Raw genomic sequence first — 281548 nt, 5'->3', positions numbered from 1 at the left:
TCCTACCACCCATATTTTCCCCAGCTCTCCCCAACACCGGCGTTAGCGTTTCCTCAGCCACAAAACTACTGCTGCAGCTGGTCTGTTGGTATTGCTCCAGTCAGAACCCAAATCACTGAAGATTAAACCAAGTAAAACCTACAAGCAACCTGTCAGCAGCTTGCTGCCTTCTTGTCCTAATCCAGAACTCTTCCAACACTGGGGAGGAAAAAAGCTGACCTTCCACACTCCTTCCCACTGCTTCTCGTAGGGTGATGGGAATGATTTTTGTTTTAATAGACATCCCTACTGTTAGTGTGTTAATGTGCTTCATCACACTCAACAAGACTGATATATATTTGATGTTAGCTCCACTTTACAGTATTTTTCCATTTCCAGAAAACAGAAGTCTATTCAGCACTGACTCGTTACATTTATTCCCATCCCAAAGGCAGCACATTTGCTCCCAGGTATTGTGTTATTTCTGAATTAAGAGAGATTTTGTTTTATCCTTCAAAAAATGAAATAAACCCCAAACCCTTAACTGAGCAAAACCTTGGGACAACTGGAAGCTAAGAGCCAGAGAGCTGCTTCAGAGCACTGGCACAGGCTGCCCAGGGAAGTTGTGGAATCTCCTCTGGAGGCTTTCAAAACCCGCCTGGACATGTTCCTGTGGGACCTAAGTGGACCTGCTTTAGCTGTGAGGTTGGACTGGATGATCTCTAGAGGTTCCTTCCACCACCCCGTGATCCTGTGATTCTATACGCCTTTACTGACACGTTCCCCAGGCCACTGGGAATCTGCACCCTGTACAGGCACAAAACAGCACATGCAGGATACTGTCCCGCGGGTCCGCAGCAGCCCTGCCTCTCGGCCCTCGGGCTCTGGAGGCTGACGGCAGCCACAGCAATGGCTCTCGAAACTCCCCTGCGCCGGGCCTCGCTTTCAATGGCTCAATACATAAAGGCCCCAGCGTTCCTCCTCAGAAACCACAGCGCCGGCCCGGAACGGAGCTTCACCGACAGCACGGCGCCGGCTCTGCGGACAACGCTGGCTTTAGAGGCAGCTCCCAACGCCTGCCTTGGCCCAAAAGCCGCTGCTGCGGCCCCGGGGCATCCCTCCGGCCGCAGGTGACGCTTCCAGCCGGGCGCTCGTTCCCCGCCAGCCCGGCCCCTCGGCGGCGGGACCCGCAGGCCGGGAGCGCGGCGCAGGCCCCGCTCGGGCCTCCCCTCGGCGCCCGGGCCCGGCGCACCCGGCGCACCCCGCGCTCACTCACCGCCGTGGAGCCCTTCTTCACCGCCTCCTGGGCGTACTCCACCTGGAAGAGGTGCCCGTCCGGGGAGAAGACGGTGATAGCGCGGTCGTAGCTCATGGCTGCGTCCCCGCGGGGCCGGCTCCGGCGCCTCCCTCAAAACCGCACACTCATCCCCCCGCCCCCTGCGCGCCGCTTCCGGAGCCGCGCGCCATTCCCCCGCCTCGCTACGCCAGCTGCGTACGCTGCGCCGGCCCGGGCGGGCGCGGCCCGCTCTGCGCTCCCGGCGTACGGAGCCCGCGTTACGCTAGCCGGCGTTAGGCGGCCGCCTCCGCTCCCCGCCTCGGCACCGCACTCTCCCCGCGCTGCGCACTCGGCGTACGCGGCGCCGGCCCTACGCAGTTGGCGCAGCTGGCGGCTGGCGGCGAAGGCAGGGAGCCGCCGCTCGCCTGCGACAGGAAGCCCGGCAGCAGGGACGCACCATGTGCGGGCGGCGGGGAGGAGGCGGCGCGGCGCCGGCCGCCGCCGCCCGCCCCCGCCGCGAATCGCCGCCGCCGCCTCCCCGCCCCGAGCCGGGGGGCGCGGGCGGCGGGGGCGAGGGCGGCGCGTGGCGGCCGGTGGTGCGGTGCCGGCGGCTCATTGCGGGGTGCAGGTCGTACCATCTTGCGCCGGCTCCCCTCCCCATGCACTGCGGAGAATCCTTGCACGGCAATAGCGGCCAGATAATAACAATATTATTAGAGCCTGGCAACAATATATTATAGACACATAAAAAACACCCCACCATGTCGGTTGCCTTTGCTTCTGCTCGCCCAAGAGGCAAAGGGGAGGTCACCCAGCAAACTATCCAGAAGGTAAAAAAGCATGCTTTTATACAGACAATTTTAGACCTTTATTCCGTCCGTGCTCCCGCAGCCGAGGAAGGCGGCTGATTTCTAGGGCGATCAGGAAAACTCGTGAATTTGCGAGGGCTGCAGAGATGGACAGCTGGAGAGAGAGGTGGGGGAAGGAGGAGGAGGAGGAGGAGGTGGAACAAAGCAAAGGTGTTCAGATCCCTGCAAAGAGAGAGCGAGAGAAGGACTCGGACTCGGGGAATAAAATCGGGCTGGCACGTTATCTGCTGCTCGCAAAGGGGAAAAAGGCTGCCAGTCATACACTGGGGAATGGCAATAAAACCTGCAGATGTATGGTTAATTTCTGGTGGTATGTCAGCTCCCGACCCCCCGAAAAAAACAACCTCCAAAATGAATTAAAACGAAATAACTGAATTTGCAAGGGATTCCTTTTGTATTTGGATGCAGAATTTTAATCTCGGAGAAGACAGAGGGGGCACCGACCGCTGCTGTTTTGCATATGCTGTTATGCTTTGTGATGTGTTTCTTGATGTTTAACGACAAACAAAGATTTGGAGAGATTGTCAGTGGAGAGGAGCTCTCGGGATGGGTCTGGTGTGGAGGCCGAAGCAGAGGGTGTTAGCTGGGACGGTATTGTTGCCTGTTTCGCAGGATTGACAGCAGGGACTGTGCCCACATGCCCGACAGCCCTTCCTGCTGCCGAAGGGCACGGTCAGTGAGGAAGAGGCTGGAGATGTCAATAAAGAACATGCATGGTTTTACTTTGACCGCTATTTGTCATTTGTTCTGCTACTGAATTTTGTGTGTTTGTCCCCGGCCCTCCCCACCCCATAGGTCTCGGGTTTATGTGGAGTTGTGTGGTGTGCTGGAACTGAGGGGTGTGTGTCCGCTGCTGAATGGTGACCAGGGCAGAAGTGCCATTGCTAATCCAGCAATTTACTGATCATCAGTGGGTTTTGCAGCCAAACTGTGATCTGGTGCCTCTTTATGAGTTCTAGGGGGAAAAAACACCCCAAAACACCTCAGTGGAAGACTGTGAGGAAAAAAAGATTAAGGCAGAGCAAACTGCCACAAGAGAAACAGAAGAGTCTCTCATCAGTCCTCTGAGTCGACTCTCAGGAGACTACTGGGAAACTAATCCCATTTAGTGTAGCTCTTGCAGCACATGTGGTATTGTGAACCAATTACTTTGAAATACTGAAATCTTTCAGACTCAGTGGGTAAGTTTTTCTCTAACCTTCAGATTAGTTTGGGTTAGGGCAGAATGTCATAATTCAGGCAGTTGATACTTAAAGCCATGGCTTTATCCACAAAGGGCAGCCAAAGTATCTGCAGTTTGATTTCCAAGCATTTTTCTTTTTTGCATATTCATAAACTTTATGGAAGGTTCAAAATTATATTTCTTTACCAATCAGATGTAAAAACATTTCCCATCTCAGGTACATTTGCTGGCATGTTACCTCAGGGCTGTTCATTGATGCTGGGCTGTTGGCAGTGATTTTGACAAGTGGTGGTGCTGAGGAGGAGACTTGAATAGGCTTTATAAGTCATGTACAGAAATGAGGCAATGAGAGGAGGAGCAGGAGCTGGGCCATGGACTCCAAAAATCCTCACTGAAGTGAGCTTTTTAGAACACATAACAATTTCATTGAAAAAGAAGACTATTCTTATTTGCATTCATAATATATCAGCAGCTTATGAACTCAATTTTGTTCGTCTTTCAAAGCTGTAATGATTCCAGCACCAACCATGACATGACACCAGTGGTGGTGGTACTTTAAAATAGTTCATCAAACAGCATTTGCAGAGCAGTGAACTTCAGTTTCTCCTGTGTAATGGAGACCAGAACTCAGTTCTTTTTGCCCAGCAAGTTAGGAACAGAGCTATTCCTCATTCCCAGTATGCAGAATGTCCTTTGGCTAACTGTAGATGCATAGCCCTTTTCTGATGAAGATACCTGTAACATCTGGGGCTCCTGCTGTTAAATATGTATCTTAACTGAATGTGAAAATGTTGTCAGTGATACTTTTGTGGAAGCTGCAAAGGACAGGTTTATATTCTTTGCCAATTCCACATACAGGATTTTCACCTGGAAATCCTGTATGACAATGAGTAGGGAGCGTGCAACAAAGAGCCGTGCTGGGATTATTTTCTCTCAGAATGAGCTGCTGTGCCTGGGTTGCCATGTGAGTGTAGGCAGGAGGAATGTGGATTCTGGACTGACAGAGTGCTGACAGGGAACTGGGGAGGGCAGTTGGGCACCACAGCGCCAGGGTCCTCAGTCCCCCGCCAACCTGAGCCACAGGGGATGCGCAAAGGTGTCCAGCAGGATTAAGAACCTGCAAATCACAAGCAAGAGGCAAGACAAGCTGAGTTCTCTGAGGAAGTGACTAGCTAGATTGCAAGGGCATTAAAAAGACTCATCTGCTCATCTCCCTATCATCTAGCCCTTTGTTTCCATCTAACGGGTCAAGAACTTGTTCTGATCCGTGTACCTACACGGATTAACGCACATTTAACACCTATGGACACATGTTCTTTCCTCAAGACTTCTCCTGTCCTGATGACACAGTGGTTCCAAGGCCCAATCATGCAAGACTTTTTAGCAACAGTACCTACCAACTGTCTTATGTAGTGAGATTTTGCCAGAGGCAAATCTAAATTGTAAATCCTGCTGTTGTTTTTCCATCATTCACCTGCAGAAAGCTTGCCACGTTCACCAGACAGCTGGGGCAAACTGACAAACTGTTGTATTTTAAACTGTAAAACAAATCAAAGGGTATTTCAAGCTTTTAATTGTGTTACAAGTTCATTAAATACAGGTCAGTGGTCGTTTTGTCCAGCAGCTCTGATCTTCTTGGAACAAGTCAGTCACTAGAATTTATTGAATGAAGCTCAGCCAGCAGCCAGTGATACGCATAAATTAACAGATGTATAATTACTCTGTTTTCCTTTGAAGTCCTCCCTGTATTACAACTGAACCGTCCCAGAGGACATATTGGGATGTAATTCTCTTAAATACAGTTTCAATAGATCCAGTAATGTAAATTTTACACTCCAGCAATGTGATAGTCGTCTGTGCAGGAAAACTAGGGAGTTTCAGTTGCTGGCAAGTATGTTTCTTACTTGCAAGTAGGCATGTTAGTGAAAAAGGAAGCTTTGGAAAGGGCTGGGTGATACTTTAGGAGGAGGCAGAGGTATTTCACAGAGAAAATGTTTCCCTTCTTTAGTGTAAAAATCTGCCATTTAAGGAGCAATAAAGGTAAGTCCATTCATTGTTCTGTGTTGGGGTATTTCAACTAACTCCTTTTCTCATAAATGAGTTGTTTGTGAAGCACAGTCTTGTGTCTCAATAAAATCACATGTAGGTACTTTGTAATATCCCAAGGTGACAAAGCTGCATGAAACCCCATCCACTGCCCAGAAAGATGAATGTAGAGAATCACAAAGCCACAGGAGTTTAATCCAATTCTCATAGTAACGTGTTTTGATGGTGTTTCTTTTATGCAGATGCTAGACGAAAATCACCACCTAATACAATGTATTATGGATTATCAGAGCAAGGGGAAAACTGCAGAATGTACTCAGTGAGTATGATGAGTTTTGGAGTATGGTAGAATTTTTTAGTGTACTTTTTTCTCCTCTGTTTACTGAGAAAACACCTGAACTCTGTGTTTTTTAGATTCACTTGTATTAAGACATGTATCAGATCAATTAGTACAATAATTCTAAACACTTGTGGTTAATGGACCACTTGTTCTCTGCAGATTCCTGAAGCACAAGTGGAATCAGGTACAAAGCTCGTAACACATTTTCCTCAGAAAGGAATTAAACGTTGATCAGCTGTGTGGTTATCTATGGCTAAAACAGTATACACACCAGTTTGTGTCAGTGCTTGCTGTTCTATGCTTTTATAAACTTGATGGGTTAAATTTCAGTCAAGAAGAACAGCCAGGCTGCCCCATGAAAAGTCAAGTTATGGGGTAAAATGGGGAAAGCTGTACTTTTCCAAAAAGTTGTCTAAAAAAAGATAGCTTTTGCTAAAGAGAATGTGTCATCATTCTGGCTTCGTTTTTTTGCTACTTTCCCCCCTTCCCATCTGTTTTCGCCTTTCCCTTTCCAGCAGAAAACGTGCTAAAAAGCATTTTCTCTTGCCTCCTTACAACCCTCCCTCTTTCCAAAAGTTTGACTCTTCCCTTTGCCCAGTGGCACAGCTGTTGGTTTGCTTTTGGATGCCCTCCTGTTCTTTATTATGAGCTTTTCCAATTCGTCAAGAGCTGTGAAGAAGCATAAATGGTTCTGGTAGCACCTGCTTGATTAAACACTCCAGTTAAAGCACTCTTGAGAAAGCTCTTGTTCGTCTCAGCTTGCTGGCAGGGCAAATAAGTTTTGGTTTCTGGAGTTCTGGAATTTTATTACTACCAGGACCCTTGTTAAACAGAGGAAGAAGTGGCTAATTGTCAGAGCAGATGCCCAGTGTCAGTGCTCAAAGACTGAGGTCCCAGCTTCACAGTTCACATGCTTTCAAGGGAGAGTGTGTTTTAACTCTCCCTTCCTCCAAGTTTACCCATTTGTAAACGAGGTGTTGAACACACACTGATCCTTGGTGAAAAGCCTGACAGCATAGACTTGGGTCATTACTGCTGCTGTTTCTTGTGACAGATGAAAAGTGAGCTGATGTAATTCAACTAATTTGTAAAGAGGGGGAAAAAAAGATGAATATTTGGAATTTTATGTCTTGTTAACCCTTTCCAAATAAGTTTTACTCTTATTCTGTAGATACCAACAAATCTTGCACAGAAACCTGGTTTACTTGGCAACAATAGCAGATTCTAACCAGAATATGCAGTCCTTGCTTCCTGCTGTAAGTACCAGTGCTATCATCAGATATATTTACTGTCTCAGAGGGAAATGGCCTTTGATCCTGTTACTGATCATTAGCAGTAAAGCATTTTTCAGTATTTTTTCCAGTTAAAGTTTCAAAGTGATCAAGCAGACCACTAAACCAATGAAAAGTTACTTTTACTGTGTTTAAAACACATTCTTTGGGACACTTGTGTTATTCTCCAGCTCTATGTACTGTAAGTGGTTGCAGTGCTACAGAGCAGAACTACCTCCATTTGTTCCAGATTCATTATTCTTTATCTATTCTTACTGAATTCTTTACTCAGGAAAAACAAAAGCCACTATTTTACATGAAAAATCTAATTCAGCACTGATTTGTCTTTACACATTGTATTTTTGTTGCTAAATGGATTGATTTTGGAGGTATCACACATAACAAAGAATATGGCACAGCTTTATGCTTGACAAAGGCCAATTTGTCAACATGCTTCTGTATTGTCTGTGCCAGTGGCTGTGCCCTCTGCAGTTATGTTCTGACCAGCCCAGAATGAAAGTCATGTCAGTACAGAATGGGCACAGAAACCAGGATCTATTATAAGCACAATTCGAAGGTCTTCAGTGTGCTGCCTGATGGCTTCTATATGTCATGACAAACGTCACTCACTTGTGGTGATCCAATGAAGAAAGGTTTATACCAGCAAGCCTCAAAAGTAAAGGAAGCACCTATTTAGTTGCAGTTTTTAGTCATAGTCAGGCTAATTTGGGGGTGGTTATTTATTTAATTTAAAAGCCTAACCAAAAATTTGCTTCTCCTCCTTGTTATTTGCAGCCACCAACGCAAAACATCAACTTGGGCCCTGGAGGAATGACTCAGAGTGCATCCAACCAATCCCTCCATTCACAGAGCAATCTCAGCGATGCAATTGGGACGGGCCTTCCTCCTTCCTCCCTCATGCAGAGCCAGATTAGCAATGGTGAGCTTCAGTCCCCTTTGTGCTGCTTTGCTGTTGCTTAGCAACAAAATCATTAATGCAGAATATACTTACAGAGCCGTAAAAGACCTCTCCTAACTCACCTTTCAGGCATATGGGGATTTCAGCACATGCTGAAATCATCACAAAATGGCTACAGTCATTAATGGTGTTGGCAGATTTCAGTCTGCTTACTATTTCTATAGGGGAAATTAAAACACTAAAAAGAAAAGCAGAATGAAAATCACCAAGTGAAGCTGCATCCAAGTTTTTAGTAAAAAAACCTCCTGTATTGTGGTATTTTTATCTCAAATGTGGTGAGGCTGGACAGGATAAAATGGAATTGCTTGCATGACTAAGCACACAACCAAGCCTTTAGATTGCAAAGACCTTCCAGGAGACATGCCTTCTTAGAAATAATTTGGTGTTGCACCAGTCTTTGTCCTCTACAGAAGCTTGCAGAGATTGTACTATACAGCCAAAGAGTTTGCATGGATGCTTCCTATGAACAAGACAGGTTGGTTGTTTGGTTTTGTTCATGCAACTAAAAGAAACTAATTGAAAGACAAAAGCTTCTTTATATACTCTGTGCATTTTATAGTAAGAATAATCTGTTTCTTTGTTGTGTAGTTCATAGTTATTTAGTCAGCCCTTGTTTCTGTGGGTCTCCCCCAGAATGACAGAGAGAGAAAAATGTCTGAATGGAAAAATCAACAGGAGCAGATGCAAACCAGAAAATTACTGCTGGCTTTTTAAAACTCCATTTGTGGTCAAGCTGATGGTACCTTTGAAACTAATGGCTGAGGTACCTATTTTAAACAGCTTGTAAGGTGAACTTATTATATTTATGTAGGCCTTCTTTTTGAAAGATTGATTACTTAGGAGAAGTATTATAATGTCAGTCAGAACACTGTTTGGTGTTACTGGGAATCTACATTTTCAGTGATATTGTTGCTGTTTTTTCTTATTTGCCCCCCACCCTCCAGTTCTTTATGTAAGTAAATTTAGTGTTGATTGAAAGAACCAGATTGGCAGCCCTGGAGACTCCAGTCACCACAGAACAGAAGCAGCCAGGGCAGTTGACTTCATGTTGCCCCAGCTTGGTAAAACCCAGCTTGAGCTGTGGGGGGCCTCAGGGTAGTTCACTGTCTGCCCAGCTACTAAGACTCTGTCACCTGGGGAGTGCCAAGGATCTGATCATGGGAACATCAGTCCACTGGAAAGCAGACAGAGGTATTGCTCTGCTTCCCTGTGAAGGTGTGACTGGGAATGCAGGAGCTTGTGCTCTGCTGTGGGTGTAGGACCCTCCCCTTGGGCCTGGGAAGACTCCCTTTTGTTGCCAGTCTCTGTTGCTGCTGTCTCTGTGCCAACTACAGTCAAATTAACACCATGATGCTGTATGACACAGCATTCTGGGTGTTCAGGTGGGCTTTGAGGCCGAGAAATTCTGTCACATCAGTCAACAACTGATGCACAGCAGGGTTTTGTTTTAAATTAGGAAGAACTATGCACAAACAAAATCTGGAATTCAAATACATGAGCTCTAGTCCTTGTGAAAATTTCTTATCTAATGGCAATAGGGATGGCAGTCTGTAATGAACAGGTATGGCATTGTAAGAGAGGGAAGAAGGGGGGACAAGCCATAGAAGCTACTACATTTTATTCTTTCTTGTCCCCAATCAGGGCTTTAGAGGAACCACTCTGCAAGACAGGAACTATGTAATTCCCTACATACATGGTAACTCTGCAGAGCTGGGTCAGTTGTAGTGATAAGTGTTGATGGGGACAAGCTAAAAAACAACCAGAGACTTCCAATAATCCATCACCCACAAGTCAGTGTCCTTCATGCCACAGCCCTGCAGGAAAACCCAGTAAATTCCATAATCCAACTAGTAAAACTCAGCTGCCTCCAGCCAGAATCAGGCCCAGCTGAGAAATCATGAGTGAGGCCTTTCAAAGAAAAGCCCAACTGCCTTAGATTCATGAAAGTATGAAAGAGGTTCAGTGCTTTGTATTTATCTTATTGTGTCAGTGTTTTTACTGAAACACTTTTGGTCATGCTTTCATGTTTTCCCTTACAATCACAAATTAGCCAAACCTTTTTGTTTCCCCCCTTTAAAAGCAGCCAAGATTCTCTCATGCAAATAGGGCAGAGCTTACTAACACTTGCTTCACTCCATCTCTTGCCTCAAGCAACTACTGGCTCCATTAAACAGTAAGTGGCCTTGTGTGGCACAAGTGGAAGTATCGGCTTTATGAGACACACAAAGCCCGGAGCAAACCAGAGGGTTTACTGTCCCTCTGTAGCCATACATTGACCTGGCTCCACTGATTTCAGTAGAGCTGTCTCTCTTCTCTCTTTTTGAAAATGCTGCTTGCATCTCTCCATCAGGGGAAAATGTAACAATCTACAGCACATTTTCTCATTTTGATGCCTATAAATGCCATTAAGAGTAATTAATGAAGTTTGCACTAAGATAATTAGACACATTTTTCAGAGGCTGTATATACACTTAATAGCTGTGACTTGAACTATCCTTATCTAAACATCACTACATAATTGTCTGTTGTAGGGATTCTGCATGCCTTCCGTTCTAGCTAAATGAATGTAGATTGACAACAATACAGGTGGAATTTAGATAGACAACAGTACATATGATCACAATTTAGATAGCAACAAGACACAATGAAAACAGCTTCTCCAAACTAATTCATAAAAGTATTTACAGCAATAAATGACAAAAGTAAGACCCATATTCTCTCCAGTTTTAGCTACCCAACAGCAACTGAATGTTTCAAAGTCAGTGTGTTGCCAGGTAAGCAGGGTGATGCAAACCCTGGGGCAGTCTGATGGTTACATTGAGTGATGTTGGAAAAGCAGTACCATAACAACACAGATTATAACGGTGACTTGGAAAATTTACTTTCCCAAAGTCTGAGGTACTTCCAGTGAAACTTGAGCAGAGGGAGAGACAGGCTTACCCTGTGAGGAGACTGAGCCCTAGCTAAGGTTAATTGGTTATAGAGGGACTGGAGGGATGAGTAATGTGCAAAGTGTTTCTCAGCCACTACCGTGCCCTCCCATTGTCACCATCTGTGTGAAGAGGGAAGAGGAGCCAACAGCAGGACAGGAGGAAGGAAAGGACACACTGCAGAAGCCTGGGGTGTTCCCAGACTCCACATGTTTTCTCAAGTATCTGAAATGACTGGCATTTGTTAATTCTGCTGCCTGTGAGGAACTGCTTGTAGGGCATTGCTGCTGGTTTTGCTCTTCAGGTCTGCAGTTCTGGTCAGCCTGGACTGGGCTGCCAGGGAGAGGGGGATCATTAACTGTGCAGTAGGCAGTTTTCATTTGTATCTAGATAACAAAGAATTTTTATCATGAGGATTTTTTTCTGTTTTGCTTTGCCTTCTGATAAGATATTTTAGAAAGGCCATGAGGGCTTTAATGCTCACTGTACCTTGCCAATAATAGCACAGATTTTCTTGTTGCTCTCTTTAATTTCTCTAGGTCCTAATCACGTGTCTATGCAGCAGTCAGGCCAGAACACTATGCCCACGACCTCTCTGAGTATGACTGTCAGCAGTCATGGAACTGGGCCTGGTTATAGCCATACAGTGCCTGCATCTCAGAATGTGCCAATGCAAGGCCAGGGGTCAATAGGCAATTATGTCTCTCGAACAAACATCAACATGCAGTCTAATCCAGGTAAACTCCTCTTCCTCCTTCTGGGACAACTTGACTTTTCAGTGACCTCAGAGGTTTACCACACATGAATTTGTTCTGGAAATATTTTCTGTAGACAACTACAAGCACACAAGAGGAAAAAGCAGCTTTAAGGCTTTCAAGGTGTCAGGCACCTTGTGGAAGCCAGAACAGTTTCAGACTTGCTTTAACATACACCACTTGCTATGGTTTGCAATGAGTTGGGAGAAAGAGGGTCAGCTAAAAGTGTAGCAGCAGTCTGCTAGCCTCAGAACTGGGGGAGGGATCCAAGAAGCACCTCTATCCTAGCTGAAAGAGGTGAATTGATTGCACAATTACTATTTGTACATTACTATCCCATTTTTGTGATTTTATTGACACTTCGCACTGCTTGCAGGGCATAGACAACTCAGGATTAATCTCTTAATATGTAAAAGTGTTTGGTAGTGAGTATTGAATGGGATGTCCAATGCTTAAGAATTCCTCCTGGCAATATGAAATTTAGGGATGAAATAAATCCTAGAATGTCAGTTTATTGAAACTGTATAATCATCAGGTACATAATCAGATGGAAGCGGAGGAAAGAGCTGATTAGAAAAGAAATGAAGCAATGAATTAGTCAGTAAGTAGAGGAACAAGCATCAGTTCTTAATTCTTTCTTAAATCCTACTCTAGTAATGATTACTTTTTGTAAAAAAACCCTAATAATAATCAAGGCTAGATGCATTTTTTAAATATCTGACTGAAGCAAATGGCAAGAACTGACCATGTAACAACATCCTTTCTGGGCTACAGTGCAGAAGAGTTAAATAATGTGCAGTAGGAAAACATCTCCCCCTGTGGAAAATTCACAGAATGATCAGGATGCATGCTGGTTGAGGGCTTTACCTTGCTTACTGAGAGACTTAGGGAGAGAACTGTCACATCCTTTTAGAAAACAAGTGTTTTCTATGTACATTGTAGTCTCCATGATGCACCAGCAAGCAGCAACGTCACATTACAACTCGGTGCAAGGAGGAAGCCAGCATTACCAGGGACAGTCCTCCATTGCCATGATGAGTCAGAGCAACCAAGGCAACAGCATGATGGGCCAGCGACCAATGGGCCCTTACAGAGCTTCACAGCAAGGTAAACTCTATTGCTAGCTTGTTGCTACAGTTCTGATGAGATTGATGATATTCAGTCTGTCCTGTGGGGTAGGCAAATCAACACAATTTCCAAGTCACGTTTATGAAGAGGGAATCCCATCTGGGAACACAGTAAATCTCAAGTGGTGGAAGTATCGTGACAATCAGATAAACTTTAATGTATTCTCAAGATTAATTATTTCAGGTGCTTGAGAACCAAATTCTGTCTAAAAGGGATCACGTATCAAAGATGAACAATTTGATATATGGCAGGCTGAAGCCACTGGGAATCTTTTCAGTTCTTTCAAGTGGCATTGGATCAGCTGTAACACAGCACAATTAACAAAAAGCACATTTCTGCAAAGAAGATATAATTTGACAGCAATTAGTATGAAAAATTAGGCCAAGGAAAGGAAAACACCAGAGGATAACTCCCATGCTCTAAGACCTCTCTGGAAAAAGTTCTAAGTGGTAATACAATCACTAGACTGATTCTAACATAAGTTGTATTTTGCTAAGAAACAAATTAATACATGAATTTAAATAGATTTAACACTGACTGTGTTCTTGAGCATGGAATACATTGCTGTGCTTTCTAAGAACTTGGATCAGTAGGTGAAACGTATCCATTGCTTCCAGCGATGCCACAGAAGTGAGTGATTTTAGGACATGTTACTGACCGTTGTGTAATTTCAATTTCAACCATCTTCTTCTGAGAATACAAATGTATTTCCTCTTTCTAGTGAGCATCTTTAAAACTGCTCTCAACATACATAGCTTCTTTACTTATCCAGATGTAAACACTGTTTTCAGTTCAGAAAAAATAGGTAAGAAAAACCCAGCCCTTAGGAGTTCAGGGGCTCAGTTTGCTCTCTCTTGTCTTTGCTGTGCAGGTTCCTCGCAGCAGTACATGGGTCAGGAAGAATATTACAGTGAGCAGTACAGTCATGGACAAGGCTCATCAGAACCTATGAATCAGCAATACTATCCAGATGGTAATGCCTCTGAGCCATACTCACTGTAATGCTGCTGAAGTGTAGACCAGCATGACTGCCACATCCATGGGTGGCAAACCCAGTCCAATTCATTTCCAATTTTAATGCTAGAGAATTCTGATCCCAAGGCATGGGGGCCTGGTACACAACCATAGACATCAGTGCCTCCTGCTACCCAAACTGCTTGGAAAAGAGCACAAAGCCAAGTTTGGATTAGTGAATGCAATCCGTAGGTGTGACTTCCCTTGCCATACATTCAGCTTCCTATCTAAGTGGTCTGTGTTTCCTCTCAGCCTCATCATTGTTCATAAGCAGGGTCATAATATATCATTCAGTATTATATCTTCAGTGATACTGACAAGTAAAACTGATAAATCTTCGCAATTCCTTGCAGGACACGGTGATTATGCCTATCAGCAGTCGTCCTACACTGAGCAGAGCTATGACAGGTCATTTGATGACTCTACACAACACTATTATGAAGGAGGTAGGAAAATATTTTGGCAATCTTCATAAACCAAACCTCTAACACCCTAAGATACTGATGAAGTGCTTATGAAAATGTAAAACATGACTTGCGATTTCTGCATCACAAACTCCTACTTACCCTTTACTTAAGGAGTGTGCAGGAAATAGAATTTAGCTATGTATAACATGTTCTATAGCAAGCCTGTATCAGACTGTCTACAGTGGTGTGTCAGTAATGGCACTGTGAGGCAGCCATGCTGTGCAGCCTTGTGGGATCACCAACAACCTGTACCTAGCCTCATACTCATTACTAAAATGATCCTTGGTTGTAGCTGAGACAGTTGGACTTGTAACTTGTGGATACTGAACTGTTTTTTTGCAGTAAAAGACTTCCAGGATCTCACTAACCTCCCTTCTTGCAAAACTGTTTAACAAACATTTTATATAATACAAATAAAAATGGCTGCATTAAAGTAAAAGGTTGTGCTGACAAAGGTAAACTAACATGCTGCAGGGAGAAGTGGGATTGAGAGCAGGAAAAGAATGGCAGCCAGAAATGGAAATTTCTGTTAAGTAAGAAAGCCTACTGGCCCTTACCAGTTGTGAAAAACACATGAGTTAGATGAAAAGAACCTTTGAAAATTACCAATACTATGAGTATGCAATTATACCATCAAAAAACTTCAACAGTAGTTAAGTCAGTAAATTCAGTAATACTATGAAGATACTTGAACTGTAAATTAACTACAAAATCTTAATTATGATACAGTAAGATGGCATTTAGGAAAAGCAATGCCATCTGTATAGCCTCTGTTCATTTTGCTCTTTCAGGATACCGTCAATGGAATTTCCATCATAGGTATTTCAAAAAATACCAGTAATGACTAGATAAGTTGTCTTTGTGGGATATATGAATAAACATCATTATCTAGAAGACAATACAGTGAGAGGGCTGCTTGAGAAACCAGCTGTTTACCCTGGCACCCTTATCTTTGTGACTCTAGTTTTCTTCTGAGATATTTCTGGGGTTAAAAAAAAAACATTTTGGGGAACAGGTTGCTCCTTCGTTTCTTTGTTTAGTGATATGTATAAACCAAGGACTCTCTCCTGTTCTAAAGAACTAAAAATCTCTGAAGAAATAAACATCCTGATTGGCAAAACACAATCGTCTGTTTCTGAAAACAAAAGAACTTATCTATGAGTTCCAAACCAAGGTTCCTAACGCCTTTGTTTTGCCTATCACATGTCCAATGAAATACCTGTCTCATCTGTAACCAAACTGTTTCAATTTGTCACTCTTCAGGAAATTCTCAGTACAGCCAGCAGCAGGCAGGATACCAACAAGGAGCTGCACAACAGCAAACGTATTCCCAGCAGCAATACCCAAATCAACAAAGTTACCCAGGACAACAGCAAGGATATGGTAAGAAAACTCTCACTGACCTGTCCAGTGTTGGCAATTCTTCATTCCCAACACCTCCATTGCTGAGATAAGTACTGTTCTGTTAGCATCCTGAATCCCCCTCTCTTTGGAAAGAAAGTCAGAAAGGCAGAAATTACACTTTTGCCTCATGTTGACTTCCTGGTCAATGTCAGTGGGAGGTCACTGCCTGGATTCTCAGGCCTCCTACACATCTAATAGTCCCGCATCTGACATGAAAAAATAACATCAACAGTCCAGAGAATCACTACTCCCTCGCTTAGATTTCTGGCAACATCATGGAGGTGTGATTCCTTGGTGAGGGACCGAGGCAAAAGGAAAAACATGGAAGTGGTTTAAAGATGCAGCTAATGCTGGTGCCAAGCTCCCGCTCCTCCATGTCCCAGGGGCAAAAGAATCCAAGCTTGATGGCTGAGTTGTTTGACCAACTCCAGGCAGCTTGTATGTATCTTCAGCCTTTGGGAGAAAGAAATAATTTCAGGTTATTTAGTATAAAAAACAAGGGCTGGAGAGATTGAGAGAATGTAATCTTAGCTTCAAGGCAAGGGATTTGTGGTGCATCCTCCAAATGTGATGGTACTTGCCCTTGAGCTGGTAATGTTAACCAAGCTGGATAAATTTACGTTGATATAAGCAGGTTGGTTGGGGCATCACATTTTCCTGTTGTATCCAGTGACAGGACAAGGGGTGATGGGAAGAAGCTGGAACACAACAAGTTCCATTTAACCATAAGGAAAAAATATTTCACTGTTGAGGTGAGGGAGCCCTGGCCCAGGCTGCCCAGAGAGGGAAGTCTAGGAAAATTTACCCCCAGTTCACACTTGCATAGCTTACTTTGTTGTCATCATGGTTTACATTATGTTAACCATAAGAACTCTTCCTAGCAAATCCAGCCTTAATAAGCAGATTTCTCTGTCATCTCAGGGCCTGCACAAGGAGCCTCGTCACAGTATTCCAGCTACCAACAGGGACAGGGGCAGCAGTATGGGAGTTACAGAGCTTCTCAGACAGGCCCGTCCGCTCAGCAACAGAGGCCGTATGGCTATGAGCAGGTAAATTGTCTGAATCTCTGCTGTGAAAAGCATTTAGCTGAGAGCTCCACATATAAATCTATCTGGTAAATTGGTGAAGGCATTTTTTGATGATACTTCAGTGAGTCTTTCAAAATTCATAGACCAGAAGAAACTGTCTCACTCCCTGTTTGTAAATCTCTGACATGTTACTCTCCAACATTTTTCTTTCTCTTTTTTATAGGGACAATATGGAAATTACCAGCAATAAAGGAATATGATCCTGTGTCAGATGCATTTCAATAGGATCTCCATCTTTTGAACTGGATGTACAGGCAGTTTTGATTAATTGTAATATGTTGGTTACCCCTTAGCACAAAGCAGCGTCTGTATGTGAACAGTGTTCATTTCATGCTGGATATGAAGCAGTGCACTACTGGTAACAAGACAATGCTTTAATGGTTTGATATTTGGTGCTGTGTATAGTACTGTCTGTTGATACGATGCAGAAGTTTTACATTTACCCCCCATCCCCACCCCTTGCCCCATTCTTGATGTTTCTAAATAGCTTTAGGATCATTTGATCACAGTTGTGCCCCGTTCTGGAAAACAGCCAGGTTACTCTGCAGTCTGGCTCAACACAAGCTCGTTCAGTCATATCTCAGTCCAGGGAGGTATCCTGGGGTAGGTTACTGGGTTTTTTTTTACTGAATATATGGAAGATTCCCTGCCAAGACTCTGAAATCCAGGGCTTTTAACTTCACTTCTTAAGAATAAAGGGATGGATACATTCCTTATGTGAAGATGGTTCTATGCTATACAATAAAATTAACTGGAACTTCTGCAATACCTACCCACCCAAGACATGTAACTCAGTAATCTGCGTAAGTCCACATTTCTGTTGTAAAAGGTACAGAAAGAGGATCAAAACCTATATATTCAAGAAAACATTAATCACTAAAGGCACCTTTTATATATCCACGTGAACTAAAGCAGTTCTATTGTGGACAGAAAAATAGAAGGGAGCTCTGAGATCTGCAGTGTCAGACTATGAGATGTCAATGTTGCTTCATTTTGTGCTTAGCTGAGAAAAACATCTGGCAAAATTCCAGTCTTAAATATGCTACTCCAAATTTTATAGCTCACATATATCCATTTTCATGCCAAATTTCACAAGCAGGTGTCTGGCATCCTTCCTTACTTCCAACTCTTCCTGCTCTTGCTCAGATTTTCCAGCAAGCATTATAACCATAAATGTTGTCAAATCTGTTGGTCAACTGTTCTTACAGCTCAGCATCACTTTTGGTTTTCTCTTGTAGCTTGACAGAAATAGTTCAGAAGAAAATAAAAATCCACCTTTATGGCAGATAAGCAACTGAATTCAGCTTTAATTGTGGAATCACGTCATGCATATAGAGAGAGGAACTATTAATGGGGTCAACCAGTGAGAGAATACCTATAGAGGGAGAATTTAGAAATAAAAACTAGTGGTATGTAAAAGCCAGTATGAACAATGTAAGTCACTTCTATTCATGTCTTTATAGTGTTGGAAAAAAAGAGCACTTCTAAAGTGCTTATATATGTGCTGAAAAAAACCACCATGTCCAAACTTCTCTGAGGCAAAAGGCTGGGATGACTATACTCCATCAGCATTTTTTAATAGATTAATTGCAAATGTACAATATAAATACACCCTCTGTGGGATTTTCTCCTTTTCTTTGTCTGAACTGGTGTATTTGTGGGATTTCGAGTCCTAGTAGTTTATATTTTGAAAAAATAAGACCACAAGGAAAAGAAAATATCTCAGTTTTTTACTTTTTTTCCCCTTTAACTGGAAAAACTAAAGAATTTACTATTAAATGTTGTCCAAGCACTGCCCATGCTACATTAATCATTTTAATTACTGAGAAAATTGATGACATTTTCTTAGTCCTCACTCCTCTTGTCTTTCTGGATGGTGTTTTCATACAAATAAGTACTCTGAAATAGCAAGGTACAGAAAGGAAGGAAGATTGTTTTCTTTACAATATATTCATATTACAGGTAGCCAGAAGAATGCAATATTGCTCATTGTCAGCTTGGAAATATGCCTTTTATGTGGTTTTTGAAAGTGCTGAAATACTTTGGAGAGGATATGAACAACACTTAAAATGAGACAGCAACCTTACATCAATCTGAAATGTCTTACATTAAGAACTTCTTGAATGTTGTGTATATAATGTATTTGAAAGAGCACTTTGGAAATAGTTTGTACATTTATTTCCTAATTTATACATGATTTTTTGGTGTTAATATTTCTAATTGTTAATAACAAAATGTTTATTTAATGTGTTGTCCATTTTTATGTATTATTGTGGAAACAAAGTGATGCCAGCGTTTCGAATCCTTCCATTCATTGTATCACTTTCTGTTTTGTAATACAGAATGCTTGAAAATCGTTTAGGTTAAAAGTTATCTGAAAATGAGGTTGGTGGTACTTTTCTTATGACACAGACTTTGTGAGCGCAAACAACAGATGGAGATTCTTCTGAGCTGCACTTTTCCCCCTACCTCTGATACACTCCCTCGTTAATCATATCTGACCATAGCCTACCCCAGCTTTGGAATTATTTGATCTGCAAAGACAGAACGCTCAGCGTGATGTAACTAAGAGCTCACCCGGCGGGCCGCGCGGCGCAGGGTACATGGGGTGCGCTGAGGGCTCCTGAGGGCCCGAGACAGTCACCGGCACACGCGGGATTCCCGCACCGCGGCCCTCCTCAGGCTCTGCGCGGGGACAGCGACTTCTAGCGCCGTTCATACCGAAGCGGGCGGGACAGCGGGCGCGCCTCTGAGGCGAAGGGACGCCGACGCCGGGCCTCCCGGCCTACTCGCACCGCTCAGCCCCAGGATGCGCAGGACCGCGCTTTCACACGAGAACGTAACCCTCCCGGGAGCGAGCTGCGCACGAGATTCTAGGCTGGGACACAAGTCCCACGGGCCCTTGGGCAGATGTCGGTGCCCTGACTCGACGCGCTCCCTGAGGCGCCCGCTGTGAGGCAAGACGGGCCGGTGCGTGAGGGGCCGGTGCGTGAGGGGCCGGTGCGTGAGGGGACGGTGCGTGAGGGGACGGTGCGTGAGGGGACGGTGCGTGAGGGGACGGTGCGTGAGGGGACGGTGCGTGAGGGGCAGCGGCGGCTGAGGGGAAAGGCGGGAGAGACGCTACTAGGAGCCGCGGAACCAACCTTCCCGCGCTTTCTCCACCGCAGGGCGGCGCGGCCGGCCGGGGGCGGCTCGGGGCGGGGCGGGCGGACGGCGGCTGCGCCTCAGCCGAGCCGGCCGGGCAGCCGCCGCCGCCATGTTGCCGCGGTGCTGGGCCGGGCTGGCTGGCAGGGTCGTCCCGGTGGTTCCCAGTGCCATGCTGCCGTGGTGCTGGGCCGTGCTGGGCGGCCGGTCCCCGTGGAGGCCGGCCCTCTCCCTCCTGAGCCCGGTGCCGCTGCCGGGGAGGGGCAGGCAGCCGTCTTTCTCCACCACCTGCGTGAGGTGTTCAAACAGGCGGCTGAGGCAAAAAAGAATCATTTCGGAAAGGAAACTAGTAAGTCCTGAAGTAAATCAGCTGTTAGCGTGCGATACCGTTACCTTGCAGGGCGGTCACCTTCCCAGGCACCTGCCAGAAAACAGCTTATTCCCGTTACCCTTCTCACAGTGATCAAATACGTGCTTTTGATGTGAGGAAGTATTTTTCTAAAATCTGATAAATTTGATGAATAGTGAGGAACTGAGTCTGGCATGTGACACTGTCAGCGTTCAGAGGGGTTGTGGCAGCGGGAAGTGCCTTCAGCACCTCTTGGGCTGAAAGCAAAAAGCCTTGCATAGCTTTAAAGCTGTAACACTGGGGTTTATCTCAGTGTTTTTAAAGTCTTAGATAGCAGTCATCTGCCAAACATACAGCATCTTGTGTCCAAGAGGATGCAGGGTCCGAAATTTTTTTCTTTGTGTTCTTTCTCTAATTCGACGTCGGTGGAAAAAAATCCTAATTTCTAATGATCACTTCCCAGTCAAAGCAATAGTTTCCCGTCTCGCCGTGTGGTGGTGCCAGATCCTTTTCTAAAAGAGGCTTTTTAAGAAATCACTGGTCATAGTAGAACTTTAATTATCAAGGAGGGTTTTTTTCAGTTGGTTATCTTTGTATCATAATACTATTAAGACTCTCTCCCTCACATACTGTTTAATTAAAGTGACCCTTATTACTCATTCTCATTATGAAGTTCCTTAGTAATGGACAGAACTTGAATATTAGCACAGTCAAGATCATGCTTTCTCCTTTCATCCTGAGACATAGACAGTTTTCCCTGCCTATATGAATGTACTTCTCTCTTAATCCCAGTTCCTAGAGGTAGGTAAATTCCAGTTTGATTTAAAGAAGTAAAAAGTCGATGTGTACAATTCCTTAAAATGTTTGTTTTCCTGAGTAGGAACACAGTTACTGAGGGATTTTGGTTTAAGAGTGTGGTAGCTGCCTTGAGCTACCTATCAGCATTATATAACTATTAAAAGGATACTTCTGTCAATAGCTCCATTAACGTGAATTTTGCACTTTATTTGAGCTGCAGCATTAGGTTTTATCAATACAGCTTCAGGCATGTACGTTTTAAAGAGATTCTTAAATGAAAAAGCGATCTATTTTTCTTTAATCTTATTCTACTCTATTTAGTTGAGCTGGGAATGGCAGCAAAGTTCTGATATTTAACTGTTTGTTTTTATTGTCAGATAAAACTCATCCTGACAAAAAGTAGCAGGTCTGAATATTACTGAGTTTTGCAAAACAGTCAACTTGTTGGAAGAAGACTCTGATAAACTGCACTTAATGGGTACAAACTCCATCCTTGTTACAGACACGCTACTTCGTGGATCACCGGAAAGTGCGTGTTGTTGGAGGACATGGAGGAGGAGGAGGTCATTCCTTTTATAGTGAACCCAGAAAAATATTTGGAGGTCCTGATGGTGGAAATGGAGGTGATGGGGGTCATGTCATTTTGAAAGGTAAAACTAAGTCTTTTTTGTGTGTGTGTTGTTTTATTGCTTAACACCACCATCCACCTGCTCAAAAAAAAAAACCAGACCAAGAACATACTGCTTGTATTAACTGTCAAAAATGTTAAAACTGTTATTTCTGCATCAGATGTCTTTGTTTTTTAAGCTTTGTCATGAGCTGTGGTAGTAGGGACATCGATGACACTGACAGCCTTGCAAAACATTTTGAAAATCAAGACATTTTGGTGTCTGGTGCGTGACTGTGTTGTGATCAGGCTGGGATCTGATCAAATTTTACGCTTTAAGATGGATAGAGCTGCTTGCACCACTATTCTGCTGCAAAATCTGCTAATCTAGCAAATGAATGTTCCAAAGTATTTTGCAATGGTTGATTTTTGGAATGACCACTTTATTAAGTGCATAGTTAATCAACCTAAGCAGATAACTAGAAGCAGTTAAACTTTACCATAGCTTACATTAACATTAGTCTCCCCTGATACGTTGTTGTTGAGACAGTAAATAGGATATGCATTCATGCAGTATACAGAAAGGGGAAGAACAATGAAAAGGTTGCTCCTCTGTGCCTGTTCTACTAAAACAGTGTGTTTAAAATACGTGTGTTTTGCTTTACAGCTGACCGGCAAATGAAATCCCTTTCTGCAGTCCTCCCCTTCTATCAGGGGTTTCATGGTGAGAGAGGAGGAAGCAAAAACTGTTATGGAGCTAATGGTGCCTACATGTATGTTAAAGTGAGTAAATGAAGGCTGCATGTTAGTGGGCTGGGTTTGTATTAACATTGCTGATTTGCAAGCTGGATGACCTTATTGTGAGAAAATCTCAACGTGTGTTTTTTCAGGGAGCCCTGTGTCTTGTCTCTGCTGAGGCAGGGCTGGTTGACACACAGGCAGATCAAGCTGCTTTAAATTGTTTATAAAAATCAGTCTTCTTTGGAAAGTACATCTGGCCAAAACAAATACAGTTGAGATTTGCTTTACTTGCAGGGGTTGTATGTCTAGACAAATGGCAACACACAGCTTCTGAAACAGGAGCAAACTTTCTTCTTTCAAACTCTTTTTTTATCTTCAACGTGTGTGTTTCAGGGCATACCTACACTATGTTTCTTTGCTCACCACAATCCTTGGGCTTCTTTGCCTCAAAGAAGAGGGTTATAGTACTGTTAACATGAAATGTAAATGCCTGACAGTGCTGATTGGGTACAGAAAATGAGCCTCATGAAGTACACTTCTGGTTTTGGATTTCCCAGCTTGAGAATATGGAGGAATGATTTTCAGCAAGTCTGAAACTGGCTGGTAAAGGATCTGCTGGAGACAGCTCTGCTGCAGACTTTGAGCTTCAGTGTAATACCTGCATCTCTCTTTAAGGTCCCTGTAGGTACATTGGTTATGGAGGAGGGGAAAGTTGTGGCTGACCTCACTCAACATGGTCAGGAGTATGTTGCAGCTTATGGTGGAGCTGGAGGGAAAGGTAATCGCTTCTTTCTTTCCAATGAAAACCGAGCTCCAACCTTGTTTACTCCAGGAGAGCCAGGTCAGGAGAGAGTCCTCCATTTGGAACTCAAGACAACAGCTCATGCAGGATTGGTGAGTGTTGGCAGTGTTCCTTCAGCTTCCTTATTGTTACAAGATGACACTTGACTGACTGAAGAAATAATCCTGGATAACGTTTTTGTTAGCCTTTTGGCTTGCTTGTTTAGAGATGCAGCTTGATGCTTTCTTGCTGTGTCTTGGTAGAAGGGTGTCCAAAGTGATTTACAGGGTTGTCATTCTCTTGCTACTTGATGTCATCTTACTTTTTCTAAAATCAACACTATATATAGAAAAGCAATGTGCAAGTTTCATCAGTGATTAACAGACCCACTGATGATGTACAAGCAGGCTTTGTCGGCCAGTTCTGCAGGTGAACAGGACAGTGTGGAGAGTTCTTCTAAATTAGTTTCTGTTTCCCCATTGTTTTCAAAAAAGGAAATTGTTAAAGTTCAAATCCATTTCATCCCCATATTTCTCTCTTTACAGACATTAAGCATTCAACTTCCTTAGCTGCAGGTTTAGCATCCTCTGAAATGCAAATAGTGTTCAGACATGAATGCTCAATCAGTTTAGGCCTTAAGCTGTTTTACTGTTTAAGTATGGAAGTGTTTTAACACCTGCTGCTAAAGCTGTTAAAATTAATGCTTTGCTGCAAAGGATTCTTGCTCAACAACTGCATAACAACTGTCTGGTCTGGCAGAATTTTGTGAATTTATTTAGAGACTAAGAAAAGAGTTGGCATTGCTGGATCAATACACTTAATTCTCTGACCAGCTGGACATTCTGGTCCACTTCTCACATTTTTGGCACTAATTTGGAAATCTGAGATGAGTCATTTCTGTACTTTGCTGCTTCCTCTGACGAGAGTTCAGAGTGTCTGACATCAGCAAGTAGGAGAATTTAAGAACTGATCTACTTTTATCTTTGGGAATTATTGACTGTCTATGTATGTCAGCCAAATATGTCGGCTAAGAGTAATTTCATTTCTGGGATATTTTTGTTTAAATTCTTGCCTTCTCTCCAGAAAGCCAAGTTTCAGTTTAATTCTTTGACGTCAAGACTATGAAAATTGGAAGGTTGTAGGCATTCTGGTTACTTGTAGGCCAAACTATGTTATTGAATCAGGGACAAAGCCAATTCTGAATTCTTTTGGAAATTAATAAATCAGAGTTAGAGAACAATGATAAAATTGAAAGTGAAGGGCAAAGTGTCCTAACATTATCTCAGGGTAAAAGAGATGGTGTGGTATATACCTTTTTGTCTCTGAACAAAGTAAATACTTAAGATGGCACCAAAAGAAGTGGAAGAGACTCTTCTGTGTTTGATCTGTTTGATGTTTATGAGCAAATACACGTAAAATTAAAACAGGGTTTAAGAGAAACAAAAAAGGGAAACCAGGATGCAAAAGAAATATGCAAAATTGATGCGGTGTTCATGCTGGAAGAACCTTGTCACATCTGCAAAAGCTTACAGGTGTTTTGTTTTTTTTTTTACTGGAATTAACCTAGAACTGTGGCTTCAGTGACTGTTTGCATTCCAGGTGGGCTTTCCCAATGCTGGCAAATCATCCCTTCTGAGAGCCATCTCCCGTGCAAGGCCAGCAGTGGCTGCCTACCCCTTCACAACCCTGAACCCCCATGTTGGCATTGTCCAGTATCAAGACTATGAACAAGTGTCAGGTAAGAGTTGTAGTAGGTTGCATGTTCCTTGATAGCAATCTGAGTCACCTGGGTGATTCTCTGAAATGCTGCCGAAGTAAGATTAGCAGTTCTGTAAAATTCCTGCTAGTTCTAAAGACATTACAGTCTGTCCATTTCACATTGCTTAGTTAAGTGTCCTTAATGTCAGTGTTCTGGCTCCACTGGAATAGTCTCAATGGAGGGGTCTTAAGGGATAATAGCAGCCAAGCATCACATGAAGGAATTCTCAAAGACCTGGTGCTGGCCAGTAAAAGACTGAGCTTGTTGGGGTTTTATTTTGTTCCTGGATATGTTGGATTCACTGTGGAATTCCTGTTGTTGCAGTTGCTGATATTCCTGGCCTAATAAAGGGTGCTCATCAAAACAGGGGCCTCGGGATGGCCTTCCTAAGGCACATTGAACGCTGCTGCTTCCTCTTGTATGTGGTGGATCTCTCTGTGTCTCAGCCATGGACTCAGCTGCAAGACTTAAAATATGAACTGGAGCAATATAAGAAAGGATTGTCTGAGAGGCCCTCTGTTGTCATTGGGAATAAGATTGACCTCCCTCAGTCCAGGATCAATCTGCCACTCCTGACAGAACAGGTAGATGAGCAGGTCATTGCGTTGTCTGCATTGACAGGAGACAACCTCGAGGAACTGTTTTTGCACTTGAGAGAAATGTATGACAGCCACGTGAAGAAAGAACAGTCACGGGGCCAAAGGCCTGTCAAGTGGTAGGAACCAGAGCTGCTGTGAGCTGTGCTGGAAGGAGGGAAACAGAATTTGATTAGATTGCATCTGTGTGGGTTTGAGGTTTGTATGGTTGGGATGGTTTTTTAAACACAAGAGGCACAGCATGTGGATTTGTTCTGGACTGCTACATTGGAAAAGTCTTTTTGTTTATTTGCTCACCTTTTGAGGGGTCTCAGGTGTTCTACAACAACATTGGAAAGTTGTGGTTGTGATTGCTGTTAAATTGGAAACCTGGATCTTGTTTGTCAGTTAATTATGGACTGAAGAGAATACTACCTCATGGAAATGACTGAAGTTCAGGATCTGCAGGAGATGCTGGCTTGCAGTGGAGTGAACTCAATTTTCCTCATCAGAAATTCTAAAATAAAAGTGCAGTGGTCCCACATTGATCTGTTTTTGTACTGTAACCACTTTCAGTTGTTTGCTCTGGAACTCCTGGGCTTATGTATTCCAAATAAAAGAAAGATGCAGCTCCCTTACCCTGTCGCTGTGTGGACAGTGCTCTCAGGGTTTGTTCTCTAGCAGTTGAGAGCAGGGTGTCCTGATCCTCTGCCCAGGCTGAGGAAGAGCTACTACTGCTCACACAGGTGATGGGCTGTGGGGAAGGTGGTAGCTTTTATCTTTGACCCTGACTGCTTGACCTTTGTGTGTTATAGCTTTACCTTATTTGATGACCTTTGACCCAAGCCGGTTGCAGTACACTCCCCCAGCATTGCATTCTGTCCTGTCTTGGTCCCTGGATCTGTAGGCAAGAGTCAGTGTTCTCAGAGGCGTGGATGGGTTGGGATCTGTCACAGCAGGTGCCAGAGGCACTTTTTTCTGTTGTCTTATGCATGGACAAAAGCTGGAATGGAAAAAATTCCACATAAACATGAGGGAAAAACTCCTTTGGTGCTGAGGTGAGGGAGCCCTGGCCCAGGCTGCCCAGGGAGGGTGTGGAGGCTCCCTCTTGGGAGGTTTCCAAACCCACCTGGACACATTCCTGTGCCCCCTGATTGAGTGGAACCTGCTTTAGCAGGGGGTTGGACTGGATGAGCTCTGGAGGTCCTCTCCAACCCCCACCATTCTGGGATTCCATGGAGGAGGTTGGTCATACTTGTCCAGATTCCCCCTTTGGCTCCCTGGTGCTCAGGCACCATTGGGATGGGAATGTCTCCATTTGCCAGACACATGTGAATCCCACCCTGGTGCATCCATTGTGCACACACTAATCAACCCCTGTCTAAATGGATAAGCATTTTCCACTTTTAGTGGAAGATGAATTTATGAAGAAAAATATCTGCCTGAGACAGTGTAATTACTAAAATGCTGGTTGTCGAGAAGACATCTGTGACGTTATGGATGGAGCACCCATATTTTGATTATCTTATTCATGTAATCATACTGTTTTGTGGCTGTTTGCTTCCTGTTTTCCTCTGTAACAGAGCTGGAAGATGGGCTTGAGCAGCTAGTTTGCTTTCTCCAGACAGGGGACACATTTATCACATTTAAAAAATAACCTGGCAAAAGGTCACTGGATTAAATCAACATATTTTTTTACTGCAGTATGATAGAAAATGTCTCTTCTCTTACCCACCCTCACAGCAGACATGCAATGGAAGCTTAAAACCTAATTCAAGTCAACAATTATTGGGATAGTGAGCTGTTAGAAAAACAAACCCTGGTGACACTGAGGAGCTCCAGTGCCAAAAGCTGTGGTTTTGAGGTTGCCCACCCGTGGGCTGGGTCCATTCCCACACCAGCTGTGCAAGGCCCTCCTAGCCCCTGGAGCTCTAGATGTGAGAAATGGCTTTTACTTTGGTTAGCTCACTCGTCTCTTTCTATACCAACTGTAATTTTCCAGCTTCATTAACTAATTTATCACCATTAGGAAAATGGCTTTGAGGGATGAAAATTTCATGTGGTTTACATATTTTTCCTTTTTTTTTTTAATATTAAAATGCCTTATGTTTGAGACTGATTTTTTTAACCTTTCACTGGGAGCAACTGAATCACAGCAGGCTGAGCTCCAAATCTGACCAGGCTGGGAAAAGCCAATGTCTCACTGAACTGTAGGAGTCTTGAATTGAAATATCTGCCTGGATTTGGACCCCAGTGCCTTGCACAGTCATGTACCAATCCTGTGGCAAGGCTGAAGACCTGTAACACTACCTTCTTTTTTCCTAGGTGGCTTGTACAGCTGGACACATGGGTCAGGTTTGTGTTTGTAGCTTCAAAGCACTTCACCCAAATGTGTGCTGCTCCACACAATGCTCCAGCACCTGTTTCACCGTCTCTGTAGTACTAGAATCCCAGAATCATAGAATGGTAGGAGTCAGAAGGGACCTTTAGAGGTCATCCAGTCCAACTCCCCTGCCAAAGCAAGTCCACCTAGATCAGGTCACACAGGAACACATCCAGGTGGGTTTTGAAGCCCTCCAGAGCAGGAGCCTCCACACCCTCCCTGGGCAGCCTGGGCCAGGGCTCCCTCACCACAGCACTGAAACAGTTTTTTCCTTATGGTTAAATGGAACTTGTTGTGTCTCAGCTTCTTCCCATCACCCCTTGTCCTGTCACTGGATACAATAGAAACAAATGACGCCCCAATCTCCTGACATCCACCATTTAGGATCTCTGTAAATATTAATGAGATTCCCCCCTCAGTGTCCTCCAGACTAAACAGCCCCAGGTCCTGCAGCCTTTCCTCAGAAGGAAGATGCTCCAGTCCCCTGATCATCTTGGTGGCCCTGCACTGGCCTCTCTGCAGCAGTTCCTGTCTCTCTTGTTCTGATGAGCCCAAAACTGGACACAGGACTCCAGATGAGGCCTCACTAGAGCGGAGGGGAAGCAGAACCTCCCTTGACCTGCTGCCCACACTCTGCTTGAGTTTTGATTGGCAAAGACCTTTAAGCTCATCAAGCCCAATCTCAGTGCAGTTTAGTGATCAGGAGCTGTCTGTGAGCCCACTCCAGCCCACTCTGTTACCCCTTTTTGTTTCTGGAAGGCATTCTGGGTTTTTTTTTCTCCCCAATAAATAAAACTTGATTTGTAGATGGATAACAAAACCTGCCATGTGAAACATGTATGGTTTAGTACCTGGTGCTACTCATTCATGTAAATTATCACTAATCAAATGTCAGGATTAAAGTGATTAAAAGCACTAATTAAAGATAGCAATTTTAAAAGTGCTTATTAAATGTCTTGATGTGGCTTATGAAACTGATAGACCCAGCACAATTCTAGAATGATGTATAAAGGCTAAATTAAGTTAGTACTGCAAGGTTCATTTCCTAATGTGTTTAGTCTGGAACCAAACTAATAATGCATTTAAGTAACCAGCTCACTTGATGAGTTAGTGCACAGCTGGAAATTTGCTTTTAGGGAATATTCCAGCCAAAAAATAACTGTTATCCCACTTTGATGCTCCTAAAGCCTGAGTGCCTAGGTATTAATGGAGAAAATAATTGCAGAGGGTCACAAATATAGTTGAAAAAAGAAGAAACTTGTTCAGATTTTCTGAGAAAACATTTAATGCTTGTTCTAGTCTTTGATAGTTCAAATATCTGGGTTTTTTTAAGGGAGTTTGGCAGGTCCTGTGAGCACACAAATGCCTCTGCAGAGGTGGCTGTACGAGTGGCACTGGGGCTGACTGAAGCTCGTGTTTTGTGTTGCTTTGGTGTGGAGGAGGCAAATCTGTTGCTGATCACTTGTCGTGCCACAGTTATAAGTGATTCATTTTGATTAGAAGATGTTCCTGTTTACCAATTGTGCTTGAAAGACACTTTAGTCAAGTGGTGCACAGCAATGTTACTCGGGTAATTAACTGCTGAGGTGAAAACATGGTTATTAAGATGAGTTGATCATAATGACCTTAAATAGTTTATTTCCCAGATCATCATCCTCTGTTGGGTACTTCAGCTGGGGCAGCCTCACAAGAAGTGAAGGAGGGAAGGGTCTATTTCTAGCTTTTTCAAAGGAAATGAATATAAATCCCATGTTCTGTGACACTATTGTTGAGATGGTCCATTTGTAGCAAAGGTCAGGAGCATGTGGGACTTCTAAGAGGTAAGTTTTAAGGGATTTTAGCTTGTTACCTTTCTGAAATAGATGAACTGTTCTGCATACTTCAGTCTGCATGAGTTCTTCCCAGTGAGGAAGGGATATGTTGGGCATTTGAGTCCTCTGCTGAGGTTTTAATTTACTGGTGTTGTGCACCTGCAATGACAGTCTTCCATGCATGTTTGTTTTCAGTCCTTCTCTTACTCCAGAGCTATGTGTCAGCATTCTTCTGTCTACATAGCTCTGTGAAATACTTTGTGACCTTGTTTCAATGAAAATCATTAATGGCACCAACAAAGGGTTTTCTTACTTGTTATTTTATGAAAGCTCCTGAATTACAGCTTAATTCCTCAGAGTGTTCAACATCACCTTTATTATATAGATTATTTTACCCTTCTGTGTTTTGAATACAAACTCTATTAAGGATATCAAACATGAAATCATGGTCTGTTAAATTTGTACTTCTTAGAGTGTAAATGATTTTCATAGTGGAAGGTAATTGCTCCCCTTTGTCAATCCCACATCAATTCACAGACACTGGGGGGTGTTTGTGCAACCTCATGGTCAAGGGATTATGCATGCAACCACCATTATGGTTTGTTGTTCAATAAACAGCTTCTAAGGACTAAAGCAGTGTGTGAGCTGTTACATAAGGGCTAAAAATGTAGCCAGAGCTGTTATTGCCCTTCTAGCAGGGAGCTGCTTGTTTGTGAATGCTCAGAGATATCTCGACTGAGATTATTGACTGCTTTGCTTCAGTGTTCATTCTTTCCTTCAGTGTTAATTCTGCTGTTAAATCCCAGGATACTGTTTTAAAAGGAATTCAAAAGTCTGTGTCGCATCACAGTTGTAGTTTTGTGCTTAAAAGAGCAGATGCCCAAGTTGTGGGCAGAGTCTGCCTATAAAAATCATCTATTTTTAACATGAATTGGGCATTTACATTCCACAGGAGGGAAACTTGTGATGTTTGTACACACACACATCACACCTACTACCTTCATCCCCCTTCCTTGCCACCTCTAATATACAATCACTGTATGGTATGGCAGGAAGCCCAGGAATTATTGACAGGTATTTGATGGAGGGGAAAAAATAAAGCCTTTACAACACAACCAAAAGTCCTGCTTGGTGCATCTGAGTCATTTAAAGACAAGAAAGGTTGCAGGCTGTGGAATTTTACAAATGGAAAAATAACAATCCTGCTCTTCCCACGTGTGCATGTGTGCCTCTGCCTGCAAAGTCGGGTAATTGGATCAAATATTAGCTCTCTTTCGTATCCAGACTGTGCAAGTAGCTTGTAAATTATGGAGTGAAAATGTGGGGCTTGCAAGTACCTAGTAATAAGCACTGCTCATGGATCCTGGTCTGTGGCAATAAAAATGGTGCTGATTTAATGTGTCATCAGGATTCCTGAGCTCACAACGAGAGGTTTAGGGACAGCCCTGGGTTCTCCTGCCTTTGAGGTGTGTACAAGTCCTCCTGTCCCAGGCAGCAGTGAGTTTGTTGAAGTGAGTGCCAATGGTAGTTCTGTATCTCAATAAAATGGCAGCATCAGGTGAGAGAGATCTTTCACCCTGCAGAATTCCTAAGTGCTTTTCTAAACCCCATAATTCCTTGTTCCTGCAAATACAACTAGATTGGCAGAGAAGTGTATTGTGCAATGGTAAGGAGGAAAGAAGGAGATTGAAGTCAAGGTTAAGAGAAGACAGAAGTGCTGTGAGTTGCCTACTGTCCACAAGGGCATCTGTGCAGTCCTCCAGGGAAAGAAAGTTTGGGGGTGGGAGAGACCAAGAGTGCCCCTCCCTTCTCTGGCACCGAGCCAGAGCAGCCAGTGAAATGGTTTCATGCTTATCTGCAATTCCCACACCAGAACTAAAGACAATAATACTCCTTATCACACCCCAGCTCTTTGCAGAAGGAGCCCTCAGGAGTGGAGAAAGTCTCTTTCAAGGCCAGGTCTATACTACAAAGCTGTGCTGGTGTCACTGCATGGGAGCTGCATTTAGCAAAAATGAACCCTTCCTTACAGAAATCATGTCAGACTTCTTTCCAGTGAGGGTACTCACCTGCTCTCTCTCCAATCCTCATTCTGACGTGGAAGTGAATGTTCCTTTACAAACATGGAAGGAAAACCATTAGCATTCTTTCAAGTGAAGATAAAATCACAGCTTCTCCATTTCAATGCACATCCCTCTTGGCAAATCTCATTATCCCCAGAAATGGGGTTTGTTTTTTCAGCAAGAGCTCCTTCCTGCTTTTTGCCTTCTCTCACCTCCTCCTCGAGCTATTGAAGCTTCACTGATGGCTCTGGATCAATGGAGCAATTTATCTAACCACAGGTCAGAGAGAAGAGGGAAGGAAGGGAAGATGCATGTCATAGAGGAAGGGCAATGAGGAGAGGCTGTGGAAGCAAAGTTTCTCTATATAAAGAGACCTTTCATTATTGGTGATGAGGGAGGAAGCATGGCAGAGCCAAGAAGAGAGGAGCTGTACTGAAAAGTATTCTTTGATAGTGATATCGATATTGATCAGCAGATGCTCTAGGAGAGGACCACAGAGCTAGTTAGGGTGGCCTTGAGTTAATAGTGTGTCTGGGTTAAGAGAGGAGAGCTGGTGTTACCTCTGCTTGAGTCTGACGAGAAGTTTAAAACTTCCTGTTGGCTCTTTCAAAAGCTCCTGGGTACAATTTACAGCTGCACAACCCTTGTTTGCTGGCACACCCTCTGGAAATAGCTGGGTTCCTTTCCTATGTGGGAGCCTATGTGCTTCCACAGATGTCTGGTGCATATCCATCATTACAGCAAGTCTTTTTCATGGATTTTGAAAACAGGTCCTGCCTGCTTGATTTCTGCCTAGATAATAGGAGCAGGGCATTTTATTAGCAAGTATGACAGCAAAATAGGTATGTAGATGTTTTGGTAGCCTAGCTGACAAGAAGCCCTACCTTCTCTAACAGTAATGTGTTTCCACAGTTCAGATTTGATTATGCCCAGAAGGTCCCTGTTCCCTGCCTCATTCCAATCTAGGTGTTTATGTTCTGAACACTGAAAATCAGCTGAATTCAAATACACTTTCAAGCATACTTGAATTGATTATCAGCTACTCCGACACTTCAAACCAGCTCGTAACGTTTTCTGTATGAAACCCAGGCTCAGGTGTGACCTCATGTCCAAGCATAAGCAGTTGTGTTTCTTTTTGATTTGGTGAGGCAAGAGCTCTTCTTTCAGGAAGGAACACAATTATCCTCCCTGCAAAATCCACCATGAATAAAATTACTTTCAGCTAAGTTTAGGCAATTCTGCCCTTATAGATGCCAAAGATCACAAAAATCCTGGGCAAAAGGCTCACAGTGAGATGTGTCATTTCTTCACACTTTTGGAAAGGACTTTAGGACTGAAAACACATTCTGAAAGCTCAGAGAAAACAACTACTAGGATTTTAAATTATCCAGAAACCCATTGTGCCCTGTTCACTGGATGGCTGTCAATTTTAGTCAGGACAGTGGATTTTGTATGTCACAGGAAGACTTAGTGTTATGTAACCTTTTGAGACCTAGGTTGCATGTAACATGCAAGAGTTGGGAAGAATGAAGTGATGTGCTCTCACCACACCCTCAGTGTGCTGTCAGGAGCCTGCTCATCACACCTACGAGAAACTGCAGTTTCAAGACCTGGATTTTTTGCACAACATGTAAGCTTTAACTGTCTCCTCAGGCAAATCCACACATCTTGCTTTCAGTTGGATTTTATCATTTCCAGCAATGTCCTGTTCACCATAAAATATTTGGCAAGCTTCATATAAAAATACTTTATTGGGATTTTCAGAAGGCAGCAGACACCAGGAAAGGTACAAGCGGGCTCAACAGTGCAGACTGACACTTCTCACTACACGTACTTCAAAGGGTGTCTCTTAACCCTTACATAAAAGTCTGACTGAACGTGTCACAAGACTCAAATACCACACACACAAACAAGGCATCATATAAGACCTGACTTCAGGTCACTATACCGATCTACTCACCAAATGTCACTGCAATAAAGTCAAGGAGCATTTTTTTACCTGTAGCAGCAGCCAAAAAGCGGCTTGTGTACAACAGCAAGGTGCAACTGGCAATCACAGCATCACAAGCTTTTGGGTACTACTTTACAGCAATTGGCTTTCTAGTTGGAAATGTAGTTTTCAGACTTATGATCTTGAGCTTCCCAGCACAATACTGTTAAATAGGAGCATTTGCCATGGCAACTAATTGTGGATCTGTATTACTGTGTCAGCAGTACCAGCAGAGACGGGCAGTTGAACTCTTTTGCTTTTCTGTTCCCAGATTGGTTACAGAATAAATGGTCAGGTATGATGGAGCATGAGAACTGAAGCAGAGATAAAATGCCCAAGGTTTTATATTAAGACTGAGGGTCAAGCCCAGGTCTCTTGTATCTAGTTGTCTATCAGTGCAATTTGTTGACTGCTTTAAAATCAATAAAATTAACAAACAAAGACATTGATGCTTCTGTTGCCTGGATCAGCTCAACCAGGTCACCCTTCAAATGATGTGTTTTAAAAGGAAGCATGAAAGACTGCTGGAACTTGTTAAAATTAAGAGGTCTGAAACTAACTTTAAAAAAAGGAACAAAACACATTGCTAAAAGAGTGTTTCTAAGAACCTACAGAAGAGATTTTGAACTGTCTTTAGGTCATTGTGAGGGAGATTGTGGAGAAGCTGGTACCCTGTTGGTACCTTTCACTTGGGCACAGCATCTCCCTTTGGTTCTGCCAAGGCTTCCACATGCTACTGGGCCAGGGAATGGCCTTGCTCCTGATGAAGAGCTCTGGGAAGGAGGGGAGCCCTGTCATTGGTTGTGGGAGCTTTGCCTTGGGCTGTGGGAACTTTGCTTGCTGCATGGCTGGATGCAAAGTCTTTTGGATCACTTTGGAAGAGGACTGGGGAATGCCAATGAGCTGTGTCAGGACACCCAGGGCCTCTGAGTCTGGCCATAAACTCCTTAGGGCAGAGATTCGTCCTTTCTTAGGAGTGGAAGGAGCATCTGTTGCCCCACATGCAACAGGGATCCAGATTATGGCCATAACTGCTGCAGCAATAATGATGAGATGTTCTTCTGGTGATTGTTCTTTTCTTTCTGTATCATCACATAAGTGTAATGTCTTGAACATAAGGAAGAAAAGCCCTCGTTGATGGGGAAAATCAGGTCTGCAAACAGGCCAACTGTCGATTGGTCCAGTAGTTTTAGGTTAGATATTTATTTCTGTTAACTTGATTTTGTTGTCTTTATTGTAGCAAAATGCTGGTGCAGCTCTGGCTGACTAGATGGCAGCAGAGCTCTTCTGTGGCACCTGCGCGGGGAGGACATGGATTTCACTGCTTGTGGTTCGTGTCAAAACCCGCTCAGTCTTCTGTTCTGCGTGATTTTGCTGTCGATGGACTAGGATAAATTAGTAGGGGTCTCTCTGCTCTCTTCCCCATATGCTCCAGAGCAGTGCTCCCAGGTTCTTCCAAGGAGACAAGCTACAGCACTTTTCCATAACAGGTGTATGTAACAAGGCTCTTCCCATCCACACGCTTCACTTCCAGCAGTTCTGAAGGGGATCGTGAGGCTGAATCTTTAGCTTCTTGGGGCAGAGGAGTTTCATAAAAGCTCTTCTGAAGCTGTAGTGACAGAGAGGGTATAGGACAGGGTTGACAGCTGAGTTGATCCACAGTAGCCAAAAGGAAGTCTCGTACCAATAGTCAGAGATGCAGTGGCCGTGGCAGCCAGCACGGATGATCATCAGGAGAGTGTATGGTGCCCAGCAGATCCCAAAGATGCCCACAATGACTGCCAGTGATTTAGCCACTTTCTTGTCTCTAGAGAGCCTGATGTGTTGAGTCATGCTCTGGGATACCACCTTCATCTGTTTCTCTAAGGATGGGGTGGATGCTGTATTTTTACAGCTCTTTTTGTTACAACCCTTGGGTTTCCTGAAGCTCTCAGAGCTTGTAGACAGCAGATCTTTGGCACCCAGGCTGGCAGTGGAAGCTGCTGCTTGAGCTTTGCTCTTAGAGAGGTCAAGAGTTTCAGCTGGCTCCTTCTGCTCCCACTTACAGCATTTCAAAGAAAGCTTTGCTTCTGGGCTCGTTTCCATCTCTTCGGTGAAGGACTGGTTGTGCACTTCATGGAAAATATGCAGGCGGATTTTGGTACGTTTCTGTATGTTCAGGTAAATGCTCAGGTTGAAAAACATGACACTGATGAAAGGGGTGAAAAACTCCAGCATAGAGGCTGTCATGAGAAAATACCAGTTGTAGAAAAATTCAGCATAGCATTGGCCGGTGGGTATGATGCTCTGGCCTGATATGTACTCCCAGCTGATAATGGCAGGTCCGTAAAGCAGGAAGGCTAACACCCACACCATCACCATCTTCAGCACCGCTTGCTTAGTGTTGCCTTGTTGGGCTCTGTAGGCTACCTGCAATGGGGAAATCTTTCCATAAGTACAGTTGCACATCCCTCCTAGATGAGGTTCTTCATAAGTGAACTGTGGGCACTCCTGGCAAAGTTGCTAGGCAATATCCCAGCAGTCTAACAAACTCACATGCCATAGGCAACAGGAGCAATTGCTGGATAAATCTCACTCCTGTGGAGAAGACTTATAACCCTCATCTTGCAGCTCCAAAACCCGATGTGGCTTCTGCCCAGGGTAAATTCTGGGATTCTGTGGAATGTACCGACTTGGAGCCTGTCAGTCCACTGCAGCCCCCACTGCCTGAGCTGTCCCCTGCTCCTCCCTGTAACTCCTGGGAAAAGGCAGGCATCAAACTCTTGGGCTAAGCAGACATCTAGCTCTGGCCCTCTCTCAGCCTTGTAGCTAATCCACATTGTATTTGGAGTCGGGGAACACGCAGACAGCAATGGATTGAGTCTGCCTACAAATTGCTCGTTACCTCCCGCAAAAGGCTGAACGATTTCATCTCACCCAGACACCTCAGGGCTGTGCCCTGCTGAAGTTGTTACTGCAGTCTTCTGCCTTGGTAGCCAGGGAGAAGCTGGGAGCCTGACTGCAATCTGCCTGTTTGTCCTGGAGATAATAAGCCCCTGGAAGTTAGTAATAGGTCTGCTTGCCTCGCTGACTCACTTGCGTGCTGCCGTCCCCTCATCTGGGAAGGGAACACCTGCCCAACGGGGTCTGAGCCTCAAATGATTTAATTATGCCAGAAATACTAATCTGCTACTAATACTAATACAGCTGAATTATGTATTTGTGGATAATTATTGCTTTCCATCGCCAGGCTGAAAGATTCATTCATTTCTGGAGGATTCAAAGAGCTTTTAATTACCACAGAGAATCAAGCAGGGGGAGAGTTATCCCCCTCGCAGCTGCCATGACAGGACTCACCGCTCTTGTCACCGAGAGAAATCTGTCATAGCTGATCAATACGATGTTGAAGACTGAAGAGGTGCAGAGCAGGTAATCGACAACCAGCCAGAGTTTGCAGATGCTTCTCCCGAAGATCCATCTCCCCGTCAGCACATAGGGCACGTACAAGGGAATGCAGAAGGCACCTGCAACCAGAGGGAATCCCTTTCCATCGCGATGCGGGACTCGGCGCGGTGGTTGCACCCCCCGGGGAGTCTTTTTCACGCCTCGCAAGAGTCAGACAGATGTCGGATGGGGACCGCGGGGCTGCGGGGAGAGATCGGAAGCGCAACCCAGGGGGTGGGGGGGACCCCAGAGCAGCCAGGCAGGAAGCAGCGCGGGCATCCATCCCCTCTGCCCTCCGCCAAGTCGCCGCCTGGCCGGTGCGGGGAGCGGCTGGACGGGCGCGGAGCTCCGCGGGGGGACGGCATTTTACCTACTAGGAAGTCCGAGATGGCCAAATTGAGAAGGAAAAAGTTGTTCTGTGTGCGCAGGCTGGAGTCCACCACGAAGGCCAGCATCACCAGCGCGTTGCCGGCCACAGTGATGGCGATCAGCAGGGCCATCAGCACGCCCAGAGCCGCCGCGCCCGCGGCGGCGAAGCGGCCGGTGGCGGCGGAGCCGTTCATCGCCCCGCCGCCCTCCATCGCCCGCTCCGCTCCGCGCCGCAGCCGCGGGGCTGCCGCCCCTCCCCGGCCCGCTCCGCCTCCCGCCCCCCCGGGGCCGACGAGCACTGGGCGTCCCTGCGTCCCCCCGGAGCAACTCCGCAGCCCCCAGAGCATCCCTGCATCACTCCAGAGCGTCCCTGAATCTCCCCCGAGCATCCCTACGTTCCCCCCCCTTCCCCTCTCAACCCAGGAGCATCCTTGCACTACTCCAGAGCATCCCTGCACCCCCCCGCAAGAACATCTCGACATTCCTTCTTCCTCCTCAACCCAGGAGCATCCTTGAATCCTCCCAGAGCATCCTTGCATTCCCCACAGGAACAACCACCCCTCCCCAAAGCAGAGGCCGTGGGGAGTGCATGAGGCTCCTGCCTCGGGGTTTCTGTCTCAGTGGAAAGGAGTGGAGATCAGTACTTAACTTGTGTTTTGATGGGACATCAGCCAGGAGTGCTCTCGGGTTAGGCAGAGGGAAGAGGGTGATGTCCTTGCCTGTGTCCTTGCTGTCAGCAGGAGGAAAAGGTAAAGCTGTCTGGGAGGGGGCAGCTCGTCACCAAGCAGCCAAGCCCCCTGGTCTGCGAATCACCTGGGGAAGTGGTTGATGCTCCTTCCTCCCTCCACTTGTTTAGCTTTTCATAGCTATAAAGAACAACTTTAGTTTGAATACTTTGTTCAGTTGGTGACACTCCAGGGTGAAGTTACCTACCACTGTCAAACCCTTGCACATAATGCCTGCTCCAGGCTGCAGGAGTGGAAATGTCTTCATAGCTGTTGTGTCGCTGGAGTAAGATCAGCTCACCATGCTCAATACCTTGGGAGAACAGCGTGGGGATGCACAAAGCAGCACCGTTGGACACCAGAGAAGGATACAGGCCAGACATCCTGACCAAGCACCTTTCTTTCTGGGGAGATCTAATAAGTTATGTACGTCTTTGAAGAGCAGAGATCAAAAAGGCAAAGCAAGAAAACAGCTGAACGATGCACGAAGCTAGTTTGTCACCTGCTGATGACTCCAAAAGCTGTTTTCACATCGGGAATTCTTACAGCCTCACAGAATTCCTCTTCAGACCCATCACCACGGCCACTGTGTTGACAGCAGATGCCGATCCTGCTGGGAGGAAGATCTTTTAAAGGCTGGGAGGGGATCTCTTTCAAATCACGGCAAACCACAGGGCGGCAGCAGCGCCGGGAGGTGCGAGCCCCGCGCAGGGCAGTTTAAGGCGAGGACCAGCCTCGTCCGGCACCGAGAGCACGCTGGTCGCACCTTTCGATCCGGGCTTTGTTTTCGCAGAGGCAGACAGGTTGCGAGTCCCCTTCCTCGAGCAGCCAAGTGTCCCAAAGCCAAGGGCAGGAAGCAGAGGGCTCGGTCCCCGCCGCTGCCGTGTCCCAACGGAGGATGTCACTGTGGGCTCGTGGGACGCGCGGGTGGGCGAGCAGAGGCTGCTGAGGCTCCTGGCGGGAGGGAGCGCTGAGCCCGTGCCAGGCTTTGAGGAACTTCGCGCGTGGCTTCAGCGCTGCTTTGAGGAAGATGAGATTTAGCAACACACCCAATTGAATTCCCAGCAGGGTGGTGAGCAGCTCGGCTGGGCAGCTGCAGCGTGGCCACAGCCCAGAGCATTTTGCAGATACCATCTCAGATGTGACAGGGAAAGGGCTTTTTCAACCCTCTCCTCCGGTGAAATTTAATGAACTCACAGACCACTTTCATTCTGCAACTGCTCGTGGTCTGGTGTTATTTATAACCTCTAGCTACAAATAGCATTCAGACAATCATTAGCATTCATTGAAATGTTTACAAGTTCCAAATGATTGTGTGCATGCTGCAGTGTTGTCGCTAGGAGCTGTTTGCTGTCTGTCAGCTGTCATTCATTATTCAGTTCCCAGCATCCAGATACAGAGCAGGAACCATACTTTGTACCTAAGTGAATTTACAAAGTGGTTTGGTAAATCTAATGTGGACAAATCTCAACTGCTGTTTACCCAGAGTTATTTGCCAGGAGTGTTAGGTAAATAAGAGATGACAGAGACTAGAGGACCATAGTTTTCCTGGTCCTGATGTTTCTCTCACTCTTCAGGATGAGAACAAATGTATTTCTAATACATTTCAGGAAACAGCTAACTTGGTAATAAATCAAAGGACATCACTCAACCCAGAAGAGGTTGTTAAAGCAGAGAGTGTTTTGGCCTGACTTATGCAGTACATGTAGATATTCCACACGTTTGTAAGGGCTTATATATGTCCATATAGAGTGCATTGATCACCCTGTAGTCAGGCCATGGGGTCTTCTTCTGGGCTAAGAGGCCTCTGGAGCCTCAAAACCTGAGTACTGCCTAACCCTTGTGTAGATATAGAGGCCAAAATGGGAACTTTCAGAGGGTTAGAGCTGTAGCTCAGCTCTCCTGAGCCTGGTTTCTGCTTATTATAAGGCTGTGACAGAGGCAGGGACTGCGGGTGGCAGAAGCAGAGGTCTCAGCCCTAGTTATTTTTGAGAAGCATTCAGCTTAAACATGAACTCTGCAGAACTTCTAGGTCTTTAAAAGGAGGCAAGAGTAATACATGGCTTTTTAAAGGCTGCTTTGTATTGGAATAGAAGTCTGCCCTTGAGGGTTATTTCTCATTCAAGCAGAGAGTAAGAAGTGACAAACCCTCTTGCAAGATGCCTGTTCTCAGGAGTTCTTTTAAGATGTGAAGCCTTCAGACTGAGAGACAATGGGCTTCTGCAGCTTCTTGGTGTTTAGGGGACTCGACCTTTGGATGTAATTTAGCAGTGGGCCCTATCCTGGATTTTGGGCACTGCAAAGCCTGTGTATTGTCACATCACAGGGCAGTGCCTGAGAACCTGCTGCTGGCTTTGTTGAGCCTCACTGGAGATCACCACTGCTCTACTTGGTGCTGGCTACTGTGTGGCTGTCAGTCTGGCTCATGGGGTGTTCTGTACATGCTTTGTATGCGTGTGGCTTAGTGCCACTTGCTTCTGCATCTGTTGGTGGTTGTATCAGTTTGGAGGTCCTAGAGGGACCAATTTGGAGATCTATTTCCTCTGTTCAGCATCTCATTTCTGTTTTCTCCTGCGACTTGCAGAATTACACATAGACTCACAGGCTGGGCAGAGGAGGTATGGAGAAGTTCTATCTTCTCCAAGAGCTTGCATCCAAATAAGGTTTCTGTGCAGACTGATTAGGCTGGCCATGGAAGACACAGTGTTGAGATTTGCCTCCCAGTGGGGCATCTTCCTCTACAGGCCAGGTTTAATTCTCCTTTCTAAAATTTAGCATCCCTTAATCCCTTCACTTCTTTATGAAGGGGAGAGATGAGAGCTCCTGCTCCTGGAATAACTCAAAACCAGTAAATGAGGTGCTAATGACAAGGAGGTTATTCATAATCTGTAGGGATAGAAGTAACATCCTCTGGCTATTGATCAGCCTCATCCCACCCTCCTGAGAAGGAATTTGCACTTTGGTATGGGTTTAGATATGCGTTATTGCAATTACACAGTGAGGACGGCTGTGTCTTGAAACCAAGAGTTATGGAAATCAGGAGTCACATTAGCATTTGTAACATTTAATGGGGAAACAAGAGCTTTCTTGAATCCTTCACTTTGTTGTATGTCTGTCTTTGTATTACCACAGAGGCAGAGCTTCAACACCGAGGAGTTTGCTCTTCCAGGGGGCATGAGGGTCTGGAGGCTGTGCAAGCTCCAAACCTCTGGGAGAGATGCTGTTCTTGCTATGCATGCTATCATAGTTTTCCCATTCCTTGCTTCTGTCCCATGGAGCCAGCTTGTCTGTGAAACAAACTTTAAAGAAAGAGATGACTAAAAAACCTCTTTGTGTTCATGTCTTTACCGAACAGGGTTGAAAGTGCCCTGGCACTCACACAAGTATCTGTCACTATGAAACCCATCCCTTTGTTTTATTTCCTTCTCTTCTGCCTTTCATCATGGGAAATGTTTATTCAGTTTGGAAAATTCCCTTTTTTGAGATCCCCTTGCAAGTTACCAGCACACATGGGTGAGAGTAAGGGCAGTGTGGCACAGAAGACAGATCCTAGAGTGGCTCAAGATGAAACCTCAGAGGAGTCCTTAAGCTCTTGCTTTGTCAGACCACTGAGCTACTGCACAAAGAGGGAAGTCGAGCCCTGATATGAATTTTTCACATGAAGCATCAGAAGCTAAGTCATAGAAAATGTCAAGGGAGCATTTTCCATTCTAGAGACACCTTTCCACTGAGATGCTGCTCTTTGATGTATATTTCTCTTCTAAAAACAAAGCCAGCACCGACTTGTCTGTCAAACTTGGGAAGCTATTAGGACTGACAAACAACATGACAATCCAAACCTGGATGGGACATCACTAAATGGGTATGAGGAGCTTAACTGAGCATGCTTAATGTTGGATAAAGATGATGATGACAAGAATAGTCCTCAGAAGCACTAAGAAATACCCTGTGAACCAGCTGGAGCATTAACATCTCTACTCTTGAAGCAGCACATGGGGAGAGCTTCTGAGAAGGACCACAAACACTGGAGGGGAATCTCTCCCAGCCTGGACATGGTGTCCATCTGTGTTCAGAACAAGCCCTACACCTTTTCACTTCTTTCTTTTCTTTCCTCTCCTTCCTTCTCTCTTTCCATTCCCAGTTGTAGCTGTACCAGCAAGTCCAAACAAGCATTCCTCAGTGCAGGGAGATTGTTTGTTGTTGGACCTGTCCCAAACTGCTGTGACTGCTTTTGGCTCCTTGGGAACTAATGTCTTAAAATTACAAATCACCTTGTCAAAGAACGTCAACCAGCCACACTTTTGTGAGCATGAAAATGCTGAGTTTGGCTCCTCTGGAGGAGGAAAATACAGCAGAGCAGGATGAGTAATAACAGTTTGTGATGAGGTAACTGTCTGATCAGAATTAACACCTGGTTCTTGTCAAGGGCAGTTGAATATTGCATTTTGGAATTAAAATCTCAGAGCACAAGGGCAATGAAAACAAAAGTCATCCTGCATCTGTCAGCTTGGGCTGAGTTGGCAGCTGCTGTTAAGACCAATAGATGCTTTCAGAGAGAGACAGCAGGGTCTGCATAACAAGACATAGATGTTGAAGCTCTGTGGAAAAAGCACCTGTTAAATTTGATACTCCATTTTGAGACGGCTTAAAGAAGCAGGGCTGGGCTTTGCTCCTAGTCCTCTTGATGGCAGCAAGTGGTGTAGGTTAGGAGTGACATGAGAACATTTGAGAAGAATGAAGCAGCTTCTAATTGAAGTCAGTGGCATTCCTGAGCAGGTGGAAGAACAGAGCAGCTGTAGAGAAATGAGCTGTGTTTCTCTGGCTTTGGTGTGAGCTGGAGCACAGTGTGCTCTGTAACTTTTCATCAAACTTTACAACACTTCATGACACTAAGCAATTAGAAGGGTAGAGTTTAAGCCCACTGATGGAATCCGTGGTTTTCTTCAGAGCTACCACCAGTTTCTCGTGGGAGAAGACCTACAAATGTCAGCTCCTTCGCTTCCTGCTGGCTCACGGGGGCCCAGAGGCAGGGAACTCACTGGTAACCTCATGTAATATTTAACAGACATCCTGGGCTAATTAAGTATATTACTTTATATAGCAACTAAGGTATCTCTAATATGTATCAAATTTTAATTCAGTTCAATTCATTACTCTCTTCTCCCTTACAAAGATGCAATCACATGGATACATTGTGTGTAACGAGAAGGACAAGGTAGCCCTGGTTCTGCCGGATCATTTCCAAGCAGAAATGCAAATACAAGTTTGTGTTTGTCTCTGCACAACTTGACTGAAATAAAAGTTCATTCAGAGTCACGCTGGCAGGGCTGAGAGCAGAAGCTGTCCTCAAACTCTCCCATCAGGTGCTCAGTGTTGTCCCAGCTGGAGAATCCTTCAGGTATAATATTTGAAGGGCTTTTCTGGAAGTCAAAGCTTGGATATGATGTCTGATACTTATTCCCCAAGCATATAAAGCTGTAAAAGCAATGCAGAACAGAAGGAAAGGTATTTCTCTGCACAGCAATGTCTGTCTTGCTGAGCATTGGAAAACCAGCAGGCTAGCTTTAACTTGTTTACTTGACCATTTGACTTCTGCAAGGCCCCTGACAATTCAGCCTCCTGTCTCTGGGCTCCTGGACAGTGTCTAGCTAAGAGGAATTGAAGCTTGTTTTTATTCTCTCTCTTTCTCCAGTGGCTCCTGTGAAATGATCCAGTGGTATCTACTCAAATCTTATGGACAGCACTCTCATTTACCAAGACCCCTCTCTTCAGCTGCCTGCCTAAAAAGCTGCTGTATGGTTACGGGCTGTGATCAGCACTTTTGTCAGATGGTTGCCCTGGGCTGACCCTCAGACCCATCTCCCAGGGGATCCTGAGAGTGAAGGCCAGGGAAAAGTTACTGGGGATACTGCTATTGTCATTCTTAGCAGGAGTGTCAAGTGACTGTGCTGCCAAAAGCACTTTCAAGGGCAACCTGTGACAGGCTGTAGGGTCCAGCAGCTTCACAGTTATCAAATGCATTTTCTCCAAAGGGAGGGATCTGTCCTGGGGAGAGGGGAATACGTCCCTCTGTCCTTCCAGCCCTTGTCAGCTCTGCTGGGTTCCCTGTCCCACCCCCTGTGTGCAACCATGACCTTCTTTTCTGTATTTGAAGAGGCTGGATTCTGCTCAGCTCCACAGTTACAAGTTTACTGTCAGGAGATGGATGCTGCTCCCACTGCGTGCCCATTGCCTTACAAAGCCTGACTCCTGCTCTCCCCCAGTCTCCAAACCAGTCTAATTTAGAAAAATCTTCATATTTATGAAGGTTTTCCCTGACTCCTGACCAGCTGCCTCAACCCCATCTCTTGCTACTCATGCCAAGCCAAGCTTGCCCTTAGATGTGTCTAACACAGATGGAAAACGTACTTCAAATTGAGCCTGGGTGAGTATAGTCTCTTCTATTAGCTGCTGCTTTAGGTCCTGATCTCTGATTCCTCATCTTTTCAGCCTTTCTTTTGATGTTCATTATAAGGCAGCAGAGACTTAATAGTTTGCCAGGCATTGGACTACAAAGGCATGAGAAGAAGTGATTAAAAGACACGGTGACAGGAGGAAGACAAAGCTCTTAGGAAGCGCCAGCTCCCTGCAGACAAAGCCACAATGATACTCACAATGTTTTTGCCTGTGTTGCTATCAACTGTCCTTCCTTTCCAAGACAAATCCACATTTCTGGAGTTACTTTGGCCTCTAGACAAATCAGTCATCTGGAGACAGATTTCTGCAGAAATAGTATGAGGCAGAGGAGCCAGAGTCCCCCCGGGTCTGGAGAGGAACAGCTCTGTTTATTGGGCTGGCTTGCAGCAAAGAGCATTTTAGCAACAAAATCCATCTTGCCACCCAGTCTGGTGTTTGCTGAGGTTTCTGGGCTGTTCCTCTGTGAAGAGAGGGAGTTTGCTGCTGCTGTGAGTAAATGACTTCTCATTTTCCTGACTGCATTTATGATACTCCTTTTCTTTTGAAACCACTCAGCTAAGCCATCTCAGCAGCCTCCAAATACTACACAGCTGCCACTGACTGGAACAGTCACTGTGATCTTAGCACAGTTCAGAACATCCTGGAACAAATCATGGGAAAAAGAAAAGAAAACCAAAAGTTCTTCTCTCTGCAATAAGCACTCATGTGCTGCCAGTGCTGACCTCTGCCTAAGCAGGGTGCAGCGTGCTGGAGGTGGGGGTGGTTTCTAGGAAAAGCCAAGGACAAGGAAAAATGTTAAACAGCTCTGGTGTGAATTAGGGGACTGACTCACACAAGAGCTGTAGGAAAACCAGTTGTGCAGGAGCTGGTTCTTCCTTCTGGAAGGTGTTTGCCATCATCCCTCAGGCTGTCTCAGCATGGTTGCAATGCACAGGGTCACTGATGAGATCCTGCACCTCCAGGGATGACAATCAGGCAGTGATTTTCCTGCATGGCATTGTGCTATAGGAATTTATGGGATATTGGGAGCCAGGTCTCCTTTCAGCCTGCAGGATAAACCCTACCTTCTTATCTCAGACTTAGGAGCCACAGAAACTCCTCTTCCCTTTGGCTTCCCACGCCTGTCTGCTGTGTGGAGGCTGTGAAACATCGCCTGTTAGCAGGGAAGAGGAAGCAAGAAATAATCTCCCACCTGTCTCTTTTGTTCTTCTTTCTTTCACAGGGCCTATGAGACAGGAGGAAGCTTGAAAATGAATGTCAACCTGACACAAAGCCCTGCCATGCAGTTTTTGTGGGTGGTATTACCTGCTGAAGGCTGAGTTGGTGATGGGAGAGTGGAAGATTCCTCATTAATTTGTTTGGCAAACAGAAGAGAGTGGTAAAAATAGGAATGAGATGCAGACCTGCATCTAGAGTGGGAGCACAGAGATTTTCTGTGGTTATAGAGCTCTCATTGAGCCTGGGGTTATCCCTCTGGCTGCTGTGCAGAGGTAGTTTTGCTATTTCCCAACCAGGTGCTGAAGGAGAGAAAAAGCGACAATTCCCCAGAGTCAGAGGGATATCTCCAGAGCTACTGGTGCTGGAGCTGGGTGGAAAAGCAGAGTCAGGGCAACTGGGAACAGAGGAGGGGACCAAACTGGTGTCCTTATTTTTTCCCTGGTGACTAGAAGCTTTGGCAGAAGGTGAGGAGCTGGGACATTCACCTTCCCATTTCCACCGCTCCTGTCATCCTCCTGCTGCCTCCTGATCAGGACCCTAGTGCAATGCCTCTTTTAACTTTCCTTTCTCTTGCTGTACTCCATCTCTGTGAGTTTGGTGGTTCACAGGAAAAGCCTCTTCAGATGCTATTTCCCCTTTTCTTTGCTTTCTGCTCTCTGTCAGCATTGTCTGACAGCATGACACAGTGTGACAAGAAAAGGGAGCGATTGCAGAACATGGGGGTAAATTTATTGCATTTGTTCAGCTACAAGGTGAATTGTCCAAATGATTTTTCAAACAGTTGTGTGTAGAGACACAGAACAGGCTTTTGAAATAAAGTTGATAATTCCAGATGTAAATAAAGCATCACAGGCAGCTGATGCAGTTTCCAGCACCCACAGCCAGGCTTGGAGGATCCCACTTGTTTGCAGGCAGGTTGGGAAGGAGAGGGAAGAGATTCTGAGCAACACTTCAGGTGACATTTGTCTTTTAAAAACATTATAGTAAAGTTTCAAAGCACTTAACTAGCTTCAAAGGAATCCCTCTCGAGCTTGCATGAATGAAAATGAGCTCGTTTCTTTGCACATGTGGATGTTACAGATGTCCTCACCCCAGCCCTTTTTGGAACAGTGGCACAAACTGTCAGGCTTTCACATCCAAATTAATTGTGCAGACTGCACAGTGTTTTGAAAAGCAGTTCCTAAATAAGTGCTCAGTGTTGAGCAATAAATGAAAGCAATTGGGAAAGTGCACAAGGCCCTGTTTACAGCAGGGGGATTTCAAGAAGTTGTAACAAGTTGCAGTCTCTTACAAACAAGCAGGAAATATTCCATAAAGCCCTTTAATTCAATGAGCATGATTAACATTTACTTATTTTTTAAAATGATACTAATTTTAACAGCTCAGATAAGCTGAAGTCAATCTCCCCTCCCTGCCCTGGCCATGCAGTCCTGCAGAAGCACTCTGTGAAGGGCTGATGAAGCTTCAGGGGATGTGCTTCAAAGACGTTTTCTATTGCTCTGCTCATCATCTTCACAGCTCTAGTCCCTGTGTCAGGCTCACAGCAAGTGTGAAGCAGTGGAAAAAGCAGCACAAGAACATGGAGGAGGGAGGATTCTGTCTGTAATTGCCTGCCTGTAATTATCTGCCATTGTGCATTCTGTTAGCACTTCCTGCTTCTCATTAGCATAGAGAGGGGAAAATATTTAATTGCAACCCTGCTCTGTCTGTGGCATTATCTGCAAGCAGAGCAGATCAAATCAGCCTGCCTTGTGGGGACAAGGGAGCCATTAGCTTCTGCAGGGCAAGGGAGTACAGCTGAGGAAGATCAAGAGGCAGAATACAAATGGCAGGGTGCTGTACACCAGCCTGCAGTTACTCAAGTCCTGCCTTGAGCAGGCTTTTCTCGCCTCTTCTGTCTGCTCATCACTTGGTGGAGGCAGAGTCCCACATCCCAGCTAAGATCCCAAAGCATTTTGGAATGTGAGGCTGACTTCCCAAAGCATCTGCTTCAGCTTTCACATGCTCTACAGTCGTGGCTGACTGTGGGCACAGGGAGGTGGCTGCTGGAAACCTGAGTTTGAGATGGGTACAGTCATTGCCCAATGGCATCAAATGCACAGCCACAGTGGCTGAGTGGATGGGAGAGACCTTTCCTGGGAGGTTGTGCAAGGACAAGTGAGGTTGGAGATAAAGTTGTATCTTGCAAAAAAAGAGGCTCCATAACAATGAAATGCAGCTGGTCACAGGCTCCAATTTTATCAATGTGTATGTTAAACCACAGGCATCTGAGCTGCTAAGTGTGGAGCAACCAGAATTGGAGGCAAAACTACCCAGACTTGACCTGCAATTGCTTCCAGTGCAGTGAGAGATGTTAAAACTGCACCTTCCTCAGTTCCTGCTCCTTTTGCCCAGGCTGGAAGCTCAGCTTGGGCCCAAACCAGCCTGGCACAAACCAGAAGTAGTCCCCCAGGCATAGGTTGCCTGTGGGCACAAGCACAGGTAAGTGTTTCTTTGAGCCTGCTGAGGGGACTCCGAGTTGTGGGCAGACACTTTGGTACCAGGGGACTTTAGGGAGGGCTCTGGCAGCACTTTACTCCACAGTTTGTGCTGGGGAGTGAGGAGCTGGGTTTCAAACCAATGCTCTGCTCCTGGCTGCTCTCTTCCAAAGGAGCTTTTCCTTGCCCTGGCTGGATCTGGGTTCACCAGCCTATCTGACCAGTGAGGGTGGTAATATTGGCACTATAACTCTGAAATATTAGCCCACACATCTAAGTCATCCCAGAGCTCCACAGCTACCTGCTCCTGTGTGCTGATTCCCAGAGCCTCTGTGCTGCTGCCCTGAAAGGCTGCCACCAGCATCAGACAGAACAGCAGACTTTATTAAAGGGTGGCAGCCAGCCAGCATCCAAGACACAGAGCTGAGCTGGCTGTGCTGCTTGCAGGGGGGGAGGGAGAGGTTTAAAAAACCCACTGGGAAATAGCAGGGTGAGCCCTGCCCTGCTGGTGCCAGTGTGGATCAAGCATCTGTTGTGCCCTAGGTCCATTCTCTAGGAAGGAGCATTGCACTGGGACTTGCCTGGTCCCTGATCCTGTGGCTGATCTCACACTCCCAGGATGCTCACAGGCACCCTTCCCAGGGGAGTGTGCAGTGTGGTGTTGAGTCCCATCTCCATCCACCCCAATGGGGAGGGTGATGGTGGGATTCCCACCTTTCTGAGGGCTGGGCTGGGGCTCAGGATTGCTCTGAGCTTCTCCCCTGTGTTGTTTTATGTGTGACAAGGGCTTGCAGGCAGTGGGCTGTGGCCTTGCACTGCGGCTGTGTGTTGGCAGAGAGCTGAGCACACAGAGCCACTTCCCTGCCCTTGGGGTCAGCCCCAAGGCAGCCTTACTAACTCCTCATTTTTTAGAGCCTCGAGTTTATTCCCATCTGTGACAGAATGAGATAAAGAGACATACTTCTGTGGCTACAGGGAATCTAAACATCTTCCCAGAGGAGCAGGAACAAAGGATAGCAACCACCTGACTTAGGTCTCAGCCCTGCTATGGAGTTGCCACACCATTTGCTCCTTTGGGTCCTTCCCACTCGCTGTCTGAAACTGTCAGTGCAGCTGGAGTATCCCCATGGATGGACACTCACTACCCCTCCTCAAAGGACAAAAGCATTTTTGCACCTGGAACTGAGTGTGAGCAGCTGCAGAAAAGCAGGACAGAGACAAACCAGCTGTGGGAAGAGCAAGGTAATCCTCAGGTACCACTTTGAAGCAGGCAGATCCCTGTGGCACACGTGTTTTGCAGCTCTAGGCAGATAACACACAATACCCTGATTATGGGAATGCATTTAGCATTGTGCACGAAATTGTGTGAATGCCTGGTTAAAGAATAGCTGCTGTTCCAACAGAAAGAAAAAAGATGACCAGAGAAAAAGAAACGAGCCTTTGGTTTCTGAGTCATTGCTTTGCTCTGCACTCAGGATTTGGTCTTTGGTCCACTGTGTGTCCAGAATAATTATTAAGCAAGTTCTGATGAAAGAATTTTATTTACCCAGCCTCAAAAAGAAAGAAGAATCCTCAATAGTTGATTAGATCAAAAAAGCATGATTTATTTTTCAATAAGTGCTTTAGAGGTAGGATCAATGCCTTGAGGTTGATTGAAAGGAGCTGTTTGGAAAGACCTGAAGTCTAATTGCACCCAGGCAATCACACAGACTTTTTCTTTGACTAGTACTAGACACCATCCCTCTGTACAGATGGAGGAGGTACCAGAAAACAGCAATACTTTGCATTGGAGAGTTGCTCAGCAACTGCCCTGTATTATTTTTGAGTTGTCCCTGAGTGCAACCTCCTTTCTCTTTGATCTTTGTGTAATTACTGTTGCTGCTGCTTCTCAAAAAAGACAACATTTGGAAAGAATTGCATCTCCATTTGCCACAATATTTATCCTTTTTTTTTCCCCCAGGCACAACCTAAACCTGATTGCCTCAGGGAAAGCAGAGCATTTCTTACCAGAGGGGAGGAAATTAAGGTTCCTCTACTCTGTTAGAGCCTTTCAAGGGGTATTGGGGAACCTGGGCTGCTCCAGAGACTTAGCATCTGTTTCTGTGCATGGGCCATAGATGATATTCAGAGGCAGAATGATGGTGCTTAGCTCTTGCCCTTGGATAACCACACAGCTGGGTTTGGGCAGAGGAGCTGGCGTTAGGTCTCCCGTTCTGGCAACGTTTGATTAAGAAATGGCAACGGGGTGATTTTTCTGGAGAAGAAGGCTCCAGGGATGAGGTTTCTCACCCCATTGTAATCCCAGACCAAGCTTGGCATGGAAGGCATTACTCTACAGCCCTGATTTGGAAGAATAATTACATCTCACCAACCAGTTATCATCTGCCCTGCTGATAAATGCTCTTATGTGATGCAAAAAAAATGTGAAGCAGCCCCAAGCTGCTCATCCTGAGCTAGTGCTGCTTCTGTGCTCTGAGAGACAGAGACCCTCATGGGGCCCAGCAGAAAGGAGCTGCTGGTTATTGTGGTGTATCTGATCCCTCTCTCTCTCTCTCTCTCTCTCTCTCTCTCTCTCTCTCTCATTTATTTTCTGTTATTGCCATATACAAGTGGATAACAAGAGGTTTGCACCGTGTTTTGGTCTCTCCTGGGTACCACACACAGCATAAGAACAAGTAAAACACCAAGTCTCTGCAATAGGAAAAAAAGCCTAAAAGAAAATAGATAAGAAAATAACCCACCAATTTAAATGGCATTTGCAAAGGTAACCCTGGAGCATCTTCTCTGTAATCTCTAGACAGCAGCATTGCACAACTGCTGCCATGGGCTAGATCCGGAACAGTTCTGCAAGGATTAGCACAGCCCCTGCTTGAGGAGGTCACAGACAACTCCTGAGCCAGGTTACATCTCAGCTGGAGGGTGCCATCAAGGAAACAACCAATTTCATCATCTCTGTGGTCTCAGAGTAAGCCCCTTAGGCAATCAGCTCCCAAGGCAGAGCTGCAGAGCCGTGTGCCGTCTCAGTGTTCCTTCTTGTGCCCTTTCCACACTGATGAGTGGCAGAAAGCATCTGTTTTGTTTTCCTGGTGTTTAACCAGGTGCCACCCAAAAGTCTCTTACACAAAACCCTGAAACTTTTCCTGCAAGTCTCACCCAAGGCAGCAGAAGGAAGCACACTTCTACATTGAGGAAAAATTCCAGCTTGAAAGGTCTAAAGTGAGACTTTTCTTGCTTTGGGAGTTTTAGCCTTGCCTTGTAACTCGTGGAGCTGCAGATTATTGCATTCATAAGTTAGATGTTGGATGGGTATGAAATTACTTGTGTGGGAGTTATTCAATTTCTGGTGAGTACATTTACATTGAATAGAGGCTGCACAGACAGAAGGTAAGAAAAAGCCCTTCTCTTCACCTGAAGCAGTGAGAACATGTGCAGCCTCCCAGGGCTGCTGTTCTGAGCAGATAAGCTCATTTTTTTTTTCTACTGAAAAACCTGATAAAGTTCCACATGGCTGAAAGGACACTTGTTGTCTCCTCTCTGTAACTTGGCATGGGCTGCTCTGGGCTAATCCCTCTCTGGGCTAGAAAACACCCCAGCACTGCCAGGGGTGGCTATTTGTCTGTTTTGCAACCATTGCATTTTGTCACCTCAGTGCCTGTGAATCTGGAAAGCCCAATGTCACAATGTCTTTCTTCTGGGAGCATATCTGTTCCACTCTACAGCCAGACAGAGAGTTGAGCTTGCTGGGCATCATCAGATGGGATCACATATGGCACAGCCCAAGCAAGAGGTGAGTGGCTTTCCAGTCATCTCTGTGTGTTTTGTTTTGCCTGTGCTCCCACAGATGTGTGCAGGAGACTCTCCTCTTGGTGAAGCAGTGATGGGATATCCACAGGGTCACAATCCGAGACCATGTACTCAGATTCATGAGTTTATATTGAACAGATGGGGAGAGGAGCTGACTGGGGAAGCAATCCAGCTTGCAGAGACCCTGGGTGAGTGGAGGGTTTTATCAACACAGAGATGATGGAAAGTCACAACAAGCCTCATTTCAGCCTTCAGTTTGGAGGCAGGAGGTGGGGTTGCCTTTAAAGTCCATCCTTCCCACTGCCTGAAATCCTCCCAGATCTCTGCTCTGTGTTTCTGGAGTGGATGCTCTGTGGATACAGCAACTGGGAGTTGGAGTTGTTCAGTCTGGAGAAGAGCAGGTTCTGAGGACACCGTGCTGTGGCCTTTCAATACTTCAGGTAGGCTTATAAGAAAGATGGGGACAGACTTTTTAATAAGGTCTGCAGTGACAGAGCAAGGGGTAATGGTTTTAAACTAAAAGAGGCTAGATTCACATTAGACATAAGGAAGAAATATTTTTTATGATGAAGGTGGTGAAACACTGGCACAAGTTGCCCAGAGAGGTGATAGATGCCTCATCCCTGGAAACATTCAAGGTCAGGTTGGATGAGGCTCTGAGCAAACTGATCTATTTGAAGATGGCCCTGCTCATTGCAGGGAGGTTGGACTGCATGACCTTCAGAAGTCCATCCAACCCCAACCACTCTCCAATTCTCATTCTGTGAGAATTCCTTTTTCCTTCCTCATCCCATTCCCTCCCACCCCAGTCTTCATTCACTCGGCCTCCACACACCCTGAGAGAGGCTGTTTGTGCTCTGTGCAAACCCACTGCCAAAACACAAGTGACTTCACCTGGGCAGGCATTGAGGGAGGATGGTTCAGCTGGATCTGTTTGAGCTGCATCATCGGCAGAGCCCAGCTCTGCAGCTGAGAGGCTGCAGCAGCTCCAGCACCACAGCAGCCTGCCAGAAGTCCCATCCTTCCCCATCAGCACATCAGGGTGACTGGGGCATTTGCTTGCCAGACAGCCTGAGGGTTTCAGAGGTTTGTATTTCTTTTCTGTGATGCTGTTTTAGTTCAGACAGTGCAAGCCTGCTAATGAATCACATCTTGGTCCATTAGAGGTTTCCTGTGAGCTGTGACTTCTTGGACATTATTCACACCAGTGTAAATGCCACGCTTGGAGCCAAAATTGAGTTCTGTTAGCAAGGGAGAAACCCTCCCTACGTGTAAAAGAGGGGAAAGTAGCTGCAACATTTGCTTCCCAATGACAAGGCTTGTAAAATGCAAGTGTGCTTTGCATCCAGAGTGGCTGAGGTATCCAGGTAAAGCGGATTCTCCTCCTCCCCTCCCAGACGGGTTCTCAGCCCTGGTGGGGACAAATCAATGGAAATGTGAAAGGGCCCTTGGACAGCAATGCTGGCAGAGTGGTTTCTCACTGCTGGAAACCCTCAGCAGGCAGCCAGCTGGCAGGGCTCCTTCCTGCCTGCCCATGGCCCTGGGCCCGATGGTTGGGGATGTGAGTGTTTGTGCTCGCTGCTTGGGAAATGCTGCTGCCACCAACGCAGCCAGCCAGACACCTGGGGAGGGAGGATTTCTGCTGTTAGGAAGCTCAGTGGCTGTATTTTCACCCTTGGTGAAACCCCTGCCCTCAGCACAGCTCCCTGAGTTGCAGCAGGTTGTGCTTTGGGTCCAGGACATTGTTTATCTTGAGTGGAAATGGGGACAAGGAGGGACTTTATCCTTCTTTCACCATTAGGGTGAGGGAACTGTTACTTGCCAGCTGCAACTTCAACCAATCTGCCTCCGTCACTACAGACATCAGTTTGGCATTTAGCTTAGTCAAGGTAAAAACTTGCTTTTTCAAATGCCAGAACTGAGCCCACCTGACTTTTGTGTTACCAAATATACACACACAGATCAAAATGATCTGTACTTTCATACCCAGTGTAATACAGCCCATTCGTCCACAGCAGGGCCCTTGCTTCACTTCTGATGGCCAGTCATTAACAGCTTAATCATTTGTTTTCTCCTGTTTTCTGAAAGAGCTCCCTTGGACAAAAATAATGCTGGACATGTAAGACATCATTGTGAATATCAATGAAGGGTTGGTTTTTCTTTTTCCTTCTGCTCCCAGTTCCTCCTCTGGGCTAAAAGTAAATAGAGTCAGCTGTAGCTGCCACAGAAGCTGATGAGGGAGGCACATTAGTTTGTCTGCCTGTCAGGGATTGCTTGTATAACAGACTTCAGATCCAGAGCCAAACTCTCCAGCTCCATCTGGGACAGGATCTGATTTTCTTGTATTATTTTTTGGTTTTCTATGCTCAGATAGCCCATCTACTTTATTACTCTTTTATGTGTGTGTGTGTGTAATTTCACAACAAGGCCCTTTTTACACTTATTTTTAAAACCAATCTATAAATTAGTATCATTTATTTTGGGAAAGCGTGGGTGCTAATTTTCAAGATGCTGAAGTGACACAAAATTAACCTGTATCTTATTTTTGATGGATATGTACTAATTAGTTTGTTCTACTGGTTGCCTAGGGACCAGTGAACAGGACTTTGTTACGTTCAGTACAGGAGACTGTCCCAGCAAGCAATATGGGCATATAAATATTTGCTGGATCAAAGGTGCTAATTTTACAAAGCTAAAGAAAACTCTGTACTGAATTGATCTGGAACAGTCTATAGTGTAGCAGCAAAGCTTTCAGTCTGCTGTACCCAGTGGGGTTTGGCTTGCTTTTTATTTCCTTTTTGCAGGTGTTGCTGGTAACCCCAGATGGTGAGGTTAAAATCCAGAGCTTTTTCACAGTACTGCAGGGCTGAACTGGCCTGAGCCAGTTCCCAGGGCCTGTAGATGCCTGAGTTCTGTGTTGCATCATGAGGAGCTGGTACCCTGTGTGTGAGGGCAGTTGTCCTCCTGCCATGACCTCTGCCAGCCCCAGTGGCTCTTCTCCATGCTGGGGGGCACAGTGCAGGGATGTCATCAGAACACCTGGAAGATACCTGTGCATGCCCCAGGAAACATTCCTCTGCTGTCTGGTCACCCACAAAGCCAGCAAAACGGAGAGAGGGAACTGGAGCTGGTTTGGAGAAGCACCACACTACTGAATTAACAGTATCTAATTCAGTAAATAACATAAGAAAACTTATCTACCCACACCAGAACACTTCCATATTGCCTGGGCAGTAGAAATCTGTTTGACTTTCTGACTGGGCATGGGGAGTATCCAAAGGAAAATCCTCCTTATTCTGTGGGGAGCATCCCTTTGCACTGCCTCGTGCACACCCGTCCTGCCCAGCCGGTCATGGCCAAGGAGATCCTGGAGACAGAGGTAAGTTGCCAAGGAAGCACACAGGTTAAATTTTACTCCCATGTCAATTCTGATCTTCTATCAATAAGTATAATTAGCTTCTATTGACTTGAATTTCCAGAAAGAAAGCATCTTGTAAGCCATTTGATTAATCTCTGATGTAAGCACTGCCATCCACAGACAGAAACTTGGTCCAGAGAGTACAAGGGGAACTTGCCATGCTGCTGTACATGTAGCTAAACCCAGACACTGTAATTAATTCTAAATAAGATGCTCCTGTGGCCAGGTTTGACAAATAAATCTCTATTAGGGTGTAAAGCATCATTGATTGTTGGCAGATCAACTGGTGGCAGCATGACAATGCATGGGCACTGGGAAAACAGAGCATCTTCAGATCTGCTCCTGAAACAGAGACAGGTAAAGCTCCTGGGTACCCAGTGGGAGTGGGGGTCTAAAAGTTGAGCTCCATGGGGGCTCTGGTATCCTCCTACAATGCCTCAAATGTGAGAGGAATTAAGCTGTGAGTTAAAGCTGATCTGTACCCATCTTCCCTGCTACGGTGGTGCAACAAAACCATGGACTTTCATCCCAGAGAGGGTGAGATGGGATATGGAAGTGACTTACTTCTGCCCAGCTACTTTCATCATGAATACAACCTCTTGCTCATCTATACTCAGCTCCAGGAGTGTGAGTTTCCAGTGCCAGAAGTTATATCTAGACCCAGAAGAACTTGGGATTCGGCAGAGGGTGACACAGAGACTTGGTGAGGAAGCACGGGTTTAAGCAGCTCTCTGGCTTCGTGCAGAAAGCCCCTTGTAGACCCAGCATTGGGCTTTAAAGCTTTCTCAACTTTGACCATAGAGATATAAAAGATGTTATTTTATATTGAAGGGAAATGGCTCTTAAAACGTGTTATTTTATATTGAAAAGAAGCAGCTCAGACCCTGAGCTGAATGGGTACAGCTCCCAGGGAAATTATCACTGAAGCGGAGGATACAGGCTGTTGTGTCTTTTCCTTTCCATGCTGTTACAAAGAACATGCTTATTCAGCCTTTTAACAGACTGGCTATTTCTACTTATTCAGCTTTTGCCATGTTCCTCGTTATTTACAGATTCCTTTTTCTCTTGAATTGCTTTTCTTCAAGATTCTGGTTAAAATTCATGTGGTTTCAGCATTCCTGTGGGGTTTTTTTCACTGAAGCCTTATCAGTGCTACCAGTGTCTGCTTTTTTAATGCCTTTCTAGATGAAATAAATTTGTGTGACACTAGCTCTTTCACAATATCTTCCCATTCTCAGTGCCAGCAACTCAAATTTCATTATCACCATTAACAGAATTCAAACTATCTGTCTTTTGAGATAAGACAAACTAGAGGAGGAAATCTTTATCCTTCAGATTGTGGAAGATTTGGATGTTTCCCATTTTGCAAAGTGGTGTCTGGCTCACTCCTGCCTGGACACAGGCTCCTCTTGCTTGGGAAGAGCAGGAGCTTGCCATTTGAAGTTCTTTGAAGGCAAGAAGTTCCTTTCTATTCCCTGTTTGCACAGCCTCCAGCATGGTGTGACAGGGGTGTGCCATCTTATACTAATCACTATTCATATTTAACAACAAAGCTGCAGAGAACAGGATGTGAAACCCACAGGGACCCAGTGCAGTTGCCCAGGCTGGTGAGCTCCTGTCCGACAGCCACTCTGCACACTGGGCAATAACCAGAGCTGAGCTGTGCTCCTGGATCCAATCCTGCTTATCTTCTTACCAGGTTTGCTCCTTCCCCATATCTGCTTCCACATCCACATCTCCTCGTGGCTGATGGCATATCCAACCCTGCCCTATCCCTGCCTGTGCTGGAATGCTCAACCTCCTCTCTTGAGCACGTTTGTTTCCCTTCTCCATTGCTTTTGCAATTACTGGCAGTGCTTTTAATCATTTGTTTTGACACCTCAGGGCTCATCTACACAGAGATATTTTTGGATTGTTTCTGTGGTTTTAATTCACACACTATGTTAATTAAAATTAGCTTTCAAGTGTGGACAAGCCCCATATTCCTCTGAGGTGAAGCTGTTGGTAAACGTGAGCGGGAGTGTTTCCAAGAGTATTTGGCACACAAGGACAACGCTGCATCTCCCAAACTCCCTCTTGCAGCACTCGGGGGCTGGGGAGGCATCTTGTGCTGCTGGTGAGCATGGGGCCAGTGCAACATCAGGTAGAAGGTGCCAGAGCTCTCAGTGAATGGGTGGGTTTGGTTTTCCCTGGCACAGAGTGGTCTGAAAAGAGTTTCCCACGGCAGAGGTGAGCACTTGCACACACACTCTGGGACTGAAGCGGCTGCCTTTGGCCTCTGGCTTGCTGGGAGGGGGAGAGAAGAGCCATCTGTCTCTGCCTACACACAACTGGTGAAAGATGATGAGTATTTTTGCTGCAATGTGTCCCATTTCCCAGCATGACCCCTAGATCTCAGGTTCAACATGTTTCCCTGTTTTGCCCTTCCTTACTCTGTCACAGTTTATGTGTTGTGAATCTGCTGCAGCAACAAGGGTTCCTTGAATTAGTTTTCTAAGCAGATTGCATTGCTCCACAGGAGAGCAACAGCTGGGTTTATTGTCGGTGGAGCTGATGGTTACACCTATGCCTGAGACAGTTGCTCAATACTTTCCACTGTAAAAGCCCATTTTAATTACTTTTAAAGTTGCAAAACTTTTCCCAGCAAGGGAAAAATTTTCCATGCCACCTCCTTTAAAAGGTAACTGCTCTCTGCCCTCATTGCCAACACAGGAGGGAGATAAATGCAGAGCTACATTCTTCTCCTGCTCCAGTTTTGGGCTTTTGTGGTTTCAGATGGCTAGAGAGTAGCCCCTGAACTGTCAATTAGCCTTGTTTTCACCAAGCCCTTTGTGGCAGGCTCAGAGTGCACGTGTCTTCAATTAAGAGCTCCAAAAGCTACACAAACACAATGTTCTTTGGCCATCTAATCAGTGGATTTCTCTTTTCATTATCCTTTCAGAGAACTCTTCCAGATCAGCCACTTACTTATGACAAAGGCTTGTGCACTCAGAAAAGAATGGAAATTGACATTTACTCTCTGTTTGTGGGCCTTTGCTTACAAGCTGCAACAGGAGTATCCCTGTGCTTAGTGCCCAGCCTGTGATGTTGAGCAATCCAGGGATGGGTTACTGAATGGAGGCTTACTGAAAACCCAGAAAGTCTTAAAACCATAGCTGTAATGATATAAATTATCCTGTGCTCCCCAAGATTTGTATTCCTTGAGGATGGGTCTGACAACAGTTGCCTTGCAACTTTGCCTCACAAATGTAGCAGTGAAACAAGATGTGAGTGTAGCAAGACTGGATCCAGAGACATCCTCAGAGCCAGCCATGCTCACCCCAAAGCATTCCCCAGTCCCAAAAAGTGTGAGAAATTCTTACTGGAGATTTTATTTAAAACTTTGTCTTTGTGCCAGAGCAAGAAGCCTTATCACTGTTAATTCATGTCTTGTATATTGTCAGCATGTGGCTGACAGCCAGCAGCAGTCAGCTTATTTAGGGGTGAGTAATACTCCAGGATCTACAGGTGCCAGGTAAAGTGTTTGGGGATGGCAGGACAGAGTAATGCAGCAAAACACTGGTAGTATTTTTAGTATTTTTTGCTGCTGCACCTCTGAGAACATACTTTATATAAATGCAGGTGGGGGAAGACACCCCACTGGGACAGGTCCACTCCTGCCTGGCCCAGCTGTGCTCTCTCAGTCGCTGCATGGGTGAGTTGTTCCAGTGGTTGGGGTCTGGCATAGGGAGGATTTCCCCCAATGGCCTTGCACTTAATAAAACCCATATGTGTCCCCCTCTGATGAGCAAGTTCTGTGCCACGGATTTAATACACTAATGCCTGTACTTGCTTTGCATCACGAGGTGCATCAATGGTAGGAAAAGATAACTTTGAGGATCAACACTTCTGAGACTCATCTGTCTCCTTCACTCCCTACTGTTCCTTACTCAGCTCATCATATCCAAAAGGTTTTTGTTCACTCTGTGCTGGACCCTCCCGACATCCTGTATGATTTCTGAGGACAACGAGGTCTCTCTCAGCAATTAGATCAATGGATCGTTTTGTCATACAATTCTTACTTCATCCACATTGATCTGTTTCTAGCCACTCTGGATGGTGCTTGTTGTCTCTGTGGCCGATCTCCTGAAGCACCTCACTCTGTGGATGCTTGATGGTCCTTTTTAGTTTTTTCCTTTTAAAGTCGTGGTTGCTGGGTGCAATGAGATTTCCTTTGATTCCCAGCTTCCAGGTGTGAAAAGGGAGGGAGATATTTCAGTGGAAAACAGCTTAAAGTCTCTGATGACGGAAGGAGTCTGGGTGCAGATGAAGGAAAACACCTTGCAGACTCAGAAGTGAGGGTAAACAAAAGAACAGAACAGAACAGGTGTTGTCCAGGAGAAATGAGTCCAGTTAATTTTAAACTCCTGACTCATAGCTTTGATACTTACACCAACACTGACAAGCAGTCTCAAACGCTTTGTTGGGTCACTAATCACTCTGAAGAGGATTGTTAGGAAGCGAACTGTCATGGGTGAACAAGTGTAAGTCCAGGCTGAGAGACATAAAGGCACCTGCCAGGATAACTCTGTTCTGAGAGGACACGGAGGATGATGATGTGTTGAACTCACTGGAATGAAGCGATGCTGCATGCCGTAGCCTACAGCTGACAAGCCCAGCACCTCACAACTGTACAGTGTGATAAACAACTCACACGGATAGGAACTCAGCCCATTCGAATCCGCCCCAAGAAACTCAGGAGCGGCGCCTCGGAGCTCAGAGAACGACCCAACCTTCAAAGCTACTGAGTGACATTGGAACACCATAGCTTCCACCCTTCGAGTCAGGAGGTCAGCGTATCCTACAGAGGTTATGGCGAGCCAGGCTGCCGCTCCGCAGCCGGCTGACGATGAAATCCGCTGTCAAAGCCCAACAGGCCGCTGGGTGTCAGGAGCCGGAGCCGCGGTGTCCGCAGCAGGGGCCGCGCCGCTCCCGCCCGTGAGGCCGCGCAGCGAGGCGGGGCTCCCGCGACCGCCCTCATCTGCATATCCCCGCCCTCATCTGCATAGCCCCGCCCCCCTGCCGCGCCATTGGCCATAGGCTGCCCGGCCGTGGTGCGGCCCGCGGCTGAGGGCTCGGCGCCTCATTAACATTCTCCCCGCCTCCGAGAGGGTGGGTGGGAGAACTGATTCGTCACTTCGGCCACAGCGGGGCGAGGCCGCGCTCTGCGATTGGTTGGTCGGCCCGTCACTCCGCCGCTGCGAGGGCCGCACTTCCGCCTTGGTGTCAGCGGTACCGGGCCGGGGGGGTGCTGCGGTGGGGCCGTCGCGGGAGCGCGGTGTCAGGTAATGGCGGCAGCGCCTGCCCCGGGCCCGCCGCCGGACGCGCCGCCCCGCTCTGCCCTGCCCCGCTCTGCCCTCCCCGCCCCGCCGCTCGCCTCAGGGGGCTCGGCTGCCCCCACCTGCCGCAGCGGCGGCCGCGCTGAGGGAAGGGCGGGAGCGCCTCCCCCAGCCCCGCCCGGGCCTGGCGCGGCGCGGCCCAGACCAGCCGGGCGCGGGGGTCCCCTCCCCGGTGGGCCGCCACGGCGCCGCGGGTTGCTCTGTCAGTGTGGCCGAGGGCGGGCGGGAGCGGAGCGGGACGGGCGCTGGCGGGCGGTCACCGGGCCGGGGGAGCGCGGCCACCCCCGCGCTGCGCTCCGTTCTCCGGGGGACGCGGGGTCCTTGACCTGCTCGCGTGTTGTCTCAGGGCGCTGCGGGTCCTAGGCGCGCGCAGCTGAGTCAGGAGCGTGTTGGACTGAAATGGTGTTCCCTTTCCATGCCGCAGCGGAGGCGGCGGAGCTCGGGTGCCCCGAGCTGCGGAGCAGAACAGAACCACTGTCCCAGCCGCGGGGCTCTGGGGGCAGGGGACGTACTGAAGGACATCGCTGTGCAGAGCGCGGGCCGGTGCAGCTCTGGCCGTCCTAGCCTAGCGATTTTTCTGATTTCTACTTCGCGTTCCTGATTTCTTTTGGAACTGGGTGGTTTAGCAAAGGAGGCTGCGACACCCAGTTCCCAAGACGAATGAGTTGAGCTCAGCTTCAGCGCGATACCGAAGCCTCCTCAAGGGGCATTTTGGCCACAGCTGAAGCACAGAGCAGTGAGGATTTATTTGAGTTTGGGTCCGGATTGGTTTTTTTGTTTTTCTTCAGTTACCCACTCAATGTTTCTCTTACAGAGCTCCTGAAAGGGAGACAAGCAAGATGAGAAAAATAGCAGGAAAAAAGCCCTTTTTTTAAATGCCACCAGAACTTCTGCATGGTAACAAAGGTATAAATTATGTTGCCATTTACTGAGTTTGGAGATTAATCATGTTTGTCCTATCTGTATGTTTGGATTCAGGGCTCTTTTTGGAAGTGGTTTTTACCCTGCAGCATTTGCAGGCCAAGATTTCGGATGTGGGTTCAAAGTCGCCTTCTGGGGTTTTTTTATGTCTGCCATAGCCTTGTGTTTCCCCTCAGAAGTATCTGCCAAAGCATGCTGAAGGCAAATGGATATTGCTTTTGTTCACTGTGTGTTTTCTCAACTAAAATACGTAGCCTTCATTTAAGACTTTGAAAAGGAGGAGTAAAAAGGGGACACAGATCTGCAGTGTAGGTTGACAGTACTGTACCTCTCTTCTACATCTTTGTGTTCATTCCAACTTAACCTTCAGAAAGTTCAGTAACTCCACATTCACGTTGGCATTTGGGGACAAGCAAAAATATATGTCATCTTAACAGACTTTATACCAGTACACTCTGGGACTTCAAAAAGCTCAGGGCAATCTCTGGAAGTAGTGACTTGGGTAACTTCCAAACGTAAAGCACTGTGTCGTGGGATGGAAGTAGGAGAACTGGCTAAACTAGCGTGGAAGCAAGAAATTCCAAGCTGGGACTTTTTCCCCTTAAGTAACCCCCTGGGTTTTCAGTTACTGTCAACAGAGCTTTTCTTAAAATAGCTGTCAAGACATAGAAATGTTTGCCCATGGGACAAAGTTGAGGGCGATCTGGGATAAGACGGGGAGTGATTCTTAATGTTGCTCCCCTGAACCAACAGCACCTCTTAATGAACTTGTAAAAATCAGGGAGAGCTCAAAAGGAAACACTGAGACATGTGCTGTCCAGGAACAAATAAGCCTTTTCTTCTTTCCAAAACTCACTCTTCAGCTGTGCCAATATAATGTTGTAAACAGAGGACGGGAGTTCAGGGTAGAAAATGAGGATTAGACAAGAAACTCTGTGCCTGCAAGTAGCTGAGGACTACAGAAGTGAAAGGGTTGAGTTGATGCAATACTGAGAAACAGTCAAACAGTTTGTTTCACTGTTGATTTGTTTGCTGACATCCATGCAGATGCAGTTGATCTGGAAACCAAGCAGACTGGAGGGTAAACCTCACTCTTCGATGGTTTCTTTTAATCAATTTTAATACTATCACTGCTTTCTATGGTATGTACTTGCTTAATCACAGGTCTTATGATCAGAACTGGTATTTCTTTCGGTCTTTCTCCTTGTCAATTCTACTGTGTGAACTTCACACATGCTGACCAAGAACAAAGGTGGAAAGCCTCGCTGTTATGTTAGTCTTGGCTGGAAAACTTACTGATCAGGCTTTCTTGCTTTGATAAGGTTATATTTTTAAATCATTGTTTGTAGTGCCAGTCAGGTGATTGTTTTTTTCTGTTGTTGTTTGAAAGCAAGAATTGTGTGCAAGCACACTGAATTTTTAATCAGATGATTCATTAACTTTGGTCTGAAAGTAACTTGTCCTTGAAGAATTAAATGTTACATCATGCTGCTTGATCACTAGAACTTCTCTTTGCGGGTTGACATCTCTTCTAATCTTTCACTCAGCCTCAGTTTTGTCACCTGAGTCACCAAGATGTAACAAATGTCTGTATTTGACCCTAATATGATGTGTGAAAGTGATGGGTGTTTAGTCTGTTCTCTGGGAAACAATGAAAAATGTCATTCTCTTACATTTTGTGGAAGAACTGCCCAAAACCTGGTGTGCAAAGGCTACGTGTTAAACATGAAGTGCTTGATATCTTGTATGTTTTTGCAGAGTTTGAATATGTAACTTCTCACAGGGACACCTTCATCTGGCCTCAGGTTGTGCCAGGGGAGGTTCAGGCTGGTTCTGAGGAGGAATTTCTTTCCTGAAAGGGTTGTCAGGCATTGGAAGGGTCTACCCAAGGAGGTGCTGGAGTCACTGTCCCTACAGGGGTTTCAGAGCTGGGTGGATGTTGCACTGAGGGAAATGGTCTAGTGGTTGATAGGGCAGGGACAAAGGCTGGGCTCATTGGTCTTACAGGTCTCTTCCAGCTGAAATGATTCTATATGGGAAATTGATGTGTTTCCTCTTGCAAGACAAGTCCAGGTTATGTGTTGTATTAACTCTTTTATGGTTTTTATTGCTGAGTTTTTTTCTGGGGTAGACCACTGTAGAGCTTGGAATGAGAGAATACATTATCTCAGTCCTCAAATTCTTCTCAAATACAATGCAGAAGAATGTTTGATGGTGTAATTATTTACATTCTTAAAGGCTTGTAATAGCAAGTTGCATGAGAGCAGCAAGCAATTAGAATGTGTCAAATGTGGCTTGCCGTTGCTTTCAGTTATACTCTTCAAAAATTCAGTGTTGATTCAGTGCACAAAGACAATGCCTTAATTTTCAGGATCAATAAGTGACAAGAATAGACCAAGCTTACTTGAACTTGATTTTTAAATAAAATACAGTTACAACTGGCAATTTGCTGGTCTAGACAGATCCTTTAGATTACTTCAGTATGTCTTATTATGCACATAATTTAATGAGACAGACTTTTAGTGGATTACAGCAGCTCTCCATTCAGAAAGTGCAGGAGGCTGCATGGCTTTGGCTTGCTGGGGTTGGGGTAAATCTGGCAGGACGTGCACAAAAGGTGAATTGTGTCTGCAGCTGCATAAATACATCAGGACCTTTTAGTCTTGACCTGCTTGGTTTTATAGTCCAAAACTTCAACTATATATTGCACTGTTGAACACATCTTGGTGTTAGACTGAATTGAAACCTTGATCTGTGGCGTTCCTGTTGGAGTTCAATTCCTCTGCTGTACTGTTCAGAGTTTAGACTGTGGCTGGTGGGATGCTGTGAACTGCTGGAGTATCACAAAGAGGTTTCTATGCTTATGATACTTGTCCAGAAATGTGTTTTTATGAATGGATTACTTTGTTATATTTATACTCTTCTGAGTCAGTTTTATTTTAGAGATCCCAAAAGTATCTGCCAATAAATCTCTTTGGGTTTTGAGTGTAGTAATAGTTCAAAGTTAATGATAATATGGAAGTTTGAAGATAGCAAGAGTTGAGGGGTCTGGGGTTCACCTCTCTCACTTGAGACCTAACCAACTTTGGCCTCTGAGGTGGCAGAGCCCAGTGCAGACTCTGTTATCTCCAATGTGATTTGTGATGTGATTGCTATCATACTTGAGAGACTCCATGAAAATCATTTGTAAGATCCCTCATACAGAATAAATATAAAACTAAAGCTGCCTGGAGAAAGTGGGTCCACAGAGACAAAGCTTAAAACGTGTGTTGGAGCAGGAAGATCTATATACTTAAACCTGTAACTATTTTTACTGTTCTTGGGGCTCTCTGCAGCGATGTTACATGCTGGAGTTGTCTTTACATTCGTAAACTTCAGTGATCAGTCTGTAGGAATGGTAACATTATGATGGGAAATATTCAATATTAATTAATGTTACCTTCAAAGTAAGTTTTGGTTCAAAGAAGTTCATAAATTATTAATTATGTATCTACTGACAGTTGTGTCCAAAGCCACTGTACTTGAAGTTATTGATCCCTTCCTACCTTGTCTCTTACAAATGAGATAAACCAAATCCTCAGGAAACTACTAAGAAGTACCTATTTTGACAACACAGTATTGAATTACTGATTTGAGGTTTTTTTAACAGTGGGGCTAGAAGTGAGCTGGTTGATCAGTCATGATCAAACCTAACATTATGCATTATGGATAGAGAAAGCATCTAAACCAGAACTTTGTAATATTTTATAGCTGGGGGCAACAAAGTGGTTTCCAAGGGAAGGCTCCAAAGTCCAAAGAATGCTATACCAGATGCTTTCAGGTGGGGAAAATGTCTCAAATACTGCTGCAGTGTTGAAAAGGAGAACATGTACAGAATTGTGTGGGGATTTCAGTGAAGTATTTTGCATCAGAAAACATTAATCTGCTGGAATCACATTTCCTTGGTGTATTTGTTTGCTTGGTAGGTTCGGTGCAAGTTCTGGGAGCCCATATCCTTGGCCATAGAACAGCATTTTTGGCTGAAGTGAAACTAGGGTCAGCAATTGGCTCCGTAGGTAACTGAGCACTATACTGTGAGATATTTCCTGTCCATTTTCATCTCCACAATGTTATGTTCAGTGATACTTCTGGTAGCAGCACTGTAGCTTTGTGCTGTGGGCAATTCTTGATGTGTGGGACAACTATTGTGGTTTGGACTGATGCAGAAACAAATTTTGTAGCCTGAACTCAGTTGCAATCCAGACTTTGAGTGTTTCAGTTGGCTGTAGTTCTTGTGGAGTGTCACCAAAAATCTTTATTCCTGAGAGAACAGAACATGGTTCTCTCTGCCATAAATCTGTTTGGCTCATATGTTCAAAGCTAAATTTTCCCGATGTTCAGTTTGCTGCCACCATTGTTTGAAGTGCTTTCAAAAGAAGTGCAGCTAACTATCAGCTGAAGATGCTTTGCTGCTTTGGTTCTGTTATGGGCTGAGTCCAGGAGGCAGCTGAGCCCCACACAGCTCTCCCCCCGCCTCTGTGGGATGTAGGAGAGGATCAGAAGGGCAAAAGCCAGAGAACTTGAGGGTAGAGACAATGACACTTCTATAAGAAAAGACAAGGGGAAAAGCCAGACAGAAATAAAGAGAAAGAAGAGCTGTAAAAGCAATCACTTGCTATCAGCTGACCTGTGTCCAGCCAGGCCCCGAGCAGCAGCATGCCCTGCAAAACTCCCCATGGTTTATAATCACCTGGGTGTGTTAATAGCGCTGCTTTGGTCACAAATCCAAAGCGGCATGCAGGCTGCTAGAGGGGAAATGAACTCCATCTCACCAGTACAGGTACTCACCTATCCGCAGGGCATTTAATAACTCCCAGCTACATTAATGCCTATAATGAAAGAGTGACAGTGGGTCAGGGCTTCAGCTGATCACCTTGTTCAGCCTCTCTGCACTTCATTTACCAGACCTGAGAAGGAAGTTGCCCTTGTCTTGCTACAGCTGCAGAGTGAGTTTCATCTTGCCAAGACTTCTTGGTGGAAAATGCTGTTACAAAGTTTGGAGAAGGAGACAAATCTGATTTGGTAAAGAAAATCCTCTTCTGGATTCTGCCATCTGTGTGACTGTTTCCTGGCTGAAGAGATTTTTAAGTGCATAATAATTACAGCAGGTATCAAATTGCCAATTAAATTGACTTCTTGGCTAATTTTTGTAGATGTTTCAGATCCAGTGTTGTTGGTAACCTAATTTCATGAGTCAATTAAGATTCATCCTTGCTGAAGCTTTCATTCAGAGATGAAACACTGCAGTTTGATGTTTTCATGAGATTTCTGTGAAGCAAAACCACATGAATATTTATCTTGCAGTTCAAGCTATTGATTTCTGTCCCTTGCAGTACTACAGATACGTTCTATATCGGCTGGCAACTCGAAAGACCACGGGGTTGGTCCTTATTCCACCAGTCATGCTGTAGACTGTTGGGTGTTTTGTTCTTTTGTGCTTTCATTATGTTGAGTCCTAATATGAAAGGTGTGTATGTTTGATCTACCATCTCATTTGGAGACTTTTTCTGGGCAGGAAGTGCCTCCTGAACCCAGGATATGAAGCTAAGGAAAATGTTGCTCTTTATGAACAAATGCAGTTAGGTGGATTAGATGGGGCATGGAGTGAAGCTTCCTCTGTGTCAGCCTACTTCTAAATTCTGTTCATAATAATTTTTATTGAGTTGAACTTGTGCCCTTTTGGCCCATTAAAACCTGAAACTGAATGTCTTTTCAGAGTTTGTACGATATGGATTCTCTTCTCGTGGGAAGGATTCTCTTCCTTCCTGGGGTAATACTTGAGCAGTGTTTTTATCATGTGAGATTTAACAGGAGAGGTGGGAGGTTTTTTTGGTGAGGAAGGCCTCAAGTGACTTTCTTTTATTCTTTTTCTTTTTTCCCTTACTGGCAAGTATTCTCCTTTCAAGTTAGTAAATGTTATTTGTTTTAAACTTTGCTGTGGAAATGCACCTGCAGCAAAGCCTTGTTAGCCATGTGGAAAAGCTGGTGAATGTGCTAGCTCATGAATTCTTTGGTGGTACTCTGATTCTAGTGTACTGAACTTCTAACACCCTACTTGCTCATATTGGTGAACAACTGTGTTTATTTTCGTGTCAGCTTACTGTTTCTGTACTTGTTTTACTTAAATGCTCCTTGATCTCACAAGTAGATTCAATGTCTGCATAATGAATTTGACCTGATGCTTCATGTGTGTCTCCTAGAGCTAGAACATGTGCTTTAAGGCTGAAAACTCCAGGATTTGTAAAGGTGGCAGATCGGGGGCAAGGAAGCTTTCCAGAATTGCTGCCTGATGTGAAATTTCAGCTTCGGGTCTGGAGGAACAGGGCTGCAGCTGTAGTTAGCCAGCCAGACCTCAAAAGTGATCTTGCTGAGCTGCATTCCAGTCAGGTTAGTTGCTACAGCTGTGAAGGTTTACCTTGCTATAGAAATGCAAATGTTTCTTTAAGGAAGAGTAACTTTTGTTTAACCAGCTGGGTCTTTGTAGAGGATTAACAGAGAACAAGTTAGTATGGAGTAACTAGTTAAGTTGAATAAACTAAGTTATTGTAACTATGTGTTTAAACTCTTCCAGGTTGTTTTGAGCAGGTAAAATAGTGTTTGAGGTTCTTTAGTTGGTGGGTGAGTTCTGAAGATCCAGGATCTTACTGACACAGACCTAAGTTGGTGTTACAATTGTTTGCTATTGAGGAGTGGAATTAGAGAAGGAGCGAGCCTAGGGGGTGACCAGTTTGGAGGATTGCTAATCTTACCCAGAGAAATGGCACAGGAAACATAAACTTTTAGTACTCGATCAACCTGTAAGCAAATGAAGCTGTGGCCAGCCATTCGAGGGCATCTCCACAGCTTCATCTGGCATATAGGTTTGGAGAGTGCAGGTGCTGAAGAGAAGGAAGCCTTTGAGTGCTCAGCAGGCAGTAGGTCTCCACACCTTGGGTTGCAGAGAGCTCCTCTGAGGTGGAACCTCTCTTTAGGAGGAGTGTTTTTCTTCTCATACAGATGCTCACATGCACAATGCACCGAGTGTATCAGATACTTCACAGAGTGATTAGAAAAGTCTTGCACTGGTGTCCTGATTTTAAAAAAGAAATTAAAGGAGGAAATAGTTTCAGGTAGGAGAAAACTGTGCCAAGTCTGGCATTGATCTTCTTGATACTGTATCTCTGGAAGAGAGTTCCCTCTACCTTCTCCTGCTGGGGGCTGTGAGCTTGTAAGGGACCCTCTGATCTGCACAGGTTAAGCTTTTGGAAGCAAATCATGTTAGTGGAGGCCATATCACCCGGTACCTGTCACTGAGACAGGTTCAGTGCTTGACAGAATGCTCTGTTTGGCATTATTCATCACCAGCTGACTGACAGGTATGGTACAACTTTGTTCTTCCTTCGTCATGGGACCTTTGCTGTCACTGTTGTGTAGGTGGTAGGAATAGTTACGTTCTCTGCCTGAAGGCTCTAAAGATCACTGAGAGAAGCATGTTTTCTTCTGAGAGTGAGCCTCATGATCTGGCACGGGATGTGTTGTAACCATTAGTGTGCCCTGCATGCTTAGAAACCATCCTTTCTGTTACTTCTCCCTGACAGATGCACTTCTGGAAAGCACCCTGTCAGTCTTAGTGATCCCCTCCTCTCTGCAGAACCTGTTTCAATGTGTGCTGTGGACACAGTACATGTGTTTTCTTGTGTTTCTGCAGCATTTATTTTAACTACAAGTCCTTAAGAAAATGACAGTCCATGGTCATCAGTCACATGGGACCCTTTTCTGATAAGTTGTGAGAATTTAAAGGAGTTTTAATGCCTTTGACCACCAAGGCACAAAGCTTAGTTCAGAGAAACCAAAATGATTAGATCTTTCTTTGATTAGAAGATACTAGAAGCTCTTAAAAGCTTTTGACTTTGCATGCTATGCTTAGCTTAACTCTTGCTAGTCTGGTTTTGTATATTGTAGGCATTGGCATGTAAATAAGCAAAATGACTAGAAGAACTTGCTTCTGCGCCACTTGTTCCAGACTTGCTTCAATAAATTATATTGTATTTCATTGCTTTCTGGGAATTAATTTGGCTCTCATTTTAAATGGGATTTCAAAGAGTAAAATCATATTGTGAATATTTTGGACAATCTACAGAGAATTTGTCAGAGCAAAATATAAGATAATCCAGCTAATTTAAGATAATTAAATAAGATAATTCCAACCACTTTCAAAGCTCTACTGTTATGATGGGCTAGAACAGTTTTTTGGATGTGTTTATCTGTTGTCATTCAGTTTGAGCTTCAAAAATAACACCTCTCCTGTATGGAAATTAATCTAATACAAAGATTAAAAAGAAATGTGGCAGTTTTTGTTCATATAGACAAATCCCATAATAAATCAAACTAGTAAATACTAATCCATGGTCTTAAAATGTGAGGAGATAGATGAACTTTGTTGCTTGTCTTGTAAACCACAAAATCTGGGCTGTTTGTGGTCAGTGTATTGTTACCATTGAGTTACAAATTTCTAGTTCTCATAAGGTGCCTCTTCTTGCAGCTTTTTCCTATTCAACTAATTAATCCCCTATCTGTCTTTGGTCAAGGCTACAGTTCCCAGGCAGAAGCACCTTTCTGCATGCCTGTGCCTTGGCTACCCAGGCCCAGCCTTTTAGCACTGGCTCTTAATGTGAAGCACAGCAAGACAATTTCAACTTGGAAACCAACAAACCCTGATTGCTGAAAGAGTGTTCTCAGTAGGACTAAAAGATGTACACATGATACAATGTTTGTGCTTTAAGGAACATTTTCCAGGATGGCAGCTGGTCCTGAACTCCTGAAGGTCTGTCTGATGGAGTTTTGCACCCTTCCTTGAATGGCAAATGTGATAAAAGCTATTTACTGCAGTTTCTTGTGTGTAAGAGGATTCTTTTGGGTACATCACGGCCATGGAGGAGGAAATACAGATTACAAATGCTGAATATGGAGCAAACAGGATGTTTTTGTCTTCTGACATTTCAGCCTAGTAGAAAGTAATGTTTTGCTGTTGCTCTTAGTAAGAGAAAAGGACTTAATCCTAGCTTTTTTTGGCTCATGAAAGCTAAATGCTGTTATCATTTTGTGTTCAGCTACATGACACTTCATGTCAGTCTCTGCTAAATGAAGACCTGCATGTGAAAGAAGTGCTATGAGCACTAAGTTATTCCTACTGTACTCTGATGCAAATTGTATTACTTTACCCTTTGAAAAACGCTCCTACCACCTGAGGAGAATTTGTGACTTACTTGACGTGACCTTAGTGAATATTTTCTTCCTTAAGTGATAGTTACAAAACTTGTATCCCTTTCTAATAATAATGAGCTTAAAATGTTAAGTGAGATGTGTTATGTGAGGACACAGCAGAACTCTTGCTTTCTTCTTGACTCAAGTCATTGATTCTAGTTACTGCATTTGTACTTAATGTTTTAACAGGAAAACTTCATTGTCTTTGTAGCAAAACTGCATGCTGTGTGATGTAGTTCCACTTCACAAGTCCTTTTGTAATGCAATTATTGTTGTGCAGGAGGGTGGAGAGGAGAAAGTGGCATTCATCTGTGAGACTTTGTTTACACTTAAGGCCCTTAATGATAACTGTCAATTTTCTTAACTGATAATTTTATTTCTTAGTACCTTCCATACCAGACTGTTCCTCTTATAAAGCACCTCTGCAGCTTGCTAGGTGTTATGTTAAAGTGATTGTGCGTGGATAGAGACCCTGAGGAAGTGTGCTCTTTGCATTTGAACTGAATGGGGCTGGGTTTTGAACTAGCTCTTCCCTCCCCCTCCTTTGTTTGTTGCAGATAGATGTAAGGCTGCTTCAGAACAGAGTCCCACCACTTGAGCTGTATGTAACAACCTGTTAGTTCTACTGCAAGAGCTTAAATAAAAATTGAGATAAACAGAGAAGATGCAAGAAAACATGGAGAAAATGAGGGAATTGTAGTGCTGATCATGAGAGGGATGTATCTTGTTTCCTTCTGGAAAACTGCTGTTCCTTTCCCTTAGTGCACAGAGCCCTTGCACTGGGTATCTTCAGACATGTATTCATCTGAGTCAATGTTTTGAGCTGTTGCATCCTTGCCTAGGGGAGTGCAGCACACTGACAAAAGTAAGTCAGAAACTTCTTACTGCTGAGCAAGGAAGTTGAAGAAGGTTTAAAGGTCTTTGGCTAGAGAACAGCACAGGAAAAAGGGAAGGAAATGATCATCTCAGCTGAGAGCAATTGCAACAGCACTGTAGCGACAGTCAAGAGAAGCAGCTGTATGAAGTTTTGCTTCTGTGGAGGTGAGGACTCCTAAATAAGAAACTGCTAAAGATTACATGAAAGTTCAGATACTCACTGTGATGCAGAGATGGACATAAAATCCTGTAGTGGCAAGGAAATAGGGGGTTCCTGAGGGAAAGTGACACACTGAGATACCTGGCCTGGACTAACATAATGCTTCAAGGTGAATGCTACATTCATTAACTTAGATGAGTTACAAAATAGGCTATTCTAGCTCCTCCTTCTGGATGGAGAAATGGAAGCAGACATTCAAATAGCTTTTGTTCTGGACAGACTTGAAACACAGGTGGAATCAGGCAATTTCATTTCTTGAAAGAAGGGAAGAAGGAATTATCTTCAGACATGGCAAGCTTCTCTACTGTGTACAGAGTCTGCTTCTGGCTTTGTTTCTCTTAATTGGAATGGAATTGTACAAGTTATAATTACTCTGGAAAAAACTACTGTCACAAAAGCACTATCAAGGATCATAAAAAATTGAGGCTGACAGATTGAGGTTGTTTTGGAGGAGATATTGATAGCATTGCCATGCTTTCATTTATCACTGTGTACTTGGCTTGTCGTTGGTACCCGATGAACAGTTGTAAGAGTGGAAACTAAATTTTCTTATTGTTCTCCTTAGAATAAAACTGGGTGAAGTACAAATGTTTATGTCACACCATTGCCAACCATCTGGAAAAGATCTAATTTGGGCTATCCATAAAATAGAGCTGGAATGCCTCATAAATCTGTAAGTTATTTGCAGGGTGCTCAGTTTGATGGAGAAGTTTGTTGTTTCATTGCACTCTCCTTTTAGAGGGAAAAATCTCCAGTTGTCTCTTCAAAGGTTCATAGCAGTAGCCTGATAAAGCTTTTCTAATGATCACTAGATACTGATTCCATGATGCACAGTGAGGCCCAACATTTTTGTGCAACAGTGAGATTTTGAGACACAAGGTTCTCTTTCTTGTTTCAGCTCTCTTGGTTAAAGATGTGGTAGAACTAATCCTCTTGCTGAAGAGGACAATTTTTGTTTTGCCAGCTGTCTTCTTCCTTCATTTCTCTGCTCTTTGTAGCTATACTTGCCTGAAATTTAACTTGCAGTAAGAAAAATGTGTTACAGTAATGTCTGTGAGGTGTTTATATAGAGAGAGGTGTGTCACAGGACATCAGCTGTTCTTGTGATAGGCACTATTCAACTTTAGAATGACTTTGGTGTCAAAGGTGGCTGTTTACTTATGAATGCAAAAAACCATCTTTTACCATGGGAACAGGAAAACTAGAGCTTGACAAGTGTGCCTGTTTGTGCACATATGAATTATAATTCTGTTTCCCTGTCTTGTCAAATAGATCATCTGAAGCAGCTGGGTGTTTGCAAAAGAAGACTTCGACAGCACCCAGATAATTAATCTCTAAATCAAGCTCAACAATGCATTAGAGGAAGCTGGATTGGCTGTGCAGAGATTTCACACTGAAGAATGAATAGTGAAGAAGAGTTTTATGATGCCGTTACGGGTGAGTGATGGGCACAATGCCAAGGAAATTCCAACCTGCATTGTGTATGTGGTGAGGGGCTAGTAAGATATTGCTGTTAATAACTGAGAATGAACAACTGTTGGTTAAAGTTATGGTGCTGTTTTCTGAAAAGAAGAGAGGAAAAGAAGTATAATTCAGGTTTGGGCATGGAAATGAGGGGGTTTTATTAAAGCTTAATAAAGCTTTTTTGTTAAAGCATTATCATTTCAGTGATAAAAATGTCATTTTATCACTGAAACAGTCCTGTAACAGCCAAGTCTTCCTTTGATTTTCTGTAAACTACAGGTTTAATAGCAGCTTGAGAAGTAATGCTTTTAAGAGCATTTGAAAGGTGAAATACCTTCTGTGGGTTATTTTTGGTGTTATTTTATAAATGGCTTTATTTTCATGGAAAACTTACCTTGAAGAATTGAAGTAGAAAATGTCTTATTCTTTTAGTCAGAAACAAATTGCTGTAAAAGCGTGCTTTCCAGAGGGAGAGCCAAAAGTCTTTGCAATCCAGTCTTGTGTCTAGAAAAGCAGATGTGAATCACTTCACACTCCAGCAGTGTATCAGAGAGTACTTTGAATAAGTGAGAATGAATGGTTATTTATAAGGCCCTTACATGATTTTAGTGGTGAAAGAAAATGCTTGAAATATTTTAATACAAAAGTGAAATCCCTTCAAAGATCTCACCAGTTTTAAAGTTTTCCACTTAAATGTCTCCTCAGAAATCGTGTCATAGAGGTGAAATGAGAAATGCTGGCAATAGTGAGTGCAGAGTGCTTAATACAGGGTCACAGGAATGAAGAGAGAACAGTAGGAAGCATGACAGCTGAGGGAAAGTAGCATGTGGATAAGGTAGACTTGGAGATGCTTGGTTGGAAACTCATCTGAGGAGTAAACGGGGAGCAGACGAGTGAGGCAATGTGACTGACAGCAGGCCGTGTAGGACTTGTCACAGTTATGTCATGGAGAAGGGAGTTTGGATTGTATTCCTGCTGGCTAGGAGTGACAGGAGCCACTGCTCCAAATTCATCTGGAAAGTCAAATCGTTGCACCATTAAAATCTTGCAAACACAGTGGATTATTCCTGGATGTCCTCAGTAGTGTTTCATTTCCAAGAGCTCTCGACCACAGCCATAAATAAATGAGATTTTTTTTCCACTGAAAAGATGAACAGACATATGCCTTTAAGTAGAGCTCTGTGTTGTACAGCTTTGATGTTGTTGCATTCATTTGTCTCTTGATGCAGAAATACACAGCTCTCAGTGTTTGAATCATCTGTGTTTGAACACTGTTTTTTTCCCTCCTCTTTCCTTCTCTTTTTTCCCCATTTCTTCAACCTCAAAAGATTGATTCTCTCTCCAAGTGCTCAAGGTGGTAATGACTCTGAGCTCTTGTGCATGAGAAGTTACAATACCTTGCAGCCTCAGCTGTCTATGCTGAGATGTGGGATGTTGTGCATCGATTATGTTGAGTGCTCCTTGTCCCTCCTAATCTTATTCTTCCCCAGGGAGGAATGTGATGGCAGGAGAGAAGCTGCCAAGCAAAGGCAGATCTGATGTTTTCATAGGCTCTCAGCACAGCCTTCTTCTGATGGAAGGTGTTTGGTCTGCAGCAGCCACTCCAGGAACTAAATAAGATTCAACTTTTTCCCCATACGTGTGTTGCCCTGGAGTGTACCCCACAGATACTTCATTTAAGAGGAGTGTAAAGTCTGGAATAGTTTGTTTCATATTCTTCCTCCCTTGGGACTGTCCTTAAAGACAGATACTCAATCTCTTTCTTCAGCTAGATACTTTAGAAAATGCTGACAGTTTGATGGATTACCTGCACAAACCTAGTGAAGTCTAGACCTAGTGCTCTGTAGCTGTATCTTGTCCAAGTCATGCATAAATATGATGTGAAGAACAAACTGCAAATAGATCTTTCTGCATTTATGTTCCCCAGCTGCCAATGCCTGTAGCAACTCTTTGCTCCTACTGTCCTGGTTCCTGTATATCCATCACAACACATACTCTCCTCTTCCTTCCCCAAAGTCCCAGGCCTTGGTTTCTCCAGAGAGTGCTGTAATGTGTTCCTGATTTCAGTAATTGGATGCTGTGGTTTGTATCCTGTAAGCAGCAAAGCAGGCTTGGTGAAGCACTTGAATCACATGGGAAGTTACACTTTAGAACTGAGCAGCAGTCTATCTTAAGGAAACCCCTGTTTCTCACTGAGGTGGATTTATTTTCTTTGGCTAAGAAGTTTCCTGCTTCTGACACTGTCCCCATCACATCCCAAAGACATGCTCATGTGATGGAATTGCACTCTGTGTAATTGGGAATCATCCTTCTGGCAGATGGTTTCACCCTGACTGGATGATGACTACAGCTGTAAATGTGCAGGCTGGACTGTGTTACGTAGCTGATGAATGCAGTTAGTGACCAGTAAAGAGTTTCCATGGAGAGAAGTTTCTTTATGTTCAGAGGTTATTAGCACTGCTGATTAATTGGACACTTGACATCCTTACTTCATGAGTAAATACTCCCCTCGGGAATCTCTTGGGAATGTTACTTGTGGTCTCAGTTAATTCTTGATGGCACAGCATCTGCTTTTTCTCAAATGCAGGAGGCAGTCTTCTCTGCCAGTGGATCAGGTGAAGTGCTCAATCCTTTGAGTTTCAGATTCTTTGAAATTTTGTGTGAGGTGGGGAACATGTAGCTGTGAGTTGCCTCTCACCTGTATCCCCTTGGATTTGTTAATAACACTGCAGACTTGTTAAACACCGTGTGTCATCAGTTTCTGCCCTGTAAGAACCACATCCTTCCTGAGCTCTGGCAGATACCAATTTGCCAAAGTGTTTTGTGAAAGGAGTGCCATAGAAGAGGAAAATGGCTAGTTTCCAGGGTAGTTTATTTTTGACAAATATGAATAGTTTCATATTGCCTTTTGAAATATTAACCTGCAGTTCCACACAAATCTGTTCTGTGCCCATGAGGTTCATCTAGCCAGGTGTGTCTGTAAGGATTTCACCCTTCTGTTTCCTATTGCTTGGCTGTTGTTCCCTGTAAACTGTTGCCTTCACCTGGGGAGGATGAAGGGAGGTCTGCTGCCAAAGTTCCATATTTTTTATAATGTCTGGATTAAACTGAATCAGTGGAATGTGCCAGAGCTGGCATTCAGATACCATGGATGGTGTGAAAGGCCAGGCTGCCTCCTGCCCGAGCAGCGTGGTACAGCTGCTGTGCTGAAGGTGTACTTGAACAGTAGAGAATGGACTTCTGGCATGGAAAAAACTGCCTCTTGCTTCCCTTGCTATCTACACTTCCAGCATGTTTATCCCTCTTCCTGTGCCCTTTTTGTGTCTGAAGGTTGTAGTTCTATGCTATTTTCATTCCCTTTCTGCCCTGAGTGACAAGGCTTAATTAGTATTTAAGGAAGTTGCTGACTGTAGGAAAGGGATGGTCTTGTGTCTTGGCACATGACTCAGAGCAGTGTGCCTCTCTGCTCCCTTGTAGGTGGATGCATGGCTTAGTCTGAGCAGACTTCTTTCATTTGCAGGATGTGGAAGAAGAAGGCTAAGAAAACTAGAGTTACTGGCAAGTCACTTTTCTTTAAGCTCTTGAAATAGATTAACACTGGCACCCAACTTAAGTGTTTAACTTTGAAAATGTAGGACTTAAGAAGCTTCTGTTTCACTCTTAGCACGTGTAAGGTAGGACTTTTGATGAAGCTGGCTTTTGACATGTTATTTCTGTGTGTGCTCCCCCATCTCTCTTTTACATCCTCATTTCTATCCTCACTTCCAGTGGCTTTTTGCTATAAAAATTGACCTGTAAATAAAACTTACTCAGTTTTGCACACTGAAGGCTTTTGATAGCAGTGGGAGAAAAGCTCTTTTTGTGACTTAGAAAAACTACAGCGAATCATTTCAGCCAACTTTTTATTCCAGATCAGTACTTCCTCTGCAAAGAACATTCTTTGGATAGTTCTTCACAGACCTGTAATACTTAGAAGTCCTTGAGGAACAGCTTTTAAAACTTTCTCAACAGGCTTGTAATAGGCAAGCCAATTGATACTTAAGGTTGAAAGTATAGTTGAAAGCCTAGTGATTATCTAACTGTGTACCTTAGTGGGTTGGTTGGTTTTTGGTTTGTTTTTTTTAGAGTAATTAGGTGGAGGTGCACTCTAATGAAGCAGACTTTGCACTTCTGATGTATCTTACTTCTCTGGAGTGGGCATTTAGTATTTGTTGTTTGTCTGTAAGGTGCTTGTTTGAGTTGGCATTTATTTACTTACCAATGACATATTGTCTGTAAAGAATATCTATACACATGCTTTAATGTAAATTCCTGTTGTGCTGTACAGGAACAGGGCAAACCAATTCTGAATCAGAAACAGAAAGACCAGTGTAGATAAAAACAGTGGACATTTGATGATTTGCAAGGTTTCAGGTACACTGTAGAGAGTGTAATTCCAGTAACATTTTTCATAGCTATTTTTCTATAAGCCAGTTGACTATTCCTGTCATTAAGCTTCACTATTACATTTAGATGTGTTTGTCTCATTGAAGCACCCCTTAAATGTGATGCTATTCCTTATGGTGTGTTATGAGAGCTGGGTGAGGGCACATGTATGAGAAAGCTCATCTGTTTTATTTCCAACTTTATCAGTCAAAGCAATAAAAGATGTTTGATAGTTCCCTCCAGTGCTGGCCTTTTCCATCTGCTTGTACTCAAACAGCTTAAAAAAAAAGAGCTATTTTTACATGATAAACATTTTGTTGTTGACTGAAAATAGGCGTGTGTTGTTTGTTTGGTTTGGTTTGTTGTTTGCTTTTTAGTTTTCAGACGAGTGTTTCAGGGTAGCCTTCATTTTAAGGACCTGAATATACATGTATGACTATCATACTTTCCAATTAAGTACTAAGTGCTGGGGTGTGGTTATTGCTGTATAATTACATGTTTGTGACATCAGAATATAGGAGACAGTTTACTACATGGCAACACCTGCAGTTTAACAAATAAACTCATGTTGGTGGTACTTCCTTGTGCAGTTTTGAATGTAATTGTTGTGGTCTTGATCCCTGAAAAAAGATGCAGCTTTTTATTCCCCGGAGACATTCAAAACCCAGCTGGATGAGTTCCTGTGTGACCTACTCTATGTGGTCCTGCTCTGGCAAGAGAGCTGGACTAGGTCATCTTTTGAGGTCCCTTCCAACCCTTGTGATTCTATGCTTGCCTTGCCTGAGTTGCTATAATACAGTAAAAAGACCTTATTGGAGATGTTAACAAAAACCCAAAAGTTGAAGTTGTACTTGTGATAGACACTCTCTATTTTTAAGAAGTTAATAACAGAGGATCACAACATTTTACCTCTATTTAGAATTGAAATAGTCTTTGTCAAAACTGATTTATTTACTCCATTAGAGTGTTTACATGCTTTGTAATGTTTTGTAATCTTTATGTACCCACAGCTGGCTTTTAGGATAGGCTGTAGCTCAGTGGTGGTAACTGCCAGCACATAGTGGTTGCCCAGGTTGTAATAGCTGGAATGAAAGGAATACCAAAATGCTGTTAGTGTGCTGCTTAAAACTGTGGCAAGAATTATATGCCAGCAAAGTCACATGTTTTCATGTTGCTTTTGGATTCTGGCTCTTACACTGGAAGCTTGAAACTAAAGTGTTCTTGTGGTTCTCGATGAGGAATTGACCCTGGTGGCACTCAGAAAGGACTCAATGCTCTTTGAATTATTTTCAACAAAAATGTTCCTTTATTACACTGGTGAATGTGCAGCAGTGATGGCCAGCAGAGCTTTCGGTTGTGATTCTGACAGCTGTGAAGGAGGACTGTGTTCATGCATTATTTTGGGGTGCTCTGTATTGATGCTGCAACTGAGCTTCATCGGTGAACAATTGCTTCGTGTCTGCACTCGGTCTGTGTAGCAGCATTGACAAGAGACCTGTTGCTGTTGATAGTGACCAACTGTGTGTGTATATGCATAAAATTTTCTTGTTTAAAGACATATGCAAAAAAATCTTTGTCATGATTCTAAGGGTGTAAGTAGTGTGGCTCAAAGACCCCTTAAATAATTAGGCTTAAATCTTGGGTTGTTGACCTAACCCAACTTGTACTTAGGGCTGCTTGATTACAAAAGCTTGTGCTCCTCTACATTCTTTTTGGTTTAACTTTTCTTCTTGTGGTTAAAGCTGTTCAAAGCATGTTGTTATTGGGGCTGCTAGCATTTGGTTAGGATGTTCTCTCCAGTAGCTGTCTACCCATGGGGACAGAATTGGGCCATAGGAAATGGAGCTGCCTGCTCTAGGTCATGCTTTGGGTCGCTTGTGGAGCTCAGGTAAAGATTCCACCTGATGTCCGGAGGTTCTTGCTGCAACCATTATTTGCACTGGTGAATGGCAAAAAGAAGTTAGATATCCTACATTTCTGTTGCTCTAGTGCCCTGGATGTCTGCTGTTGGGGTGTGAAATGGCCCTTTTACCTATTCTTTGTATTTTCTCCTTGTCTGTTAGTAGTGTAAATAGGCAAAATTTTAAGGGCTTTGAGGAAAACTAAATCACTGGACAAAAATTACCATAATCACACTGCAGCTCTGAAGAAGAGACAATACAGCTAATCTGATTAGGAGCTACTGAAGGACTTGTAAGATTCTAAATTGGTTTTATACTCAGCAGTGTGAAAAATTAGTTGAAAGTGCCTCATTCTAATGCACTGCTTGGCTCTAACCACTCTTGGAGATTAGGTCACTTAATAAAGGGTTTTTACTTTAATATCCTTTAAAATAACCTGGTGTAAGTACACTTATGCTGTGAGAGTTACAAAATGTGAGTGGCACTCTGTGACATAATAAGGTTCTTAAGAAAACCATTGCCTTGTGGTTTTTCTGCAGGCTTCGATTCCGACAATTCTTCGGGAGACTTCTCAGAAGCAAATCATAAAGTTGCAGAAATGCTCGATCTAGACCCACACCAAAGCAGCAGGACAGGAAAGCAGAATGGAGAGACAGAGATTCAAGAAAATGGAATTAAGAGACACAGGTAAACAGTGCCATACAATGAGAAGTGAGCAAGTACTGACTCATATACGTTTTGGGGCATTACAGTTCTGTTTGGAAGAGTTTAATTCTCTGGAACTGGACTCGTCTGCTTCCTGTGTCAACTCTAGGTCAAAGCTTTGCTTCCTTTTTGCTTCCTTCAGCACCTATAAAGGAAAATGTCTCGTTGATTAAGAGACTGATAATGACAGTTGTTTCTTTTCCAATTACAGGACATCATTACCTGCCCCAATGTTTTCTAGAAGTGATTTTAGTGTGTGGAGCATATTAAAAAAGTGCATTGGACTGGTAAGTTAGCTGGGGTGCAACATGCTGATGATAGGTCTCCTAACTTCAACTGGTTGATTTTCTTCCTTAAACCTTGAGACACACAAAAATACCTGGAGCACTTTGCTTGTATTTTTTTTCTGTAGGGAGCATCCTGTTAAACAGCAGCTCTCCAAATCGTAACCTCCTTTTGCTAACAGTACTATTTCCTTCTGTTAGAGCATGTGGATTGGCATTTCTCATGTCCTGTAGGAGCTAAACTAACTAAAGCCATTAAAAATAGAGTTAAATAGAGTTTGATTAACACAGTGCTCTTTTCTCTGCTTGTTTTTATTCTTTACTTAGCAAAATGCAATTTAAGTCTTTCTTTTGGTGTGACTTGTGGGGTTTTTCCCTCTCCATAGTTTAAGCAGTTTGTGCCCCCCTCAAATTTCATACATCTGATGGAAGGAACAGAGAAGTTTTGGATCTGTTAGTTTCTTAGAGAGCCCAGTGTAGATTTGGAGTATTCATGGTGTTATGTGATTGGGGCACAAGGTTATTCTTGGGCTCAGAGACACAGACCGTTGTGCTGCTCTCTGTTGGTAAAGGACCCTGATGCTTGCATTGGCCATCATTTTCTCTTAATCCTTTAGGAATCCTGTTTTCTCTTAAACTTTTAGGAATTCAGTTACATGTTTGATTACTTCATTCTTGCTAGGATTGAAAACAATGTTTTACACTGGAGGGCCTTGCTTCCACAGCTGCTTTTTAGAAGCATTAAGCAATTACACTCACGTCTAGTCCAGATTCGCCAGTACAGTCCTTTGTCAATGCAACAGACAAGTCAGTGAGCCCTTCTGCTGGCTTAACTTGTGTCATTGAGGAAACAGAGCTGTACTGTCAAAACTCCTTTTGTTTGGATGAGTGACCTGTCCTAGAATGCTTTGCTTGGACCAAATCAATTTAAATCAGTGAGGGGTAACTTTTTTGTTTCCCTGCTGCCTGTGACAGTGTGAGGAAAATGTTGCATTAACTTCATCTGGTGCCATTATCTTTTCCACTAAGTTTTAAGTACTTAAACAATGCTTTAGTGCTCAGTCATGAGTGCAACTTTTTCATTAAGGAGCCAAATTTACTTGGATATAGTAAAAGACCCAGGGAATTGGAAATCTCTGTGTGAACTTCACATCTGTCTGGTATCCACATGCAAAATGAGAAACATTCTGATGCAAATAACAGGTTGCTTAAATAAAACCACTCAAATTCGCTGGAGCAATTCAAATCCTATTCTTTATGTAACTGTTCCTTTCAGAAAATAATCTGTGGTTACTGCAGAGAAATAGTTAGATTTTATGCAAATAGGCATGTAAGTGTTTCAAAGGAATGCGTGGTACTTAAATATCAGTAATGAGCCCGTTGGCACATTATTGCTCCTATCTATGGAAATTTTAACCTTTTCTGTTTTATGTAGACCACAGAATAGAAGGGAACATTTTTTCTTGAATTGTCTAGTTTATCTGGATCAATTTTTGAAGTTGTTTATTCTTTCAGATTGGTACTAGGACTCTGCAGTGCTGCTACTCCCTTTCTGTTGTAGCACTGAAAGGTCTGCTATAGGCTTCCAAATGTCTTTTGAAGAATGCTGTAAATAAACTAACAACTTCTTTTTCCAAATCCTTGTTACTGTCAGTTGTTAATTGAGTCTGTGAAATTAACTTATCCCTTTCTTACCTAGGAGTTGTCAAAGATTACAATGCCTATTGTCTTCAACGAGCCATTGAGTTTCCTTCAACGGATAACAGAATATATGGAACACATATACCTCATTAATAAGGCTTGTAGCCATGCAGACCCCCTGGAAAGAATGCAGGCAAGTAACACCTACCACCTTCTGCTTGGTTCAGTTTTTCTCTCAGAGAGCCTTCAATTTGAAAACAATTTCTCACCTGAGTGTATTTCTTTGTCTGAGGTTATAAGAATGCTCATATCTATCTGTTTAGGCAGGTTTCTGGTTTCACAGTGGCTGTATTGGGTATTTGTGACACTTTCACACTTGATGCTGTGTGTAGATTTGGATCCAAAAGCCTAGTGCAGGAGAGAGCCACAACTGATGGTGCCCAAGGACCTCAACCTCTTTTATGACTGCTTTGACTGTGACTTTTTTTGGTAGTTTTATGTTGTTGTGAAGATTAAATGTTGGCTTTAAGTCACCCTAAATTGATTTGATTTTTAAGTTACTGGATGAAAAGTTGTTGTGACAGTGGCTTTCCAAACTGGTTGTTGTTGGGTTGTAGGTTGTAGTACCTGGCTGGTCTCGCAACAAGGAACTGAATGTGGTGAATCCAGGCCTGTGTACATGAGATTACACTGGTATTGCTCATAGCTCTGTTTTTACTTAAGTGAAACTGGGTTGTATATCTCATCCTGTGTTTGTGGAGCACATACCTCTGCTTATCAGCCTGCAAGAGCTTCTAAGTGTCATTTGTACCTACTGGTGTGACTCAAGAAATCTCATCTGTTTTTGGAAGTAATGCTTGTGTGACATTAGGAAAAGCAAAGCTCTGTTCCCAGTGAGCTGAGTGTGGGGGGAAATCAAAACAGAGAAAAAGTAGATCTAAAAACCCACATTGTCCCCTCAGAGGTACTTGGAGAAGCATGGGGCAGAGTGTGACCTCGCAGAATTTACCACAGAAAAGAATTCCTTTTGGAAATTAGATTCTTGTTAACTACTTCTGTTTTCCCACTTCTGTATCACTTATCCTATGCCTTAAAAATGTATTTGCCTTAAGCAATATGTTGTACTTTCTTTCTGGAAGAATAATGAAATACTGTAAATGGGCAACAAATATCATCATATTAAGCATAGACTTTTAATGCATTGTTCTCATAACAATGTGTTCTTAATTTGCTTGTAGGCTGTAGCTGCTTTTGCAGTTTCTGCTGTAGCTTCTCAGTGGGAGAGAACTGGCAAACCATTTAATCCACTGTTAGGAGAAACCTATGAGTTAACCAGGTAACAATTCTTTTAAATTGGGAGCTGGGGCTATTTATATTCTTGAGTTAGCAGACTGTCATACTAGTTTGGTTACTTCTTCAGTGGAATAAATAAGAATCTACTGAAATATATTTCTGAGTGTAGCTAAAATTCTTTTCCACCAACTGTGTCAAAATCTTTGAGGAGCTGTTACAAAAGCCAATAATTCCTTGTCTAGGTTTAGGCAGAATATTCTTTGAATTATTCAGAGAGAGAAAAATTGGTCCATGTTCTTCCACCAAAAATATTTCCTGAGCAGATGCTATTAATTAATTTAAACAATGTTTTGCTGATCACGTCAGAAGAGTTAAGTCTGAAGGACTTCCAGGTTGCTTAAATAAATGGGTCATGTGTCTGCAGAAACAATCTTCAGGCGACCTGTTGCTGCTGCCCAAAAAGCTTCAGAGTTTTCATGAGTTATTTCAGTGATACTTCTTCAAATGCCTTTCTGGGTAGAAGTCATGTAAGTGTTTGGCTGTGGGTTGGTTTGGGGAACTAAGAGAAAGCATTCAGAATGCTTATTCTTTAACTTCATTCACTGTCAATTAACTGTGGGACTAGAACAGGAAAGGTCTCACTTTCAGTTTTATCCAAAAATTCCTTCCATTTAAAAAAAAGAAGTCAAGTAACTCTTTTGTAACATGAAAAAAATACTGTTTAATGCTCTTTTTCTGTTGTTACTAGGGAGGATTTAGGATTTAGGTTTATTTCTGAGCAAGTCAGCCACCACCCACCTATTAGTGCGTTTTATTCCGAAGGCCTCAATCAAGACTTTGTTTTTCATGGATCAATCTATCCCAAACTAAAGTTCTGGGGGAAGAGTATAGAAGCAGAGCCTCGGGGAACAATTACTTTGGAGCTTCTGAAGTGAGTATGAGAAGTCAATACCTTTTTTTAATGTTGTTCTCTAACATTTACCTGAATAAAAAGATTAGGTGATAATCATCTTCTTGGCTCTTCATAGGTGACTATAAAAACCTCTTGCTAAAGAGGTTGTAGGAGTTTATTTAAAGGTTTATTTTCACTGCACAGCTGTAGCAATTTGACAGTTTTCCACTATGAAAGTTGATGTTTCTTAAGAATGGAATGCTCCTGGAAGCAAGTTCTGTGAAGGTGTGAATCCTGTTACAGGTTATTGATGCTATGTTGCTTTTCAATATTGTTGTTGGGTTAGATGGTTTGTGTGGAAAGCACTGCATCTTCACAATTGCTGCTCACATGATGAGAGAATGTGGGGAACTTGTCAGGGTTGCCTTGTCACCTGCTGAACACTTCCTGTGTGTTGTCACCTTCCTATCAAAATCAACAATGCCTCTGCAGATTTACTGCCTCTCTACTGAGTATGTGCCTCCATAAGTTGATTTGTGCCCTGGTGGCACAAAGACTCTGGAGCTTTCCCAGGTAGGACACAGGGATGCACGAGGTATTGGTTGGCAGAAGCAGCATTCTGCAATTGAACACTGGAAGGTGCTTTTATAGAAGCTTTCCTCAGGCCTAACCCCGAGGTTGTTTTGAAATGTCCTCTGGGGAAATTTCCAGACATTTGGTTTCAATAAAGAGACAACTTGCCTGCCATGTCAAGCCTTGGCTGTAGTGTCTTTTGAAAGCAGAGCTTTAATTTTTGAGCTGTTGACATCCAATCTTCCACGGCTTACAACAGTATGAACTGGTCTTGGATATATAAATGATGATGGAAGTAGAGAGAATTTCTTCAGAGCGTAGAGGGAGCTCTGGGTGTCAGAACACAGGCATGACACACGTTTGTTGCTTGAGAGACAGTCTTTATTTAGAAGACTATTAAAAGCCTTGCTCTGCCTAATCAAATTACAGGGCACAGATTTAAACTGGAATATAAATGATGAAAGCAGTTATTTTAAATAATTGCTTCAAGTTAGCAGCAGAAGTTGAAACCAAACTTTGAGCCTCTCAGTGTTGATACATACGGTCCTGTTGGCTTGAGGAGTCTGAGAAGAGCTCAGGTCCTCAGTGAGCAATAACTCTTTGACTGGTACCTTTTCTCCCTAGTGTTAACTACTGCATTTATGTTAACCATGACTGTGTTTTCAAATCACACATTAGAAAACACACTTCTTCCTCACTTCAGCATGACTAAGTGCTTCAATTCACCAGCACTAGCCACGAGTGTCTGGTGTTTTCTTTTATGCTATACAGCTTTTGGTATCAAGGAGCTGATGAATAAAAATGTGTGCTAAGACTAGTGGGATGAATTTGAGGTGTTCTGGTATTTTTTTTCCCCACTTGAAGAGTTGTTATTGTTCTGAAATATGCTTCAAGACAACTTGCTGTGGAAAACAGTCGGGTCTGGTTTTTGTCTGTGCTGGAAAATGACAGACTGGTTGAAAACATTAAAATGGAGTGTTCTCCCCATACTTGGTGGAAGTAGAAGTACAAGACATTTATTACAAAGATGACACTGCTTGCATCTGTACTTTTTAATATTAAAATAGAGTTTGCAACCTTTCTTAAGATGGATTTGTTGCCAACCAGGTAACTTCAGCGTTTATTTACTGGCACGGAAATATGAGTGCCAATAGATGGCTTTGACTCTGCTGAGCTAGTGACAATGGGGATCCTCTTCAGGATAATTTAAGAATTTAAATGTAGTTAATTATTAACATCATTTAGTTTGATTATTAATTGATTTAATTGATTCCTTTTAAGAATAACTTCAGAATCCATTTTTAGAATAATGCCTTTTAAAGCTTTGGAACCTGCAACTCCTCTGTTAAAAACCCTTTCCACAAAACATTGAAACCAAAATGAAACCAAATAGAGAATTCTTCAGTTCTAGGGCTTGTCCTTCTTCTCAGTAAGTCTTTGGAGAAAAGAATGGAATTGACTAATAAATGATCTTTTTTAAATGTCATATTTACAGAGCTTGAATGTTGTGCTATTGTGTGCCACTGGTGGCAACCAACCAACCAAAACCAGCCCCCAAACCACACATATGCCCAAAGCAGCCTTCAGTGACACTGGAACAGGCCTGATATACTGATGTGGAAGCTAGAGGTGGTTTTGTGAAAGCCACTGAATCAATTTGACATGTGCCACTCTCTTCAGGTTCAAAAGACTTTAGTAGCCAGTGTCTGGAAAATGAAAAACTGAAGTGAGTTGTTGTGACCAGCCCTCAAGGAAGAGTGTTCATAGCAAACCTCTGTGAGAACTGGCAGTGACTAACTGCTTTTTTTTTTGTTTTATCCCAAAAAGGCTACTCTCAAGATTATGAGAGAGGTTTACAAGACAGAGCTTTAGGGAGAAGTTTGCAGTGCTGCTGCAAACATCATTAGGTGTTAGTTTGTCAGTCCAGTTCTCCTGGGAGTATTTTGTTTTATCACATACAACTTTAAAAGTGAAAAGGAAAAAAGATGAATTCCTGGACTGCTGTTGTTTGGGCTGGAATCTGTAATCAAAAGCACAGCAACTGTAAAACTTACTCTTTCAGAAGGAAGAATAACACTTTAATAACTTTCACTGGTGTTTGGATACAACACATAGTTGGCTGACAAAAAAAAGTCTGCTTCTTTTCTGTTTTGAAGTTAAGTGCTGGCTTTTCACACGAGTGCTAAATATGTTTTGCCCTGCCATGAGGAGAATTGCAAACAGGCTTACATTCCCTCTCAAACTCCAGACAATGATTTCTTTCTCTGTTTTCTTTACAGACATAATGAAGCTTACACATGGACAAATCCAACCTGTTGTGTACATAATGTAATTATTGGTAAACTGTGGTTAGAACAATATGGAACAGTAGAAATTGTAAATCACAGGTAATGCTAATCATGAAACTGAGGGCTGGCTCGTAGGCACTGGTGCATGGTCACTTTTCTTGCAAAGCAGAGTTTTGACTGCTGTCAGATGACACAGGAAGCTTTGGTTTGTAGGTCCAAAGTCTTGGTGGATTGTTAATTCTTCTGACAGTCTCAAACTATTGTTAGACTGGGCTTAGTATTATCATGATGTTAATGGAAAAGCACAGGGCTAGATGGCTTCTGGGATACAAGGGCTTTACATTTGTGAGTTGTTCATTCAAATTCAGCCTTATCAACAGAGAGTAGAAATTGAATTTCACTCCAGAACCATTCAGTGGAATCATTGGTGGAGGCTTGCATTGGTTCTCCATCGTGTTGATTGTGATTTGGCTCTCTGTTTGGTTTTAAAATTAGGGAGTATCTTAAATGAAGGGTACAGCACAGAAAAAAAAGACTGCTGAGTAGGGAGATGTGAACTTGAAGCACATCAATTGCTCTGCCAACTGCCTCTATAAAAGCTTTTCACTTTTATGTAAAATAAATTGCATCCTGTAATGATGAGGGAGAGAAATTTGTGGGAACTCTGCTTCTGCATGTTTTTCTGTCAATAATGGGAGCTTTAATCCAGCAGAGCTGTTGTTTTGACGCTTTTCACAGCATCAGACCTACAATCCCATCTCTCAGATTGCCACAAAAGGCCCAGAATGGTCTCTGTGCTTTGTGCTTAATATAGAAACCTGGCCTGATGCCTCACTGGGAGAGATTATGTACAAAGGTGTACATCTCAGTGCAGGGAAGATGCTGAAATACAATTCTAGGTGGTTAGTTCGGGATTTTTGATATGCAATTTAGAGGTAGCTTTTGAATGCACTTCACTAGATTGTCCTGGATAAGTACTTTGTAAAAGTTATTTCTCATGACAATTAGCTGTAAACAGATATTAACCTGAAACATGGTGTGTTAATAGTGTGGGTTAGGTAATCTGCAAGGCTGCATTTATTCCCAGTCCTTTTGATTAAAGTATACCTGAAACCTGGAAGTATGGTTGGTTATGTTATCAGTTGGCTTTCACAGGCTGATGTCTTCATGTGCACACTGATTTCCTTTTTGTCTGTTGTGGAATTTTGTGTGCTTTTTTGGATGCCTTGGTTATATAATAATCCATAGCTAGAGAAAGAATGTTATCAATATCTCCCCAGCTAACTGTAACTGTATGAAAAAGACTAAATGAGGTAAAAAACCTCAACTTCTGAATGTATTCAGAGTCTCACTTCCTTAACCATCTACTTACTTCCTCTACAGCACTGGAGACAAATGTGTCCTTAATTTTAAACCATGTGGACTGTTTGGCAAAGAGCTTCACAGAGTAGAGGGATACATCCAGGACAAAAAGTAAGTGAGAAAAGCCTTTTGGTCTCTGTTTCTGAGCACTGTGGCATTTTCTTTTGGTTCTGGCATAGTGACCACAAATGATGTGCCTGTGAAGTTGTTAGCAATGCACATTGGAACCCATTTCTGTTCTCTGTGTCAGTATTAAATGATGATCCTAGAATCAAGAAGTTTTAGGTGTTACTAGGAAAAGTCTCCAATCCAGTCTTTGGAAATAAAAAGTATTCAGGGAAAACACAAAGTAGTCACAACTGGTTTCACTCTTGTGCAGTCAGGATTCCACTCTTCACTTTCAAATAATAAGAATATGGTTATTAGAAATGTTTAATCCAGCGCAAACCCCTTTTCATGACTCAGAGTCTCTGTGTTGTACACTGTTGGCTTTATTGCACCCACACTACTTGTAACAGAAACATGCAACTAAGTTGTGAGGATCTGTTCTGCAGGCCTGAGTGCCAGAAAGACTGGAATGAGCTGAAACCTTTTCTATGCATTATCTAGTATCTGGCTTCTAGGAAATCTCGAAAGAAACGTAAATACAACAAAGTAGGAATCTGGGTATTTAATATAGATCAGAACCTGCATGACTTGGCTTGGAAGGCTTTGTAAGAAACAAAAACTGTATCTCCTTTGCTTTTTTTATGCAGCAGAAAGAAGCTGTGTGTGATCTATGGCAAGTGGACAGAATGCTTATGGTGCACTGATCCCACTACGTATGAGACTTACAAGAAGAACGAGAAGAGAGGTGGTGAGCAGAAGAAACTGAAGCCGGTAAGGTGAAGGATTCTTTAGGGAGAAAAGATAATGAAATATGAGAAATGAAAGGCAAACATCCTTATGGGAATGGTCAGGTGGTGAATGGAGGGTTAGAAGACTCTGTCTTTTGGTAGGGGTTGGATGAAGGCAGTGTTAGTCCCGTGAGAAGGCACTGAACTTTGAACTTGAGTAGACTGCAGTGTGAGCTGCTGGTATGGAAGAGAGCTCATAGGAATGGGGTTTGCTAGAGATTTGTCAGAGAAGTCATCGAATATCAACCCCTGAGCTGATGATGTCCAGTCTTTGAATGAGGAAAGTGGCTCTACTGCCAACTCCAGATGTAAAAGCAGTAGGATATGGGCATTACAAGCCCTAATAAATAAATTACATGTTTTTAAAGCCAGTGGTGCTTTTTGGTGATGCAGCCTTTCAGAATTTGTTGTAGTCAGCCTTGACAGCAAAGGGCTCTGCAAACGTGCAGGGTTTTTTCATCACATGTAAGCAGTGTCAGGTGAGTTTCCCCTAAAGCTCAGGGTCAAATGGGAAATGCAAATGTTGTATGGTGCAGCAGAGGACTGTTGGGATTCCTGATATCAAGAGGGTCTTGCAGACCCTGGTTGTTCATTGAGAATGCAAAGAGTAAGTCAGATAGAAGCTTATCACTCTTAATGGTGAGAGGCTGAAACTTTTAAAAAGTATTCACATGAGAAGAATCTTGGAGGAACAACAGACTTTGCTTTTGGCTCTGGATTTCATCATGGTGTAGTCCTATATTTTGACTTGTTAATAATAAGATTCTGTTCATCTTATGAAAATCAACTCTTTCTTTTCTTCCTTCCTGTTGAATCTATATTTAGATGGGAAACTGTCTAACAGTAAACCAGATGTTGACATGGAAAGGAGCCTAAAAGAGTCTCTTTAAATAATGAATGCTCAAACCAAATGATTTAAATTAGACTCTTAACCATATGGAGCTGTTTTCTAGCATATAAAACAGGCCCTGTTTAACCTAATAGAGTATTTTTTAATAAAATAAATGAGCCATGTCAGAAGGAACAGAAAGAAAATAGGAAAGGGATGGGAGTGAGGGGAGGGAGGAAAACTGTGTTACTGTCTCTCTAGGATATTACTGCCTCAAACTTCCCTTCTGGTTACTGAGGTTTTAAATGGTTTCTCATGGTGAAATCCTGTGAAATTCCACCATGGAGTTGTCAGTGTCCTACAACAGTCAGATTCTCTCAGATTCTGAGAGCAGCCCGAGAACTGCATTAGACCTCAGGTATGCATTATAGGAGTGCATCTGATAACAGAGGAGCTTGGAGGGAAAGAGACTGTGTTTATGAACTGAAGCACCAAGTCTCTGTAGTGACAAAACTGGCAATGATAATAGTAAATAGGAAATCAGATTGAAACAAGGGCATGTCTGGTTTTTAATCACACATCCAGATCTTTTGCAATATCCAAAAGCAGACATGCCCTATTTATCCTTATGCCTTCATGGGAACTGGTTTAAATTGCAGTCTTGGTTCACTTCAACCTGAAGAAGCAATAGTTCTGTTAAGTGAAATGAAGCTATGGCATGGGATAGAAGGGAAGCTAGAGAAAAGACTTCCAAAAGACATTAATTCACTATTAATAGGGTTGAACAGATATTCAAGATGTACATAGGTGGTGGGACACTGTTCAGAAGTATCAGGAGCAAGATGTTCTGATAAATATGAGAGGACCAGTACACAGAGTGAGGAAAAGCAAACATGAGAGGTGAGGCAGAAGTACAGGAGAGTGTTTCATATCTCAGATTTGAACCAATGCTTCAACAGTCACTGTAGAGCTCTAGATGGGACTGTCCCTTGCCCCTCTGCTCCCCTGACAAATGTTGTCTCTGTTTCAGAGTGAAGATGTTATTAAATCTGAAAACGATGAGGCTGATGATATGCCAGAGGTTCAAGATACAGTGCAGTTCATACCAGGCAGCAAATTGCTTTGGAGAATAAATTGTAGGCCACCAAACTCATCGCAGGTAATAGTTTCAGTCTGTCTCTGTGTTGCTGGTAACTTGTCCAAGGGAACATGAGTGATGTTCAAGGGAAACCATGACAGGCTCTGGCAGTTCTTGCTGCAGCAGTAAAATTATCCTGCAGCAAGCTCTCTGCTTGCTTCCCATGCTGAAGGCAGCACTGCTGTGTGGCAGTGGGTAGGATGAAGGCACACTGTGACTGCAGCTGCTGCTCTGCAAGTCTGGGCTCTCGTGTTAACTTTGATGGTTTCAACAAGACTCTTTGATCTTTTAGATCTTTGCATGAAAATCGTGTTAAATGTCAGATATGGAGGAAAATCTGTCTTGATCCTCTGAAGCAAAGATTAAAAATGAAAAGCTGTGATTTCCATCCTCTTCTGCCCTTTTTTATCCATCTCCTCCAAGAAAAGACCCAGTTCTGTGTGACCCTAACCTTGCTTTCTGGGTAGTCAGGGAGGGGAGGTTTCACTGGGTGATTTCTCTAGGAAGTTCTGTTCTATCCATTCAGTAAAGGGAACCCATTGCCACTTTGTCACCATAACTTATATGTTTTCTTTAATCTGCTTTGAAGATGTACAATTTCACCAGTTTTGCTGTGAGTCTCAATGAGCTAGAGAAGGGCATGGAAGCAATATTGGCCCCCACCGACTGTCGGCTACGCCCAGATATCAGAAACATGGAAAATGGAAACATGGGTATGTCTGTGTGTGGGGAAATGTTTTCCTGTTGGTGAGTTTTGAGAGGGATGATTGGGGGGAGGTTGCTTGGAACAGGAACATTGCTCTGGGAATGAGAAGCTGAAGACAGCTTTAATTGTTTTTCACCCTGTGTTAATGAACACACCTTTGAACAATGTGTACTGGCTGTTTTCTCCCAAAGAAGTCTGAGGGAGCAAATGCTGCACCCCAGGTGGATCCTGAGGCTGCTGTCCTATGTTGTGGTGTATTTATGTGTTTGCTAACCTGGGGGAACTGCCAGACATGCTCTCTCGCTCTGGAGTTTGTCTGGACAGACATGTGGTGAGCAGACATGCTGCTCTGTTGCTCTGGCATTTGTCAGGAAAAGCACGTGGCCAAACAGAGGAAAAAATCCCTCGCTGTGTGTCTAATCTACATTCCTTCCTGCTGCCTCAGTGCAGTGTTTCTGATGGATAAACCACCAACATCTCAGTTTTGACTGTAGTGGCCAGTCTTCTGAAATGACACTGGGAGATTTTTTTGTTGCCTGAGATTTTCCTAGTTCAGGGAGATTGTGTGCTGCAAGTGCTTTCTCTTGCTGAAGGGAACTGTCTCATTTCTGTGCTGTCTTTTCTGTGTTCTCCACATCCCGTTTTGCTAAGTAACCACCTTCTCTTGAAATATTTGTTAGATGTGGCTAGCAAAGAAAAAGAGAGACTAGAAGAGAAACAAAGAGCTGCTCGCAAGGAGCGTGCAAAGGATGAAGTGGAGTGGCACACACGGTAAGGGGGAAGAAGCTGGGCACTTGTTGAATGCTTGGAATGCTTTGGTGTGCTGCTTGAGATGCTTTTATTCAAGACAGAGTGTGTTTGATTTCCTGCATGACAGCACCATTAGTACTGTCTCTTGGAGCATTTGCAGCTGGAAGCCAAAATTGCTAATAACTTTGTCCTGGAGAAATTATCTAGTAGTAAATGCTGAAGCTTGTCATAAGTAACTGCTCTGGTAAAGCTGCATCTTGGGAATTTTGTAAAACCTACACAGGTCACATTTTTTCAGAATGAGGAGAATGTGAAGTCTCATCTCTCTTCTAACCAGCTTTTGGCTGTTGGGTTGTGGCCCTCTAGGGCCTTTTATTTTCACATTCTGAGGACTTCTTGGCTTGGATACTTCAGAAATTGGTTTGTTGGGTTTTTTTGATTGCATGTTCAAGTGACTTCTTGGTCACAGAGTGCATCACGGGGTCAGGGGAGATCTGGCTGCTGCAGGTTGCTCTTCAGATGCTCTGCAGCCGAGCTCATGTTCATGGCCAGGGACTGCATCTGCTTCCCGCAAAGGCAAGAGCTTTGGGATGCTCCCATGATTTCATAACCATCCAGAAGAGAAAGCATTCTCTTCCCAAAGCCTGGAGGAGCAACTGCAGACCAATTCCAGCTCATGCCTTTGAAAATCTCTTCCAGAGGACGTAAAATTGTTTTCAGTCGATGTGGCTAAAAAGTGAACATCTGTTAGTGTTCTGTGCAGAGTGCAGCTCTGCAGGGCAAAACTGCTTCCTGTTGGACAGGTTTACAAGAAGGGTTGTGTAACTGATTGGGTGTTCTTCTGAAAGTAAAAAAATATGGCTATATAATAAAGATACTCTCTAAAGTCTCAGTGTTAATTTTATTTGGAATAGAGCTGCAATTTTAACATCTGTTTCCTGCTCCTCCTTGACTTGCTGTTAAAGAAACGCAAAGATGCTTTATAAGGTGCTGATGATGTAGCAAGCTTAATGCTGCCTTTTCCAAGTCCATGTTTCCCAAGAGTTTGTTTTCCTGAAGAAATACACTTGTTTTAAAGTGTTTTGTGAAACAAGCACAGTTGTTGGGGTTGGTTTTTTTTACCCTTTTAATAACTGTTCACTCTTTTTCCTTTTATTCTTTCCCTTTTTCCTTTCTTTTTGTGTTTCTTTCCACAGATGGTTTCAGCAAGGCACTAACCCCTACACTGGGACTTCAGATTGGCTCTACTCAGGTGGCTATTTCGATAGAAATTTCTCAGACTGTCCAGACATATACTGAAATGATGGAACCAATTGCTCATCTCATCTGGACATCTAGTTACTAGATTTCATTCCAAGCCAGTTACTCTGGTTTTGTTGATAGCGAGAACCAGCTTTTCTAAGTCAATTTTAACAAAAAATATCTATCGGTCAACAATCAAGGATTTAATTATCACTAATGTTGGATTGCCAAATATTTACATCCTGTTGCATTCTCTCCATAAAGCTGCACCTCAAATCATCAGCTTTTCACTAATTTTCAAAGGGACCTTTTGGTTCTTCGTTTTTTTTCCCTCTCCCTCCACCCACTCCTGCCGTTTCCTTTGTCAGGAAGATCCGCCGTATCCGATAGAACACGTAACATCCTTGACAAAAACTGCTTAACTTCGATAAAATAGAGATAAGATCCTTGTAACTTAGTACAATAGCAAAGAAACTGAAGGCTTTTGGAGCTCGGAGCAGGGATGAAAAGCTCGTGTGGGATCAAATCTAGTGAAGAGACGTGCGTGAAGCTCCGCACGGGATGTAGCACTACGTGGGGCTGCAGCTCCCGAGCCCCTCACAACGTCAGTCACTAATGCAGAGACTCGGAGAAAACAAAACAAGCCAACCTGAGCTTCTCAAGCTGTTAGTTTGTCTGTTACACAGTCTTGGAGGCTTTTGGACACTGTGAGCATTAAACTGTGTACCTGTGACAAAGCGGCGTCCGGCAGACGAGCGAAGGGAAGGGCGTGTGTGAATGTGCTGCTTCTCGGCTCAAATGCTGGCCTGGAAACAGGAGAAGCTCGGGAAGCAGTGGGCGGGAACGTAGAGGTGGTTACAATGTAAAATACAGCGCTTGCTACCACTCAGAGGCTTAACCTCTGCACTGCCTTCGGCAGCTCCGGCACTGTGTATGCTCCTAGACTAAACTTTCCTTTGGAAGCACTTTGGGATGTATTAATTGTCCCCACAGGCTCAGATTTCGGGGAAGTTTTTGGTTTGCATGTTTCTCATCATTAGGTCATGTCTGTTCTGTATGTGGTGAACAAGCAGAATCCATTTCAGGCTTTGGCAGAGTTATACCTTATTACAAGTTTTCTCTGTGAGCACGTGATGTCAAAAAGTGGGATTTTCTTTTGGTTCCTTATCAAAGCCATATAATACTGCAACTAATCCATTACTGAATGGAGGTACTCATTTTCTTTTATGTGGAACACTAAGGGGAGAGGGAGGCTTGATAAATTAGGTCCAGTAATTAAAACTAATCCTAATGCTGCTGCTTTGATGAAAGTTTTTAACTGAGTGCCCAGGCGAAAATGGAGAGTGGCTGCACTGCTGTAAGCTTACAGGGATTCAGAAGTGACTGGTGTTATGCCCCAGCAACTGGAGGAGTTCTTGGAAGAACTGGGCTGACTGACATCCAAAACATTTGTGGTTTCATCCAGAGAGTTGATTTTTGAAGTGCTTCTCTCCCAGCCACAGGAGTAAAAAGCAAAAGAAAATTAACATGCTCGTGGAGAAACATTTTTGTATCAAATCACACATCTGATGGTTGGAGTAACTTGAGATGCTTGGGAAAGGAGGTTGTTGTCTTCACTGGGAAGCTGTAAAACGTCCAGGCAGGGCCTACTCTGAAATGTGCTGGTGGCAGCTTGGCTCTGTTGCCAGGCTTCCTGCTTGGTGTTGGTTGTGTGAGTGTGCAGGACGTGTCAGTACAGTGCAGGCACCAGAGCTGCACTTGTTCCCAGGAAGTGCACAGGCACTTGCCTTTTTAAAAGCCACCACTGGTCCGTATGGGACAGCAGAAAAATGCTTTTTATGAAACCCCTGAGCTTTGGTGGCTGTGCCAGGCACTGTAACCCCTTCCCAAACCCGCTGCCAGCAGCGCCGGGAACCCTTCCATAGGTGGGGATTGGAAGGATTCGTGCATTCAGCCAGTTGAATGTCTCATAGGAGTTAAAACTTGCTTAAATAGCACATGTAATGCTGGAGCAGGGTTTTCAAAGTAACACATACAATAGAAATTGCCTGAGTGGGAAAAATTGTGGAGTTGTTGCTAAGGAAATATTCTGTTATGCAGAGAAATATTCTGCTTTCAGGTTAGTGTCCCTCTCATCTAAATGGTCATTTCAATTCAAAGACCTAAAGTCTTGTCATTACATGGAAGCATGAAAAAAGTTGTAACAACATGTGTAATCCCAACTTCAGCACAGAATCCTCATGGGATGTGAAAAGAAACCAGGACTGAACACTCCGTGAGTTGTGTCTTCACCTCCTTCTCCCCTTCCTTTAGTGTGAAGGTTTTAGTGAAACTGCACATTAGTTCCAGATCCATTTTGCTAATTTCTTGTTCCTCATTGCCAAGCTTCCAAAGCCTTGCCCCTGGCTGCTGCCCTGGCTGTGCTTGGCTCGCCCTGGCACTCCTGTGCTCTGAAAGGGATCAACTCTTACTTTCCACGCAGATCTCGCCTCAGTAGTTTGTGTCAAAACATTAATAACTTTGCACCTTTTGAAAGAATGTCACTTTTATAACTTGATTAAACGCTGTATATAAGATAACTGTGTTAGTATATGTTAATACAGCTGTGTAGAGAAACCATCTAGAAAGAAGCTATAATAAATCCTTCATACACTGTGGGCCTCTAGATGGTGACAGAGAGATTTTTTTTGGTGAGACGTGTGACCAGGACAGCTGTCTGGCTGGGCTGCAGGATGGCTGGAGGTGACTCTGGCTTTGTTCAGCCACGTCAGGCTCTGCACGTTGTTTTCCTTATGGTGCTTATTACATGAGAATGATTTAAATCAGAGTCCTAAGCCCCGCTGAAAGGTTTTTCCCGCACTTTGGGTGAGCTCGGTGCCTTAGCAGCCTCTGGCCCTGCGGTGTGTTGGGTCTGAGAAGCGTGGGGTGAAGGTGGTACAGGGTGAGGTGGGGTCGGCGGGGTGACGACCGTGCCTGAGGGGGCGTGGGGGGAAGGGACGGGCTGTGAGCAGGGTGCGACACGGCAGGCAGCGGCTGTGTCCCTGGGAGCAGGCACGGCCCTGGGCCTGGGCTCTGCAGCGGAGGGCAGAGGGTGACGCTGTAGTTGCTGTGTCACAGCTGCGTGTGGGGAACAGCTTCCTCAGCCACGCGGCCTGGCGGTGCCCAGGGCCGCGTCCCGCGAGCGGGCAGCGCCCTGCAGCTGCCCCAGCACAAACACAGCAGCACGTGTCGCTCTTTCGCCATTTATCCACGATTTTCCCCCAAAATACGTTTGAAAAGACATCCCCGGCTCTTTCCCCGTCGGCGCTAAAGCGCCCCGGGGCCGGGCCTGGGCCCCCGCTCCCTGCCCGCCCGGCCGGGCCTCGCGCTCCCTCAAGGCTCCTTCCGGCCCGGCGCGGCCGCTTCCCGCCGCCATCTTGCGCGGCCGTGACACAGCAGCGCGTCTCGCGCCGGCCCCGCCCCCGCGCCGGCGGCCCGGCCGACCAATCAGCGCCGGCCCCGGGGGCCCCGCCCCGCCCCGCGGCGGGAGGGGTTCCGGCGCGCGCGGGGCAGGAAGAGCCGGGCGCGCGGGGCCTGCGGGCGGCGGCGGCGGCAGGTACCGGCGCGCGGCGGGGGGCGGGGCCGCGGCGCGGGGGGCGGCGGGAGCGGCGGGAGCGGCCGTCTGGGGGCGGCGGCGGGTCCCGGGGCCGGGCCGGGCCGGGCCGAGCCGAGCACAGCCGCCGGCCTGGCCCCGCCGCTCCGCTCCCGGCTTAGCGGGAGGGGCCGGGCCCGGGCAGCCCCGCGCTGGGGCCCGGGATCGGTTGTTTGGCGGGCCGGCGCGGTAGGATCGCCCAGCGCGATGTGGCGGGAGCGGCGGTGCAGAGTCACGCAGGCCCCGCGCCGCCGGGCCGGGCCCCGCCGGGCGGGCGCTAGCAGCCGCGCTCCCAGGCAGCCGCGCCGTGTGCGGGGCGGGGGGCCGTGGGGCAGCGCCGGATGACGAGGCGGGGAGGGAGCAGGTGAGCGTGATCCTGCGGCGGCTCCCTGGGCCTGTGAACCGGGATGTGCAGCGGGGAAGGACACGTCAGAGGGACGGCGCTTTCGGTTTCAAACACACAGGCAGGTTGGCTCCTCGGCATTAGGGGAGGGCTGTGGAGCGGGCGGCGTTCATCGCGAGTGCTGCTTCATCCCCAGCGCTGGGCTGGATGCCCCGGGCGTTGTGCGGGCAGGGCACAGATCCCACATCCCTTCCGTGCAGCTCCTCGCTAGAGATGGAAACTCGCTGTCGAGAACGAGAAGAGAACGTGGGGAGGTTTCTCCTCACATCTGCTGCTCTCTCTCTCTTTCCAGGATGTCTTCAGGGGCTTTATTCCCAAGCCTGGTGCCAGGCTCCCGTGGGTCTTCAAGCAAATACCTGGTGGAATTTCGGGCAGGGAAGATGTCCCTGAAAGGCAGCACCGTGACCCCAGACAAGAGAAAAGGCCTCGTGTACATCCAGCAAACCGACGACTCCCTCATTCACTTCTGCTGGAAGGACAGGACCTCGGGCAATGTTGAGGACGTGAGTAGGGGTTGGAGTGGCAGTGCTGGGCTGGTAAGTCACGGTCTGTCTCGCTCTTGTTCCAATTGTACTGCTGAAAGAGCTTCTCCACGTCAAATTAGGATGGAGATGCGGCTGTGGCCTGACAGACCTGCACTTTCCAATCCTCTCCTCAGAGGAGCAGATGGAAGAAGTTCTGGGCAAGAGGAGGGCAGAGGTCTTTGGGAGGCTAAAAGGAATACTCACATCTTCACTCAAACATTTGTCCCTCCTGCCCCATTTTCCAGGATTTGATTATTTTTCCTGATGACTGTGAATTCAAGAGGGTCCCTCAGTGCACCACGGGCCGTGTGTACGTATTGAAGTTCAAGGCAGGATCAAAACGACTCTTCTTCTGGATGCAGGTTTGTGGGAGGTCAATGAGAAAGATCTCACACCAAAACACTTCCCCTTTGACTCGTACCAAGAGCAACTCTCTTGCAGGAGCCGAAGACAGACAAGGATGAGGAGCACTGCAGGAAAGTGAACGAGTATCTCAACAACCCCCCGATGCCTGGTGCTCTGGGTGGCAACGCCAGTGGAGGCCACGAGCTCTCAGCCCTGGGAGGTACAGTCCATTCTCTGCTCCTTGGCCTCAGAGGCTTTGTATTCAGAAACAACCCCAATATTTTTAGACTAAGCGCTTATAGTTCCTTAGGAAGAAATTGCTGATGGCTCTGGAGGGTGAGTTGGGGACAGTGTTAATACCAGAAGTGTAAACTGTGCTGTTAGCAAATTAAACTGTGCTGTTACAGTAGGTGTAGGCTGAAAGTTAAGACTGCCAGGAGAAATCTCTCTTTGTTTCCAGTAGATTCTCTGGAGTCTTACCTCTTTATGAAACCCACTTGCATTTATCTTTTATGAGCATCATGAATCAGTAAGCACTTGAAACTGTTTTTTCCATCCAGAATGTGATGCCAATTAATCTCCTGCTGTTTGAGCTGGAGTGCTGTGAAAAAAAAAACAACCAACCCACTGTGAATATGTTGTGTTTCAGAATGTTTTTGTTTTTAGGTGAGGGTGGCTTGCAAAGCCTTCTTGGAAACATGAGCCATAACCAGCTCATGCAGCTGATCGGACCAACGGGCTTAGGAGGACTTGGTAAAATGCTTTAATATCTTTATGCCAAAGTGGTATTTTTTTTTTTTTTACTCCTGCCAGGTTAAATCTTACCTGACAATATTTTCAGGTAGTGCTGTGGATTTGAATAGCCCTGCTTTTGTGTGAGGAAGCAAGGCCCTGCCTCCAAGAGGAGCCAAGGGGCAAAAAAAAAGGATGCAGGAAACAAAGGGTGGCAGATCCTACCCAGCACTCATCCTGGGGCTTGATCTGCAAGGGATGGCAGTTCTGCTCCACTCAATCTTCTGCTTTTTTTTCCTCCTTTTTTCCACCTCTCCTCTTGCTCCTAAATATTCACTGGAGCAGGGATTGAAAACCAGAGACTTGTCCCTGGGGAATGTCCCACTCGCCAGGCTGGAGAGTTGCTCGTGTTGTCTCTGATCCAGTGAATACTTGTGTGCAAACTAGAAAGAGTTACAGGGGCAGGCTGGAGTGTTCCACCCTGCAGCACTGTGTTAGGAGTAGGGCTGGGGTTAGGGCTTCACCTCTCAGCTGTGCTGGGCAGGGCCTGAATCCCCACACAGGGTTTTCTGGGGAGTAATGATGTGTTGGGGTCTCTGCCGTGGTCTGGCCATGCCCCAGACACAGCAGAGCGTCTCCTGGGAGGTCAGAGCCTCGAGGGGCTGTAGGCAGAGGAATGCTTAGCAGGCAGCAGTGACCTAGGTTCTGGGGTTAAGCTCCAAAGGTCGGTTCTGTGGTTCTGTCTCGTGGCTTTTTAGGTCTGGTTGCGAATCTCACGTTAGAGTTGGAAGATTCTGGCTTTTTAGGACATGTTTGATCTTCCTTCTTGAAGCTTCACAGGACTCCTGAGACTGTTTTCCTCCTCTTCTTCTCAACACTTTTTCTCAGCAGCTCTTCTTTCTTTGCTTTTACATCTAGCCATAAGACAGCTTGACATGATGCTCACTGCAGTAACGCAGAGACAACCATCTGCTTCCCTCTGCAGACGGTGGCTGGGGTGCATCTCTCTGGATCTCTTCCCCCTGTAGCGCCTTGTTCCTTTGCATCTGGTTTGCTTCTCTCTCAGGACTCGGCCTTTTATTGCAGAGCTCCTGGGCAAACCCTCCTAGAGAGGAGCAGAGGGGCCTGTGGTGCAGCCCTGTGAGCTGCACTCTGCCCTTCCTGCTGCCCTGGGAGCTCTGTGCTGAGCCGCCGCTGTCAGGGCACCTTCCTGGGCAGGGGGTGCTGGCGAGGGGAGCGGGTGCCCACTGCTCCCTCCAGCTGCAGCTTCACTTAGCACATGCTGACAGAGCTCTGTGGTCTGTCCTCTGCCTGCAGGTGCTCTCCTAAAGGTGGGTGGCGGGTGCAGGTGCCTGTGTAGGGCGAAGGATCCAGCAGTGGTGCAGGAAACCACAGGAGGGGAAGCGTGTGCGGCTCAGGGGAACCGTAGGGGACAGTCAGTCACTGTCAGCTCCAGAAGCTGTCAAGAGCTGGATGTGTGGATGAAAGAGGCTGCTGCTGACTTCTTCTGCATGTGGCCATTGGTGCTGCTTTCCTGCCGTGTCCTAATCGCTGCTGTGCTGGGGGCACTTTGTGTGCAGGGCTGTCCTTCCTTTGCCAGTGACTTGGCTGATGCTGCTGCCGCGTCTCTGCGTTAGGTTTGAAGCTGCCAAAAGTGTGTGTGGGGAAATGGTGACTCAAAGGCTGCTGAGGGCTTTGGCTTTCCAGTTCAGAGAGAAGTTGGGGTTTTGGGGACTGCAGGTGTGAGGAGAGGGCTGTGTTTCGAGGGTCCTGTATCTATGGCACAAAGCAAAGTCGCTTCTCCTGTGTACATGTAGAAATGGAGGCGTTTGTGGAGCGTGCAGCTCTCCGAGGCAGTTGTCTGCTGGGGGTGTGAGGAGAAATGTCATTTACACAAAGGGGTGGGGGGTTGGTCTGGGCTCTTTCACCCCCTCCTCCTCTGTTTTAGCAAATAAAACCTTTCAAGTACAAGAGTGACCTCTCTAGAGCAGAGAGGTGCAAAAACAACCCCAAAGAAACAGATTTCTGAACCTCTTTTTCTTTTATGTTCACGGAAGGTGGGCTGGGGGCTCTGACAGGGCCCGGGCTGGCCAGTCTGCTTGGAAGTGGGGGACCCCCGACCAGCAGCTCCTCGTCAAGGTAGGACCCCTGAGCTCTGGGGCCGAGCTGGGCCCTGGGAAGCTGCCACTGCTGGGGCAGGAATGCTGACTGTTGAGAGGGAGGTACAGTGGGAATGCAGAGCAGAAGCTCTCTGTGTTTAAGGGGCTCGAAGCTTGTGGAAATACAAGCAGCAAAGGTGTGTTTTTGAGGGGGTTAATGGCAGTGCTTGTGCCTGCAGCTCCCGCAGCCAGTCGGCTGCTGTGACACCGTCTTCCACCACCTCATCCACGCGCGTGACACCCGCCCCGGCCGTGCCCGCGGCCGCCGCCGCCACCAGCCCCAGCCCCGTCCCGAGCTCAGGCAACGGCACCAGCTCTGCCACCAGCCCCACCCAGCCCATCCAGCTGAGTGACCTGCAGAACATTTTAGCCACGATGAACGTGCCGTCTGGAGCAGGAGGACAGCAAGGTAACAGTACTCTGACCAGTGCCTGCTGGAGCCAGGGGGGTCCTTTGGAGCTGTTTTGCTGTCCTGTGCCTCAGCACTCTGCCTGCATCATCTGATTGATGTGACAGAAGCTGGGGGTTTGTACATGATCTAACAGCCAACCCTTCGTTTTTCTTCCTAGTTGACCTGGCAACTGTTCTGACTCCTGAGATCATGGCTCCCATCCTGGCCAACGCCGAGGTGCAGGAGCGGCTGATGCCGTACCTTCCCTCGGGGGAATCCCTGCCGCAGACTGCGGAAGAGATTCAGAACACTCTGACATCTCCCCAGTTCCAGCAGGTACCTCCCCGTGCCCTCCTGCCTCTGCTGTCTCAGCTTCTGCCACTGCTCAGAGCAGGAGGTGGGAAGGAAGGACAGGGTAGAGTGGAGCACCAGCTCTTCCCTCCCGCCCCCACCCAAGGGCAGCACAATGGGGCTGTTTACTTTCTCTCTGGGAATTTGACTTCACCTTTCTCTTGGCTATAAATGGTCTGTGGCAAAGGACAGGAGTCACAGATTTGTTATGCCCTGTCAAAGAGCAGCTTCTCAGCATCTCCTTAAAGGTCATTTCAGGTGACCAAAAGGAGGAGATGCTCCTGCTCACAGCACAGCATCCCTCCTTCCTCTTGAAGCAGCCGTGGAGTGGCTGTGTGTGGGCAGTGCAGCTGCTTACACTTATTGATTGGCAACATTCAGGGGCTGAGAAGGACTGGTTGTGGTTTAAACTACAGCAGCTCTTGTGCAGCCAAGACCCAGAAACGGGGGATGTCATTATTGAGAGTATGTGGATGCAGTTGAGACTGAAGGTGCCTGGTTCTGTGGCTGTGCTTAGTCAGTGGGAGTTACCGGTGTGTGTGTGTGTGTGTGTGTGTGTGTGTGTGTGTATGCTGCAGGTCAGAGCCCGCGGGGCGTGTCGAAGCCCTGCCTGCTCCCAAGCTGCCCAGTAGCCCGGCCCCTTCGGCCGGTAGCCCGGCCCTCCCCGGGACCTCCTCCTCCTCCCCACCCGCTGCCAGGGAGCACGATGCAAACGTGTCTTTCTTCTGTGTTTGCCAGGCACTGAGCATGTTCAGTGCTGCCTTGGCCTCGGGCCAGCTGGGCCCGCTGATGAGCCAGTTCGGGTTACCCGCAGAGGCAGTAGATGCAGCCAATAAAGGAGGTGAGTGTTGGTGCTGTGGGGAAGGGGATGAAGTGGGGATTTTTTGGGGAGGTTGGATTTTTTTTTGGCACTGCACACAGCCATGGAGTGGGGAAGCACAGGTTAACTGCTGCCTGGCTGGCAGAGAGCTGCTGAGCAGCCTCAGCCTTTGTGTGACTGATAGAGGTGCAAGAGCCTCGGGTGCTGTCCAGTCACCTGGGCCAGGGATTCACTGTTGTGGGGGCCTGTGGCACAGGGGAGGGAGGGGCATCCCTTTCCCCTGAGGAGCTTTTAGCACCCTGTCCACACTGAAGCAGTTCTGGTCTGAGGCTGCCTTTGCCCAGGAAAATGCAGCCAAATGCTCAGGGAGATCCAAGTGTGTTCCTTATAGATCAAAAGGTTGCTAAAGTTTTCTTCTCTGCTAATGGATTTCTTACTGAAGCAACTGTTTGTTTCCCAAGTGCTGAAGCTTAACCTCAAGCAGAGAAAAGTGCAGAGGTAACTGACTGCTGTGTTTAACCCCCAGATGTAGAAGCCTTTGCCAAAGCAATGCAGAACAGTGTCAAGTCAGACCAAAAGGAAGGAGACTCTAAGGACAAGAAAGATGAAGAGGAAGATATGAGTTTAGATTAAGTTATTTGCTCTTCCTTACAGATATTCCTAGATACTAACTTAAGCAACTGCAGTAGGATTACTAACTTCATACTATGCTTCTATAAATCTACAAATAAAGGAATTTTCTTTATCTGCCATGCTGCTTGCTCAGTCTGTTTAACATGCCCACTCACAACAGGACTTGTTCTGTTCTCAGTGAGCTTCCTGCTGTTCAGTTGTGATGCTTTTGACTTCAGGCTCCACTAATTCTTCTGCTCTCCTTGTGACAAAAGGGTTGAGCCCTCAGCTTGTCATCTGCAGGGCTGCAGCTCACCCTGGCATCACCCCTGGGCTGCTGCCAGGCAGGTCCTGCCCCAGGGAGCTGCTGGTGGCAAACACTGAGCTTCCTCCTCTGCCAGAGCCTCAGGGCCTGATTATTCCTCTTCCAGTTCTACATCAGCCCAGGTGCTGCTCTCCACCACTGAAGTGTAACATAAAACTTTATTCAACCCCCAAAGTACGTACCAGTGATTTACAAAGACCATCTTTAATACTACAACTTAAAAACAGCTCATAATTACATTTGTTGAAGATAGACATGTTAAAAACCCACTTTACAATATTTACCCCTCATAAAAAACCCCACAATGTAATGATATAAGTTACAAGTCCGTTTCAGAAGCAAGACTTTGTCCCCACGTGGCTAGATAAGATATATACACACACACACAGAGATAGCTGATGTGTAAGTGCACGAGTGAACTGGGTGTCTGGGGAGAAAGAGGATTGTTTTCAAGTGAAAACTGCACTACAGTGGCGTGAGGGTTAGAGAGGCAGCAGCTGGAGCTGCCTCACGCCAGCCAGACCCCGAGGTAACCGTGATTTCTTCCCTTTCAAGCAACAGTCTCTTGCTTCACACCACAGGACTTTGTCAGTGGCTCTGCCTGGGCTGAGCTCAGGTGCAGAGAGTCAGGGCCGTTCCTGCTGTCCCTCAGCACTTGCTGCAGCCCGTTTCGTTCCTATTTGTTTTGATTCTTATAAATTAATCTGAGAAGCAGATGCTAATTCTGAGAACAGAACTTTGTCTGAGGCTCCCCCCTGTGCAGCCCTCCCAGAGTGGCTGTGGCAGCCCTTGGGGGAGGTTTCAATGTCTCTTTGCTCGTGGAAACACAGAGTGATGGAATTAATCCAGTTTGTCCTAATTGCATTCATTATAAACCAGAACCTGCCTCCAGCCAGGGGCAGGAGACAGCCTGTGCCTGTTATTAATAGCCTCGAGTGTTCTGTGAACTAAATCTATGTGCACTGTGAGTGTGGGGTAAAGGGAAGAGGACTGAGGGTGCACTGCAGGGCTGCTGCCTCAGCCCCTGCTCTGGATGAGGCCATTGCTGGTGCCTGAGCCCGGGGGAAGGGCTCGGCCTCGGCTCCCACTCCCGGGTCAACTTTTTGGCTATAGTTGTGAAAGATGCACCCCCACAGTGCCCCTTCTCCCAGCAGCCTCCCCTGCCCTCCTGCCCCTCTGTGCCCGCAGGGGCTGGGAGCCTCCGGCAGCGCTGGAGCTGCGGCTCCTCACAGCACGGGGCAGCCCCCGAGCCCGACCCAGCCCCGCACGGCCCCGCTGCCGGGCAAGGCCACGGGGCTCCGGTTCAGCACCAGCTTCCTGATGCAGCCCACGAAGGGAGGGAGGGGAGGGAGCGCTGCTGCTGCGCTCAGCCTGTCGCTGTCTGCAGAAGGAATAAAGGAGAACAAGCGTTAGCCTGGCTGCTACCAGGGCAGCAGGGGCTGCTGTGCCTCTGTCTCGCCCCTGGGACAGGATCTCTCACGGTTTGGGGGGGTGTTTCGGGCTGGAGTGTGTCTCCCAGCTCACCTGGCAGCGCTCCCACGTGGAAGGTCGCCCTGGTGCTGGGTGCAGGAGGCTGGCTGGGCCCCACGGTGTAGTTGCCTTCTGTGTCCACATCAACCTGGATGATGTTTTTCCGTTTGGTAACTTCAAAAGAAACCAAGAGTCAGGGCTGCTGCCTCATCCAGAGAGCAAAGCTGCTGCGAGGGGTGGAGGACCTGGCCTGGCTCTTGGACATGCCCAGAATCTGGACAACGTCCCCCAGAGTCTGTCCTTTGGCCTCAGCAGCCACCCACAACACACTATATCCTTATCCCTCCTGCCACCCCACCTGCCAGCACTAATAGCATCAGGGAGGGGTCCTGCTAATTAGCAAATGACTTAATGGCAGCTGCAGTCTCCACATTCAGTGCATACAGGTGGGAGCTGGGGTTTAAATACACAAGAAGGACGCTGGCCTCGCCCCAGAAGCTGTGGGCTGAGCAGCAGGAGGGAAGCAGTGTCCCTAAGGCCTGTGCTGTCACCTCACCTGCCACAGTGTGCCACTGCCCATCACAGAGAGAGGGGCACATCACCGACGTCGAGAACTCCTCAGCCCCAGCGTTGGCTCTCACAGTGACCTGAGGAGGGAGACAAACCCATCAGAGCCGGCTGGGCTGGCCAGGGCAGGGCAGGAGGTGACCACTGCCTCTCAACATCTGTGAGGAAGCCTCCGGCCCGTTACCTTCGTCTCCTCCATGTACAGCAGGAGCTGGTGGCTTCTCTTGGAGCCAATGTAGAAGATGAGGCCAGAGGCACTGCGGGGACGGATCTCCAGCGTCACCTCCAAGTCCTGCTCGGTTCCCACCGCATCAGCTGGAAGAGAAACACCACTGGTGAGGAGAGGGCCGAGGGGCCTCCCAGGAGATGTGCCTCCCCCATCCCAGGGCCGTGGGAGCAGCCTGGGCTGCTGCAGGGTACCGAGGGCGATGGATCCCCCCTCCGTGGTGAAGAAGACGCCGCTCTCCAGCGGGCCCTCGTAGCATGGCGTCACCCCCACGGTGCGGGCCGGCCGGCCCAGGGGCCTCCCACCCAGCTGCAGGTTCCTCAGGCAGCCAACAAAGCTGGAGGCCAACGCCACCTGCAGAGAGAGGCCACAGGAGTGAGCACAGAGGGGCCAAGGCCTGGCAGGTACGGGGTGATGCCACGGGACTGGCAACTGGCAGAGACACGGCGATGGCCACAGGACCACCAAGCCCTCACCGGAACGTGGGCCTTGGCTCTCCCAGCTGGGACCCCTCCCACGTACAAGGGGCTCCGGGCCACGAAGGGCCCCGAGGTGGCCACGGCAGCTTCCTGGGCTCGCAGCCCGTCAATGACCAGCTGGGCTCGGCTCTGGTCTCTGCTGAAGAAGACCTGCAAGGACCAAAGGTCAGTGTCAGCGCTGGGGGCCTCCTGGGTGTGGAGGAGTGCCAGGGCTGTGCCCAGGGAAAGGAGCCCTCAGCTCGCAGGTTCAGCCAGCCCCGGCTGCGGCTTTGCTGGCTCCTCTGCTCCCCTGAGCCTGTGGTGCCCCGAGTGCAATGAGGAGCTGCTGCCCAGAGCAGGGCTGCACCCAGCCAAGCACCGAGCCCCGGCCCCGCTCACCGTGTGCCAGCGCCGGTCGCGGTACTTGTCCTGGCTGCGGATGCGCAGCCGGCGCCCGCCGGCGCCCAGCAGGAACACGAAGCGCCCGCCGGACACAAGGAGGGCCAGGAAGGTGCCCTGCTCACCGGCCACATAGCACAGCAACCCGCTGGAGGAGTTCAGCTTCACCTCCAGCGAGAAATGGAACCTGCAGGGACAGGGAGAGGGGAGCACGCGGCTCTCCAGCGCCACGTGGGACACAGTCCCCGGGGCTGAGCTCGTGTGGAGTGGGCATGGGATGAGCCTCACCTCTGCCCTAAGGCCGGGATCCCCTCGAACTCCCAGCGGCTGCCTGGGGTCCCCCCGAAGCGGAAGGTGCCCCTGGGCGCGCGGGGCTGCAGCTGGCACAGCCCGGCCTGGTCGTGCCGACGGTCCTTGGAGGAGGGTTTGCCTGGCACCTACACAAGATGCACCAGGGAAGGGAGTCAGGGACCACCCCTGGGGACGCCATGAGGCAGAGGTGCTCGGTGAGGAGCCATAATGGCATCCCAGGCCAGGGAGCAGGACAGGGGTTTGAGCAGCAGCGGGTACCTTGGGTTTCCGCCTGTCCTTCTTCGGGGGGACTCTGAGCTGCTGTGGCTGCTCACCCCAGGGACAGCTCATGGTGACGTTGATGCTCTCCACGTTCTGCTGCAGGTCCACCACCATCTGTGGCTCTGACACCCTACAGGCAGGGAGGAGAGGTCCCTGTCACGGGGCCAGCTGAGCGGGGGAAGGGGCAGAGCCCTGCTCTCTGGCCGTGGCACGGGGTGCTCACCTCTTGACGAAGACGTTCCCGATGCAGCCGCTGAGGTTGCTGAGGGCTCCAGGCCCTGGGGAACCCCCCAGCTGGAAGAGCAGCTGCCCATCCTGCCGCCGGCCAGGCCCAGCGCCCGCCCCTGAGCCCTGCAGCTCATCATCCACGTACAGCCGGATCCTGCCAGGAGGAGCAGTGTGGGCTGAGCGGGTCCCCATGGCCACTGGTCCCCTGTGGCCACTGGTCCCCTCACTTACCCACGGGAATCGCTGTAGAAGGCCACATAATGGGGTCTGTCATCTGCATAGGCGTTTTCTGTGGTCACTTTGGTTTCCAGCAGGTCCAGAGCCAGTTGGCCTCTCTGCAGCGACACTCGGCACGTCCCCTCCTGCACAAAGCATCGCCCCGGTGCTGCTCAGCACCACAAGGAAAGGCCCGTTTCCCCACTGCCCTCCAGGACCTCGGGGTGCAGATTCACCCCCTGGCCCCACAGAAATCACCCCCAACTTTTCCCCAAGGGGCAGGAGCCCCGTGCCCACCGGGGAGCTGTGGTGGTAGAGCAGCCCCTCGCGCTGCCCCGTCCGGAAGCTGAAGCCGCTGTAGAAGTCCCAGAGCCCCGGCACGTCCTTCAGGGCCAGGGTCAGGTACCCGTGGCCATGGGCACTGACTGAACGAGCCACCTGGGAGGGAGCACATGGAGGCAAGGTGAGAGCCTGGCCCTGCTGGGGCAGGGTGCCGGGAGGGGGAACGAGGTGCTCAGGTCCTCACTGGGCTTGGCCACCTCACTGAGCCCTTCTCCCACTCTCTGCACCGAGGGCCTGGGGGTTTCATGCTGGTGGAGGAGGTGAGGCCAGTGCCCCCAGTCCCTGCCAGCCCCGTCCCCTGCCAGGCTGCCAGGGCTCTGTGCTCACCAGCAGGTCGGAGGTGCAGCCGTAGCTCACGCCCACGGTGCTCATGCGCTTCAGGTCCACGTACTTGCCGAGAGCCTTCAGGCCCTTCATGCAGCCCCGGATGGGCCCGCCCGTGGGGAAGAGGGCTCTCAAGCTGCAGGAGAAGCAAGCAGTGTGAGGAGGACAGCCTCAGGCAGGGTCCAGCCCCGGGCAGGATGTGGCCCTGCAGTCCTTCAGAGTGCCTGGGATGGCCACAGCTGTCTCCAGTGCCTCAAGCACGAGGCCCTTCCAAAGCTCCCAGCATGGCAAAGATGGGGTCGGTGGCACCCACCAGCACCTCATCTCTCACCAGAGATGGAGGTGTCCCAACCTCAAAAGCTCACAGCGATGAGTGGGAAGAGGAAATCTGCCCCCAGAGCTCCAGCAGCTCCAACAGCCCTGCTTGTGGCTGAGAAAGAGCCAGAGGCATCCCCAGTGCCACTGCGGGGGGAGGATGTGGCCTGTCCCAGCCCAGAGCGGGCTGCACCCACCTGGGGGGCAGCAAGGATGGGGGCACCCCGCCCAGGTAGTAGGAGACAGCATTCTCCAGGGAGTTCTCCTGCTCCACCATGAAGATGGTGAGACGCTCCAGCCGCACCAGGATCCGCTTCTTGTTGTTCATTTTGAGGAGGAAAATCTGGATCTGGAGACAGAGGAGAAAAATGATCCACCAGCCCAGGGCAATGTGGGCCATCACAGAGAGCTGCATGAGGTGATGTCCGATTCATGGCTCTAGTCAAGGAACCTCTTGCAGCATTCCCTCCCCAACCCCAGGTGCCTCCCCATCCTCCGGCTGAGCCTCCTCTTACCGCTTTGTTTGTGGTGCTGCTGATGGTGAGGGAGGAGGAGTTGCTGCTGGGTTTTGCCATCTCCAGGCCAGTGCTGAAGTCATAGTAAAGAACCAGCTTCCCATCCCGGATGGCCAGACACAGGAACTGACCCTGGGGATGCAGGAGGGATGCTCAGCCCCTCAGCCCTGTGCCCTGCACACAGCCCTGGTATGGAGACCCCCTGCCCTTCAACACCTCTGGGTGCAGGACTAATTGCTGCTGTCACAGTTACTGGGGATTTATCTGCCAGCTGCATCCCTGTGCTGGGCAGAGAAAGCACTACAGGCTGGAAATGCTCCTTGCAGTGCTGCCTGCCCCAGCGAACCCTGGCCTGGCTCAGAGGGTCTGTGCATGGGTGCTCTTCAAGTTCAGAGGGGTCCCTCCAGCACAAGTGACTGCTGCGAGGTCTGGGTCCTCTTGGAGCTTTTACTAACAGTGCCTGAATCCTGCTCAGAGCAGCCCTGCCATCTCCAAAGCCCTCTTTTCTCTGGTGTCCTGCAATGGCAGTGCCTGCAAGTGTGGTGGGACTGTCCCAGCCCAGCAGCTGAGGGTTGGAAGGCTCCCCAGCACCTGCCTGGTTCTCCAGGAAGAAGATGATGCCGTTGTAGGAGACCACCCGGATCTCCTGCTCGAAGCGCTTGGTTGTGCCAAACTGGCTCTCAAATTTGATCTCTGCATAACCAGTGCCATCAAAGTAGGAGCCATCAGTCAACCAGGGGTCTCCTGTGGACTTGGACCTGAGACACAGGAGAAGAGGCCCAAAGCATCACTGCAAAGCCAACGGCCATGGTCTCAGGCAGCCAAGGGTCAGGGTCAGTGCCACGGCCCAGAGCTGCCCCCAGCCTGGGCACAGTGCCCTACCTTGCACAGGGCTTCTCAGCAGTGGTGTCCAGCTGGAAGGTGCGCTGGAAGTTGTACAGACTCACCACCTCCTCGTTCAGGGTGTCCAGCTCCAGGCACCCGCGGTAGTTGGGATAGCGCAGCGTGGGAGGGGGCTGGGGATGGAACCAGACAGTTAGGGCAGGTCTCATGCTGGTTGTCCCAGGAAATCAGGGGTTATCCCCTCCACGCAGCCCCAAAGGTATCACTGATACCTCCCAGGAAGGTGAGGCTGCCCCCCTGCTGCCCGTCTCACCGTGAAGCTGGAGGGGTAGCCACCCACGTAGAAGACCACGTTGTGTGGGTCGAGGTTGAGCAGCCCCTGCTCCCCCCTGGCCACGCTGTCTCCTTTGGTTTCGTGCACCGTCTGCCTCTCCACAATCACCGACATGTGCCCGTACTGCAGGATCCTGCAGCAGGGAGGGATGGGCAAGACAAGGAGCAAACCTGGGCCTCCCCACACAGCTCTACCACAAAGGGATGCAGGTCCCACTGGGCAGCCCCCTGGCAGCAGCACGAGAGGAGTCAGCACTCCTGTTACCAGCACTGCTCAAGCCCAACTGGGCCTTCCATGATGAGCTTCATCTTTCCTTCTCTTGCAGATATCCCTGGAACCGCCCCCCATCACCTGGTAAAACACCACCTCCCTGATGGCTTTTCTGAGGAATCTGAGTGATCATTTAGGGATGACTGGAGTCCACAGTAAGTCTGGACCCTGTTTGGGCTTGGGCACAGCACTATCCACACCTGCTGCAGGGACAGTCATCCGCTGAACCTCCCTGGGACGTGTCCCATCAATCCTACCCTACCTGTTGATGCTGATGGTGGCAAACTGCTCTCCAATATCTTCATCAACAGTTACGGAGGCTGGCTCCTCGTTGCCCAGTTTGTAGACCCACTGCACTTTGTGGTCCTTGAGCACGATGCCCAGATAGTCTCCAGTGGCCTGACCACAGGGAGAGACAGAGCCACGCGCTGGCACTCGGGGCAGGAAGGGCACCAAGCTGTGTGCTCCCCTGCCCCCAGCCAGGCTGCCATGCAACCAGGGCCTGTCCCTGCTCCCCACAGCCACTCAGGCAGCACAGGGGCTGCCCTCCAGGCCTGCTCCCCACTCGATGCCACAAAACGAGCCCCGTCTCACCTCCCGGCTGCCCAGGTACAGCACAAAGCGCCCATCCTCCGGCCCCTCCTGCCGACGCTGACGGCTCCTGGGCTCGGGGTTCTGGATGTAGAACTTGAGGGCTGTGTATGCTGCCAGATCCTGCAGGTTGCTGGGCAGTCGGACCTGCACACCTGAGCTGCCGTTGAACTTCATGGGGACTTTCACCTGGAGAGAGAGAAATCCAAACCCGTCGGCACTGAGGCCACTGCTGCTGCCTGTCGCATCTCTGCCAGCTGCACCATGGCAAAGCACCTTCTGGAGTCTTCCAGTGAGAAAGGGACCCTGCCTGGTGGCCCCTGAGCCCTCCCCTTTGCACTGTGCCTCAGGTAAGCCCTCTTCCCCCTGAGCTCACCTTGCTGGCAGCGTTCCTGGCCTGGGTGATGAGCTGGCGGATCCGCACGATGTTCTCGGACACGGTGGCGTTTTTGTTCCTCCTGTTCTCCAGGCTGCTCAGCTTCCCCAGCAGCAGTGGGATGGTGCTTTCCAGGCTGGTCACTGGGGTTGGAGAAGAGCCAGGGGTTTTGATGGTTAGTGAGGAAGGGAGACGTGAAGATCAGGCAGTTTTAGGGCATGCAAGTCAGAGCAGTGGCAGCTGGGAGCAGAGTCCCAGAATGATCCCCTAAATCCAGCAGCCTTGACTGGGGGGGTGGTGGAAATGCTGTGGTGCAGGCAATCTCCTGCAGGTGAGGTACAGTTGATACAGACACTGAGAGGAGAGGAGAAGAATAAAGAGCCAGGACTTAAAGCACCCAGTATTGGCTGCTGCCTCCCTTTACTCTTGACCTGGAGCTGCAAAGGACAGTCCCAGAAGCACAGAGCTGTCTGGGACATCCATCCCTGCACTGCCTCAGGCTACTCAGCTCACTGGGCTCAGCACTCACCAGATTTCCTGGCGTCCTGCACTGCTTGGTTCAGGTCTTCGTTCCGAAGGCCTCCATACTGGTCCTTCCACTCATCCAGACTCTTCCTCATGCTGCTCAGGGTGTCCTCCACCCTTGCAGCAGTTTCATTGGCCTCGGCAGCTGCTGCCTTGGCGTTCTGGATCGCCTCCTTCGTGTCCTCTGGAAAGAAAGGAGAAAAATCTCTGGGATGGCCAGGAGCAGAGAGGAAGCACCCTTAGGTCACAGCCTGGGAGCAGAGAGAACCAATCTAGATACCCCAGGACAAACCTTGGTCCCTGCCCAGCATGTCCTGCACAGACTGGAGCTGGGTCAGGAGCTGCTCCTTCTTCAGGCGGAGGTCAGCCAGCTTGTCCCTTGCTGTCTGCAGAGTGCCTTTAATAGCTGCAATTAAAGGAATGCATATGGTGTGTGCTGGATCTCAGTCCAGCCCAAAGGACATCACACCCTGCAAAGAGCCTCTCTCACCCCCATTGAGTTTTCTCTGCTCTCTCCTCACAGCCTCCTCCAGGTTGCTGCTGTTCCTCTTCAGCTCTTTAGAGATGGCCCTGAGATTTTCTGATATGACACTCTGTAACACAAACACATACTCCCTGGGATTCTGAAGAGGAATTCAAGTCTCTGGCTCTGACTGCACACAAAAATGCTCGTTCAGACAACTGCAGTTGGGTGTGCTGCTGGGGCAGACCCAAACCCCCAGAGTCCAGCCCCAGCTGTGGCAGAGGCTCCGCTGAGACAGAACAAAGTGCTCAAGGGTCAGAGGGAAGGGGCAGCAGGGCCCTACACGTGGGTGTGAAAAGCTGCAGGACTGCTGAGGGACTCTGACTTTTGCTTGTCTTCACAGGGCTCCCCACAGCACGTACCATCAGAGCCTCACTGGCTGCCTCATCGGCATCATGGGCCGCCCGCTCGGCTTTCCTCACAGCCTCAATGATGCTGGCGTAGGCGTTGGAGGCATTCACTGCCCGCTGGATAAAGCCATCCTGGTTTGTGCCCTGGATAATGCTGTGGTGGGAAAAAAAGCCACTGAGTCCACAGAGATCATTCATATTAGGCTCTTGCCTGTGTCCCCACTGACAAACCCCTTTGGGCTCCTCATCACAACGTGTGCTCCAGTATAAAGCTTTGGGGATGGTACCCTGCTGCTCTCCTGACACAGTATGTGGCTGGTTTCCCATCCTCAGCTCTGGGAGGAGCTTCCCTGGCTGGTGGCAGGACCAGTGCCTCACCTGGACAGGTTCCTTGCGAGCTCATCGAGGAGCCGGGCGTGCTCCTCTGCCTGCTCCACAATGGGGATCTTGCTGCTGGCAGGGGAGAACTTCTTGACCCGCTCAGTCAGGGGCAGCTTTGCCCCATCCAGCAGAGCTGCCAGTTTCTCGTAGGCCTGCAAGGACACACAACACTCCTGAGGCTGAGGTGCTGAGAGACATGGTTTAGTGGTGGGCTTGGTACTGTTGGATTAAGGCTCAGTCTCAAAGGTCTTTTCCAACAAAACAATTCTATGATTCTATGAGGGCTGTCGCCACCCCCTTGGGCTCTGCTCATGCCAAAGAACTTCCATCACTCACCTCCTTTGCCCTCTCCATCTTCTGTAGGAAGTCAGAGACTTGGGCCAGGGAGTCCTTGGCCATCCTCAAGGTCTCCTGCACCAGCACATGCTGCTTTTGGAGTTCACGGCTCTTTTGCTAGACACACAGACACAGGGTTAGGTACCAGTGGGGCTGGGGTAGGTTCCCCCCATTGCTGCCCAGCAGTCCAGGACCCATGGTGAAGTCTACCTGGCTCTCCTCCAGGTTGTTTCGGTTCAGGCTGTTGAGATCCTCTGTCTGCCTGGTTTTGTTCACGGCCTCGTTGAGGGCGTCACGGAGATCCATCAGGCGGGAGCTGTGCTGTGCCAGCTGGTCCCTCACACTGTCCACCACGTCCTGGTTGGACTGCCAGAGGCTGTGCAGCTCGCTCTTCACCCGATGCAGCACTAAGGAGGGAGGAGCTGGTGAGAACTGTGCAGGCTTGGCTGCAAAAGAGCCTGGCTCTGGTCTCACTGGGCAGGTATCAAGGTCAGAAGTGACCCTCCCTCCCTCCCTCCCTCAGCCTGCGTTGCACAGGATCTTGTTCAAGATTGTTGGACTGTCACAGGGGACTCTGAAACTAGTGTAAAACTCATTGAGGGTGCCTGTTTATTAACAGCACGCTCCCAACATGCCCATGATGTGTAGTGTCCATGTGAGCTCTAAGCCACCAGACCATCAGGAAGAGCCAGACCTGGGAGGATCTGCTCAGCCCTGTCCCATCACCAAGATGGACTCACACTTCTGAGCCTCCTCGTGCTCGTGCCTTGCCAGCTCTTCCTGGCTGCCCAGACTCCGCTCCTTCATCTCCCTCAGCATCCTTTCCACCTCAGCCATCTTCTGCCGGAACTCCTCGCTGGAGGTGGTGCTGGTGTTGGCTGCCCCAAACCTGGCCATCTGTCGCACCAAGTCTGCAGAGAAATCCACATCCTCCATCAGCATTGACCACCCTAAGCCCTTCTAATTCCCCAAGATCCTTCTCCTCTCACATCACCCTCAGCAGACTGCAGGCAGCTGCCATGCAGCACTCAGGCACCCAAATCTCTTGAGATCACTCAGAGGCATTGTCCCACATCCTTGGCCATGACCACAACACATGCTACACCCCAAGCATCACTCTGTGGCTTTACTCCCTCTCCTAGATCCAGTTACTCCCTGTTTTGCTGGATCTCTCTCAAAGCTGTAGTGCTGCTTACTCCAGTTTTATGCCTTTCAGTAACACTTATGCAAATTTAATGTGTTTTTTCCCAAGATTGTGTTTAGCCAAACAGCTGGGACTCACAGCAAGCCTGGTCACAGAAAAAGGTCAGATTTTTAAAGGGAACTTGACTTCATTTGTACTTTCCACAGCTCTTCCCAAGTGAAGCAGGACTTGTTGCTGTTTGAAAGCCGGAGCGTGGCATTCCCAGCAGAAAATGCCCACAGAGACCCTTCTTTACCTACCTGCAATGCCTCTCTGAATGCTTTGGATATTTAGCAGGAGCTGCTCCCCCCTCTGGTGAGTGTCTCTGCTCTGCTGGTCCACACGGTTTGCTTCTCTGTGAGTCATTGTCATCTACAACAAAAACCCACTGGCTTAGTTTAAGCATGAGAGTACATTTTCTGAATCCATCAGCAGGAAAGATGCTCCCAAAAGGCACAGGAGGCTTGGGAATCTGAGGCCTCCAAGGACTGTGACAATATAAAACATCAGCTCATTTGCTGACAGGGCCCAGGAGCATAGAAACATCCAGGACAGACCCAGATGTTGGTGTTCCTTCCTCATAACCTTCTATAAAGGAGATATTTTTGACCTGATTTTTACTGGTTCAAGTTGGAGTCACCTCAAGAGCACGTAATAAATCAAGAAACAACCATCAATATCACAAGTTGCTGAATAGCCCTCCAAGGGAGGAAAGCAGGTAATCTAGTTTGGGAGGAAAGCAGGTAATCCAGCATGGGCATCTAAGCCTGATGTGCAAGCCTAGTGCTGGCTGGGCAGGAGAAGCACTCTGCCTCAACTAGGCTCCTCATGGCTCACTTTAGGTAAAAGGAGGGACTTGTGCTCTGGTGAAAGATGGAGAAATACCCTACTTTGTGCTGCAGAGCGTTCAGGTCCTGTGTGAGATCCACATTCTCATCCTCCAGCTCGTCAGCCCTTTGCCTGACCTTGTTCTTGGCTCTCTGGTGCTCACGGAGCTGATTCTGGAACAAAGCAGAGGGATGCCATGAGGCTGAGCACCAGGAAAGGCGGGCACAGAGTGACAGTAAACCTGCCCCGTACAGCGACAGCGGCCAGGGTGCTGTTGAGGCCGTGGAGGCGAGCCCAGGCGATGGAGCTGGCGTTGAGGGTGCCCAGTTGGCTGCGGATGGAGGGGAAGGACGTCTCGATGCTCTGCAGATCCTCCAGCAGCAGCAGGACGCAGCCGTCGCACACTGCAGGGGAACGGAGCGGTCAGCGCCGGGCCCTGTCCCAGGGGTCCCCTCACCCCTGACCGAGGGCTGCCACACACAGACCTTCACACCTCACGCTGTCTGGGCTGTTGGCCACCAGGATCTCGTTGTGGTTGCTGCAGACGTTGCACTGCTTGCCCGTCAGCCCGCTGGAGCAGGTGCACTCCCCGGTGCGGGGGTCACAGGAGCCCCCTCTGCACTCACACTCTGATGGGGTTAACAACAGGGAAAGGCCCGTGGCATCAGTTTGAGCTGTTGCCACCCCAGAGAGAAGGGCAGCAGTGGTTTTATTCCAGCTGTGCAATTGCATCTCTGGTTATCTACATGCCCCTGCTGCGGGTTTCCCTGTGCAATGCAGCCACGCAGAATTGCTCTGGCTGGAAAAGACCTTTATGATGATTGAGTCCCAGCCCTCCCCTCACCCTGCCCAGCCCAGCACTGACCCACAGCCCTCAGCACCTCAGCTCCACAGCTTTGGGATTGCCACAGGGCTGGGCACTCCCCCACCTCCCTGGGCAGCCTGGCACAGGGGCTGACACCCCTCTCAGGGAAACAGTTCTGCCTCAGCTCCAATCTCAACCTCCCCTGGGGCAACTTGACATCACTGATGACTCATGCCCAAGGCCTCAGAGAGCAGTGAGTTGTTTCCCACCTTTAACCATGTGCCAAGACCCCGTGCCACCCACTGCCTTGCCCTGCTCCCACACAGGCAGCCCCGGCCACAGGACTCACTTGTGCAGCCGCTCTGGCTGAAGCCCCAGTAGCCCGGGGCACACTGGTGGCAGCGGGAGCCGCTGACGCCGGGCTGGCACCTGCACTGCCCCGTCTGCTCGTGGCAGCTGCTCCCCACAGCGCCCACGGCACAGTCGCAGCTCCGGCAGCCCGAGCATCCCTCGAAGCCGTAGTATCCCTCCTGGGGAGAAGCGGGACACAGGTGCCCTGTTCAGCAAGGGAGCCTGTGTGCTTCCCCCCGGGGCAGGCAGAGGCGATGGGGGACCCCAGCCTTGCTTTCTAGGGGTGTTCTGAGCACCACAAAACTCCTATGCCAGAATGGTGGTGGTTGGAAGTGCCATCCAGAGCTCAGCCAGCCCCCTCCCCAGCAGCCCTCACCTTGCAGCGGTCGCAGTGCTGGCCCGTCACCCCTGCCTTGCAGAAGCACTGGCCAGTTTGTGGGTGGCACGACTCAGTCCCACAGGGCGAACAGTTACACTCTGCCAGAGAAAAATGTGCCCAGTTATACACTGAAGAGCCCACTCAGCCACTCAGAAACTTTATTCCCAACAGTGAATCCCATTTCCCCCTTGTCTATCCCAGTCAGAGCCTCTCTCCCCTTTTATTTGCTCCTGCTGACAGGAGCTTATTCCCATGACACTCATCCAGGGTAAACCCTCTCTTGTGAGCTGCAACGTGGCTGCAGCTCCTCAGAGGGAGATGAGCAGTGCTGGGAGTGGGCTGTGCAGACCCACACACTCAAGGGAGAGTCAGTGCCATAAGAGCTGCTTGGGGCAGGACTGTTGCAGCCTGAGTGCAGCTTGGCAGCTCTCACTCAGGGGTGGACTGAAAGTTATGGAGTTGTGATGCTGGAGAGCAGGTTTCTGGAGTGGTTTTTTTCCTTATTATTGTCCTTAGAAATGTCTGCAATGTGTGCAACCAAGCATGTGACTCAGTGGGGCAATGTACAGCCTGGTTAAAGCACTGAGCACATCCACAGAGCTGCATAATGCTTCTGGTTACAAAAGACCTTTATGATGATTGAGTCCAAGCCCACCTCCCCTCTCCCTGCCAAGCCCACGGCCCTCAGCACCTCAGCTCCACGGCTTTGCAATATCTCCAGGGCTGGGGACTCCCCAGCTCCCTGGGCAGCCTGGGACATGGGCTGACAACTCTCTCAGGGAAAAAGTTCTTCCTCATCTCCAATCTAAACCTCCCCTGGGGCAACTTGAGCACATTTCCTCTTGTCCTACCACTTGTTACTTGGGAGCAGAGACTGATCCTCCTGTCAGGGAGTTGCAGAGATCAACCACATCTCTTCCCTCAGCCTCCTCTTCTCCAGGCTGAACACCCCCAGTTCCCTCAGCTGCTCCCCATCAGCCTTGTGCTCCACAGACACCCCCACTCACGTGTGCAGTTCTTGGCTGCCAGGGCATCGCCGTAGTAGCCGTGGGCGCAGCGCTCGCAGCGCGTGCCGGCCGTGTGCCGCATGCAGCCCGTGCAGGCGCCCGTCAGCGGGTCACAGCTGCTGAACAGCATGTTGGGGTCTGTGTTCCCGCTGCAGTCGCAGGGCTGGCACGAGCTGCCAATCACCAAGGGATTGCCGTAGTATCCTGGGGCACACCTGGAGAAACAGGGCAAGTTAAAGCAGCAGGAGCATCAGGGGCATCCCCCCAGCTCCTGCCTGCACCCTGCCTGAGCTGAACAATGACTACAGTGCCAGCATCCAACACCTCTAATTGCTGCAGCCCTCAGGGATCTCAAAGTACTTTGTGTTTTGCCCCAGAAAGGTGCATTTATCCCACACTGCCAGTCAAAGCAAAGCACAGAGTAATACACCCAGGAAACACAGTGTTTCAGCAGTGGAGACAACAGAGTATTCACAGGCTGGAAAGGATGGAAAGAAATGCTGCCAGAACACAGCACAGTGAGGCCAGAGCCAACCATTTCCTCTGCAGTCTTTACTAGGACAATTTGTGCCACAGCAGTGGCTGCATGGGACAAGTGTGTGTGAGGCTCTCAGGAGATGGGTGCCAGCACCCTTACCGCTCGCAGCTGGGTCCCGCGTAGCCAGGCTTGCAGAGGCACTGCGTGTTGGAGCCCTTATGGACACAACCCACGGCAAAACTGGAACGATAAGGGGTACACAGGAAGGTGCAGTTACCCCTGACGTGGTGCCAGGGGACCTGATCCCTCATTTGTGGGCTGCTGGGGCCTTGGGTCAGAGGTCATGGACATGGTTTGGGGCACATGTGCCAGTGCCCCAGTGCAGCACAGATTGGTTCCCGGTGGTGAAACAGTCCCAGCCACAGGTGCTTACTTGTTGGAGGCAACTGAAAGAGGGCACGGACACCCAACACACTGCAGGGGCTCTTCAGCAGATTGGCTGCCCACGTAGCCATCCTTGCATCGCTCACAGTGGTCTCCTTCTGTGTTGTGCTGGCAGTTCTGCAGAGAAAAGACAGGCTGCAGGCTCAGCACGGACAGCAAGAGATGGGTTGCACAAAGAATTCCTCACCAGGTGTCTGGATGCTTCAGTCTTTCCTCTTGCCCAGAACTGTCTTGCACCTTAAGCTGACCCTGAGTGGGAGCACCCCTGAGATGGCACATGAAGCTAATGTTCTAATTCAGATGAAGTCCTGCTAGGTCCATTACTATGTGAAGAGCTTTTTAATCACATGCCACAGATTTTTGAACTCCCAGATGTCATGCTGCTACATTGTTTACTTACCAGGCATATCCCAGAGCCCGGCAGGCACTGATCTGAGTGGCCATTGCAATGACACGGGATGCATTTTCCCAGAAAGAGCCCCTTGGTGTCCCTGTAGTAACCTGGAGCACATTCCTGAGGACAGAGAAAAAGCCAGAGGTCTGAAAAACAGCCTGATACATTCAGGCAAAGCAAAGAAACTAATTTAGTTCCCATGACAGAGTTCCCACAGGCTTGTACTGATGGAGAAGAGATTAAAAGCAACACTGGAGATTTTTCAGTTCAGCTCCTTTCTGCTCCTCATCAGTGGGAGATAACTACCACGACAGAAGGATCTCTTCCAAGGTACTGCATGCATGTAATCTTGGTTTGCAACACTTGAACAACTTTCCTGTGATGTCTCTTCCAAGAGGGCAGATGTAGCTCATGCACCTCTCCCAGGTGTGCTGTGGGAGGGGACTAGGAGGGGGGTGCTGTGGTGGAGCCTGCGTAATGCTGTTCCTTCCTACAACACACCCTAAACCATAATTGCAATTGGGTTCAGCTTGGAAGCTGGTACACTAGCACCACTGCTTTGCACAAACATCTAAATCTCACAGCTGCCACCTGCACCAACCATGAGGTGTCTCAGACCCAAAATCTGACTGGTTGGCTCCCCTCTACTTGGAGTAGCATGTTTGCTTTCACCCTTACCTGGCAGGAGTCCCCCTGGTAGTTAGCTGGGCAAAAGCACAGCTCCACGTTGCTGGCACGGATGCCTGTAGCTGAATCAGTCGCCATCTCCAGGACCACGCGGCGCAGGGACACGGATGAAGAGAGCTGGGAGAAGAGTGCCCGGATCTGCAGCTGCTCCAGGTTTGCCAGCACCATCATGAGCTCCTCTCTAGAGACTGGGTTATGTGTCTCTGTGTGCCTGAAGTTACCCTAGTGAGAGAAGACCTTACGTTACTGGCAAGAAGCACAGGCACTTGAACATCCATCGCAGCCTGGAGAGGTGCCTCCCTGGTGCTGGGATGGCTCCCCTTTGCACAGGTAAGAGTCTGGATCTTCACAGCCAGTTCTCCTGCAAGAGGCAGCACCTAAAATGCTGAGCTCAAAGCAATTGTCCCTTCTGTCTACATGTTAAGTTTGGCCTTTCAGCACCTGGTACACCCTTGTGCCTGCAAACTCACCTCCACCAGCTGCAGACGGCCTTTGTGTACCTCCCCGGGAGAAGGGTAAGTACCTTCCAGAAACATGATGCTCATCTGATTTCCCTGGGAAAAGCAAGGAAGGTATCAGTCAGTCACCACCCTCATCCTGCTCATGCAGCAGCAGGGGGCACCAGGGGGTTTCTCAGGCTGCACCTTCAGGATCACATCGGGGCGGGACTCCATGGGAATGAAAACATCCCCTCTGCGTGGGTCGGAGTGAAGCTCGTAGCGCAGGTACCCACCGTAGGAGGAAACCTAAGGGAGAGCCAAGATGCACATGCTGCTGTGAGCTCACACCCAGCAGAGCAGGAGCTGTGAGCTGCTGCTGTGAGCTGGCCCAGCAGAGCAGGAGCAGCACCGGCTGTCAGCAGGCGTGCTGCTGGGGACAGGGACGGGTGTGCCTACTGTGCTCCAGCTGCCACTGTGCTCTTACCCGGTCCCCGAGGTAGGAGCTGGGTGCCACCCAGTAGAGCTCCTGGTAGGCATCCAGGAGGTTCTTGAGATCAGCGTGGAGGAGCTGGTCCCGCAGGCTCAGGACCACTGGCACTGCCTGGCGGTCGCTGCTCAGCAGGAGCCACCCGCTCATGTCGACAAACTGTGGGGGAAGAGCAACTGTCCATCTTCTGGTGGAGCCACAGAGTATATGTGAGTGCTGATGCTGCAGAAGAGCAGGTCCCAGAGCAGCAGAAAGGACGATAACAGGCTCACCACCCCACATGCATCCGGGTGGAGCCACTGGAAAGCTGAGCAGCACCCCTGCCTCCCACCTAGAACAGTGCCCCCATGCCATGACTTTCTACCCTGTGTGACCTCAGAGACCAGGAAAAGGAACTGAAAGCACAGGCTGAAGGACTTACAAAGGATAGAGATCCAAGGGCAGCAGGGAGCCAGGCAGGAAGACAACTGAGCTGCAGGCTCTGATGGCCCCAGCCCCTCTCACCTCAGCTCGGTGCTTCTCAGCGCTGCGGCAGCGATCGGTTGCACCAAAGCAGAAACACTTGGTGCAGCCCTTGGGGTTGGTGGCATCCAAAGAAAACGTCCCCAGGCGGCACTGGTCACATCTCGGGCCCTCCACATTTTCCTGGCAGACAAGCAGAGCTCAACAGTGTCATCAGCAATTCATTAGACTTTAGTGAAGGACAGAGACAGCCATACAAGTGATCAAAGCACAGTGATGTGATGCTGAAATCAGATGAAGCAGTCCCTGAAGTGGTTTGCATGCATATCACCCCCAAACATTCAGTTCACCTGGAGAAAGCACTTGTGAGCCCTGCAAAGGGGCTGGAGCAGGTAGCTCAGCAGCAGTTTAGGTTACTGTGCTGTCAGACAGATGCAGGAGTCAACAGTGGTGACAGGTTTACCTGCAATGGGCTCTGACACAGGGCTGGACTCAGAGAGCCTGTGTCCCCAGTGACAGCCCAAAGTGGGCCCTCATAGCCAGGAAAGATGGGGAGGAGGAATCTTTCAGAGTGCTCTAAACCCACCACTGCATGGAGCAGGCTGGCTGCAGCTCAGCACTCAGCCATTCTCCTTCTCCAGCCCTGCTTCCTCCTGGCACACCAGGCAGTCCCAGCCCACCCAAGCTGAGCCAACTGTACTGCAGGGACCGGAGACCCGAGCCGGGCAGAACCACACCATGGGAAGGCACCCAGGGACTGACCTTGCAGTGACACTGCCCCGTGACTGGGTCACACATGCTCGCTTCGGTGCCAGCCTGGTGGCAGTCACAGGGCCGGCAGTTGGGGTAGTGGTAGAAGCCAGGGGCACAGAGGTCACACTGGCGCCCGATGATGTTGGGTTTGCACCTGGACGGGACACAAGAGCCATGGTGTTAGAAACCTTGTGGAGGAGCAGCTGGGCTTTCACAGTATCACCCACACCGGCAGGGCCACGTGCTGCTGAGGAACTCCCCATCCTGCACATTTCCTCCCTGCAATCTGCCAACAAACCCCGTCCCCTGGCAGGAGCCAGGGCTCCCTCACCTGCACTGCCCGCTGTCCACGTCGCAGCCCGGCTCGGTCAGCTCCTGCACGCCAGGCCGGGAGCAGTTGCAGTCCTCACAGCCGATCAGGGGGTGGCAGCCGAAGGTCTGGGGCTCACACACCACACACTCAGGCTTCAGGGTGTGGGGAGGGCAGATGCACTGCCCTGTCACTTCGTCACAGAGACGGGTCCCACAGTCGCAGGCTGGAAGGAGCAGAAAGAGGAGCCGTGACTGGGGGAGCAGGACCCGGGCTCTGTGGGCAGCTGGGCTCTGAAGCCTGGAAAATGCAGCCATTTCCCAAATCAGCCTCAGCCCTGTAAGAGTGGTGGGAAGGCAGAGCAGAAGCTGGGACAACTCACGCCTGCAGTTGGGGAAGCCCCAGTAGCCGGTGGCACAGCGGGAGCACTCGCGGCCGATGACGTTGGGCTTGCAGGGACACTGCCCGCCGAAGGGCTCGCACTGGCTGCCCCGCGCCCCGGCCTCGTGGCACCCGCAGGGCTGGGCCCCGTTGTTGTAGAAGAGGGAGAGAGAGATGGCAGAGTCCCGGCAGAACCTCGACGATGTGCTGGGGCTGCAGAGGAAGGCAGGAGGAATCACTGTGCTGTACATCCCCACAGCTTCCCCACACCCCGACATCCAGCAGGACCTCCTGCAGTAATAGTACTGAATTGGTGTGAAGAACTGCTCCGTGACACTGAGATCCCCCAAATACCCATATATATGGTCACCAGAAAAGGAAAGCCTTAACCAGATCCCTCTCCTGCCACACACGAAGGGAATGAGGGTTTTGCTCTCCAAGGAATGCACAGCCCGTGGACAGCAGAGCAGGCAGCCAAAGCCAAGGTCTCACTTGATGTAGAAACTGTTGATGCCACAGCTGCTGATGAAATCATAGGACTTGTCCAGGGGTTCCTCCTGCAGGTACTGAGAGCTGTAGCTGTCCTCAGGCACCACAAGAATGTAATCCTACAAAGAAAGGACAAGATGGATGAGCCAGGCTCCTTAGCTGAGCCAGACAGACAACACTCAAAAGTGTAAATGCATTCTTAACTTCTCATCAGCTCATCACTTGCTGGGATAGAACACAATACACAAAGTGCCCATGTACTGGAAAGATCAGAGTCACCTCTCTACTGGGATCTGTCCATCAGGGTCCATCTAATCTAATGCTCCATGTGAGGAGTCGCCCAAATTCACTGGAATGAAAAAACAGGCAGAATACCCCAGCAGGGCAGTACTGGCTGTGCTTAAACTTCTAGACATGAGGGGTTCTGTCTTTCAGCCATTAATCTGAATTTCAGACAATCTTCTAGTTCTGTAGCCTGAGATAACAAGGCTACCTGCTCCCATGATGAGACTTGCCTGGGCAAACAATGCTACGAGGGTGCAAAATATTGCTGGTGTGAGAATAAGGCTTATTCTGCATTATCACAAACTATGTATACAGAGCAACAGCTTCCACCTCTGCCTTTTTCTGCTATCAAAACCACATGCTGAGGGATAACTGTCATATACAGATGCTGCTTCTGCAAATTCTGCCCTCAGTTCTACACCACTAAGGTTAGAGACTATGACTTTCTTGGGCAGTTCCCAAATGGAGTGATGGTGGGAAACATTCCTGTGGCTACACAGTGACAAAAATCCAAGGACAAGCTCCAGCCTTGCTGGAGCCTTGTCCAACAAACCCTGGGAGCTTCCCAGACAGAGGCTCACCAGCCACAGTTGCTTGTCCTCTGGCACTCGAACAACCACAGTCAGATCATTGTCAGTAACATCCAGGACAATCTGATCTTCAGAAACAACGAGGCTCCGGCACCCATAGCCGTGTGGGCAGAAATTAGCAGTGGTCTGACCTGAAAAGACAACAGGTACACTGATCCCACATTTCCCTTGCAGAACCCATGGTTATCCTCTGGCAATGAAAAGCTTTCCAAGGCTTCCCTCAGGTCCCTGCTCCTCTCACCTTGCCAGATGCGTCCACCATTGATTAACACTTCCACAGGGAAGGTGGGATGGTTGGGCTGGTAGTAGTGGAGGATGAAAGCATAGCGTCCCAGGGTCTGGATCCGGCTGGTAAACATAACAGCAGCCTGGCCCAAGACAGGAGAACAAAGAGATAAAAACCTACATCCAACACCAGCACTCACAGCTGGGATATTTTTGTTAGTGCCCAAATTGGTGCTCTTATTGCACAACTGTCAGGTCTTGAGACTTGGTGAATCACCCCCATGTCTCCACACTGCCTCCTCTAACCACAGTGCCACCTGCAAAGCTTTTCCAGAGATCCAAGCAGGGTTGGAGGGAGCTGTGACAGGACAGTCCAGAGGAACTACAGGTGCAGGGACAAGTTTGAAGTCCTGATTAAATTCTGAAAATGCTAAACTGTTCATTGCTAAATCTAAGAAGGAAAACTTCTTCTTGCCCCAGGCACCCCGTGTTGAAGCACCAGCAAACCAGCCCAAGCCCCAGCTGTGCCACTACCTGTGGTGGCTGCAGGAGGATGAGCTCTGTGGTGGGGTCCAGCGCTGTGGGAGGCTGAGGTGCAGGCTCCAGAGGTGCCCCAGCTGCAGCCACATGAACAGCCTGAGCCAGGGGCACATCAGGGGGGATGGGCAGGGCCTGGCCCTCCTCCAAAATGATCGACTGAGAAAGCTTCAGGAACCTTGAGGGAACACAGGAGCTGCTGCAAAACAAGGAGAAAAAGGGATCTAAAGATCTCTGACAAGAGAGGTTCTGGAGTTCTGTCAGGAAGAGGAGGCCCTCTAACATCTGCAGGTTAACCCCTGGGGCTCTGGGACATGGGCTCAGCAGGAAGAGCAGGAACCTTGCACAGGCTAATTCCTGTGTAAATAATTATTCAAAACACTGTCAAAAATTCAGATCCAATGAGTGTCTCTCACTGTATGTGAGAAAGCACAGGAAAGCCTACTCAGGATGGCATTTGAATGCCTGCCACAGGAGGCAGAGTGGTGTTCAAGTAAAGGACCAGTGACTTCTAGTCCTTACTCCATGGCTGCCTGCTCGGTGGACGTGGGCAATCACCTCAGCCAGAGATTTCTTTCCACTATGTCAAGAACTGAAAAGGCTCCAAACATGAAGAAAGTGGGGAAGAAACAACCTCACTCATGCTAAAACCCCGAGGGATGTGAGACTCTTACCTGTTGGGGGAGAAGGTGCCGTGGATGCTGATGCAATGCACCTTGGGCTCGATGAACTCCCTGGTGAACTGCGTGGTGGGGATGAGGGACACTTTGTGCTGCCAAGGGAGAGAACCCCAGTTATGTGGCAGCTCCTAACACTGGGAGCTTACAGCAGCTTCTGTGCACACCAGCCATCAAGCTGTCCACACTAAGCACCTCCTTATCAGACACTTCAGCTAATGCAAGGCAGGTCACATCTCTGTTTACTGCCCCTTCTTCCTTGGCAGGAGCCCTAAGGGGACCTCCAGGTATCTACAGGACTCTTCAATCTTTGTCTAAGCAACTGTGAATGCCTTCAAGGTAAAACAGGAAGGGGCACTGCCACACTGCTGCAGAGCTCCCTCTGCAAAGAGCAGCTGCTTCTCTCCATCTTCTCCCAAATCCCAGCCTTGTGATCTGCTTCAAAACACAACACTGACCACGTTCTCCAGCTTGGGCTGCTTATGACATAAACTAAGGTCTAGTATCCAGTCCAAACAGCACTAGAAAGCCCTTCTCCAAGCTAGGTATTGCTCCTGCCTCACCTCCTTCCAGCCTGTCAACAGAGCTGCCTTGGCAGGGAGCCTTACCAGGAAGAAGTCAGCCAGATCAGAGGTGAAGCGAACAGTGGCCTCCGAGGTCAGTTCAAACGTGGCCACGCGGCTCTGGGAATCGACAGCAATCCCCCGGCAAAGGAAACTGTAAGGGAAACACAGCTTCAGCAGCCAGCCTTGAGCCAGGCCACAGCCCACTTCTTGTCTTGCCAAGCTATACGTCCTGAAGGTATTTATACAGAGGCCTTGGAAATCTTTTGATGCCTTCCTTTGGCAAGTGATAAGAGCGAAGCTTCCCAAGGACACCCCGGACATTTGTTTTCTATTGCGAAGGTTGCAGCCTGGAGTCAGACGCTTCTGGAGTAAGGGACACGGTTTGACCCACACCAAGAAACCTGCATGTGGGCCATTCCCTAAATCAAGACCCCAACCAATGTATCCAGCTGTAAACAGAAGCAACAGATGATCTCCTGGCACAGGCAGTAGGGGAATGTGCTGGTACAGGTACCTATTGCCCAGACACGGCCAGTCACTAAAATCCATGTCCAGCTAGAATGAGTTTGGACATGTACAGCTCAAATGTACAGCACTGAAGCATTGTTTTGTTCATGTGATAAAGTAGAAATAATTCAACTGAGGGCAGAGGGCCTGTCCTTGCCATGTCAGAGGAGAACCAAACCCCTCCTCTGTCTCAAAGATGGCCATACCTGTAGACACACGGGTAGAAGATGAATGTGCCCTGCTGCATGGGTAAGTGTGGGGAGCTCACAGCAATGCCCACTGTCTGCAAAGCGTTGGTGTTGGCATACTCCACCATCAGCACATATCTCCCAGGCTGGGCAACGGGCAGGGACAGCTGGACTTCCACCTGGAGGACAGAGAGATGAGTGAGATTCATGGAAAGGACCTCCAGAGATCATCTGTTTCAAACCCCCTGCTACAGCAGGTTCCCCTTGATCAGGGGGCATGTCCAGGCATGTTTGGAAACCTCCTGAGAAGGAGCCTCCACACCCTCCCTGGGCAACCTGGGCCACGGCTCCCTCCCCTCAACACCAAAGGAGCTTTTTCTTGTGTTTCAGTGAAACTTTTTGCGACCTACTTGATGTCCATTACCCCTTGTCCTGTTGCTGAAAAAAAGTGTTGCCCCATCCTCCTGACACCCACCCTTTAGGTACTGATAAGTGTTGATGAGGTCCCCTCTCAGTCTTTTCCTCTCCAGACTAAACAGCCCCAGGCCCTGCAGCCTTTCCTCATAAGGAAGATGCTCCAGTCCCCTCAGCATCTTGGCAGCCCTGCACTGGATTCTCTCTAGAAGTCTCTTGAGCTGAGGAGCCCAGAACTGGATGCAGGACTCCAGATGAGGCCTCACCAGGACAGTGTAGAGAGGGAGGAGAACCTCCCTCAACCTGCTGCCCACACTCTGATTAATACACTCCAGAATGCCATTGGCCTTCTTGGATGAGGTGGGAGCAGAGGGCTGATGTCAGGGGCTGAATGCTGTAGTGCCCAGGTGATGGATGGAAGAGCAGTGTCACTCACATCGCTGCCCCTGCACGTGGCCATCCGGGGGTGGGATGGGGTGAGCTGCTCCGTGGGACAGGCTCTGGGCAGCCGGTTGTCCAGCCTGCACACGGCCTCCAGCCCTGATGCTGCAGGGAAGCCATCCACAGACAGGTATTTATACATGAGGCAGCTAAAAACAACCAGAAAAACAAAAGTGGTTGTTACATCTCAATTGTAAGAGTCAAGAGCATCCACACAGCCTGATCCCAGCACGGTTTGCAAAAGGCTTTGGTCCAACACAAAGACTCCACTGCCCAAAGGAACATCTCTGGTTAGTGTGGATGGAGCAAGAGGTTCTGTATTATAGGACCCATGATGGCAGTGACAGAAAAAAGCTGCTCCCCTTGCATTGTGCTTTATCCAAGGGATCACTGCTACAGTGGAGGTGACAACTGGTGTCCAGGGCCCAACCAGACTTTCTGCCAAGATCGATAGAGGTTGTGGACAGAGTAAGCAGATGCACAGAGCACTACCACACTCTGCCCATTCATTTTAAACAGTCCAGCAAGACCTAAATCACTGCAGCCATTTCCCAGCACTGTGGACTAACATATAACCCAGCCTAGTAGAGGAGAGGGCTATGGTCCATGAAAACACTGCCTGTGCCTTGGATGAGGAGATCAAAGCATTGGCTTTCTGTGACAGTGCAGGTTCAGCAGGCTTTATCAACTATGGCTGTGCTCCACTTGGCAGCTTTATTGCATTCAGACCCTCACAGAGTGTGGACTGTTATGTATTTCTTAACCCCAGGCCAAGAGAAGCTGAATAGGTCCCACACAGCACAAAGATGTAGAGATCCTTACTTCTGGCTGGCTTGTTCTGGGGCTGGCTGGTAGGTACATGGCTCCGTGACCTTCAGCTGCAGTATCGGAGCTTCATAGTACGAGCTGGGTAGCAAAACCAAATAGTCCTAGGAGGAGAGACAAGAGAGTTGGTTATGTTTGGGACACATGCTCTCAGGGAGCTGCTGAAGCACCCTGTGGTGGATGGAGCATGGGGGCTGGTCCTTACCAGCAGCACACCCTCTGCTTCAACAACCAGAGACCAGGTGTTGGGGTTGAGTACGAAGGGCTCCCCAAAGCTGTTCTGGGGGACGGTGACAAAGGCTGGCTCCGTGCTGGGAGCAAAGACAATCTGCTTGATCTGCTCTGTACCTAGAGTGGGAGGGATGAGAGGTTGTGAAGGGACTGGGATGGAAAAGCTAGGGCTGCAAACGGGAGGCTATGCTCAGGGAAGCAGCTCTGCAGCACGGCAGGGAGTCCCAGGCTCCCGCTGTCTTGGCGCTGCTGTAGCAGATGCACTACGATCCCACGCTGTCTCGGAACAGAGACATCCACTCTGAATCTGCTCAGTAGCTTAATGGGAGAGAGAAAATAAATCACTGCAATCCTAAATGCTAATCCACAGCTCTCGCAGCGTGCTCTGCATCCCCGGACTGCAAAGCACGGAGTGCTGCATGCCAAGGAGCGTTCTGGCAGCTAGAGAAGGAAGGAACTCATCTGTGAAGAATCCATTCTGAGACAGACAAAAAGAATTGCCCAGATACATTCTTTCTTAGGGATATTCTGACCCCAGCTCCACAGGGAAGATACCTGCCCTCTGGCAAACCCTCAAAGCTGTGCTCCCATCTCTCTTTCCAGCCACAGACTCTGCACCCGAGATTCAGACGCTAATTTTAACTGCCAGGACAGAACGGGTTTAAGGCCTGATCCTGTTCCCATTGAAGATCTCCTTGGCCTCATAACCTTTGGATTCATCAACTTTGGATGCAGCAATGATACAGCACCTAGAAGCAGCCTCTCTGCCTGTCTGGCAGTGCCAGGAGTGTTGAGAAGAGCACGAGAGGGATGCACTGGGTATGGCTGCATGGCGAGCAGAGGAGAGGAAGGAAGCGGGGAACGTGGCACGCTGACTATCCTGGAAGAGTACGTGGACATCAAGGCCCTCTGGGCCAGAAGCTAAAGCAAAGGCTTGTGCTACTGCTGGGATGGGTCATCCCTTCCCATGTGTGCTAGCTCTTGTGCCAGGCTTGGCACCAGCTGAGGCTGAGCCCCAGCTTTCTCAGATGAGAAGCACAGGGGATTATACAAGGAATGGAGAGATTTCCCTGAACAGGCAATGGGGGAGTTTTCTTGACAAGCTGAAGTCTCACATCCCTCTGAGATGATACACAACTCAAAATGAGATGGCTTCTGGAAGTGAGACAGGAGAAATTGGTCTGTAAATCATATGCTTGGAAAAGGCTTCCCTTTTTGCAAGCCACATCTTCCAACTTGTCTTCTTTCCAGGCTGCTTGTCCTTAACCATGTGAAGCCCATTCCACCTGGGCAGAAGGTGGCTCAGCATTTTTGTAGCTGATCTGCCCTATCAAGGAAGTTGCCCTGCAGATCCCATGGCTGGTGTGTCAGTCTGGCAGCTTGCCTTCAGCACTAGAAAAACCAAACACTGCTTCTGAGCAAGGAGGGAAACACACTGCAAGGCAAACGAGCTCTGCTGCTGGATAGGACAGATCAAATACTTTCTGTCTTTGGTGGGATCCATGGCTCATGTTTCTCTTGTCCTTCTGCTGTGAAATATGACTGCCCTTAAAAATTATCAGCTGTTGTTTTCCCCTCAAAAAAAGAGCAGAAAAATCGTATCTTGGCATTTCAAGCTTTGCATATTATATCAAAGGCAAAACACCTTCTGTTTCAATTCAAGGCAGAGGAGACAACTTCACACACTGATAACTTAGGTAGCTGCTGTTGACAGCCTTGTGCTGTGCACATGTGGTCTTCAGCAAAATGATGTAGCCGTAGTATCAGAAGAGGTAAAATCAATCAGCCAACCACCCACAAGGGCACTGGTGTGGCTACAGGTCTGTCCCCATGCAGTCTGCTCACAGTATTTGTTGTCCAGGCCTCCAGGCTTGTTCAGCCATCCTTTGGTGGCTCTTCTCCAGCAGTTCATGGCTTGATGAGAAGATACTGCACCAGAGTGCAATGCCTGTGTGACATGTACAATTCCACACCACTTCCAGAGCCCAGAGCACGTGTGAAGCCAGCAGCCTGGTTTGGGAGAAGCGCAAGGCAAGGGCAGGGCTGCCACCCGAGGGCACCTGCGAGGAAAACCCACGTCCAGCTGCCAAAGTTTGGATCCAGCTCCCAGCACTCGGCCCATTCTGCTTTGGTGGAAACTCAGCTCAGTTCTGCCTGGGGCACCAAGTGATCTCGTCTCATGTTGGAAAGGCTGTAATGAACCATACAGCAGCCCTGTCTCACATCAGCCTGGATGCTAACCGTCCTCAGCACGCAGCCCCAGGACCAAGGGCCAACTTGTTTCTGCTTTGTTAAATGAGCGGGGGGAAGGCTGCAAACTCAGATCAGCCTTTGCATTGGAGGGGCAGGACTAATGGGATAAAGCCATATGGAAGTGTCTTCTGGATAGGATGATGCAGAAGGTTGCCTGGGATGGGGAGGAGGTGGCGATGATGCAGAGGAGCAGAGTAGTCTGGGATCCTTACCTCTCCTTCGTGGCTGATAAGCTGTAATTTTGCCATACACAGTGGCCCCTCCTGAATTAATATACCTCAGGATGACATGGAACAGATAGAGCTCTGCCTCCTTCACGTCTACAGTGACTCTGATTTTATTCTGCAAAAAGCAAAAGAGCACATGGGGCACAGGTCACCGGGGTGCCAGCTGCTGGCTGCCCACCCCCTCTGCGGGAGGGCCATCCCGCCTGCCTGCCTGCCTGCCTGCCTGCCTCTCTTCCCCCTCCCTCGCCATCCCCCAGCACGGCGCTGGCCGGCCGCCTCAGCCGGGCACACCTGGGACGGGCACATCTGGGGCAGGAGAAGGGGCAGAGGAGCAATGTCGCAGCATGGGATGCTCTGAGTTAGTCTAGAAGTGAAAAATGCACTTACAGTTGCCACAAACATTAAACTTTCCTTCCTCAACGACCGAGACCCTCCCTTCCACACTGGCGGGCCCCCGGCTGACGTAGCGGAAGACGAGGCGGAAGAGGTCGGGGGAGGTCACATTGAGAGTCACCACTACCTTGGGCTGGTGGGAGAGAGAAAGGGGAGAGAAGCAGAGCACACCTTCAATTACCTCCACCGCTGACAGCTACCAGCCCAAGCGCAGCCGCTCGGCTCACTGCTCCCAAAGCAACATGCCACAGCGCAAAGAGGAGACAAGCACACCGGCCCTACTGCGCAGCCATGGCACGGGCAGCTCACCAGGCTGCCCTGTCCCCTGTGGGACAGCCACCGAGGGAGCAACCTGCCTGCAGGAACGGGGTGGGAAGGCTCTGACCACACCTGGAAGATGCTGTGGCATGGCAGGGTGCTTTGGCTCTCCCAGGGCACACGCCACAGCAGAGGTTTTGAGAAGCAGTTGTTCTTATTAGCATGTTGCTTCAGGCTTAAGTGTGCTGTGACTTGCCAGAGGGTACCCAATGCTGCAGCCCTGCCCTGACACTGAGAGAGGAGAGGCTGCAAACTGAGCTGCTGCCTCATCCTCAGCAACCTGTACTGCTAAGGACCAGTGGTGCCAGCCCCGTGTGCCACTGACGGGTGTGCCAGCCCTCCGCCTGCCCAGACACTGCTTGACAAGACCCCAGTTAAAGAAATGCTTAAGTCTGACCCATTTCAAAGAAAACTAAACATCTGCTTAAACACTTTCCTGCCCACAGGGCAAAGCTGGAGTCTCCTGTGCAGGGAGACTCTTTATGGGGGCTCTGTTCTTCAAAGCTCCAGTTACACACCATCTTCCCAAACTAGAAGGACCTTGGAGAGAGCAAACTACAGGTGAGCCTGCCAGCAGAAAGCCATGTGCTAGCCCCTCTACCATGGCCTAAATCTATCTCAGACATCAACACTGGATGCAAAACAAAAGCCACAAGCTTGAGCATGAGCTCCATCCTTAAGCTTTAGGGCTGAACAAGAATTGATTGCTTAGCTCCTACCTACACATTCAATGGGAAACGACTAATGTATTTGACCTCTCTGTTGTTTTGCCTAAGCATGAATAAGTGAAGAAAACTGAAAGTACAGCACCAGTAGGAGCATCTTACATGGGACAAGACTGTCAGAGAATCACTGCCCTGCACTCCATCCACAAACACACACTTTCACAGGGGCCATGCAGAGGAGGAAACCACCAAGGAGAAAAAAGGGTCAACAGACAAAACAGCTTCACTTGTAGGGCTTAGATAACTCCAGATTAGTGGAAACAACCGTTACAGCAAACCAGCTAACAGCAAGAGCAGAGGCAGAACCGTAACAAGAAGTCCAAGCTGAACGTGGCAGTTAAGGAGGAGCCAATTTATCTTGGAAAAAGGATGGAAGGTTATAAAGAGAGTTGCAGGAAAGAGCAGAGTCAGATGAAAGAGGCACAAGGAAACCTAGAGACCGTGTTTATAGATGTCCCTGTAAGTAACCACCAAGCTACCACCTTCATCTAAATGGATTAAGATGTCAGGGGATTCCCAATTTAGGCTCTTTCCCCTCATCAATCTCTGCTGTCCCCAGCACTACAGGAAATATCTGTGCAAACAGGCTATATATACACTGTGCTGTTTATGTTGGCCATCGTGTGACTTTGGGTGGTTGAGAAGCCCTTGGGGTGAAAGATGTGTGCCAAAAGCCAATCAGTCCTCCACCGACACATCCTCCCCAGGGGAGCCGGGCTGGAGCCCCGGGCGTACCTGGATGGAGGACATCTGTGCGTATCCCCGCCAGCTGAAGCCCTCAAACTCCAAGGGGTTGTAGCCGAAGCGCACGGCCCGGCCAGCCGGCGTGGTGCCTTCCTCCAGCTCGAACTTCAGGTGGTGCAGGTCGGGGAAATAATGGTCCCGTGCGGGTCTGGGGAAGACAGGGAGCACCGTGACCTGCTGGGCTACAGCGAAAGGCAGGAGGGCACCTCCGCCAGGCACGTGGCTGACGTGACAGCAGCCCAGGCGGTGAGGTGCCCATCCCTGTGGCGGCAGGGGGAGCGAAGGGCTGCAGCCGGCAGCTTACTGGGTGCAGGTGGGGCCGCGGGTGCTGTGCCGGCAGTGACAGGCTCCGCTCCGCTCCTCGCAGGACGGCCCCAGGGCCCCGCCGACGTCGCAGCGGCAGCCTGCGGGCAGGAAGCGCCTGTTTACATTCCCGTGGCACTAACGAGCTCCTGGTCCCTAATCAAAGGCGTGTCCCGGCGGGCAGAGGCCAGGGACGCTATTTTTGTTCCATTGTATCCGTTTGCATATTGGCCCCGGCCCCGCTTGGATCAGCTCCTCTTCCACCTCAGCGCCGAGCTATTTCCAGCCAGCTGTGGGGAACGAGGCCTGCGAGCACTCAGCGCTGGGTGTGTGGGGAGCCCTCGGGGCTGGGTGCCGTGGCCCTGCTGCCAGCAGCAGCCCTCCTCTCTCTTCCCAGCCCTGCCTGGACCAGTTGGGCACGGCTTTGCTTCACCTCTTCCCATGGGCATGATGGAGAGCAGCCAACTGCACATGGCCATGCCCACCTGCTCCCAGCAGAAGGGGTACAGCTGCGTGGATGTGGCTGGTGGTTAAAACAACACCACCTTCAACTCCACCCAAGGAGGCAACTGGCCTTTCACTTCCCAGCCTGATGGACCTGTGTCCACTGGTGGCAAAAGCATGTTTCCAAATCTGAGACCCAGTCCCTGCACTGGATCACGGTATGATCAAAACCCAAGGCGTAGGACAGCTCCTGACAGCTCTTCCCCTCCAAGGCCAACAGTTGGCATATGCAGAGCTACATGCTTCAGGTTCAGCTCTTGTGACCCACCCCCATTCACCTGATGCATCACGAAGGGGGCTCACCTTGGCAGCCAAAGTAATTTGCATTCTCAATATTGAAGTAGCCATCCTTGCAGGTCGAGCAGAACTGGCCACAGACGTTTGGCTTGCAGAAACACTGCCCGTCGCCCTGGGAGAGAATCAGGCATGGAAGGGAAGCTCATTCCCTCCCGTTGCTCATCACAGCTAAGCTGTTTCTCAGTTATTTGGGCCCTAGTCTGAGACACTGGAGAAGCTCCATGCTCTCCAGGGCTTCCTGTGCGTGGGTGGGCCAGATAAGGGCCAGATTAAGCTAAATTACCCAACAATGCAGGCAAACAAAAATCCAGCCATCCTGGGCCAGATCCAGAAATATTTAGGTGCCTAATTTATGACAGGTCTTAATCCTCTGTTCTCATGCAAGCCCAGATTGTGGTGTAACCTTCGAGAGCTCAGCCTCAGGACAGGCCTCTCCAGCAGCTGCTGGAAGAGATGGAGCTGAAACTCCTCTAACACAACATATGTTTGGAGGTGCCTGGAGGCAGAGGAGCAAACCCACCTGCTGGCACTCTGCAATGCCACTGATGGTGCCCTTGGTATCACACTTGCAGCCTGGAGAGAGGGAGAAGAACGAGAAAGCCAAAAGGTCAGTCAGCCCCTACGAAGAAGCCCAGTGGGCAGCACCCATCACACCAGAAGACATTGGCTGGGATAAGAGGAGCTGGGAACTGGTCAGGTAGAGGGGTGGTGCTGCACAAGGCTCACATTTCATTTTGGACATACTGTTGAGAAGACACAATTACCAAAGATATTTGCCCTTTCTGCACATTTGGCCATGAGAAACGTGTAGAAAGTCTGCAGGGAGCGCTGGGAATGGCACAACTCATTGTATGAGACTTGTATTTCATCCCACACAAAAACCAGCCTCCAGCCATCCCAATCTCCAAGTGAGGGTTACCCAGACCACTCCAGCTTTGATACGTCACTTCAGGGTGAAGATGGAAGGGGTAATGATGGTCTCCATTGGCTTGGGTTTGGGTCATGTCCCATTAAAGCATGGAAGAGACTTTTTGGGGCTGTGCAAGTGCCATCTCCTTACTCAGGCAGCCGTAGGGGTTCTCTGGAGTCAGGTTCCAGTATAAGGGCTTGCATCTGTCACAAGCTGGGCCTTCAACGTATGCCCGACACACACAGGAGCCCTGGGGAAAGGGAGAGGGAGAAAAGAGCAACTGAGAATCTGCAGCACGGTGGCAGAATGTGGGAAATGGTTGTTTTCAGGCTTAAGGAAGGACCTGGGCAAAAGACAGTAAAAGGGGATCAGACAAAAATGTCCTGCAGGGGCTGGTGTGTTCACTTGACACTCACCGGGGCCAGCGAGGGATCTGCAGTCACCAACCCTGCTGGGTTACAGGAGCCCACTAGAAAACAGAGGCACAGGAGGGATTTATAAAGAGATGGCTCACACACCAGCTGTTCCTAAAGGGGGATATTTCGTCCCTTGCAAAGCTCTTAGGGAATGACAAGCCTGTTTCAACCCAAACTGTTCTATGATTCCTTGTAGCAAGACACCGGAGTCACAGAATCCTGGAATGATGGGGGTTGGAAGGGCCCTGCAGAGCTGCTCCAGCCCAACTCCCTGCTGAAGCAGGTTCCCCTCCATCAGGGGGCACAGGAACGTGTCCAGCTGGGTTTGGAAACCTCCCGAGAAGGAGCCTCCACACCCTCCCTGGGCAGCCTGGGCCAGGGCTCCCTCACCTTCCCAGCAAAGAAGTGAAACTTCTTGTGTTCCAGCTTGTGCCTGTCACCTCCTGTCCTGTCACTGGGCACTACAGAAAAAGGACCATCCCCATCCTCTTGACACCCACACTTTAGGTATTTTTAAGCATTGTTAAGGTCCCATCTCAGCTTTCTCTTCTCCAAGCTAAACAGCCCCAGGTCCCACAGCCTTTCATCACCAGAGAGATGCTCCAGATCATCTTGGTATCCCTGTACTGGCCTCTCTCCAGCAGTTCCCTGTCCCTCTTGAGCTGGGGAGCCCAGAACTGGACACAGGACTGCAGATGTGCCCTTACTTGGGCAGAGTACAGAGGCAGAAGAACCTTCCTCAACTTGTTGCCCACACTCTTCTTAATGCACCCCAACATGCCATTGGACTTCCTGGCCATGAGGGCACATTGCTGGCCCACGTTCAGCTTGCTGTCCCTCCCTGTCAGGGAGGAGATGAGGTACCTTCACAGTGGGGAAATCCATAGGCTCCGGGCAGGCAGCTCTCGCAGCGCAGCCCCGTCACCCCTGGCCGGCAGCTGCACTGCCCCGTCTCCTGCTCGCAGGTGCTGTGCAGGGAGCCCTCCTGGGAGCACTGGCACGCTGCAAGAGAGGACAGCAACTGCTGGAGCTGCAGGGCACGGGGACTCCTGCACTCAAGGCTTCCCACCAGTAACCTCTTTTGTCTGCCTGACCTTCACCACCATCAAAGCAGCCAGAAACATGGGTTATAAATAACATACACGTTCATGCTTTGCTTTTGCTTCAAAAGGCCTCATCTTCTGAGAAAAACAATAGAAGCTGCAATGTTTATCCCACCTAGTCACATGTATTTATGTGCATTTTGGGAGACTGAGAGAAGTTTTGGTCAAGGAAAAGGGGAATGTGTGATTTCATCCCCAAAAGGTCAGCTATCAGTGACAAATCAAGCCCTACAAAAGCCCATTTGCTCCCAAACATTGGGCTCTGCCTGGCGGATGCCGTGTGCAGGCAGCAGCACAGCAGCACAGCCATGGCCCTGCCAACAGCCTGCAGCAGGGGCAAGGGAATGGCTCTGTGGCTTCTCTCATGCCTTGCCACCTGTGAGCACACACAGAGATCCTGCTGCCCTATCATGTGAAAGGTCAGCGAGCTGCCAGGGAGCTGCCCACACTCCCTGTGCCCAGTGTGTCTCCAAATCCCTGCCAAAGGGAGTGTTTTAGGCTGACACCCCTGGACTGGCAAAGGACAAAACATTGCTCATAAAACACCAGATCAGAAAACCAAAATCAAATCTGATCCTCCTCTGCTTTCCTTGCTGTGCCTCCTCTCCAGCTCTGCCATTTGGACACTGCTTTATGAGGCAAAAACAAAACCACAGAAGTGAGCACTGAGCTCCTGGGAGACCATTCCATCTCTGCCTCCACTCTCTTCAAAGGCACGCTGCCGGCATCAGCGCTTGCTGTGCTCTGCCAGCTGGCCCTGGCTCAGGCGCCTGCAGCCAGCACAGTGCAGCAGGGTGATGATGCTCTTTTGTTGCTTCAGGGAAATTGTATCACAGATGATTTTTTAATGAGTGGTACATTCTTGCTGGGAGACATAAGAGTACATCTGGCTTCCAGTCGGGCTGCTGACAGGGAGGGAGATGGGGACACTCTGCCCAGAGCTGGGGAAGGCTATTCAGAGTATGAGGCCACAGGCACCTGCCACAGGCATTGCTCAGCCCTGGCATCAGCAGCTCTGCTCCAGGAGTGATGCAGTGTCCAGGGAAGCAGAGGTGAAGCTCTCACCATCCTAGCAGACATTTGGGGCTGACATGAAACCCCAAATCCTGATCCTCCTTGTTCACCCTGTTGTACAACTGTTCTCCTGTTGGTTTCAGCACAGTTGCTCCTCCTGCACATTGGCATGAACCAAGTCGGAGTAAGCCTTGAAGAGCCTGGATGTGTCATATGAGCCACATCGAGCATCTCAAGGCACCAAGATATCATCTGAACATGTGATTTGAGACTTTGCTTACCCCACTCTGAGCCCTATTCTCTCTGGCTGCAAGCACTCAAGCCTGAGGACAGGCAGATGCAATTCAGCACATGTTTTGTGAACATCTGCACACAACACTTTCGGAGAGAAAGTCTGAACCACAGCTGCTCCCCAAGTCCTACTCTGTAGGTCTGTTTCTTAATAGGTTAGACTGCTTCCAGACAGGGTTTTATGTCCAAACCAAGCAGGCAGACCCTGCTGTTGGTGACAGTGAATGAACTGGGGCAGACAAACCACACAGCCTTTGGGGAAGCATTTGAGATGTTCACTCATTACAGAGCATGCCTGTCAGATGAGAGAGCCAGGTGAACTGTGCTCAGTCCTGCTGCAACAACACCTGTACTTTCATATACAGCCCTAGGAGGCAGGTTATAGAAAGGAAAACCATTACAAAGCCAGTAGCTGCAGCTACTCCCTTCCCTCCCCTGAGATCCAAGGGTGGTTACTCACGTGTGCAGCTGGGGTACCCGTAGAAGCCCAGGGCACACTGGCTGCACGTGGGTCCTGCAAAATTCACGTGGCATCGGCACTGGCCAGCTGGGCTGCAGTTGTTGTCCACTGCACCCCGGGAATCACAGGAGCAAGCTGAAAGAGCAGGATGAGCTGTAAGAGTCTGATGTGTGATGAAATGAGTGGTTGATAGGGCTGGGACAAAGGCTGGACTCAATGATCTTAAAGGTGTCTTCCAGCTGAAGTGATTCTATGATTCTATATGTGGCCAGCCACTGCGGCTCTGAATTGGCATTCAGCCCCACAGGAATCAGCCATTTCCATCAAAATGAAGTTAATGCATTAATCTCCTGGAAAGACAGGCAATATTTTCAGCTAGAGTCATGGCCATACCAGAAAAATGCCACTGAGGGCTTTTTTTACAGCCCATTCAATGTTCCTCAGATGGTCAGTAGGTTAATACACTAAGAGGACAGTCAAAAAAAGGCATAAGCTGAGAAACCAAGTCACAGCAGGGTTGTGATGAGGAAATGTGACAAAAACTGCTTCATCTTCCAGGCACTGTCATGGTCTGTGACCTCAACCACAAGGCTTTTCATTTTGAGAAACCCCAAAAGCCTTGCAAAACCAGGAGAGCTTTCAGAAGGTGAGAGCACATGAGGAATTGGCCTTACCATAGCAGTGGGGGTAGGAGTGGTGCCCGGGGCTGCACTGCTCACACCGTGGCCCTGTGAACTCAGCCCTGCACAGGCACCTCCCGAGGGAGTCGCAGCCTCCCGGCAGCGTCCCGACCGCGCTGCAGCCGCACACTGCAACAGAGAGAAGCTGTCTGTCCTGTGCTGGGGCAGGGGGCAAAGCTCATGGGCATATGGGGCTTTTTCTGAGATTCTCAGATGGGCATTTAGGTACTGCCCAAAGCATTCATACAGTTGCAGATGTCTGCCCACTGCATATGTGCCCCAAAACACTCACAAACCCACCTCCCAGTCCTTCAAAGCCCTGCCAGAAGACTCTGGCTCTGCCCATCCCCACGAGGTCCAGGTGAGGACAGATACGTACACTGGCACAGGGGGTAGTTGAAGTAGCCAGGAGCACACTGGTTACACAAGTGCCCTTCAAATCCCATTCGACACAGACACTGCCCTGTCTCGCTGTCACAGGTGCCATCGTACTGACCAGGGCCAGAGCACTGGCAGGCTGGAAAGCAATAAGGGCAACAGTAAATAAACAGCTCCTTTGTCTTTTTCCCATCCTAGGAAAGGAATCAGAGTGCTTGATCCTCTGGGGAACCTCTGCAGTCACTGCAGAAACCATGGGGGACACAGCTGACAGTAAGCATGCCTGGCCCACAGCTCACATCCATAGGGAATTTCTCAAGCCCCTCTCTGCAAGCTGGGAGGATGCTGGTGGGTCAGGGTTGGCTGGAAAATACCAGAAAAAGTCATGGGAAATTGTCACTTGGAAGTGGGGCTGGAGAATTCCTCTTCTCCAGTACAAGTGGAGGGCAGTGAGGCACACTCCTGCTCAGCAGGGCGAGCTTGGGGCTGCTAACCCCGGGGCACTCACGCTGGCAGCTGGGTCCGTAGTGGCCTGGGGCACACTGGTCACAGTGTGTTCCCTGGAAGTTGGGTTTGCACACACACATCCCCACGCGAGGGTCTCTGCGACAGGCGTTGCCTTCGGTGCCGCCGGCGTAGCAATCGCAGTCTGCAGCGGGGACACACAACAAGCAACATCACACACGGCTGTCAGTCCATCTCTGCAGCTGGGCAGGGGGCCCGTAGGGACAGGGAAGGAGCTGCCATGAGAGGCAACAGCTCAAGTGTTTGCCTCTGAATAACCTTCCTACCAGCTGCAGATGTTGTAAACAAACCTCACTCAATGCCCAGCATGCTGGGCTCTGGGGGGTCGCAGGGTGGCTGGGAGACCTCAGCATCATGGACATGTGCAAGGTGCTGGACTAGCAGCAGGGCAATGCACAGGGCAGATAAATGCTGTTTGCACAAGTCCAGACAGGGCTGATTTGGTGCAGCATTGCTCAAGAGCTGTGCAGGAATAATGAAAGCCTTCAGAGTAGGGTTTGGGCTTTCCCTCTGATCACTCCATGCTGAGCTGCCTCTGAGACCCTCCTGCTGCCAGGGCAGGCAGATGCCCGTAGCACAGAAGCCGTTGGCCAGCCTTGCCTTCACCAACAGCAGCAGTGTAGGATGCTAGGCTAGGAGAGGGAAGAGCATAAATCATCCAAGAAACAGAAGGAGAGGGAGAAATGAGAAGGGAAGTGAGAAATTCCATCTCAGGAAAGTAAAACCTGTCTGGAAGACAGAGCTCAAAATATCAGAGGAAAGGAGAAGGTTATCTAACTGCAATGGGGAGCATGAGACAGGGAAGGACCTGGTGGGAAAAGAGACAAGAAAAAGCATAGGAGAGGAGATGAACCAAGAGGAGTGAGTGTGAGAGAGGAGGGAGGCAGAGAGGAGCAGGGATGAGGGCAGGGGTGAGGGAAAGGAACACAGAGCCAGAGGCTGCCTGTGCATGCTCCCCAGCTGCCCGCAGCAGTGTTACTGCAGCTCTGTGCAGAGGGGCCATTCACCATGTGGAAACCACAGGGCATGCAGGTATGGCAGAGGACAGGTCTGTATCTGAACCCAAAGGCTGAGATCTGGGAGAACCCAGCTCAGGTTCCAGCTCAGTCACAGCCCTTCTGTGATCTTAGTGGAGGTTCCTTACAGGGAAGCCAGAAAAACATGCCCACATGGCCTGGACCCCAGAATAAAAGCACACAACCACACAGCCACTCTGGGCTACAGCTTCCCTGAGTCTAAGAGGAGGATCATAAAACTTCCTTTCCTTCTCTCCTCAGCTGCCTCCTTTCTCAGAACCACCCTGTGTCAGGGCTGTCTCTTACAATGAATGTGCCCAGTAAACTGAAAACCTGATCTTGCATGTGAGATACAACAGTAATAAAGCACAGTGATTGCCAGAGCAACAAGGGAAATTGCACTGCTTACTTATTATCTGTCCTGCAGGGAGCACTTGTTCTCCAGTGTCGTTGTGAGCAAAAGCTGGAACAGCTGCACAGAGAAAGAGACATTGCACAAGTCATCACATATGCTCAAAGAAACCTTGTCAGGATATCAAGGGGTTGACGGTCCCACAGCTGAACAGGCTGAACGAACATGTGGAACATGGAATGAAGTGCAGACATCCCACTAAACAAAGACCTGTCACAGCCATTTTTAACCCAGATTCTGGAAAGATGTGTTTCACAGAGAGGTAAGACTCCAGCCAAATGGGAAGCTCCCATTGACTCCAGCTCTGGTCGCACTTCCACCCAAAGGTGGGGGTTAATTGTCCCCACCTACAAGAACTCTTCCTGGCACAGGGAAAAGGCACCTGAAGAGCAGCCCCAACTGGAGCCGTTGGCCCCTCCTGCACCCCCAGGGTCTGTGGGGTCCCAGAGCTGCCCAGTCTGCAGCTGCACACCCCCTACTCACGGTAGCAGTGGGGGAAGTTGAGGTAGCCCTCAGCACAGGCATCACAGTGCTCCCCAGTGTAGCTGGGTTTGCAGTAGCAGCGGCCAGTGAGGTCCTCGCAGGTGCCATCAGTGAAGTCAGACTCACAGTCACAGCCTGCAGAGAGGGACAAGCAGGTAGTGGCTGTCACTAACAGAGATCCCCAGCCAGCCACAAGCACCACAGAACCACCACTGCAATACAGAGCAATACAGGACACCCTGCCTTCTGCTGGAGATTCTCTCCAAAAACAAGAAGTGTGATTTTGCTGCTTCCCAAGGGGTCTGGCTTAGAGGAACCACTCCCGCTGTGCTGGTCCCAAGGAAACCAGCACAGCTCCAACTTGCTCCTCCAGGAGGCTGCAGTTTCCTTGGAGAGGTGGCAGTGGCACACTACAGCAAGGACACAGGGCAGAAGAGCCAATGTGCCACAGCCACTAGACAGAGCTGGGCTCCCCAGCAACACAGATATAACCCTCTGCTGCCGAGAAATCCCTGCCTTGGCACATGGAGAGCAGTAGTCTGCATGTGCCAGCTGAAAGGGCACAGAGATGACAGCCAGGACTGGATTGCCCTCCAGGCAACAGCAGGGGTAACAATGCATTTTTGTCTCATTCCAGTCTTGGAACAAACCATCACTTCTGATTCCACAGATGCTGCAGACACACATACTGTCTGCATGTGCACATACATTTCCATGGGCAATGCCAGTTGCAGCAGGAACTGCTCACATAATCACATCTCTTATGGTGCTGGACTCTTACACTAGAAAAGACCACCCTCCTGAGCACCATCAAGCCCAAGCTGGCATCTGCAGCCTGCAGAGGAAACCACTCACGGTAGCAAATGTACGGAGAGTCGATCGGGTGGTCAGGGGACCGGTAGTATCCTGGGATGCACCTCTCACAGTTAATGCCAGTGGTGTGATGCTGAAAAACAGTGGGTTACAGGGGCATCAGTCCCTCTGTCTGCAGGATCCATGTTCATCTGCCAGATTTACTGAGAGCTTCAGGGTTCAGAAGGAGCAACTTGTATGTGTCAGACCACAAAAAATGTAAATCTGCTCAAAATTCCACATACACCGATTTGAAAACAAAGCATTTCCTGCAAACTGTTTATCCTCCCAGAAGCCCAGTCTGACCTTCAGGTTCACATCTGACCTCAAGCTGTTTCACTTGCTTCACGTGGTAAAATGTCCTGGCTGCTCTGTGCTAGGAGGGTGGGAGTAATCCGTTTCCTCCCAGCAAGAAAGAACAGCTAAAATTTTCATGCCACTGCATGAATTAACCAGCTGACAGTCATCTCAGTGGAAAAGCTGCTTTCCCATTTTCACCGGGAACTTCAGAGACTGAGGAGACTGGCATTTTGGTGGTCAGAGAGAGATCCAGAGATGGCAGCACTTGAGCACTGTAAGCTAGGCAGGGACTTCATGTGCTCAGTACCAGCCTGTTCCTCAGGACACAGGGCACAGAACCTCAGCAGACCTAACCCTACAGCACAGAAAGGTAACAGTACTACTCAGGGGACAGCTGTTTTCATTACTGGGGTACACTCCTTTGGCAAACAGACAACATTTCCAGGGACAGACCTAATTTAAGATGACAGAGGGTGTGTGAGAGGGTTGGTGGAGCTGCAGCAAAGCTGAATTCCAGGCTGACAGAGGAAACAAACACAAAAATCTGCAGCAGCCTTTTCCATAGGAGCTCTTCAGGCCTACCTGACAGTCAATGCAAACACCTCCCCCTTCAAACTTGTCTTGGACACTTTTGCTGGCTTTGTGGCGATCCACCTCAGGGTCGTAGTAGCAGTCATAGGCATGGCCATTGCAATTGCAAGCTGAAAAGGCAAACAGACATTTAGCTAAGGCACCGCCCCAGGAGATAAACTCCTCCTCATGGGTTTGACCATGGATGTGTTACTTATCAATGAGGAAAGATGCTTGAATGCACCTGGGGGATTACATGATTACAAACTCCCAGAAGGCTTCCAGCTCAAAAAGTTTAGTCTGTGGCAGGAAAAACTCATCAGGCACAAAACCAGAAGCAAAATATGTGCAAGCATGTATAGACAAGAAAGAGAAATCACCCAACTTCAGGGGCTCAAGTAGCCTGGCTCAGAGAGCAACATTCTTGCTTCTTTTATCCCATCTGGGATAGACGTGAGCTGCAAAGTTCAGCACCCAGTGAGGGTGCTCTTAACAAACCCACAAGCTTAAGATCCAACTGTCCTTTGCTGCCCTGCATTTCTAGGAGCCTGTGTGATGCAGCTCAGTCCATGCTCTGCATTCCCAGTGCAGCCCAAATTCCGCTGTCGGCAATTACCAAAGGGTTTTCTGGACAAATAAAGACATCCTGTGTGTAAACACATCCCAACGTAATTCATCTTGGAGACAGAATTGAGCAATGAGACTTGCCTGCATGAACCCTTGGACATGCAGGAGGAACTGGAACCAAAGTCCTGCACAGGCTTTGTGCGAGCCTCAACTGAGCACAATTAACCACTGTGCAAACTGCCCTCTCTGCAGTGCCAGCCATCGCCACTTCCCCCACTGCCACACACCATAAACCCCACCAGTTCCACGACTGGCTTCTCCTCAGTGCAACTGCCAGGACCAATGTGTGCTTTGCAAAGGCAGGAGGGACCCCAGCCCCACTTACGCTGGCACTCGTTGGCGCTGTCGGTGGTGGCGGGTCTCCAGGGCGCCTGGTTGAAGCCGGGGCAGCAGCGCTCGCAGGACGTGCCGCAGGTGTTGTGTTGGCAGTCACACTGCAGCCTGCAACGAGGGACAGCAGCTGCTGCAGCACGGATGGGAACCCGTGATGTGACCCTGCTGTGCCCAAGCACCACCAGCCAGGCACACACAGGGGTTTGCTCATGCAAATACTCTGGGAAATGAGCTTCTAAGGCATTTAAAAAGCCAAAAATAAAATGAATTACTAGAATGCCAGAAGCTCCTCCAGCCCGACCCCCTGCTAAAGCAGCTTCCCCTCGATCAGGGGGCACAGGAACGTGTCCAGGTGGGTTTGGAAGCCTCCCAAGGAGGAGCCTCCACACCCTCCCTGGGCAGCCTGGGCCAGGGCTCCCTCACCTCAGCATCAAACAAGTCTTTCTTTGTGTTTAGGTGGATCTTTTTGCGTTCCAGCTCATGTCCATTACCCCTTGTCCTGTCACTTGACACTACAGAAAAACAGTCTTGCCCCATGCCCCTGACATCCATCCTTTAGGTACTTATAAGCGTTGATGAGGTTCCCCCTCATTCCTTTGTTATCTGGGTTGAACAGCCCCAGGTCCCGCAGCCTTCCCTCCTCACAAAGATATTCCAGTGCCCTCAGCATCTTGGTGTCCCTGCACTGGCCTCTCTCCAGCAGTTCCCTGTCTCTCTTGAACTGAGGAGCCCAGAACTGGACACAGGACTCCAGATGGGGCCTCACTAGAGCAGACTAGAGGGGCAGGAGAACCTCCATCAACCTGCTGCCCACACTCAGGTGATTAACTCAGTGTGCCACTAGCTCTACTGACAACAAAATGTGACATGGTTGGAAGTGGCAGTGGTAGGAACCTGGAGCAAATCACTTGTGAGGGAGTGGTACGGTGCAGGGACGTGAGGATGTCCCCACCACTGTGCAGGGGCCAGGCGGATCCCCATCTGCTCTTCCAGGTACACCTGTGCTTGCAGAGAGCAAGAGTTACAACTGGAATGAAGCCTTTGAGCAGATGCTGGCCCCCTGCTCCCTGTGAAAGGCACCTCCTGCTCTCCTCAGCCGCCACAGGCAGGGCTGTGCTGGGTAAACAGGCGGCTCCACAGGCGCCAGGCAAGAAATCTCAGCGGTGGACTGAGGGATCTCGTCCCTGCTCGACCGCAACGGTGATTCATTAACATCAGTGACATCACCTCCAAAACTTCCACTTAGCAGGAGGCGACTCTCATCCAACACAAACGCTTTCTGTTGTATTAGACTTATGGATAATACAGCATGTTCCAGCTTTTATCTATGCAATTACTCATTTCCCCTCAGGGCTAGTCTGCCACTCCTCTCTCTCCCTCCTCCAATGCTTTTCCATTCAAAAGTGGTGTTTAAAAATAAATGGAACTTTTTAAAACATTTGAGACAAATGGAGCTGTCCTTCTGGGTGAAATGCAGACACACTCCTCCGTGGCTGCACTGACATGAGTGCCATGCTTTCCAGCCACGTGTATTTTTAAGCTGAGGGACCTGCAAGTGATCTCTAGTGAATATCCAGACACAGGCAGCAGCATGGGACAAGTGAACTCATTTTAATGAAGTACGGGATGATCTGAAAGTTCAGGGGAACGCAGGTAGGATTCACACTCAGCAGGTTTGCTTCAGCCAGACGGGCTGGGAGGCAGGAGGTGCTGGCCCTGCTCCCTGCCCTCACGCTGTGAAATGCCTGGCTGCACTCAACTCTGTGGGAGCTCGTGGTGCCCCATCCCTACCCACACTCACAGGCTATCCAGAGTCCAGGCACAAAAATCAAGCCACTGAGATGTTGGCTGGAGCCTAAATGTCAGAAATGAACCTTGAAACGTTCCCTAGGGACTTTGTTCTCCCTATGTTTTGCAGATCCAAAGGGAGATACAATGAAAGGCAAACCTCAGCCATGCCTCCAATGAAATCATCCACAGAACTCTCACCTGGCTGAATATCACTCAGCTCTCACACAGAAACAAAATCTTACGGGCTTTTTTCATGGCAGCAGCTGGAGATCAAGATTTATGTCCACATACACGTGGAGAAACTTGGTCACTGAGTCAGGGAGCTTCCAAGCCTGCTGGGCAGTGTTAATCTCCCTGTCTCGAGGACTCCAGCCACACAACCCGACTCTCTAACATTTGAGATGTTTGAAAAGCACTGGTTCAGTTCCCAGAAAGCAAAAGGATGGCACTCATTGAGTAAAGATGTACATTTCAGATGGAGAAGGAGCTATTTATTTAGTCTCTGTTGTCCAGAGTTTGCAGTGACCTCTCAGAGAGCTCATCTATCACGGCAGCTTTACTGCACCTTGTGCTGAGTCCGTGCCACTAATGAATTATGGACAAATGTGCAGAAGCTACAATATTTACATGTTGCCTTGATTGAATATATACAAGGAAGAAGAGGGAGCGGCTGTGTTCACATAGCACAGATTTCCTGGTCATCCTGCTGTAAAAAAATAAAACCACAGCCTTCCCACTGAAGTGATGCTTGACAGCAGAGACTATAAACAGCTGCCAGCGAGCCGCTGTGTCAGAGCTGAGTGGCACACAAGTGCTGCAGCAGCTGGATTTGCCCAGGACACCTGAGTAGCACAATCAAGAAAAAGAAAGCCACCTTCCCTAACTGCTTCTGACTGAGTAAAAACCACCTGCAAGAGGGATTCAGGGCAAGCTGGTGTTCAGGATCCAGCAGTGTGAAAGCATCCTCAACCTCTTGCAGATCTGCTTCTGGGCAGCCAGCCTGCTGCTGTCTTGCTGGTGGTTATCTTCACTATATGGCTGAAGATCTTCAGCATCTCTGGTTGTTCCCTCTCTTGCTGGGGGCATCTGTGATGGGGAGTGAACCCACGGAAACTGTTGCTCTTATCAGACAGATGCAGAGCACTTGCAGGGTTCTCCTGAGCTCTAATCATCAGTAACCACATGTTAACACAGGATTCCTGTCCAGGCTCTCTGAAACATGCCAGGTCCTCACTGATGCTGACCTCACTGCTCACAGGCTTTGCCAGGAGAAAGGTTTGTGCCTGATCCTGCTGGTGCTCACCTTTAACCAGGAGAACTTTCCTTCCCTCTGCTTAATTCAGCCTATTCAGCCTTGAGGCAGAGACAGGCAGTTGTGCAAAGTACAAAGGACCCTTGAGGAGGCTGTATCTACCCAGACATTGTAGGCCCTTGCACGTACACACTCAACACAAGGACCAGACATGCTGCCAACTTAACACAGCTGGATGGGCAGCCTCTGTAACTTGGCACTTCAGAGCAGCTTTCCAAAGCTGGATAAACATTATCATTTATGGCCAGGAAGTCAGCTCACGAACATGCTCTGCCACGTCCTCGAGCCTTTGCCAAGATTTCTAGCTCACCTCACCTCTATTAAAGTGCTCATCCTGCCTTTTTGGGCAACAGACACAAGAAACACCATCATGTGCAGAAGACAGAAGTTAAAATGAGAAGCAGAGACCTCTGAGACAGGCTAAGACATAACTGGGACTGTTAATAGGGCCTGGCCAATTCACATTCCTTGTCTCTCTCTATTTGCATTTCCTTGCCCTGTTGCTGTCCCACATCAGTGTCTGAAGAGGCAGGACACGTGCAGAGGGGCACACCACGTCTCCTGCTCAGATGGGTGGCACAGATTGCTGAAGAAATGACATGTTTCTGACAGCTGGGCCCATGACACGAAGGGACAGTATGTCTGAGCCCCAGCTGCCTCTTGTCCTACAACATTATGGCAGGTATCACTGTGCTGGCTCTGTGCCACGTAAGGGCAGGAGGGGTGGGATGTCTGCCCAGCAGTGCCCGCTTCAGCAGGAAGGTTGGACACAACTGCCGCTGCAGCCTTGGAGAGTGGCAGCATTTCACCAGTTACTCATTTTCTCAATGGAAAGTATCGTATTTCTGCTGACTTCCCCATGCTCCTGGGCTTCCTAACAGGGTACAGCAGTGCCATGAGAAGTTCTTCTATCCCAGAGGCCTTTACAGATGTTATGTGGTAACTGTACAAAGAACCCAAGTAGGAAATGTTTTCTCCTCCAGGGAAGCTCGATCTGCTCTGGGTGAAATGCAACAGCTGCTTACAAACATGTGCTGCAACGTTAGAGCCCAGTTTGGGGCCAAGAGCAAAGATGCAAAACACATCCAAATGGGAGTGGAGGAGGGGAATTCTGTGAGGCAGGGACAGTCATCAGCAGAAGTGGCACTGAACAATGATTCCCAACCATCTCTCATCCCTTGATTTTCCCTCTCTTCCAGGAGAGCCCCAAGCCACTGACATACCCAATAAATGTCATGGCATTTGTAAGCTAAAGTATCACACTGCACCACAAAGCCCTTCTGCCTTAGTACACAGGCACACTGTGCATCCAGCAACACCAAAGTCTGAAACACAACCAGGGAGCTGTACATTCAAATATTTATGAACTTCCCTTTGTCAGAGAGTTTGGCACACTGAGGCAGACTTGCTTACCAATGCCTCTTTGTTTTAACACTTAGCAGCTCTAACCTTGGCTGGGACTCACTGGAATTTTGTTTCAGAAGATCCCAAAGTTCTACATGATCCCGATGAGAAAGAAATTTAAGCTTCCCTTGTCCAGCTGAATCTACCCATCCCTTTCATAAAGGCAACATTCAGGCTGCAAACAGATGGCTAAGAAGTAACACTTTCATGGTTTGCAGCAGCTCTGGCATTTCAAGTTGCCAAAGCGGATGGGAAGAGCCCCATGAGCCAAAACGTAACTGCTCTGCACGCTCCTGTTCGTTTGCAAAGAGCAGTTGTTTAGCTACACACATAACCAATTTATGGCCCTTTTGAGTAGAAACTGGTAGTAGAGTCTCTGGTTTCTTGAGAGACCATCTATTTATGAGAATATTGCCCCAATTCTTAAGAAGTCACATGAGAAGCAAGAGACTTCTCTGAGCAGAAGAGAAACCAGCCCCAGGCTTTGATGAGAAACCTCAATGTTCAAACACAGTTTATCAGCTTTGCACACCCACCCTCCCACTCCAGCACTCAGCTCCCATGGGGTTGGCAAGGTTGTGGGCAGGGAAATCAGACCACAGGGAACTGATCTGGCTGAAAAATAACCTGACAAAATGTCTGATTTTTGCTACTTTGGCTGCACCAGTTTCCAGTTCATTCTCAGGGCAGAGCCACCAACAGCAGTGCCAGCTCAATCACCAGCTAAGGAAGAGACACGACTCACACTGGTATCTTTCATTCTTAGCACAACAATTCAAGTGCTTTTATACAGAACTGGGGCTTTGAAAGGTGTTACCTGTAAGGGTCAGTAGGGTCTTTGGCATCACAGACGTCTGCGTGGCCATGGCAGACACAGCGCCCTCCAATGCTGATATCTTTGATGCTATAGTAATACTGGAGAGCACAAGAAAAGTTGGTCATTAGTATCTTTATGAATGAGCTTTGTAACTGCCCTACTCAGGATAAAGCAGGACTTTATCCAGTAAAATGTGTTGGAGTACTTCCTTTACAGTGACAAGCTGGACCTTGTAGGCTGCCAGATGAGACCCACCCCCACTAACAGCCCATTACTACAAGCTGGGTCTCCCAGCACAGGCAAAAGGCCACATGTGACACCAAGAGGTGCTTCCCAGTTTCATGTTGTTACTCCCAAGCACAGTTGATCCCAAGTAGCCTCCAGCTGCAATCATGGCAGCAGTGGCACACGCTGCAGATGACTTCAGCTTGGGCAAGACAGAGAGAAAATCCCCGTGGGCAGCATCTAGGGATGTCTTCTCCCCAAAGGCAGCATGCACAGCCCTCAAACATGTTAGCAAGAGGCATCAGGGTCTGCCTTACCCTCCTTGTCACCGTAGGGTCCCTTAAAGCTTTGCCCATCAGGTGCCCGAGCAGCGTGTTGGTCTGCAGGAAGCGCAGTCGGATGTTGGTGGCTTTGGTGAAGTTCCGCAGGAGAGGAGAGTAGGAGAAGTTCATGGCTCCTGGGCGTCCGTTCACCAGAGAGACAACGATCTGCAAACACAAGGAGGGGAAAGGCCAGCTTGGATGGGGCTTTGAGTCTGGCCTACTGGAAGGTGTCCCTGCACATGGCAGGGGAGGGACAGGGAACTTCTGGATAGAGTCCAGTGTGGGGCCACCAGGATGATCAGGGGAGTGGAGCATCTTCCTTACGAGGAAAGGCTGTGGGAACTGGGGTTGTTTAGTCTGGAGGAGACTGAGGAGAGATCTTACTAACATTTACAAATACCTAAATGGTGGGTGTCAAGAGGTTGGGGCAGCACTTTTTTCTGTTGTATCTAGTGACACGACAAGGGGTGATGGGAAGATGCTGGAACACAAAAAGTTCCATTTAAACGTAAGGAAAAACTGTTTCAGTGCTGAGGTGAGGGAGCCCTGGCCCAGGCTGCCCAGGGAGGGTGTGGAGGCTCCTGCTCTGGAGGACTTCAAAACCCACCTGGACACATTCCTGTGTGACCTGATCTAGGTGGGAGCTGCTTTGGCAGGCAGATTGAACTGGATGATCTCTAGAGGTCCCTTTCAACCCCTACCATTCTATGATGATTCTATGACCTTTAAGGCTCCTTCCAATCCAAATCATTCTGATTCTATGCAAACAGATCTGTACAATCAACCCTGTGACGTGAGAGGAAACTCATCTCTCCTTCAGCCGAATTCAGTCTTTACCTCCTTTCCAGATGACTCAGTTCCCTGCCAGTCTCATTTAGTTTAACTGAGCAGTTTAAGTGGCACCCAGAAGTCAAGAGGGAACCAATTACTGAGTAGCCCCAATCACTGGGAAAGCCTGGAAACTCCAGGGGATGAAAACATGCATCTGCTCACCTCCCCGTTTTCCAGAGGGACGATCCGGGAGTACTCAGTAGTGCAGATGGCGTGGTCGTCCTTGGTGATACGATCCACGGTGTGCAGTCCAAACTTCTCAATGCAGTCCCTCTTGGAAGCTGTTCATCAACCAGAGATGAGAGCAGTAAAAGGAACAGTTCAGAGCCCTGCCTTGATTTTCTCATACTGACCAACAGGAGAGAAAGGTTTTTACTCTTTGTTAAGCATTTAATACATAGGGATGGCTTTGTATCATTAACTGTGTCATTGCTAACTCACATGTACTCCCCTAAGGGAAGGAGTCATTATGAGAATAATAGGCATGGTCAGAAATCCTCCTAAATCACCTCATTCAGTAAATAGGGAAAGTGAGAATGGCCACTGTACCTACTGTGATTACCTGCAAAGAAACCTACCCCTTAATTGTGGTATTGACCTCAGAGTTTATTCAGCTTGAGATCTACAACCCTGGTCTGGATTTGTTGCCTTGATGGCACTGGATTTGCTACACTGCTTCACTCAACCAATACTACACAACATAAATGCCAAAGGTACTCAGAACCAGTCTGGGGACAGCAATCAAGGGCTCCTGCCACTAAGTGGCAATGCAAGGCTGGCTAAAGCCAGGGCACAGTTACCACCAGGCAGTCACACTGCTGCTCCTGCATCCAGCTTTGGGGAACACTGCAGGCCAAGATGCTCCTTGCAGCTGTAGGAATGACCTGGCTTTTCTGCACAGCCCCTTCTGCAAGTCCAGCATCCTTGTCCCCAGGGTGTCTGGCATCCCTGTGCTGGCAGAGCCAACCAAACCACAGTGAATGTGCTGGGGCAGTTCACACCTGATTGTGCAAGGTGATGAATACCCACACCTACCCATGCAAAGCCAACACAGTGCCACTTTCAGGCCACTCTCTGCAGCTTTTCCCCTGGGGAAGAGCCAGGGACAAAGGCTGCTGCTCCTTCCCACTCCCATTCCACATGCCCCAGGAGCTCTCAGAAGCGTGTGACAAAGCACTGCAACACTCCTGAGGGTGTTTCCATGGGGAGAAGGAGGAAGAAAAGGCATCCAACACAACCTGCTGCTCCTGGCAGCACAGCTCAGCTCACAGAGGGAGCTGATGGGGAAACAGCCTAATCCATGTGAACAATCCTCCAAAATCTGTTGCAATGTGCCTGCAGAAGGCCTCACTCTGTGTGCTGCACTGCCAGGCAGGAGGAACTGAAAGGGGGGAGCACAGAGAGCTTCTGCCTCCCCTGCCTTCACCTCTGGCTTGCAACCACCCACATCTCATCTCCAGAAATGTGGCATTACTCCATGAAACACTGTTCTGGCAACAGCAGGAGCTCAGTTGCATCTACAGGAAGATGGTGTGGAAACATTTCACATCAGGTCTCTGGCTTCCAAGCTCTGCTTCACCAGGTGCTTTTCTAAAGGCAATTTATCCTGAATCCCCAGGCGAGGAGCCTGTCACCACTGGCTCAAGATGATTGATTTCCAGAGCACTGCCAAGGCTGGGCATGGAGACAGGATGCTCAGCAAGAGCAGCTAACAGGAAAAACAAAACACTCCTCCAGTTATTGCAAATCTCCACAACCATGTGAGCCAGGAGCCAGGCACTCTGAGCTAAAACTGAGCAACCCATCAGTCTCAAACCACAGCAATGCTTTAAAGAAGCATTAGACTGTGAAGCCTGTCCTCAGCAGAGGATGAACTGTGGCTGCTCTCATCTCCATTGTGGCACTGCCCAGCTTCTCTGGAGACATTCAAAATCCACCTGGATGAGCTCTTGGGTGGTCCTGCTCTGGCAGTGCAGTTGGGCTAGATCCTGAGGTCCCTTCCAACCCTTAACACTCTGTGATTCTGTAACATGCTGAGCTGGGGCAGACAAGGCTCTGCAGGCCTGGTTGGACAGCTGGGACCAGGCATCTGTCATGCCCTGTCCCCATTTGAAACGCTGTGTGGGGAGCCCTCCTTGCAGATAAACACCACCACAAATGCCCAGTGCTCCTGCTTCTCCTTTGGTGGCCGAGGGAAGCACAGTGCAGAAGATTCACATTGCCATGGTCCCTCCAGCCCCCTCCCCAAGGCAGCCCATCAGCTGCACTGACAGATGCTTTCCACCACAGTCATTTCTTCCTTCCTCCTACAGAGAGAAGCCCAAAAGCACTTCAGCAGCCTGGCTGGGGGTCTTGGGGAAGCAAACACCTCCCATGCTGAGTGAGGCTTGGGGGCAGTGCCGAGCCTGTGGGGATGGTGTCATCCAGGATGAGGCTTGCTGGTGTCTCTGGAGAACACTGACATTGCTGCTGGCTGCTTTCAACCCTGTTACTGAACTGACCACTGTTTTTATTAGACCACCTACAGAATTCCCCACGCCAAAAATAAAGCTCTGCAAAGGATTTGTTGTGCTAGCGAATCTGGCAGGTTTTGGAGCAGCCGCCTCCTTATTTCCATGGGAATTTTCCACTGAGCTGTGTTACTGATGTCACACATGGTGAGGGAAGGGGACTCCAGACACTGCAGCATCACCACTCCACGCAGGAACACGCAAGCAGGACTAAAGCTCCCCTCTCAGCCTCAGACCATGCAATAACATGACCATAACAGGGCCCAAGAGAGGTTTCAGAGCTAGAAGGGAAATTCTCAGAGGACATAGAAAAAAGCAAAGCAGGCAATTTGGCAGCAGTAATTCCCCACTAGCACACAGCAGAGGGGAAGACATTTGCACTGGAGAGCAGTCATCACGTTAAGGCAACACAGCGGGTTAAATATCTGCAGCTTTTTCCTGCCCTGGAAAAGGGCAACAAACCTAATGCACAGGCTGACAGGTAAGCCAGAAATATGAGCCTTTAGGGGCAGCCTCTGAGTGCTCCAAAGTCCTTCCTTGCCAGGTTTTAAGCTCTGGCTGTAGATCTTAACTCACATCTTCTCCCAATTACTGCTGCTGCTTCTGGGAAGGGCTGGTGCTTAACAAGTTCCTCAGCATCTGTCTGCCTCATAGACCCTCTGGGAGAAGTTTTGTAGAACCATCTATTTCTAAAGGGATGAGGTTTTAATCCAAGAATGGGAGAGTCAAACACACAACCTGGATATCTGCAGTCACCCTTTCCAGCCAGCTGTCTCTGATCCCATCTTGTCCAGCAGCAGGACAGTGGTGTCCAGCCCTGCACAGGGATCTTTGGTACTGGGAAGTGCCAAGGGACTGTTTTCTGCATCCTGACTTTTCTGTTACAGCAGCCACTTGAAATCAAGCTGCTGGTTTGCTTCTGGAAGAGCTAAAACATGCCAGTACAGGGCAGACACACAGAGAGAGGAGGGCAGGGAGCAGATGATAAGAAATCCCACCTTCCAGCCTTAGACCAGTAATACTCAGTCACTGAGACTGGGGCCAGCTTTGGCATCCACATACATTTGGGTGGGCACTAATGACAAGACTTCAAAAATTACATTTAGTCCCTGAAAACAAGCAAGTTCTCCTGCCCTGAGGAGCACCACAACTTCACCCAGCTGCTCTGATCTGAGCCTCAGCCCCTGCAGCCTTATTGGGCAGAAGAAACAGAGGACACGTCCTGCATTGCAGCAGTGACACAGAAACAACCCCAAACCCAGCCTTGCACTTGTCTAAAGAGCTGTCTCCATTGTGGCCTTGCTACCTGGCACCACACTGAAGTTCTCTTGGAACACAGACATACTTACAGGCAAAGTACTGCCAGGGCTCATAGGTAAGGCCAAAGTCAGTAGATCGCTCCAGCACCCAGAGGTCAGGACGAGGGGAATTGGCAAATTTGATGAGGACATATGCTACGTGGAAGAGCTGAAAGAAAGGAACACAGAGTTAGTTGGCTGCTTGAGGCATCATGAAAAACAGGGAGAGCTTAGTGGGATCCAAGCTGAATAAATTGGCACTTTGCAGATGCTGCTGCTCACAAACAGCCTGTGGAGCAAAATCCTCCGTATCTAAAAGGATCGTGATATGACATGGCTGCTGGAGAGAGACAGATTAGAGAGCTCAGCTCCCACCAGTTCAAATGCAAACAGAACACAGACTTGGTGGCTGCAGGCAGTGGCTGTGAGGCTGTGCTAGGCAATACCTCAGACTTCACCTTGACCCAAACAGGCAGCACTATAAACCAGCTATGAAACTGTTCTTGGGGTATAGGCAACACTCTGGACTCCCAGCCTGAGAACATCTGACTGCACTTGCACACAACATCACAAAATCCTTCTTTTTACTTCGCTTCACCCACACCACTTGTGTTTTGAAGTGAGCTGCAGAAAAGCCCCAGCACAGCTCCTCTTCCCCAGGTGCCACAGGGAAGGGACAACAGGAGATCTACTTGGTTTCAGCACAGCTCCACAACACTGGGCTGCTCTCATTTGTCTGAACGCTGATGTGTGCACACACACCTCTGCCAAGAGTCAAACAAATGGACTCTTCAAAGAGCTAAAATATCAGTGCTAGAGAGAAACAAAAGCTGCAGCAGAATTTCCCTTCCCCGGCTGGCACAGGCTCGCTCCAAGAATCCCCACTCCATCATCCTGTCACAAAGTGATATTTAAAGGCAAATAAAGTTCTCTTATCAGAGAAAATTCCTAACGTCAAAAACAACCCAAAAGGGAGTTTAGTGCTTGAAAAGCTGAGATTTATAGCTCATACAAAGCTGGTGCCCTGGGAGCATACATCTCCCAAAGTCTAACAGGTATCCTGAGGGACATCTCTGCAAGGGGAGGAAAAGGGCAGCTCTGTGCCCAATTCAGACATACCCAGCTGCAGGAGGGCCAGAACAGCAGCCTCCAGCTCAGCCCTGCCCCAGCCACACACATTGCTGAAACAGAGGACAAGTATTAATAACAACATGCCTCCAAAATAGCCCTGACAATCCATGGAAGTCTTTCTAAAGGGAGAAAAGAGACAAGGAATAGGCATTTAAATTTACTGAGTCATCCATAAAGCACATGTCATGGTCATTCAGACAAGAAGGTCTGAGCACTGTTGTGTGGGTATGGAGCAAGAGGAAGGGCACATCCCTGAAGACTGGCACCAGCTGAATCTCCTCCTCAGCAGGATACACAGACAAGAACTTCCTGAGGCTCCTGTCAGACATTCCTCTGGCTCTGGGACAGCCTCTCCTCCACTTGTCAAAGGTTGCTCTGGTTCCCACCACAGGCTGCTGGCACCTGAACCTGGCTGGCAGGTTAAGGAGGCTTAAGAGAGATGTTTGGGGAGGAGTGAATTAGAGACAGCTGGGAAACCTGCAAGGTCCTGAAGCACTGCAAGTCAGAGGCCATTCTCCAGTTGTGAATGGGCAGGAGGGTGGGACTTGTCACCACTGTTAGGGTTTGCACTGGTAAGGATTGGTGTCATCCAATCAAAGTGGTCATCCAGCAATCTCTCCAGCTTCATCAAGGGGGAAAATAGACAATCTTTGCACCTTGCTTTTCAAAACTGAGGAAAGCCAGACCCAAATGCTGCTTTAATTTCCCCCTGCAGCCTATGTGTTGTCAAGGCACACACAGCTAAGCTGCTATGGAGAAGCAGCATTTTCTGCCTGCTTACCCTCTCAGCAGAGCTGTTACTTGTTACTGAAGCCCAAGAGGCTTCAGCTCAGGCAGCTGCTTTCTCTGCAGGACCAATTCTCACAGCTTAACATCTGCCTCTTGGCATGGGAATAAGGCTGAGTACCAGCCAGTGAACTTACTCCTTCCCTCCATTGTAAAATCCTCCCAGCTTAATTCTACAGAGAATAAATTAACGCTCCTGCTGGAATCTGATATAGCCTTTAGCTGGACTATGGCTTCAGCATACCTGCACGTGTTCTGGTCCCAGGCACTGGGGGAGCCTCTGCTCTGAATGAACAGCAGCCACAAACACAAAACAGAAACATGAGGCACATCCCTATCTTCTGCATTTATCTTTCTGCAAAGCCAGCTACAAGTTCATAGTAAATCCCACAGAGTCTCTGGGGATTCTCCTCGCTGTCCAGTTTCATACTAGAAAGAAATGTTCCTAATTAAACATCCTTGAGTCCAAACTCCTTGCATGCCTCTAGCTCTGAGAAGTCCCCTGCCTCTGGAGAGCATGGCTTGCAAGCCAGTCACATTGGTGCATAAGAGTTGTTTTTTGCAGCATGAAACTTGATGCAAGACCAAGCCCAAGGCTCAGTGCTTTACAAAGTGAAAACAGCCAAAAAACCCCACTGGTTCTGGGGGCTGCGAGCCCTGCTGTAAGCAATGCTGGAACAGGGGAGTGGCAGGGTCAGGCAACACACAGGCTCATGACCCCTACAAGCCCTCTCTGGCTGAAAGAAAATGATGTAGGTGGTTTCAGTACATTTTAAGTCACGGGAGATGTGGGTTTGTGCACGTACATTCATATACAGACACTGGGCACTGTGTCAATGCTTGCTGGGAGCTCTCTGGAAGGCCAGTCCCAGTCCCCCTGGCAGGGTTGAATATCCAAGATCAGGGCTAGCATGCTGACTTTCCACCTTTTACTGCTGTGTTTCACAAGAAAGATCAGGGACCTCTGAGTCCTCACTGGATCAGCTGCAGTAGCTCAGCTGAAGCCCAGTTCAGATATTCCCACCCTGCTCCTGCTCTCAAAGTCAAACATGATTCCTCTGCTCCAAACCCATCGTTAGCACCACTGCTCACATTTATTCCAGTCATGACTGCAATTTTGGAGCACAAACAACCCAGCCAACAGTGCACATCCACTCCCCTCCAGCATGTAAAGGTTAGGGTCATTCCTACATGAAGCACTGAAAATACTTGGGAGCCTGTGACCGCAGTGAACTCGATGCTGGAACGAGCCCCTGCATCCTGGTATTCAGAGGGATTCTAGTTACATCTGCTGAGTCCCCTTCTCCTCCATCCAGCAGCCTTATCTTGCAGAATATCACAGCCTGCCGGAAAAAATAAAGGCAGATTGCCTGCTTCAAGTGCATCTGCTGAGAAAACTTGAGAGATACAAAGATGGAGCAGTAGCTCTAAAAATAGAGCTGGCAGAAAAGCCAGACTTCTCATTCCATGTTTAGTTCCAGTACAGTTCTGCCCAACCAATATTGCAAGAGAAATGGTCATGGTTTTTTTTTCCAAAGCCTTTATTTAGCTCCTATTATCAGTCTGATGAATAAAACCCTCTATGCTCACAGCCTCTTGGGGAGTTTTTTTCCCTTCTCCATAGAGGAAGGAGGTGAAACATCACATTTAATGCACACGCCTGTGTCCAGGCAAGCAGGCAGATCCCCTGCCCTCATCATGTCTGAAAGCACAACAGGTACAACTCCACCTTCCACCATCGCCTGGGATTTCATGGGATGAGTTTTCAGCCAGGAAATTCTGACAGGAGTATTCTGACTAGCAACCAACCTTCTCTAAAAACAATAACATCCCTACACGTAGCTGATGTTGCCATTAGTGGTTTTGAGACATGTTTCCTTAGTAACAATCACTTGTGGCTGCCCCAGTGCTTGGAAGGATGGAACAAGTCTCAGAGCCAGGAGAGGAAGATGGAGATAAGGGCATTTCCTCCATCTCCCACTCAATCCATCCCTTTCTGCCTTTGGATGGTGGGAAGCTTTAACCAGCACCAAAATCCCACGAAAATATAATTCCAATTATGGCCCAGTGGAACAGTGTAAAGATTTGAAGGGTAAAACCAAGATCCAGAGAGGCAAGAGAAACTCAGCTGCTTTTGGAGCAAGACATTCTCTGTCCATCCATTTATCCAGCTATCCTCCTCTTGCCTCCAATGGCAAATTTGCACCTTTCACTTCTATCCCCTCCCTCGAGACACTGATTTCAGTTTTCCTATTCTGGGAGGCATCTATGGAAAAGAGACAGCAAGCTGGACCCAGCCACATCCCACATTTCTTTGGTGAGGGATTTTTGCTGTAGTCTCACTGATATTCCTGTAAGGTGCCACAAAGGCACATGGTAACATTTAACAAGCAAAATAAATCTTTACATTGTTGTAACAATGACAACTACATTTTGTCAAACAGCAAGAAAAGGCCTTTTTTGGTGCTTTGACTGAAAGGTGCAAGCAGGCGATGCTGGCCAGGAGCTATGTGCAGCTCTACTCCCAGAGCATGCAGGAGTAGTTTATATAGTAAACCACTCTCTAATCTTCTGTAGGACAGATTTATTACCTTTGGCATTGACTTGCTAAAATAGCACCATGTAAAAGCAAAGCAGTTCATCTCTTCCTAACCACTGCTATCCCCGTGGAGCACACGTGGGGAAAGCGTTACCAGCGCTGCCGTGTTCCTGCTGGGGATTTCCTGGAGGGATGCACCAGGCCAGCAGGTTCTGCTCCACGGTACAGCACATGGGCCATAAATCCCACTCTTCAGGGGCACATGAGGCCTCCTGGACACTCCCAGCATGGCCAGCCCAAAGGGCTTCAGCACAGGCACAGCTGGCACCTGCAGCACTGTACCCTAGTCTGGGTCATTGCACAGTAGTTCCAGTAGGAACTCTAGGTAGTAAAACCTAGACTGAAGCAGGGATAGTATAAAACCCCCAGAAGAACAATTTCAGAGCCCACTGGGGAAAGTGGTTTGTTTATTGTGGGTTTTTTTTCATTTTTCCCTTTCAAAAGTGATTGATGCTTTTCCTTCCATCCATCCCCCAGGCACCACCTTGATCCAACCCTGCAGCCACAAGCCCACCTGGAAGATGTGGCAGAGGCCAGAGCCTGGATGGGGTTATTGGTCTGCAGCCCCAGGTAAAAGCAGCTCCCTGGGTGCACAGGGCACCTCTGTCCACAGCCTGGGCACCAGCATTCATGCCAGGGGCTGCCCAGCTACCGTGGGCACAGGCAGCACTCGATGGGCTCAGAAACACTCGGCAGCACTGGCACAGAAGCTGCTTTTCCCAGCAGTGGCAGAAGCTAAAGCTAATAAGCAATCAAACTAATAAGTCAACAGGAGATCTTCATGCACCTTTCATCTCTGCAAACAAGTATGTGGAAGGTGAAAAAGCCCCATAAAGCCAGAGAGCTTCTGTCTTGCTTTGAATTTCTCTAGGTCAGTGACCTGCCCCTTTAGCATCTTCTCCCTGTAATCATTTATTCTCACTAAAGCAATGGATTTACTCATTAACAGCCCTGCTGTCCCCCTGCTGAGCCTCAGCTGGCCTACCAGCACATCTATTTCTTCCTAGTCTATACATCAGAATCTTTAATCAAAATCATACCTGCTTCTGGCAGGTATGTGCCTACCTTTTATTCTCAATCACATACAAACTATTTCAGTCCTCCAGGCAGCACAATAAAAAAAAGGTGCTTCCCCTCCAAGCAGGCAAGCTCTGTGCTCAGCAAGTGGTGCTGATCATCCCTCTGAACAGTCGATGGAGTTGGGCTTTAGAAGCATTCTAGAAGCTCTGCAGAGAATCTGACAGGAGTGAGAAGAGCCTTTTTGGAATTGAAAGCTCATGTCAAGTGTTTTTAATGATATTCTGCAGTTCTGCCCATCCCCTTGAACAGAGAATACATGAGAGGTACTTGTTTTCTCTGAATGTCACTGTGCAGACACAACCTCCTCCATCTTCTAAACTAATATTTGAAGTTGTAAGACAGAGAAGAATTTCCCTCTCAGGTACTGTGTAATGTGAGTAGGAACAAGCATGTCTCCAGGGCTCTGACTTGACTTCTAAGTCACCATGTCTAAAATAAACTCTTTTTCTTGTTTTCTGGTAAGGAAGCTCTCTGCAGTTCTGGTTCAGACCAGTTTGAAGCTTGTGTACAGCTTGATGTAGGCATCCCCTGAACGCTGCACAAGTAGCTTGTGTGGCACTTGCTGTCTGCAGCTTTGGGCAGGCAGGGATTTAATGGGATGCTCCCCAAACTGTGTCCTGCCCATACTCCTCTGTGCCTCTTACTGTCAGCTGGCTGAACATGCTGAGCATCAGGCTCTCACTGCTGCCCTGCTAGTGGTCACTTCTAAATCTTGGCTAGCCAGGTCTTCTACTGAGCACTGTGCAGGCTCATTGAGCCCCAAGCAATGCCACAGCTCTGTCCTGCCTTGTGCCAAGTGCAGCCTGTGCACAAGCTTGTGCTTGAACTCCAGCAATACTAACTGGTGTGCTTGCTGAAATTGCTGAGGAGAAGCAAGACTTGAGGGATGCAGTCTAAAAGCAGTTAATTTAAACCAGCAAGAAGCAGCAGTCTCTTCAGAGAGCTCTCAGTTCATGTGTAGGGAGAGGCATTTTTTGGTACCTAATGGGAAAGAACTGCTTTTAGTCATGATGGTCCTGCCTGGTACCTCCTGTTTATCAACATGCAGCCTACCAGGGTAGGAACTATGACCTTGAGCACAAGAACCCCATTAAAAGACCATTCAGCCAAGGACAACGTCACTGTGAGAGGATTCCCCCAAGAGTTTGCCAGTCAGAGCTCAGAGCTGCTCCCCATCTCGCTCATTTCCTCCAAGTACAATTTAACAGCTCTCAGTTAATTTGGTTAACTGTTCACCAGCTGCATGTGTGCTGAGATACACAGAATAAAGTGTCCACATCATGGATTGTTTGCTTTTAAAACACAGAGAAGGAATCCATGACTTTGGCAGCAATCACAACTAAACCAAGTCATTAAAACATGGCACATTCCAGACCCAGATGTATGGGCACAGATGTGAGCAGGCTCAGGGGTCCACGGTCCAGCACAGGAGAGCTCAAAGCCTCTGGTGTACTTGGGCTCTCCAGGCTCTGCTCATGCCACAGCCTGTTGTCTGTGAACCTTCCTGGGAGGAGGCTGGAGAGGGCAGAGGGCTCTTCTGCATTGTTCCTCCGATTCCCACTCTTGCAAGCCACCACCAGCTTGGGCACAATACAGCTGGCAAGCTTTACAAATAAAAGTCAAGGCAAAGCCCCAGTGGATTTGTGAGTGGAGGTGCCTCCCTCAAGCCAAAGCTCCCACACAACCAAGCTGGAATTTCAGCCATGCACTGGGACAAAATTCCTCAACTTCCTCCAAACAGCTCCTTGCTAAGGAATCTGGTCTGACCTTTCATACCACTTCACTTCTGCTCTGCAATTAAAAAGCAGCAGCAGCACAGTCATCAATTTTGGTTCAGTTTCTGTATGGAAACAGTGTGGGCCAGCCAAGACCAGCTTGGGAGTGCTGAAGTAAATGGCTGTGTGGCACAGCATGTGGCACCTACATTGTACTGCTGGTGTCTAAGTTGAGCAAACATTGTTTATGCCTAAGTTACACCCCAATGAAGATGAGATGTCTACCACTGCAGAATCCCTGAAGGCATTTCAAGCCAAGCAAAGAAACTGGCACCAGTCTTGGAGGAGAGTCTGCCTGGCTCTCAGTTTGAGTCCAAACTGGGCAGCACAGTAGATAGCCCAAGCTCGCTCTCAGGCTCCTAGAAGATGTAATGCTTGGCAATTATCAAAAGGATTTTGGTTTGAAAGGGTTTTTAATCTCCTGAAGCCAGCGCAACCCTGCAACCAGTTCTTGTAGCTCATTGTATGTCCCTGTGAACACTCTGCCTTCATCACCTCCCAGACTCAGGCAGTTAAAGAAACTTGCAATGCAGACAGGCAGGAGACCTCTCTCCATTGGCTTCACAAATCCCTAATGATATAATAGACTCCCCAACAAGCTGGAGTGGGAGGGTGGAAAATCAGACAAAACACACAATGATTAATTTCTCCTCTTTGTGGAAGTGTCAGTCATCAAAGGACGGATTCCTGGAATGCAGGGGAGGAAAAGCTGAGCATGGTACATGAGAGACCTTGTGATTTAGGTATAAAAGCAAAATCCTGTCAATGGACTAAGATTTAAAGAAAATACAATTCAGTGAAGTTACACAGATGGTGTCACACAGCTCTGAACATCATGAACTTGCATCTAACTAGTAGTCCAAGTTAAAGTAGAAGCTGTTTCAGGCAAATATCAAGCTGAACTGGCTGTGCAGGCAGTTGGTGAGAGAAGTAAGCATCCTGACTGGCAAGAAGTTTCCATTCCCTTCAACTTTCCCTTCTGCCAGTTCACCCCTATTCTCTGAAGTGCATTATCTCTGCTTACTCCAACCTTTTCTTGTCATCTTATCTTCATCCTCTTCCTGCCACAGCTTCAAAGAGAAGTTTTAACATCACAGAAAGGAACGAATGAGCTAAAAAAGATTGTGTGTGTGTGTATATATAAACACACCAGTCCAACCTCTTTGGTGACCTGGCACACTTGCAAAGGCAGGATGATGCTTTACATGCAAAGACGAGGAGAAGCAACAGGAAAACTACAAAACTCCCCCAGTGCCCTGAGTGAACCTTGCTAAAGCACTGCTCAGACCAGACAGATCTCTCACTAATCTCAAGCTAGGCAGCATCCACTGGGTTCATGAGAAGAGGAGAAAAGGCAAATACACCACAGCTACGTTTGGGTCAGGACTATAAAACACGGTCTGCTCTGGAGTCCTTGTTTAGGACAACAATCAAGTAGCACTTAACTCCTGCAGCTGTATTTGAGAGTGCCCTGAAAAGTGTTTCTTAGGAGCTAGAGAAAACAAACTTCTCTGTCTTGATGAGGAGGCCCTAGACCAGAGAAGACCTTTTCTATGGACAACATGCATTCATGACTGCTGGGAGGAATCTCCACGCCTGTCAGATCAGCAAGAAGGATCCCAGGCAGCCCTCTCCCTTGATAGCACAGCAGGATGCATGTCTCTGCAGGAACACAAACCCTCAGCAGCACACACCTCAGAGATATCTCAAAAGGCACTTGAGCTGCCCCTCTGGGCAATGTGCAGGACAAGCCCTGCAGCTCTTTTCCTCTGACAGTTTTTAACACACAAAAAAAGAAGCCAAAAAGCCCCAAACCCACAAACTCCCTGGTCCCAGCACCTCCCACATAGGTCAGGGCTCATGAGTCAGAGGCACAACCAGAGCCCAGCCTGCTGCTGTGGGATTTTTGCTCAAGCCTCTATCTGCCCAGGAAGAGCTCAGTTATGACACCAGAGGCTCCATCCAGACAAATGTAATCTCCTGAGATAAGCTTGTCTGCAGTAAAAGGAAATTGGCTGCCTTGTTTCCAACCAGACCTCCCTTGTAAGTACCTTTTTGCATACACTTGCATCTCCTGTGCTAAGCTGCTGGGCTCTGTGGGCCAGTGCTGGGGCTCATGCAACAGCAGGAGCCCAAGAATAAATCACTGCAGCAGGCTCCATGCCAGTACTGCCAGTGGCAGCAAGGGCTGCAGTCTTCTATGAAGCAACCCTCCCCAGGACCCACTTAATCAGAGCCTCTATGACTCACTTCACATTTCCCAAAGAGGCCACTGTCCCACATCACTATTTGCTCATTGCAGAGGCAAACTCAGGAGCTCTATCCATGAAAGCCTGATGCTAATGAAGACCAGTAACCACTTAACAACCCCCTCAGCTGCCTCATGGGGGGTTTCTGAAACCTAGATGTGCTGCAGGGTGTTCACCTACTCTGGCTACACTGCAAGTCTCTTGCACAGAGCAACTTCGAGGTCATCCAGGCTATTCAAGTCTGGTGTTATTTTTAGGGCTCCCCATTACGTAGGGATATCCGGGAAGACTTCACAGATCTAGTCCAATTCCCACAGAGTTCAAGACCAAATTGCTCATGAGTTCATTTTATCCTCAAGGGTTTTTCCTTTATGTTTGGCTTATACCCTCCTATTTCTACTGGCATTTTAATTTTGTAAAAAATTCTTATTAAACATTATTTTAAAGGGAAAAAATATGCAGCAGCCTTGGTGGGTGGAACAGATATTTTAAGGCATTGCCCACATTGGGAACGGAGAGCTAGAACATCTGAAAAGTTCATTCACATCCTGCCCTTCTTGTTAGCTTCAGGCTGTTGCCACAGAAAACAAGGGAGAAGCAAAAGAGATGGAGACATCTTTAAAGGTACATAGGCTGAAGGGAGCACAATGGGTTATTTCAGCTTTAAGTTACCTTTTGCAGCCAAGGCAGTACCACAGGCAGCTTCCCTGTCCATTCCCACATGAGTAGCTGTGCCTTCTTATGTCTCCCTCATCCTGTCTTTGAGAAGATCCCCTCAGATTTAGACACAGCCACTGCAGTCCCCAGCATCACCACCTCCGTGGGATGCCCCAATCTCCTCTAACTCCATGCCTGTTCTTGACCAAAGAGGAGATGCACGTGCTAAACATCAGCAACTGAATTACCTAAGATTAGGTAGAAGCAGCACAAGCTGGTGGCTTGCAGCCTCCTGTTTGTGGAAGTGCCCTGACCAAGATCATAAGAAGCATGCAAACTGGAGTATTCTTGCTATGAGCAAAGCCAACATTGGCAGAGGAGGGAATACTCCATGAAGCTGGAATTCACCCCTCCTCCTCTTCATCCAAAATAGCCCCATGGCTAGGATGATCAGGCTCACTCCAGAACTTGACTGCTCTGGGGTCAGCTGAGGAGAAAGGAGCTAGGCTGGAGATGTGCTGTGAAGGCAGCAGTGTGGTTGCTGAATGTGGGAGCACTGCAAGGTTAAGGTGAAGGGGTTGGTACAGTTTACCTATCATTTCTGCTTTGTTTATTTATTACATTTTTTAATTAATGCCCAGCTGCCTTGGTTATTGAATCTAAACTCAAAGTGACTGTGCAGAGCCTGGGGACAGCTGATGTGTTAAGGCAAGCCCACAGCAACTCCCCAGCCCGTTCATCACACTGGCATTGGCTCCCCAGGGCAGCTGGCTGGGCCTGCTGCTGAGAGCCAAACAAATGCTACTGACTCACTTGTCTACAGCATATTATGTTTTGATATATTTATTGCCACCCCAATCGGAAGAAAGAAACATTTCTCTTGGACATAATGAAGAACACATTTCCAGTACTTGACAGCTGGAAGCTGGAAAGGTAGCCAAAAAAAAATCCCCTTTTTTTTTTCTCCTTTAAAGTAAGCATCTGGAAAACTTGTTTGCTGGGGAAGAGGAACCCTCTCAAACCAACCCAGTAAAAGAGTCAATTAAACTTGGTCACAATTCGCAGGCAGAAGCTGATAAGATCATATCATGAGTGTGACATCAATGTGTTTTTTCTGTCTGCCCCTGGCAGCTCCACTCCAGGAGGATGAAAAGAGGCTGCTTTCATTTAATGAAATGCAGCAACTCCCCCAGGCAGAGATCTTCAGTGTGGTTTCCATCAGCCACAGAAATACAGGGAATTCTTTAATCTCCAGCCCCTACCTCTTCAGCTGATACACTCTGGGCAATGCTAACGTGTTCCTTCCCCTGAGATGGCAAACGAGCCCCCCTCCACCTGCTCAGGTGTACCCACAAGCTTCAAGATACTCCTAGGACCAGCCCAAGTGGCAGAAATACAGCAGAGGGAATGACAACCACCACACACACTTACAAGCATGCATGCAAAACACTGCTTTGACCAGGCCAGATGCTCACACTAAGTCAGGGAACCCCTGTTCTCTCTATCTGCTGTCACAACATCACTGCACCGAGTGCAGCCCAAGGGCTGGGGCCAGTCACCAATTAAAGATGGATGAGCAGAGGTGCTGAGCAATGGTGGGAGGGACCAGTGCTACATGTTATTTGCTGACACAGATCTATGCCCTTCATCATGTCTAAATCACAACTTAAAGCTGGTGCCAGGCTGCCCAAACCTGCCTCCTCTGCTTGAGGCACCTCTGTGAGGAGGCCCTGGCAGAGCCTGTCAGCCGGGTGCTCCCCAGCACAGTGCTGCTCACACCATGCTGCTGGGAAAGCACTGCTGTCATGGAATCCCAGAACAGTGGGGGTTGGAAGGGCCCTGCAGAGCTCCTCAGCCCAAGTCCCTGCTAAAGCAGGTTCCTCTTGCTCAAGGGGCACAGGAACATGTTCAGGTGGGTTTGGAAACCTCCCGAGAAGGAGCCTCCACACCCTCCCTGGGCAGCCTGGGCCAGGGCTCCTTCATCTTCACAGTAAAGACGTTTTTCCTTGTGTTTAAGTGGACTCTTGTGTGTCCCAGCTCATGTCCATTACCCATATCGATGTGCTGATTGCTTTTCCCAGAAGCACGAGCAGCTGACAGGAACAGGAATGCTCTGCTCTGGCCTGGCTGGCTGGGAAAATGATTCTCCTCCAAATTTCATGACAGGTTCATATTCTTTTGGAGGGAGGACAAATGTGGGGCTGTTTTTAAATATGTGCTGTGTTATTGTAACTAATAACAGGAAATTAATGGCTCTCTATGTGGTGGGACAGCAGACAGTCCCTCTGGGGCAGGCTGCTGAGTGTCCCCACCATGGCTGCATCCTGTGTGCTGCCTGCCTCTGATGGCTGTGCAGCACAGGCTGCCAAAAGCACTGGACACTGCACCCCATGTCCCATAGCTGTGGGACAATTGAAGCCTAAAGCCTTTGTCTGGGTATGTTTATCTATCCTGGACACCAAAGGTACATTCAAAATGACATGTGCCACCTCCTCTGCCTTGGGGACAGGTGAAGAGACTCCCCCTTTCCTTACCAGCTTCCTGGCTGCCACTCTCCAGCCACTGGAAGAAAAGCTGCTTCTGGCACACACAAAACATTTCTTTTTGAGAAACAGAATGAACTCACACTGTTCTCCAGCATTCAGTTATCCATCTCAGCAGGCAATCGGGCTCTGCCAGAACAAACACGACATCAAATAAACAACGCATTAAGACGAAGCACGCCGCAGGCACGTGCGGTCACTCTGGTCTCAAGCCCCAGTGGCTCCTGTGGCTCAGACATCTGCAGATGCTTTGCTCTGCTCACCACAGAGCCCTGCTTTTCTCTGACCTGCTCCAGGGCTGCCTTGGAGGTACTCAGCTGCAGAAACCAGGCCTTGCTGCTGACAGACAAGTGCAGCTCAAACGCAACAGCTTTGCGTAGCTGAGGACTGATGCTTTCAACACACCTCCAGCTATCCTGGTCAGAAAGGTATTAGCACACAAAGAAGAGGACAACTGCAAACAACACCACTCCTCTAAGTGCTTCTGCTCAGACAGCATCAACCAGAGGCAGCGGTAATCCACCTGCTACAGTTTCAACACTGCATTTCTGGCCGATGAGACACGCACGGTCCCCGGCAGCCAGGGACCGGAGGAAGAGATGCAGCCCAAAGCTTCCAGCCCAGAGGTGTGTTCCAGGTCGTGCTTCTGACCCAGTTTGAAATCCGGGTGGTTTCTATTCGTGGGGGGCTGCGTGGCGGCTGATGCACCTGTCACCCCCCTCTCCCTTTCAGCAACCCGAGCCGGGGCAGCTACGCCACGAATGCGCTCACATCCTGTCCCGCTCCTGGGGACAGAGGCACGTGGGGCAGGAACACGGACCCCTACCAGGTCTCACGGCTGATGTGAGATGCAAACATCGAGACACGGGGAGAATAAAGCCCAAAGCCTTTCCTATCACCTCACACTGAAGACAGTGTGCCAGTCTGCATGGAAGCCATCCCTTGTTTCCTCCTTCCCAGGGGTGTGGGGTACAAGGTAACTCAGCAGTCCCACCGCTGCAGAAACCCAACACCTTATCGCTATCCCCTGCCCAGAAGGAAGCATCCCTGGGGGGATTTACTACCCCTCTGCACAATAACAAGGACCACAGTTCGAGTACTAGTTATGGATACAGCACAAGCACAGGATTACAAACTCAGCATGCCCTGAACACCCAGCACATGTCCTCATCGGGGACATGTCCTCAAGGGGGACCATGGGCACTACAGGCACAGGCAGCTCATCTCCATCAGGATCCATGATTTGCTGTGCTGTTGGGGCAGGGTCAGGGCAGCACACAATCACTGCTGCACCTGTACTGCTCCTCAGACACAGAAGGACACAAAGCTGTTATTGTGGAAGCAGCAGTAACATTGCTGTACAGTGTCATCCTACTATGAGATTAACAAGAAGCTTTTAACGACCTGGTGTGAATATCCCAAAATGCCTTTAGAGTGGCTGCTGAGAGCAGTCATTTAACTTCTGCCCTTTGCTGAACACTCACAGTTCTTCTAGAGACAAGGACCTTGTGAGTGCAATTTAGCCCTGAATACCATGTATAACAGCACCATGTATAACAGTGGTATAAAGACAGTGGGGTCAGAAGTGGCTGTTGTGCAGAGATGGATCCCTCAGCAGGATGCACACTAACCTGAGTGGGTTTGGCTCACAGTTGTTAGAGCTGTATATCATGGCCACTGTACCCTCCTGCTCTGCTCCCAAGAGAGCATTTACAAATATTTTCCAGGATAAACACTTGTAAATAGTGTTTTTCAACTTGTCTGAGATCAGATTCTTCACCTCCTGTTTTCAAAGAGAACCATCTTCAAAGGAGGGGAGGAGGCAAAGCCATTCATGTTAACAGGGTAGCTACAGGCAATCCACACTGTTTGGCACTCTTCTCCAAAGCTGTTGTGGTTGGGTGTTTGTACTAGATGGTGTGTCTACCAGGCACAGCCAAAGCCTCCCCTGCAATGCCTCCCAGCACTGTTCCCAGGCACAGGGTACAGCGCCCTGACAGCCTCCAGAAACCCAATCTGCCTGGGGAAACGTGATCACCTCCAGAGCTCTGCTGCTGAGGGACAGGGGGCACATTCTGCCAAGATCACAGCAAAGCAGACTGGCATCTGACTCCGAGCCTCACGGTTCATGAAATCAATATATGGGCCACAGTAGTAACCTCAGCTCCTCTGCTCTTTGAAGAGTTCTCTCCCTCCCCCCTCTCCTGACCACGAAGCCAGAGTCTGGGTGGTCCCTTCCAAGACTGTAAATTGTCTTGTTGAAAGCCTTAGCAAAAAAAAGGTCAGATGCCTTATAAAGTAGATGCCTTATAAAGTGAACAACACTGACTGTACTAAGCAACTCTTTGCCTGTTATTGAAAGGATATGTACATCTGCACAGCTGCTTGCACTACAGCAGGCATCACACCTCATCCACATCCATCCACGTTGCACAAGTTTGCCCCAAAACAGTATGTAAAGATACAATTCTCAGTGTCATACCCCAAACCTTCAGTTTTGGCTACAGAACAAGGCAAAGGTGCTGTGAGTTGGGGAGTTGCTGCCCTCCACTATAGATGGCAAACTCCAATACAGAAAGCAAATCTGTTGGAAAGCAGAGCTTAGACTCAACTCCATTTAGCAGAGGGTCAACAAGCAAGTAAAGAGGTCCTTGCAAGCATAAACCCCACTGTTTTTTCTGCAGGTTCAGCCACAGGAGGACAACAGCACAATAGACAGAGACAGATCTGCACAGGGGTGATCCAGAGCCTGAGGGCTGCCAGGAGGTGATTGCATGCCGTGAAGCCACTGCTCAACATTTACTAGAGGAAAGGGAAAGCAACTCTAATACTTCCCAGCAGAACCAGTACCTTCCTGAGCAGTGTCACATGTGACTGAAAAATACAGCAGGGGCTGCCCAGCAGACTCTTCAGACAGCAGAGCCCTGACCCAGCAGTCAGAGCACACCAGGCTGAAAACATGCAAATGCTTACTGCTCCACAGTCTGCCTGGAACCACTGAAAGCACTTCCCAGTATCTGTATTCTGATGCTTTGAAGGAAGGACAAGACTGAGACAATAGGGCTGAGCCAGTTTCCAGTCCCTTTCCACAAGCTCCCATGAGAAACTGCAACTCTGTGCTGCATGAAGCAAATACAACTGCCTCAGACCCTAAAAAACCCCCAAATTCCCTTGCAGAAACCCCAACTGCCCAGCAATTTGGAAAAACCCAACTGTCCTACAGGTGCTCCTATTGCTCTCAAGTCTTGTAAGCCATGCAGCATCACTGTAGGGCAACCAGGCATTTACAGCTTGTTCAGCCCCTCCTGCTTCCCTGCTCCCACTGCCCAGCCCTGGGAAAGAACGGAGATAAGGGGAGTGCTACAGAAAACACAAGAGCTTAAGAAGGCTGAGATTTAGTGGAGATAAAGGGTCTGGGTGTGTAAGCACACACCACTGAAACAAAGACCACTGCTCAAAGAAGAGTGGGCATGTGTTTTGGTATGTGCCCAGGGTGGGGGCATAGCACAGGTATGTCATTTACTTGGGAGGTTAAAAACAAGTTTAAGCAATAGCTGCAATGTCGTTCCATGGTGCCACAGGATGGTGAAGTGTGGCCAACTGGCCTTACCATGGAATGGCTCATGGATGTCAGAGCAGCCCAACATGTGCAGAGAGGGGCTCCAAGACTCAAATGAGTGCACCACAGCCAGGGGTAACCACTTAGGCATCTCAGGCAAAAAGCAGCAAAGAGGGAAGCAAAGCCACATGGGTCCTGCCTGCAGCACCCATCCACCCTCCCTGCTTCTCTACTGAGCAGGCTGCAGCACCTGCCTTCACCCTGGTTTGGGTGAGCAGCATGTGCTGGAAGAGGCTGGATTTCCAGCTGCATTTGTCAGCACAGGAGACCCAACCTTTGCCCACATTAATGGTAACACACAGCTGACTCAATTTCTTTGTGCAGTGCCATCATCTCCGGTGACAAATCTTGAATCCTCATGGTGTGAATTTAAACTACACTCTGGACCATAAACGTGGTGGTAGAGATTGGGTGTGGGACTGGGGAAAGGAAAGCACTGGTGTAAGCAAAACAAGAGGTATAAAGCAGCATTCTCCTCTGTTTTGGGCTGATGGTATCATGAACTCAGCCTCAGCAAAAGCTCCCAGCACGTTGTTCTAACAGCTGTACAGATCTGCTACCAAAATCGGCACAGATAGCCTTCTTCAGCCAACAAGCCATGTTAATGACAAAGTGGTGAGGGAAGAAAACAAGGAATTAAAGGGACAGGAAAATCCCACCTCCAAACAACATGGGACTTGCTGTATCAAGAGGTGATCCCCTTTCTGCACCCAGCTCTGAGGGCTGGAGGGAGCCTGCTAGAAACAAAACTGCAGTGACTGAGGATCTACAAAGCCCAAACCAGTTCCAGTCTCCTACCTACTAAATGTGAACCAAGCATTTCAGCTGCCAGCCCCAGGGATAACAAGGCAGGAATAATGTTTCAGTGTAGCCTTTACTCTGAGCACACAATTCCCCAGGCTCCTTAAGACATAGTAATTTTTCACACTGTTAAGAGGAAAGCAAACAGCTTAGACATTTCTGTTCCAACATTAGGCTCTCAAGCACATATCTTATCAGCACAGCTTTTGCAGCCTTTCTAAGCTCTTTCAAGACTTTGACCTTCAGAAACCTGGAGAGGGGGATGGAAAACCCCTCTATTCACAGTATTGAAAGCACAGCACATTTTCAAGAGGACATTCCTACCATCCAGTGCAAACAAATGTTCCCAACTGTAAATTCTACGAGTTGTTTAAACTACAGCAAGTAATATCAACCCAGGTTCACTGTACAAGACAACTTAAATATTCTTAGGAGTTTCTGGGCACAGCTTACAATTCAAATGGAGAAGCCAAACAAGAGAATACACATCTCTGCTTCAGACAGCTTACAAAGTGGTTTACACTCAGAGTATTACAAACACAGCTACATCAGCTAGGACCACAACCTTGTTGGGATGGTCTCTACAAAGTATGCTAGGAGCTGTACAAGTGTGAGACCTGCTTCAAGACCAGACATTCTAGGTCCTGCAGTACTACAAATTCAAACAAAAGCTATGAGAGGGCTATAGTAAGACCCTTTTCAGTGCTGACAAAGCCTTGCTAAATCTATTCAGGAAGACCCTGGCTAAATCATGGACTTGAATAAAAAAAACCCACCTCTAAACACAAACCCACTGGAGTCCCCTTCCATAGGATATAAATAGGATTTTATGCTTTAGACACTGGATGAGAGTTGAAACAGCTCCTGCTCTTTTTGTGGTCAACACTGAGTTCAATGTCTGTGACGTTTCCAGAGCTTTTTTGGGGGGGCTGGGGCAGCAATAGAATGATCCCACCACAACAGACCTGCACACAGATACCACCTCATCTACTATGACTAACAAGTAAAATCTTCTGTCTTGCAGAGCACAGTAGGCAGAGAAAGGTGTTAAAGCATCAGCCCAGGTGTCAGCCCAATTCATCAAGGAAAAGCTGTCTCACCCTCTCTATGCAGCCCATGAGCCCACCTTCCCAGAGCTCCCTCATTGCTTTGGCCACACCAAGGAGTCAAAACCCAGACACTGCAATTCAGTACTTCTCTTGACACCATCATTACAGCTTTGAATTTGTTTCACAAAGACCTTCAGCAATGGTGGCAGGGCTTGGGTGTCACCAAGAAGAGCCTTGAACTACAACATGCTGAATGGTGCAGGAACAACCATCTTAACCACACAAGTGAATTCTAGAGAACACAAGCCTGGTGCAAACTCAGCTATTAATTCACTTAAAAAACCCAAGACCAATTGAAAACTTGGCAAGACGTAACTAGTATGGCTGTGACACAGCAATTTCCCATCAAAGAGATCACTTCAGACCCAGCCTGTCTGCAGCCCACCCAGATTTTCTCTTTCCTTGCATTCATGAGGTAAAACAAAGAAAAATCCCAATGTCATGCCTTTCACTTCTAGGGCTGCAGGAAATCCACTCCAAGTCGCCTGCCAGCGTCAGCTCCAAGGGTTTCCTTGGGCTGTCCTTTCGGTGACAAGGAGAACAAAGCAACCTTGGCAACTGGCCACACTGCAAGCAAATGTTTCCCCCATTGCCTTGAATGGAGTGGATATCCTGTCACAAACCTGCGTGCATGGGAAGGGTGAGGAGGGGAAGGAAACGGAACAGGATGAATTAGCTAAAAATTGGCACAAAGTGAGAGGTCTCAGCTTGCCACCAAAGCCACTGAAAGGCTTTTCATTTTAAATGGCCAAATGCCAAAGATGAATGACTCATGCAAACCTCAGGAGTCCCAGGTCCTCTGGAACTCAAGAGCAGTATACCTAAACCCTTCCTCCGTTGGATTTGGAAGAGGATATGGATTCTCCATCTCTGACACCTTATTTCTGTCTGCTTCTGAACCCAGTTCTAGAAGGTGACAAATGTCATTTCCATTCTGCTCTCCATTCCTTGTCTGTCTTTACTTCCACCTTGTCCATTCCCAGGGCCAAGTAGTTTTGAAAGGCCCCTTTCTGGACCACTGTCAGGCAGCAACTCCAGGTTCTACGTGTACAGAGAAGATCTGGCTCCAACAGGAAAAAAAGGTCTCCCTTGCACTGTGTGTTAGCTCCCTGCACCAAACCCAACTGAGCCAAGCTTACAGACATTTCAGCAACGTTGCTTTTCTCTAATTCTTCTGCATGGTTCCTGCACCCCTTGACAACACTGGGTTTAAAGCTATAGCTGTTAGCAGATTTCAACAAAGCCAAACCCAACACGTGGGAGCAGGTTTATTCTTCTAACAATCTGCTTTGGAGCCATACACCACGTTAGCATCTGTCAGCAAGTTTCCCCACCATGACAGTGCCATTCAGAGCACAGTTAGCTGACCCAACAGCAGTGCATACCAGGGCTGCAGCAGGATTAGCATTCCCAATGCCACTGCTAACACCAGCAGAGCCGCAGCTACGCCAGTTCCTGCTGCTGGTTGGATGTACAAGGCTCACGAGAACACAGGGTTTGTACTCAGGATCCCCCAAGAGCCCCCTTGTATTTACAGTCCCAGTTAGGGACTTGCAGCAAGTCTACTCTGAGGCAGAAAGCAGTGACTGGTAAAGAAAGAAAAAGAAAAACAAACCCCATCCTGGAGACCAGCCAAAAATCTTTGTGCCCACTAAGTTTGGATGGATGCAGACTTTGCAAAAGCCTGGAAAAGGATTAAGGAACAGCTTTAGCAAACAGCCAGGACAACAACAGTGAAGCCATGATGAAGCCAGCAATACAAGTTTCTGTTTGCAGTCATGAGCCTGTGTTTACAGTTTGCAAATATGTGCAAATACCAGAAAGCCATTCTTTTCCTCTTCTCATCAGAGCTTGGCATCACATGCCTTTAACTGGATCCAAGGGATGCCTACAGCAGCATGCCAATTGGTTTTTGGTCAGAGAGCATGCTCCAGTTCACAGTGACAGGAACTTGTAGGAACCCATAAATAGAGCTCAGCTGAGTGTGTGTGTGAGGAAGAGCTCTGTGTCAAAGCAGGCAAAGAAAGAAACAGGAGACAGCAACTAAATGTACACGTGAAAATTGTGGCAGCTCTCAGGGTTTGGTTGTTTGCTTGTCACTGCACAGGTTCTGCAAAGAATCGCTGACAAGACTCAGGATGCCGAGCAGAAGATGCAAAATTATCCTCAGACAGAGTGCACCAACTGGACCCAAGTTATGCACACAGGCTTGCCAGTAACTCTGCTCCAGCAGAGATGGGGTTTTCAGCACACAGAGGTACAATGGTAAAAGCTATAATGATATGCAAATCTTCTAGGATAAAGGAAACTTATTCTAATGGAGACTGTTCTATCTCCCAGCTGACCAAGCACACACCATGCAACACAAACACATCCCTGCAACGGGAGCTCAGACAACAGAAGCCTGCTGGCAGAGAACCACAGCTTCAAGGTAGATGTGGCAAAGGACAAGAGGCATTACACTCCCTGACCAGCTGGGAGACTCGTGGCACCCAGGAACATTTTGTTATTCAACAGAGGGAAGTACAAGACAGTCAAACTACCATCCTAACACTGTCCTCCAGGAGCTCTGACTGACAAGCCCTGGCAAGCCTCATTTCTGTAGCAATTGCTGGCCCCTGTTACCTGCTCATCCTCTCTTCCAGACCTCTGAGTAAACCTGTCAGGAAGAAGTGTGTCCCCACTCCTGCTGCTCCAGACCAACCTGGCATCCCAGCACTGGGCAGGTAGTTTGTTACCCAGCCTTCCTGGCATCATGCAGGTGATACCCAGTCCACCTGGAGAAAACCTAGAACACATGACAAATCATCTCTGAAGAGGAGGGAAACTGAGTCCCTAAGCACAACAGTCCCACCTCTGGTCTCCCTGTCTCTAGGTAGCTGCCTTGCCAAAGCAGCACTCATGGGCCAGGTTGGGATCCTTGGAGGAAACAGGCATCTTGCTTCCCATGCTACACAAACAGGAGCTGGTACCATTCAGATCCACCTTCCATTAGCTGTGACCTCATCTTAACAAAGGCCTTTTTTTAGTCATGCTTGGCAAGTCCTCCTCAAAATAACATCATTCCTCCCATCCTTGTCAGAGTCTCTGGTGACCAAAGTAGCCCCAGGCCACTGCCCCACCCTCACTTTGTGCAGTCATCCACGTGCCACTCTCAAGACCTTGTCCTCCTCCTCCTCAAATCTCTCAGTATGACAAATCCCTGTTCCAATCTCTTCTCCCTAATCATCCCCTCAGCACATCTCCAGAAGCAAAAACTCAGTTACTAGGTCTGTGTGAAGAGGCCACATTTCCCTAATTAGCTGCCACTGATCTCAAGTCTACTCATAAGCCATTTAATAAAAGGCTGCATGTACCTCTCACCCTGTGTCTTCCTATTAGTCTCCCTTATTTTCTGTCAATCAGAAAGCAATGCACTATTTATTGCACTGCTTCACGTCACACATAGGAGGGAAGGTCTGGAATTTGAGGAGTGCTGAGGCCAGGAAATGCTGAGGATCAAGGCTGGGCACAGCCTGGAGGGCCATGTTTATGACTATAATAAAGGATAAGGCAGAGATGAAAGCAGGGCTGAGCCAGGCTTGGTAAAGCATCAAAAGAAAAGTGCAGGGGGCTAGAATAGGCTTGAAAGAGCAGAGAAGCTGACTAGGCAGATGATCAGAAGTGTATTTAGCATCCTCTCTGCCAGCCCAATGGATCTGAGCCAGGGCATAGCTGTGCTGGAGCTGTGGAGGGCAAGGTCAGCTCCTGGAAACCTGCCCCAGGAAGCAGGAACAGCCCACTTCAGGGGTTCTCATTGTGAGCAAGGCAAATGTCAGGAAATGACCTGACCGTGCAATGACACAGGCTGAGTGTTATCTCCCAGTTCACACCTGTGTCACACAGAGCAGGACTGGCAGCACCTCAAGTCTCACAGCCCCCAGCTTCAGCAGCACACACTCAGGTGTGCCCAGGGCATGAGTTCACTGGCAGTCAAGCACTGCCCACAGTAGTGAGGGATGCTGGCACTTGTTGGAGGAAGACAATGGACAGAAGAGAAGGGCTGCACTGGGCCAAATCCAGAGCAGTCCTGGGAGCTCGATTCATTCTCTTCAGCAAAGGATTCTGTACTCATTGGCCTGGTGTTGTACAGGCTCCAGCACACAGGCTATGCACACAAGATGTGTTCCCATTTCACAGATGGGACAAGCCAAGGCATAGTATATAGAGTCCTGATCTAGACAGTTCTGATGTGTTTTAACTTGCCTGGTACAACCACAACCAAGCTGTCCAAAGCTGACCCCTGGAGCAGACAGACCTGCACACATTCACACCCGACTCCAGGCACACTCTTGTCTACCAGCCCATCCAGGCAGACACTTTCCAGGAGAAGAACAAGAATAGGTGGTTTGCTTTCCAGCTATTCATTGCAAACTAAAGCCTCCCATACGCCAGCTTTTAGCTCTCCTGACCTCTCCCCAGCTCATGCTTGCCCCGAGGCTTTCTCTCTCCTACTTTTTGAAGGATCCCAGGGAGCTGAGTGCAGGAATGGGCAGCCTGAAGGGAAAGGGCGAAGCTCCATCAGCTTCTCATCACACCAAAATCAAAACCAGGTAACAATATCCAGGGAGAAATTATAGTGGAAATCTTGCACCACTTTTTAGAAACAGAGTAATTATCCTTTCATCAGTTGTTACCTGGAGCTGTTCAGGGGTGTGGGAGGAGGCTGAGGCTTATTTTAACACCTGAATTCTCGGGAGCTGATTCAGGTCTAGGCAGAGCAAGCACAGCCTCTGGGAAGATTAAGCCATTCAAGCACAAGGGTCATTCGTGCCAGATGCAAAGGACGGGCAGAAATCCCCTCCTTGGAAGCCACAAAAGGTGCCACACTGCTGAATGATCTGCCCAGGGCCTCCTTCTCCCCTGTGAGTCTTCTCTCTGCTCACAGCCCAGCAGACGTGAGGCATGGCAGGTCTGGGAATCAGATATCAGAAGAGAAATACCTCTACACACTGCAGCCCTGGAAAACTGATCTTAAGCAGTACTGCTTCATGACTTAAGCAAACACAACATACAATTAAAATTCATGTGTCAGTCATGATTTACCTAAACTAATATTCTGCACATCATCACCCTTCCAGCGAGCAACAACAGCAGTAACAAGGGAAAAAAGTCTCAGCCTTGGCTGTTCTGGATTGAGAAGTGAATGTAACATCCAACTTGTTTGAAAGGGAGAGGATGGGTCTGCTCTTGCTGCCAGAGGAGACAGATTCCCACTTAATTAACAACCAAGCAGTCCCTTCCCACTCACCCACACAGTCACTGGAGCCAGGAATCCAGTGGAAGCTGGCAGAAAGCTCAGAAAGGTTGAGATGGGGCAAGTGAAGGCAAAAACCCCCTCACCTTATCAGCACAGAACAACAAAAAGCTGCTGGTTGGGGTCAGGGGAACTGCAGCTTTGAAGAAAACAGAACAGCCTTCACAAGTTATTTCAAACAATAAAGGGGAAAATACATAAGGAGAGCAGATCCATACACCTGAGCTTTGTGCCAGCTCCTAGTCCTGAGCTCACAGTCACACCTTTTCTGCTTTTCCCAGAGAAACATGACAAACATGCACCCTGCTTCCACTTGATGACCATGGTAAACTACAGCAGCACTGAACTGTGGAGTTAAAAGGGAGCCACAGGCTGCTTCAGGTAGAGGAAACTACGATTCTGAAGCCTGTAAAGGGACAAATAGAGACCTTGAGCTACTTTTGGAGGATCTTGTGGCAATTGCAGAGGACTCTGCAGAGGAGGAGAGACTGTAGGCTCAGCTGTTGAAAGCAAAAAGGATTTCTGCTCAGCCTGCTTAATGTGCTTTATTTTTCATAGTGCTTTTGCCCAAGAGGTGGAGAACAATTTGAGAAAGAATGTCTTTGTCAGAGATTTTACACCCTGGTCCTTTACTTCAGGTGCAAAAGCTCACAATAAATGTCCCTAAGCCCTCCCCTTTCCCACAGCATTGCTCCAGCACAGGGAAGACCCGGCAGTCCTCACAGGAAGAGAAATCAAGAAAAGTAAAAGCTACTTAAAAAACAATCTGAAGCTTTCACCCATTCTTGCAAAGCTCTGGGAAAAACACGTGTCAGGCAGAGGAGCAGCCTGTGGCCACCAGAGAAATGGAAGCTGTGCACTTCCCAGCCATGTGTGCTGGGGAAAATGATGCTGAGGACACTGAAGGAATGGAAGGGACTCACTTCAAGTATCCTTCTGTGTACAGCAAGAATGAACATGGATGGCTCAGAGGGAAATGCAGGCAGCAGCTGCATCTCCCAGAGGTGGCAAGAGTTCTCCCAGCAACTGAAATGAAGGTGCAAAAGGAAGAAGGTGAAAGAATCTTTTCCACTTTTCAGCTGAAAATTTTTCTTGGGTGAGGATCATCCCTATTTCACACCAAGCCTAGGAAAAGCAGCCACTAGGACAACAGCTCCATTCAAGAACCAACACGAGCTCTCTTGGGATTTCATGAGTTTACTCAAGAAGGACCTTTCAATTAATTAAGCCAGGGAATAAACACCAGGTTCATCATTGTGCTAAAGGCTTTTGTTGGGGACAGGGAAGTAAGCCTCAGCACATCAGTTTGTAAGGCTTTCCTTCCAGCTGCCTTTCAGAGAGGGCTCCTGAAGCTCTCCACCAGCAGCTTCCATTACTATTTGAATTAAGTTACCAGTAAACTCAAGAGGTACTTCTCAAGGCACCCAAAAAGCTATTGATCTACTCCCTTGCTTAGACACATCTTACAGTGACGACAAAACACACCTTCAGAGCAGCCCAGGAGCTCAGCTCAGTCCTTTTCATTTCCTTTCTATCTTCATGAATTACCAATGAATTAAACTCTTTTTTGTCCTTCTTTTTAACCCTAAAGGGAGCCACACTGTAAGCAGCAAGAGCCTGGAGCTCTCCAAAGGAGGAGACTTTGTCTTCTCTCCTTGGTGGCAGAGGTGAAGGGATGTGGGTGTTTGTTGTTGGTGATGGGTGTGTAGGTGATGCTGTGTCCTCCCTGTGCCATTCAGTTAAATACCTTCAGGGCAAAGCTCCCTGCAAAGCTTTAAGTCTGAAATTCTGCTGTTCTCTAGTGTCACCAGGGCCAACAGACTCAGGGGAGGGAGAGGGAGACAAGGGATGCTATCCAGCCACTTTCTTACTGCAGTAATTAACCTCAAGCAAGCACTGGCACGAAGCTCCTGCTCTTGCATGACTGCAAGCATTCCTCTCCACAGCATTTATCACAAAACCCCAACTCTCCATAAACATCTCTGGGAAGGGCTGGCCTGGGTTCACCTTCATGCAAGGAAGATGTCAGGCCCTGGCAGGAAGCCAACCATTCATGTTTCTTTAAACCTCCTGATTTTTGTCAGCTCTGACTCAAACGACCTTCTTCAAGAAAAAGAAAACAAAAAGAGAAAGAATCTTCCCTCACACCCTTTCCTCCCCTCCACCCTCTGCAGCACTTCATCACAGCAGGATCACAGGGGACAACTCCCATGGCAGCTGTGAATCACAGCCTCCTGTCCCTCTGCTCCCTGCACAGCCCCTTTGCAGCAGAGGCATTTCCCCATTTCCAGCTGCTCTGGAGTCTCTGGGCAGGACAGCAAAGAGCCTGGAGCTCAGCCTTTGCTCTTTAAGAGAGACAGGATGGTCAGTTCTGGGGACAAGTCCAGATTATGCAGCAATACAACACCACACAAGGGTGTCCTTCCACCTTGCAAAGCCTGAATTGTGCTTCCTCAGTGCTGGAATGGATTTTGCAGCAAATCCATGCAGTGGCCCAGCCATTCATCCTGAATACACTAAAGCTTTAAGCAGAAGCTCATGATCAAAACCAAGGGGGAAAAAATTCCCTTTTCACACTCCCATCCCCAGCAGCTGCTAAAATCCATTTAAGCTTTCCTCCTTGGAGCTGTTTGCTGTATTTCTGCCCTCAAACAGGTCTGACATGGGAACCCTCAAGTGAATTCCTCTCTTCCAGCTTCCCCCTCCCCAGTTCTGAAAAGAAAATGCCTCCTGCCCACAGAGGCAGGAACACACCCAGCACCAGCAGGAGCAACTCAGAGCCGACCCCTCCAGCAGATAATCAGACACAATCTCTTCCCATGCTGTAGCAGGAGCTCTGATCTGCCACACTGATGAAGCTGTTAAGATTAGGCCACTGCCAGCACTAAGATGACATGATGTGAGTGTTTAATACATTCAGGCCAGCTGGGTGGCCAGCCTGAGCCCTCCTTTAACTTACTTGCTGGCTGTGAATATTCCTTCCTCTCTCTCACAGGATAACATCCCAGCAAGCTCCCAGACAGCAAAAGCAAAGACCAACAAGCTGCTTAATTCACTGCCCTTCTCCCACTTGCCACAGCGTTGCCAAATACTGGAGAAATCCAATTCCAGCTGCTAATTAAGCACTTAGGGCTTGAGAGAGATGAAGACAGCAGGGAAGCACAGCAGTGAAGGGAAGGGGTTGATCCCATAACCTCCTGTGCCAGCTCCTGGTGTGTCTCCACTAAAGCACCATGCCATCAGCACTCAGGATCCACCAAGGGACAAAAGCATTTAGTGACCCTCAGTTCCTTAAATTAAATCTTAATTGGTCCAAGAGCTCCCTAGAGAGTTGCATAGAGCAAGGAGAGGCCTTGTTAGCCAGCCAAAAGCACCCTGCTCTCAGATATGCCTTTGAAGGTGTAACCTGCCCTCTTCCACAGGTATCCAAGGAATTTGCAAGGCCTGGCTGCCAGGTGCCCAGTCTGATCCAGTGCTGGGTCCCAAGAATCCCCCTTTTCATCTTCTATCCTTTCAACCAGCCTCACCTTCAAAAGGAGGAAATTACTAATTCTGTAACATTTCATCTCATTTCTGTTGCCAGACCTACCAACACAAAGGAGGGAAAAGCAAAGAACCAACTCTCATCACGAGCATAAACAGGTTATTATAGCAATTACACACAATAAGGGCATGTATCGAGAGGAAGCCACTAAAAGTGGGCTGAAGCTTTAGACTTGTGCTCCTGTTGAGACCAGCTGGGCAACTATTTACTTTGCAAAGGTGGCAGAGCAAGAGAGGGTCTGGGAACCCAAAGAAACTCCCACCAGATGAAGTAGATGCAACCTAACACATATGCAAATTTTGTTACCTGCCTTGCAGAAACAATGGTGGGATCCTGCTCCCCAGGGTAGTGAGAGCAAATACACATGCTTGGGAGAGGAGGGCAGAAGGAGAAGGTAAAGTTACACCAGCTCACTTTTAGGAGTACTGCAGGCCCCTCAAACTATCCCAGGCTCTGCCTCCCAGCACTGCAGGCTGCAAATCCTCAGGTGAGGCAAACACAGCAGCTTGCAAGCACATAGTGCAGCTGGGTTAGCTCTGGCCTAAAGCCTGAAAGTTGCCACAGAAGACAAAGAGAAGGAGAGCTCTCAAGGAAAGTTGTCTTTGAAGAACCCCTTTCCAGAGAAGCAGTGAAGGATCAGAAAGCTGCACTGCAGGCTGGTCCTTGGTTGGAGGAGGGACTGCAAGTGATCCACCCAGCACACCCCTGCCAGCTGGGAAGTGTCTAAGAGACACAGCAGATGCCACCTACGTCAACTAACGGGATCAGCACACTGTGTGCAGCCCCAGGAGGCTTTGCCCACACAGCTATTATGCCATGCATGATGTGCCCCAGGGTTAGGGAATACTTTGCTGGTGCTGTGTATAGCACAGCTTTAGATAGCTGGCATTCATGGGAAAGAAATTTGTGGAAGGCATCTGAGAGGCTCCAAGTGAGTGCTACAGAAGGGCAGGGAGCAGATCAGAGACAATCCTTGCGACTAAAGTGTGGCTGAGGCATCTAACAGAAGGATATTGTTATTGATACATCCCAGGCACCTATAGCTGTAAAGCTGGAGCCAGGTGCCTTACAAACAGTTGTGACACACAAGCCTTTACTCCACCAAAGAAGGTGAAAAGAGCCACTTGCAAGGTCTTGGCAAAGCTTCAATGCCTGACAAGGCTTGAAATCACTGCAATCAGTGCAAGCTCTTAAATACAGGGGCAGTGCAGTCCCTGAAAGGCTGCCTGAGCAACCACAGCAGCCAGGTTTCCTGTGCAAGAGGTGAGCTGTCCATGGCTGCACAACTGCTTCATCCCACACACCTTCCAACCAAGCCTTCCAAACAGCCTCTGGTGCAGCAGAGCTGGCAGCAAAGCTTGGGGAAATACAGCAGAGGAGGAGAAAGCCCATCCCTACCAGTTCAAAGGAGACATTCAGTAGTTAACTGCTAAACTGTTACAGACTATAGAGCAAATGCCCCAAATCCTGAATTACAAGGGCTAACAGCTGCCAGCAGCAGCTGGGGCTCCAGCCAGAGAGGAGGCTGCACTGGAGGAACGGGTGTCTCACAACCCCCCTGCCCAGAACTGAGGAGTTCCTCATCTAACAGTCAGAGCAATGACCCCAAACCAGAATGCAGACCTACATCCTGCAGCCCTCCATGTCTCTGGCTTATAACATCTTCCTGCCCCTGCAGCTTCAGCCAGGACATTTTTTCTGCTGCTTTTCTCTAAGCAGAGGAAAGTCTGTAAGAATAAGCCATTACCAGAGGGAGGGGTTTGCGGATGAGGGGGCTGTGGGGGCTGGCAGCCCACTACTACAATGTTCATTCTCTTTGACTTGCCAGCAGTAGAGACCAAACATCCATTGCCATTCTTTGGCTTTTACAGGAAGGACTTCAGCATAGACTTGCTGGTTTTTTTGAAGAGTTTAAAAGCTCCAGTTAAAGGTTTTTCAGCACACCATTAAATTCCTCAGGGCTGTATTTTCATGTTCTGAGGTGAAGCCTTGCTAACCATCCCTCTTCAGGAGCCAGACATCCTCTTCAGGGGAATGGCACCTGCATAGTGCCATATGTTTCTGTGAGCAACTCAACTTCTAGGAATAGTAACAGCCAACAGCACAGACTGCAGTTAACACCACAGACAGACAAAGAGCTTTTCCCTTCCACAGCTCAAGCAGAGCCCTGTTACCAAATGAATGGGTTTTAAGTCACTTTTCCAGTAAGGACCACTGAAGGATTTTAGAAGCAGAGGGGAAAGTGCTTGGCAGCATGGTCTACAACATAACTGAGAAGGACTTGGCTTACCTGTCCGAGGTCCAGGGTGACATTGACCTGGTTGAACTCCAGCCCCCGGGAGAGAGGGGGGCTCTGCCACCAGCGCTCCGTCCCATCGATGGCGTTTGTTATGGGGTGGGCTTTGTTGCTGTTGGCAGAGGAGCAGATGTCACAGTACTGGCCCTGTTGGAAAGTACAGAAATAGCATTTAACTGTAGTTAGTAAAACCTGAGTCCAACTCAGAGCCAGGGGAAGTTTCAAGAACTGCTTACAGGGACCTGCACTGCATTCCCCTCCCCTATCATCAAGCTAAAAGCAGCTGCACACAGACCCATGACATTCCACCACTGGCCTCTGTGAATCACCTATTCAAGCAGCAGAGCAAATCTACACAACCTTCCACACAATAACTTACAACCAGAACAAAACATTTCCCCATATAAACAAACATACACATAATAAACGAAATACACATACTGAGAGTCAACAGGAGATGGGCAACACACAAAATCCACACCTTGTCCCAACATAGCCCCAGTAGTCTAGTTTTGCCTGTTACCTCTCCCAACTACTATCCTTATCTCAAATTCCAATCTCCAGTGCCTCAGGCCCCATGTTGAATGCCAAAAAGGACTGTCAGGGTTTAGACCCATCTAGGAACAAAGGACCACCATCAGCCAGCTCCTCCTCCTCCCAACAGAAATGGGAAGAGGAAAGTACTGAGGGACTTTGGAACCCCCTAAGAAAACAGAGGGCTCACACTCCACTTCCAGTCCGGGGTAAAACAGACAAGACTACTCAACTTATGGAACAAAAATTAATTCAATCCACCATCAACCAAAAAGTAACAGAAAATAAGACAGAGTGGAATGATGAAGATCACAACTAGCCCTTCAAGACCTCTTCCCAGGCCCTGATCCCAGTGCCTTTCTCTCCTCCCTCTGCAGGCAGGGCAAGGGGGCAGGGAATAGAGGTCCAACTCTGAGCCAGGAGATGTTTTGAGAATTGCTTACAGGGACCAACACTGCAGCCCACTCCCCCTGTTACCAAGCAAAAAGCATCTCCACACAAACCCATGACAACCTGGCACATCACAGCAATTCAGGAAATAAAGTGTCAGCCTGATAAAGCAAACCAATACACAAACTTTGTTTGCAATAACTGAGCATGGATGGAAAGATGAACAAGAAAGAGCTCAAAACCCCCACAATAACCACCTAGTACAGAATTTGGATTGCTCCAAGAAGCATCCTTTCTGTACTTCAGATATGCACTGAGCATGGGTAAAAGGACTCAGACACAAGGAACTGGCTGCCAAATGCAGAAGGGTATGCAGAGGGAGAAGCCACACTGCAATGGAGAGAAGTAGCTCAAGCTTCAGGGCCATCTATTCTTCTGCTGAGGCTGCCACTCACACTTCTGTTGACATCCAGAGATCCTGCCCCAGATCATTCAGCCATCCCTATAGATCCAGACTGGCAGCTCTGCCCAACTCCCTGCAATCTGTTTCTTGTAGGCCTATTCATTTCACAAGTATAGTCCTTTCAGCTGCATTTTCAAGCCTCATAGTCTAGCAGCCAAGTTCCTTTTGCTGGTGATGCTGCAATGCAAGGCCAGAAAGGGACAGCCTCTGCTGACAGCTGGCCAGAGACCTCACTGCAAAGCTTTTCTGCCTTGCTTTTGTGGTTCGAGTGGCTTTGTCAGCTCCATGGACACGCTGCCAGAGAAAATAGCTCTGAAACTTTAACAGCACCTCCTGAGCAGGATCAGATAAAGGCCTGAGCTCTTAGAGGCAACTCTTTCATCTCCATTTAAAGCACAAATGAATCTGACCCATTCTTAAGGAAACCTGCAAATAGCCCTGAAAATTGCTGAGTTATTTGTTTTGTGGAGACCACTGTTCTGTCACTTAAATTGTTGCTACAAATGGCATAGAAGGGATCAGTGTAATGGGCAGCTTTCCTTTTAAAGGTGCAGTTATTCTCAGGCAAGCAAGCTGCCTTTGCCTGTCCCAGTTACAGCCTGAGACACGCAATCTCCTTCCTGCCATACTCCATCTGCATCCCTCCAAGGTCTGTAGTAAGACAGAGACACTACAGCGAGTGTGTGATTTTCCAGATGCCTCAGACTCTGGAGGAATCTGAGTGGAAAGGAAACAGATTTCGCAGCATTCTTCCCCACAGCCACATGCTATGTTTGCAGGCAATTATGCAACACAAATTGTCCAACCAAGAACACCTTTTAATTAACTCTGGAGATATGAAAATAGCAGACAGGGAAGCATAAAGCCAAAGAGAAAGGCAGTTGAAACCATCTAGGTAACCCTGACACCTATGCAGGGATCTCTTGCTGTACAGAAAGGTCAGGACAAGGCTCGTTTGAACATGCAGAGGGAAGAGAGAGAACAGACCAGCTAAAACTGACCCAACTCTTCAGCTCAAACCTTTAACAGGAACCGGTGCAACAGGTTGTGTGGAAATTTCTGCTGCACAACACCGAGGTGAGGGGAGAAGCAAGGCAAGGTTATCCAACAAAAAATACAGTGTTTTCATACTTTACATTCTTGCCACAGGTGTGAAACCATTTTGAACCAAGAGTTCATGCTGATGGGCGACAGTCAATTCAAGTTTAGCACAAGGGGACTAGAAGTTAGGATCAGCTACTCCACATTTGCAATGCTGCTGTTGGCTCTCCCCTGTGCTTTGCAGCCTGCATACATTAGCTGCCACTGGGCTGGGAACACATCAGCAGCTGAACTCTGTCATTAAAAGTGCAGTTACCCTCTCTGATGCAACAGTTGCTTGTTATTTCCTACAGCCAGACCTAAACCTGAGGAGGATCATTTCCAGTTATTTGTATTTCAGAGCACTTGAGGCTCCTGCACAGTGCGTCAGGTCTCTACAGGGAACAGAGAAGTTCTGACATCAGCAAAGGATTTTAATTAAAAAGCAATTGCAAGCCACAGGCTCACAACAGGTTACCAGAGCAGCATAGGCCCAGACATCACCAAGGTACACCAAAGAAAGAACTTCAGCAATGCAAGAAGTTGCGAGGCAGCTTAGAGAACATAAAACTGCCACTATCAGGGCAAACTGCAAAGAAGAGAGAGATAAGGAGAAGGTTTGAATGGAGGGCAGCTTCCAGAGACCTGCAAGGCTTGATCCTCTTCCCAGCTCATGTCAATGAGAACTTTGAAGTTTCCCCTGAGTATAAAGACCAGCCTGGCACCCCGCTGCCATGGCCTGCCCCAGGGACAGCCCATGGCTTTGTCCCGATTTATCTGGCCCTGCCGTGACCCAATCTCAGCTCTCCTCACCTAATTCATTGGAAAACCACAGGGAGCATGACACAGCCTGGGATGCTGGGGGTGCACTAAGAGGGAAGGAAATGGGGGCAAAAAGTAGCATTTCAGCTAAGCAAAGTGCATGCTTGCAAGCTGTTATGGGGCTGTCCTCACAGGTCAAGTAACTGCTTGCAGAACTGAGCAAGTGCCATCTCACCAGGTGTATTTTCTGCAGGCAACAGCCATTTGTTCTAGAAGTACATGTCCTCAATTGCAGTTAAGCCACTGAACTCCAATGCTACCACATACATCATCACAGAAAAGACACATACAGGGAGGTACACCACCAAATGTCACCTAAACCACAGAGCCCTGGGCTGAGCCAGTCCCTTCGTGCCACGCAGCACCACGGACAAGAGACATGACGCAGAATTAGGAAGCACTGGGCCAGGTGGTCACTGGGGACTGTAGGATATCAAAAGAGAGTGCTCCTTAATTCTGAGATATTCAGGTATGAAATCGCTTCAGATCTTATCTGCTGCCAGTCCTGGGAAGAGGGAGAGAGCAAGACTTCTGACAAGTGCCAACTCAGGCAACTGTTGCTCAGCACTGCAATTCAACATGCAAGGAAAGAAAAGGCAGCACCTATTTGAAATCAGTGAGGCCTGTTGCATGGTTTTAAACTCTAAGGTCTACAGTTGCTTCAATTAATGCTAGTAACTTCCCATGTTGTTATACCACTAATCTCCTGAAATAAGCAGTCACCGACAGTCATCTACAACCCTGCCTCACTCTGACAGCAACAGCCTGCAGGCAGCTGGGTGGGATGGGGAACACGAGCACAGCCCCTTGGAAGACAGCTAGAGGCACCTTTAGTAAAGATTGATTAGAAAAAGAAGCCTATAAACTGTCCTTTGTCTCATTTTCAAGACATTATGATTAAGGTAGAATTTCCCACACTGATTAGAATGTGGAACAAGGGAAGCAAACCTCTAGGGCAAGTGTCATTCAGCAGACTTCAGCATCACTGTGCATCACATTCTTGCAGGCTGAACACTCCCCACCTCCTGTATCTCAAAATGCTGTCTTCTGCCAAAGACCTCTGAATAAACCAAGGAAACTCCTTTAAAAGGTTTAGACTTCCCACATGCTGTGACAAAACCACTGCAAGTGCCTTTAGGTCAGCATTATTTCAGACACTTAAACAATTGTTGACATTAAGACTATCACACTTTACAAGTCAATGATCTCCCTTTCCTGAAAGTCTCCTACAATGTCAAATGAAAACAAGCAGAAAACAGAACTCACTGAACTCATTGACTCGTTGATTGTAGGAATATTTACACTAAGCCTTTAGTCAAGCAGATGTTCCTTCACCACCACAGCATGTGGAAATCCCTCAGAAGGTCCCAAGAGGCATCTTTCCAAAGTTCCTGACCAAAACCCCCTTTACACTGCAGCCACACCACGCATGACCAGGTGATTGGAAGGGACTGTGTCTGGTGGGACACACAGGCAGCGAGGACATGAATGGGGAGCTCGTTATTGTCACTTCGGTCTGCTCAAATTGAACATTTCCCTCCCACCTCCCTCATTGCTTTAGTCACCCGGTGGTGCCAAAACCCCCAAAGGGGATGAATTGGGAACTCTGACCCCTGCTCTGATGCCTCCTGTTTCCTCCCCTCCCTTCTAGGTGCTGCCTGTGGTCATGGAAAAGCGCCACTACAAAAGGATTTTTCTAAAGCTTTCAGACTGACCAAAGCCCACTGGCCTGGAAGCAGTGCTCAGATCAAAGTGGCCCTGTGCCAAAGCTGCAGAGGGGATGGGAGGGGGCTGTTGCAGAAATCCATGGCTGAGGAGCCCTGGTCAACAGTCAGGAGGACGTACACACCCTGTAGAGCCAGGAAAGGGCTGCACTTGAAAGATGAGTTACAACTGCTCCCAGAGCTGGTACAGACTGAAGAGTTTATTATAGTCTCCAGCATGTTAAACAAGGCAGAGTGGCCAGAGCACAGGTGGACAGATGTAGAGTGATAAATGCATCCTCACATCTGCCAGCTTTTCCAAGCCATCCTATCCTAGTTTTGCTCAGCATTCACATCTGCAAGTGCACGTTGCAGCAGTTACTCGTTTCCTTTCCTCACTGCCTTTGCCTCACTGTAGGCACAACTACTGCATCCAGGTCCCTGCAGTTGTTTCCTACTAGTACTTAAAGCAAAACTTGTTCAAGACCCATTATTTTACAGTGCCAAGTGAAACAGATCACTCTAAAAGACAGCAAAACTCAGAAGAGGGTATGTCAGCTGCTTGCCATCCAGTAACATCTTCAACAATTTCTACTACATATGGAATAAAATTCCATGTTGCAACCACACAATAGCCAGAAATTCTTAGTATAGCACTGGCTTAGGAGAGTGTGGACAGAATGAGAAAAATGCTTTAGAAGTCATCTTATAAACACCAAGAAAGGGTCAGTCTAAGAAACTGACAGTTTTCACTTGCTCTTCCTTACTATTATGGACAACTCTGTTGCTCCCCTGCAACAGGTGAGCTGGCACTGCAAACCTCCCAAGGAACAAGGAGAGAGTGCTGAGCAGCAGCTGGGGGCTCCGTGGCAGACTTTGGGCTGTAAAGCATTTCAAACCCGAGCTGCTCTTCCCAGCTCAGGCTGCCCGGAGGGCGGCAGCGGGTCCCGAGTTCCTGCAACTACAACTCCTGATTTACAAGCTCGTTTACAACTGTTCTTTCCTCTTTTCAAGTCAGGGATAGCTGTTAAACTGCACAGCAGTTTTTAACATCTACATTCCTGGCTGCAAGCTCCCTCTGCTCTGCTTAAAATGAGACCCCTCAGATAAGCCACCTGACATTCACTTTGTAAAATTCACCCTCTTATCTTTCTCCTCTGCTCATCCAAATGTCCCACTGATCACATAGGGAATGGTCAAGACTCATGAAGGTAAACATGATCAGGTTTATCGTACACTGATTCTCTGATTGGCAGAGGAAGTTAGAAGCCGGTTTGCCCAGTACTTTAATCAACATAAAGAACTGATAACTTTAAAAACAATGCCACGGGGAACTCGGCAAGCTGCATTTTACACGTGTAACTTCTCGCAAGGCTGGGAGAGAAAAAGCACGTGGTTCTCCTCACCCCACTGCTCCAGGGGACTTCAGATGGGCTCCCAGCCCCGGTGGACAGGCCTGGGCAGGGGAAGATGCCCTGAGAACAGTCCCTACCTGCCTTTTGCTCCCTCCCAGTGCATCTCACCGCTAACCCACCGACCAGCTGGCTGCACCAGCTCCACACCAGACGCGGCTGTGGGGATGCCGGGCGAGGGGGGATGCGTGGGAAAGCACCTGTGATAGCGGGGGCCGTGGGGCCCTGCACGCCGCTTGCTCCCCCACCTCCGAGCTGCCGCCCGCTTCGCTGCAGTCTCTGCCCTTCCCTGCCCTACCAACCCCCGGTTGTGGCACCAGCGATGGCCGGGGGAAGCACAAAAAGGCGCCCGGACCCTTCTGCACCCCCTGGCCGGGCGGTGGCTTCGCCACCCCAGCCAAGTTCCACCAGCTACCCGCGCAGCCCCTCCCCCGGCCGTACCTGGATGGTCTGGTTGGGGTCCCCCCCCGCCACCGGCCCCCCGACCAGTTTGCAGTAGAGATCCTCCACGGCGCGGCGGCTGCCGGCGCCCGCCGCCTCCTCGCCGCAGGTGGCGGTGGCGGAGATGCGGGTGCCCTCGGCCAGGTTGAAGTAGGGCGGGTGGAGGCTGTGCCCGTTCACATCGCTGGGGAAGGAGGCGGGCGGGCGGGCGGCGGCGGGCAGCGCCAGCAGCAATAGCAGCAGCTGCCCCGGCCTCGCACCGCCCCGCTCCGCCGCCCTCGCCATCTTCACCGAGGCTGCCGAGCGGCGGGGGCGGGCAGCGCGTCCCGGTCCCGGTCCCGCCGCCCCGGCTCTGAGCCCCGCGCCGCCGCGGACGCGCTACTTCTGCCCCGGCGGCGGGGAGGGGCCGCCCGCCCCCTGCGCGGCCCCGCCGCCTTTAACCCTTTCACTCAGCGCCGCCGGCCTCTGTACCCCTCACCCTCAGGGATCCCCTCGCCCTGGCGGCTCCCCGGGATTCCCCCCAGCCCCTGGGATCCCCCCAGCCCCGCAGGAGGAGAGGCCAAACGGCGTGAAGTGGTTTCCCCGCTGCCCGGGAAAAGGGGGGACAGAATCCTCCGGGAAAACAATGTGCCTTTTGTATCTGCGGGGCTTTGCTGCCTGGTCGCGCTCGCTGGTGTTTTTAGTACGTGAAACTCCATTAACCGATAGATGGGTTTATCTCCAGGAAAAACTCTATTACTAATTAACAAAACAGCAAAAGGCTGCACAAAATGCAGTTTGCTCACTTCGGCGCGTGCTGGTGGCTCTCGTTAAAGCTGCACAGTGAAAACTCCACTTTCCCCCAGAAAGGCTTTGCCTTCTCACCTAAGGGGGAAAGCGCAGCCCAGCGATAACCCAGCCTCCCTCCCATCCCTCCACTACCCACGGACAGTTGGTCCCTCCATGGGGTGACTTGCAAGGACACACACACTGGCAGGTCTTTATATACTACCAGGGGGAAGCCACTTTTTGGATAAGAAACCAAACATATGACAAGAAGTTATCCTGAACAATACATGAACTAACTCCTCAAAACACTCCTCTGGTTTTCCTAGCACAGACAGACTTTCTTTAAAACCCAAGAACTGAATGAAATGTACCAAACATTGTGCCTGAAGTGGCCAATACTGTTTCTTTAAACTAGGAAGACACAGAGCAGACTGACAGGGATCAGGTCTGGACTCCACACAGTCGGATTACTTGGGTATTTGAACCCCATAGGAAGCAAAACAAGCTCCTCAGCGTGTCCAGGTCTTCACAGGCTGCTGCTGGGCATTTGCTCACTGCCTCACATCATCCTCTTTGTTTGTCTTCTGTGGACAGCCTAGCAGGAACCAGCCCTCTTGGCAAAGTTACTGTCTTAAGTGTGAAAGCTCTTTTATTTTTAATTGAAAAAAAAAAGGCATTGTGATGTTTGCAGCTCCACAGACTGCATTTGCATATGGCATGTACCTGGCAGGCTATGCAATTATTTCAGCACATTTAAGGGCTTTTGAATGATCCCTTTTACTGTATTTAAAGTGCTGTCCATGGGCTATCATGTGGCAGCACAGTGTAAGGTTACAGATAACTGTACCTTAGGGTGGGAGCAGAGCCCAGGACATGCAGTGTGCAGCAGACACTCGCAGCCCTCCAGCTGGGTGCTGCTTGGGAAAGCTGCTGGGTCCCAAAGAGCTGCTGGGTCACAACGTCAGGAGGTGGAGGACTGCACACTCACGTGCTCTCATGAACCACGGAGCCATCCAGTGCCAGCTGTTGCTCTCCTGGCACTCCACAGAGTGAGATTGAATTGGCATGACATCAGGACTGGTGTAGGCTGGGTGGTGAGGGGTGCCTGGTTCCACATGGCCAGGAAGCACTGGAGCACAGCCGCCAAGCCCATTCAGTTAGAAAGACTTCCTAAAGGGCTTTCAGACATCTTTTAACCCCTTCCTGCTTGTCTGTCTCATTGGAGATTTTTCCCCTGCTTTCCCCACTTACTGCACGATTTTATCACTCAGCAGATGAATGTATCCTTTAAAAGCTAAGCAGAACCTTCGTAAAACAAATTCTTATAAAGAGAACAGGCAGTCTTTGCCCTTTACACTGTGCCTGAAAACAAGTAGCTTGCTCTGGGGAAAGTGGACCAGTCATCTTTGAAAATACTTGTGCTCTGCAGTAATGGTTAACTAGCGTGGTTAGGTACTGGAGACCAATACTCCAGGGCACAGCAATTAAAACTTCCTTAAACTTTATCAAGGGATGTATTTAATTAGCTACTTACACTCTGTAAGCACCTGTGAATATGTGAAAAGAGTTAACAAGGAAAGCAGGGCACAGATTAGGAAAAGAACATTCTCCCACCCCCACAAGAGAGCTACAAGGCAAAACACCATGGCCAGTCTAATATCTGTAATCCTTCTGACGGTGTGGTGTGGCACGTAACTAATCACCCCTCCAAAATGCAATTAAGGAAAGTGAAATCACAGTCAGCACGTGGGTTTTGTGGCACAGACTCAGGAGGAACATGCAGAAAAAAATGACCCTTCTGCAGTGTGAACACAGAGCTACTCCCTAAAGGCAGTTTGAAGACTGGAAACGTACTTGTGCTCCCTGTACTGAGGGGATCTCAAGTTCTCCAACAAGTAACAGAAATGGTTTAAAGAAAGAAGATTATGAGTTGCTTTCTTTTTTCTCAGCACAGAAAGAAAAGGTAGAGGGTTTATAACATAACTAAACATCTAATTTAGAGGTTAACCAAAAAGCTGAGGTTAACAGCTTGAACTCCTATCCCAATGGCATCCCTAGTCAGCCACACAGAGGAAAACAAGACATGTGGGCTAATCTGGGCTGGACACAAGTCCCATTTGGTCTGACATCTCATCTGAGAGCCACCAGCAACAAACATTTCAGGTGAAATCCCCTGTGGGTCTGCATGGAATGCTCTGCTCCCTCCCAAATATGTCCCCTGACCTATAACAGCTAAAACTTAGCTTGAATACTGAAGCTTTCCTTCCATTTAAGAAGTTTTCCCAAGCATTAACTTCAACAGAACTGGACAGTTACCATTCATGTTTTATCTGCTCTGATCCCTCTGAATTTTACTAGTTTCTTGAGCTTAGCAATGCTGCTTCTTGTCTTGACTCCACAAAGCTACTGGTCATAGTGACATAGTCCCAGCTAGGAGGTATTGAAGCAGAAGTGACTTTTCCATTCAAAACCAACTCACTACCAGTGAATGCAGAAAGAACTGGAATAAAAATCCAGCCTGTAGCAATCCTACTCTGATCTTGTTTGAATCGACATGTAGCAACATGACTTCAGCCATGCTGCTCTCCATCTGCAACCATTAAAGGCATCTGAGTTCCACTCAAGTTTTTATTTTTGCCTTCTCAAAACCTACAGGGCCATGAGGAGCTTGCCAGAAGCTGTCATCAGAAATGGCAAGCTCCTTCTTCAAGCAAGCTATACAATGACAGCAGGGTTTGGGGAGTGTAGAGGGACAGGAAGACCTTGAGATCCAAGAACAAGTTCAATGTCTGGGCTCCCAACAGCTTACCTTGGTGATGGAGCTCAGTTCCTAAACCTGAACAAAGATTCAGCAAGTCAAAAACCAGAGCTTTCCTATCTACACAGTCCCTTTTAACCTACTGCAGGAGCACAGGGAAGTGTGTCACAGACAGAAGCTGTTGAGTAATTCAACAGCAATGCAGAAACATTCTGCTTGCTGTGAATAAACTCTGGGTTTTTATTGTCTGTTACATGGAGAAATGAAAGAAGTGCTCCTCACTCTGGGAAAGCCAGCATACAGCCAGTTGAAGAAAGAACCATTGCCTTTGCACGTGGTGTTTCTGGGAAGGCACCATCACAGTCAGAGCTACCAGTGAGAAACAAGTGCTTGAGTCAAGAGAAAGAAGTGACCATATAGTCCTTGCACTGTGTATTGCATAGGCTCAGGAATATGTTATCCTACAGAAGATTGAATTGCTTTTCTACTACCCTGCTGCAAGCAGTGTGAAGGAAAACATTTCCTGAGCTTTCCTCTGTGGCGACCTAAGACCATTACACCAAGATCACCATTTCATAAGCATGTCATGTCTTGACACAAGTATGTCAAGAACAGCTACTAGAAGCTAAGAACTAATTCCATGAGCTGGAATTGAACCAACACAAGCCAGAAGAGCAATCAATATCCTTCAAGCACATCTCCAGCTTTATCATTTTACAAGCTTCTCAGGCTGTACCTGAGCAGGCTGTAAAACAAAATACAAAAAGAAAGACATAAGCAGGTTTCAAGTGAGTTCACTGAGTTTGCAGAGCTCACAAAAGCAAGGAAAGGAGAGTCCCTCCTGTTCACACAGAGCCCCACTCCCATGCACATACAGACAGTTCTGCAAACAGCCCACTGAGACCCAAAGTACATTTCCCCTGTTTGTTCTTCAAACTGACAGCTCAATCACAGCTTTTTAAACCCTTCTTCATGGGGGAGCTAAGGCACAGTTTGAATCTACAGTGGGAAATGACTGAAGAGTTTTGTTGAAGGCATGAGGAATTTGACCAGGATTTTCCTCACTTCCTCAGACTTATGATTACACAAAGCCAAAGGCCAGAGGGATGGTTGGACTCACCACGGTACCTCATCTGCTGTGTACCACGGGCTGTAACCTCCTGCCCCACACTGTTGTACCCAGCACAGCTCTGCTTGTAGTAAAATATTCCCAGTGCTGGTTTTGCAGTGTTAACAGAAATAGGATGAGCCAGACCAGACTGATAAGGTGATGCAACAGGAAGCAAGTCTAGGAAAGACAGGATCCTTTTATATCTGTTCAGGATTGGGTTATGTAAAAATACAAACCCCTACAGCTGATGAGTGCCAAAGGAGCATTAGCAAGAGCTGGTTTACAACACATCCCCTCTCTGTTAAATTACTTCAATGTGTCTTATCTTTGTTTATAGTGTCCTTATTTCACATTTATTCAAATTTGAAGAAGCCTGCCTTGATACACAGCTGGGCACTGGGCCCTGCCCGGGCAGCATCTTTGAGTGAAGCACAAAAGAAGGCAGGCATCTGTGTTTTGTCTGCACTGGTCATTTTCACCAACAGATCAAGAAGTTTCATAATGTAGCAGGACATGTTACTCTATACCAGAGAATTCAATTCACTTTAAGGTCAGCTTGTACCTTCTGTGTAATGAAATGGTTTCCAAACCCTCCCAAAGCCAGAACAGGTGTTTCATTCATACTGTCTGTCTACCTGGCAAGGACCCAAACACTTTCTTTTAAAGCCTAACCTCTGTATTATTCTGAAAACACACATATGTGCTGTTTCCTAGGCACGCTTCGAGCTTGGTCATCATTAGCTGCGTGTTTTCCTTTGCACAAATCAAGCAGGAACACAGCTGCTTTTATGTTAATAACTAAATCATGCTTTCAATGTGTGCCACGCAGCCCTCCCTCCAGCCAGAACGGCCCTGCAGACTTAACGAGCCGACATGTCAGCAGAGATCAGTTCACCCACCAGAAAAGTGCAGCTACTTCTAGGGTGAGACAGGAGAGTGAAGGCTGCTGTGTCAAGATACAGAGGAAGAAGTGGGACGAGCGAATGTGCTCGGGATGAAAACCAGCACGGTGCTGGGAGTGAATGCACCCACTCCAGCGTGAAAGAGCAGTGGGGGCAAGCTAGAGAGACTCATAGACAGAACATGCTTTTACTTCTTGTCTGAAAGGTGGGACATATCCAGCACTGCAAATGGGAGACTGACTCAAGCCTGACTCAGAGAATAGGATTTTTCCTACTGTGTCATTGCAACTTCTTTGAATACCGGGAAGCTCATTGTCCCGCAGATTACTTCACCTCGTGGTTTCTGTACCCTGTGGCTATGTGCACAAATATTCTTCAGGCATGGGGTCAGGACAGACCCTTGCTGTCTTCCTACAAAGATCATATTACAGCCAATTTCTCAAAATCTAGCTGGAAATGATTAGTGTCAAGGAACTTTGGGGATTTCAGACCAAACAGCTAGCACTTATAACTCACATTTATTTGAAGGAGGGGAGGGAATGATTCACATCAATGTGGATTGCTTGGGTTAAATCAGCCACTGCCTTCTATTCAAGAGCTTTCTTTTCTCCTTTCTATTCCTGAGAGCTGGTGCTAAGGTCACAAATAACTTTGAAAACAATAAGTCACGGAGAAAGTTAGTAGCTAACCTGCTAAAAGGAAGATCTCATCCAGTTCAGCAAGGCAAGACACCGCTGTGCAGTTTGCCTCTGCCTGTCCTGCCCTTGTGACCATGTTCTCATTAACTGCACATCTGTTCAGCTGAAAGCTGTGGTTTGAAGTGCTCTGATTTCATTAGGGCTGCCAAACCAGTGAGCTTGGGTGCTGAGCTTGGTGGGTAACACAGCTGTCTGCAGAGAACACAGCACTGACACAGTTACCTACCCCCAGGCAGGGGCAGAGCTCTGCTATAAAAACAACTTCTACCTTCAAGCTGGTCTTTTGTCAGCAGCATTTGACACACTTAGGGACTTTAAGGCCAGAGTTCTCCTTTATTATAATCAGATTGATCCAAATGTGCTCTTCTGGCTTCTCATAGGGAATCTTTCTACTGAGAATGTAGATTTAACTGGAGCCATGAGATGGTGAGGCACATACTCAAATAGCCAGTACGAATGTCAATGGTTCCTGTTAGGGCTAATTGCACTGAAATCATGTAGAGCCAATTTCCCCAGGACTGATGAGACCTAAATCATGACTTAAAGCCCCTCCACAATCAATTTCAGGTATATGGACTATCTTCTCTGTCCTACAGGATGGTAGCTCTGGCATTTTCCTGTTTCTTTAATGAGAAATAATACATAGTTAATGAAAAGTGTCATTAAGAATAAGCAACAGACCCCAGTGGCATTACAAATGCCAAGGTGGCCCCAGAGGAACCATCATCTCAACAAATATCCCACACCAGCAGCTGTGCTCTGGATTTCACATGTGTTTTGCCAGCTGAAGGGGATGCCCAGCCCAACACACAGTGGCTGTGGCTCCCCAAAACAATCAGCAACAACTCTTGTGGCGGTCACAAGGGCCAGCATTAGAGGAAGGTGCACAGACCCAGCAACCCAATGGACTTGGTGGGACAGGGAGCTGCTGGAGAGTTCAGCACAGAGCCACAAAGACGACGACAGGAGTGGAGCATCCCCGTTCTGATGAAAAGCTGAGGGAGCTGGGGCTCTTTAAGCTGGAACAGAAGAGGTTCCAAAGAAACACAAGGAAAAACTTCTTCCCTGTTGAGGTGAGGGAGCACTGGAAGGGGCTGCCCAGATGGGCTGTGGAGTTTCCTTCTCTGGAGACATTCCAACCCACCTGGATGAGTTCCTGTGTGACCTACTCTAGGTGATGCTGCTCTGGCAGGGGGGTTGGACTGGATGAGCTTTCGAGGTCCCTTCTAGTCCTTGAGATTCTGTGATTCTGTGACTCAGTAGAACAAACAATTCCATTTGGAATGTTCCTGTTACATCTAGTCTGCAGTTGAGCTTGGTGTTTAAAAACACACAAAAGTGTATGAAGCAGTGGAGACACATTCCAGCCATAAAACTCCAGGTTTTGCTGCTCCCCAGAAGCTTTTCTAATTGTGCTGCACATGTTTTCCCACATGAAATGAGAACTGTGGGTCTTATAAAGAATGCCAGCTGGTAAAGAGGTTAGCAAAGTCTAAAAAAAAAGCTAAAAATGAAGAGTTTCATCCCTCATCTCTTTCAAAGCAGTTTCTGAACGTGGGAAATAACCTCATTCCCCATGTCCAGGAAGATGGGTGGCCAATACAAGCAGCACTGGTACAATGAGTCCATGGGGCCTCTGCCAGGAGGTCTCTGCCACACAGGCAGGCTGTGCTGGGGTCACCAAACAGCCACAGGGCTTTGGCTGCAAGATGGGAAGCAAAGACCAGCCATGCACCACCCTATCCAGACCATTCCTGGAACCTTGTGTGTACGAGATGTCAAGGCAAAAACTTTGTCTCAACACACAGGTTTTGTGTTTCCTTCTCACTTCAGGCAGGACAAGGTGAGGGAAAAGATAACTCCTCTGGAGTAACAAAGATCAGTGCAGACAGACAGAAGGAGCTGGTATCCTGGGTATGCACAATCAACACCCTCATGTTTGCATGATTTGATTTAAGCACATTAGGAGACAGCAATGTGATACCACTCTCTCAGCCCACTACTCCCCATCCTTTACCAGGGCAGAAGCTGCAAGGCAAAGAAAAAACGCTGCCAGACGTCCGTTTGCAATGGCTCAGCCCCCATGGCCTGGGAAGGTCAAACAGCTCCTGCTTGCCATAGCCCCACGTGCTGGCACAGGGCACACGATGCCAGCAGATCACAGCCCTGGCAGCTGGGTGTGAAGTGGCCCCATCTGCAGCACACTGGCCTCTCTCCCTGAGGGCACCAGCTTGTATACCCCTACAAGCTGTGCTGCAGCCACTCTGAATGGAGCCCAGCACTGCATTGCTGCAGTGTCTTATGAATGAGGATGAGTTCATACCTGCATTTTGCACTTGCAGAGCAAGAGGGAGATTAGTTACTACCCAAGGCTCTGCATGGAGCACAAGGCAGCCCTGGGTGACAGGCAGAGTTTAGCTCCAGCTGTGCATTGTGGGTTCATCCTAGGGGGGATGATTCACTTTGTATTTTCTTCTTTTTTTTCTCTGGGATACACCCCATCCAAGCACAATATTGACAATAAACTCTTCTTTCTGAGATTCCCAGTCCTAATCCGTGGGACTTGCAGAGGGCGAATGCATTGTAATGAAATATTAGCAAGAGTTGCCTTGGTAACTGCCCAGATGAAGCCCTCTTATATTCACTGAAGCTCTCCCAGCGTGACTAATACCTCCTGGGCTGTAGTTACACCACTCTGAACGTCCTGAATGCATGACCAAGTCAGCAGAGCAAACATACTCAGGCCCCATTTACACAGTTATGGCTTAATCTGATTATTTTGTAGTTTAACTGAGTGCAAGAGAAATGTGTGGAGCAGCACTCTGCAACTATCAGCTCCTCACTTTCATCTGGCCCCTCTCCCTAATTCAAGCTAGGATTTCCCATTCTGTGTTTCCTAAGACAGAAAAACCAGCAGCCTAACAGCTGAGTGCAAATTGCAGTCATCTGTTAAAATGCATTTGGTATCACTTGCTTTATGCCATTAACCTTATCAGTGAGCGGAACACATGGGGAATGTGGAGAGCTTTCATGCAATGCAAAGCAAGAAGCACTCCATGCCCAGGCTTCAGCAGCCCCTCTGCTCCACAACCCAGTTTTTAGCAAATTAAAACCACTGGTGTGAGACAAAACCAGTAGAACTGTGGGATACGAGGAAAGGCACTGACAGAGATCCTCACCTGACTTGAACAGGCCTCTCACCCCATCCCTTCCCTCCCCATGAGCTCCCTGGCACTGCACACACACCATTCCTCTTCTGCAATTGCCCAGGTACATGCCCTTGACCATGTAGAGCTTAAGGCTTGCACAAAAGAGACATCTTCTTCTGCTTGAGCAGAGGCCTGCAAAGAAAGCCCCAGACTGGAGTTCTGCTGTCCCCAGGAAGGTTGGCCCCGTCCCACCCACAGGACTGTGACAGCAGGGGAAACTAAAGTGATGCCTTTGTAAGCTGCAGCTGACAGCAGCAGAGTACTCTCTTTACTCCAAGCTTGGGCTCACTCCTTGTGCTGGCTCCCTCTATCCCAGCTGTCCACTCAACCCTTAATTTTCCTTTTGCAAAGCTCCTTTCACTGCCAGAACTGAGGATTTATAGGTCCCAGAGAGAATGACTTAATGCCCTGATCCTCCCTACTTCTCACTCTTGCTTTTATTTCTAGCGTAGGATTCATTTCCCTGAGTGGGGTCAGGGGCAGAGCACCTGCAAGAGAGCACGACTTGCAACATCAAGAGTTCTCACCTATTTCAAACACTTGGGAAAAGCAAAAAATTATCTCCTTTGTCAAGATGATCTCAGAATTCAGACTCCTCTATTTCTGTCCAGCACACCAAGCTCCCAAAATCCCCACTTCAGATGTGAGAGAGAGCAATTGCTATATCTGAGACAGAAAAAGTGAGAGTGACAATGTGCCCTTTGATGTTTTTTCTTCACTTATTAAAGAAGAAGGGATGTTAGTAGCTGTCCAAGCATTCCAGCTGAAAGACTGGGCATAGCTCAGTGAGCACTGTGTAGCTCCTACAAGGTAACCACTGAGCTCTGTTGTATTGTGGCTACCAGATTACTTGGCTCTCTACACCTGCCTGTGGGCTTTCATCTCCAAGTGGGATGTGAGCCATAACCATGTCCTCTGCAGTGATAAGCCTCAGCCAGCTAAGGCCTTGCTTTCCTGGTGAAAGCAAAAGGTCAGAGAAGTTTTGGATCTCCTTCCTTACGGGCTCAAGGTGCACAACAAAGGGCTGCTGCAAGTCTCTGGATCCTGCAGAGGTACCTGGCTTAGCTCTGAAACAAACAGCACCAGATTTGCCAACAGAACAGCTGCTGCAGGGCAGAGCTCAGTTTGGGCTATGATATTGCATGACTGGCTGGTAAAAGATGGGCCAGCTGCACTGCATGAGGTACTTGAACATCCTGCTGTCCATCCTGGGCTCTGGTCAGCAGAGCCTGTTCCTGAAAAGGCTGCCTGTAGCCCTTTCTGAAGCTGTTCACAAGTAACAGCTGACTCGCCCCTCTAAAGCACACCCCAGTCTGGGTGTGCTGTGGCCAGGGGATATTTGTGCCTTTCATCAGTGTTTGCCCCTTGTGTGTGGCACCAGTGAGTGTTCACATCTGTGGCTGTCATAGATAAGAACCAGCTCTGGGCTCTGTGTCAGGAAAAGATTTTACATATTTCCATTGTCACAGCCATTAATCTGAAATCTAAATTACTTCCTATTTGGGAAAGCATCTGAGCTTTTTCCATGCAGATTATTCCTGCTGTAGCTAAATAGGGACAGCTAATAGGACAGCTAGCTATTTTGCACTTAAAAGCAATTCCCCTCAAGTAGGAAGAGATGGAAAATAGGAGCCTTCTCCAAAATAGAAGAGCTATGAGCCCATTTCTAACATCACAGGGAAAGATGATGCCATAGTCAAGAACTGAGACTCAAGTCCTTTCTTTACTAGTTTCCTGCACGACCTTGGATGTATCACTTAACTTTCTTTGTGCCTCCCTTCATCAACTCAAAGTGAAAAGAAATAGCAGTTATGGGGTATGAAGACAATAAAAACGGTGAGATGCTCAACCCCCAAATGTAGGATTTATCAGCTAAGCCCTGTTTGATTGTGTAGGTCCAATAAACTTCAGTGAGACCCCCACATATTCTCCACAGCCTCTCCAATTTGCCTTCCAGGTGATTAACAGAGAGCACAAAAACTGACAGGATTCACACCATTCAGAAACACAACAGTCCCTAAACTCAGCTCCAGGGGCTGGAGGATAGAAAAGCCAGCACCAGCTCTCACACACAGGGCAGCCCAAGAGGTTCTGCAAGGCTGTGGCAGGCTGCTAGAGCAGCCTTTGTACAAACCACCCTGCTAAAGTGGAGGACTTTGGTTCATCCCAAAGGATGAGCTGGCGTGCAGAATAGCTGCATCCCTGCAGGGCAGGAATTTATATACATGAGGAAGCACTTTGGAATCCTTCACTGCAAAATTCTGAGTGAGGTTTTGCAGCCGTACTACTTCAAGCAAGGTAGCTGGAAACATAACAAAGAACAGTCCTGGGTTCATTCTTTGAATCTTGGTTTTCAGCAGGAGATTTTCTTCCTCTGCAATAACCTCCAATTTCCTCAGCACTTTTAGGAAGGTTTGTGTTGGGCATCACCTTTGTACAGTCATCCAGGTAATGAAGGAAGACTTTTCAAACTCAGAATGGCTGGCTTGCTGGGATAGATCCCATTACTGCTTTTAAATACTTCACATTCATATCAAGGATGATCTTTTACATAAAGAAGAAAGAAACCTCATAACCACAGCTGGGCTATTTGTGGGAGGTTTTTCCTCAGCTTTCAAAGATCCTTGAAAACCTGGCAAGGAAACCAAAAGCTATTTTACTTTCTTTATGAACACTAAAGGGAAAAGGGTACTTTGTGGATTAGGAGATTAAAATTACAAATACACCATCTGGTAATTTTATAGCAATTAAAGTCATTAACTTGATTGTATGCTGCCATTTCAGCTGGTTTGGGCTTATAGAGTTTTATTTAAAGGAGCCACATTATTAAAGAGCTTCAGATGTGGAATTACTGCTGAAAGGTATCCTCTCTGGATTGATCCATACCTCTGAACTTTTAAGGACTCCCAAGATGAAAGCCATTCAGAAACTCCCTATGTGATTTATGCATATAGTGCCTGGCATCCTCATCTTCATGCTAGGGGATTTATTCCTTCCCTAATGAGGTGAAGGTCAGGCATGCCATGCTCCTTCTGGAAAGGGTATGGGTGTGTGCCCATTGGCATTCCTGCCTTGAGCTCTGCACTTCAAGCATGAGGTATGAATAAAGGAATTTAATTAGTTCTTGCCTGCTTCTATTAAACCCCTCTAGAGGGAGAGAGGCAGAGACGGTCTAATAAGGAGGGTGTGTGATTTGCATGCTAACAAAGGCACATACACTTTCTCTAGACAAGCCTTGACTTGATCCCAAGATTAGAACTTGCACTAAACCCAACTTTGTTCCAAAGTGAGCCCGCCACACGCAGCAGCGCCAGCCTCACAAGGCTTCTGAGTTAATGACAATCTGTTCTGTGTTTGCTGTTTAATGTCTCCCTGGCTGTTCCCTGGCCTGCAGCTCACTGAAAAAGCAGATTAAGTGCTTTGGGGTGTTTATCAAACCCTTGTTATTACAGGCACTCGCTGGCTTTGGGAGAGGAAGCGTCTCTTGCTATTTGCTGTTCGTGTTTAGGGCTGGGGAGAACGGGGGAGACCTGCTGCCCACACGGGAGGGACCGAGCCTGGGGTTTGACAACATGTTGTCTTTGGCAGCAGTGTTGGTCTAATCTGTTTCTGCCCTTCTTCCCCTTTTGCTTGTGGCAACAGAAGGTTCCATTTGTGGACCCAGGCTGTGAAGCAGAATAGGGAACTGACCCAGCTCTAAAAAAGGGTGTAAACAATTTTTTTACTACTTGGTTTGGGTTTTTTCAAAGCTATTTAAACAGCCCTCCCTGTAAGAATGCACAAGTCAGACATCTGGGAGCACAACTCCCTGTACCAGGCTGTTAACACAGGTAAGCACTAGAAGTTGTTGAAAGGGTCATCCAACCCTGGCTGATGTAAGACAGCAACTCCTAAGATTAAAAGCAATGATGTGTAGCAAAGTGGAGTGCCACTGAGCCAGAACTGAAAGGGATCTATCCATGTCATGGGAGAGGAAGACAGGTCAATGCACTTACAGCAGAGTTTTTCATTCTTGGAGCATGCCTGGGCTGTGCTGGCTGAGCTGGCCTTACAGATCTCGTTAGGGCAAAACCTCAAATGTTCTGCTGAAGTAGTCTCCAGCCAAATCCAGATTTGCAACAGGGATAGCAGAGCTAGGCAGGAAAGAGAAATCAGCTGCAGTAACCAGCAGCAAATGAGAAAAAGCCAAAAGTATTTTAAGTGCTTACTTGGGTGCTGGATTGAGTCCTTGATTTTCATGAGTTTCCTACATGGTCTTGGAAGAATTGTTTGCAAACACCCCAGTTTCCCAGCTGTAAGACAGATACAATAGCACTGCAGACAGAGCAGATGAGATGTGAGACACTTGGAGAGGTAAAACACTCTCCAAAGATAACTGAAAAAAAGAGAGTCATGTAACAGCACTTGGCAGGAGCAGAGGATAGGCAGCTTTTACCTACTGCAGGGACAAACTGGCACTGGGATCTCCTGACAGGAGTTTCAAAGAACAGCCATGTTCTCAGGGTGAGATCTGGGTGGTCTCTGATGGAGCTTGCATTGGTAATTTGCAATAAAACACCATCTTGGCAACATCCCACAAACACCTTCCTATTAAATGAAAGCCCAACTCTGTCCCTGGAGCATTCTCTTCAACCTGCCACAGTTGCTCTGAACATAGTCCAAAGGCCCTGCAGAGGGTGGGAGGTACACGGGAAAATCCTGCAGAAGTGTAGATGAAACAACCTCCTCATTTCCCCCACACTCCTCAGCTTACAGCCCAGCCATGGCTTCTGCACTGGTGGTTTAATCACCCCACAACTGCTCAATGGGTTCCTTCCCAGTAGATCTGCCCTGCCCCACTCAACCACCTGCACCAGCTGGATGTGGGACCTTCACCTTCTGCCCCATCAAGCCCCAAAGGATGGGAACATGTCTCCTGCTGAGCTGCATCCAAAGCCTCCCCAAAGCAGAGCCCCGTGAGATGACAAGCTTGGTGAATTGCTGCTGGCAGTTTGCCCAGGACCCCCATGGATCTCAGCCCCTCACACCCAGGGAGCAGGAAGCAGGAGCCAGCCAGAGGTTTAGCTCTTCTATTTTACCACCTACTGTGCATTAGCAATCAATCATTAACCTCCTCCAATCTATCACCAACCTCAAAATGCACCAATACTGATGGATCTCAAGACCAACAATATCCTAACTCACAGGTGTGGGTAAAGCCTAAGTTGAATGTCTTTCTCCTTCCTCCCAGTTCCATTGCTGGCACCAGTTAGCAGAAACTTCCTTCAAACACAGCAAATTCCCCGTGTGTGCAACAGACTGAAGTTTTCAAAGGCTGCAACTCTTCCCAACCCAGTTCCCAACTATTCAGTTTCTGGGAAGATCCACCTTCACATTTTTTGACCCCAGAGTATTTCACACAGACCAAGTTTGGGTTTTTTTTCTGAGAGATGGAACTGGCAATCCAAACTGGCCCCTGTAAAATGGTCACATTTCAGGCAAGCTATGAACTTTCTGAAAATCAGGCATGCTACATCAGACACTCAAGATCAACAGCTTGTGTTCAGAAGCACTGCTGTGCATGCAAAAGATTAGAAGAAAAGGATCCAATGTGAATACATTGAAATGGCTAGAATGACAGAGGTTTGCTGTTCTGCCACATAACAACGATGCTCACAGCCAGAGCTCCTTCCCTGACAACACCATGGCACCATCCCAGCCAGCAGTAAATCCCCAAATTCTCTGACAAGTATGTGCATCCCCTTACCCTGCTTTACAGCTTCAGAAATCAAGGTGAACAAACTGTCATGTCACTTATACAGGGGCACAGTGAATCCATGCCAGACTTCTTTAAAAAGAATTGAAAAGCCTCCATGGACGTCTCCACTGTTCCCAGACAACAAGTCTGAAGGATGAGCTGGGGAACAGCACAAGCTCCACCAGAGAAAAGGAATCCCTGCAGAATTCCTCAGGAATGCAGAAAAACCTTACAACTCTTCTCAATATTTTTTCTACTCTCTTGGTGTTTACTAATCTTTATGGAGTTTACATTCCATCTATCATTTTTATAACCAGAGATCAGAAAGCGATTATGACCGGGGGCTGCGAGTTCTGCACACAGGGACCCTGTTTATCTAAGCAAAGAGAGCAGCTCTTCTACTTTAACCATTTATACAGTGGCAGAAACATTCCCATCTGGGACATGTGCAAAGCTAATTTGCTGTCCTCCACCAGTACTTTAGGTGGTGCCATTTATATCAGCAGAAGCATCTCTACATGCATAGTAGGCACAAGGAACAATCCCACGCCCCAAGCAGATTGTTATTTTTACACCCAGTTTACATCCAGCTTTTTTTTTCCCCTGAAACTAATAATTACATCCCTTCTCCCCCACTGCAGGGAGTGTGCTGGGAGCTGGAAGTGCTCTGAGGATGGAGCACTGTGACCCGGAGGCCTCTGGCAGGCAGGACTTAGAAAAGTCACCACACCGATCTAAATTCATACTAAAGGTCAAATCATTCCCTAAGGGTTTGCTAAAGCCAAAAACTCAGCTACAAGAACTGAGCTGCCCAAATTGACCAGAAAGTCACTGATGTGCAGCCCAGGCTGCTGGATTTAGTGCATCCCAGTCACCAATGCCTGCTGCCTCAGATGGAAGGGCTGGTTATTCAGGATGCGGCTGCCACCTCTTAACGGTAACAGTGATGTTTGAAAAGGTTCCTTTGATCCTCGGCAAACATTACAGCCTTGATATCAGGAATAGTGCAGCTTTTGTTTTGAAGCAATAAGAGGGATCACCCAGCTTCCACTTCCCTGTGAGCTGGTCAAAAGAAAATTGAAAAAGAAATGAAGCCCAACCCACAAAAAAAGGAGGAAAAAAGCAGTAAAATACCTGTAACTGCAGTGGCTGAGAAGTGAAATGGATTCCTTGATACATGGCAGCAGACTCTTATATATCAGAAAGGACAGTGTCTGCTCTAATCTAGAAATTTATGTGCAATAAGAATAAAGCAACTGATGAAGGGAAGGAAAAGAGAACTCAGGAGACTTTCTGGAGCAGGAAGGGGTTCCAGGTTACAGCAAAAAGGGAGAGTCAGGGATTTAATGCTTGTAAGGTCATATTGCAGACCTTGTGAGGAGTGGATTCTTCCCTAGTATTTGCTTGCAGAGTGCCTTGATGCCTTTGAAGTACTGTATAAATTACACAATAACCAAGAAGAGCGGGACTTAAGAGGCCTGATAAGCCTTTACCCTGGTTTAAAGACAACTCCCTCCACACAGATACTTGCACACAGATACTTGTTCCCTCAAAAGGGCTGGCATCCACTTGCTTTTCCTACCAGGTGTGTTTTTCACCTCCTGCCTAGCTATTGTCTCTGCTAGCATATTGCAGCTCAAATTGCCAGCAAACACAGAGCCTGTGCAGCCCATTGTTGCCCTGATGGGCTGGATATCTGCTGTCCTGCCTGGACACAGCCAGGGGATGGACTCTTGTGCTTTGCCACACAGACTAAGCTGCTATCAAATCTGGAAACTAGCATTAAAAATGTGAACATGCACATCCAGGTCTTTACTTGATGGGGAGAGGAAGAATTACTTCAAAACAAAACCTGGCAAGCCCAACCTTTAGGCAAGAGCTGTCTCCTGGCAGGTGTGGGAGGTGCTCTGCATCCCAGAAAGGTGACCAGCAATCTTCTGAAGCAGCTCTCAACCACACACAGCATGAGCAAGTGCAGCACCAAGGACCCCTCCCCAAAACTGAATCTTCTGTGGGTCTGGGTTCAGCTCATGCCAGGACTCCCATGGCAGAGATGGGCTGTGCTGTAATGGCAGAGTGCCCCTTTGGCTATAACACACCCAGCAGAGAGGAGCCAAGGCTTCCAGGGCACTCTGCCCACGCTCCCCGCTCCTACCCCTGCAGCTATGAGCACCCACTGAAATCCACTGCCCCTCCCCACCTCCCCCGCAGCCTATTGTTATATCTGCAGTCAAAAGCAAGCCTTGGGGACAACCAACAGACAGCTCTGGGAGGCAAAGGTTACAGGTGTGCCCCACGCTCCCTCCTGGCTGAACCAACCCCGGCAGAATGATCTCCAGGCCCTGGGGTGACAGCTTGACGAATGACATGCCACATCAAGGCTGGCAGCTCCTTTGCCTGGGAAGAGCAGAGAGGTTCAGGAGCATTTTTCTCCTCTGAAATCATCCCCCTGCCTGACTTCCATTTCCAGCCCCTGAAGCTCATTTTTTTTCCTTAATAAAGTGTTTTAAAGGTAAAAGATACCAGAAGATCCCCTCCCTAAGATGAAGACAGCACTCTGGGGATCTCCATGCTTTGTTGCTGGTGGGTTTCCCAGTCAGCTCCTAGCATGACAAGGTGCCTGTGGCAAAGGGAACAACTGCCACAGGGGACCTGGCACTGTCTTCTCACCCCTTTCACCTGGGCAATGAGGAGAGATAGGACAGATCCTCATCCCACAGACCACTCCTGCTTCTTCAGAGCACTGTAGAGTCTTTTTCTGCATTCTAGTGTCAGCAGAAGACTCTCCAATGACACCAGCAGCTATGGATCAAACACAGAGACCTGCTCTTCAGCCTGTACTGCTGCTCTCTCGATGTTGGATCCTGCCCCGAGAGTAGGGCAGTGCCATCGCAGGACAAGTACCTCACAGCATCACTGTGCAGCCTCACACCTCCTCACCTCAGCTCCCTGCTCAGGACAAAAAATGCATGAAAAACCAAGTCCATGTAGAAAAATATCCTCTTTTTTTGGTTGTTGTTTAAGTGAAGATGTAAAATAAGCGAGACTGCAGAATTCTTGTTACTAAAGGACAGCAGACAGAGCAAGAAACAGCAAGGAAAAGCCAGACACCTGAAGCTACAGGCATCACTCAGATGGCTGTATTGCAGCACGGATGCCAAATGGGTGGGAAAGTACAGTGTGCAGCTCCCTGCCACATCCAGGAAGGGCCAAGGCTCATTCCACTCTGTTTTGGCAGCTTCAGGTGACATATCAGACCATGGCTCAAAAATCTCAGCTAACCAAGACATTTCCTTAGGCCCCCGTGTCTTTGCTTAATCACTTTCTCTAGACCCTCCTGCCTTCCCAGATCTTGTGTGCAATAGCTCAGCAGTTGCAGCAAGTGACATGAACAAACGTGCTGACCTGATGTACCACCCCCATGGCTTGGGCTGCTGCCACCTTGGCTCAGGGGCAAGAAGAGGCGTCCAACCACCCCGTGGGCTTCGGCAGGGCTGCTTGGCAGCAGTGCCCCACACCAGGAGCTGGTCTGGACAAAGCTTTACTGTTAGACATATCCACTTGTATGGTTTAACATGCACCATCTAGCATGCTGACAAAGATTAAATGAGTCATCCTTTAGCAAGTGTTCAGCTGGCCAAACTCAGTCTCGTGGGGATCTTTGACTGTAACTCAAGCTACTTAAATGTGTTCTACGTTAGACTCCTGTCAGCCAAAATGGCTTAATTTAAAACATATGTTGGGGTGTAATCACACCTTTCAAAGCAGACTTGATAAAACCCAAAGATGCTTGAAAATACAAATGGCTTTTCATGAAAGCCTCCTAAATATGTGAGCCAAGCAGTCTGCTCTTCTGAGAGAGCTGTAGTCTGACTCAAAGTGCACCTCGGTTAGATCATGTCTTTGGCTGATGCTGGTCCATGGGAAAAAGCTGGTATTAGTACAAGACACGGTAGCAAAGAGTTTAAATTGTCCATGTCTGGGGACTGTGTTTGGAGTTTTCAGTGAACATTTGCTATTAAAATCCTTGTGCTGTAAATAGTCCAAAATCAACGATAAATTTAGCCTGTGACTCCAGCAGAATTTAAAAAGAAAGATTTCAAAAGCAAAACAAAAGATGCTTCACTTTCACTTCTGAGTTAAAAGCAGCTGAGCCTGAGCTGGGGGAGGGGACACATTCACATACAGAAGAAAAATGAGACAGAGTTCTAAACATATTGGCCACGAAACTCCAGAGAATACAATGTCCCATGCACCCTGGCATTTTCCTTCCTTGCAGGACTCTGGTCTAACATTTATCAGTTACAGGTTGGTATTTGTGTGGGATGATAGTTCAATCTTTTTAACAATGAAATGGCTGGTAAGGATTAGGTACTAAGAGACATTTTTATAAATGGGGACAATCAGAGCTGTCAGGGTGGCTTTCCTTAGGATTTGCAAAGTAATATTCAGAAGTGAAGGTGTTCATAGGAAAGCAGCTGCCAAGTGCAGCAGTGCTCTGCATTGCAGCCATTAGCAAACAGGTGATGACATTACCAAAGAGACTGACCACATGCATACACAGGCACCCAAACACTCACAGAGAAAAACTCACAAAATATAGTCCTAATGGCACTTTCAGAAAGCAGATGGTATAGATCTCACACTTGTCCAAATCCCACTGGCTCCTCTAAGCCATGCTGAATATTTACACCAACATAAACCCATTAAGAATGATGCCCTGTGTGTTAATGAACACCACACTATGACATGGTGAGCTACTGCTAGATGCAAAGGACTCATATTGGGGCAGTTAATTGCACAGGCAGCTATATCACATTCACCTCTACACTCCACCCCTGAGTGAATGTACTTGGAAGAGGCTGTGCTGTGGGCAGCAATCTCAGCTAAGACACAGCCACAACAGGGTGAGATGAAGAACCTTTTGGAGTCTAATATGTTTCCTAGACCAGTTCCTGAAGTTGGCATGAATTCCTGAGGGCACCTCTCCATTCACTTCAAAGACATCACATTTGTCTGAGCACCTGCTCATCTACCACTTGGAAAAAAAATGCCACAGATGGTGCAAAAGGTCTGTTCTCAGTTGCCTCAATACCAAACACTGCAGCAAAACCACAGATACACGTGAACAGGGTGAAGTCAGTGTACACAGGCACTCACTGTCTGTCATCAGCAGAGCAAATGGCCCCTACAATTAAGAGCACAGGCTCTGTCTGGTTTTGGCATCACTCATTTCTAATGGCTGCAGCCATATAATATACAGATGCTGTAGGAGAAAGCAAACCTGGAAAACCACCACAATATATCATTTTTAGCCCGGTATCTGAAGTGAAAGGTATGCTTGTGCTGGAATGTGACCGTTTAAGTGGTGTTCCTGTCAATCTTCAAAAGCATTTGCAATCAAATTGAGCTGCTCAAACTGCTCCATTTGAAAAATTATGAGTAATAAAAATAGTGTTAGATGATGTGCAGAGGAGACAGACGATGCTGAAATGGATTACCATGTGAAGTCTTGGGGACTTACCTGTATCTCCTCATCTTGTAAGAAGTTCATCCTTTTAATATTTTGATGTATGTGGTCTTGGTTCAAGAGAACAGAGACAAGTGGAAACAGTGGGGGGAAAAAAGTGGTGTCTAAGCAAGTCTAAATGGTAAGGTGGAGGCAGGGAAGAGTTTTTGTACAGGAGAACTCAATCCCTGGGGAACTTTCCTGATGAGTGATGTACAGAGCCTCTCCTCCACAGCTGTGGTAGCCAAGCAATTCTTCTTAGGCAGGCTAGTGACTTTTCCTTCCCTCACTGCTGCCCCTGTGAGCCTGGGCAATGCAAGCAGCAGAGAGCACACTGTGTTCACAGCCACATACACTCCCATCCCCACACACCCTTTTTCCATGTGGGAAGCCTGAGGAATGCCAAACAAAGGGATTTTTCAAATTTCAAGTATGTACCATAAGTACTACAGTCACAAACAGGATAAACACAGGAACCAGCCTCTCAGAAAACACCACAGCAGAGGCACTGCCTGTGCCTGTACAGTTGCACGTCCTTTATCTTTGCAAATAGTGCACTCAGCTCCCCATTCAGCATGTTACATCTAACACAGGATTTAGTTAATCATATACAACAAGAACACAACCCTCTTTGTCAGAGCCCTGCAAGTGTAAAAGACTGTTCAGGCAATGGGTGGGCATCACTTGAAGTTATTACACTAACAAGGGTCAAACACTCCTTGTTTCCTTTGCATTAGTCACATGGAGCCTGTGCAGCACAGCAGAAAATGTGCATCTGCCCACATCCAGGCAATTCTGGCTATGAATGAGCAGGGCAGTGCCCACAGAGGGCTGCCCACAATGCCAAAGCTCATCTCAAGACATGGACAGGCTGGAAATAGTTGCATGTGGGTGACTACACGGTGGCTGCAGCTCTCTTCCCTGTGCCTAGCACCAGCAGGCTAGGAGAAGGCTACTGGCCCATCAGTCACTCCCAGGACATTTGTCTTGGAGGGTAACTTAACACATCTGTCATTAATGCTACAAGACTGGCTGTTACTGAAGCTGTTACCTGGGACATAGAGGATGCCTGTGACCAGAAATGTCCTTCCTACACAGAGAAGATGGAACAATTTGGTTTCCTATCACAAGCTGTCATGCAAACTGCAGAAGCTTCTTTCATCTCTTGCCTTCCCACTGTGTATGTGACCTCCCTGCTTTTGGGGTCCTCCCTGCTTTTGGGATGGGTCTTGATTGCTTCCGTAACATAAAATGAGTTTTGATGTAAACTTCATCCTCCTCTCAACTAACTACATCATGAAATCTCAGTTCCCTAGCTCAATGTCTGCTTGAAAACTTCATGGGTTTGAATTGCTAGAGTGACACCAACTCAAGCAGCAGTTTCTAGAAGCGACTCTGCTGTCACTGAACCTCAAAACAACTAAAACTGCTCCACAGATGCACTTCACACCTGCTTACTCTCAACCATAAAGCTTATGGAGAAAGCCCAAGTCATGATTGCCTGGGATAAGCCCAAAGTGGACATGGTGACCCAGAAATTCTGTTCCCTGCATGCCTATAATAGTGTTTTCAAAATAACAAATTAGGAATGAGCTTATGTTGGCTTGGGCTGGTAAATGGCCACAGGCTGCCCTGTGTGGGCCAACCTACTGTCATCCCAGGACCTACAAGAGCCAGCAGAAATATGCGTGGGCAGAATTCTTGAGTCCACAACTGGCCTCTAAAACCAGAAAATATCATGGGAAAACACAGGGATGACCCCCTGGGGGAAGCAATCTTGTGTCCCCAACAGCCTTCTTGAGAGCATCTCCAAAGCTGTCTGTGCTGCACGCAATGCTTCTGTAGCTGCAGGAAACGCCTGGCTGGCTGAGAGCTGACTGCCAAACACACTGCCCAGATCCGAGCAATTAGGAAAAACAACATGTATTCTACCAGCCAACTGTTTAATTATCAAGGGTATTAAGCACAGCATGCAACTAATAGAAAAGCTTTGGATTTTCAGAACAAGCTCTTCTCTCTGCTGTGTTCATTGGAAAGAATCAGAGCACAGGACGGGCCGTGAGCGCGGCTCCCTCCCGGCAGTACCACCCGTGCTCTGGAAATGCCACAGCTCTGAGGACAGGCTACTTGCTCTGCTCCCAAGGGAAAAAGGGGGCTGAGCTGTTAAGAATCAGGCAAGATTCCCATTCTGGACAGAATTCCCTTGGTAGGTTTGTACTACTCTGTTACCATAGTTGGCTTTATGCTGTCTCTCTGACCTCCCTGCTCTACAGAGGAGAGTTTTTGGTGGTGGGGAAGAGGACAGTGCTGAGCCTTAGGTTCCAAAGAAACAGAAGGAAAAACTTCCTTCCCTGTTCAGATGAGGGAGCACTGGAACAGGCTGCCTAGATGGGTTATGGAGTCTCCTTCTCTGGAGGTATTCAAAACCCACGTGGATGAGTTCCTGTGTGACCTACTCTAGGTGGTCCTGCTCTGGCAGGGGGGTTGCACTAGATGAGCTTTCCAGGTCCCTTCCAACCCTTGAGATTCTGTGATTCTGTGATCTCACACTCCTCTGGCCCTGGAAGCTCTCCAGGGAGATAATGCTGTCACTGAGTGATGAGCCCTGTAGCACTGCTGACACAGCAATTCTTTTCAAATGTAAACAGTTATTCATGGTCCAGTAAAGCATTTCACATTGCCCAGCCCAAACATTTTAAAAGAACTCCTCCTCTCCTTGTCTTTTTTAAGAATATCAATGTCACTTTTATTAAGGTAATAAACAATGGTGTTCTGCCTTGTGGTTTCTAGACCCCCTTTGAGGTATACCCCAGGTTTTTCCCTACAGACTTCCTGAGTAGAAAGGCAGTTTAAAGAAAAGAATGCAAGGAGAAAAGGAAGCTGCAAGTGAAACATCTGATATTGCAAGACATGCTAAAATCACAGGAGCTGGCAGAACTGGCAGGCTGCCCTCTCCTCCTCCATCCACGGCCCATGTGCCTTTGTGAATTGCCCTTTGTTTGCTACAGATTCACTCTAGTGGTTTCTCACACCAGAAATGAAGCCTTATTTTAGCCAAACCTAGCCCAGAGGGTCCTTGGCTCCAAGCCACCACATACATAGAGTTTCTTTTTATTTGTTCTTCCTTTCCCAGTCTCTCTCCCTTCAGGGTCCTGTAATTGTTTAAGAAAAAAACCTAAAAATCTTGAGTTTTACTGATTCAGGTGCTCACTTGCATGTTGATACATTTGTTTTGTACTGCCTTTGGGGTCCATAAGGAAGTACAAATTATTCTGGATATAAAGGAAGCTGGGAGAAAGCTGAAGAGAAGAAGGGATATTATCAAGCATTCCTTTGGTACTGACACACAGGCACTGACATTAGCCTGGTGATGATTCAGGACTAAGGAGGGAAATGGTATTAGGATAAAATGAGAGGGCTGTGATGTGCCTGCAATGGGCTGAGGGAACATGCTGTTATCAACAGGGCCAAAGGACGTGCTGTGAGTGTGGTGGGACATGGGGCCCGTCACAGCTGCGGCTGGGCAGGAGGTGGGCAATGTGCTGGGAGCAGCAGCACATCACACGACAGGGACTCCACTGGGGGTGTGTTTCCTGAGCCCACCACAGCACAGCACAGCACAGCACCACATGCTGCCTTTTCCCTTAGTGCCACAGCTTTAAAATTACAGGGAAACAGCACCCAACAAGCAGGTCTCAGCACAAGCCTTGCATTCCAGAAGGGAGAGAGATGCCTGACAGCAGGGACAGTCACTCCAGACCATGTCTCTGCCAGATGTAGTTGCTGAATCTGGCACAAATATGCAGCCAGTCTGGGCCAGATGTCTTGTCCTACCCAGACATGTCCCTTCTGCAAGCTGCTTTCCACAGGGCTGCTCCTCTCCTGCTGCAGGATGATAGTTTCTTGGCTTCTCTTCCAGCAAACTTCTAAGCTGCTGCTGCACACCATCACTTTCCCAGAGACAGGCACAGAGTCCTTTGCTGTTTTGAGAGTTAAGAAAACTTCAGGTGAGGAATCTGTAAATGGAGACTGTCTGACCAAAGCTCAACCTGCCCTCCCAGCTAGGTATAAATATAACATCACAGTGTGATGGCAATCTGCATCTGAGAGCCAGCAAATTCTGCCCTTCTTCCAAATGTGGAGGTCTGAGATCAGAGAACTTTCTGATGCACAGCTCACAGATGCTGCCAGCTTCCTAATTCCCAAGGTTTGGGTGAAGGCAATGCCAGTGTATTATGACATCAGTATTATCACAGAAGTCACTTACTGTCCCCTGCCCACTCATGTCATGCAAGCACCTGTGCTCTTCAGGAACACCAGCCTTTTTTTCTGACTCTGGCCTATCTCTTAGTCTCTGGTTGCTCTCAGAGACTCTAAGACCCCAAGAAATCTCTGAGGGAGAAGAATCAGAATCAAATGAGGAAATATTAGAGGACTGTAGGTTTTCTTGAAGACTTACAGGTCTTCCTCTTCCCATTTTCCTCTTATCTGATCAGTTCCTTTACTATATCTAGCAATCATTCCACCTCCAAGTTCTCTTTCCTGATCCTAGAGATCTGTCTGTGTGCAGGCCACTTCCAACAGATAACTACTTCCTACCTAACCTTAACCTAGCCCACTTCCTTCCTTCCCTCCTGCCTGTGAGATGAGACTGTGCAATTGGCTGGTTGCTCCCCTCTAAGGGCTGGCTGTACCAACTTGTTTTTGTCTGATAAAGACCTGGACCTTGAAAGCATTTGATGAAAAGCATGGAAAAACCCAGCTAAGTCTACAAAGAGTTCAAGCAGACTAGAGAATGGCATCTTTATCCAAATCTTGAGTCATTTGCCTTTTAAAATTAATTTAAACTGAAATAAGATCCATTTCTCCCTTGTTCCTGCTCCAAAAATCGTCTGTAATCACAGGGCAATCTGTCTCAAAAAGGCTGCAGACCAGAATTGTACCTCTGAGTACTGAGCAATTTATCAGAGGAGATTACATCCAGTGAGGGTGCTCATGTGGTTAGGATTTAACAGTCAATTAAATAACACCAACATTTCTAACAAAGAAACGGGGATTAAGGAAGGACTCCAAGATGACTCCTTTTCCTTCCCGACTCTGATGACAACCTTGGGAATGTCCCTGTTATTAACCCAGATATTCAATTAAAGCCAACCAGAGCAAATAAAATTTCACTACAATGGGAATCAGTCACTCAGGTCTGCCCGGGAGAAAGCATGCATAAGAAGCTGTCCTCTGCCCTGGACTTTATCAAAACGACTCCAGCCATGTGTTTAGTGCAAGGGATTACTGCTTTTGCTCAGGTCATTTCTAACAAGCACATAGGGAAGTACTACTTCTTTTCAAGATTAACCACTACCACACAGTGCAGATGAATGTGGTGCTGCTGGTTAGACAGTGCACAATCAGCTGTGATGGCCCACACATTTACAAAGAACCTATGGCAGAGAAGAGCTTGCATAGTGATATGAATATCTGGGCCCCACATCAGTACACAAAACCTCTCCTTTCCCAGTCTCTTCCAGTAGCAACAAGTACCTTCCTGCAGCTCTCAGCATGGCTTTCCTTGAATTTTTCCCCAAGCTGTGACCATATTGACTACATGACTACACCACCTTCCAGTCTTGTCAGTTACCCACCTCTTCCTCACCCACTCCTGCCTCAATGTGTCCACTGCTCTCACAGTTATCCTGCTTTAGTCCTCCTTATAAGCAGGGCAGAGCAGGCATGCGGAATCGACAGACTCACTCCAGATACTCAGTAGATCTTAATTTCTGGTGGCATCAGCTCCGATTTCAGGGCTTTCCTGCTCTTTATCTAATTACCAAGCTACTCTGTCTCTCTTCACATCTCACCTCTTGTTTTCAGTTATGGGTCATTTGCCCTCCCTTCTCAGCTATCAGAGAGGGTTGCATCCAGCTGTAAACCATCTCATTCACTTAGCACAATGCCTTCCAAAACAGAGCAGGAAGAAACACATATCACCATACTGTCTCTTCCATGTTGTGTGATGCTGTATTGGGATCAGCATTTAGGTAAGCAGCTCGTTTCAGCACAGTAAGAAGAGCTTGCTGCCCAACCTGTTTTCACCTTGCACTAAACACAAAACATTTCCATCAGCTCCTTTCTTTCAACGACTTCCTACAACAGCAAAAAAAGCCCAAGATTGTGTCACTATTTTCTCATCTTACCAATTTCTTCCCTTAAAAGCTGCTCCCCAGAGCTGCTCTTTGGGAATACCATCTTTCATTGAGTCACCCCTGGTGCCAGAGCTGATACAGCACTCGGTCTCAGTGCACAGCTACTGTTCTACTTAAGCTCAAACAGCCTATTTAAAAGTCACCTGGATATAGAGAAGGACACAGCTTTTGGGACCCAAGTTTCTTCACCACAGAAGTCAAGGAGATGGTATTATACACTTGAGAAGGTAGCCAAAGATGCTGAAGCTTTTTGTACAGCAGAGGAAACAACTTTCCCTTCTCCATATCCCCACTTAGGCTGCCATAGATGCTCTATTGACACCAAGTCCTACAGGTTCATACCTCTCTCTCCACCTTGTAGGGTAAGTCCAGAGTCTTGTTTCATAAGTTCATCTAAAATGTCAGAGTCGTTCCCAGCATCCTGTTCTGGACAATTCATCCCAGCAGCGTATGACATGGTGTTTTCCTAAGAGAGTATTTTATGAAGTCACTTCATCATCTAGTCCTTGTTCTGCAAGGTCATTCAAAAGTCATCACAGGGGAGGCAAAATCCCCTGATGCTCTTTTTTTCCCCTGCATATTGGAAACTACAGAACTTTCTGCCGGAAGAGACAAAATGTGGCTGAAATAAATCCACACATTTTCCTCTAATAGAATTGCTAGAATAATAGCAAGGTCATGACTCCCTCTTGCTCCTAATAATTGCTGTGGCACATCCCTGAAAGGGATGGCTGACCACAGGACTTTTTTTTTTCACGTAGCAGGCAGGAGTCGTTGAGAAATCACTCAGAGCACAAGAGGGTCAGCCTAACACTGTACTGGGGACCACTATTTGCCAGAGACCTTCATCTTCTCACATGTCAATCATGCCTCATCTTTATTAAGCCATAGTGGTTCAAGACAAATGCTTGAGGGAAAACTGGAGTTAAGTTAAGTGTGTTCTTATGTCTTAAGTAATCATCTGCCAAGATGCAGCGTGGCTTTGTGACTGCAGTGATGACACCCAAAGGTGATGCTATCCCTGCGTTCGTGCTTCAAGGAGCATGGGGGCATTAGGCGTCTAATGACAAGTCCCAGGAGAGACTTTCTTGTATTCCAACAGAGACTTTGGATTAGCAAAATCAAATCCCAAAGTCAACATTTAAACAATCCCCATACTTCTGGCATGTTTTTTTGCCAATATATGTTGTTTTACTCATTAGTGCATTTCCAAGCTATCCCAAGTGACAGCTAAACAGCACTCGGGGTCTGTTTATTGGAACAGTAACACAGTTCTGCTCCTTCTCCCTGAGGCCAGAGGGGCAGAACTAGCATCCCCATTTTTCAGGAAGTAGTGACTTTGGGAACCTGCAAGATAGAAGTTGTGATCAGAACAAGCAGCTGTAGATCCCTTGAGGCAACACACAATGCTGACCGGGATGCTGCCTGACATGCTGTTTAAGTTGGGTGGATTTATGAGCTCCTCTGATAACAACTGTTATCTGCAGTTAGAATCAGTTACCACCCCCTTTGCTGGAATTTCTCTTGGTTTGTTCTGTTCCCAGCTCTGAGCACTTCTGGAGAGCATTTGGTGTCCTTTTTTCTTTTGTAAATTCAGGAAGATCGGAATCTAAGTCTAATGGTATCCTGGGAATTTACATTAAAGCCTCCATTCACCTCAGAGATCTGAGAAGTCTTTAGACTGGGCCAGAGCAGTAAGAGAAAACATGGCAGCTACAGCTGTGCACCTTAGAGTAGCAGTGGACTGTGCAATGATCAGTCCTTTGTGCCATTCACAACTCCTGGGTCCCAGCCACTGATACAAGAAATGGGTGACTTGAGAATAGGCTCCCTAAAACCACTGCTTTTTTGGCCATCCTGCCTGGGAAATCTTCACAGTTTGAGATTACCAGCTAAGGTACTGAACTCCATGATGATGGTTCCAGGCACTTGAGAGCAGACACAAGACAGCAGCAAGTGACCCACCAGCAGACACTGAACTTAACAGCAGCATCAGCTTTTTAAGGTTATTTCCCCTGCACAGCTGGCTTGTGGGCTGTACAGTCACAGATCTGGCTCCTGTGCTTGGCTGAGTGAGCCGGCACAAATGCCCCCATTTTGCCAGGAATGCAGAGGGAGTTTGCTGTGAGCATGGCTCTATTGGCCACAACAGAAGTCAGGCATGTAAATTCCTTTCTTTTAGCCTCAAACTAGTCAAAGGGAGAATTAAATCCTCAGCCTTTCTAGCCCTTGCAGAGGAAAGAACTGAATGAATCGGGGACAAGCTGCAAGTAATGATCCCTGCCACCTCCCCAGTGCACTACTCAATTTATTTTGAAGTGCTATTTTTATTCAGCCTCAGATATTTGAAACACTTTGCCTAGAGCATGAACTATCACATTTCCTAGCTCAATGAGCAATCCATGTAGAGTTGTGCTAAACACTTCATGAAAATGCTCTTTTGTGAAATAAAGCATGCTGTATCTCAGCATTTTTGCTCAACCTTACCTGACAGGCACTGCAACTCATGAGAGAGTCTGAGTAACTTCACATCAGGACTCCAGTGTGTTGTCTTTTGGTAAGCACTGTTAGATCAACTGAGGTGCTTCTCAGAACTCTGGTGCCCTAAGAAAGCAGTAAAAAGATTATTACATTTAGCAACACCCAGATAAGCAACAGCTTAATTTTAACATATGTGGTGTGTCCTAGCACACGTCTTACAGTCGGCTCATCAAAATGCAGTGTGGCTTTTACTTCCATCTCTGCCATAATTCCCAACTGACACCCAACAAACCTGGCCTTATGCATAGGTATTGTCCTCCACTGTCTCAGAAGAACATCTGCTGTGGCTTAACAGGTAACATATGTACAGCTCTGATCTGCTGTGGGTTAACAGAGATAACATACGTACAGCTCTGAGTCTCCCAAGATCTGTATTTTAACCCTGGTGTTATCAGATGCCTGATGGGTGGCTGTACCTCACTTTCAGAGCAACATTGCTTTCCCAGCTGTGACATATGGACAGATAGACACATGGCCCCATAAAACTGGTGATGATCCACTGCAGGAGAGGCACAGCACAAAGATGAGACACTCCCAAAGCCCATCACTAGTTATCATAGAGTCATTTCGGTTGGGAAAGACCTTTAAGGTCATTGAGTCCAACTCCTCCCCTCATCCTGCCCTGCCCACCACCACTACCCCACAGCCCTCAGCACCTGAGCTCCACAGCTTTGGGATCCCTCCAGGGCTGGGCACTCCCCCACCTCCCTGGGCAGCCTGGCACAGGGGCTCACACCCCTCTCAGGGAAACAGTTCTGCCTCAGCTCCAATCTCAGCCTCCCCTGGGGCAACTTGAGCCCATTTACTCTTGTCCTATCACTTGTTACTTGCAAGCAGAGACCAATCCCCACCTTACTCCAGCCTCATGTCAGGGAGTTGCAGAGAGTGCTCATGTCTCCCTTCAGCCTCCTCTTCTCCAGTCTGAATGCCCCATTCCCTCAGCTGCTCCCCATCAGACGTGTGCTCCAGCCCCTTCCTCAGCTTCAGTGCCCATCTCTGGACACTCTCCAGCACCTCAGTGTCATTCTCACAGTGAGGGGTCCAAACAGTTGAAGCTCCAGAGGTGTTTATTTTAACTACCCTCTGACCAGGATGAGAGCTGTGCTGGACCTGGTGCTGAGGGGGCAGCAGGAGGGGCCTCCATGGGGAGAAGGGCCGCACAGAGCCCGTTCCAGCCGCCCACGTGCAGCCTCTCAGCCATGGAGGGGTTTGGCTGGCTCAGCCATGGTGGGGGCTGGGCCAGGAAGGTGAGGGCAGGAGTGGGAAAAATGTGTGAGGTGAAAACCAGAATGGAGAGAGCCCTGCAAGTACTGAGGCCGGGCAGCTCCAGCGGCCAGAGCGAGCGTCCCCTGAAGCTGAGCCGAGGAAAAGGGGACGTGCAGGGAGTTCTCACCACATAACTCCACTTTAAATAATCATAAATAAATTACTTTCCCTGGTTTGCCCATAACAGTAATTGGTGGGTGATCTCCCTGCCTTCACCCACAGGCTTTCCCGTATTCCTGAAGAGGGAGTGGCTGGGAGGTGCCTGCAGCTGGACATGGCCAACCCGACACAGGGCTGCAAACGTCAGGTAATGCTCTGCTCCCAAACTGAAGGTCCTGAATCCTCAGCAGAGGAGGCATATATCTGCTTTCCTTCACTGTCCAAGTCCAGCAGAAGGAAACCACAGACCAAGATTTATTAACAGACTAAAACTTGGGTGAATATGCTGTAGAATACACTTGGTTCAGCCTGGCCACGTTTGTTTCACTTGCTGTTGACTATCTGAGGTGAGTTGTTAGAATACTACTTCTTTAATCATAAAACATAAAAAAATTAGCACAAAATCACCATATTAATTGTTCTTATTCTTTGAATTTCAGTACATACAGTTCCTGCTGAGGATTTGGTCAAGGAGAACCACTGTCTATATTAAACAATAGTGTATTTCCCAACAGGAAAAAAATGCCTAATTAGTTTTCTATGTTTTTTCCATGGCTGATGAATCCAACACACTATGGGGAAGCTGCCTCCCCTGGGATGCCTTGATGCAAACAGTTATCAAGGAATTAACTAAAATCAAAGCCTCCCTTAACCCATTCAAAGTAATATTTGCAGCAGAGGTGTTTTTATCTCTATGTATCACTAAGAGTGACAACAACTGAACAAAACAGGAGATGGGAATAGACAGTTCTCCCTAACATCCAACTGCAAAAACAAGATTGCTGCCAAATCCTATGTAACAGCTTACCTCAGGCCTCTAGGTAGGTTTTCAGTTGCCTACAGCATCACTGTAGGAAAATAATCTACATCCCTCAGAAGTTGTCCCAGCTTCCTTTCTGTAGGTAGCACTAGAGAGACACCCTCTGCTCCACACTCCTTGGGAGCCTGAGCCAGAAAGCAAGGAGCAGCAGTAATGGATATATACAGAATCTTAAGGGTTGGAAGGGACCTTGAAAGAAGGACAAAAACATTCTTGGCCTTTTAAAATTCCTTTTCTGAGTGACAGTGCTCCTTCATGCACTGAAGTACAAATGATGCCAGGGAAGCATGTTGCTCCTTGTCTCAGCCTTAGCAGAATTTTGCCTGTTTGGCACCTTGCAAGCAAGGATGATGTTATCAAAGCTGCTAATTCTGTGCCCTAGCAACAGAAAATGCAATTGGCCTTGTTAACTCTGGTCCTCTGTCAGGCACACAGAGCTGAAACTGACTCAAGCACCTTTTCAATGTAGTTCATTACAAGAATGCCAAGGCTTAATAGAAAAAAAAAAAGGTATTATGAGACATCTGCAAGCTCCTACCAAAAAAACAAACCCAGGTGTTTTAAGGACAAAATAAACTTGTCTGAGCAGTGAAATTTGGGCCAAAGACACTAAAATAGCCCCAGTTAAATCAGATGTCTTTAGGATGCCACTGCCAAGTCCTCGTAAGTAACAGGAAAGAATTTCATGACTTGGTGCAATGTAACCATGTAAGGGCAACTCTGTCCATCTTGTACAGTACAAGTACAGCTCATTCCCTTTCATGGCTCTAAAAGATCTGAACTATTCCTGTCAAGGGAAAACAAAGACCGTTTTACATCACAATACTAGAAAATGCAACTCAAACTTGATTTTTAAAGGGACACATGTCCTCCCTCGTTAAGATTTGGCAGGAATTTGTGTTAAGAGCTCACATGCTCTGCAGTTTGGCTGGTGAAGGTGGTGTGAACTTCAGGAAGCCTTTAGCACAGCACTAATCCATTTCTGACTGAACTAGGTTTGAGGATATAGCACCACAGCATTTCCTAAGCTTATTTGGACAAGACATTAGGGAAAAAGTAATTTGTTTCCAATAAAACCAAATGTCAACAATCAGTTACACAAAGCAAAGGAAGCTTGAAATGGCAGCATAACTCTTAAATACTTAAGTGGGAATTTGGTGTAGCTGTATGCTAATGGAGTCTTATTGCTTCAAAAAAGACATCTGACAGATCTCAAGTTCAAGATGAACTTTTAAGCTGTCAGTCCACTTTGCCTTATGGAGGAATTCCACTCAAATCCACATGGATGAACAGAGTCCCAGGGGATTAGAAACAAGTCAACAATATTTAAAACTCTTTGGTAAACCAGGCATTTATCAGCAGTAAACAGTTACTGGTTTTATTTAAAGTTATACTCCAATGCCAAGGCAGAAGGAGCTAATTTATGATATGTCAGAAAGAAACATCAAGTCCAATTAAAACTTATCTCCTTTCACTGCGCACAAAGGAAAGTAATGAGGATTGGACATAAGCCAAGCTAAAATCTCTCCCATTTGGGGATTGTATTTGTCTTTCCAGAAAGTGTTTTCAGAGATTTATCTGCTGGAAAAATGAATTATTTCCAGGGGAATCACAACCAACAGTCTTCTCTCCTATTTTTTAAAATGCATCTTTCATAGTTGACTTAGATGTTGGGATAGCTCAATAAAATGTGGGTTCTTTCTTTCCTCCTCCCCCTGCTTGTGGCATTAAAAGGTGTCTCTCATATGCTTTACATATTAAGTTCAAAATGAATTCAATACAAAGCCTTTTTATCTGCACCCTTACTTGAAACATCCAGGAGTTTATCTCTTCAAAGTTCTATCAGCTTGGAGGAGGACTAGTAAATTCAAGCATTATCACTGGGAAGACAGAACGTGCAACCAAAGATGTTTTACTTTATAGCTATCCTGAAAAAGGCTGACAGCCTGCCAATTTTGGGGTTTGCTTCTGAAACTGCTTATGAAACAAAGGTTTAGTGATGCATTTTGTTATATTCATACAGTGGCTTACACGTTAAACACTTAATTCTCTTAATGATTTGAAAAAATTCTGATTCAAATTCAAAATGCACAGCACACTGCAACTACACATCAACAGGGCCTGATCTGCTATGCCTGGGTTCAATAGATACTCATGGTGTTAAAACAGGATCTTCCAAAGAAACATGCTGTATTGTGACACATCTGAGAGGGAAAAATACAGATAACAAGATACTACACTTGGGTAGTTCAGCCATCCTTAGTTCAGAGGCAACAGCATCCCTACCCCAGGCTCTCCTGAGAGAAGCCTGAGGCTCCAGTTTCCCACACCCACGGGCATCCACAGTAACTTGCAGACAAGTCAGAAATAAGCCACATGGTAACCAGCTCTACATGGAGGCAGCTTACAGCATAAACAGGAAAGCATCACCAAGTTTTTATCACTTGAGAAAACTTTGAGAGGACCTAGGCAGAGATTAGAACAAGGACAGCTGCAAACATTGCCCTAGAGATGATCACAAGGGAGTGACCACAGTGTAATTTGGGTATCACCTCACACTAACTCTTGAGACTGTGCAGATGAGGACACACAACCTTAAGGAAACCCTGTGTATAGTTGCAGATATTGTGAACATGGTGCACTGAGTCTGATAATGGAGATTTTCAATACCAGTCACGTCATGCTAGTGTATTTTAAAACTACCCCAACCATGCATGACATCTTAAGTGACACCAGCTGGCAAATAAAGCTGTGTGCAAATAAAATTTACCACCACAAAAGCAGCAACTGGAAGAAAGGATTCAGCCTTTTCCCTCCTGCAAAACAAGAATCTGAGAGACATTATACCACCACAAAAGACTTCAGGCTTTGAAGTCCTTGTGGAATTAGAGCCACCAGGCTCCTGAGTCTTTGTGGAATTAAGTCAAAGTAAACCCAAAATCTCTTTTCCAACAGAGGAACCAATGATTTTACTTAGACACTTCAAGACACTGAAGTATTGTGTGTCTGCTCTTTTCTGAACACCCCTCCCCTTTCTCATACCACTTAGTGCCAGCAGTTGCTTCCAGGAAAATAAAGATCACGGAGACAACATATTTGTGGCGTGTTTTGGCACACGCAGAAGGCAGCTCAGAGCTGTGAGTGCTGCAAGGTCAGGATGATTTCAGATATTCTTTAAACACCTCAGTTTCACCATACATCTATGATCTCAGCCCTACAGAACACTCAGCCTGAATTCTAATCCAGTATCTGAAGTTAATTCCTGAAGATAACTCAGCAAAGCTTGTGGTTTGACTATCAGCACAGTCTGAACCAACAAATAATATTTGTCTTTCACAAGAACGACTTCAGAACTTTTAAACTATCAGAAAACCAACCAGTGCAAATTAAAACTAAACACCTGATATACAACAGGCAAAACCATGAAGCAACTCTTTAAACTACATCATAAAACCTTCTGTGTTAGCTCAGAAGTGTGAAGTGATGGAAATCAGCCAGGGACTGGGAACTCACAGATAAGAGAGGCAATGTCAGCAAATGTAGTTATCATTTAAACCACTTGCATCCTCCCTTGGTTCCACTGGTACAACAGCTAAAAAAAGAATCCACTCCACATAGGCAGGTGAAAGTCTATGTAGTGATTAAAAGTTTACCAAGTAATTTATTAAATATTGCTAAATATTCAAGCTTATTTATCCTTAAATGATTTTCCTGCTTTTAAACACCAAGGTCTTTTATACAAGAGTAAAAAGGGAAATGTCTCTACCACATGGCAATCGATCTGCTAGCATGCCAAACAGTATTTCTGGTAAGATGGTTTAGTTTTCCATGAACTCTAGCTTTAATAATTCACTTAAAGAAGGTGTCAATGGCACAACAAATATAGTGAGCCTCTATCAGCAAAAACAGCACTAAACTTTGCTATCATATGGAGAAGAATTACCAGTCAAAAAGCAGCAAGCTGAATTAGATTGCTGCACTGCAAAATCTTCCCTCACACATAAAAAAAAAGACTTGGGACACAACTGCAAAACTTAATAAATCCAGAAAAGAAAGATGTTAATGAACCAGAGTGAAGTGGAAATTCTTGATTTTCAACCCCGGCACTGTTTGAACAAGTCCATTTATTTTAAGAATTCATATTCAGAATCTGTGTATCTTTTGAAGACACACATTTCTTAAGTCTTTTAAGACCAGCTATAATAAATCTACCCATGTTTATGACATGAACAAAAGGCACAGCACAATATAGGTTTGAACTGTTTATTTTACATCAGATGTTCCATACCAGAGTTTCCTCAGTTAAAAGTTCCTAGAAGAAAAGAAAACAAACATAGTTACTAAGTAGTTTGCTTCAACAGCTTGAGTAAATATTTTTGGCCCACTGTGTAATCATCCTATAAATACAGTGTATACATTGTCATCCTACAAGCTGGTTTGATTAAGGCAAGTTACTCCTGCAAGAGTTAAGAGGATAAATATACGTACTTGGAAACAATTCCGTCATTTTTTGCCAGACGCAGAATGGAGTCATCTGATTCACCCTTTAAATAAATAAAAGAGGATTCTGAAGTGACCAAATCACTGCTGATACACTTCAAAAGAGAGGCAGCTGCAGCACTTAATGCTGGGAGTGAAATGCACAACGTTTTCCACAGATCGCTACATTTCATGGGCACAGATTAGTGTTTTCAAAACAAGCTGTTAAATTATTTGTCATCTTTTAGGACAAGAAACAGACAAAATATACAATTGCATTAGGAAGAGAGATTTCTGTGTGACCAGACTTCTGATGAACTCTAAGAAGCTTCACACCACGTTTAACAAATGTAAGTTATGATAGTGTCATCTCAACAATCATAAACAAGAGGCACCAGCCAGATATTAGAGACTTGGTACATCCTTAAAAAGAAAAAAATCCACTTGCATCCTTCAGTGGTTTAAAAAGCTCCAATAACATACATAACTCTATAAACCACAGGGCTGAGGGAAAAAAAACCAAAAGAAACTGATTCATAGAATCACAGAATGGTGGGGGTTGGAAGGGACCTTTAGAGATCATCCAGTCCAACCCCCCTGCAGAAGCTGGGTCATCTAGATCAGGTCACACAGGAACATGTCCAGGTGGGTCTTGAAGACCTCCAAGGAAGGAGCCTCGACATCCCCTCTGGGCGGCCTGTGCCAGGGCTCCCTCACTCTCACGGTGAAATAAGTTTTTTCTTATGTTTAAGTGGAACTTTTTGTGTTCCAGATTCATCTCATCACCCCTTGTCCTGTTGCTATCTACTACAGAAAAGAGGGATGTCCCAACCTCCTGACACTCAACCTTTAGATATTTATAAATGTTAATAAGATCTCCCCTCAGTCTACTCTTCTCCAGACTAAACAGCCCCAGGTCCCGCAGCCTTTCCTTATATGAAAGATGTTCCAGTCCCTTGATCATCTTGGTGGCCCTGCACTGGGCTCTCTCCAGCAGTTCTCTGTCCCTCTTGAGCTGAGGAGCCCAGAACTGGACACAGGACTCCAGATGAGGCCTCACCAGGGCAGAGTAGAGGGGGAGAAGAACCTCCCTCAACCTGCTGGCCACACTGTTCTTGATGCATCCCAGGATGCCACTGGCCTTCTTGGCCACGAGGGCACATTGCTGGCTCATGTTTAGTTTATTATCAATCAGCACTCCCAGGTCTCTCCCTGCAGAGCTGCTCTTCAGCAGTTCGACCCCCAGCCTGTCCTGGTGCAGGGGGTTGTTCCTTTCCAGATGCAGGACTCTGCACTTGTCCTTGTTGAACCTGATGAGGTTCCTCTCTGCCCAACTCTCAAGCCGGTCGAGATCTCGCTGAATGGCTTGATTCTTGGAAGTGAATTTGTTCACTTCATCTGTCTTCATTATCCCCACAAAGCTCCTCTAGAATGAGCTGAAGGCATGTTGTGTTTTCTGGGCCTAACAGATATCTACAGAAGAGGTGGATCACTATAAAAAGCAGCACAATCCTTTGTAGCTCCACACTTACCATCCTACGAATCGGTCCACAAATGGCATAGGTTTTGAACTGGCCGTTCACTCTGCCTGTTACCTTGTCAACCTGTAATCACAAGCAAGTTGCTCCACACAGATGCTTACACAATGTCACTGCTCTTCCATCCATCACACTTATCAAGCCCCCAAAGATATACATTGTTAGTCAAGCCCTGAAAATATTTCTCTGCCAGCTACAAAAACCCAAGGCAAACATGGAAGGTGGCATTTGAGTCAAGCAAAGCAGATCAGAAATAAGAGTTCTGCTCTGGAAACTGCATTTTTCCTCAAGTAAAAAGCACAGTGAAGACCAAGATTGAAAACCTAAAAACAACAGTGCACAAGGACAGACTGAAGAATGGTACTTTCATACAGCCAGATGAAGGTGAAAGGGATAAGAATCTCCCTGAAACAAGTGGGATTTTTTTCTCCTTCTTTCCTTCAGGACAAGGAATTCCCTAGTTTTTAACTCTAAATGTCTAAAGTTAGGAAGTTATACCTAGTCAAAAGGCTAAGCACTGCAACAGACTGTACAGGGCTTCATGAAATCCCCTCTAATGAATATTTTCCAACAGGTTGAAATATGGCCAGGGCTAAGAGCAATGTCTGTGTATGTTTGAAAGCCCTAGAGCTCTACACTGACACGGCCTCTCGTAAGTTATTTAGAGACACATCACAAGCTGTTGTATTTCTTCACTTCTATCAAAAACTTCTGCTATGAAACTTACCTCAGAAATATTGATCTGAATAGAAGCATGATCCTTAGCACCAATGATTCGGTTGCTGGCAGAGCTAAGGAATAAAAGCAACGAGATGTATTTAAACTAAAGGAAACTGACAGTGACAACGGAAAGAACCCGTTAAAGCCAAAGCTACAAGCAAGGTAAAGCTGCATGTGAAATTGACACAGCAGCAATTTAAGCTTTCATTGTTTAGGGAAATAAAAATGCAGTTTTAAGTATATTTCATGAGATTTTCACTTCGTAGTGTCATGCCGAGTTGCCAACTAGCCCTTCAGTTTGCTTTTTGTATGCCCAAGTCACCCTCACACAGCGTGCACAGTATGTACACAGCAGCACAGGCCTTCAAAACACATAGAATATGTCATTTCGCTTTTCTAAACTGCAGAAAAGACAGTAACCGTGGTAAGTCCTGCAAATGCAGTTTCCATGCTTTTTCCACAGCAAGCCATTACAGCTCTGGTTGCTGAGACACTCAAGTTGCAAACCCTCAGAAGGCTATAGAAAAGATTTGCCTTAAACCTAACAAACTGTATAAAAAGTGTTTCCTTTTTTACAGGGTTTTCATTCATTACAACCTCAGGACTGTACTTGAAACGTGTTAGCAAAGCAACATGTGATTGCTTAACAGGATCACTGTGTGAGCTTGTGGCACAGACACCAGAGTACCACAGACACACACATTCACTTCTGAAACGAGCCACACGTGAGCTGTTCTTAAAAGAACTCCTTTAAGTTTTTGCTTTGCTTATTTTTTGCAAGATTCCTGAAAACACGGAAAGAGGGGAAAAAAAGGTGTTGGGTTTCCTTTTCCCACAAGTCTTGGCTCCAACCCAAAACTGCTTTTGCCCTGAGTGTATCGGCCTCTTGTGGTTGGACTCGATGGTCTTAAAAGCCTTTTCCAACCGAAACGACTGTGCGATTCTCTGGTGCGGTTTGCTGCCGTGGGCCCGGCTCCTCGGGGCACAGGCCCCGCACACCCGCCATGCCCGCCCGCTGAAGAGAACTGCTCACCATTTCCGAGGGACGTAGAGGTCCACGAACTCCCCAGCGTCGTTCTGCATCTCTGTCGGGCGGCCGCTGAGGCACAAGCACAGAGCGGGGATGCCTACAAGGAACAAGGCCGGGATCACGGGCTGCCCCCACAGGGCCCGGCCTGCGCCGAGCGGGCCCGCCGGACCCCGCCCCGGCTCCACAGCAGCCCCGGAACCGAGAGGAGAGCCCTGGCCGGCGCCCCCCGCGCCGAGCTCCGCCGCCCCGGGCCCTCCCCGCGGAGCCGCGGCCGGCGCCGCTCCTACCTCGCGTGTTCGGCGGCGGAAAAGGGCGGCAGCGCGGCGGAAGCGGAAATACGGCGGCGAGCGCGCCAAGAGCTTCCGGCGGAACGCTCGCGATGGCCGCTCCCGGCGCTGAGGCGGCAGCGGGAGGACGGAGCTGCAGAGGCACTGCCGTGGGAAACGGCTCCGAGAGCAGCGAGTGCTGCCCTCGTCCCGCCCACCTCCACCCCACGGCTTTGGGATCCCTCCAGGGCTGGGCACTGCCTCAGCTCCCTGGGCAGCCTGGCACAGGGGCTGACACCCCTCTCAGGGAAACAGTTCTGCCTCAGCTCCAGCCTCAACCTCCCCTGGGGCAACCTGAGCCCATTTCCTCTTGTTCTATCAATGATTACTGGAGAGACCGAGCCCCAGCTCCCTCCAGCCTCCTGTGAGGGAGTGGCAGAGTGCTGCTGTCTCCCCTCAGCCTCCTCCAGGCTCAACAGCCCCATTCCCTCAGCTGCTCCCCATCAGCCTTGTGCTCCAGCCCCATCCTCAGCTTCAGTGTCCACCTCTGCACCCCCTCAATGTTAAAACTGAGCACAGTACCTGAGATGCAACCTCACCTCCTGGGTGCCATCCTCAGGGGGGCAGAGAGGTCCCACCCCCACCCAGGTACCATGGGCCATGGTGTTCCCCTCTCTCCCCACAGCCACAGTGGGCCGTGGCATGCTGAAGTTGAAGGGCAAACCACTCTCCTGCAAAGCCAAAGATGAGGCTGAAACAAGACCATTGGTTACAAAACATGTACCAAAACAGTTTATTTCATATCATCTTAATGTCACGAGTTCATGAAGGAAACAAAAAAGAACCAGATACAACTCAGACTTTTAAATAATGGAATGACAAAAACATAACTATTGTTGACATAAAAGTGTACAGCCTCTTATCAAGAGAGTTCTCCTTGCTGAGGCAACCCAGCAGCATCTTTACACAGTGCAAGGCCACCCCTTGGCCTCAACCAGCCTTTCTCTTCAAAGCCAGAGGAGTTGGGCTGTGAAAATGTAAAGCCAACAGATCCATCAACTCTTTTGGGTCCCAGTTTCAGTTTATTAATGGATAACGCAGTAATAGTCCTTTGCCACATGGTGGCAGATTTAGGTGAAAAGAGGAATTCCCACACAGGACTGTAGGCTACATCCTTGAGACAGAAAAAACCAACACATTGACACACAAGTCACTGCACCTCTGCAGAAGGACTGCTGTGGTATCTGTGCAGAAACAGAGGTACAGATGTACAAGCTGCAGACAGTGCCTCTGGATGACATTGACCCCAAACCCACGCTCTGGCAGAGACAGCAGCACAGCATTTGCTCCAATGTATCATTTCCAACCTGTGCTCCAAACAGCTTCTGGGCTCCAGAACACTGCACATGCCCAAGCCAACATTTACAGGATCCTTTAGACATTTTTTCAGAATTCTGCAATTTAACGCTCCTTATCCTAAGTTGTTCTTCTGAAAGAGAAAACAAAAGCTTGCTGGTTTGATGTGAAACTGTAGATTCTGGGAGTGTAACTAGGGCCCCAATGCCCACTGCAACTAGGCAAACTTCCACTGAATAGAGACTGCAAAGTGCTGCAAACCAAAGTGCATTTGTTTCCCCTTAGATGGTAAGAAAGGAAGGTTAACTGTCACAGAAAACTCTTTATACACTAGACAAAGAAGTTGCCAGAGACGGACATTTTTTGATTTTGCTAGCTTTGGAGATACCATGCAAGAAATGTCTTTGCTCAGTTCTGCCTCTGTGCCATCATCCCCTGATGACTTTAGGAAGCAGTGGATCACTTCAGCTGTCCTTCACCACTGTTTGCTGATTAGAAGGCTCGTTATACACTAGGTGTTTAGTACATCACTATTTCTTGCATGCAAGGGTAGCTATATTCAGTAGAGAGTTTAACTAGTAGGCAATTTTTGAAACCTTTTGGAAGGTAACTGGCAAGCTTATTGTCTGCCTATCTACCATCTCACTTATGGAGACTGGAAAGTCCTGTGTGTTAAAGAGAAATCACAAGCATTTTAAATTCTACACAAATAACTGGAAGCTACATACAGCTGAACACAGTTACAAAAGATTTGATAGTCACTGTAGTTATTATACATGAAAAATACATTTAGAGCCTTACTTAAAGGGGCTCCAGTAAAGTTTGCTGCAATTCTAAGGAAGCCAAATCAGCTTCAGACAAAACAAAGCTGAAGAGCAAAGATTCAGCTTTGCTTTTGGCTACAACCAAACATTTAATACAAGGAACAAGAATTTACATTACTTTACATATTAGATAGCAGGTCTCTTACCTCAGTACAAGGTCTATCTAGTATTTCATTTAAGAGTCAAACTTAAAGTACACATTTCTCACTCATAATAGCCAAGCATCAGTTTTGTTCCTTGCAAATGGACACAGTTACTTGTATGGTAATATTGCTTCAGAAAATAAACCCAAGAACCAGTATAACAGAAAGTTCCACATATAATCAAGAGTTCATTCCCAACCTGGGTATTTAAACATAACTGAAAGAATAGCCAATGGTCAGAGAAGTTATTTCACCTCTGGGTAAGCATTAGAGTGCTGTTGGTTAAGTGGCTGTTCAGATGTGCAACAAATGCCAGGACCATCACAGTGATGAAATGCTTGGAAGAACAGAGTAAAAAAGTAGCATTTTAATATTGAGCATGCTTTGTTTCATTGGCTTAGTTTGGCAGCAGTAGCTCTACTGACTTCAACATCTGCTGAGAGCACGTTAAGACCATATATAATACAGTCATACCAAAAAGGTGCTTATTTCAGACTACAGAACACTGAAACAAAGTAAAAATGATACATTTGACAGCAAATTGCTCAGTCAAGCACTCATCTTCCACTGAAGAGTGAATCAGGATGGCAATTTCTGTGCTGCAGCTACTTTGTTCAACATGTGGTACTTCGTGACAGGTTTTCAAACGAGCTCTCCTCTAAATAAAATGAGTATTCTTAAGGTACTAATAGTTAACTGAATTGGAACAGAGTAATTTCAATCTCCCTACTTACAGATCTATAGTAGAGAATAGATGCCCTGTGTATCCTTAGTGCAGATATACTGGAATTGTTTTCCTTATATGCAAGGCCAATGCAGATAAAGAGTAAATGGCTATACAAGTTCTGGATTCCCCACTAAGTAACAGAAGTAACTTAAAAAGCACTGGTACCAGACCAGCCAGTTTTAGGCACATCTTTAAAAAAATAAAGTATGCATCTCCTTAATGTAAAAATGCAAGAAGATTCTTAGAAACATGTGAACTTCATGGTACACTGGAATGGAAGTGATGCTTCCTCTAGTCTCAAGGAATACAATAAAGGCCTAAAAACAAACAAAAGGAAACAATACCCTTAGGATTCTTCATAGAGAAGGACAGTTTTAGTCAACCCAAAAAGATAAATAAGAAACAATAAACAGCTGTGACAGCTGACTGGTGAATATTTGTGCTTTAAATGTCCAAAAGAAAATAAAGTTCAACAACTCTTCTCGTACCATCCCCTGGACTTGGCACATGTGTCCGTAACACACACCGCGACAGTTTAACAACGCACTGCAGAGTTCCAATCTGGTTGCAGCCACGGCAGGATGCTCCCAAGCCAGTGGCAACTTCACCAGCAGCCTTCGGTGAGTTCTCCAGCGTCACCAGCTGCCAGCTGGAACGTAGTTTTGGTTAAGACTGTTGTGTGAGCCGTCTGTAATGAGGTAAAACTTGGTTTTCAGGAAGATAGAGAGCCAGTTCCAAAGCTACAAGGACGGTGAATTCAAACCCAATGAGATCTCTTCTGTTGAATCTGAATCTCTCTTCTAGTTTCTGTGACAGCAGTAAAATAAAAGACAGGGAAGAAAAAGAAAGATATCAGTTAATCCCCATGATATCAACACACTGTTAGATGAAGTCAGCACAGAACAGGAGGCAGTGATGCATGGCCTGAGCTGTAACCTACAGAATCAAAAATGTTGCCAGGGATCAGAGAAGTAAACCAGCTCATCAGCTCAGCTGTGACACCCACACAGCAGTTACTGTTTCTCGGGTAGACATATGTAAGGGCAAAAATAACCTCACTGTAGGATCAGGAGGAGGGACTGCACCAGTTAGGGAGTTTTAATTAATTTGAAAAAGCTAAGTAAGAGCCCTAATGAGACATAAAACTGACTCTGAGAGCCAGTCTCAAATGCAAGCACACACTGCTGGAAGTCTTGGCTTTAATCTTTGCCTTGTTCTGTAAGGTAGAGAGAAGGTTTTGACTGCACCTGAAACAAGTCTCATAGTACTTACATCTATAAGGTGTTTAACTTCGTGTTTCCTGAGGTCACTGCTGATCTTGGCTGCGAGCAGAACACAAGCACCAGCACACAGTTTGCGGTTCTGTTTGTTGAGTTTGCCTTGGAGGACGAGCTTCTCAAAGTAAACATAAGCCATGGAGACAGTAACGGGCTCCAGGCTGCACTCTTCACTCAGGTTTCGCATCTCTCTTTTTAAACTGGGAACAGGAAAAAAAGGACACTGTCAAACATACAGCTCTGGTTCCAGCAACACTGTGCCATAAGAACTCAGGAAAGTATATGGGCAAGACTCCTATTTGGAAAACCATGATGAGTATTATCCTGGAGAAGTCCAGCTGGCAGCAAACTAGAGCTGATGCACAAACTGATTTAACCTGGCTGATATCTGTTGTGGAAGAACAGTTCCTTATTTGTCCAGAAACACCAGGGGCTTTGCTGCCTTGCTGACACACAGGCTACTGCTGTATGATTCCCTCTGGGCTCCCAAACTGGTTCATGATTCATATCATAAGACTGAACCACCCTGACCTACAGAACACCACATCAAAGCCATGCAGATCACAGCAGATGTTGCAGAGACCTGTCTACTACATACCTTGTAAGAGCCAGGTCTGAGGGTGAAGGCAAGCTGGTTTACACTGAACAGGCAGCCCTGCACTTCAGTATTAAGGCAGACTTTATGGTGGATGCTACCTGCCATCCATGCTACACCTGTGAGAAGTTTTCTCCATGAACACGCTACTCAGAACAGCTACAATGAGGAGTGTGCAGGACACTGGCAGAACATAGACCCTGCCTGAGCAAGCCTTCCAGTTGGAGCTGAGTTACAGATAACCCTGGTGATTCAGCAGAATCATGTCCAAGCTGGCTATTTCAGAAGGCTCTGATGGCATTAACTGCCATGTAATACCAGCAAGATCACAGCTCTTGGAACAGCAATGGGGCATCTCACTGATGAGTGTCCACACGTGTGTCCTGGAAGATGATGAATTCTGTGCAGCATAGTCCTGCTTTCACAAAATCCATTTCTTTACTCAGACACCCCAGAATTAACACATCATCTATGAATCTTGTTAAGAGGCCATAGTCATCAGTGAGTCTGGTAATGGAAAGGCAAAAATAGCCAGAGGGTCCAGACACACAATCCAGTTAGAGCTGGACCACACTACAGTCAAACAATCAGGTTGCAAGTATTTGTTTCAAGGCTAACATTGCTTCACTGTTAATTGGCTATTAGTGTTAATGCACCAGTGAGCAAAACAAAACCCTCTTAGGCTGGACTATGGAAACCAACTGTTATCCTTTCTCAGCATCCTAAACATTCCTACACAGAGCTCTCAGCCTACAGTCAGCTCAACTGCCAACAAGAGGTTAGTGTTTCATCATATATACTATTAATAGATCTAGTATTTGTGCCACAGAAGTTGAAGATGAAAGCAGCCTCATACAATGCAGATGATGTTCTCTATGTCTGTTTCTTACCTCCTAATTTTGCTCAGTGTCAACTTGATATGAGGGAACTTCTCTCTAAAGGTTTCGTTCATATCCTTTTTAAGGTCTGAAGGTTTCACATATTCTATGACTGTAGTCTGAAACACAAGAGGCAAAAGTTACCATTTGTCCTGTGAACAGTGCTGACAGCCAAACAAATCTTCCAAAGACACTAATGCAAGGGCAAACCTGAGTTTTATTACTCACAATTTAACATTTCTATAACATCCTAACTAACAGACCACGTTGAATCTCAACCACAAAGTCTTAAAACACTAGTAAGCAAACAGTCACAAGAAGCAAGTGGCTACAAGGAGACAGGTGCCAGGTTGGTCCTCAAGCTGAGTGCACAAACCCACTATTTGTATTTTTTCTACTAAAGTCTCAAAAGCCATGACTTTTTATTCCTAGAGGAAGTTCTTTATAAGAAGTTTCTAGTTCTTTATAGTTCTTTCCTGGCACTCACTTGCTCCCTCCTCTGTCCAGCTAGGTCAGTCACTCACCATGTAAGAGGCAAAGATGAGAACACGTTTATGTTTTCCACATGGCCACTGAGGATCATCCAGAAGATTTGGATCATACTCTGCAGCTTCCCCAGTTTCACTTCCTGAAGGAACGAGGAAAGCACACTGGGTCACAAGAGAGAGCTTGAAATTCCCCACTTCCTCTTCCAGAAAGTTTTCAAAGAGCATTAACACCGTGGGCAGATCCCATAGCACAGGCAAAGAACAGTCACATGTTTGCATTTCATAAATGTATTAGAATGATTTCAAATACCACACAAGCTCTTTCTCCAGCAGGTGTCTGACACACCACACTTAGTGCAAAAGTTTGTCATCCACAAATGGGCACAGAAAACAACTGCACAGGACTGAATTATTTTGCCTTTAATCTAAGAGAGTTGTCAAGTTTGCTCTTCTGCACAAGAGAAGGGCTTCTTGTCACAAACTCTTTGGCTTATGCATTGTTACTTGTTGATCAATATACAACTTCTCATTTCCATGGAAAAACTTTATGCTTCTTGAACAGCATAAGCAGAACTAGGCCAGATTTACAGAGGATGTAAGGAATGTGTGCAAGTCTCAGTCCTAAGGCTCATCATTTCTACTTCATTAACAAGCTTTCCTCACTAGGATGGGCTACAAACAGTCTCCTTTCTAATAACACACTTGACCACTTGCAATTGTCTCAGAAAAACATTCCTTTCATGCTTTTTTGCCCTGTACATAAGTGCTGATGATGTTGGCAGCTGTCCTTACCAATGTCCGTTCCTGCTGGTATCGTTTTTGCTGTCACAGGTTTGTATCTTGACCCAGGAAGGCTCCGGGAAGCACTGGCTCGACAGGAGGGAACAGCACTATGGCTGTCAGCCTTGCGAACAACCAGGGCATTGGTTGGATACAGGAATTTTGCATAGGAGACAACCTTAAAGAGGAGGAGGATGGAGTAGTTACAGGGGGAAAAAAAAGATATTGAAAAGCTTATTTCCAGACATCTGAGGTTTTTCTACCTCAGAGTCCTCTGGAGCTTGTATTTGGGAGTGGAGACTTTGAAATTGTGGGACAGGAGGAAAGGGAAAAGTTGGCCAAGGAATGCCCTGCTTCCATGTCTTCAGCATAGAAGTGTTGTAGAGATTTGGTAGGATGGCAAAGAAAAAGGGAGAATCACATCACTTATATTCTGACAGTATATGAGTTTAACTAAAGAGGTACAAATTTCACCCATACTTCCATCAAAACATCACTCATGTTGGCTGAGATACCAGAGTCAATTCTCCAGAAACAGAGGCAGAACTGATCACAGGCTTCAACAGCCTCCTCAGAAGAAGCTTTACCATAAGCCAAACATTTCCAACTTTAAGGATCAAAACAAACTTCCACTGCTCTGAAAAGTTACAGCTTTTACTTTATGGATGGCAAAGCACTGCATAAATTATTTGCCCCAGCATGAAACAGCCCTGGGATGAAAGCAGCCAGATTACCCACCTGCTGTTGCTGGCTCTGGTCGGTGCTTTGGTCATTGGTGTTACAGATCAAGAGACCAAGGTAAAAGAAAAAACTTCCTTACCTTGCCATCAGCACCCAGCTCTACTCCTTCCATTCCAAGCACCATCTCAGTGGAGACTGAAACTCCCCCAGAAGGATGTCTTTGCTTCTGTCCTTCCATTTTTAGATCACTAAATGCAGACAAGAAAATAGAGTATAGAAAGATGCAGCATAAGGCCACCTTCTTCTAGGGCAACACCAGGTCCATCCACTCACTACAGTCAACACCACCAGCCCACATGAGAACAGCACAATCCCATCACCAAGACAGCATTCATTTTTAAGTACTCTTCTCAAAATGCAGAGATGTTCATTAGACAAAGAATCAGATTTAACTCAAATCTCTAACCATATACCTAGTAAATGGAAACTTTTTCACATGGTCTTTCTGCATCAGACCACACCATTTGTAACCATGCTAATGCTCAAACCCTCAACACCAAGCATGATTTACATTACTAGTTTTCCAGGATTAGAAACATGCCTTTCAGCTGTAATTTACCAACCACACAAGCTCAAATTAAGAATTAAGGCTGCCAGCAGAACTCTGCTTCAGTGATGGCAGCACGTGGCTTTGTTACCTACACTCCACAATGCAAAAATGCAGCCTTCAGTGGAAGAACTCCATTGCTGGTCTACAAGCAGAACAACACAGTGCTCAGAATTGCTCTAAAATAGCTCCAGTGACCTCGCTGCTTTTCTATGAAGTGAGAGAATATTTTCCCATCAACTATTTTTGTGGCAAGTGTATTTGCATACAATACAACTCCCACCACTAAACATCCGTTTCCTTCGCCCGTAAGTTATGTACAGGACACAAGTGACAACACAATTGCTTTGCCTGGAGTGGATTAGAATAGAATTAGTATTTTCTATGGTGTATTTGCACATCACAGACCTTCACAGAACAAACTTAAGACTACAGAAGCAAAGCTGCAGGGAAATCCAGGCAGCAGGTTTTGTTTCTCACAAGTGATCACACTGACAGCTCCATACAAAGATGTACAACCAACACAACGGTACAGACACAGTTTCAGTTGAAACTCTGTTTTTCTTAGATTGCAAATAGTGACTCTCACAGCTCAGAGCTGAAAAGCATCTTAAATTGATTTAGGTGCAACTTCAGCATGAAGCCTTGAAGGTTTCCCTGATGCTCTGGATGCTTTTTTTGCTGGCATCATTGTTTGTTGCACAAAAGACGGGGGATTTCTGACCACTTTAGGAGTAGAGGAAACCCTACACAGCAACAAATCACATCATCTGCTCAAGGCTGGTTTCAGGGATTTCACAGGATTGGAATGTGAACAAACACCTGAAGAAAAGTCTACCTTCTCCACCAATTTTCTCTTGATTTTGAATAAATGCTTTGACTCTGTGGAAACATCTGTTTTTGCTGCTCTGGTAGTAAACTCTTGTCCTTACACGTAAATGGTTAAGTTAAAGAAGTTCATCTGCTTCAAAACAGGAGGCCTGCTATCAACCACACTCATTTTAACATCTTTTGCAAACAACAGACCAGACATTTCACAAAGCAGGTAAAGATGACCCACCTGATCCGTAAACCCTCCCCGTAAGGCAGGATAGAAAAAGCCACACACAGTGTTCGTTTAGCACAGATTAACACTATCCTGTAAGCAGATGGGAAAAGATCAGGACATGAATTAAGATTCAGAAGTTACAAACCAGCTCTCTATAGAATGAGCATAAAACTCTTCTTGGACTGCTCTGCAAGTCACAGATACTGCTATGGATTTTATGCTTCTGAAAAGCAACACAAAAGCAGAGGTTTCACTCTGACCCTGCAGGTCCTTGGAGGCAGGCTCTGTACCAAAACCCAGCAGACAGTAACTGCCATCACCTTGGGAGCTCCTCAGAAGAGATCCCAGTCTTTAAATAGATATCTATACTTATGTAATTTTTACATAAACCTTGTGGATAGTATTTTTCCATTTAGATGACATCTCACACCTCTATTAATAATAAATATGAATGCAGTCTCCCTTTTCTTGGCTCTTAGTTGCTGGGCAGAAGAGAAATCTGCTAAACCAAGACATTCTCCTTAAATCCTCCTCAGCAATGACCTCTGTGTGCTAGAGATAAGGAGGGTGTTAGAAGAGAATGACTTAACCTCCTCAGAGCAGGATGGCAGAACCATCAGGATACTGCTGCAGATGTAGCAGATACAAACACTGCCTTTGACAGAAGTAGGTATAAAACTAACAAGGCCCCAAGGACATCATCTTATTCCCACTGATATTAAATGGGTACCTGTATTGAAACAGAGGCTACTTCTCAGCACAACCTGCTTCACCTAAATACAGGAGGCACCTTACTCTCCACAACTTACCTGCTGTTCTTGGTGTCATACTGCCTCATGTTCTTGATGAAGTGCATCTTCTTCAAATTCTTGTGTCTTGGAGACCCAGATATATGCTTGGTTCTGCAATTGGAAAAGACAAAACAACCACAAAACCCCACAGCTGTTGAGTCATCTGAAACAATAAGTCCTGTCAGTCGTATGATCAGATGGCAGCACTAGCATGCAGGACCTCAGATATTGGCGTGGAAGAGGGTGGAGGGAGGAGAGGACTTGCATGCAACGAGTTGAGATTAATGCTGCTTGTGAAAAAAGTACCTTTGTACACTGGCATATTCCACTATGTCTTCTAAAAAGTCTAGAGAGCAGCGCTGGGAGAGAAAACGCCTTCTGTAAAATGTACAACACCACGAAGAGTGGACAATATTAGTTCATGGCCTCTGAGTTTATGAACTGCAACAGATCTATGAGCTCTTAGGACAAATGGCAGGGTTTTTGATCTTTGCTGTTGTTGGAAGAGTGTTTAACTGAGATTTTCAAGTTCCTAAAAAGGCCAAGAACTTCTCTTCCCTGAAGTACATATCAGCTTCATTTACGAAAGTATTCACTATCTTCAACACGTGAGAACTTCTACCTATACATGAAACATCTAAAAAGCCTTCAAATATTAATGTAAGAATCTTACATGAAACATTACAAAAGCTCCCCTCCCCCAAAGCAAGGGAGTAAGTCATTTCATATCCATCTCTGGATGTATACAGATAAATCTATCTGTACAATGACCAAACTCTGTGTGCAGTCTTGATTCTAAACACAGTTGTCTCCAGCTGTAGCAGTCAGCAGACTGAGAGCCTATGATGGTAGCTTAAAATTGATGGATCTTTCCAGAAAGTAACAGAGTTATTAGAGAAAGCACAGAGTATTTGGTACCCATCTGAAATCCCAGAATGGAAGATGTGAGGAGAACAATAGCAGGAATCATGTGAGTTAAAGCAATCAGATACTACATTTAAGCAAAAGAAAAAAGATTGTGTCAAGGTAAGAGGCATTGCTATTATCATTCATTCCTTGTTGGTAGAGATTCACAAAGGAATTGTGAAACCATGACTGCAATTTCCATCGGAACAATGCACTCAGACTCAACTTCCACCAGCAAGATGCTGACACTACAACTACCAGATTCCATGTTTTCTGCTTTTGTTTAAGCATACATTGTGCTACATTTTTAGCACAAGCCACATGCATTCCCATCCCAAGGTTTTATTCCAAAGTCACACAATCACTCATCTAATGGACAATACTGCTGTGGAAGTCAATGCAGAAGCAGCATACGAGACAGAAGCTGCAGGAATCCTATTTGACAAGATCTATTTTTGGGGAAAACAAAAACATAATCAGGCTTTCAAGTTCCATCAGAGATGTAGCACCCACAAGCAGCCAAACTGCTCACACAGACCAAGGTCAGGCTCTCATGCCTGAAGTTAACATCTAGCACCAAAGCAAAAACATGGCACCTTGGTGGGCTGAAAGAAAAGGGCAGGAAGAAGTCAAGAAAAATGGAATTTATGAACTGGTAAAAAACTCTTCCATAGCTGTTACACAGCAAAACCATTTGCAGCTTCAGTTGATTCAAGTTAAAGCTCAAACAAACCTACTTGGGATTAAGTCTGGTCTCTGATGCTTCAAGATTTGAAGCATCTGGACTATCTGCTAAGTGACTTTGTCTTTCCTCCTCTCCAGCCTGAGCTGGGTAAGGAACCAAACCACAATATTTTGTTGCTACAGAAGAGATACACCAGAGTTCTGGACATGAACAAAAATCTATCTGCTTTTTCTTAAGCATTGTGTCTAGAAATGCAAATTGAGTGACAAAACAAGTGCTTTCACCTCTTTTCCCCTTTCTTGTAGATTAGTTCTTCTCTCCTGAGCTACTTGGAGCTCTTGCCAAAGTTACCTGCCAAAAAACTGTGTCTGTTCCACGTGGAGGGACGCTGCCACATCTCACTTTGCTGTTACAGGTGTTTCTGATGCACAGGACTTGCTCTAAAAGGACACACTTCCACAACAAGCAAGTTACTGGCAACAGGAGCATTTGTCCCCCTTTTTCAAGCTATACCAGGAACACAAAAGCCAACACTTTAGAGAAGATGGTGTTCTGGTATCCTTCCTTCTACATTGATGTAAACGTTACTGAAAACTGCTGATCTGCAGTTTTGGGTTGTGCATACCAACCAAGAGCTTTTGCAAAATGACACTTCAAGCTGAGCATTCCTGAAACCAGGTTAACTCCTCATTCCCAGCACAAGTTCATGAGAAACAAACCATTTTCTCTGTATTCTCAAGTACCTGAAGAGAATGAATGCCAAAGTAATCAATGGTTTTCTTCTTCTTGAAGTCTGCTTACAATCTCCTTAATAAGATATAATTAGTGCCCTTTGTGTATTCATAATAACTTACACTGCCATTTCAAGCTTGATTTTTTTTCCCCTAGAAGGAAATTGTCTCCAGATTCTCAGCAGTGCTGTTCAGGCATTCTTAAAAGAACAAAAAGACCGGAACTCCAACCAGTAGGAGGATGAAAAATTAGTGTCCCTGTCTGTAACCACAAGAGAGGTAAATCCTCCCACAGGACTGACACCTCCAGTATTGCTGGAGACTGCCTCCTACAAATCAACAGCTATTAAGGATGCTTCTGAAGCACATTCCTGGCACAGCTTCAATGCCCTTCACTAGCACTTCAGTTTTGAAGTGATTCTATTTTTTTGGTTGTTAGCGAGAACTGCACAGGAAGGTTCTCCCAGACACAGGGTTCTCCAGCCTACTCTGGCATCTAATCTGAAATTAAAAATACCCCTTGAGATGCAGAGGCAAATCTCAAATCTCCTGGCATGAATGCAGCTGGTAGCATCCAGAGTCTTCCTTCCCTCCTGGGGAGGACGTGGCTGGATGCAGACAGAAAGATGCCATGTACAGTGAGCAGAGGGAAAACAATAGCTAATGCCAACAGGCACTGGTACAAAAACCTCCCCAACGTAGTTCTGTAAAAGGATCCTGGTGTAAATAACTGGATGGATTGGGAGAACCATTGCTAGATCCTCACTAGTAACTCCATATTACTGGAGATACATAGGGCCAGGAAGGCTGTGCTCACACCATGGTGAACCACCCAGCGTGTTGTACCTCCTAAGCACAGCCTCGTTTCCTCAGGAACAGGAGTCACAAACACATGAACTTGCTCCTCTAAGAGCACACCTAGAAGTAAAAACCTGCCGCAGTGGAGGGAAGATCCTGCCCCTTGGCTCACAGCCACGGTGACTCATCCCCACTTTCACAACAGGAAACTTCACTTTTTACCCTTGTAAATAATATTTTCTGTCTTCAAGTGAAGCTGCCACCTTGAAGGAGTCCCAGATGCCGAGACACTGTCCCTCAAATCTCAAACCAAGCTGTGCACGAAGAGTCTTATTGATCCAGTCAGAGTACCCACAATGGTTTGCATGCTCAGGCCAACACTTTACAGTGTCACAGCTCACTCACTGCAGCCCAGGAGACTTGCCAGGGGCCTCAGTACCACTAATGTACAGAACTTGTTTACTAGGTACTGCAGTACTTAGAGTATGCTGCAAAAATTAACACTTTGAGCAGCCTACACTTCTTGTTACATATATACACATATATCTATTTTCGTGAGTTGGAGTGCTCTTCCCAGGCAGCCAATCCACACTTCAGCAGCAGCAGAAGACTGCTTAAGCAGCTGCTAGTTTTGATGACAAAAAAACCAGTTGAGTCACACATCCTGTGCTAAGCACCTTCACCTAGGATAACACTTCTTGCCTGGGCTCTGATCCACTGGAATTCAAAGGATTTTAAGTAGTTTACACAGAGCATGTGCTGCCAAATACAACTACATACTAGAAGAGAACACTAAAATCTCCACCCAAGCTGCAAGTTACCTTATATGCACCCTTACTGACTGCTACCTGACAGTTAGAAATTGAAACAGCCAACCTTCAAGTGTTACTGAGCTCTATGGAGCAATTTCATCAGTATCCTGAAGAAAGCTCAGAGGTGCCTGAGGAAGGTTTGCTAGTTTGTACATCCTTGGCCAGAAGCTCAGTTTTGGGTGCTTCCCCCACTAATTCTGGGGCCAACAAAGCAGAACTTTCCCAGAACTTCAACACTAAAAAGAGCAACTGTGTTTACAGAGACAGCACCTCCAAGGGGACCCACCAAGAGAGAAAACACACGCACCACATGCTCAGAGATAAGGGACTATCAAGAAGAGGAATTTTGGATTACGCCTTCGTTTATCTCCATGTGCACACACGGAATCCACCAGCACTGCTGAATTCCTAATGAGCTAAACATGCACTTAAAGAAAACCCACAAACCCCTGTGTGCAGATAAAACACTATTACATTAAGTTTGGAGATGCCTTTGGACTCCCATCCCGGGAAACAGCAGCCAGCCTACACATCTATCCTTTCTGATGGATTTCCCTCTCAGGAAATCCAATTTAGGAGTGCTTCCACAGCTTCAGAGTTCTCTTCTAGTGCCCTACTGAGCATTGGGAAAAAAACTACTCTCAGCAGAGGGCAAACAACAGACAAGCAGTATGCAGGATCCCCAGCCCTGAGGCTGACACAGCTCAAGTGTTCCCAGCAGAACAGGACACAGCTAAGAGCAATCTATGTATAGCACCGGTAATCCCTACATGCCCTGTCCTACCAATTGAAAGGAAAAAGCTGGTTAAGTCACAGCTCCAGATAAAGGAACCTGTCCAATGTCTTGCCAAGAGTATTTTCTTCTACCCCACCCATGGGCTGGGCTACCTGCACACACCCAAGAGGACAAGGGTAAAGTGTTTAGGATGTTGCTGTAGTTGGAAGTGTCTTTAGCAGGTATTACAGCTGAATGTCAAAGAGATACAAACCTTGTGCTATCAGACACAGCTTCAGACTACATCAGCCTCTTCCACACCTGCTCCTGTGCCTCTAAGGGGCTGTGGGGTGGCCTTTTGGGCACTTCCAGGCTCTGCTTCCTGGCTTGGAATGTATGAATCTCATTTTAACCCCGAATATCAAGCCTTACAGTGGTCAGTGATGTTAGCGAAGCTCCTGCATGCAGTTGTCATTTGGCCACTTTGAAGCTTTTCTGCTTCACCTTTCTGGTTCCTGAATTTCTGCCTCAGCAGCTGAGCAGACTGGCTGGTGTCACTGAATCAGAAGTTTCCAAAATCTCACTGGGATTCTCCTCTCATCTCAACTAATCCTCACCTCTCACTCACTGCACTCCAAAACAACCACACAGCCAGAGTTCAAGCAGCAGTCAGCTATTTTCCCCCCGCTGCAGCACCCAGAGTCCATCTCCTGCTGTGACTTCTTATCCACACCACTTCCAGGACTGCCAAGCCCTGCGACTGGAGCCTTCAAACACAACTGGAAAAGCCAGACTTGAGACCTCCTCCAGCCAAAGGGACAGGCAGGGAGGATTTGTTTCAGATGGAGTTGCATCCATCACCCATCTGCCAGGGGAAGGAACCCACGCTGCCATGCCTGCCACTAAAATTAGCAGCAAGGCTTATACCCTCTGCTGTACTTCAGCCATACATAGTGCTAATGGATGGGTGGAATGAGAGAGGTCAAGAATTTTTAATTACTGTGTACAATGAGGAGCTAATAGAATTTGGTTTCCTATTTCCCACTTGAAAGAGTTTTATTTTAATATGGATGTCCCTTTGTAAGGTCCTTTACAGGCCTCAGTTTAATCACAGCTGTCAAGGGACTGAGTTATTAACATAAGGAGGCCAAAAATCATTAATTGGGTTTTGCAAGCAGTAGTATAGTACAGTCGTAAAAGGTAATTTTCATAAGAAATCCAGTTCCCAAATCCTGTTTACAATGGGAAGACATACCTGTCAGATTGGTTTTGACAATACACATCTTAAAGATTAAGCTGTATCATTTTCCCTCCTCACAGGCAATTCAACAACCAGCTAGGAACTGTGCTTCAGTTTGACCAAGTCCAATACTGACATCAAGGGATCCAGAAAACCAGTTTCAGGTTATTCTTTTCACAACTGCCATTACTTACACAGCTCAGGAGGCATTTAATGTTCCCAGGCTTGTATCTCAGAGCATACAAGTGAAAGCATCCCTATTCTCTTATCAGTGCCCTGTGCCTTAGCACCCCTGACACTTGCTTTAATGAGTTTCCTGCTCAAAAGCAGATTGAGTACAGCTCAGCAGTAGCAACAAGTTCTCAGTAATTAAAGCCAAAAGAAGTCAGGGATCACATTTATACTGAATCATCATTGATGTTTCATCTCTGATGGTCAATGAGCGGCAGTGGCCGAGAAGACACCTTGTAAGTGTACAGCTAAGTGCTCCTTCCTTACAAAGCCATCTACTCACTGCTTCATGGCACCACAAACAGGCAGTTTGGATGGCAGGCCACTGTCCCAGGAGTTTGTTCTGACATTTGTTTAAGTATCAGTCTGGCAGAGAATAAATACAAGTCTCACAGCCAGGCTGGTTTAAGTTATTCCTCCAGCAATGTCCATTTTAAAGAGTAAATCCAAATTAGCCACATAACCATGGAAGAAGGTACTTTTATGCTTCAGAGTAGGTCCCTCTGTAAGACCTCAGGATGAAGGAGGAGGCTCAATTCCCTCACCTTTGTGTTCTTACTCGAGGCTTGTTTGCAAAACTGAAGGGGCACCATGGGCTTTGCTGCTGGTCCCAAAGAGCCAGGAGAAAACCCTGCACTCCTCAAATACCAGCAAAGCCACCTGCAAGGAAAAGAATGTGTCATGCAGCCTACAGGAGAGGCAAGAAGGAATAGAAACAAAGCATATTTTGAATGAAGGTGGAGGCAGAGTAAGTGGGAAGCTCACTAAGCCTGGAGAGCTTTAAATACTAACAAGGAAAGAAATGAGATACTTCTCACAGAGGCTGCTCCTTCACTGCTGATTCACAACCACATGTGATTAAGACCTAATGCCACTAGGAAACTGAGCTTTGTATTCACTGAGTTTCATAAATGACATTGTTTTGGTGCTAGGAGTGTTTAGACAATGCCTTCCAGTAAGTATTATGAAAGCCATCTGTTGCAACAGAAGCACCAAACCAGATGTAAGGCTTGGCTGTGCCCGGCGCCCACTGCCAAAGCCTACTCCTAAAATCCCTGCTGCTTCTCACAAAGCAAACTAGATGTGCTGGCCAGGACACAAGCAATAATTTCTCCAAAATCCTATCAGTTTCTGGAGGTGTTCCCAGCTCACCAACCCCAGTTCCCTCTGTGCTTTGTGCTCTGCTCACTCGGCACTGAACCGCTGACCAAAATCAGCACGTGAAACGCAAAGGGTGTCCTTGGTAACACTGTGGGCATCATGCTGGAAACATTCATGCACTTCCCTGAGAGGTGACACTGTCATTTCATCATGTGCCTTGTTAAAATAAAACCTTTCAGTACTCCCAAGTTAAGAAAAAAAAGGAGAGAGAAGCTTTTAACAGGGAAGGAGAAGAAAATTGGTTCCTCTCACTGCATCACTCATCCCCTCCAACCCACAGTGTAGCCTCACCAAGGCAAAATTTTATACTTAAATTGCAGTAACCACAACAGAGCAAGTGTGAATCTGTCCATGCTGTCAAGGAAGCAGCTTTGCCCAACAGCAGCTGAGCCTGTGCTGTGGCTGGTTAGCAAATGAAATGGCTACTTAGCTGCCAGGCAGGTCTGCAGGGTAGGGCTTTTGGCTTTCAGTTTTCCAGGCTCACATCTCACAATTCAGAGGGCTACCTCAGGAAACACTTTTGCTTTGCTTGCACTCTTGAGACCAGTTAAAAGTTGAACATCTTTTTTGGAGGTTAGACTATAGTAATTGACACTAAATTATATGCCCAATAGCTATAAACCAAAGGTTGGGAGTTTAAAGTTCTGCTTTTGAAGAGCTGGTGTGACAGGGTGGCTGTAGCTGAGGACCCTCCCTCTGCCCTCCCCTGCTTTATCAACAATACATCACGCTCATTGCAGAAGCCCAACTTCATTATGCTTGTGTGCACGTCAGATTATGCATTTTTCAACTCAAACTTCAGAGGCAGAAGAATTCAGAACAATCTTCAAAAGAAGGCTCAAAAGCATCTTCAAGCTCGCTCGGGCCGACAGCCTCACAGCTTTAACTGGCTGACAGATGGAAAAAGGAGGAACACATGACAGCTGAAGTGTTCAAGATTTAATGTAACTAAAGCATACTGCAGGAAATAAAAAAAGACTTTTTCAAGAGTCATTTCCCTTCCCTCCACCTTTTTTATCCCCTCCCCAAACCAACCAAACCATACCCAAACCCAGAGCAGAAGAGCTCATCTTAGCTCAGAACTACTCTAAAACTGAAACCAAAGATCTGCCTCATTCCACAGTCCATAGAAGCCTGCAAAAAAATGATCATCACTACTAATAACTCTTCTGACCTGGTTCCATCACAGTGCCAAGAGCACACAACAGGCCCAAAGCAGCTTCACCTACAGCTCAGTGAGACAGCTGGTCAGCAAGGCAGATCCAACTCTGGGCAGCCCATGTCTCTGCAATGATCAAGAAGGACTTGGGGCTCAGTGAAGTTATCATAAGGACCCCCAGCAACCTCAACATGTCCTCCTCACCAGCCTACTTGCTTACTGGAGGTTTCAGACAGCCCCACCAATTCCTTCACAAAGTTGAGCTGTTCAGCTTTTTACATTTCATTTGGCAGCATTTTCCCTACAGTGGATGACTCACTGACTTGAACCAAGACAATATCATTCTGACCACCCTCACCACCTCCTGCAGAGAGGAACTGCAAGCTGGCAGTGAAGGAGAGGTGGAAACGGCACTTCCAGAGCTTTCCCTTTCCCAAAGCATCCCATAAGCTGCTGCTGGGGCTCCAGCACAATTGCTCTAAAAAGGATGAAGCACTGCAAATACAGTTAATTCTATACAGACAACTCTTGCCTGGAGATCAAAGTTACTTTAAAAGCCTCTGGACTCTTATATGAGGAGGTCAAATAACTTTGGTGTTAGCAGTGTCTAGGATTGCTTGACCCAGACCCACTCACAGGTGCAAAGGATACGAGGATGAGGATTTTCTGATCTCCAGGGCTCCTGCTAGGCATACAACTTACTCCTGAGTAACATACCCCGCTGGAAATACCAGATAATACATACTACAGGCAGCTCTAAATTATAAACACTTACTATTGGACTCATGCAATCCACCTCTAGTTGCAAATTATGAGAGAAAGCTCCCAAATCAAACTGTGCTTGCTGAGGAGGAGACTGCAGCATTAACATTCCAGCTGCAAGTTCAGGTTTGGAGTATGTTCATTTTCAGCCCCAGGCAGCACATCCCATTTTACCCTTCACCTCTGAAAGGTCAAAGCTTGCCAGCTTTGACAGATTTTGATGCATCCTGAAAAGCACCATGTGTGCTCAGCTGATGCCAAATAAGGCTTCAAACTAAAACTAAGATTTTTAAACATTATATTTCATCCATGTCATCAAAAGCTGTTTATTAGCAGAGGATTTTTTTTTTAGCAAAAAGCACTGCTATTTGAGTGAAAACAGCAGCTAAGCTGACAGCAGGACAAAACAACACATTAACCATCATGAGCATGAAGGCCTGACCAAGCATTTCTGCCATTCTGCCAAGGAACTCATTTGATCACACCTATGTCAGCAATCCCATGTCCAATTAACACTTAAAAGCAAAGTTGGTCCAAAGCACTGCTGTTATCAACTACAGTTTAAACTCCCACTCTTCAAGTGACCTAAATTATCTCAGTCATTTCTGATTCATCAGCAACCATGAACATGCAGTTCAGCTCCCTGACCACTGAAGTCCAAGGGCATTAAAGCATCAGTTGCAACTAATTTACTCTCAGTATCTATTCTTAGGCCCAGTGAAATGCAGCAAATACATGGCAAAACCAGCTGCTTTACATTACACTATACTGAAACCTCAGAAGCACAACAAGCATTGACATTCAAAGCCCTTATTCCTATTCTTTGTGCTTTCATAACCTGGCTGTTTTCAGGGCTCTCTTATCTGTGTTGCCCCAGAAAGCTCTGCCAGTGTCAGACCCAGCAGCAGAAATTCATTACAAAAACCAGTATCAGTGAATGGGCATTTGTTCTCTGTTTGCTGCCTTCCCCCCCCGCTTCTTCAGAGGCTGGTTCTTTGACAGAACAAAAGAAGAAAGCAAGATGGAAAAGGAGAAGGGATGGAAAGCAGATTAAGCAAGCTGGTATAACAGGGCATTGTAACTGAAGATCCTGTAACCAGAAGATGCCTTAACAAAAGTGGAAGGTTGAAGTCATTCAGTTTATAAAGCTCAGCCAGCAGTGCAATGTAACCAAGAATCCCGATTGAATAGTGCCTCTGAGGGACTGTGCACTGCCACAGTTTCCAATCTGAAGGGCCTGACATCTACCAGGCAACTCTAAGGAACTCCATGTTACATCAGCTGAGCAGATCATATAATCATTTCAGTTGAAAAAAACCTTTAAATCATTGAGACCAACTACCTCTCTAACCTCACAATGACAAGCCCACTGCATCCCTCAGCACCTCAGCTCCACAGCTTTGCAATAGCTCCAGGGCTGGGGACTTCTCTACCTCCCTGGGCAGCCTGGCACAGGGGTTGACAACCCTCTCAGGGAAACAGTTCTGCCTCAGCTCCAATCTCAGCCTCCCTTGATGCAACTTGAGGTTGTTTCCTCTTGTCCTAACATTCATCACTTGGGAGAAGAGACTGACCTCCACATCCCTCCAACCTCCTTTCAGGTACCTGTAGAGAGTATAGAGACATCACCCATTCCTTGGGCTGTACCAAAGGTCCTGCTTGTTGCTAATAAACAACCACTAACTTCAGCAGAGGTGCTACCACAGCCCACACTGACCTAATCTGGATGGACTCATCAGCTTCCTGCAACTTTGCAATCAATTCAAACAAGATCAAGTTTTGTGGTAAGAGTCTGCCCCATGCAATTGCCAATTCTAGGTAAAGAGATTTCCATGGATGGGAGTGAGCCCCTGCACCATGAGACCCACAGGAACAGCACAGGACAGCATCACTGAACAGGGACAGAGCAAATCCAGAGACCCTTTAGCCCCTGCTCCTGGTGCATTTAAGGGAGGCTCCACTGAGAGCAATTCAAAGCAGCTCTTGACAATGACTAAAAAAGGACTGAGGAGAGCAGCTGCCTTAAGTGGGCACCAAAGATTAGATATCCAGAGTCCTGGTGCAGATTCCACCTCCGCCTTCCCTCTGATGACTTCATGTGGCTGTATATTTGCATGATGCACAGTTAACCCATCTACGGTAGCAAAATTGGTATATGGCAAAACAACAGATTTCTTTTTTGTACTTTAGATTCCTCCTCTCAATGAAAGGAAAGACATTTTGTCATTGCCTGTCAATTTCTGAATCACCCAACGCAGAAGGGGAAGCAGCACAACCACCACGCCCCTGCAGGAGCACAGGAGGAGATGCCACTGCTCTACAGAGCAAACCATGGAACAGTCCAGCAAAAAAGTACTCCAGGTCCCCCATCCTGCAAATCACAGGTGACATTACACCAATTACACCAATGGTCCATCTTACGCACTCTGGGGCCAGCGGGAGCAGATGGGTTGGGTCTCACACATCTCCACAGGCTCCATAAAACTCTGCTTTTGTCACAAGACATGTCTATATGTAAAGAAGTGGCTTTTCTCCCTGATAGTTTCAGCAGAAGTTCTCCACTCTTTGCTTTTTTTAAAGACAAAACCAAACCAGATGAACTCCCACTCCAAATGACCCTTGTAAGCAGCACACAAATGATTAATGCAGTACAGAATGTCCTTTCAGCCATCTCTTCCAAGCTAAAAAACCATGGTCTGTTTTGGCATCACTCAGATAGAAGCCTTTTCATTCCCTCCATAACTTCTTTGCACCTCTGTCTACCTTTTATTTGTGATTTATCATTCTTTTCAGTTTGATTGATTACAAGTCCTATAATAGAATGGAACATCTAAAAATCAGATGCCAAGGAAAGAGGCAGGAAAGACAACAAATGAGGACTCTAGGAATAATTTCTTAGCGTCCTATTGACTTGGCATGGGGAGGATTGAATCATTTACATGAACTCCATCAGTCCAGAGCATGGGACCCTCACTTCAGGCTTTCCTGCTCAACAAGTAGTATACAACCAGTGCATACAGGGCAGCCATCTGGCAGGTCCAGCTTCAGTTTCTCCAAGAAGTGAGGAAAGAAGGGCCTCTTCCATTACAGAAAAGGGAAAACAACGAGTAGTAAATGACAGTTCAAGAAGGCAAAGAGCCCAGGAGGAAAGATATACAAGAGGACTCCAACACTTTACTGATAAACAGCTACTTTTCTTTAAAGTCACTTGAGGTTCCAAGTAACCTGGGGAACCTCAGGACACCTCCACTGAAAGATGTACAAGATACACCCTGAAAGGGAATACCCATCAACTGCAATAGCAAAGCTCCCCAGCTTTAAAGCACAGACAGCATCTCTATTTCAGCTCACTAACAAAGCTCTGGAAGCAACTATAAAGACCACAGAGACTTAAAGCCTTTGATACAGCTTTGCCTATCTGCAGGCTCAGAGGGCCAGCTCACTTTACAAGGCTATTTATGCAAGAAACAGCCTAGGAAAGAGTTTCTTCAGAGCTCAAATCCCCAAGATCTGCCTTCCAGTCGATTAGAAAACCAAGGCTGATAGGAGTCCCTTGGAAATCCAAGGGTAATTCTGCACCGAAGGCCAGAACATCCTCCCCTGAGGCTGACTCAAAGTTCTCAGCGTAGAAGCAGTTATTAATACACAATTACTGCATAGACAAGCAGCAGGGATGAGGAAGAGGCACTACATCAGCAGTGCTGCCGTTGGACGAAGGGTACTTCCCCTCTCTGCCTCTGTCGGCTTCATCTGGAAGCAGAAAAATACAAAACCCGGGCTAGGAAAAAAGCAGCAGGCACAGTTCAGGATGCCGCAAAACTGCAGCCAGAGACTCAGCCAGCGATGTACTCCGCAAACCCCCTCACCAGGCGCTCCCGCAAGCTGAGGCATCCTCCGCACAGGCAGCCGCGCATCCCCGGGACCGAGCCGCGCACCCAGCGCTCGCACGGACAGCGGACACGGCAGCGCGGGGCGGGCAGCGCCTCCCGGCTGCCTGCGAGGCAGCATCCCTCGGGCTCACCTCCGGCCGCGCCGCCCCGGGCCAGGTGCTCGCTCCCGGGGCCCGGCCACAGCAGGGCCGGCGCCGCCGCCTCCCACGGCCGCTCTCCCCGGGGGCGGCCGTTTCCCATGCTCTGCTCTCCACCCCCCGGAGCTGCCGGCCGGTCGACGGCCCTGGGAAAGTCCGGCTCTTCCCAGGACCCCGGGGTGGGGGGGGGCGTCCCGCAGCTTCCCACGCCCCGCGGGGTCAGGGCGGCCGCGCCGGCGGGGGGGTGGGTGGTGGTGGGGGGGTGTGTGTGTGTGCGGGCTGGCCCGGCGTGCCCCGGCCCCTCACTCACCTCTGCCGCTGCACCTCCAGCGCCAAGCCGCCGCCGGCAGCGCTCTGCGTGGGGCTGAGCAGCCCCGGGGCGCCCGGCTTGGCGGCCGCCAGCATCCCCGGCAGGGCAGGCGGCGCCGGGGGCGGCGGGCAGAGCGGGCCGCCCAGCAGCAGCTGCGGCAGGAAGATGCCCCCGCGGGCAGGGTCCGCCTCCCCCTTGGCTCCGGCGGCGGCGAGGGGGGAGACGCCGGGCAGCAGCAGGGCGGGCGGCGGCTGGCAGGCGGGCGGCGGGGACAGCAGGCGCGGGGGGGCTCCGGCCGGCTCCGCCGCCGCCTCCTCCCCTTCGCCGGGGCCGGCGGGCGGCGGCTTCTCGTCGGGCGGACAGGGCGGGCGTCCGTCCAGGGAGATATTGTTGAGGAAGAAGAGGGCGGCCTGTCGCCGCCGGGAGTCACCCCGCTTCCGCGGCGGCGGCTGCTCGCGGGGCGGGCGGGGAGGCGGGGAGCCACACGCCGTGGCCGCGGCCATTCTCCGAATGAGCCGCGACCGCCCGGGCGGGGCGCCTGGGAGCGCAGCGCGGCCGGCAACTCGCACGCTCATTGGGTGCGTCGCGCCGGCATGCAAATGAGCCCGGCAACATCCTCGCGCTCATTGGCTCGGCTGCTTAGCACGGGTAGCCCCGCCCACCCCTCGCCGGCTGGCGAGGCTGTGCCGGGTCCTAGCGCCGGCGCGCAACGGCTCCGCGCTCGCAGGCGGCTCGGTGGTGCCCCCGCCGGGCGGGCAGGCGCTGCCCCGGCACAGCGCCCCGTCCCGGGCCTGTCCCCAGGCAGCTCCTTCTCCCCCGGGGTACAATCCTAACCACGGCCACAAGCCCACTGTGTCCTCACCGAGCCAGCCGCCACGTCCCCGCAGAAACCCCGTGCCCACCGCGTCCCCACGCCAACACCCACCGGGCTCCTTGGTACGATCTAATAGAACACTTCTCATCTCCCCACCCAAAGGCCACCGACTCTGGCAGATGCTGTTCCCAAGGTCTCCTGGCCTTTCTGCAGGCAATGAGGACACATCTGCTCAAGCCATCAGTGGGCAGCTGTGCGCATCAGATCGCTCCTTCAAAAGCAGATGAAGGCGGTTGCTCCTCTTGCTTCAGTCCAGCAGCCTGGGACCCGACCTCGTGGCTTGTGGGGGTGGAGTGGACCCCAGCCTGCCGGCCTCCCACAGATCCCCCTGCATGTCACGAATCCCCACACACGGCCCCGAAACTCACCGGCAGCCCCCAAACGCGTGTGGAGAGATGAATTCCCACGGCTCCCCGCCCCTGAAGCAAAGCTGAGGCAGGGCTGATGATGGGCCGTATATGGGCAAGGCAGACCCAGATCTGGGAGAGCATCAACTTGGTATTTATCTCCACAAAGTGACTCAAGACATTTCTGTACAGCGTGCTGCTTTCCCGACGCGTCTGTTTATACTGCATGGCATAAACATGCCCCTCAGGCACTCGAGCTGATGTCTGCCACATCCCATGATGATGCTCTCACCACTGCCAAGAAAGCTTTGCCCTCTCCACCATCCTCAGGGGATGCTGATGTGCCTGATGATGTCCATGCCACCAGGCCTGGCAGGGGAGGGTTGGGAGCTTTGCTAGGAGTGATGAAGCCTCTGGTGCTGATGGCCCCCGTGTCCCCTGAAACTGAAATGGCCCTTGCAGACTCCTGCACTTCCCACATCACATACTCTGAAGCACCTCGTGCTCCCCATCTGGATTTTGCCCAAAGACATATCAGACCAAATTGGCCATTAAGGAGGGCCTACAGAGATGTTTACAAGTAATCAGATATTCATGTAGTTGCAACATTGAACCTCTAGAATTGTAAATGCTTTTGCCAAGTGTATTTAAAGAAGCTACATTACTGCTCTTGATATTTTTTGCTGTTTGCACCAGCAACAAAACTTATGTCTCATGATGTGACTGAAGATAGATTTTTGAAACTGCCCTGTAAAACACACACAAGTCTCTTCATATGTCTGTTTCCATAAGATCTTTCATTGCATTCTGTTGCATGTGGAACATCAACATTTGCCTTACAGTATTCATAGTACTTAATAATAAGAAGAAGGCAGGAAATTCTTGCAGGCTTCCATTAAAATAATACAGTGCAGTGTAAACTCTCTCCTTAAAATCCCAGTAACATCATCAGTATCTTATGATTTGCAATATAGGTCAGATTTTGAGCCTAAATTATTTGGCAGAATCATCTCACGTCACAGCTGCAGAAAAAATAATTTGGGATAAAAAGGAATTAAGAACCTTCCTTCTGGCAAGCACATCAAATAAGCCAAAGGCTAAATGGGCATGGAAACTAAGCTAGGCATGCTGTAAACAATTGGCTAGAACCAAAGACTGGAATTAAGACAAAAAAAGGAAGGTTGTTTTTTTCCATGATTTACTTGTATAAAACAGCTGTAGGATGTCAGTTGTCCCACTGAGTCAGTGCAGGATGAAGCAGAAGGAAGCCAGCCTCCATAGCTTAGTGGGTTGCTAACTTCAAAGCTGAATGTAGGGGTTTGAATGTTGCTGCAGTTGGTGCTGGGGAGCTTTCATCTACATCTGACAAACAAACTAGATCATGGCATATGAGTACAGGGGCTATGGTGGTGTGTTTCAAGGAATCTACCACTGAAACAGACAGGTGGCATATCAGCATAATTGCCACAAACGGCAGGGGCTGGCTACAACCTCAAGAAACCTCTGCTCCCTGTTTCCTGCAATGAGGGAATCCCCATGGAGGGGGCACAGTGAGAGACAAGGTTTTAATTGCTTCCAATTCATCTGCAGGGATGCTGCTTTGGACAAAGGCTGCACTCATCACTCTGTTGCTGCACAGGGTCTAGGCTGAAGCTCACTCCAGTTTTCACCTCTGCACCTCCCCTCAAACAAACAGGAAGGCAGGTAGTGTTGCACTGTCAGCATTGTGGCTCAAACATAAAACATTGCTCTGAATCTCCAATACTTAGCTCATGCTCATTCTGCTCTCCCACCCTGGGCTGTGTGGGTACATGTCTGAGCAGTTGCTGGAATGAGCTGATCTGGAGCAGGGCAAGCCTGCGAGTCCTTACTGCAGTATTACATGGGTGGTAGAGTCACCAGAGTCACCAGGATTTCTCTACATGTAAAAGCTGCAGGATTTGGTCTAAGCATCTGATATGAGACAGCATTTTAGAGTACATATGTGGGCTGGCTGTTACATTTTGTTTTTTCAAAATCATGGCCCAAAATGAAGCAAAGATAAACAGGTCATGAATATATTTAGGCTGGGAACCAGAAGAATAGCCTTCCAGTTGGAGGAACTGCTAACATTAAGGCACCAGAAGTTTCTGTGCACATTTTCCCAGCCTAAGTGGGAATCCAAGAGGCCTCATGGGGTACCAGGGTGATCTCTGAAAACCTGGGGGGATGCATCCAGGGTTTACTGTACCCTGTTTCCTGAACAGGCTCTAATCCAAGGACCTCATCCCAAGGATCCTGTCATAGCTCACCACTGTTAAATCCTCACCTTAAATCAGCACTCCCAGAGGAACCAGAACTCTTCAGAGCAAAGCTTCACACTCACTTCATCCATCTAAAGATCAGGCATGGTGTTTTGGGGACTATGCATTCTCCCAAGCCCATCTTCCCCCACCTATTTAGTATATCTCAGAACATGCCCAGAGGTGTCATTCCCTAAATGTGTTGTATAGATATGAAATTAGGAAACCTTCCTGCCCTCATTCACAGGTGGCACCACTCCTGCTCTCCACAGGCACATTCCTCTTCATCACTCTCCTCACACATCCCAAACCCATGAGCCAGGTTTGCCTCAAGATGTTGATACATGATCCATGTGATCTGCAACAGTTTTAATCTGCCTCCAGTGGGTTCCAGTTGGGAATCCTGGTTTCCTTTGGCTGCTGTTGGAGCAGGGTGGTTGTGTCCCCTGGATTCCTAGGTGCCCATCCATGGTAGGTGATGCAATCCTCTCCTCTCACTGCAGATTTCCAGTTACAGCAAAATATGCTGAGTCCCAGGAGGCCAGCACTGCCAACAGACCTCTGTGCTGATAGCTGTGTGCCTTGGAAAATGACTCAGGCTCTCCTGCATGACATGAAGCATTTAAAAACCACAGAGCTGATTGATTTAATCACATAGCTCTGTGCTCAGGAGGCCTGTGTGCTCCAGTCATGGAAACTGTACGTGGTGTTTATGGGAGGATTTGTGAATGAATGAATCAGACCCTCTGCCTTGAACCACGTGGAGCTGCACTACATGGTGTTATTAATTTTCACAGGAGGATCTTGCAAAATGCTGGAGAGGTGCCACTGGAGATCAGGATATCTAGCAGCAAGTTTGGTAAAAGCAGGGTGTGCAGCACAGCTAAAGATGGGCTCTTGAAGGGCTGATGACAATGTTCAAGGCAGAGCAGAAAGCCATGATGCCCAAAGGATGCAGCAGAACATGCATTTTGGCTCAAAGATTCCTACCACAAACCTTACTCGCGATAAGGGAGCAAAGAAACTCCCCAAATCCCTCCCTTCCAGGAATCACAACTGCATGCTAAACCTATCCATGACTTCACAGCCTCCTTTCAAAAGTGTAAAGCCTTGCCCCTGTGCTCTGTTCTGCACATTCAGCTGGTCCCTGGCCCCTCTGAGCTCCCATTGCACAGCACACGGGGTTGCCTGGGCACGGGCTGCCTCGTACACACGTGCAGGGTACATCCAACCTTGGGAAGGACCTACCCAAAATCCCCAGCTCACTAAAATCCCCAAAACAGGACATAAGCAAGACTTCAGCAATGCCTGGAATGAGTTTTTCTGAGTGGTGAACTGAGGGGTGAAGCTCTATTTCCAAAGCCATCACTATAAATGGTCATTATTTACTGATCAGATCTTGGTTAAGAGCATTTCATCACAGAGAAAGTGGTGCTCAGTCTCATGAAAAGGACATGAATTAAGTCACCTTCAAAATATCTCTTGCCACAGAGGCAATACCACCACAGGAGATGGTGAGGGGGAAGAATCTGATGTGCATTTCTCAATTTTCAGTGCTTTTGGTCCCTGCCTTGCAGCCAGCCACATCCCCAGCACAGTTCCCTGTTGCTTCCAGCTCGTTGGACCTCCCACTTCCCTGCACAGCACCATCTCTGTTACACATGCAACAGAGCAACCTTTGTGTGCTGGCAAGTTGGTTTTTTCCAGGCTGGAGATTTATACTCACAGTCAGACTTGCACAAACTTCTTAGGAGATTTTACAAATCAAGGCCAGAGAGCAGCTGAAAAGGTCAGTTTGCTGTTAGTGGGAGGCTGATGCACAGGGAGAACCAGGGAGGATCTGCAGGCTGAGAGCAGTGATCTATGCTGTGAGAGTGATTCAGCATGTACAGATGCTCAAGGACCAGGGAAGAAAAGAGTTTGTGATGGTCTGTTGTTGGAATCGTTTTGCATGACAGGCAGTGAGGGAGCCAGCTGTTGTTATCTTGGATGGACTGGAAGTGAGCAGAAGTGCTTACAGCACTGCTCCTTCATGTTTGTCTGCAATCTCAAACCCAGCCCTGACCTCAGCAAACCCAGACTGTGCTCTGAACCTGTTCCTCTGGGAAACTTCCTACCTATGTTGCATCACTGATGACATCAGAACTGTAACTCCTGTGAACAAAACAAATGTGAGTGGCCAGTTTCCCAGAGGGACTGACCTGTTCATGGAGCAGCTTCTGTTCTGCTTTATTGCTTTGTGGCTTATAACTCCTGCACTCTAGGGGTAACTTCAGTGGCTTTTTTGGAGATTGTTGAGTAAAACATCCTCATGCTGAACAGAAATGTGGCAACAAAAATGGTTTCACTCTGCAAAAAGCATAGATGTTGTTGCATCTGGCACACAGATGTCCCATGGAATCATTACCCAAACTCCAGTGAAGTTATTAAAAGGCTACAGTGCTCTCAGGAGAGGCAGGACCAGCCTGTCAGAACACTGCCAGGTGTGTTCCTGCAAACATGTTATCTCAGCACTGAACCTGCCTCTGGAGAAGCTCTGCAAGGCTCAGGGTTCCCTGCAAGTCTTGGATTTCTTCCTTACAGCAGAACAGTTGAAGTCTGAGGCTGTCTGCATACCACCAAATCAATACATCCATTTGTCTGTCAAGAATGACTTCAGCAAAAGACTGACAAGCATAATGATGAGAATGACTTCAGCAATTATCCCTGTGTCTGCAGTGGTGGAGGGTAACAGCAGGGCAGGGGCTGAGTAGAAGCAGAGTTTCCAGGAATGGATCAGCTCAAGAATATAAAGTTCATTTAACTTCAGTAACTTGCTCATAGGAACATTTCTCAGAGCTGACAAATGATTTTCTGGCTTTTATTGTTAAGAGATTGCTCTACTCTGAAATGCATGTCCCTTCCAGCCCCTCAAACTCATCCTGCACAGAGACACAGAGCATCAGCTGGAAAGGCCTGCTGCAAAAAGCACCATACAAGCAAACACAAGTCCAATAAATGAAGGTGAGTTCTGTGTTGGTCTGGTGCAATGGGAGGGAAAAAATAATCTCAGTGGGAAAAAAAAGGAAATCAAGGAGTTGGTGATTTTTGGCAGGACTTTGGGACATTTTTCTTATCAAGGGATTGTCATAGGGAGGGGATTATTTTATAGTCACATCAGAGTTCCCTCCCTCCTTCAGTTCTCCTGCTCCCAGGCTGCCACCCTGCAGCCAGAGGGGCCTCTTCCCGGGGTTACATTTCAACTGCTTTTTCATTTCTGCTTTTTCTGGATGGAGTATTTTTAGAAGACAGATTTATCCAGTTCACTGAACTTGTTCAATGCTGCTCTGGGTATTTCTGCCCCCTGCAATTCAGTCAAGCAGGGGACTGAAAGGTGAAGGTGTCAGTTGTGGACCTCATCCACTTTCCAGTGTGATCTGATGAATGCTTTGGGCTGGAATAAATCAGCCCTGAGACCCCACACCCTCCCCTGCCCATTCCCTCCCCATGATGAAAGTCATCCAAACCATTCTGAAGCTTGGGAAGTTTAGCTGCTTTGTAATATTCTAGCAGCAAATGTTCCTGCAGGACCACCCCACCTTCCCTGCTCCTTCCCTGCTGCCAGACCTGGGCCCATCTCTCTTGGAAGAAACCTGGCTGGGGTTGTGTTGTTGTTTTCTATTGGTTTTTTTGCTTGTTTTGGGTTTTTTCCATGATTGTTTGCTCTGGGAAGGTGGGACAGTGCTGTGGGGGGTGTGTGATGCTCTTGCCAGCCTGTATGTCTGACTGAGCACCTGACTTGCTGTGCTTTGCCCTCCCTTCCTCTGAACAGGGGAACAAAACCCTGTTTCAATAGAAATAACTGCTGGTAAAGGAAACAGTGGTGCATGGGACAGGACAGGTACTGCCTCTGGCACTTCTGTGGTCTTGCTCCCTTTCAGTCCTGTTCTCCACACATGTGCTAGAAACAGCCCAGCATCCCTGTGGCTGCAGAGATGCTCACTGCAGCCCTTCTCATGCCACCCATGGCTGGACAGCCCTGCCACTTAATGCTGAAGGAAAACTTGCTCATGCTTAACACAGCAGAAAAAATCATTTAGGAACAGTTTATCCATGTGAAAACATGCTCCCAGCAGTCCTGCCAAGGTCACTGTGAACTGCTGGGGGTCTCACACACCTGCCTGTTGCAGGACACCTTGGGCAGAGGGAGCACACAAGCTCTCCCTTCCCATTCCTTTCTCCTCCTACAGAGACATGTCCCACCTGCCCACCCACATATTTGCTTCTCTATTAACTAGAAAAGAAACCCTTGGCCTTCCTACAGGTCAAACAAGGTTTACACATGAATGAAACCCAGGTAGGGATTTAATCAATGCAGGTTTGTGCACAGGGCCCTGTGGTGCTCAGCTTGGTCAGCACCCTTCGGCCACTGGGACGTTGTTCATGGAGAGCAGGCTCTGGGTAGCGTGTTCTCCTTGGGAAGAACGTGGTCCTGACCCAGAGTGAGTGCTGCCAAAGGATGACTCACACCTCTTTCTGTCACCAGTCTGAGGGGCTGCTCTGGTGCAGAGCTGGGGGTCACTGAATGTGATGCTCCATCAGCAGTGATCTGTCTGCCCCAGGTATCACCCACACTGCTCTTCTTTGCCTCTCCCAGGGCACTGAGAGAGGGTTTTCAGGGTATCCTACTCATTGATGAGTCCTTCTGAATTCCCCACTGCCTGGCCCAGCTGGGCAGGAGTTGCTCTCCCAGCTCTCCCAGTTACTCATCCCAGGTGGGCTGCTGAGGTCTCCGAGCCCTCTCCTTTGGTCGGCAGCATCTGTGTCACTTCTCATCCTGCCCTGCTGTTAGCTCTCCTCAGAGGTGTTGTTAAGGGAAGCAGAGCAGTTCTCTTGTTCCTTTGTGATTCCTGCTGAGCACTGCTCCACTTTGATTTTCTTTCTTCCTCTCATTGACTTCTTAGCTCCTGTAAAACATCAACATGAACTCAGGAGTTATCCAGGGAGCAATGGGTTTACATGTATGAGGTCAGCGTGTCTCACCCCAAAATAGGAGCGGCACAGAAGCAAGCAAAGCCCAACAAAGGAAAAATGAAGAGATCCCTCTCACATGTGAAATGCCTGGGTAACTGGGGAGGCTGTTGTGACCCTGGAGACTGAAACTACATGAGAAGCAGAAATAGGCAGAAAGCTGACCTGGGGCAGGAGTGTACCTGAGAGGGTACCCAGAGCAGCAGGATGCTTGCATTTCACTCCCAGTGTGGTACCAGGAACACGTCACATGCTGAGAGAGGGGTTCTGCCTCTTCAGCACCCCATTGTTGCCACAACTGCATCCAGTCCTCCCTTGGGACATCCCCAAGCAGTCCTGGAGGGTCAGATGTTGTCTGGCCTGTGCAATGCAGGGCAGCTTTCTCCCCATTGCTTCAAGCAGCTGGTTTTGTAAAGCAAATACTCTTCTCACCCAGCTGTGCTCATGTCCCTGGAGTGAGCAGGTACCTCTGAAGGCCAGGCAGAGAGCGAGGGCAGCGTTGGGCTCTTCAACAAGTTCCCTTCATGCTCTCTACATCTATAACTGGGTCAACACTTCCCTGTCTTTACCAGCAGCACAAAGAGGGTATTTCTGGCAGCACTTTTTACAGCCTGACAGGCAGCACTGGCTTATCCTTGCCCTTATCAGGAGCAGCTTTCTGCTTATTCACCTGTAGGAAACATGGGGTGCAACACATTCCTGTGTCAGCAGGGAAACCTCTGCAGCCCCACTGGAAGATCAACAGAGTTGGCAGAAACCTTTCTCAGAGTGTTAATAACTCACCCCTGGGAATGTGGCCTTCTCCAGTTGTCACCTCCCTGACCGCCTGAGCAAACAGAAGGGACCTAGCCCTGTTAGCTTAGGTGCTGGGGAGTGCTGTCCTGGCCACCCTGCCAAGGCTGCCCTGGCTAACCATTAGCAAGGGCTGCTCTGCCTGGAGACACAACCCTTGCCAGAAGGCATTCAGTGGAGCACTCTCCTCATCTCTGCTGCAGGGAAAGCAGCCACTGCCTCCCAGCATTTCTCAAAGGAGCCCCTCAGGAAGCAGCAGAAGTTGTAGCCCTGAGCTGATGCCACAAGGAACTCCTCCTCCCTACCTTTTGCCCAAGGATCCTGTCCTCTTTTTCTCTTCTTCTGCAACACTTGAGCCTTGTCCTTGGTGCAAAAATATTTCCCATCATCCTGGGCTTCTTGTGGGGCTTCATCTTCATATGAGGCAGCCACCTACACCAAAGAGAGAAGTCAGCCTACAAAGTACCCTGGCTTTGCCAGGGAGCTGATGGGCCAGGGACATTGCCAAAGACCTTTGTGACTGTGGTTATGGAATGGTAACAAATGTTGTTCATAAACCCTCTTGACTAGCTGGAAACTGTGATGTCTGTATCCCTCAGCATCAAGTTGAGTAACAGTATGGGAGTGGGGCTTGGCACCTTGTGTAGGAAGAGCCATCACTTCTGGAGGGAGCTCAGGCAGGGACAAGATGTCTTACACTTCTAGGACCCGACAGCTTAAGCAAATGGGCTGAATAGAGCAAACCAACCTCACTGTCCGTCGTGTCTGGCTCATCAGATTCGTGCTTCCCAGACTCAGCATCATCATCACCTAGGGACACACAAAAGGAAGGGGGTTTTGGCTGGTGGGATGTCCAATAAGCTCACAACCAGACACAGAGCCACTGAGGCAGAAAAGAGATTCAGCAATAAACTGTGTTGCAAAGCAGAGGCACTGTGAGCTACTTGGAATGGATGTTTATGGGAGATCCAGTAGGACTCTGTTGGGGAACCAGCTCCCCATAAAGCTTATCCATAGGGCTTTGCTACCCTAAGGTTGCAAGAGCTGCCCCAAAAGTCTGCACCTATGTGCAAGTTAGGAAGTTGAGGGGTGTTAAAAACCCTGGACTACACCTTCCTCAAGGTGGGGAGAAGAATATCTGGATAAAGAGGCCAAAATGGACAACCCTCAAGTTTGCTGCTCATGCTGATGGTGGCTCTCAACAGAGAAGGATGTGATGAGGAGCAGAGGAAGGAGAGGTGAGGGAGCTGCTTCCTTGCCCAGAAACCAGATTTTGCTGCACACAGGCCCCAAGGCAACACAACCCCAGACATCTACCTGCAGGCACCTGACCTCTGTACAGAGCAAAGCTGCCCCTCTCTCACCCACAGCCACTCACCCATGCTGCCCATGGAGGGGCAGAGAGGGCTGGGGACAGAGTTGTGTGTTCTTCCCAGGGGCAGAGATGATCCAGGATCTCCATACTTCTTACTCCTGACATCCAGGTCTAGCTGGGGTGGGACTGGCAACAGGGCATTGTCCCGTGCTGCCCCTGCCCAGGTGGGAAAGCAGCTGAGGCTGCTTTCAAGCACTCCTGGAGCCTCTGTAGGCTGATCCCATCCTCCCTTTATCCTTCCAGGGGTTAAAGTTCACCAGAAAGTGCAGAACTATTTGTCTATTGTTCCCTGGGCTTCAGTATCAACCTTAAGGACAGAACTAAAGAAAGTCCTGTATTCCCACACCCAGAATGTAATCAGCTAAAATTCCTCAGCTGTGATGATATCTCCTCAGTATGTAAATCACACAGGACTCCCCCCTTTTTCTTTGCAAAGCCCTGCTCTGGAGAGTGTTCCCAAACCGCTCTGACACGCCCAGACCAACTAATCCAGGAGAGCTCAACTTTCTGGCTGAGCCAGTAAGGCTGGTACCCAGCAGCTCCCAGCAGACGTGCTTCCTGCTCTGCTCCCCATGGCTGCTGCCTCTCACCTGCCAGCAAGCCTGCTGCCTGTGTCTCAGTGCCCAGGCAGGGAGAAAGCACCACGTGTCCCAAGACTTAGGGTATGGCTGGTTTTAGGAATGGAAAGGGATCTTACAGTGGATGGAGCAGGGAAAGGGAGGAGAGCATCATAGAATCCCAGAGTGGTGGGGTGGGAAGGGCCCTGCAGAGCTCCTCCAGCCCCAGACCCTGCTAAAGCAGGTTCCCCTCGCTCAAGGGGCACAGGAACGTGTCCAGGTGGGTTTGGAAAGCTCCTGAGAAGGAGCCTTCACACCATTTCTGGGCAGCCTGGGCCAGGGCTCCCTCATCTCAGCACCAAACAACTTTTGCCTTGTGTTTAAGTGGACCTGTTTGTGTTCCAGCTCATGTCCATTACCCTACGTCCTGTCACGAGCAGCAACATGAGCAGCAACATTGTCTTGTCACAGCTCACCATGGATCTGGTTTTGCCAATGGGCTGGCGCTAAGCTGACCTCTTTAGATCCTGGAGACCTCTCCTTGCCACCCAGCAGCTGATTGCCGGGTGTGGAAGGGCACAGTGGCTAGTTTCTGATGCATGCTGGGCAGAGATACTGGTTTCTTCTCCTCAACAGCAAGGCTTACATTCTCCCTATAGACACTGAATTTTGGGCATCCCCCGTGTTGAATTTTGTCTGCCATCCCTAGGGTTGAAAATTGACCCCTTAAGGATGGAAATGTGAAACACAAAGTTCCCCTGATAGTCTGAAGGGGCTGGGAGCCAGGAGTGCTTGGGTCCTTAGTCCCATGCTGGTTAGCTCCTGCTTCAACTGGTGGGGTCTGCAGGTGGGCACAGAGCCCAGCACAGAGCTCCTGCCTGTGAAATGCCTTCACCAAAGCACACCTTTTGCTCTCTCCTCCTCAGGTGTCACTTTTGCCTGGGGCTTTTTACCTGCTTTTCCCATCTGTGTGCTGGCAGCCAACCTCTCCTGGGTCTCTGGAGAGGCCTCTGGGTCACTTGATGTGGAGTTGTTTGTTGGATGTGCCCGGGAGAGCTGTAGGGTACAGAAAGCACAAATGCTGCCTTGGGCAGGCAGGAGGAAAGGGCCATCCCCAACCCCTATGTGATGACCATGACCCCCGTGGGTATGAGCACTGCAGAGGTGGCTCTGTGCACTGGTGATTCATTGCAGGGGAGCTCAGCACCGCTCCTGCACCAGCCTGTGGGATGGGGCACAGGCACTGTGTTTCCATCCCTTGGGCCTGGATGGGGAGGGGAGGTGGGGAAGGAGAGCCAGTGCTGTGCAAATACATCCCATTGACTTCACACATAGCAAAGCTACCCTCCCATGGGACAGTGGTGGTGGTGATACCAGTGCTGGACACCCTGGGGAGCGCAAAGGGCCACGATTGATGCCAACATGAGCTGTACTCACCACAGCTGCATCCTCTTCCTTCTCCCCAACAGCACCAGGCAGTGCCTGGGTGGCACTGGGCCAGTTGCAGGGGGAGTGCAAGTCGTCCTGCTCTGCCCCATGCCTCCCACAGTGCCCTCGGGCCACGGGCACAGCGGGGCTGTCACCAGGGCTTGGCCGTGGGCTGCTGGTGCCCCGTGGCTCCCAGGGCTTGTGCCAGCTTCTTTCCCTGCCCCGACCAGACTCCGACAGATCCAGCGGCACATCTGCACCGTCATCCCTTGCTGCCTTGGCCTTTTCTCGGACCTCAGAGCTGTCCCTGCTCAGCCAAAGCTCCTTCTCTTCCTTCACACCTGCAGCATCCTCCAGGAAGGACTTTTCCTTCTTGCATCCCAGCAGGATGCTCGGCCACGGGGAGAGGGGCCGCTCCTCGGGCACGGGCTTTGAGTCTTCATCTGCCTGCTGGCCTGCCTGGCACTGCTGCATCAGGAAGTGCTGCAGCCGCTCCCTGTGCTTGAGGAGGTGCAGCTTCTCCTCCAGGTGCTGATCCCTCACATACACCATGGCAGGGAGCTTCAGCAAGGCCGCTCGATCCTCCCAGCCCTCGCGCGAGCGCAGCCGCCCGGCGCCGTCCTTGGCACGGAGCACGTGGCTGGAGAAGCTGCCGCCGTCCCCCTCCGCTGAGGCACAGTTACCCCCCAGCCCCAGCTGGTGCAGGGAAAGGTGCTTGTGGAGGAGGCAGAGCTGCTCTCTCCTGGATGTCACTTTCAGGTTTTCATAGGATGGAGAGAGCTTGGGAGAGTCTGGTTTGCTTGCTGTTAAATAACTGAAAGAGGGAAAAAGAGAATCGTGGTAATTAGAGAATTGTCTCTAATTTGTGACTTCCCAGCTCCTGCAAGTGATGTGGAGTCACCATCCCTGGAGATATTTAAGAGACACATAGATGAAGTGCTGAGGGACATGGGTTAGTGGTGGCCTTGGCAGTGTGAGGTGAGTGGTTGGACTTTATGATCTTAAAGGTCTTTTCCAACCAAAACGATTCTATGGTTCTATGTGCATGGTCTCCTGCTCTTCCTGTGCCCTGTTGCCTCTTGCAGCTCTTGGCCTGGGCATTGCTCTCACCTTTGGGTGCTGTGTTGGGGAGGAGGGTCCTGGGGGTCACAGGGGCAGGCAGTCAGCAGGGTGTCCCTGCTCCGTGCACCCTGCAGGAAGCCATCACCATCCCACAGGACTGTCTTCTCCCCAGGCCATGGCAGCTCCAGGCAGGGGGCTGAGTGAGTAGGGAGATGCAGTGACCACTCACATCAGTACTGCTGCTGAGCAGTCACTTGTCAAACCATGCCTTACAGGCAGAGGCATCCTAACTACCCTCCATTGGGCTTTCTTTATGTCTTGATGGGCCCAAACACCTCCAGGACAGAGGAACATCCCACCCTCCCCTAATCTCACTCAATGGGAGGTTTTTACAGCCATACTGAGAGTTGCTGTGGTGCATGAAGCTGCCCTGCAAACTGAGTCCCTGCTGTTGCTGGTTGTTTGGCAGCTTCCATGTGTGTGAGCTTTTCCTGGGAATGCCTGGCAGATTTACTTCCACTCAGGGAAACTCGCTGTCTCTACAGGTGAACTCACTGGCTTTGCTCAGCCCTCTGTGCTTCTGAAATCACTGGGGAGGATAAGCCCAAGGAAGTGTTGAGCCCTGCAGAAAAGCCCTTTAGGAAAGATAAGGAAGAGCAGGGGCTGTTGCCTGCTGTGAGGCAAGTCCTCCTCTGGGCTGGAGGTGTGGGTACTCAGCTAGCTCTATGGGTCTGAGGAAGCTGAGCGAGGAGAGGCTGATCTCGTTGGGCTGGATTCCAGTTCCCTGGTGTAAACCAGGAGATCCCCCTTCCCCAGGGCTGTGGGTGGGTCTAGAGGAGACATGGGCACATACAGCAAATGCCATCCATCTCAGGATGTGGGCTATGGACACAGCCCACCCCAGCAGCAGGTAACTCACGCCTCAAGGCTGGGGCTGGGCTCACGCTCCGGCGGGACAGGAGTCTTCCTCGCTGGTGGGGACACTGCTGTCCTTGAAGGGCTTCTTTCCAGGGGGCAGGGTCTGGAGCCAGGTCTCACCAGGGCAATGGTTCCATGCAGCTGGTTGGAGATCCTCTGGGATGCCTACAGCAGAACGGGCAGAGAAAGTCCAGGTGAGCCATTGGGTTGTATGCACTGGGCAGCGTGGGGCTGGGGGGAATGTTGGGCGTCTCCACACAGCAAGAGAGACAGCTCCTAAGTGCTCTGGCTGATACAATTCCAGTCAATGGCTCAACTCTATTTTTATCATTTTGTTTTTTTATCCAGGAAATTTCTCTTTCATGTTTTCTAGCAGGATCTACAGTTCTAACTTGGATCCCAGGAGATCTTGTGTCTCCTCTCAAATCAACCAGTGAGTCAGTGGTTTAACCAAGATAAGACCCTGCAAAGACCCTGACTCTCAGTCAGGCCACCAGACTTTACTCATGCCAGCTCCTGGCATGCACTGATTTGCTGGGTGTATTTCCAGTGAGGCCAGAACATCCTCATCTCCACTGGCTGCCATGAAAGCCTCAACACATGTTCTAACTTGATTTGCCCCTGCCCACCTGGAGATGTCACCAACCCTTCCTGTGAGCCCTATTAATTATCTTCACAGCCTGCCCGCAGCCTTACCAAAACCGCTTTTTGCCTGCTCTTTCAAGTTGTCTATGGAGGTCAGATAAGCAAAGCCCGTGCCAAAACAGCAGCATCTGTGTGGGTGTGTATGTGAGCTTGAGTTCCCATGACCAGGAAATGGGCTCCAGGTCTTGCAGTCTCATCTCCCAGTGCCCAGTATCATCATATCACTCAACATCCCTCAGCTGACACGTACTATCTGTGTTTTAAAGGCATGGCAGCCTTGCATCAATGCACAAAATGGCAACCACTGAATGCCAGGTCCTTTGAAAATACCAATGTTCATTATGCTGCAGTTGAAGAGACACCTGTGATGCTCTTGGGCAGGGCTGCTGTGGGTACTGGGAACAAATACACCACAACTCCCACAGTTTACATGCTCTCCAGGCTTCTTCAACACCCACAATGCCCCAGCTTCTTGCTCATCCAGGTGATGGAGAGCTGACTATAACTCAGGATAAGCTACACTGAAACGTGGCTCCACAATTTCCCTGGGTCCTTCACTCCTCAGAGCTTTCCCCAGCAAGGCATCTGAGAGAGGAACCAGTGTGATGGGCAGAAGGACACTACATGTAGTCATGGAGGATAAACACAGCAGCAAACAGGGAGGTGTGTGCTCACAGTGGGATAGGAACCTATGCCAAACTGTAAATGCTTTGCTTGCAGTGAGTGGCAATTTCTGCAGAAAGGATGCATCTGGCATTTGGTGGGTGCTCTCCTTCACTATGGCAACAGCAAACTGCCAAAGTCTGGCTAATTGTTTCACCCCCTAAGTGCTTCCTCCTCTTTCCCTGCCCCAATCTACCTCCCTCAATCCAGTTGACCACAGTGGATGGGAGAAAGCCTGAGGACATCAGGCTACCTCTGGCAACTCACAATTTCTGCGAGGCTGACTTCTTGGAGGACAGTGCTTGGGGAAGTCCTACTGCTTGGAGAGCTTCTCTGTCCTGCAGGCTTTTCTATAAGCAACAAAAAAAGACACAGTCAGCCCCTATGATGGTCCTGCAGAGTTGTTTTGGGCTGCCCTGCTCTGCCATGTGCTGGAGGCTCACAGCCTCCCAAGGATGCTGCTGGCTCACACCAGCCATCTCCTATTGAGGATTTCACAGGTCACCACCTGAATGAACGAACTCTCCATTGCACATGTGGGTGGCAGCAAGGCAACAAAATGGGCTCTGCAGGAAATGCAGGTGCCACCTTCACAGCACTCATGTTACAGTGACGGTATCTGAGCACCCTTTTGCTCTAACACAGAGCAGCATGTTTCTGCCCTGACATGCAGTTTTCTCCCCCAGCAGCTATTCTGGTCATGGCAATATCCACCTAAGCTGCCAACAACTTGGTCTTGTCTCTCCAGACCCTTTCCCAGAGCAGCTTTGCACAACAGCTGTCACTTTTCCCATCCCCAGGTCTCCTGAGGGTGGTGGGAGCCAGCAGCACCCACCTTCTCCCAGCTGGACTCCTGGCACGTCGTGGTGGGCTTCTTCTGCTCCTCTGTGAGCCACTTGCTCACTGCCAGTGTTCCTACTCACTGGGGACAGCAAAGCCAGTGGAGAGCTGGGGCTGCAGCTGCTTTCTCTGGAGATAACTCCTGAGGGCTTTGTTCTGTTGAAAGGAGAAGGACACGAGTGAAAGAGAAGAAGCAAGAAAGAGGTTTGAAAGCCACTGTACTGGGTAGCTCTGAGTTACAGAGCCCAGTATAGAAATATCCATATTTATATAGATATATGTACATGGATATACCAGATCCTCAGACTCACCTTCCATTGCAGCTTATCTCTAGCTCAGCTGCAGTCTGGAGCTTGGGGCAGAGCCAGCATGACAGCTCAAGGTCTGGTTTCCCCACTTAGCATGGGTGAGGTTGCAGGAAGCCATGACGTTGGATAAGCCAAAACCCAGCTGTGGCTTTTCTAAAAGCTCTGTGGGAACCTGGACATCCTCAGATGGGCTTTCAGCCTGAGGTAGGGATGAATTCAGCATGGGAATGGCGTGGTTGTCCCCTTTCGTGTTATCAAGCTTGTGGGGCTGATGCTCTTGGCAACTAGAGGGAGTCACTGAGTCTTGGAGATCCACAGTTATGTTATGAACAAAGTCCTGGCTGGCCCCTGATGTTGAGACACAGGTGTTTGGATGGAAATCTTCCTATCCATCAGCCCAGGGAAGAACAGAGCAGAGGAGGAGCACTCAGTGCTCATCAAACCCAGCCTGATCTATAGCTCTGAAACTCCTCAGGCCCTGAGAAGCATTGGGGAGTAAAGGAGAGTTTCTCTTTAAGTGGATGCTCTATGCTCCAAAGAAAACACATTTCTAAACGAATCCCTCAGTGTTAACTCCTTTGGACTTTAAACCCTTGAGGAATGAGCTGATCTGTATATATTGGCCAGCCTGGCAGGTTACTTGGCTTTCAGCACTAAGCTCTGCTGGGATGTGAACTTGTTGGTGCAGATTCACTTCTCCCCCTTAAGCCCATCTCAGTCCCTTGTGTGTCACTCTCCTCCCAAAACACAACCTGCTTCCTGCAGACCCTCCCTGGCTGCTGCAGGAGGGAAGCTGATACCATGGAAAAGCCATGGAAGCCCGGGCTGAGGTCCATGGCCAAGGTGAGCAACACAGGGCTTTGTTTCCCATGAGCAGTCCCTCACGATGTGTGAATATCCTTGCTCCTCAAAAGCTGAATGCTTGGGTGCAGGTGAACAGCAGAGTGAGCAAAAGCCAACAAGGACTTAGAGACCATGATGGGTGTTTTGGTGTCTAACATCTACAGGAATCAGATACTAAAATACCCCTGAGGACACTGTGGTCTGGACATAGCTCTGTTCAGCTGCAGGGAGACCTCTGTCCTTCCTAGTACATCCCATAATGAGTGAAATCCAGGAAAGCACTTACTCCAGGCTCCGAAGCCTCTTCAGTTCTTCCTTGAGACTTTTGTTCTCTTCCCTCAGGCGGTTTGTCTCATTAGCTGCAGGGAAACAAGTTGTGCTGCAGGTTCAGGAGCTGAGAGGACAGAGCTGATGCACCTCTTTGGAGTGCTCAGGGGAGGAGGAGGAAGCAACACCAGCTTTCAGAGGGATGCTGGATTTCCTGCTTTCTATGAAAACTCTCCAGGGGCCAAGGGACAAAGGGAGCAACTTTCCAACTTGGGTTTGGTCACAACTGGGGAGCTGTGACCCAGCCAGGGTAGTGGCTGTGGCATGGTGGGATGGACACATCCTGCCTGTGAGCACCATGGCTGCCTCTGATGGAGGGATGCTGTGCTAGGGGGAGGGCTGAGGGCCTCATGGGGATCAGATGAAGGTCAGAGGGAGCTGTGAGCACCCAGCAGCCAGCCACTGCAGTGAGGGAGAGCAGGCAGTCTCTGGGCATGGTGTGCTGCTGCCTCAGTTTGCTCCTGAGTGAGAGCAGTGCTTGAGGATCAGTGGCTTAGCAGGGGAGATAAAACAAGAGCTACTGGCACCTCTCCATCCCTCCTAACCCCTTATCTCCTTTACCTCCAGGACCCTCCCTGGGCCATCCAGATTCCCAGGGAAAAACACCCCAAGCCTGAGTGGTGCTGGGAGCTCTGCCAAAGGCTCATGAGAAGATTCATCCCATGTGTTGCTTGATTTCTAATTTACCCATGCTGAGCTGCTGCTGTGACTTTCCTGTCTTTGCCAGAGTGTTGCTTCTGCAGTGCCAAATGCATCTTTTTACCAAGCAGCTGACATGGCCTGGCTAGCTCAGGCTGCTCTTGATGGGAGCATCTCTCACTTTTATGGAAGTGCAAAGGGCTGCAGCCTCCCAGCTCTGTGTTTGGTATGAGTGGGTACCTCTGCTTTGAGGAGGATGTAGGCTGCCATCCACAGTCTGGTCAGATCTGATTTTCCAATGATCCCACTCACATTGGTTTCCTCCCCACTCCCCATCCCCAAACCCCTCCTGGGTACCCAGGCACTGGGAGGGCTCATGTGTAAATATTGTGGCAGAGGTATCAACTGAGCAAAGACCCAGCCAGCCAAAGCTGAGCTCACAGTAGCCAGTGGTACGTACTGAGGATGAAGATGTGCTGCAGACTCTGGAAATGAGAGTTCTCATACTCATTCTGCTTCTTTTTTGCCAGCTCCTGAGTGACCATGCATCTGTCGCAGAGACCCGCTCGTAGCCTGGAGGAGAACCCACAGCCGGCAGGGTGTAACCACACAGTTCCTCCCATGAGAGAAATAAGCTCCTGCCCTCCCCATAGAGAAAGGTGAACACCCACCCCATCACCCTGAATTGCTGAGAGAGGTTATCACCCCCTAGATCCAGTCCCACCACCCTCAGTCCTCCAGCTCTCCCAGCAGCTGAATATGAGGTTCATGTCTACATTCTGCTTCTGGGAGGACAGCAAACCCCAGACTCTCTCCCTTAGGAGGGTGCACTTGCTGCTACTAAACAGGACCCTGTGGAAAAAAGAAACCTTACCTGTTTTCTAGCACCTTTACATTTTCTTTAAGGATCTTCTGTTGTTCCCTTAATTGGTGATTTTTAGCAAACAACTCTTCAATTCTGTGAGCATCACTAATTGAAGAAGCAGAAGGAAGAAAGGAGAGTTATTAGATTTCTCTCCTAAATCTGTGGCTTAACCCACAGCATCCTGACAAGGGGAAAGGTTTCTGCCCTGAGCCCGCTTTGCTGCTCACACCACTATGGCTGAATTGGTTTTCCTTGTTTGGCAGGAGGGGAAGACAACTGTATCAGAGCCCAGCCACTACCCTGTGACATCCACCCTTGGAGCTGGCTGCTTTCTTCATCCCAGTTTATTGCCTCTCAAGAGAGCAAGTGCTCGTTAATATAAGCATCACTTGTCAGTAGGAAAACAAAGTGATCCTGTGCTGGGGGAACTTGCATGACAAAAATCACCAAAAGGTTTGAATTTGGAAGAGCCACGAAAGCAAACTGTGCTTTCTAAGTCAGGCAGCCTCAGAGGATTGTCTGAAGATGAAGCAGTGTCTCCTCCCCTCCGCCCCCTGTCCCGCCGTGGCGTGGGCAGAGCAGCCACAGCATTGCTCACCGGCACTTCTCTGTCGTCAGCTCTGTCAGTTTGCTTTGCAGACCTGCAATAATTAACAGAGATGGAGAGGTGGGTATTTCTTGCCAATTCCCCAGCACTCAGAGGCAAAATGCAGTGATGAAACTTCTGCCTGGCTTTTGTGGGAACCTCAGCAATTTACAAACCGCTCTTTTGAGCAAGAACACCACATTGCCTGGTTAAACGACATCTCAGCTTAATGGAGCTGGAAAAGTTGTACAAAGTGTGAGCACACTTTGTATTTCCACCATTTCACGAGTTTGCATTTCCCTCCCATCCCCCAAAAGTCTGTTTCTGTTTTCTTTCCACTCATTTCCCAGGTGGGCAGTACTTTATAACTCTGAGGGCTGCAAAGCATCTTGGAGGACAGTTAGAGCTGAACAAGAACAGCATTTGCTGATGGATCTGCAGATGTTACATCTTGTCAAATCCATTTTATGCAAAGTAGATGTAAACATGTGGTTTAAATTGCTTAACAGCTTCCTCTGACTCTCACATGGCTTGAAATTACACAAGAGGAGAATGAATTCATAAGCCAGAATCCTCCAAAATTGCTCTTGTGTTTGTAATATTGATACTGGGAATTATTCTAATATGAAAACAATTGGACTTGGCATTTGGTTGCTTAACCTAATGGGTCTTATTTTAATGATGTATGACCTGAGGAATGGTTTATTCCCCACAGGAACAGACTCTCCATCCTGCCTCTATGGTTTTCTTTAGGAGTGTCATACTCCTGCTGCTTCTGTCTTACAGACTGCTGCATCTTTGATGCCTTTTGCTTGGAGAAGATGCCCAGCATGTCTTGTGCTACAAATCTCTCAATTCACCTTTATCACAGGCCGTGGAGCAGGAAAGGAGCCAAATCCCCTATGATTAATGCTTAGGGCAAGTGGGATTCCTGCAGGGACTGAGCACCTCCATGTTTTGCTCTCCAGGAACACCCTGCCCTCTCTCTTCTGCTCCTCCTCATTATCCAAAAGGTTACTGATTTTTGTCAGCAAACCTTGTTCTCCTCTGGTGAGGTACTGAAGTGTCACCAGAGGCTATGCTTCCCTGAGGTCCCAGCTCTAACCCTGCAGCCCCATCTATCCCCGTAGATGATGCTCGCTATGCCCCAGTTCCTAAAGAACCCTCATCCTCCCTTTCGTTTATTTGAAGCCAGAGAGACCAAAGTGGCATTGAAAAGAAATGGATCTCCTCACCTTGGACCTCTTTCTCATGGATTTCCTTGAGCTTATTGAGGAACTCTGCAAAACTCTCGGTGGTCATGTTCAGGCTGTGCCACACGCTGGGCTGCTTCCAGCATGAGGCTGTCCTTTTGGTTCAAATTATTCAGGCTTCAGACTAAAACAGAAACAAAAAGTCCAATAAAAGGGAAGTATCTTGTGTTTGTGATGTTTTGCAAAGACAAACGAGGCAAAGCCGAAATCTAGAAAGAGAAATCACGTGCTTTTCCCTTTTCTGGTTGAAAACTATCCCCAAAACCAGGAGAGGTGGAGGGCAGCCCAGGACACCTCAGGCTCAGCCAGCTGGGAAAGGCAGGAGGTAAACAAAATGGCCTGAAAAGAAAGTGGTTGTTTCTAAATAATTTTGCCCTAATTCCAGTGATCATCAATGTTTAAATTATTAGCAGGGATGGAAAGTGGAAACTCTGGAGGTGAGAAAGCCTGTTCCATCGGTGCAGAGCTCATTCCCTCTATGCACCAGGAGAAGAAAGAATCATATAAAGTTAGGAGTTAAAAGAGAGCTCTAGAACTCATCCAGCCCAACTCCCTGCTACAGCAGGCTTACCTCCATCAGGGGGTAGAGGATCATGTCCAGGCAGGTTTGGAAACCTCTAGAAAAGGAGCCTCCACACCCTCCCTGGGCAGCCTGTGCTACCTCACCACCAAAGAGGTTTTTTAAGGAAGACTTCCACCTGGGGGCATTCAGCATCATCACATAGGAGCTTCTCCCCTAAAAGTCACTCGGGTTACTGAGCCACAGCTGGTAATTCCTCTCTTGACAAAGCACCTGAGCACTCAACAACCTTCAACCCTGAGAAGATGACCAGGAAAGAAACCTCCTATCCGTGTTTCAGTGGTGAAAGGCTGGGCTGGGACCTCAGTTTTGCAGCACCATGGTGGCACAAGGAAGTTTCTGGCAGCCCCTGGCATGCTCCCAGCCCAGCTGCCTGCCTGTGCCTTTATCTGCATGCAGAGCAGAGGTGTGCTGGATCACCTGCATATGCAACATGTGGGCACACAGAGCTGGAAGAGGAAACTTTCCCCTAAAGCATCTGACTTTCAAAAGAAATGAGGCACGTGCCAGCAAGCACAAGCAGTGAGCTCAGGCTGCCTGCCCTCACCAGCCTTGGGTCAGCAGCCCAGCTCGAAACACAAACCACCTCCGAGTCACTTTGTTTGCCTTTTGAGCAAATCTGGTACAACCAGAGCAGAGATCTCACCCTCTGGGGAAACAATTGAAAAAATATCCATTGTTCCCTCTTCCCTGAGCATAACCCACCCTTTCCCAGGGCTGGGTGATCTCTCCCAGCAAGTAAAAGCCACCCAAGGCACGGCATGGATCGTTGCTGCTCATGCAGGTCAGGATCAGTCGCTGTGAATGGGGACTGGGAACTGATCTCTGCTGCTCAGCTCCAAGAGCCCCAGCTGAATAATGAGCCAGGGAAAATAATACCAGTCTCTAGTCCAAAAAAAGGCAAAACCCAAATTCCTGATATTAAGAAGAATCACTTCCCAGGATCCCCCAGTCTTAGATCTGTCTTTGCTCTGGGCAAAGCACCTCCTCAGGGCTGAAGGGAGGTTGTGAGACTCATCACTGCCATCATGGAGCTGGAACCCCAAGTGCTGACTGGAAAGCTTTGAAATGCTCAGGTGCTAATTCCCACAGCATTGTCTGCTGCTGTAAACTGGGAAGGAGTTGCAAGTGGGAGCAGAGCTGATGGTGGTCATGTGGGCGCCCTGCAACCCTTGCTGGTGCTGCATCAGCCTCTGCCCTACCTGAGGCTGCCCTCTCTCCAGGGCTGCTATCTCAGGGGCTGGACATCACCTCATATTTCAGGCTATGGTCCACCCCAGGAAGGTGACACCCACGCTGGGGCTCGTGCCAGCCTGTGGTTTGGGGAGACAGGGCTGGGCTTGGCGGGAGGTGAAGGGTGTGGGGGCAGCGCAGGTGCTCAGCCCTGGATCCGGATCCCCGCTGCAGTGACTCAGCTGTGGGCAGAGCCTGGCAGATCAGGATTTGAGGCTGGGCTGTGGGCAGCAGCTTTGCCTTCTGTGCACAGCTATGGCTGCAGTGCCAGCGTGGTTGGGTATCCCTCCCAGTTGACTTTTCCTCAGAGCCCCTGGGTCAGTGAGGATCTGTGACCTGTTGGGGATTGATCAGCAAGGAAAGGCTGTTGCCACTTTTGGTGCTTTTTCAGATGTCAGTGCCCATCCCTGCCCACAGCCAGGACTGCCACTCTCTGCCAAACTGGGTGAGCACTTTGGGTCTCTGCTTTGTGCACACACCACACAGATGCTTACAGAGACATTGCATGAGCATCACCCTTGTTAGCCTGTAACCAGGATTCAGCCTTTTGCTGCAGCAGAGAAACCCCAGAGCCAGCCCAGCCTCTTGGGGGCTTTGCTCCCTTCTCCCCCAGTGTGGACTGGCCAAGGCATGAAGCCACAGCCTTCTGCTTCTCTGCCCTGCTCGAGAGGATTTATTGAGGCAGATGTATTGATGAAGACCAGACCACAGAGTCCCTGAGTGTGGAACTTGCTCCCCGAGACATGGATTTCATTTACAGCCCTGAGCCCTTTCTCAGAGCTGTCACTGTAAAATACACCCAGCGGGGCCAGGACCAGCCCTTTGGCACGTTGGTGGGGCCGGGTGTATTTCAAAGTGATAGGTGCCCTCTGCAAACAGAGCCCCAGTGTCAGGGACCAAAGGCAAACTCCTCATCCAGTCCCTAAATCTGGTGGGTTTGGAAAGCCCAAGCCTCCAGGGCAGGGTGGTTGCTGACATTGGTGGTTTTTGTCATCTACTTTCCACATCCTCTGCTGCTCGGCTCAGGGCAGGACACAAGACCAAGGCTGGGATTCTGGGTTCCTGGCACATGAGCTCTCTGGGGCTCATCTGGGGCTGGGGCAGCCCCTGGCACTGTCTGGGTAATGCTGCCTTGGCTCCTCAGGACAGGATGCTCCTGAGTGCAGCTGGGGAAAGTGAAAACAGTAGGGAGGTCATT

The 281548-nt window shown here is 47.8% G+C and overlaps 10 protein-coding genes across 19 annotated transcripts in view; 4 read left to right on the top strand and 6 right to left on the bottom strand.

Annotated features, from left to right (window-relative positions):
* PSMA7 (proteasome 20S subunit alpha 7) overlaps positions 1-1427 on the bottom strand; it is a 6410-nt gene extending 4983 nt beyond the window's left edge. Inside the window, exon 1 of the mRNA XM_062009103.1 lies at positions 1256-1427. Within this exon, the coding sequence (XP_061865087.1) occupies positions 1256-1351 (96 nt within the window). The 5' untranslated portion in view covers positions 1352-1427. The remainder of the gene's footprint in view (positions 1-1255) is intronic.
* A 518-nt stretch (positions 1428-1945) lies between these two features.
* On the top strand, positions 1946-16919 carry SS18L1 (SS18L1 subunit of BAF chromatin remodeling complex). The gene is made up of 11 exons (XM_010204482.2): positions 1946-2085; positions 5596-5672; positions 6865-6949; positions 7760-7904; positions 11413-11610; positions 12571-12735; positions 13628-13729; positions 14124-14216; positions 15501-15620; positions 16563-16690; positions 16893-16919. The coding sequence occupies exons 1-11, from the start codon at positions 2017-2019 to the stop codon at positions 16917-16919; spliced, it is 1209 nt and encodes a 402-aa protein (XP_010202784.1). The 5' UTR covers positions 1946-2016.
* Positions 16920-19978: 3059 nt separating this feature from the next.
* MTG2 (mitochondrial ribosome associated GTPase 2) lies at positions 19979-26121 on the top strand. Its single transcript, XM_010210293.2, has 6 exons — positions 19979-20222; positions 21523-21670; positions 22295-22410; positions 23044-23262; positions 24749-24887; positions 25233-26121. The coding sequence occupies exons 1-6, from the start codon at positions 19986-19988 to the stop codon at positions 25625-25627; spliced, it is 1254 nt and encodes a 417-aa protein (XP_010208595.2). The 5' UTR covers positions 19979-19985; the 3' UTR covers positions 25628-26121.
* Positions 26122-35254: 9133 nt separating this feature from the next.
* On the bottom strand, positions 35255-37911 carry HRH3 (histamine receptor H3). The gene is made up of 3 exons (XM_062009450.1): positions 37524-37911; positions 37067-37233; positions 35255-36139 (listed from the first exon to the last, which is right to left on the bottom strand). Exons 1-3 carry the CDS (start codon positions 37909-37911, stop codon positions 35255-35257), a joined length of 1440 nt encoding a protein of 479 aa, XP_061865434.1.
* Positions 37912-60844: 22933 nt separating this feature from the next.
* Positions 60845-97351, top strand: OSBPL2 (oxysterol binding protein like 2). 5 transcript variants are annotated; one of them, XM_062009162.1, is made up of 16 exons: positions 60865-60944; positions 61813-61904; positions 72863-72970; positions 73570-73734; positions 80627-80774; positions 81004-81079; positions 82776-82910; positions 83956-84053; positions 84759-84941; positions 87755-87862; positions 89147-89236; positions 89881-90004; positions 91881-92009; positions 92578-92701; positions 93375-93465; positions 94641-97351. In XM_062009162.1, exons 4-16 carry the CDS (start codon positions 73698-73700, stop codon positions 94741-94743), a joined length of 1446 nt encoding a protein of 481 aa, XP_061865146.1. In that variant the 5' UTR covers positions 60865-60944; positions 61813-61904; positions 72863-72970; positions 73570-73697; the 3' UTR covers positions 94744-97351. The 5 variants fall into 5 exon arrangements, with proteins under 5 accessions (XP_061865145.1, XP_061865146.1, XP_061865144.1 ...); XM_062009160.1 differs by lacking the exon at positions 72863-72970; XM_062009164.1 differs by lacking the exons at positions 60865-60944; positions 72863-72970 and adding an exon at positions 61185-61200.
* Positions 97352-98201: 850 nt separating this feature from the next.
* ADRM1 (ADRM1 26S proteasome ubiquitin receptor) lies at positions 98202-104794 on the top strand. 3 transcript variants are annotated; one of them, XM_062009225.1, is made up of 10 exons: positions 98202-98281; positions 99013-99223; positions 99490-99606; positions 99686-99809; positions 100256-100342; positions 102379-102460; positions 102660-102889; positions 103050-103207; positions 103961-104063; positions 104569-104794. In XM_062009225.1, the coding sequence occupies exons 2-10, from the start codon at positions 99014-99016 to the stop codon at positions 104673-104675; spliced, it is 1218 nt and encodes a 405-aa protein (XP_061865209.1). In that variant the 5' UTR covers positions 98202-98281; position 99013; the 3' UTR covers positions 104676-104794. The 3 variants fall into 3 exon arrangements, with proteins under 3 accessions (XP_061865209.1, XP_061865208.1, XP_061865210.1); XM_062009224.1 differs by lacking the exon at positions 98202-98281 and adding an exon at positions 98651-98781; XM_062009226.1 differs by lacking the exon at positions 98202-98281 and adding an exon at positions 98651-98785.
* Positions 104795-105100: 306 nt separating this feature from the next.
* On the bottom strand, positions 105101-193819 carry LAMA5 (laminin subunit alpha 5). Of its 3 annotated transcripts, none has more exons than XM_062009221.1 (80): positions 193481-193819; positions 186630-186782; positions 157202-157319; positions 153505-153623; positions 152506-152676; positions 151964-152061; positions 146632-146747; positions 145692-145810; positions 144813-144903; positions 143958-144092; positions 143472-143534; positions 142030-142170; positions 141523-141660; positions 141138-141272; positions 140464-140598; positions 138460-138597; positions 137596-137648; positions 137330-137429; positions 136790-136842; positions 136276-136381; positions 135470-135569; positions 135157-135313; positions 133373-133511; positions 130480-130622; positions 130272-130378; positions 129445-129598; positions 128613-128773; positions 127942-128050; positions 127331-127428; positions 126654-126855; positions 126136-126262; positions 125886-126025; positions 125023-125138; positions 124532-124743; positions 124171-124375; positions 123849-123993; positions 123129-123269; positions 122622-122783; positions 122342-122443; positions 122168-122251; positions 121689-121919; positions 121017-121130; positions 120606-120733; positions 120332-120412; positions 119695-119909; positions 118685-118785; positions 118307-118487; positions 117638-117781; positions 117405-117556; positions 117215-117325; positions 116585-116696; positions 115882-116052; positions 115352-115548; positions 115142-115258; positions 114803-114957; positions 114437-114578; positions 114042-114144; positions 113844-113957; positions 113556-113735; positions 113027-113169; positions 112654-112839; positions 112322-112458; positions 111769-111922; positions 111495-111628; positions 111208-111370; positions 110613-110744; positions 110295-110446; positions 109786-109918; positions 109414-109554; positions 109132-109262; positions 108896-109054; positions 108670-108802; positions 108388-108536; positions 108100-108286; positions 107719-107871; positions 107437-107596; positions 107201-107331; positions 107006-107096; positions 106504-106623; positions 105101-106360 (listed from the first exon to the last, which is right to left on the bottom strand). In XM_062009221.1, exons 1-80 carry the CDS (start codon positions 193763-193765, stop codon positions 106206-106208), a joined length of 11064 nt encoding a protein of 3687 aa, XP_061865205.1. In that variant the 5' UTR covers positions 193766-193819; the 3' UTR covers positions 105101-106205. The 3 variants fall into 3 exon arrangements, with proteins under 3 accessions (XP_061865205.1, XP_061865206.1, XP_061865207.1); XM_062009222.1 differs by having other exon boundaries at positions 126654-126852; XM_062009223.1 differs by lacking the exon at positions 133373-133511 and adding an exon at positions 132971-133100 and having other exon boundaries at positions 105102-106360.
* A 35588-nt stretch (positions 193820-229407) lies between these two features.
* RPS21 (ribosomal protein S21) lies at positions 229408-233317 on the bottom strand. The gene is made up of 6 exons (XM_062009018.1): positions 233213-233317; positions 232929-233022; positions 231903-231966; positions 231170-231241; positions 229647-229702; positions 229408-229470 (listed from the first exon to the last, which is right to left on the bottom strand). The coding sequence occupies exons 2-6, from the start codon at positions 232976-232978 to the stop codon at positions 229461-229463; spliced, it is 252 nt and encodes an 83-aa protein (XP_061865002.1). The 5' UTR covers positions 232979-233022; positions 233213-233317; the 3' UTR covers positions 229408-229460.
* Positions 233318-233960: 643 nt separating this feature from the next.
* On the bottom strand, positions 233961-257426 carry CABLES2 (Cdk5 and Abl enzyme substrate 2). 2 transcript variants are annotated; one of them, XM_062008781.1, is made up of 10 exons: positions 256924-257426; positions 243693-243764; positions 243405-243497; positions 242608-242685; positions 241080-241188; positions 240272-240437; positions 239516-239619; positions 239004-239110; positions 237514-237718; positions 233961-237048 (listed from the first exon to the last, which is right to left on the bottom strand). In XM_062008781.1, the coding sequence occupies exons 1-10, from the start codon at positions 257424-257426 to the stop codon at positions 236908-236910; spliced, it is 1578 nt and encodes a 525-aa protein (XP_061864765.1). In that variant the 3' UTR covers positions 233961-236907. The 2 variants fall into 2 exon arrangements, with proteins under 2 accessions (XP_061864765.1, XP_061864766.1); XM_062008782.1 differs by lacking the exon at positions 243693-243764.
* A 7827-nt stretch (positions 257427-265253) lies between these two features.
* RBBP8NL (RBBP8 N-terminal like) lies at positions 265254-278586 on the bottom strand. Its single transcript, XM_062009384.1, has 14 exons — positions 278520-278586; positions 277297-277339; positions 276708-276803; positions 276294-276406; positions 275154-275226; positions 273712-273872; positions 273144-273226; positions 271570-271733; positions 269594-270402; positions 269368-269369; positions 269114-269216; positions 266977-267038; positions 266534-266660; positions 265254-265372 (listed from the first exon to the last, which is right to left on the bottom strand). The coding sequence occupies exons 1-14, from the start codon at positions 278584-278586 to the stop codon at positions 265254-265256; spliced, it is 2022 nt and encodes a 673-aa protein (XP_061865368.1).
* Positions 278587-281548: the final 2962 nt, after the last annotated feature.

This window comes from Colius striatus, chromosome 16, assembly GCF_028858725.1.
Source record: "Colius striatus isolate bColStr4 chromosome 16, bColStr4.1.hap1, whole genome shotgun sequence".
NCBI classification, from domain to species: domain Eukaryota; kingdom Metazoa; phylum Chordata; class Aves; order Coliiformes; family Coliidae; genus Colius; species Colius striatus.
The sequence above is the reverse complement of the archived record's forward strand: the minus strand, read 5'-3'. Positions and strand labels throughout refer to the sequence as shown.

Bases quoted from the DNA above. Each gene is read 5' to 3' on its own strand.
- CABLES2 (XM_062008781.1), bottom strand. From the start codon at position 257,426: ATGGCCGCGGCCACGGCGTGTGGCTCCCCGCCTCCCCGCCCGCCCCGC. The intron at 242,686-243,404 runs GTAAGTTGTGGA...ATCTGCTTACAG, and splicing joins TATGACACCAAGAACAGCAG to GATAGTGTTAATCTGTGCTA. The intron at 239,620-240,271 runs GTAAGGACAGCT...TCGTTCCTTCAG, and splicing joins ACCAGCAGGAACGGACATTG to GAAGTGAAACTGGGGAAGCT.
- LAMA5 (XM_062009221.1), bottom strand. From the start codon at position 193,765: ATGGCGAGGGCGGCGGAGCGGGGCGGTGCGAGGCCGGGGCAGCTGCTG. The intron at 115,259-115,351 runs GTAGACTTCACC...CTGTGTGTCTAG, and splicing joins ACAACCTGGAGGAGAGCCAG to CAAAAGAGCCGTGAACTCCA. The intron at 109,263-109,413 runs GTGGGCACGGGG...TGCTTTGTGCAG, and splicing joins TCTACCACCACAGCTCCCCG to GAGGGGACGTGCCGAGTGTC.
- RPS21 (XM_062009018.1), bottom strand. From the start codon at position 232,978: ATGCAGAACGACGCTGGGGAGTTCGTGGACCTCTACGTCCCTCGGAAA. The intron at 231,242-231,902 runs GTAAGTTTCATA...TTGTGATTACAG, and splicing joins TTCAGATCAATATTTCTGAG to GTTGACAAGGTAACAGGCAG. The intron at 229,703-231,169 runs GTAAGTGTGGAG...ATTTATTTAAAG, and splicing joins GTGGACCGATTCGTAGGATG to GGTGAATCAGATGACTCCAT.
- RBBP8NL (XM_062009384.1), bottom strand. From the start codon at position 278,586: ATGACCACCGAGAGTTTTGCAGAGTTCCTCAATAAGCTCAAGGAAATC. The intron at 275,227-276,293 runs GTACGTACCACT...GTTTCCCTGCAG, and splicing joins GCAGCACATCTTCATCCTCA to CTAATGAGACAAACCGCCTG. The intron at 267,039-269,113 runs GTAAAAAGCCCC...GTGTGTCCCTAG, and splicing joins CACACAGATGGGAAAAGCAG to GTGATGATGATGCTGAGTCT.
- SS18L1 (XM_010204482.2), top strand. From the start codon at position 2,017: ATGTCGGTTGCCTTTGCTTCTGCTCGCCCAAGAGGCAAAGGGGAGGTC. The intron at 5,673-6,864 runs GTGAGTATGATG...CTTATTCTGTAG, and splicing joins AAAACTGCAGAATGTACTCA to ATACCAACAAATCTTGCACA. The intron at 13,730-14,123 runs GTAATGCCTCTG...AATTCCTTGCAG, and splicing joins TCAGCAATACTATCCAGATG to GACACGGTGATTATGCCTAT.
- HRH3 (XM_062009450.1), bottom strand. From the start codon at position 37,911: ATGCTCGGGGGAGATTCAGGGACGCTCTGGAGTGATGCAGGGATGCTC. The intron at 37,234-37,523 runs GTAAAATGCCGT...CTCTGGTTGCAG, and splicing joins CATCTCGGACTTCCTAGTAG to GTGCCTTCTGCATTCCCTTG. The intron at 36,140-37,066 runs GTGAGTCCTGTC...TCCCCATTGCAG, and splicing joins TTCTCTCGGTGACAAGAGCG to GTAGCCTACAGAGCCCAACA.
- ADRM1 (XM_062009225.1), top strand. From the start codon at position 99,014: ATGTCTTCAGGGGCTTTATTCCCAAGCCTGGTGCCAGGCTCCCGTGGG. The intron at 100,343-102,378 runs GTAAAATGCTTT...TGTTCACGGAAG, and splicing joins AACGGGCTTAGGAGGACTTG to GTGGGCTGGGGGCTCTGACA. The intron at 102,461-102,659 runs GTAGGACCCCTG...TTGTGCCTGCAG, and splicing joins ACCAGCAGCTCCTCGTCAAG to CTCCCGCAGCCAGTCGGCTG.
- MTG2 (XM_010210293.2), top strand. From the start codon at position 19,986: ATGTTGCCGCGGTGCTGGGCCGGGCTGGCTGGCAGGGTCGTCCCGGTG. The intron at 20,223-21,522 runs GTAAGTCCTGAA...TCCTTGTTACAG, and splicing joins TCATTTCGGAAAGGAAACTA to ACACGCTACTTCGTGGATCA. The intron at 21,671-22,294 runs GTAAAACTAAGT...TTTGCTTTACAG, and splicing joins GGGTCATGTCATTTTGAAAG to CTGACCGGCAAATGAAATCC.
- OSBPL2 (XM_062009161.1), top strand. From the start codon at position 73,698: ATGAATAGTGAAGAAGAGTTTTATGATGCCGTTACGG. The intron at 92,702-93,374 runs GTATGTCTGTGT...AATATTTGTTAG, and splicing joins CATGGAAAATGGAAACATGG to ATGTGGCTAGCAAAGAAAAA. The intron at 93,466-94,640 runs GTAAGGGGGAAG...TTCTTTCCACAG, and splicing joins GAAGTGGAGTGGCACACACG to ATGGTTTCAGCAAGGCACTA.